General features: G+C 44.6%; 4 protein-coding genes and 1 long non-coding RNA gene across 12 annotated transcripts; 2 read left to right on the top strand and 3 right to left on the bottom strand.

Annotated features, from left to right (window-relative positions):
• Positions 1 to 38,049: 38,049 nt before the first annotated feature.
• On the bottom strand, positions 38,050 to 105,196 carry FZD3 (frizzled class receptor 3). Its single transcript, XM_075997132.1, has 7 exons — positions 105,047 to 105,196; positions 93,884 to 94,416; positions 74,035 to 74,231; positions 70,746 to 71,763; positions 55,797 to 55,945; positions 51,017 to 51,250; positions 38,050 to 43,903 (listed from the first exon to the last, which is right to left on the bottom strand). Exons 2-7 carry the CDS (start codon positions 94,070 to 94,072, stop codon positions 43,690 to 43,692), a joined length of 2,001 nt encoding a protein of 666 aa, XP_075853247.1. The 5' UTR covers positions 94,073 to 94,416; positions 105,047 to 105,196; the 3' UTR covers positions 38,050 to 43,689.
• A 3,877-nt stretch (positions 105,197 to 109,073) lies between these two features.
• FBXO16 (F-box protein 16) lies at positions 109,074 to 152,067 on the top strand. 4 transcript variants are annotated; one of them, XM_012775404.3, is made up of 9 exons: positions 109,076 to 109,414; positions 113,084 to 113,219; positions 121,346 to 121,381; positions 126,991 to 127,197; positions 128,758 to 128,922; positions 134,274 to 134,506; positions 137,280 to 137,382; positions 148,059 to 148,084; positions 148,573 to 148,661. In XM_012775404.3, exons 2-9 carry the CDS (start codon positions 113,124 to 113,126, stop codon positions 148,580 to 148,582), a joined length of 876 nt encoding a protein of 291 aa, XP_012630858.2. In that variant the 5' UTR covers positions 109,076 to 109,414; positions 113,084 to 113,123; the 3' UTR covers positions 148,583 to 148,661. The 4 variants fall into 4 exon arrangements, with proteins under 4 accessions (XP_012630856.2, XP_075853238.1, XP_012630859.2 ...); XM_012775402.3 differs by lacking the exon at positions 148,059 to 148,084 and having other exon boundaries at positions 109,074 to 109,414; positions 148,573 to 152,006; XM_075997123.1 differs by lacking the exons at positions 148,059 to 148,084; positions 148,573 to 148,661 and having other exon boundaries at positions 109,074 to 109,414; positions 137,280 to 140,213.
• LOC105877142 (uncharacterized) lies at positions 133,346 to 170,199 on the bottom strand. Of its 3 annotated transcripts, XR_012914673.1 has the most exons (7): positions 169,967 to 170,199; positions 168,874 to 169,036; positions 144,972 to 145,104; positions 142,838 to 142,931; positions 139,299 to 139,367; positions 138,972 to 139,026; positions 133,346 to 133,638 (listed from the first exon to the last, which is right to left on the bottom strand). It is a non-coding gene; the product is annotated as an uncharacterized LOC105877142 (long non-coding RNA). The 3 variants fall into 3 exon arrangements; XR_001156774.3 differs by lacking the exon at positions 142,838 to 142,931; XR_012914674.1 differs by lacking the exons at positions 133,346 to 133,638; positions 138,972 to 139,026; positions 142,838 to 142,931 and adding an exon at positions 134,783 to 136,209.
• A 14,149-nt stretch (positions 170,200 to 184,348) lies between these two features.
• Positions 184,349 to 225,566, top strand: ZNF395 (zinc finger protein 395). 3 transcript variants are annotated; one of them, XM_075997119.1, is made up of 10 exons: positions 184,349 to 184,414; positions 212,065 to 212,318; positions 213,162 to 213,394; positions 214,557 to 214,666; positions 217,051 to 217,286; positions 217,767 to 217,867; positions 218,961 to 219,267; positions 221,145 to 221,237; positions 222,104 to 222,207; positions 222,512 to 225,566. In XM_075997119.1, the coding sequence occupies exons 2-10, from the start codon at positions 212,076 to 212,078 to the stop codon at positions 222,621 to 222,623; spliced, it is 1,539 nt and encodes a 512-aa protein (XP_075853234.1). In that variant the 5' UTR covers positions 184,349 to 184,414; positions 212,065 to 212,075; the 3' UTR covers positions 222,624 to 225,566. The 3 variants fall into 3 exon arrangements, with proteins under 3 accessions (XP_075853234.1, XP_075853236.1, XP_075853233.1); XM_075997121.1 differs by lacking the exon at positions 184,349 to 184,414 and adding an exon at positions 184,443 to 184,600 and having other exon boundaries at positions 221,163 to 221,237; XM_075997118.1 differs by lacking the exon at positions 184,349 to 184,414 and adding an exon at positions 184,443 to 184,600.
• Positions 225,567 to 227,556: 1,990 nt separating this feature from the next.
• On the bottom strand, positions 227,557 to 241,639 carry PNOC (prepronociceptin). The gene is made up of 3 exons (XM_012775401.2): positions 241,514 to 241,639; positions 230,607 to 231,061; positions 227,557 to 227,918 (listed from the first exon to the last, which is right to left on the bottom strand). Exons 1-2 carry the CDS (start codon positions 241,637 to 241,639, stop codon positions 230,651 to 230,653), a joined length of 537 nt encoding a protein of 178 aa, XP_012630855.2. The 3' UTR covers positions 227,557 to 227,918; positions 230,607 to 230,650.
• Positions 241,640 to 261,746: the final 20,107 nt, after the last annotated feature.

The following is a 261,746-nucleotide window of genomic DNA, read 5'->3' as shown; positions in this document are numbered from 1 at the left end:
CGGCACTTCTGATTATGAAGTGTGCCCCGGGGCATGGACCTACAATATTCCCGTCATGGAGTCACCTCACTGTCGGCGGGGTGTCCATCTGGTACACGGCATCGCGATAATCCTGTCATGGGCGTCTCCACAGCCTTTGGAACCAACTGCGTTCCATGTCTGAGGCAAGGTCTGAGAAATTTAGACCTTCAGTGGGTGTATTGGGAGACTCTCCACGGAGGTCTTCTCTGGAGCCTCTTTGTTCTAGCCGTTGGTAAAACATGGAGACCGATTTTTGTGTGGCTGCGTCTACCTGTGACTTGACAAAATTAGTTAGTTTTTTGAAAGCCCAAGGCCCAAAGGTGAGGAGCAACAGAAAGCCTACAAGCGGCCCTAAGACACTGGGAACAATGTGGATAGCCAGGGGGATGTAGAAAACCAATTTTGATACCATGCTTCACTCTGTTCTCTCAGTTTTTTTCTATCTTCTAGGCTCTAACTCTCTCAATGCTATCTTCTACCAGACATGTTTTGTCTGCATAAAAGCAACATTCCTCTTTAAGTGCTGCGCACAAACCTCCCTCTTGGAGGAACACTACGTCTAGACCTCTTCTATTTTGCAACACTACCTCAGAAAGCGAAGCGAGGGATTCTTTGAGATATTTTAGGCCCTGCTGTAGCTCTCGGAGATCATTATCGATGGCAGCAGAGAGCTGCAGGTACTGCTGGTTGGAGGTGACTAGAGAGGCTATGCCTGTCCCAGCCCCTGTGGCACCAAGGCCTAGAACAACTGCGAGTGTTATGGCCGTGATGGGCTCTCTCTTTTCTCGGGGCATTGTGGTGCCGCGCTCCCAAAATTTGAGCAATTCGTCAGCAGGATGTACAGTGAGTCTGGGGAAAAGCATGACTAACATACAATATTCTCTATGCTCAAGAAACGTTGCAGTGACTACATACGGGGTAAGGCCAGAAGAACAAGCAAAATAAGAGGTGTTAGATGCCTGAATATGCTGAAAAGTGGAGTTGACAGTAATTGACTGATTGCATATTTTCTCTAAGGGTGCGGGAGGAAGCATTCTGGGGCTAAGAAGGCAAAGGCCTAGGTCTGTGACTTGGCTGAGTGTCAGGCTATCATGGGTCTCTAGACCCCATCTGAGTCTGCTGGTGTCATTAGTAAATAATGGCTCACCAAAAGTAGCGACGCCTTCATAGAAGGGAGGCCGGGGGGAGTAGCATACCCAACACTCCTGATATTCTGAATTGTTGGCCTCTCGGATGGTCTTGACAGGTCTTGACAGAGGCGTTGACTAAGGTGAGAATTAGTTCTGCAGAGGAGGGGGGCCCCTCGGGCAGGGTAGGTTGGTATAGGGAGGTGCTAAACGGAAAAGGGGACACAGCTGTGGAGGAGGGTAGGCCCCTGGAGGGACCGTGAGGCCGAGGTGGGTGTAGGTCGTGGGTAGGACCTATTGCGACCGTAAGACCTCTGGGGAGGCTTTTAATTAATTTGATTTTAAATGTGAGACTTTTCCAGATATGTAAAGTCTAAGCCCCCATTCAAATCCCCTGGACTGATCCCAAGAAGCCTTTTTTCCAGCTTCGGTGAATGAAATTAATAGGGGGTTGCACCATTGGTTGTTACACTGAGGGTCAGTGGGTGGTTGTGGGGCATAAGGGGAGGAAGGAGCTTGACGGGGAAACTGCTTTCTGACGGTGATATAATCCCAGGAAGAGGAGGGATTCCAGTAGGCATCACCAGTGGTCTCACAGCCCCAGGAAGCACAAAAGAAGTCAGGGGCGTAACCACATTGGTAGTTGTTGGTACGAGGTCGATGGGCCCCCGGGCAAACATAAAGGTCTTTATATCTCGTTGTAGAGCGTCCAGCTCTCGAGGAGCAAAGGCCTGGGGAAGAGTCAGTCGTTGGAGGAGCTGGCTGAGGGGCAAAAAGTGCGAGAAGGCCCCACGCAGGGTCTTTAGCCCCAAGAGCTAATATGCATAGGTCAATTTCTAATAGGATCCCATGGTATAACGGCGGAGAGACGTGAGGAGGAATTAACAACGTCTCCTGCCTCATTAATTACTTGCCATGTATAGTTGTAGATCTGATGGTTGGTTGCGATGGTGCTCTTGATCACGACTAGAATCAGGCATAGGAGGGGCAGTGCCTTTTCTCGGGGAGTCATTGTATTTCTGGAAGAGAACAGAATTAAGAATTCTTCTCAGGGGATTCCCTGGGTGGGTTATATAACCTAATCGCTCTCTCTGGTAGCCATCTGGCATTTCCTGCCTGGGTATCGTAGATGCAGGCATGTTCTTTTCCCCATATGAGGACAGGGTCAGGCCCCAGCCATTTGCCTGTAAGTGGCTCCTTCCATAAGGCCTGTGCATAAGTATCTGTGGTGGATGGGTGCCAAAGGCGGTCGGCGGCTGTTTTACCGGTGGTGTCAAAGGTGAGAAAATTTAAAATGAACAGGGCGTGATTAAGCAGGGTTTTGGAATTACCTGTCAAAGGGTACAAAATTCCTCCTCCCGATTGTAGTTTGGAGAGTGTATTTTTTAACGTCTGATGAGCTCTCTCTACAATACCTTGGCCCTGAGGTTGTTATATGGAATGCCTGTAATATGCTTAATGCCTAGCTGAGCACAAAAGCTTTTGAAGTTGGAGCTGACATATCCCGGGCCATTGTCAGTCTTAATAACTTTAGGCTGAGGGAGGGAGGTGAGACAGGCTATAATATGACTAATAATGTGGCGGGTGGCTTCGCCTGTTTGTAGGGAAGCAAAGATAAATCCACTGCAAGTGTCCACAGAGACATGTACATATTTAAGCTTTCCAAAAGGGGGGTAGTGAGTGACATCCATTTGCCAGAGCTCCCCAGGGATCAGGCCTCGAGGGTTGACTCCTAGGTGTGGCTCAGGGAGAAGGGTGAAACAGGCCCTGCATTGGCGGATGATTTCTCTGGCTTGTTCTCTAGTAATAGAGAATTTAAGTCTGAGGGTATAGGCATTGAGATGGTGTAAATTATGAGCTTGGCGTGCAGCGCAAACAGGGTCAACAGTGATAGTGTGGACTGCGCCTGCAATGCGGGTTGCCTGATCAACAAGATTATTTCCAGCGACTAGAGGCCCAGGAAGGCCAGTGTGGGCGCGAATATGGCCTATAAAAAAGGGCGCAGAACGGGAGTGAATGAGTCTTTGTAGTTGCTGGAACATTTGAGTGGTATTGTTGGAGGGCCGAATATGAGGCACAGTTTCCAAAGTGGCGACAGCATGAGCAACATAAGAATTATCAGTATACAAGTTAAATGGCGACTGATCTACGTTTTTGAAGACCGAGACTAAGGCTGCTAACTCCACGAGTTGAGCAGAGGAGAACCCGGTGGGAAAACTGTGGACCTGGCCATTAATGCTATAGGCCGCGGTGCCTGAGGAGGATCCGTCAGTAAAGACTAAGATGGCTCCTAGAATGAGGGAGACTCTTGTTTTTTGGGGGAATATTACAGGTGTCTGATAGAGAAACTGAATTAGTTTATCAGGGGGGTAATGATTATCTAGTTTGCCCTGGAAAGACGTGCAGTTAACTGCCCAGTCATCATCATTCTGTATTAGCCACCGAATTTGGGAAGCATTGTAAGGGAGTATTATATCTGGATCCTTTCCAAAGAGTTTAAGGGAGTTTTCTCGCCCCAAGCGAATAATCTTAGCTACTAAGTAAGGGTAGGTGGGAAGGACTTTAGGGGGGGAAGCCGACAGGTGAACCCAAAAGAGAGGCTTGCCCTGCCAAAAGAGTCCTGTGGGCGAAAAGGGGGTAGGAAGGACAATGAAGTACAAGGGGGAGTCGGGGGAGAAGTAGCCAATGGCCTGGGCATTTATGGCCTGCTCGACCAAACTAAGCACTTGCTGCCCTTCTTTAGTTAGGGAGCGGGGAGAGGTTGGATTGGCATCTCCCTGCAGGATGTCAAATAGGGGTTTTAACTGTCCTGTGGTGAGTTTTAAATATGGGCGAAGCCAATTAATGTCGCCTAGAAGGCGCTGAAAATCATTAAGGCATTGAAGAGAGTCTTTTCTGATTTGCACCTTTTGGGAGAGGACCTTATTGGGGAACAATTCAAAGCCTAGAAACAGGTGAGGGGGGCAGACCTGAATTTTTTCAGGGGACAGGCGGAGGCCTCGATCTTGTAAGGCCGAGACAACCTGCATGGTAACTTGAAGTAAGGTTGCCTGTCGGCCCCAGCGAGAAGAATGTCATCCATATAATGAATTATATATAGCTGAGGATGTTGAATTCTAAAAGAATCAATTGTCTGAGCTACATATTTTTGGCAAAGGGTAGGGCTGTTGGCCATGCCTTGAGGCAATACTCACCATTGAAAGCGCGGAGAGGGTCCTATACAGTTTACTACCGGGAGACTGAACGCAAAGCGTTTGCAGTCATCTGGGTGCAATGGTATGGAGAAAAAGCAGTCTTTCAGGTCAATGACTATTTTATAGTAGCCTTTGGGGATGGCTACGGGCGAAGGCAAACCAGGCTGGAGTGCCCCCATGGGAACCATTGTTTGGTTAACAGCCCGTAAGTCTTGTAGCAGCCGCCACTTGCCAGTCCTTTTTTGGATGACGAAAATAGGGGTGTTCCATGGTGAAGTAGAGGGCTCTATGTGTCCGGCAGCTAATTGTTCCTGCACCAACGCTGTAGCTGCGGCTAGCTTGTTAGATGGGAGGGGCCACTGATCGATCCAGACAGGTGAGTCACTCTTCCAAGTGATTTTATCTGCCTGAAGTGCAGGGGGATCAATGGCCCTTACGAAAAATGGTCTTTGAACCCTAGTCCTGATCTGTCTGACTTAGGGAGGGTGGTTAGGGGTGCTCTTAGTCCCTGACCCTCTTTGCCTAAACCCTGTCCTGGGAGGAATCCCTGTTTAAGCATTTGGCTGGCTACAACTTCATTGGGGCTACACATAATGACATTCATTTGTGCAAGGATATCACGCCCCTATAAGTTAACGGGTAGGTTTGGGACTACAAAGGGTTGAGTAGTACCTCTGTTTCCCTCAGAGTCTTCCCATGTCAAAATTTTTGAGCTCTGGAGAGTATCTCTAGACTGTCCTATACCTTGTAAGTGCGTAAGGGAGGGCTGCAGTGGCCATGAATCGGGCCAGGCGTCTTGGGCAATAACCCTGGAATCAGCGCCTGAATCAAGAAGGCCTTCAAAAAGTTTACCATCTAATTTTAGCCGCAGGGTGGGCCGTTCTTTGGTGATAGCTTGGACCCAATAGAGATCAGAAGAGCCAGGGCAGGAAGCACCTCGGTTAGAGGCGATGGCTGGGAAGGATGTATTAAGGGGCAAGGGTAATGCCTGAGCTAAGCGCTGTCCCTTAGAGACATACACAGGGCTGGTAAGCGCACTGGCTAAGATGTTAATTTCTCCGGTGAAGTCACTATCTACTATGGAGGGGTGGACTATGAGCCCTGCAAGAGTGGAGGAGGCTCGGCCCAGAATAAAAAAGAACATGTTAGCTGGGGGGGGGGGGTCCAAAGGAGCCAGTGGGCAGAATCTGAACACCATCCTCAGGTCTTAATATTGTGTCAGAGGAGGCACACAAGTCCACTCCTGCGCTCCCTGTGGTTGCTCGGAGGAGTCTAGGGGCTGGGGATCCTCTTGTCAGCTGTTCCCCGAGGCCGACTGAAATTGAATAGGGCGAGGGGCCCGGGGCTGGCCCCTCAGGCCGTTTCCCGAAAGGGGGGGCAAGGGGTTTCCAAGGGCATCGGTCTTAGAGCGGCACTCACTAGCCCAATGATATCCCCTCTTGCAGTGAGGACAGAGGGAGGGGGGCTGAGTTGGCCTGCCTGGTGGTCCACTGAGGTTAGGGGCAGCAGAGGAGGTGGCTAAGGGACACTGTCTCGCAAAGTGCCCTGGCTGATCGCATTTAAAGCAATCCCTCTGTGCCGCGGTCCCTTGGATGGCGGCCCCAACCGCAAGCTGTATGGCCTGCGATACCTTATGGGCGAAGGGGTCAACATCATTACACATTCTAATCATGTCATTAAGGTCTTTATTTTTGAGTTTGCCCCTGAGGATGGCCCTACAGGAGCTGTTGGCATTTTCATAGGCTAATTGTTTAATAAGCCTATTATTCTCATCTTCGTGTCCGAGGGTTCGTTCAGCAGACTCTAAAAGCCTGCCCACAAATTCACTAAAACCCTCTTGAGCTCCCTGGGTGATTTTTGTCAGGGGAGTAAGGACAGATCCCGTAGAGGGAAGTGTTCGCCAAGCGCCGAAGGTGGCCACGGCGGTCTGAGACAAAAGTCCAATTGGGAGTCTCCTTTGGCGCTGTTCAGTAGCAAATCTCCCCTGTCCGCTAAGCTTTTCAAGGGTACAAGATGCAGAATTGGGGTTTTTTAAATTATTAGCAGCCGTGGTCTGACAGCGGTCGAGAAAGTCGGCCTTCCAAGAGAGGAACTGCCCGCGAGAAAGGACCGCCTGTACTAGTTTGACCCATTCTCCGGGGAGCAAGTAGCCGCCCCCTGAGGCTGCCTCTAGGAGGGAGTAGGTAAAGGGTGCATTGGGCCCATACGTCCTAACAGCAGAATTTAATTCTTTTAAAGTCTTAAGTTTTAGTCTGCGGAACTCAGTGGGCCCCGGGACTGCCTCCTCTGGGGGGTCATCACCTTCACTTTCCCTTTCTCTCTTCTGTATCCTCATTATCTGAATCTTGTGGCGGGGACTGGCTGGAAGAAGGGGCGGCAATGTCTCCTTGCCTATTAGACCTGATAACTACCGGGAATGCTAGGGCTTTATGGGAGGACTTTAAGGATTTCTTATTTAAGGTGGCGTGTGACTGGGCGGTCTCATGATGTGGGTGGCTAATGAAGACCGAATCTTTAAGCGTATCTTGGAGGGAGGACAAGTCTTTGGAAAGCTGGGCAAACTCTTTTTGAAGTTGTAAGACATCCTTTAATTGCATAACCCTTTGACTTAAGTCTTCTTTGGCACGCAAAAGTAAGGGCATTGTAAGGGGAGGCATTAACGAAGGTGCACAAATTTGGGGCACGTAAGGAGGAGGCCATTCGGGATTGTGATATCGGGCCGCTTCCTCTCCGAGGGTTGCCTCTTCTGCGGGGTCGAGGGACTCTTGGAGGGGTTGTTTCTTGAATACCGGTTTATTAAATGCATGAGGGGCTGTACCCTCGGGTAAGGGAGGATAGAGGGTCTTGGTGTCTGGCTTACTAATCGGGGGCTCGTCCCTAGATGTCTGGAGCTCAGCCGAGGGGTCCTGAGGGGGCATATTAATACAAACTGAAGGGCAAGGGAAAGGGCATGTTGGTCCCTCAGGATTATTAGGGGAAGTTGACCCTTTGGCTGCCTCTAACGACGTTCTCGAAGCGGACTGTGACATGGGTCGGAGGCAAAATTCCGCTATGGAGAGTAGCTGCTTCTTATTGGGGTCTGAATCTGCTCCCTCAACAATATCTCTGATTAGTCCCCAGTACGAGAAAACAGATACAGGGACGGCATCTGGGCCTTGATTCAGAAGTAAATTGTTTAACTCTCTGCCTACATTCTGCCACTTGCGTGGGTGAATCTCAGGTCCACTAACAATAAACCAAGGACAAGCACGATCAATGAACACAAAAAACTTTACTAGATCCTTTTTCTTAACTCTAATTCCTCTCTCTCTGAGTGAGGCCTCGAGATCCTTAATAAAAACGGCCTCTTTAGACAATGAATGGCCCATCTCGATGGGGTGACAATGTAAAAATTTACTCACCAGACCGTCGACTCTGTGAGCGGCAGAACGAGGGTCTCTGTAGGGTTTCCTTCGGCCGAAGAGCGCTCCGCGGCATCACCCGACAAAGGTCCGTACCTGGGGCCCCACGTTGGGCGCCACTTGTCCCGACCCACGGGACCTTCTGTTACTCGCGGGGGTCAAGGGGGACTTTGCCTGAAAGAGATGGGCGAGAGAAAGGAACGAGACCAAGCAAATGGTTGTCAAGGTCTGCTTTACTTAGATTCTTAGTAGGTTTTATAAGCATACAGAAACAAGGAAGTAGAAACAAAAAATAGAGTGGGGCGACGATGAGGCTTGGGTCTGGGTTAATCAACCCCAATCAGCGTCTTATCGGTATCCTGTTTGTGACTGGTTACTCATCTCCAACCTGGCAGGTGGTCGGGAACAATTGCAGTCAGCACTCCCTGGGGCGTCCCGTGGTCAGCACGTCATGGAATGCATTCTTCTCGGAGCTATAGCTGGAATTTTCCAGGGCGAAGTCCGTGCGTAGGACGAGTCATAGGGGAGTTGAGGGTCTTTGAGGGTCCTTGCCTCTAACCATATTAGAGAACAAGAAAGATCTAAAACCAGTAACCTAAGCTTCCACCTTGAGAAACTTGAAAGAAAGCAAAATAAATTCAAAGTAAACAGAAGAAAAGAAATAACAAATATTAAAGTAGAAGACAAAGAAATTGACATAGTGAGACCCTGTCTCTAAAAGAAACAAAATTAGCCAGGAATGCTGGCGTGCCCCTGTAGTCCCAGCTATTTGGGCGGCTGAGGCAGGAGGATCGCTGAGCCCAGGAGTTTGAGCCTACAGTGAGCCACTGCACTCTAGCCTTGGCAGCAGAGTGAGACCCTGTGTTTAATTAATTAATTTATTTATTAAACACACCATGACCAAGTGGGATTTATCCCAGGTATGTGAGGCCAGTTCAACATTCAAAAGTCAATTCCTGTAATCATCACATCAACAGGCTAAAGAGGAAAAATCATATGATTACATCAATAGATGCAGAAAAAAAGTCAATATCTGTTCATGATTTTAAAAAAAATCATGCTAGGTCTTTTATGTTAATAAAAATTAAGAAGATAATAATAAATTTTACCTGGGTAAATAATTGGTCAAGAATACTGAGAGAGAAGACTCACCTTCTAGAGTTTTTTTTTTTTTTTGAGACAGAGTCTCACTTTGTTGCCCAGGCTAGAGTGAGTGCCGTGGCATCAGCCTAGCTCACAGCAACCTCAAACTCCTGGGCTCAAGGGATCCTCCTGCCTCAGCCTCCCAAGTAGCTGGGACTACAGGCATGCACCACCATGCCCGGCTAATTTTTTCTATATATATTAGTTGGCCAATTAATTTCTTTCTATTTATAGTAGAGACAGGGTCTCGCTCTTGCTCAGGCTAGTTTTGAACTCCTGACCTCGAGCAATCCGCCTGCCTAGGCCTCCCAGAGTGCTAGGATTACAGGCGTGAGCCACTGCGCCTGGCCTCACCTTCTAGAGTTTTAAAACATGTTATTTGATAAATGGACAACCAGCCAAAGGGTATGATAGGAGATTAAACCCCCACATAATGTTTGCACTGCAGATAGGTTTCGACCCAGTCGTCGTGCCACTGAACGGTGTTGCTGTCCCTTCTTGCCATCAGAACGCTCTTTTGGATCCAGGCAGGCAAAGCTCAATGAAGAGAGAGCTCCTCGCCCTTTGCTGTTGGCAAAGTCTGAAGGAAAGGATGTCCTGGGAGTTCACGCCTCTGCTCTTGCAGGGGAGCCCAGATGGCGAGGTCCAGCTAGGGTGACTGCGGCAGGCTGCAGCAGCCAGAAGCAGACAGACTCAGCTCTGTATTTAACCCTTGGTCCCCTTTGACATTCCCCGGGCATCAAAGCTCAAGGATTTAGAAAATGAGAAATATTTCCCAGAAAGAAAGAAAGGAAAGAGATGTGGGCAAGGGGAACAAAGAAGCTATGACAAGTATGACGAGTCCTTTAAACTTCCAAGGGGCCTTTCACCCCTGGGTGCAGCACCAGGACAGCAATCCCTCTAAGCCACATGCTCCAAAGGCAAGGTCATTTCCCCTCTTGCCCCAAGGGTGGAAAATCATGCTCTAGCCAAAGCATTTCAATTACAGAATGATTCAAAACTCTCACCTAGAAAACTGAAAAATAAATACACTCAAATGCATCCAGATTCCAGAATATTAGAGCTAGATGAGACCATAGAAATCCATTTTTTAATATCCCATTTAATAAATGAAGAAACCCCAGACCAGGGAGGTTAAATATTGTCTCAAGGACAAACAGCAAGGAGAGGCAATACAGTCAGTATACCGGTATCAAACAGATCTGGGCTTGATTTGCAAACTTGAAGAAATCATTCCACCAACGCGAACCCCTATTTCTTCATCTGTCAAACAGGGACGGTGAGAATCATCACACAGGACGGTGTGGGCATGAAGACAGATGACCTGTGGGACGCAGGGCACGGTGCTGCCACGCGGAAATGCTCACCAACTGTCCTTTTTCTTTTTCTTTTTGTTCCTGGCGTTGGCGCCAGGACTCAGTGCCCAGCGTCTAGAATCCCAGTTCATCCCTGTTTGCTCTGGTCCCAGGGTCAGCTACGGGTGGTGCATTTGCAGGGACTGGTGAGGTGGGAATGGAAGATATCACTGGGTGTGTTACGGTGGCTCTGTGGTTCTGCTGTCCCAACACCCAAGAGGCTGAACCAGACCTAGTCAATAGTCCCTCAGCGAGATCAGGAAATTCCCCACTGCTCCATGGCTCCTTAAATTTGTATTTTCAGCCCCGACCCCTCTGCAGAACTCCAGACTAACACTGGAATAGTTTCACGTGAGTCTTAAATGAACTAGCTTGAGGAAAACTCTTGGTGCCATTCTCCCCTGAACCCAAATCTTTTCCTCTTCCAGGCGACCTCGTTTTGAAAAAGGGAACATGATCCATCCAGTTGGTTAAGCCAAAAATCTAGGAATTTTCCTAGATTTCTTTTTTTTTAATCTTCCTTATCACTTGCAGAATCTCTGTCCACAATGCACCCAAATCCATTGTCTACTGCTGCCACCCTACCCACCCACCAAATCCACGTCCAACTCCAATCCAGCATTGTTTTTTGTTTCACCACTGCAACATCAACCTAACTGGTCCCCCAATTCCAAGCTTGTCACCCCTTCATAAAACCACCAGAGCAACCTTTTAAAAATATGTACCATGCCAGATTTTCCCTCTGCTTAAAGCTTTCCGATGATTTCCCATTGCACTTAGAAAATTTTCCAAACTCCTTTCTCTGAGTCACAAAGCCTCTGTGACCTGGCCTCAGGCTCCTTCTACCCCGTATCATTCATTCCCACTCTCTGCTCACTCCTGGGCTCTGGACAAATTGGCCTTGTTCCTGTTCTTCACAAGGGCAAGCTCAGTCCTGCCTCGGGCCTTTGCACTTGCTATGGCTCTGTCTGGGTGGCTTTTCCCTGAGACCTGAGCACGGTGGGCTCCTTCAGAGCTCAGCTCGATGTCTCCGTCTCAGATCACCCAATATAAGAAGCCCCCATTCATTATTATATCACTTTATTTTAATTCTCATTGTAGCTCTTTACTGCATTTTGGTAATTTTCTTGTTTATTGCTTTGCTCGTGGTCTGTCTCATCCTGCTAGAAGGGAAGCGCTATGAGACAGTGGGAATCTTATGGATTTATCTTGTTTACTGTATCATACATAGCACCCAGAAACTGGCACATAATCAGGGCTCAAAAAATGTATATTGATTGAGTAGATGAGTGAATTACAAGCCACACCAGCTAGAGAGCATTTATCTGGGGGGATTAACTGAACCCGAGATGGTCTCACAGTTGCCTGAATCCGGAAGCTCCCCGAGCAGCAGGAACAGGCGCGTGGGACAGGTCAGCGTGAGCTCCCAAAGGAGCTGGCTGGCTGGGTAGCCAATGCCTCTGTACCAGGACCCCCCGGAAATGCCGGTCTCCGTGGGCTTTAGTAATGAGACCAGCTCAATGACCTGTTTTAAGGCTGTTAAACTGTCTCCCAAATGCTCCATTTTATGGAAATGCTATGGTCTCTTATCCGAGACATTTGGGATGGAAGCGACCACCTCAAGCCCATTGTGAAGAAGGATCAGTTTCCCTAAAGCAACCGAGAGACTGTTATTTCCGTGTTCTCACCACATGTATTTTCCTACTTCTTGCCTGTACTTATGCTTCTTCCCAGCCACCCCCGCTCATCACCCATTGAAACGCCACTTCCTTGTCTCTTGGCATGGCTAGAACGCCAGGGCTTCTGAGCAGCTCTCTGCTGTCCTGCTGTTGAGACCAGTCTCCACTTCCCCTGATTCCAGCACTCCTGTACACACGCCCACTAGAGTGCTTATTTTATCTTACCTTCTATAATTACCTTTTACACCTACACCTACGAAATTATAAGCTCCTTCAGGGAAGAATCATGTCATTCTGGGTTTTTTTGAGACAGAGTCTCACTCTATTGCCCGGGCTAGAGTGCCGTGGCATCAGCCTAGCTCACAGCAGCCTCAAACTCCTGGGCTCAGGCAATCCTCCTGCTTCAGCCTCTGGAGTAGCTGGGACTACAGGCATGCGCCACCATGCCCAGCTAATTTTTTCTACATATTTTTAGTTGGCCAATTAATTTGTTTCTATTTTTAGTAGAGACGGGGTCTCGCTCTAGCTCAGGCTGGTTTCGAACTCCTGACCTTGAGCGATCCTCCCACCTCGGCCTCCCAAAGTGATTACAGGCGTGAGCCACTGTGCCTGTCCTCATGTCATTCTTTTTTTAAGATCTCTCCTGACTCTTCCCTCTTTTTTCTTCCCTTCTCTGTTTCTTTCCTTTCACAATCTCTGGTCAGTTTTGCCCTTCCATCCCTCCCACTTCCCACTGTAGCCACTGGTGGTGTCTTCTACAAGCCATAGAGAAGACTCGAGACGGAGGAGTCTTCTCTCTCCAAGGCACTTTGGATTAAGGCGACCACAGTCCAGTACCTACTAAGGCTGAGCATGCGCACAGCCTCTGGCTCAGAGATTCCACTCCCGGGTACACACAGTAGGACAATGAGCATCCGTGTCCAACAGAAGACACCTATGAGATTGTTCACAGCAGCACTATTCATAATAACCCAGACTAGAAACAACCCAGGTGCCCATCAATGACAAAATGGACAAACCATGATACATTCACACCATGGATTGGTATACAGCAAACAAAAAGAATGACCTGTTGCTGCATACAACACTGTGTGTGGGTGATCGTGAAGACAACATGAGCAAAAGAAGCTAAATATATAGACACATATATAGATATAGGTTTATAGAGATATATCCATGTATCTGTTGATCTCTCTTTATATATCTCCATGGGTACAAATCACACAGACAAAGCTAATTTATAGTGATAGGGACTAGAAAAGCGGGTACCTTTTGGGGGGATATTGACTGGGAGGGGAGTCTAGAAACAGCCTATATCTTAATCTGGTTGGTGGTTTCATGGACCTATATACATGTAAGAAATTGCCATGATTTGTGCACTCTACTATATGTAAATTACAACTCAGTTACAAAGTGGCGTGAGCCTATAGTCCCAGCTACTCAGCGGGACAGTTGCTTGAGTCCAGGAATTTGAGACCAGCCTGGGCAACATAGTGAGACTCCCATCCCCCTCCAAAAACAGAGGTAAGAAAATATATTTTAAAAATTTGAAATAAAGAAGTAACCCATAGATCATCACAGATTCCAAAGCAGACACAGGCTGGGCTCTGTCTCTCTCCCCACACTCTCACTTCACTGCCTGCTTGTGTCTGTGCAAAACCAAACAGGCGGGCAGTGTGGCCCACGAAACTCACGCACCCGGTTACCAGGGAGTGATCGGGACCCTCCTTTTGCACTTTCCTCGGCTGTGGGTAAAGAAGCTGAGCCTGCCATCCTCCTTAGTATAGTGGTGAGTATCCCCGCCTGTCATGCAAGGAGCTGAGCGGGTGCCCTGAGAAAAATGGCAGGATGAGCGGTTTCCCTGTCATTGTTTTCTCCCCTTGCTTCTCCCCCAATTGCACGCTCACAGGATACCTCATGCCGTGTTTCCCTGAAAATAAGCCCTACCCATAAAATAAGCCCTAGCAGGATTTCTAAGCATGTGCGCAATAGAAGCCCTGCCCTGAAAATAAGCCCTAGTGCTGGGCGTGGCTACGCCGCGCATCTGCACAACCCATGCGTTTCGTGGAGGAGCGGGAAAGAAGATGAGCAGCCCTTCTCATCTGCCCCATCGTGACAGCTGCTATCCCAGAGGTGACCGGAAAGGTGCGGGCAGCCCCACCAACAAGGTCGGCTCCCCTGTCAGGTCCCGGCCATCCTGTGCGTGCTGCAAGCTGAGGCTTTGAGGGGAAAATAACACATCCCTGAAAATAAGCCCTAGGGCGTCTTCTTGAGGAAACATAAATATAAGACCCTGTCTTATTTTCGAGGAAACACGGTAGTTCAGGAAAACTCCATTAATAAAAGCACCAACACTGATAGTCTAACTTTCACCGGTGGGTTCACTGAGGGCCTGTGGCACCACCGAGTGCTCTGTCCCCTCCCTTGTCCTCATCACCTCCTCACCCTCCTTCCCTCGCCCCTGTCTCCACACGTACTGCATCCTCCCCCCTCTCCCTCCCGTTCCTAGGTCTACCCTCTCAGTGACCCCTTTTGCTGATCTTCCCTCCCATCTCTTTCCCCAGGGTGTGCAGAAAGACCTCGAGACCCTCTACGGCGCTCTGAGTTCCTTCCTTTTAGAAAGGCATGTTGAAAAAGCTCGATTCTGTTTTACAAAACACATGTCCTGTTAATGTAGACTCATGTGTGCATTATTATGCGGAATCCGATTTTTAAACTACATAGCTGCCACTCTAAAAGTTAAAAGACAAAAAGCACACACACACACACACACACACACACACACACACACACACACACACACACACAGCCTGTTAGAGCCTCTTTTCTCCCCAGGAAAACAACTTGCAGTAACACTGGCATTAGGAACGGAAAGGTCACATAAAATTTCTCAACGACCTCCATTGGTATACACGATAACTCGCGCCATGCCTAGTGCACAAGATTAGTTTCATTTGTACTGTCAGGACCCGCAGAGACAAGGGCTGGGGAGGAGGGAACCGCCTGCGGGAGGGGAAACTGAGGCTGCCCAGGCAGGGACAGGCCTGTGTGTGGGTCACAGCCAGGGCTGGATCTGTTACCTCAGGAGGCGGACACGTCCCCTCTCCTCCAAACCAGCGGTCTTTGACCATCCGTTCAGAGTTTGGAAGGGGAGCCAGGGCCGCAGCGTGGAGGGGCAGGAAGGGACCCTCTTGGGGCAGCTGCTCCCCTTCCCCTGTCTGCTGAGGGACCCGGCTCTCACTTCACCCCGCACACCTACCCAGCAAACCCAAACCTGGCCCTCCCCGCCCTCCCGAGCGCCGCCCAGGGGCAGGGACGTCACTCCCCTCCGCCCAGAGCCGTCACTCCCCTCCCCCCAGAGCCGCACCTCGGTCCCTGCTGTCCCGTCTGCTCCACTGCCCCCAAGAGAAAAGGAAATGAAACCGTCTCCGCCCCATTCTGCGTCCTTCAGAGACTGATGTCTGGCCCGCTGCAGCCGGCGGCCTTTACCTCAGCTCCGCAGGGAGCTATTGCCGCACCATTTATGAAATCCACAGTAAGAATCTGGGAAAATCTGGTCGTTTAACCTGATTCTCGGTTCCCAAATCTTCAAAATTAGGATGAAAGTGTCAACCACACAGGGTTGCTTTGAGGATGAATGAGGCAGAGGCCTGGAGTGCAGGTGCTAGTGACCTGCCCCTCCCCGCCCCAGCCAGGCCCTCTACGGAGACGAGTTGGTGAGCCTGTTTCTTCCAGAATGCTCAGCCAGAAATTAGGATACTCCGCCCCAACCGGGCAAGGCCAGCCTGGCCCCAGCCTGGTGGTCTGTCCCCAACCCCCTGCTCCATTAGGTTCGGGACAGCTTGAAGCAATGGCGTCAATGCAGAAGCATTTGGGTGTAGTCTGAAAAGCCACCATTGTGTTTTATCAAGAAACATGGCAAATAACTGAGAAACAAACCGAGACTCACCCTGGTGACAACAGCAGTCTCCCTCTCCTGCCACCTCTGGATGGACGTCAATTTCGGCAGCAAAACAAGCAAGCGCCTGGACACTGCTGAAGCAAACGATCATGTCACAGAGTTCCCAGAGTCAAACAGCCACATCAAGTGAGTTGCAAATCGGTACCAACCCACGAGATCTGCTTCATACAGACACATCCGGGAACCGGCGGAGAGCTCACTGCGTCAGAAAACGGACTCCAGAGTCAGGCGTGTTTTCAAGTCGCACCACGAGCAGCCTTTAGGAAGCGTGGACGGTGTTCAAAGGAAGGTCCCTCTGTTCTGCTCAGTTCTTTGACGGTCACCGTCATGCAAAAGTGAGCCTTCCGCCGAGTCGTCCTGTGGGGCCAGACAGACCTTTTACAGACCATTTTTTTAAAAACCAGAACCCTTATAACACTTATTTATAGAAGTATAATCAAAACACATTTCACAAAATAATACTAATTCTTACCATACTCACATGCACATTTTCTATTCCATCCTATTTCATTTAAAAGAAAATATGGCTGTGACTCACTAAGTGGATGCTGCCACCCACGAATGGATTTGGCACACTGTGGAAAGCAGTGGGCTAGAAGGCTGACTTGCTCTGTGGAGTAGAGTGAAATGCACGCGGGGTTCCTGGGGTACCGGGCAAACGCGAGGGATGGGGACAGGAAAGGGAAGACGGAGGAGATCGGTTCAGATGTCACAAGTACAGAGCTATACGGTGCGAAGTGACCGAGAGTCTTTGGCAGGCCACCTGCCAGGGGGCCTGTAGACACAGACACTGCTGGTGGTCCCGGGAGCTGTTTGCCTTGCCGCGCTGTGACCTCCGCCCACTCCACACACAGAGCCTCCAGGAAATAGGTTTTAGGTGGGACTCAGGGCAAGGCTGCATCTGGCCTCTGGGCGGACATGGTGCAGAACAGATGGCACCTGCAGGGTGGGCATGACAGCCAGGAGCTCAGCTTGTGGGGCACACTGGGGCTCAGGATGGGAGGTCACAGGAAGGAGGGCAAACTCCCCAGCCTCCCCCTGGCAGACGACGGGCATTCGAACCCATCTTCTTTGCAATTTAAGGGCAGGATTATACCAGGATCCCGAGCCCAGAGAGCCCAAACCTCAGCTTGTCAGCGACAGTTTGATACTAAAACAAGAGAAGCATGAGAGAGGCGGAGGAAAAGAAGGAAGACAGGTGAGGAGGGCAAGCCCGAGTTGGGGAGGAAGGACCCTCGATTAATGGACTAAGCAGCTCTTTTCTGGAACGAGTGAAGGGCTGAAACAGAGACTGGGTGAAAACGCACCAGGGGTGACAAGAGCTATGTGCAGGGGAGGGGGGGTGGACGGACGCAGAGAAGACACGAGGGTCAGGAAAAACATGAGTGGGACTCAGTGGGAGACAGAACGGAGGGGAAATTGTGATAACACTGGGAAAACCTATCGATGCCCTAAAATTGTCCCCAGACAGGAGGCGCTCCAATTTGGGTAGAATCGCTGAATGCTAAGGTGACTTTTTGCCAAAACCTAACAGCAAAATAGGGAAGCTGCTCCAGTAGAGATCATGCCTCTTGGGTGGAGGCACAGCTGTCCCCACCCCATGTTAAATCACTTACCCTTTTCTCTTCCCACACGCACTGCTTACAGTAGTTAGTGATGCAAATAGGTGACTGTCCATCGGGTGGAAGATTCTCCGATGCAGACACGCTACGTCACGCAAGTGGCATGCTCAGCCTTAACAGCTTTGACTTCTTCCTCTGAATCCGTCTTCAAATTATATAATGTTTTGTTTTGTTTTATAACTTTGAAACACATCTTTTTAGGACTTCTTTGTGCTTTTTCCCTCCCCCACAGAGACTGAAATCATTTTATTAACTCTGTTATAGTTTTTTTTTTAATTTTTAAATTTTTTAAATTTTTTATTATTTTTTTATTTTATTTTAAATAACTGCAGACTTCTCAACCGATCAGTTATAGTTTTTTATCTTCTTTGCTTTTGTCACGGATAGCTGGAGATTGGAAGACAGAATTATCTATTGCAACTTCAATGCTTGTTCATGTTTGTTCAAAAGTCTTTGAAAACTGAGACTCATTCTTGCCAGAGATTCTTATCAATTATTTTTCTTTCCCTTCTTGGACACTACAGAGGCATCTGGGAACACTTCGTAGATGAGGTCCATTTTACTCCCATTGAAAATTAATCTCTAAATACATCTCAAGATGCGAAGGTTTCAGATTTTTAAAATACCACGATGGCAGTATTATGCCAGCAAAAATACCAGTATTTTGGCACTGAAAAATAAACATAGCATACTGGGATTATTAATATAGCAAATATCAGACCACCACAAGGTGTTGTGGGATTTCGATCTGTACTTGTGAACGTCAAGAGGTTGCTCTATATAATTTTTCACAATCTATAAATCGTGCAGAGTCTCATATTGCTCAGGGGACACAGTGTCAGACTCTTCCTTGTCTCCTCTGCGCCTGCCGACAGCCCAGCAGCCTGCTGAAAACAATCCTGTCTGTGAACTGGATCCCAGCCAGCCTTTGGACTGCCCTTCCTCGTGCAGGCGGGGTGCGATCCAGAAGGTGCCACCAGGGGGAGCCATCGGGCTCCAGACGCCTGGCCAGGCCAGCCTCGCGAGCTTCTCATCCACCGCTCATGGGTTTGTAGGGGGCAAAATGGATTGGCCCAGGCAAGTCAAAAGTAACCTACAACTACCCCATGTGAAATAAAAAATATCCAATTTAAGTGGCTTAAATTCTAAAAAAAATAGAGATGGGGTCTCCTGTTGCCCAGGCTGGAGTGCTGTGGCGTCAGCCTAGCTCACAACAACCCCAAACTCCTGGGCTCAAGGGATCCTCCTGCCTCAGCCTCCCGAGTAGCTGGAAATACAGGTACATGCCACACACGTGGCTACAGCAGACATTTTTAACTCAGTATGTCGTCAGCTCAGAAGTTGTCCAGAGGTCAGTAGGAGTCCTGGGTGTTACAGATAGACAGCAGGTGCGAAGGCTGGCAGAAGGACAAGCGAAGGCTCCTCTCCCTTCCAGCACCCGTGGGTGACAGGAATAGGAACGAAGAGAACCTACCTCTTTGGGTGGAAGGAGGAAGCTCCTTTTTGTACTTCCGCATGGTGTGGTGTTACGATTACAGAAAGTGGCTATTCACGGTGAAGCCCTCAGCCTGAAGTATCTGAATCTGCCCTCTGCCCTAGGCCTCTTCGCTTTCCTTGGAGTGTCAGCTGGGGATGGCCCAGGAGGGCAATTTGGAATTGGGGTTTACAAATTCCAACGTATGCTCCAATTAACTTTTAACTTCAAGTACACCAGCCTGAGTTTTCATTCTAGAATTCTTACCAGCTACAAGAGAAAGGTGTGCTGGGGGTTTGAAGCAGGGGTAATATAAGGAATGAAGTTTCAGGATTAGGCCAGCCCCTCTACAGGAATAGGGACTCCTGGCATAATATTCTTAACCTCATGTTGTTTTCTTAGGGGTTATATTTCCTAAGCATCTGGGGGCTGGGGGCGGGGGCAGTATTGCTCCAAAGAACAGAGGCTTTGTTTTGGATGACTTGGAGCAAACAATGTCCCCATTCAAGGGACCAAGGTGGGCCGGGCAGGGGCAATGGATGGAGGAAGAAAGGAATAGATCAAGTGTGAAAATTCTGCGCCAAACTTCCACAAGCTTCCTTCCAGCTGGTCTGACCCTTTTCAAGGAGATGTGTGAACTCAGCTGTTGCTCTGACACTCTTTCCACTTTTTTTCCGCTGAGGTGAACATGGAAGCCGTATGGCGGCCGCTCATTTGCAGTCCCGAGGGAGAAGGCTGCGGGCCAAAAGCGCGTAATGAGCTCCTCCCCCGTCAGTCAACAAGTGCTGCTCATTAGGAAAGCTCTGGACAGGGCTCAGCCCGCCTGCCCGCCCCCGCCAGCTGCCGCAGGTGAGGGCTCTAGGGGAGCTCTGAAGACATCGCATCGCCACCTGCTCGTTTGTCGGTCCAGGATGCAGAGCCCTACTTGTTGCCCCGGGGATTCGAGAAGTCACAGTGTGGGGGAATGTTTTCCAAAGTGTGGTCCTTGAGCTGCAGACGGCAGAATCCCGTGTGGTTTAAAGTTCAGATTCCCGGGTCCTACCTTAGACCTACTGAATCAAAAATCTCTGAGCAATTCGTTTTTTCACAGTCGTCCCCTGCCCCCCCCCTCCGCTGGCCTCCAGGTGATGTTTATGCAAAGTAAAGTTTGAGAATCTCTGTTCTAGTAGAAAGAGCTGCTCTCCAAGATTCAGGGAAAGTGGATTTCTAGTCCTGGTTTTCCTGACTGGCCTCAGTTTTATCATCTGTTGGGTTGGGTCAGGGTTCAGCAAACAACAGCCCCTGGACCAAATCTGGCCCACTGCCTGTGTCTGTAAATAAAGTTTTATTGGCACACAGCCCCCTGCCATTTCCTTTCCCACAGCTGCTATGTGCTGCGGCAGAGATTGTCCCAATTAGTCTAAATATTCACCTTCTGGCCCTTTACTGAAAAAGTTTGCCTATCCTCAGGTTAGATAATTTCTAAGCACTTTTCCAGCCCTGAGATTCTTTTTTTTTTTTTTTTTTTTTTTGAGACAGAGTCTCGCTTTGTTGTCCAGGCTAGAGTGAGTGCCGTGGCGTCAGCCTAGCTCACAGCAACCTCAAACTCCTGGGCTCGAGTGATCCTTCTGCCTCAGCCTCCCGAGTAGCTGGGACTACAGGCATGTGCCACCATGCCCGGCTAATTTTTTTTTTTATATATATATATATCAGTTGGCCAATTAATTTCTTTTTATTTATAGTAGAGACGGGGTCTCACTCTTGCTCAGGCTGGTTTTGAACTCCTGACCTTGAGCAATCCGCCCGCCTCGGCCTCCCAAGAGCTAGGATTACAGGCGTGAGCCACAGCGCCCGGCCTGCCCTGAGATTCTTTTTTTTTTTTTTTTAAACAGAGTCTCACTCTGTTGCCCAGGCTAGAGTGCATCAGTCTAGCTCACAGCAACCTCAGACTCCTGGGCTCAAGCAATCCTCCTGCCTTAGCCTCCCGAGTAGCTGGGACTACAGGCATGCACCACCATGCCCGGCTAATTTTTTCCATATATTTTTAGTTGTCCAGCTAATTTATTTCTATTTTTAGTAGAAACAGGGTCTCGCTCTTGCTCAGGCTGGTCTCGAACTCCTGAGCTGAAATGATCCTCCCGCCTCAGCCTCCCAGAGGGCTAGGATTACAGGCGTTAGCCACTGCGCCCGGCCATTTACACTGTTTCCATATCAATAATTTCTTTTATTTTAGACATGGCTAGGGAAAGTAGGAGAACCAGAGATGGAAGAGGAAGAAGAGGACATTTAGAGGCTGAGAATGAGTGATTAGTACTGTTGAAAAGACAAACAAAAGGAGACTTCAAGAGAAGGCCAGGCCAAGTGTGGTGGCTCACACCTGTAATCCCAGCACACTGGGAGGCTGAGATGGGAAGATTGCTTGAGGCCAGGAGTTTAAGACCAGCCTGAGCAACACAGTGAGGCACTTACCTGGAAAAAAAAGGGGGGGGGGGAATAAAAGAGGGAGAAAAAAGGAAAACAAAAGAGAAAGAAGTCAGGATTCCTTGCTCAAAGTCTGTTTTAAACCACTCAGTGGAGCACTCAGTCCGGTCAAAAGTTGTTAAGTAGATGGAACTGGGTTTTGGTGCCCATGACTGTTTTCCTCTCCACATCCAGAACACTTTCCCGGCTGAGGGCTTACATCCGCAGGCTAAACCATTACATTTCCTTCTAACTCACAAAACGCCCTATCTTTACCTCATCCATTCAGAAATAAAGATGTTTATCTATAAATTAATCCATGCTGACAAGCTAATGGGGAAAAGAATAAAATCTCCCTCTCCCTCTCCTCTCTGGGATCTAAAGATTAGACCCTAACCTTTGGGAATTTCAATTTATAAGCAAATTGAGCATCTACTCCGTCCTTAGCTGTGGGCCGCGTGCTCTGCCACCACGCGGCGGGGCGCACACCGTCGGTCTGGAGCTTCCCTCCTCCCCGTTGCACCCACATGTCCCCACGCTCACCCATCCCCCCTCCTTCCGCCATGGAGACTGCAGCTCCTGGCCCAGTTTTCCTCCGCAGCCCGGCTCCTGCGACTGTCCAACACCCATCTGACACCACAGCCTCTTGGTCACCCAGCAGCCTCCTCTCTGGTGACCACCTCCTATGTCACCCCACCCCGCCCCGTCAGTGACTCCCACAGTCACGCCCTGGACACCTTGTCTCCAGAAGCCAGACCCAGAGCCACTCAAAGTCAAGAGCGCCTCCCACTGTCCCACCCCAACACACCCCACACACTTTTTTTGTTTGAGACAGAGTCTCACTCTGTTGCTCGGGCTAGAGTGCCGTGGCATCATTATAGCTCACTGCAGCCTCAAACTCCTGGGCTCCAGGGATCCTCCTGCCTCAGCCTCCTAATTAGCTGGGACTACAGGCACGTACCACCATGCCTGCCTAATTTTCTAAATTTTTTATAGAGATGAGGTCTGATTATGTTGCCCAAGCTGATCTTGAACTCCTGAGCTCAAGAGATCTTCCTACCTTGGCCTCCCAAAGTGCTAGGATGACAGGCATGAGCCACCACACTCATTTCTCCTTTTCTCTCTTCAGTGCAGTTTTTCTGGCCCCTCGGGCTCTCTGCAAAGTTTGGCAATTAGAAGTCAGGAGAAATCTCTGCTGCAAAATAGCATTTACTTTTCTACTTTTGGTAATTTGAAGTTTGTAGTGTTTGCCTCCTTGTCATGCTGAATGTTTATAGGGTTTGTTCCTCTTGCTGACGAAGTATCTATGGAGGGACTGGAAGTAGGCCATGAGTAATTTGACTACCCAGATATTTATTTTAGCCCTCATTCTTGAGAGATAGTTTTGCTGGTTTATAATTCTTGGTTTGCAGTTGTTTTCTGTCAATATATTGTTATATTCTTGTCTTTCGACTCCCACTATTGCTGTAGAGAAGTCAGCCTTGTTTGGTGTCTTTGACATTCCCTCGTGTCTTTGCTCTGTTTTCTCCCCTCTAGAGTTCTTCAGTTTTCCTGTATCATGTATAAATGCAATTTTTTAAAAAAGTTATTCATCTTAAGATTCATTGAATTCCATGGACTTGATTAGTGTCTTTCAACAATTCTAGAAACTTCTCAGCTATTAGCACTTCAAATATTTCCTTTTTCCCATTATTCTTTCTGGAGTGCTGATATAATGTCATTCCACGTTTTCTATCCCTTTGTCTTTCTGTGCTGCATTTGGGATAATTTCTTCGAATTAATCTTGTGTGTGTTATTTATTGTTGCACAACAGGTTATCCCAAAGGTTAGCAGTTTAAAGCAACAAACATTTGTCATTAATATTTCGGTTTCTGAGGTGGGGGAGCGGCTCAGGTGGGTGGTTTGGGCTTCGTGTCCCTCACAAGGCAGCAGCCGGGCTGTCAGCCAGCACTGTGGTCGCACAACAGCACCAGCAGGGTGGAGAGCTGCTTCCGTGACGGCTCACTCTCAGCACATGGGCCTCGCCACAGGGCTGCCGAGTGTCCTCCTGCCATGACAGCTTCATCCCCAGAAAGTGATCAGAGAGAGAGAGAGAGAAGCAGCAGGAAGCCACAGTGTGGCTTCTATGACCAAATCCCCAAAGTCGTGCAACGTAACTGTGCTTTATTCTATCTGTTAGAAGCAAATCATTAAATCCAATCCATACTTAAGGGGAGAAGAATTAAGCTCCACCTCTCGAAGGAAAAAGTATCAGAAAATTCTGGACATTTAAAAGTCATGAGACATCTTTTAGTTCACTAATCTCTTATCGGTTGTTTCTAATTTCAGTTATTTTTTTTTTTTTTGAGACAAGAGTCTCCCTTTGTTGTCCAGGCTAGAGTGAGTGCCGAGGCGTCAGCCTAGCTCACAGCAACCTCAATCTCCTGGGCTCAAGAAATCCTCCTGCCTCAGTCTCCCCAGTAGCTGGGACTACAGGCATGTACCACCATGCCCAGCTCATTTTTTCTATATATATTAGTTGGCCAATTAATTTCTATTTATAGTAGAGACAGGGTCTCACTCTTGTTCAGGCTGGTTTCGAACTCCTGACCTCGAGCAATCCGCCCGCCTCGGCCTCCCAGAGTGCTAGGATTACAGGCGTGAGCCACTGCACCTGGCCCAATTTCAGTTATTAAATGGTTTATACCTAGAAAGTCAATTAGGTCTTTTATTTCCCCCAAATCTGCCTCGTCATTTTTCATAGTATCTTGTTCCTTAGTTGTACACTTAATACCTTCTTTTATTTTTTTAAACATACTAAATCCTTATTTTATATTCTGTATCTGTTGAGTTTAAAACGCGGCAGTCTTTGGAGAATAGGCTCTCACTCATGATGTCTCGCTCTCTTTTGTGTGTTTTGCTGGTTTTGACTATGAACTGTTCATTTCCCTTGCAAATGTCTCTGTGGGAATTCCTTGACACCTGAACTGAAATTGCATCCCTCCAAAGAAAATGTGCATTTGCTTCTGCTAATTGCATGAAATTATAGCAATTCAGGACCCTTTGAGTTATGTTCTTGGCTTCAGGTTCAAACCGTGGAGACATAAGTGTATTTTTGGAATAAAAACTATGCATGAGGGCAGTTATGGTTACAGATTCTCAGGGGAGATTCCACTATACTCCTTCCTGCCAATCAGTGCTAAAATTGAAGCAATGTTTCTTGACTGTCCTGTTCTGTGTGACTTTTTTCTCCCTCACCTTCATATTGAAGGTACAACCTTTTGGGGTCTCAGAATTATGCAGAAGTCTCCCATTAATATGCTTCAATTGCTGTGGGCCTTAGGTGTCATCTCTTGCCCCCACATCAGCCACTCTCAGAGAAGGTGGTGCTTGCACTTATGGCCTATGTTTCTTGCACTTATGGCCTATGTTTCTTGCTTTCACTGCTTTCGACTTGTTGGTAAGGTCAGGCCAGCTTAGCAATGCAATCACAACGAAGATTCTTACATATAATATAATCTAGCATTTTTTTCTGCTTTCATTGGAAAGGTTGTTGAAAGCATCTAATCTTCCAACTGCTGGAATGCAAGTTCCCCAGTTACACCTTAATCCACTCCCACCTGGCTTCCCTCCCGCTCCACTGAGGCGGTTTTTTCCCAATAACTTCTATGTTGTCAAATCGAATGGTCTTTCTCAGTCATCGTCTTAGTTTGTCTTTAAGCATCATCTGACCAGCTGAACTCCTCCTTCCTTTATAAAGCACCTTCCCTCCTCCTTCCCTGGTAACACGTGCCCTGGACATCCTTCCTATCCCACGGGGCTCTCCTTCCCCCTCTCCTTTCCTTACCTTCCGTCCTCTGCGCAAGTTCTTATCTCCATCCAGTCTTCTCCCAGGTGATCTCACGTACCCTGATGGCTTTAGATCCCATCTACACCTTGATGATTCTCTAGTTGCCATCTCAGGCCCAAATCTCAACCAGAGCTCCAGACTCGTACATCCAAGGTGGAGAGCTAACAGCCACCGTAAGCCCAACCTGTCCAAAACAGAGCGCTTGAATTTTTACCCTCCAACATCTCTTCTTCCCCATCTTCTCTGTTTCAGTGATACGATGGTCTATCCACCAGGCTGGCCAAAAGCTATGGGCCCCTTTTATTCATCCCCCTTCCCTCATCCATCACGTCCGGTAGGTCAGTAAGGCTTATTGACTCTACTTTCCAAATATGTAATGAATTTTCCCTTTTCTGTCCATCTCTAAAACTATTGAGTTCAAGTCATTATGATTTCTCACCTGAACAGTTGCTTTTTCTGTTGGTCTCCCTGTGTGCATTCTTGATTCTCATAATCCACTTTCCATAAATAATCTTTTAAAAATTATGTTAACACCTTAACTACAATCTTCAGTGCCACTCTTTAGTACTTTAAACAATATCCATATTCTCTACCAAGACCTTTAAGCACCTCCTTATAGGACAGTATTATCTCGTAACATTTATTGCTATCTGAAATTAATCTGTTAATGTGTTTATTATCTATGTTCTCCCTTTAGACTCAAAATTCTGATTACAGGATTGTAACAAAATATTTGCCTGTTTTGTTCTCTAACTTAACCTCAGAAATTACTAGGTAGTCAATGAATAATTACTGATTGAATCTTTCATATTCTATAAAGCTCTCTATTCTCTCAGTCCTCATGGCAGAAGTAACTTTTTCCACATTTGTGCTTCCATAATACTTTGAACACACCACTATTACAGTACTCAGGTGTTTAAAAGTTTTGTCTTCTCATTACAGTGTGACTTTGCAAGAGTAGAAACCATGTCATTTCCTTCTTTGAATGCCTAGGGTCTTATTCACTGCCAGTGATAAGGAGTAAAGAAATGAGTATTCACTGAATGGGCTGGGCGCGGTGGCTCAAGCCTGTAATCCTAGCACTCTGGGAGGCCGAGGCGGGCGGATTGCTCGAGGTCAGGAGTTCGAAACCAGCCTGAGCAAGAGCAAGACCCTGTGTTTACTAAAAATAGAAAGAAATTAATTGGCCAACTAATATATATATATATAAAATTAGCCGGGCATGGTGGTGCATGCCTGTAGTCCCAGCTACTCGGGAGGCTGAGGCAGGAGGATTGCTTGAGCCCAGGAGTTTGAGGTTGCTGTGAGCTAGGCTGACGCCACGGCACTCACTCTAGCCTGGGCAACAAGCGAGACTCTGTCTCAAAAAAAAAAAAAGAGTATTCACTGAATGAATGAATGAATGCATGCATGCATGCCACTGAATGGTTATAGAGACTTGAAAGATTTTCTACGATGACTTTCACCAACAGACAAGAAAAACAGTATAAATATGGACCCTTGGCTCTGGAAAAACACCTAAAATTATGAAAGCTAAAACAGGCTTAATGTTACAAATGATGAACAGGACGAGGAGAAGAAAGGAAGGAATTTTATTTATTTATTTATTTTGAGACAGAGTCTCGCTTTGTTGCCCAGGCTAGAGTTAGTGCTGTGGTGTCAGCCTAGCTCACAGCAACCTCAAACTCCTGGGCTCAAGCAATCCTGCTGCCTCAGCCTCCCAAGTAGCTGGGACTACAGGCATGCGCCACCATGCCCAGCTCATTTTTTCTATATATATTAGTTGGCCAATTAATTTCTATTTATAGTAGAGACGGGGGTCTCACTCTTGCTCAGGCTGGTTTCAAACTCCTGACCTGGAGCAATCTGCCCGGCTTGGCCTCCCAGAGTGTTAGGATTACAGGTGTGAACCACTGCGCCCGGCCAAAGGATTTTTAGATTAAAGGATTTAGTTTGTTCTCCCCTGAGAAACTCTGGATTTGCTAACTCATTTCAGTGCGGTAGCAATGGCTCTGGAAATAAACCAATATCTGACTCACACAATGGAATTTTCAGAAATGCTTATCACTAAGAATGCAAGGGATTCATCTTTGTCATTGCAATAAGGGTTCATTTGGAATCCACTAAACTGATGAATGAGGGGCACGTGCATTACCTCTGCCCTAGCGACTGTTACCAACGGTTCCCTTCGGCTGGCTCAACTGTGCCCAATCTGTTGTCAGAGAACAACTTCCCTCCTCCTGCCTCTCTGGCCACCTGGACGTGTGGGAAACCAGAAGCTTGCAGACAGATATAGTGCATGAATTTATTTCCCTTCTTTAGCAAACACTTTTCCTTAACAAGTCTGGTGTCCAAATATTCCTTAAAATAAAAATATATATGTTTCGTTGGTGACTTCATGCTAAGTGTTTAAGTACTTCTATTGTATTTATTATTGCACAGTATAAAGCATCTAATATTATTTGAGGTTGCTGAAGACTTTCCATTAGCCCCAGAGAGCCTTTAAGTCTTGAGCTATCTATAAAGAAATGGTGAAAAGAGCTCAAGGTAACTCTTCAGCTGCAGAATGGAAGACAGTGACTCATCAGTACCTTAGCAAAAAGCTTTTATCTTCAAAATGTTTCAGTGCCTGCTGTCATAGTTTTTGTTAATTGTTTAAATTAGTAGATTTGTATAGTACTCTCTTTTGTGTGTGTATGTGTTGCTCTTGAGTAATCAGAGACCCGGTAATAAAGCTGTGTTCCCTAATTCTTTTAACACTTGGCACACCTGGAAATCTCAACATTTTCCCAACGCCTACCCTGCTCCTCATCTCCTTCTGACAAATGGGTGGGTTTGCTGGTTGGAATGTGGGGTTGAAAAAAAAACATGCTTGACTAGCTAGATTAACAGAGGAAAATGAAGACCAGAGTTTCAAAGAGGAGAAAAGTAGGCTGGAACAGAAGATAAAAGGCGATATGGGAATAAATGAAAACAGCATAAAATAATGGTATTAAAAAAAGGAGAAGAGAAGAGACAAAATCAGAAGAAAGGCAGGAGGGACTGATGGCTCTTATTAATCTCAGTTCCTCCCACCTGTCGCCACCCACCTCAACAGTCTGCTCATGGCAACTGGCCAGCTCTCTGAATGTTTCTGATGCTTAACAGCTTCCTCGGGCCATTTTCCATTACTCATTTATTGCCTACACTTTGCAGATGTGGTGGTGTGAGGCTTAGCATATTAGATTTCTGTTGCTGCTGTAATAAATTACCATGTTATTCAGGGGTTTAAGCAACACAAATTTATATCTTACAGTTCTGTAGCTCAGAAGTCTGACATGGGTCTCACTGGCCCCAAATCAAGATGTCAACAGTTCCTTTCTGGAGACTTTAGGGGAGGATTAATTTCTTTGCTCATTCTGGTTGTTGGCAGAATTTAGTACCTTGCAGTTGCAGGACTGCATTCCCAGCTTTCCGAGACCACCTGCATTCCTTAGTTCCCGGCCCCCTTCCTCTGCAAGAGTGGGTTAAGTCCTCCCAATGTTGTATCTTTCTCAGCCTTTTTCCATTGTCACAGTTCTGACCACAGCTGGGAAAAGTTCTCTGCTTTTAAGGAATTGTGATTAGATTGGGGCCACCTGGATAAGCCAGGCAACTCTCCCCATCTCAATGTTTTTAACCTTAATCACATCCACAAAGTCCCTTTTGCCATATGAGGTAAGATAGTCAAAGGTTCTGGGCGTCAGGGAGTGGACATTTTTGAGGGGCCATTCTTCTGCCACACTCAGAGTATGGGGTGCTAAACAATTTGACTCCTAAATTATTGCTCCAGAGGAAGTTTAGAGGAAGGAGGGGATTGAGAACAGGTAGGATGCGAAGGCTACTTTCTCTATATAAAGCAGATTAGCAGGGTCTTATTTTCACTTGACGATACTGAATTTGGAGGGCTAAATAAGAATTGAAGGATTCCTTCAATTTGAAGAGACTCTTAGTAAGAGACATGCTAGTAGGTTCTTTAAAATTAACAAAAGGGAAAAAAGGCAGTTAGGAAATGAATGGGACATTGATCGAAGAGATCTGTAGATCATCTTAATTAACTGAAAAAAGTTGTCAAACGTTTCATTTTGATCTCGAACTTCTGAACTCAAGTGATCCTCTGGCCTCAGCCTCCCAAAGTGCTAGGATTACAGGTGTGAGCCACCACGTCCAGCCTACACTTTTTATTCTGAGATAATTTTAGATATACATGCAGGATTTATTTATTGATTGATTGATTGAGGCAGAGTCTCACTTTGTTGTCCAGGCTAGAGTGAGTGCTGTGGCATCAGCCTGGCTCACAGCAACCTCAAACTCCTGGGCTCAAGCAATCCCACTGCCTCAGCCTCCCGAGTAGCTGGGACTACAGGCATGCAACACCATGCCCGGCTAATTTTTTCTATATATATTAGTTGGCCAATTAATTTCTTTCTATTTATAGTAGAGATGGGGTCTCGCTCTTGCTCAGACTGGTTTTGAACTCCTGACTTCGAGCAATCCACCCGCCTCGGCCTCTCAGAGTGCTAGGATTACAGGCGTGAGCCACCGCGCCCGGCCTATACATGCAGTTTTAATAGTACTCATACCCAGTTTCCCCCATTAATATTTTTTTTTTGGTAACTACAATATCAAACCCAGGAAATAAGCATAGATACAACCCATCTACCTCATTCAGACTTCATTAGTTTTATACGCACTCATTGATATATGGATTTATATATAGTTCTATGCAATATGATGTATATATTTGTGTGACCACCACCGCAGTGAAGATACAGAACAATTTAGTAATTTTCAAAGTGGGTTCTTTGAGCTGTTAAGAGTTCTACTTAGGGGTGTCAAGGGATGCTGTGAGTGGAGGGGGATCAGAAGGCCTAGAGTCTAGCTGCTAGACCAAGTAAAGGAGATCCAGAGACCTTGCTTTGCTTTTAAACAAAAGCCTGCTTTTGTTTTGTGTACTGAAACTACACATACCATTTTATATGATGAAAGGATCCCACAGCTAAAAGCCACTGGCTTAGTCCAATCCTTTCATTTTGCAGAAGAAACTGTGCATGTGCACCTATGTGCTCAGCACACACATTCGTATTCAATCCACTGATGATCAGCACTTGCCTACCAAGGTTGCCAACAATCAATGTAAAACACTCAAAAAACCTCCTTTCTTCCCTCTGATGTGAACACCTTAAATTTAGCAACCCTGATATAGTAATTTAGGATATTTTCCATCTTATTTGGTTCATCTTATGAATTGTCAGATTAAGGACTATAATTGGTTCACTGGCATAGAGTAGACAATCAGACCTCAGAGAAGTATTTGATTTTAGATGAAAAATATTAGAGTTTGAACAATTCATGAACATATATCTATATACACACACATCTTCAGTACAGGAATGGCTAGACTCTAACTGGAGGGAGGGGTTGTAAAAAAGTGCTCCTGTTTTCAGCATAAACTTAGAATTAACAGAAGTATAGTGTATAGAACATTGTGTACAATGGAAACTTCACTGATTGTATAGCATCTGGAGATAAGTGTACCGTTCTGGGGAAGATTTTGAGGAATATTCACAACTTGAGTGTTTTTGAGAGAAACAACTAGTGTCTGGCAGGATGTCACAGGAGAACTGGAGAATAAGACATGTTTTGCCTGCAGAAAAGATTTGGAGGAAACAGGACATCTTTTTTCAAATGTCTAGAAAGTAGTCCTGTCAAAGAATTGTTGTATATCGGTATTATTATATATACTGTTGTACCAATGAGTGAAGGTACATTTTCCACCCAATATATGGAAAGCCTTTTGTAACAATTAGAGCTGTCTCCAAATGGAATGCCTCACAGGGCAGTGTGCTTCCTGCTGCTGAAATCATTCCAGCAGAGGTTATAAAGGATGGTGTTTTGAAGAGTTCATGTCCCAAGCTGGAAGTTGGACATTAAATTTCTGAGGCCCCTTCTGACTAAAGACTGTATGATTGAGGCAAGATATATACTAACATGTTAATGGTTCAAATCCTGGTCTACCTTCCTGTACATAAAAAAAAAAAAATCACCTGATAATTTATTAATATTTACTTATATAAGATTTTATTGTGAAATTGATATAAATTCTTTAATGTATCCAACTTTTTCAACATATTTATCGAGCCTCTATTATATACTAAGGATATAACAATGAACAGAGATGGGTCTTATCTATATTGACAAAATAAGTGTGAGAAAAAGGATGTAATATAGGATAGTATGTGTTTATATATTCCTATATCCCAGATTACTATGGTTCCTATGTAAAAAAATTTACCAGTACAAGAATATAAAATATTAAACCTAATTTAAAAGTAGCAGTATAATATGTCAGACTTTAAATAAAGAGTCTAGATGATGATGTAGAAAATTATATTCAATCAGGTACTAATGACAGAAAAAAGAACAAATTATTTAATTTTATTAAAAATTTCCAATTTTTAACCAAAATATACAACCACTACATTTAAAATCAGTTTGTACACTCACAGTTAAAGTGCTAAGAAAAAACATTTACAAAAACCGACATCAGTCTACTGTAAACAAAATAAATCTAGAAGAGCAGAGTGCAAAGCACATCCAGCTAACGTGAAGTACAGTTCATGCTCTAACCAAGTGCACTTGCCCTACACATATCCCAACAACAGCAATTTCCATCATTTGGAAATGAATGAACCATTGTAATCAACATATAAAAAAGAAACATGAAGAACTAATGCCACAAAATACAAGTCTTTATATGATAAAGCAAGAGTAAAATTTTAGAATCAATTTAGAATCACCTCAGCAATTCAGAACAGGGTTTGAAAAACTAAATTGCTAAGTGCTACCTATTTAAAAATATATATATATTTTTGGACAAGAGTCTCACTCTGTTGCCCTGGCTAAAGTGCTGTGGCATCAGCCTAGCTCACAGCAACCTCAAACTCCTGGGCTCAAGTGATCCTTCTGCCTCAGCCTCCTGAGTAGCTGGGACTACAGGCATGCGCCACCATGCCCGGCTGATTTTTTCTATTTTTAGTAGAGAGGGGTCTCTTGCTCAGGCTGGTCTCGAACTCCTTAGCTCACCGATCTGCCCACCTCGGCTCCCAGAGTGTTAGGATTACAGGCATGAGCCCCCGTGCCCAGCCTAAACATAGTAATTTGTAAAATAATTAAAAAGGAGTATCATTTCTACCTTCATTTTGTGACAAATTGTCCATAACAGTAAAATGAAGACTTTTTTTTTTTTTTACAAACTTGGAAAGTGCTCATCTGTAAATTTAATATCAGTGAGCAGAGCTGGCAGACAGACTGAGCTGTAAGGGCAGGTAGAATGAGGGTGAAGGAGATGTAGGACAGTCCAGACATCGTCCTTGCATTGAAAGAGAAAAACAGGATCAGCAGGCCCCGACTTCATAAGACCCATACATTTAAATGACAAGCTCCCTTCCTCAAGGTCACTGAAAATAGCACTTTCAGACATCACATGGGTTTGGGGAAAGAGAGCATATTTCCAAGTTAGGCCACTTAATGGTATCTCTTGCCTCAAAATAGCCCCATTAACACTAATTAAATTATTTCCACTTTTGTTTTAAAGCTTAATATTCTACTCATTGAGATTAGTTTGTGCTAATAGGAATGAGTTTGTTTTTAATGCAGACTTCTCTTTAGAAGAGACAAAAGGGCTGTATCAGTAACACTTTATGAATTAGTTAAAGCAAATTTCCTTCTTCCTAACACTTGAGATAGGTTACACTTGGTAACACTTGGGTTATACTTTGGAAGTACTGACAAAGATGACTGGGAAGTGAGGACCGGTAGGAAAGTTTGGGGAATGCGGCATTTGAGGAACAGGTCACATGGAGAGGGTATGTAAGTGGGCAACGCTTAGGGCATCATGAGCATAATACCTAGGAAGAAGTGTACCAGGCAATTACTGAGAGATAAAAGTAAACTTTCTCCACTACAAAAATTTATCTAAAACCAAGACACCTAGTAATTCTATAGTGCACTAGATGATCTTAAATTGGCTAACCTGTTACCCTTATTATTCATAATATTATTTATATGAGGAGATGTAGTCTGACTTTGGAATAACCCAATTTACAACCTTTTAGATCATAAAACTGGAGATTTCCTGTACAAGAACTTCATATTTTTATGTGTTTTTATACTCACATACTTTTATTCTTATAACCTGAAACACAGGTATGAAGAAGATCTTTAAATGGACTTTTATGGCAAATTTGTTGACTATATAACATAGTAGTATTTATTATTTTAGAATGCCTACCAAGAGGATACAATTCTATAGTTAGCAAAATTTAATTCCATATTAGATGTGAAGGGGAAAAATTATTTTGCCTCTAAATGATATTTACTGATTAATCCTTTGATATATAACAATATCTCAGGTTATAAAAGCTTAAAAACTACACATAGACTTAATGAAAGGCTTATGTAACTTATATATTCTGAGAAGGCATTTGCTTCTATTATTAAGTCACATTTTGATATCTTTGAAAACTGGGGAATTTAACAACAAAGGTGAATTTTCTTGATAAGACTTGTAGTTACCTATAGTTTCCTTCATAAAGCCTCTGATAGGTTGATTGGAGGACTTGGGATGAAAAGTTAATGTGTCTATTCGAGAAGACCTTTTGGTTGTTTCTTGAATTTACATTATGAAATTGCTAATGCCTGATCATTTTTGACCAGCAAAATCAGCAATTTCACATAGTTCAGAATAATACTATACTATTCATCTATGACCATGTAGCAAGAATCTCCTTGCCCTGATTCTCAGAACAGTTGATCTACAGGACGGTTTTTCTGCTGAGAGATGATCATGATAATCTAACATACGCAACACTGTAAAAAGTTAAAAAAGAAGACGACAAAAAAGTCTCAAAGAACAGCTCATATTAAGTAAATATGAGCTTTGGGTATCACATCTTACAGAGAGTGAAATAACTAATAATTACCGTTAATTGTAGACTCACACATATATATAATTCCCCAAGTTCACTATCAGATTTAAATATAGGAAAGTATTTTTTAATTACAAATTTTTAGTTTTGAATAAATAGCTTTCACTGCTCTTTTAAATAACAAAATAAGACAATTTAATAGCTTTTGAGTTGTCACATAAACTTTTCCTCTTGGGGCTAGGGGAAAGAGATAGTGGTAGCATTATCTTTATCATGCCAAAGCAAATGTCTAAACTACTAAAAGTCACTCCTTTATATATGCAATACTTTTAAACGTCAATGAGAAAACCCAAAAATAAAATTTGGCATTTGAAAATAAAAGCAGAAAAGTTGTTTGAAGATGGTGTTAAAGATGTGAAAAGGGATGATTCTAGAGAAGTACTACAAAACAATGAATGAAAAAAAATTCAGATTTAGTCTGAAAACTCCAAACTAAGGTGGAAATAACACCTAACGACAAAAGAACTTTCACAGCTGTATTTTCACATTGAAGAGTCCTATTCATGAATCTTAAAATTTTAAGTTCACATAAATAGAAAATACATTATTTTAAAGTACATGTTTACTTGTAAACATGTAAAAGAACTCAATGTAAAAGAACTACTGTGTTGATCTTATCTCAGAAATATAGATTTCATATTAAATGTTTCTGCTCACAAGATTAGTTCAGAGAAAAATTATCTGAGGCAAAGCTAAGGGAAGACTTTTATAAATTTCCTTTTCACAACTGAGGATGGGTGGAGTAGAGAAATAGGAAAATGGATAGATAAATATCAATTAAATCATTCTAGGATTATTTGGTTTATCTTACAGAATACTCCACTATCAAAACCCTGAAAATATTCAATGAAATATTTGAACCTCAGATTCAAATTTTAAAAATGTGACAACAAAGACTTGCTGAGCCAGAGAACTGGCAATAAATTTGTTGTTGTTTTTATAGGCAATCAAAATATTATCATATAGGCATCTCTGAATGAGAAAGGCTGAGAATCTAATTTAATTTTTGGAAGCCAGGAGAGTTACCTGATCTGGTGAAATGACATAAGACAAGGAATCAAGTGTAGCTGAAGAAATCACATCAGAAACCAGTATACCTTCCTATATTAACTTTCCACTGTACTCATCAGATCCCAAGCCCAACACCTAGACTGTAAATTGACTGTTCAAAGTGTTCAACAGATTGATATGAGCTCATGTGGACAATTAGAGCAAAGACAATGATCTTTAAAAGTAACAGGAACCTCCTTGGCCTGGTTCTCAGATAACACTGTTCATCCACAAGAGAACCCTGCTGAGAGATGGAACTAACAGAATCTCTACATTTTATTACATGATAATTAAGGAGCCTTTATGGAAACATTTTCTGTATAGCCAGAAATAAAATAAAAACCACATTTATTTCTTATAATATTTAAACCAGGACATTCACTTGTCTGTGGCAATCTGGCAACTATATTTATTCAATCAATCTGAGACGCAGTTTAAGAAGAATAATTTTTTGAGAGACAGGATCTTGCTCTGTTGCCCAGGCTGGAGTACAGTGGTGAGATCACAGCTTACTGCAGCCTCAAACTCCTAGGCTCAACTGATTCTCGCACCTTAGCCTTTCAAGTAGCTGGGACTACAGCCAGCTAATTTTTAAATTTTTTGTAGAGACAGGGTTTAGCTATGTTGCCTAGCTGGTCTCAAACTCCTGGCCTTGAGTCCTCCTCCTGACTTGGCCTCCCAAAGTGCTGGGACTATAGGTGTGAGCCACCCCACCTGGCCCAAGAAGTTACTGAACAGAAAAATTTCAATCAACTCCTCTGAAATTTTACATTTTATAACTATTTTAATGTTGGTAAAACCCGATAGCTTTTCAATTAGACATATGGGCCAGTGTTATCATTCTTTGTTCACTAATTTTATCTTGAATACATTTTGTATAAAGATTAGGCTAACTAGCTATATTCATATTTAACAGAACAAAGACCACAAAAATTGATATGCCATTCTTTTCTGTATGTCAATTAAGGTGCGTATGTTGGTGCTTAAGCCAACATTTCCCATTTAAAAAAGGGCGTGGTGGCTGGGCCCCATGACTCACACCTGTAATCCTAGCACTTTGGGAGGCCAAGGTGGGAGGATCGCTTGAGGCCAGAAGTTCGAGACCAGCCTAAACAAAAGCAAAGGCAAGAACCTCCCCATCTCTACAAAGCAGAAAAATTAGCTGGGCACAGTGGCATGTGCCATAGTCCCAGCTACTGGGGGCTGAGGTGGGAGGACTGCTTGAGCCCAGGAGTTCAAGGTTGCAATAAGCGATGATGAAGGCACTACAATCCAGGTGGGGCAACAGAGAGAGACCCTGTCTCAAAAAACAGTCATGTCAAATATTTGTAATTATTCTTTCACTTTTGTTATCTTAATACAATTTTCCTCCTTTAAAATTACTTAAAATCACAAATGGAAAACAAAGTTAACATATCTGAATCCTATCAATTTAAGCATAAACTGCATGAATCATACAAGTTGATCTAGTAAATATAGTTCATGGAAAGAATAACAAGTATAAAAGTGAGGCCGGGCTTGGTGGCTCATTCCTATGTAAAAACAGCACTCCAAGAGGCCAAGGCAGGAGGATCGCTTGAGGTCAGGAGATTGAGACCAACCTAACCAAGAGCAAGACTTTGTCTCTGTAGAAAACAGAAAAATTAGCCAGGTGTGGTGGCACACTCTTGTAGTTCTAGCTACTAGGGAGGCTGAGGTGGGAGGAGCCCAGGAGTTTGAGGAAGAAGAGAAAAAAAAAAAAGAATACAAGAGACCAGAATAATGATTAGAAAATGGTAAAAGGAGAACCAAGGCAGAGCTGGGTGGAATTTGAGACACTACCTAATCTTATTTCCTTGTTCCCTTCATTTACAGACAAGAAAATGGAGGCCCCAAGAGGTAAATAGCCTTGTCCAAAGTTACACAGATAACTGAAAAGAGAGGCAAGACTAGAAATCAGGTTTCCTGACTCAAAATTCAGTATTTTAAAAACAGCGTAATGCACTTTTACTAATCATTAAAAAAATACCCTGCCAATTTAGAAAATAAAAGTTACTAAACTCTAAGATTTAAAAAAGCCATTAAGTACAAAGAAATATTTGTAAGTTAGCATATACAAACAAGCTGACTCACATAAGAAAAACCTTAAGGCTACAATAATAATAATAAAGTAATTAACCCTACTTAAGGAAATATGATAAAATAACAAGCTTAAAAAAAAACCTTCTGCCATCTAAGGACTTTCATAGCTAGAAAAAAAAAAAAGAAAAATAATTTTAAAAAAAAGAAAAGAAAAATCTTAAAAATACTAAGTTTACTAGTTAATGGTATTAGCAAAAATAATGAAACACTGAATCTTCAAAATTTGAATATAAGGTAAAAATCAGGGTAAACTGGTGACAGTGGCCATTAAAATGAGAGCAAATTATATGCAATGCTATCACACCAATGAAAATGTCCAAGAAAGAACACAACAGATTTCCTGAGACACGTGATTATTAAAAAACACATAATGTGAAGGAAATTATCCTTCAAAGCATCTAAATAGATTGAATTACTCTGTCTTATAGGAATTAATATACTGGCTTGGGGTTTGAATAACATATAAGTAAAAACTTCACTTTTTAAATCTTCACAGCAATAAAACTTTGCTTTCTAATTAAAGATGACAGAATAAGAAATATGTTTATTAACTTATATTAAACCTTTATCAATCAACCAAACAGGAATGTCTACCAATATGGCTGGTTCTGGATGGTCCTTAACATTTTCTTTCCTAGGCCGGGCATGGTGGCTCATGCCTGTAATCCTAGCACTCTGGGAGGCCAAGACGGGCAGATTGCTCAAGGTCAGGAGTTCGAAACCAGCCTGAGCAAGAGCAAGACCCCGTCTCTACTATAAATAGAAAGAAATTAATTGGCCAACTAATATATATAGAAAAAATTAGCCGGGCATGGTGGCACATGCCTGTAGTCCCAGCTACTCGGGAGGCTGAGGCAGCAGGATAGCTTGAGCCCAGGAGTTTGAGGTTGCTGTGAGCTAGGCTGATGCCATGGCACTCACTCTAGCCTGGGTAACAAAGTGAGACTCTGTCTCAAAAAAAAACCAAAAAAAAAAAACACCTGTGCTTCTTTAGTAATCAAATTGATACTGGATTACGGTTTTCTCTCAGGATCCAAATCTCCTGAGAGAAAACCGTAATCCAGTCTCAATTTGATTACTAAAGAAGCACAGGATTAAAATTATATTAGAAGGAAAAAAAACTCCCAAAACCCAGGAGACTGGTTACAGTCAGGTGGAAGATAACAGATACTTAGTCGTCCTATTCCTTTCCCAAAATTCATATAACTGGAACAAAAAAAGAAGGGAAGAGAATTAAACTATGAAGAGATGCCAATTTTTCATATAAAATAGGTCAAAATTACATAAAAATAATATATAAAATTATATAGCTACTAGGAAAATTAAATGTAAACACTTTTTATTAATCAGTTGTAAAAAGGCATGAAATAAGTTTAAAATAATCATGAGTTTTTTTGTAAATCTATGTTTGTAAATCTATAAAAATGTTATCCTTTGTGTGTGAAGAATGGAGAAAAATTCTTACTTTATACAGGTTAAAAAAACTATAGGCCGGCCGGGCGCGGTGGCTCACGCCTGTAATCCTAGCTCTCTGGGAGGCCGAGGCGGGTGGATTGCTCGAGGTCAGGAGTTCGAAACCAGCCTGAGCAAGAGCGAGACCCCGTCTCTACTATAAATAGAAAGAAATTAATTGGCCAACTAATATATATAGAAAAAATTAGCCGGGCATGGTGGCGCATGCCTGTAGTCCCAGCCACTTGGGAGGCTGAGGCAGAAGGATTGCTTGAGCCCAGGAGTTTGAGGTTGCTGTGAGCTAGGCTGATGCCACGGCACTCACTCTAGCCTGGGCAACAAAGTGAGACTCTGTCTCAAAAAAAAAAAAAACACAAAAAAAAAACTATAGGCCGGGCACGGTGGCTCACACCTGTAATCCTAGCACTCTGGGAGGCTGAGGCGGGTGAATCGCTCAAAGTCAGGAGTTCAAGAGCAGCCTCCATAAGAGCAAGACCGTCTCTACTAAAAACAGAAAGAAATTATCTGGACAACTAAAAATATATATATAAAAAATTAGCTGGGCATGGTGGCACATGCCTGTAGTCTCAGTTACTCGGGAGGCTGAGCCAGAAGGATTGCTTGAGACCAGGAGTTTGAGGTTGCTGTGAGCTAGGCTAACGCCACGGCACTCTAGCCCAGGCAACCGAGCAAGACTGTCTCAAAAAAACCCCAAAAATATAAACACATGTATATGAACAATTCCCACAGTACTATGTCTTACGTTCTGCCATGATGAAAACCAATGAGTTACAGTAAGCACCTTTTCAAAACTTATTCTCAATCAGAAACAATTAGGTACATAAAAGTCCTCAAAGAAAAAAAAGTTATAGGGCCTGCATTCCTCTTTGTATTTTTCTTTACAGAGGAGTTTTCATTACACTAGACTGTTAAGTCATCCAAATATGATAATATATAAATGTACCTTTGACATGTCAAAGAATAATATAAACATCATAATGAAATTTTGGTATATTAATGTTTCTAAGTTACAGCAAATGATCCACTGTTTTATTAAAAAAAAAATTTAAGTAGTTCCTTTTATTTTACAAGGATATGGCCCCAACTAAGAATCTCTGTTATTTCTAGCTATTATCTCAAAAAAAAATGATGAGGTAGTTTAAAATCAAAGAAAATTTTCTGATTTGAAGAGATTCTTAGAATTCTTATAAATCTACTCCAAGAGGAAGCTGAAAAAAGAAAGGCTTTTTTGAATATTCATTCACCCAGCTGGTACACAAAGATCTAAGTTAGCATGGGACTCAAAGGAGCCTAATTACTTACTTCTAAGAATCACTCTTCATCTTTTAAAATTAATTAAAAGGATTGGTACATGTTTGTATATATATGATTTAATTTAAAAAATAGTGATACGGACTGTTACTACAGAAGAAATAAGCTTCATTCGGTGTAATTTACATATTCTTCTTACTTGCCACGTGTTATTCAGGTAAAGCAGAGCCTTCATTTCACATAGTTTAAATTTAGATCTTTCAAATTTCTTTGAAGTGAGACTCATTACACTAGGGTAAAAACAAGTTGTGTGACATGAGTTGTTCATTAAATATTTATTGAAAAACTTACTATGTACTAAACCCTGTGCCAGCTGAGTGATTAACCAATTGTTCTTTGAAACAAATTATCATTGTAAGCTTAAATATTTTGTCTTGGATCTTTTGCCTAATTACTGAGTAAAACAATATTGCTGAAATCGAAGTACTTTTCAAAAATCTTTTGCTAATATATTAACATTTTAGGAGATTATTTTCTCAGTTGTCAACTGAATGAATAAAACATTAAACATTATCATATGCCAATCAAAACACAAATGAAAGTTAAACATATGGTAGGAAAACTGTCCAGACTTGTTCGAATTGGTTTAAGCTAGTTGAGACTTGAAATTGTTTTGCTATAGTTCTTCAACTGTCTCTTCAAAATAAAAAATTCTTAATTTGGAACACTAGTTTGATAAGTAACACAGCCTCAACTAAATACTGCTATTTAAAGCAATGGATTAACAATCTTACATAAATTTTGTGGAGCAAAATTAAGATACTTACTGAGAGTAACTGAAAAGTCAACATAGCATTCACATATATACCAACATTTAATTTAATAGAGATACAAATGAATATATAAAAATCTGAAAGCATAAAGTTAAGATTTTCATAACTGTCTATACTTGGCCCACTTGTACAAGAAAACCAATTAACATTTTGGCAATTGATAATATAATGCAGATGGCGATGGATGACAACATCTTTGAGCTCAAACTGGTATCTTCTATTTTAACTTCTTATTTTTGTTTGTGAATGTTTGTTTTGGTTTTCTCATGCTGTTCTCAGGAGAGATTCTCAGACAAAAGCTTCATGAATTATTGATTTATTTATAAATGAGTTGTTGTAAGTTTGGCTTTCAGAGAAAAGGTTTACTAATTATCAGTTATGAGGGAATTCAGACCCTGCCTGCCTTGAGAGCTAACTCCAGTTCCAAGGAGAAAGGTAATGAAGATAGAGAAAAAGAAAAATGTTTTGGGCCAAATGTTCAAATATATCTTGTGAAGAAGAATTAATAATAATTCACATTAAGATATGTGTACTTTGAAAGACACAACATGACAAACATTATTAATATTACTATCAGAAAACTGACTTTTCAGCCTGATGATTCTTTTTCAACACCTAATTTCTTGGTAGTTTTTGTTGTAAATCATGAGAGAAAAGTAGACATGAATTAAACAAATGTTGAGGAATGTACTATAGTAGTCCTCAAATGAATCTCTTAAACCCACAAAACCTAATCCCTTATATTTCACATAATGCTTTACAGTTTTCAAAGAGCTTTCATTTTTTTTTATTTGATCTTAATGTGACAGCTTTATGAGGTAGGTAGAGTCGGTATTTATCTTCTATCTTCATTTACAAACAAGGTAACCGAGGCTCAGAGTTGACTTGTTCAAGGTCAGAAACTAGCATATGGCAGAACTAGGCTTCCCTAGAGTCTAGAAAAATTTTTCAAAGTGTGATTCTTCAATTACCTGCATAAGAATCATCTGTGGTATTTTTCTAAATATAGATTTTTTAAAGTCCTACCACCTATGACTTATTGAATAAGACTCTCTAGGAGTGGAGCCCATAATTCTACATTTTATAATGAACAATAAAGTGGAGAACAATTGAATGTTAAGTAATGATACAAAAACAACATTGAATCCAGCTAGATGTTCAGTTGATACAACATGATGCCTTCAGATCATCACCAGGGCGAGTTAGTAAAAGCAGTGGATTTCAAGCCAGGATGCAGATCCATATCACCTGGAAAGCTTTAAAAAGAAACTCTACCGATTCTCCTCTGAAAGAGAGGAAGGTGTTGGGCATCAGAAGTTTCCCAAGTGATTCTTATCTGCAGTCAAGGCTGAGGACCACTTGTTTAAATATGCTTTTCTACATAACACATCCAGCATTTACTAGAATTTTCTTTCCCTTTTGATCAATTTCATGCCTAACATGGTTCACAGTTTATATTGTAAATTATTTAAACATTACAAGATAAAATGTCAAACATTTTTTACTCGATATTTTTAAGATTAAAAGATATTCATAGTAAAACTAATCATGCTTCATTTAGCCACAGTGATTTTCAGATATCCAAATTAATCACCACTTTGGACTTAGGTTATATATATGTCAGATGTAAACAAGAATGATCCAGAATTTGAAAATAAGGGTGTAGGGCAGAAGCTGTAGTCTACTGGCTACTGGGCAATGCAAGTGCAGACAATCAACTCACTGTAGGAGGGGCCTGGATACCAAGGTCTGGTGGCTTTGGCAAGATCATATCTCACTGTAGAAAAATACAACAATGAATACAGAGAAAATATTTTGCCATTTTGTAATTGTGGTTACCACAAAAAACCTTATAATGTGTGATGCTTATCTTATTACATGCCTCCATGGAGCAAATTTGAATATGAAATTTTCTATGAATCAGTGTACTATTACATGGGAAAAGATGGCTACAAATTAAAATTTTTCCATCATGCATATGGATGTTATAAAAACACAGCCAGTAAAAGTAATATTTACAAAAGTTATAAAAACATCACAATCATAGGGAAAAATGCCCATCTCTGCTTTTATTCCATTGCTAATCCAAATCCTGAATATCTCTGGAGATTATATTGATAGAATTTTGAGACAACTGTCTATAGACTGATCAGATTCTTCTGTTGCACTTACATTCTATTAGCTAAAATATCCTTGCTGATTTATCAAATTCTCCTACAGTTTAAAAACACAGTTCTTTTTTCACTTAGTGGAAATAAAACTACAAAGTCCTGCTATTCATCTGAGAAATAAACCTTGCATAGAAAATTTCTTTAACTCTGAAATTGCTTTATTAACTGAGCTACCAGAATGTTATCTCACAACTAGTTCATATTATATGAAAGTTCAATACAAAGCAGTCACCACACATTTAGGATTTTTCTAAATATAAAATAAGCAGGTTTATAAAAATGCTCACCAGACAAATAATTATCTCTTTATAACCTAGAAAGAAGAATTACTTTTATAATGATATAATTCTCAGTGTTTGGGATGCCTTAATGTTCCAAGTTTAATGCAATATAAATGGCAAAAGTTTACCTTTCCAATGGATACAATCTGTACCTGACTGAAAGCATAACAGTGAGTCACAGCAATCAGTCATGCAAAGGCAAAGAATAAAATCTGCTTTTTAAACAGCATGAGTTTTCCACCTTAGACAAGACACATTAAGCACTGGTTCCATCTTCTTCAATAACTCGATTCATGCTGGTGCCATGTGTGATGTGAGTCATGGGATTGTTACTGAGATCTCTGATGCTACTATGTCGTGACTGTTCATTGAGACGGTGAGAACTACTATGCCTGGAGTGATCCGTTAGTCGTGACATGCTGCCATGAGGTAGTCTCTCCTCCATTCCTCTGTAACTGCAGGGTGTGTACCTGATACAAGAGAGTTTATTTTGAAGTGAGTAACAGAACACACTTGAAAATAACACTAATAATTTTCATGAAAGTGCCTCATTAAGTGAAATGAATAGGAAACCAACAATGAGAAAGTAATAAACTTTTGATTATTTAGACTAATATCGTTAATGTTGTAGAATTACTGACATGGCCAACAAAAAAGGGGAGATAATCCACTGAGGTTTGGAATTAGGGTCCTATTCCCTGCTAAAGGACAGAAGTGAAGGTTAAATGCAGAATGAGCTGGAGCTATGCTAAGAATGGATTCTGTTCTCATTCAAGAGTTTTGAGCATTGGAGTGCTCAGTGCTCAGTTTTTTTTTTTTGTTTTTTTTTTTTTGAGACAGAGTCTCGCTTTGTTGTCCAGGCTAGAGTGAGTGCCGTGGCGTCAGCCTAGCTCACAGCAACCTCAAACTCCTGGGCTTGAGTGATCCTTCTGCCTCAGCCTCCCGGGTAGCTGGGACTACAGGCATGCGCCACCATGCCCGGCTAATTTTTTTTTTTTATATATATATCAGTTGGCCAATTAATTTCTTTCTATTTATAGTAGAGACGGGGTCTCGCTCTTGCTCAGGCTGGTTTTGAACTCCTGACCTTGAGCAATCCGCCCGCCTCGGCCTCCCAAGAGCTAGGATTACAGGCGTGAGCCACAGCGCCCGGCCCAGTGCTCAGTTTTGAGCATTGAGTTCAGGAAGAGGAGGAATGACAATAGAAGAAATGTGGCCTTGCCCCTAGAAATCTAAAAGATTGGTTATAATTAGTAGTATAGCAAACTCAAATCGTAGCAAAAGATTAGCAATGGAAGAGGGAACATATGACATCAGTGGAAGAATTACTGTACCCTAAAAAAAATATAAGTGAACTTGGTAAGCAATGATAACATACATGCCCACAGTTCATTTCCATATAACCCAGTTTTTCTCTCTTTTTTTTTAAAGACAGGGTCTCACTTTCTTACCCAGGTTAGAGTGCAGTGGCATCATCATAGCTCACTGCAACCTCAAAATGCTTAAGTCAAGTGATCATCCTGCCTCAGCCTTTGGAGGGGCTGGGACTATAAGCTTGTGCCACCACACCAAGCTACTTTTTTTCCATTTTTGTGTGTAGAGATGCAGTCTCGCTATGTTGTTCATGCTGGTCTGGAACTCCTGGGCTCTAAACGATTGCCCCTGCACCCCAGAGTGCTAGGATTACAGGTGTCCCATGCCTGGCCCAAATAGCCGAGTTAACAGCTGAAATAACTACCTATAAATGATCTTAATTACTTTTCATTAGAGCTTGAGGCTGTGAAGATGCTCTTTCATAGAAGCTACATTTACCTGGAAGTTACATCCTAGTACTTTGTAATCTATATCCCTGCTAAAGTAATTCTCTACCCTCCTAGCCCGAGACCCAGCTAGGAGTATGTGAGCTGGGCTACACTGCTTACTGCAGACAGTCTCCTCCCTCACTATACCTATTTTGCAAGGCAATGGTCGGGGCTGTTAAATTTTCTTCTGTTGCAGTCCTAATTCACTGAGCCCCATCACAGGCAAGAAATTATAAAAAATTCTCTGCCGTGAAGAATAAGAGATTAGCTCTAGGCCAGTCAAGGTAATGAAAATCAATTACCATTTTTTTTTTTTATTAGTCCTTTGCTTACAAAGCTGGTATGCTATTTATCAATGTTTTTGGCTTTATAGGGTGCTCTTTCAGGGTGAGGATTGTATTTTATTTATCTTTAATCCCTAGTGTCTAAGAAATATTTGTCTAAGATACCTTTTGTTCATACTTATACTCTTTTGAAAAAGTATCTGATTTAAGATAATAAAGCTCAAAGAAAGCTCAGTATAATTTATAAATTTAATTAACATTAAGTTTTAAGTAACATTTCTAAAAATAAATAGAATATAGCAGGCTGTAATAGTCATCAAAACAACTAGCCATAAGCAGCTTGGATTTACTGTCAAAAAGCATTCACTTACTATTCCTTCATAATAATATTTCATGACTCGGCGTGAATCCCTTATAAAATTTAAAGATTTTAAAGATAGATTCATACACTACTGAGGTGACCTTCTAAGTCCCATAGCAGTTTGTCAAATAACATTTTCATTAGATCACAAAGTTTAAAAATTGAGAAGTCCCTTGAAAATTATTTTTTTAAAAGCATATCTTTTGTTTCTGGTTTGAGTAAAGCAAAAAAGAAAATTTAAGAATGAAGAGGTAAATATTTAAATATTTTCAAAATTTCTCATGTTAATGGGTAAAAGAATATTTAACTTGTACTTATTAAAAAACATTTCCCATTTAGGACTGAGTTTTAAGTTTGTACTCCATTTTGATAAATGTTTGCAAATGAAAACATTTCAGAATGAGCTTGTTTATTCTAGTTTAATAATTATTATTTTGCATAATGATTATTGTCCTAAAACTGAGTAAAAGATTTTTCCAAATTTCCAAATACAACTTGGCAGCTGATTTGGAGATCTTTCATCTCTCAATGGCTTCATAAATATCTATTTCAAATAAATAAGGCAAATGAAAAAAGGAAAATATAATGCAATGTTCTAGTAATGATATAAAACTAAGGTATTATCTAAAATAAAATATAAGCCTTCAAGTTGTAAATAATATTCGACAAATACATTCTTCCTAGAAAAAATTACCATAGTAATTATGTCTAATTATTAAGTGACACATATGGTTACCCACAAAAAATTTTAGAATATGAACAACTTGCCCATGGATAATTCAGAATCAGCAACATAGAAAAATAAACTAATTACAGTATTTAATCCCAGTTGTATATGTATGAATTACCAAATTTATCTTTTGACAGTCATTTAAACCACTGTGACCATCTACTCTAATATACAACATTAAAATGTATATTAATTTTAATGTAAGCTTAGGCAAAACAATTAGGATGGTTAATTTGCTGCAACTGTCAAAAAGATAATATGGTACATTTCAAAGTCAAAGTTTAAAAAACTTGAAGAGGATTGACTTTTTGATTCTATACACTGTTTGCTATCATTAATCTAAATAACTGGATTAATTGCAGTTTAATATCTCCTTATTTTATTCCCTAGCTTTCTCTTGTCATGTCACCTACTTACCAACCCCTAATCACTCAACCCAAACCTCCACCTACCTACTCATTCACTTCCTTTTCTACGCATCCTCTCATCTAACCACCAATTACTTATTCTTTGAAGTTGACATCTATGTGTAGGTGTATTTACCTAAGCCTATTTTATTTTACATAGCACCCACATTATTTCTAAAGTCAGTATTTATTTGATAGATCTGTTCATCCCCTACTATACACATGCCCAGCACAGTGCTAGGCACTGTGGAACAATAGAGATGTATGTCACCTAGTTCTTTTTTTTTTTTTTTTTTTGAGACAGAGTCTCACTTTGTTGCCTAGGCTAGAGTGAGTGCCGTGGCGTCAACCTAGCTCACAGCAACCTCAGACTCCTGGGCTCAAGCGATCCTTCTGTCTCAGCCTCCCAAGTAGCTGGGACTACAGGCATGCGCCACCATGCCCGGCTAATTTTTTCTATATATATTAGTTGGCCAATTAGTTTCTTTCTATTTATAGTAGAGACGGGGTCTCGCTCTTGCTCAGGCTGGTTTTGAACTCCTGACCTCGAGCAATCCGCCCGCCTCGGCCTCCCAGAGAGCTAGGATTACAGGCGTGAGCCACCGCGCCCGGCTGTCACCTAGTTCTTATTACCCACAAGCTGCAAGCTTAGTTGAGGAAAGAGAACTATACTGAAAATACATCATAACCAAAAGAATGATAAAGATAAAAGTAATCAATTAACTGCCATGGAAATTGGAATTACTCAGGCCTTAAAGGATGGGTATGATTTTGATTAAGCAGAGAGGTAGGAAAGGGCATTAGAGGAAGTCATAATCTATTCTCTGGTTTTCATGACACTGTATAGATTGCCTCATATGTCTATAAGCACTTTCTCTGAATCACATGCCCACTGTTCTTCCTATATTATTATTATTGCAAGTATTTACCAAGGTGGTATTCTTGATCTGTTGTTCTTTATTGTGATTCAAAGGATTCTAGCTCAGAATTTTAATTACCAAATACCTTATACTGATAATATAACTTCCTTATCTAAGCTCCATTTCTAATTCAGATTACAGTGGCTGAAATCTCTTATCTTTAATTGCCTTTGGAAATTTTATACTCAATATAAACTTATCTTTTATTGTTCATTTGCCCTATTTATCATTTCTAAGACATTTTCATGGAACAGTCTGATTCTTCTCTTTTCTGAAGTTCTACAACTATTATCTCTAACACTCACTGTCTTAATTATATCCTAGCTTCCACTACTATTTAACTGGTTCATATGTGTGTGTCTCATCTTTGCTATAAGGTTATATGCTCCTATATGCTCCCAGAATGCAGAAATGCAGAAATTACATCTTTTCTGTTATATATATATCTTTACACACAGAATGTCAGATGCATGGTGTACTATAAATAATTGTTCATTCATCATTAAAAAGGATGAGGTCAATAATGTCAAATAATCCTGAGAGTTCATGGAGTGAGTGATTGATTAATATATTCTAAAAGACTGATTCCTTCCCTCCTTATCAACATCTTAAGTTAGGACCCTTAAATTACTATTAAAAAAAATTCCTAACTGGTCCTACAGTCTTCTTTACTATGCTGTTGCCAAGTGATGTTTGTAAAATACAAATCTGATTTTCCCACCCCAATGCTCAGAGTCCTATGATAGATAGTTTCTCACTGCTGTCATGGAAAAATCCAACCTCTCAGCATAGTTTAATCTCCTAGAAGTGCTCAAACATACATACTGTGCTCTAGCCATACCCAGACACCCAACTGCCTGCTTGTCCTCCTTGCCTCTGCATGTGCTGTTTCCTTGCCTTTAAATCCCAACTGCCTCCTCTGAATCCTATTCAATATTGAGGTGCCAACTCTTTTACGAAGCTTTCTCTGACTTTCCATGATGAATTAGATGGATTTTTTTTTTGAGACAGGATCTCATTTTATCACCCAGGCTGGAATTCAGTGGCACAATCATAGCTCACTGCAACCATGAACTCCCAGGCTCAAGCAATCCTCCTGCCTTAGCCTCCCAAGTAACTAGGACTATAAGCACAAGCCACCAAACCTAGCTAATTTTTTTTTTTGTTGTTGTTGTTGTAGAGACAGGGTGTCATTGTGTCATACAGATTGGTCTCAAACTCCTGGGCTCAAGGGATCCTCCTGCCTAGCCTCCCAAAGTGCTGGGATTACAGATGTGAGCCACTGTGCCCAACTTACATGGTTTTCTTATCTGAGATTCCCAAAGCACCCTGTATAGATTTTTATTAAACCTATTAAAGTGTATTGTAATTGTTTACTCTTCTGACTTCTATCTCTGCATCTCTAGCACTTCTAAGAATGCTTCTCTTGTGGGGGTGCTAAGTGGAAGAAAAGAAAGCAGGAAGGAGAAAGGATCTTTGAATGTGGTTAAAAAAGAGGTCATTGGTTATGTTACAAAGTTCAGGTAGGTAGGGAGGAGAAAGAGACTAGATTTACAATGGATGAAGGACAGAATAGATAGAATGGAAATATTTGAAATATTTACTTCAAAAATCTAGCAAGGCAAGGAAAAATAAATGATAGAAGATTTATCAGAGTCAAAGAAAGATTACTGCTGTTTTAAACACAGGGTAGCTGACCAATTTAGAAGGCAAAAGAAAGCAAGTTGAGAGGAGCAGGTCAAAAAAGAGAATACAGAGTATGGGAAGCACATTCTACAAGATGAAGACAGGGAGAAGGATGAAATTGACAGGATAGAAAACTGTTGTACAGAGGCATTTTAAAGTAAACAGAATGCTCCCAATTTTAGATATCAGAATTTTCATTCTTTCAATTTCCCAAATTACAAGCCTAAAAAAAGAGAGAGAGAGAGAAAATCTTTGGTGCATCGTTTTCTCCAGCTGCTAGTATTCTAATATTAATTTATCAACAGCTCCTATTATTTTTTCTTTCTAAATATCTTTCATGTCAGCTCTTTCCTCTTTCCCACTTGCCACTACTCTCCTATAAGCCTTTATCATCTCTCAACTGAATTACTGCAAAGCTCCTAGGCAGTTTCTAATTCTATTACCTCATTCCTCAAATTTAACAAGAAATGCACAGCCAGGCTTCTTTCAAACATTCTCACTGTGAAGCTTTTTTGGAAACGGCACCCCCCACCCTGGACAACCAGAATTAGTTACTCCCTTCTCTAAGCTATAACTGTACCTAGTAAACAGGGATTGGCAAACTATGGCCTGCTGGCCAAACCTGGCCCCCTAATTTTGGAAATAAATTTTATTAGAACACAGTCATTCCCATTTGACATACTGTCTATAACTGCTTTCATTCTGTAATAGCAGAATTGAATAGTTGCAACAGAGACCATATGATTCATAAAGCCTAAAATATTTACTATCTGGCTTTTTATGGAAAAAGTTTGCCAACCTCCGGTACTTATGTTTCACTTTAATTGTTCACTTATAATAACAATAGAAGCTGATTATCAGGCACTTACTGGGACAGATACTGTTCCAAGGAATTACATATGTTATCTCATTCAATTTTTACATTATTATAATCACTATTTTCATTCTATAGATGAAGAAACTGAGGCTTATTCCAGACCCACATTCTAAACCACAACACTCACTACACTATCTTTCTAAACAGATTGTGAGCTTATTAGGAGTAAAAATCATGGTTAAGTCATCTTTATATTCCCAGAGCCTAGCACAGTGCCTGATATAGCAGGCATTCCATAATTGTTTACTAAATTGATCTTACTAAAATAGTTACTTTCACACTGTCGTCTCACCACTCAATTTCCTACAATGACTCCCATATTGCTTACGCATCAAATCTAAACTCTAAACTTCTCTGGCTGGCTTTAAGTCTGACCATAATCTGGGATAATTCTACCTAGCAAAGTTCAAAGGTTAATAATGTTCAACTTCTATTTCAGAATTGGCTCTCCTCTTTTTTGAGCTATATGACCATCATCCAGATTATGAAATAAACTAAGCTACTAATAAAACTCACCTGCCATCACGTGATCTATGGAGGCTGCCGTGGTAGCTGCTCACTTTGCTGTGAACGCTCCCTGCCTTGCTTCTCTGATCATCCACCATGGCCAGCTGAGTTGAGGAAGCATGGGTGGATGTTCCTTGAGTGGAAGTTCCCCTTGATTTTCTTATAATAGGAGTGTTTGGATCCCTCAGGAGAGACTGAGCAAAATCAGGCTCCTGGAGTACCTGTCGGCTTTCATTCACTATCCTAGAAAACAAAAGAGTAAGTTTAAGAAACATACTAACTCCCTTATAGATCAATAAGCAATACTTCTGTGTAATACTGAAGTTATTCTTGAAATTAATTGCTCTCCAAATTAGGTCTTTAGAATTGATATATGGTAACATTGTTAACAGAGGAAAGAATAACAAAAATCCATATCAATTTGTCCCCTAAAGTGGTATGATGGAAAGAGGCCTGTTTTTGAATAAGGAAATTAGGATTTTAGTTCCAACTTTATCTAATAAATATGTGATCTCAGGCAAGTCACTGTCTCGTCTCTTTCCTTGATTTTCCTCATCCATAAAATGAAGGTAAACCATTTCATCATTTCTAAAAGGTCCTTTTCAGCTTAAGAAATTTATGATTCTCAAGACACTAAAATATTACAAAGATGTAACTATAAAATTGTTTTCTTGCATGTCTTATGGAAGTAGCAGAGGCTTCATTGTAGTATGGGCATAACATTTTTTAACTTGTAAGAGCAGTTGTTTTAAGAGCAAGTTGATTGTATGGCAGAAGCAGTTGTCTAGTGCTGGAATAAACATGAGTGGGTCATAATTAGAACAAAATAATATGAAAAATTTAAGCATACAGTTAAGTCTCAGGTATATTAAAAGCTTAAGGAGAAAATTTTAGAAGGATGAATTATTGTCATGAACAAAAGTTCTTAACTACTATGAAAGAATTAAAAGTAGAGGTTTATGATGATGAACAGAGCAGTAATTAAATTAGTAAAAGATCTAATTAAATAGTTGTAAAGATCAGTGTCTTGGTTTAATGTAAATAAATGACTCACTATGAGAATCAGAATTTAAGTTAAAATTAGATAAACAATTTAATTACATAAAAACAAACTAAAGATTGGATCATATGTTGAGAAAATACATAGATTCCAGGTTCTCAAAATATAAAACGATTGTTATTATTGCTGTTATTTTTAACACAGTGGTAGAAGGGCTGAAGAAGATAAATAGTTATTGAGTATTTATATATACAGTCTCTTAATATTACAGAGATTAATATCCCAGAGGGTATTTCTAAGGGAATATTAGATACCTATTAATAATAGATATTGTGAACTCCATTTTATAGACAAAGAAACTGAAGTTCTAAGAGATTAAATAACTTTCCAAAAAAAAAAAAAATCACAACAAAACCAACAGGCAAGGATCAAACTTAAGTTTAAAGTTTTAGAAGCTAATCGCAAAGTCATGATAAAACAGTGTTTACATATATCCCAAAAATAAAGTGTCAAAAACTAGATAGAAGAATAAGTCAAAAATAGTGGGGAAAAACATATATATATAGATTTGTTCCTCTGTCATCAATAGCCTTATTCATCCCTAATCATATATACACACATCCCACCCAAGTCAGTTTTGATGGCTGACTTGGTTGATGGAAACATCTAATTCACCTTCAAAAGGTGAAGGTTTGTTCCCTGGTTTTACAGATAATTTCCAGAGAAATTAAGTAACATGACCCAGGTAATTCCCAAAGAGGATTTCTAAAAATATTTAAATCCATGTAGAATTATTAGCATAATTATGGTCTTAAATGTGGCTTCACTTAGGGGGAGAACATTAATTTGGTTAGCACAATTTTAGAAGCCAGTCTCTTTACAGCATAGTGTAATAGTCATTTAGAGCAAAGCTCTTGAGTCAAGACGGCTCAAGTTTGAATCTACGTGCTAGCCGTTTACTCGTAGACTCTTGGTACTATACCTCAGTTTCCTTATCTGTAAAATGATCCCCTTCTTTACAAGGTTGTTTGGAGGATTCAATGATTTAATGTGTAAAGTGCTTAGAACAGTGCTTTGAATATTAAATATGCCCAATAAATTGGTAACCGTTATTATGATTACTTTACAGTCACTTCTCAAAGGCTAACCAAATAAATGCTAGAAACCCAGAGCACCTTCCTGGATTGGAAAGTCATGATGACTTTGTTGCTTGGGGATTCACAGTAGCAGAAAACCAAACAGAATGGCCCATGGGAGTTTTGACCAGTTTCAAAAGGATTCTGCCCCAATCAGGATCCCCCAAATAACTAGATGAATCTCTGTAAGGGTAGCTTGGCTTTAGTTCTGTTTGGAATTTCTGATACACCCCTATTACAGAATTATTTGTATATCGTCCAGAAGTGCCCAGGAATGTTTAACTCAAGCCCTTTCTTAAGCATCATGTTTTACTGTGATTAAAACATAATTAAATTTTCCAAAGATTATACAAACAAATCACAGTAAATACTATAAGGAAGAGCACTCCATGAAAGCAGAGGTTTGTTTGTTTGCTGTCGAATCACTAGTATCCCAAAATAGTTCATGGTACATAGCAAGCATTCAAAAGACTTTCTTAAAGAATAATTAATTGCCTAGGAAATACATCATTTTGTTGCTATTGAATGAACCTCCCCCCATTTTCCTTCTCTTCCCTGTGAAACTACATTTAAGAGAGAAATGCATTATCTGATATCACTACTAGCAGTTTCAGATATCATAAGAAATATATACAGTCTTCCTTCAATATCCTGGGGGATTAGTTCTAGGACTCCCCTCCCTCAGGACACCAAAATTCAAGGACGCTCAAGTCCCTTATATAAAATGTCATAATATTTGCATATAATCTATGTACATCCTACTGTATACTTTAAATCATCTCTAGATTATGTATAATACCTAATACATCACTTCATTTGTATAGATTAAGTGTAGTGCTCAGTATGCAGCAAATTCAAGTTTTGCTATTTGGAACTTCCTGGAATTTTTTTTCCCCAAATATTTCTGAGCCACAGTTGATTGAATCCATTGATACAGAACCCTTGGATATGTAGAGCCAAATGTATTTTATTTATTTATTTATTTATTTTGAGACAAGAGTCTCACTCTGTTGCCCAGGCTAGAATGCCGTGGCATCAGCCTAGCTCACACAGTAACCTCAATCTCCTGAGTTCAAGCGATCCTCCTGCATCAGTCTCCTGAGTGGCTGGGACTACAGGCATGCACCACCATGCCTGGCTCATTATATATATATATATATTTTTTTTTTAGTTGGCCAATTAATTTCTTTCTATTGTTTTTGTAGAGATGGGGTCTTGCTCTTGCACAGGATGCTTTCGAACTCAAAGGACCCGCCCGCCACGGCCTCCCAGAGTGCTAGGATTACAGGCGTGAGCCACTGCACCCGGCCTAGGGCCAATGTATTTTAAACTGTTGATTCTTTTATCTCTGTGACTCTGTGTAACAGAAATTACCACTTACTGGTATTTTAATAAGTATAGATTTTTAATAGGGAAAAAATTAAGGTAATTTTAAGTTGTATCATATAAGAAAACTATTAATGCATTAAGACATATACAGGCCAGGTGCAGGGGCTCACACCTGTAATCCTAGCACTCTGGGAGGCCAAGGCAGGAGGACTGCTCAAGGTCAAGAGTTCGAAACCAGCCTGAGAAAGAGACCCCGTCTCTACTAAAAAAATATATATAGAGAAAGAATCACTTGAGCCCTGGAGTTTGAGGTTGCTGTGAGCTAGGCTGACGCCAGGGCATTCTAGCCTGGGCAATAGAGTGAGACTCTTGTCATAAAATATAAAATAAAATATAAAATAAATGACATATACGACATTTCACATACAATTTAAAGAGGTTTATAGACTATCCTCCAAAACCCATTTTCCATGGACTCTAGGTTAAGTAAAACCATAATATGGATTCTCCACTAACTTAGAATTTGTGATAATTCAGATACAGTATACACACAAGACAAACTTAGTGAAAAGTTTGAAATCATTTGTTCTGCTATGAATATTGTAAGGTCTTTTTGTTTTGTTTTATGAATTAAGGGCTCGAAAAATTAAAGATTCCTTAAATATACCCTTAAATGATTGCTTTGGTGAGTCTTATATTTTTACCATGACATTCTGATATGCAGTGTGGCCAACTCTGAATTAAAATAATTTCTTCAAACATAAATATCATTTTTCTATTTTTGCTTTAACATGTACGACATCAGACTGGAATAACAGTCTATCTCTTTACACTGATTTTGGTATCCTTGGAAGAACAGCAGACAGCTGGAGGTGGAAGTTAATCTAAGTTGTAACATCAGACCATCACTTCGACTGTGGCCAAACAGTTAACCTGTGTCTTTGCTCTCTCGTCCATCAGACAGGGATGAGAACGCACACCCACCCTCACAGGACTATCAGAAGGATCAAGTAAGAATGTAAAGAAAAGCATTAATTTGTTTTCAATTTTAAGAAAATTATAATTTTAATTTTTTCATTAAGATTGGCCTCCCTTCAAATATTCTGACTTGGTACAGAAATAGACCACAAGCCTGGTTCTACTTGCCCATCTTTTAGTTTTTAATGAAGACATGCTGCTGTGCCAGTCACAACTGAAGGTTGCTGACAAGGTTACAATCTCGTTTGAGTAACTCTCCAAATCCAAATCGTTTTAACAAAAGCAACACAAAAACTTTAAATAAATATGAGGTTTGTGAATATCATGATAATTTATTCCAACTTACTCTTTCTTCCTACGACCATGAAAAAAACTGGCCCATTCAAAGCATGTCTTTTTGCTTCCAACCCAAAAAATGGAGGGAATACCAACTATGAGAGCCATCAGGTATTTCATCAGAAAGAGAATCAGGTCTGGCCGACTCATTTGAGTAACCTACAAAGACGGAAAGAAAAACATCTTAAATATATTTTTAAAGCTTTCCATTACAGGCCATTATAAAATCTTTTAAATAAAATAAGCAATAGTGAAATAATTCTATAAATTTGATGTTCTCATATATAAAGTTCTACAGGTAATTACTCATTATGTGGAAAAGACACACTCCTGAAGATTTGGCCATTAATTTATATTCGATACATCAAGCCCTATATTTTCCTTATTGGCTGACACTAGCCATCTTCTGAATAAAAAGATTACTAACTTGGAAAATAAACTATGGACAGGAATAGAGGTTCAAATAATACCTATAGTCTTCTTGGCTAGTTTCACAATTAGGAAAGTATTCATCTTTTCCCCATCGTGTTATTAACTCTGTTCTTGTCTTTAACATGCCCTTCCTTCAACCTATTTCATGTTTACTCTGCTGGCTGTTTTCAAGCCTCCTCTTTAACCTATAAGTTATTTAGAAGTGTATTTTCCAGTTTCCAGTCAGATGCACTTTTTTTTTTTAAGTTTCTTTTTATTTTCGGTTTCAAGTTTAATTGCTGTGGTTAGAGAGTGTGATCTATGTTTCTGGTCTATATGATTACCCTAAATTTTGGAGATTTGTGGTTTAGGACTCAGTCAATTTTTATTAGTAGGCCCTTTTGTCACATTCACCATTTGTTGCAAACGTTTCTATCTTGCTCTTACTCTGTAAACCCGTCTTGTCCTTCCTCAAAAAACTTTGTTTCACAATTGCCATGCTTTTGGTGTGTCTAGACATTCTTTGGCCAAAAGCACACCAAGAACCAAGAACAGACACGATTGACTACTCAACAAAAATGTTTAGGGGGGAGGGGGGCGGGTATATACATACATAATGAGTGAGATGTGCACCATCTGGGGGATGGTCATGATGGAGACTCAGACTTTTGGGGGGAGGGGGGGAAATGGGCATTTATTGAAACCTTAAAATCTGTACCCCCATAATATGCCAAAATAAAAAAAAATTAAAAAAAAAATGTTTAATGGCAGGTCAATATTATATCAAACATATACACTAAGTTTTAATCAACCAAATATTTTTGTATATTAGGCCATTTCTGATATTTTACTATAAACATACTTCTGAGTATCCTTTTTAATAAAAAAATTTAACAAATTTCTAAAAAAAATTATAAGTATTTTTTGTGTGCTCTAATGCATACTATTTGTTGGATACAAAATTTTCTATATGTATTAGATAAAATTGTGTTGTTCAACTCTTATATATTCTTGACTTATTTTCCATTTACCTGTCAGTTTTAATAGAGGCATACTAGGATCTCTCATATGACTGTGAACTAATCAATTCTCCTTCTAATCCTATTTTCACTTTTAAGTTTATACTAGATGTATATAAGTTCAAGAATGCTCTAGCCATTCTTTTTGCTTTATTAATGCTCTTTACCTTAAACTTTATTTTGTCTAACATTAATATTGCCAATCAGCTTTTTTCTTCCCCATACCAGCATATTTTCATGGATCTTTTCCTAAGTATATTTTTTTCAAGCCTGTGTTAGCTATGCCTCTTTTAAGCAGTATATAGTTTAACCCCCCCCAAACTGTAAGTTCCAGGTAGAGATCCCCGCCCCTCGCCCCACTGTTTTATTCCCAGAGTCTAGAAGTGTGCCTGGCACATAGGCGCTCAACAAAGTATATTTATACAAACTTAAACTATATACTTGTACTTGATTTTATTAGAAAAAACATAGTTAAATTATTCAGCACTTTTATTTTCTTCTTGAACAAGACATTGCTCTTATCTTTAGCATCCTATCTTTCTCATCATTTTCTAGATATTCCAAGTGCCCTTCATTGTATTAACTGTGCCAACAGGCATACCCAATTCCTACTTGTGGATTCCCTTTTCTTCCTTCTAAAAGATGCCCTTTAGAATTTCTTTCAGATACAGTATGCCAGAGATAAGTTACTTTTTTGTCCAAAAATGTCTTTATTTTTCGTTCAATCTTGAATGGTGGTTTAACTAAGTTATCATCTCTCAGCATTTTAATATTATCTTCTAGCTTCTACTGTTGCTATTGAGAATAATTGATACTCTTTTGGAGATTTATTTTTTTCCTCTCTGGTAGCTTTTAACTATGTCCTTTATTCTTTTATTTTATAGATGCACTAAATATTTCTTATTCTGACTGATTTTTATTTATCTGATTAGTATTCAGAGTATGCTTTTAATCTCAAGTTTTCCATTCTGGAAATTTCTTAGCCAGCAGCTCTTTGGTTATTGCTTCTTAGTCATTCTTATAACCTCTTCTGGAACTCCTATTAAATGTATAGAAGTCCCTCTATCTGTTTCTTAATGTTTTAACTGCATAATTGTAAAATTTTGAGACTTTTTTGTCTCTCTATATTCTGGGTAAACTCTTAATAACAATTTTCTACTTCACGAATTCCCTCTTCGACCATGTCTACGTTAGGGTTCGTTCTATCTACTGATATAATTTTCATAACTTCATACTTCATTCATTGTTAAGATGGCTAAACAGTTCTTACACATATCTGTCTATTCTGATTTCATTTTTGTTTATTTACTATACTTTCTTATTCTCTTAAAATAGTTTTTATTATTTATCTTTTGGAGAATCCTAAATATACTTATTTTAAACTAAGTCTTTTAAAAAATCAACCTACTACACTTTTATTTCATCTGAGAGTGAAGCCATCTTCTGGTTGTTGATTTTATTAAATGCCTTTCTAGGTTTAGCGTTTTTTTTTTAATTGTGATTTAGAATTTTAGTTTGCAGATCTTAAGTGAGAGAGCTCCCTCTCCCTCTCCCCATTCAGGTCACCCTGAATGGCCTCATAGCCCTTTCGTTTGCCTTCACCAGTGCCCATGAGGCCCTAGTCGAAAACCCCCGTTTACTGGTGACTAAAAGCTCCAGATATCAGGGCTACTACAGATTCAGGCACTGAGCCATTGCAGTTTGGCTCAAGTATTGGTCTTCAGGGCCTCCCACATCTCTAGATAAGTACTTTTTACATAAATCACAGCCTAAGGTAACAGCTGGTGACACCTTTTATACAACCCTCCTTCCAGGAGCAAGGCAGCCCCACTTGCAATTCCTGCTTTTAACCAGTGAGCCTAGCAGCAGTCTCCTGACTTCCATGTGACACCGATTTCCCAATACTCCACAGAAACTGAACTCCTGGTCGCCTCCTGCCACTTCCAGACCTTGAGTCCAGAGGGTCCATGTTTTTCTCTCTAGACATCATTTTCCATTTTTATTCTACAAATAAATTTATGCTGGTTTTTAGATTATGTTTTTAAAGTTTTACCTATCACTAATATATGATTATGGCTGGCTTGGTAAACCCAAAACATAGAATTTAAATTATTTGCCTTTACTTTATAAAGGGAAAGAAAAAAAGAAATTATAATCATGACCTGAAATTAAGGTGTAATTCTTCTAGGCATTACATAAAAATCAACCAAACAACCAATAAATATTTATGGATAGCTTACTACTCTAGGAATAATACCGTTCAAAACCCTCTGTGAGACTTACAAAACAGAAGTTAAGGCTTGCTCAGTGCACCCACTAAGCTGATAATCTCGATGAAAATACAAATTAAAGAAACCACAGACTAGTTAAGAACTATTAATACAATTAGGAAGAAGCAGATGAGACACTAAAGCACATCATTAAAAAAGCTCCTTATTAACAAACACAATAGCTTTTTGTTGGTTCACTTTTTTTAACACTTCTACATAGTATCAGTTATCAATGACCATCTCATACTTTACAAAATTTTCACCCTAATCAGATATTACACTTTCTTCTTGGCCTCCCACACCTACTCTCTTTCTTTACCTTTTTCTCCCCTACTACCCTCTATAGGAGTTGGTAAAGCCTCTCTTCTCTTTTTTTTTCTTTATACTCTAGACTCATCACCCAGACTTAGAAACCATCTAAGCATTTTTTTTTTTTTTTTTTTTTTTTGAGACAGAGTCTCGCTTTGTTGCCCAGGCTAGAGTGAGTGCCGTGGCGTCAGCCTAGCTCACAGCAACCTCAAACTCCTGGGCTCGAGCGATCCTTCTGCCTCAGCCTCCCTGGTAGCTGGGACTACAGGCATGTGCCACCATGCCCGGCTAATTTTTTTTATATATATATCAGTTGGCCAATTGATTTCTTTCTATTTATAGTAGAGACGGGGTCTCGCTCTTGCTCAGGCTGGTTTTGAACTCCTGACCTTGAGCAATCCGCCCGCCTCGGCCTCCCAAGAGCTAGGATTACAGGCGTGAGCCACAGCGCCCGGCCCATTTTTTTTTTTTGAAACAAAGTCTCACTCTGTGTCCCGGGCTAGAGTTCGGTGGCATCAGCCTAGCTCACAACGACCTCAAACTCTTGGGCTCAAGTGATCCTACGGCCTCAGCCTCCCAAGTAGCTGGGACTATAGGCATGCACCACCATGCCCAGCTAATTTTTTTTATAGTTTTAGTTGGCCAATTATTTTCTTTCTATTTTTAGTAGAGACGGGGTATTGCTCTTGCTCAGGCTGGTTTCGAACTCCTGACCTTGAGCGATCCACCCGCCTCGGCCTCCTAGAGTGCTAGGATTACAGGCGTGAGCCACCATGGCCGGCCCTAAGCATTACTTTTTACCTAATGAATTTGCTCTCAACTTAGTTGTTCTATGAATGTAATTAGTATAGCAGTACTGATAAAATACAAGGTTGCCTTGTCCATGTTCAAATAGCTGTAGCTGTTCTGCCCACCTGCCGTTATAGTTCTGTCCTCTGGAGCTATAAAAAGAACAAGGCTACAGCTAACGTTCCAGAAATCCTAGCCAATTCAATAAGATATCCTGCCAGACATAAAACTAAAAGAACAGTGTGAGTATCAGGAACAAAGAGACAAAAGGTACAGAAGATATGGCAGTAAATGAGTCGGAAAACTCCCTGCCCCCTGAACTTATAGTCAAGGGGTGAGGGAAGAGTGCTGTCAATAAGAACTGAAGAAATTTTGTCATTTCAGGTAGTAATAAGAACTAAACATCAAGGTAATTATTTCATTAAAAAAAAAGAAAAAGAAAAAGAACTAAACCAAGTTAGGCAATAGTGTTTGGGGTGTGGTATGGTGGTTGGGGCATGTTATTTTGGAACAAAAGGCCTTTCCAAGGACACGACATTTAAGCAGGAATTTAGACAAGCAGAAGAAACAGCAACAATGATCCTGAGAGAACAAATGTGTTGTCTCTGAAGAACAGTTACAAGGAGGCCAGAATGGCTACAGCTGAGGATAGAAGAAGGAGAAATGGTAAGAGATGAAGTCAAAGAAGCAGGCAGGGGCCAACTCATACACTGTACTGCAACTGTAAGAAATATGGATTTTATTCTAAGAGTAACAGTAAGCCACTGGAGGGTTTTTTCCAAAGGGACAACATGATCTCACTTATGTTTTAAAAAGATCACTCTGGCTACTGTGTTGAAAATAAACTGTAAAAGGACAAAAGTAGATAATGATGAATTGGAAAGCCATTGTGGAATTACTGAATGGCTTGGACTAAGGTAGAGGTGGTGAGAAGTTGACGCACTGGACGTGAGATACGTGAAAAAGACAGGGCTCGAGGATGGCTCCAAATTTGGGTCTGAGCAACTAGTGAATGATGATACCGTTTACTGAACGGGGAAGACTGGGAATGGGATGCAAGAAGTAGGTTTAAACAGAAAAATCTACTTCTATTTTAGATGATTTAAATTTAAAATGCCTTGTAGACTTTCAAATGGAAATAGCATAAAAATAGATATTCTGGAGCTCAGCAACAAGGTTGGGCTATATAGTCTGAAACATGGCACTGAATAAGATTACCCAGAAGAAAGGGCAGGGGAAAAAGAAAAGAGAGTGCCTAGGTGAGACACCCTACCTCCCAACTTCTCTTCTTTAGTGTCTTAAACTGCATTATATTGTCTTTTGTAAATTAGAAACATTGTTCACATAACACAAATGCTTGAATTAGAGGGAAGGAGCACTAAAAACAAAATCAGTAATAACAGCAACAAGCAAAACCTTCAATTAGGCAAGGCGGTACAGAGATTTAGAGGACAGCAGGGATATAACATGGAATATCTTGTATTATAAGGTTCTGGTTAAAGCCAAATTTCCAGGGAAAACAAGTCAGCACCTGCCCATAGTAAGGATACAGTGAGAAACGACACCTGTTTTGTGAACATGCAATAATAGGCAGAGTGTTGGAGCCAGAGTGTCAAGACCCTGGGGAGGAATGGCGAAGCTATCGCTACAAAGAAAGGAATTTTCCCTTACAAATGAAGAAAAAGAAAGAGGAAGGACAATGCATTATTTTCTAGTTATAAATCACACAGACAAAAAATGCTGAGGTACTAAGAAAAACAGGTTATATACTAGCTAGAAAGGCAAAGTCCACTAAAGAAAAATACTTAAATAAAGGAAAAGGAATACAATGTTCAGTTTTTATTTTTAAAAAGCCCTATGATGAACTGAATTTCTAGGTTTGTTTTTTTTTTTAAAGTCAGGGTCTTGCTCTGCTGCCTAGTCTGGAGTGCAGTGGCTCAAGTACAGCTCACTGTAACCTTGAATTCCTGGGCTCAAGGGACTCTCCTGCCTCAGCCTCCTGAGTAGCTGGGACTACAGGCCTGCATCACCAAGCCTGGCTAAAAAATGTTTTTGTAGAAATGGGGTCTCACTATGTTGCCCAGGCTGGTCTCAAACTCCTGGCCTCAAGCAATCCTCCCACTTTAGCCTCCCAAAGTGCTGGGATTATAGGCATGAGCCAGAACTAGATGTCTCTCCAAATACACATACCTGTGTTTTTTGCATAAGACAACTATAGGCTTTGGAATCAGCTTACATCCCAACTCTATCATCACTTATGGTATGACTTATAATTATAAAGTATATAAAGATATATAAAGATAAACTATATAATTAAATGAGACTCAGTTTCCTAATTTGTAAAACTGAATACAATCCACCTTACTGGGCTATTGAGGATTAAATGACATAATGTGCATAAATTCCTGAGCAAAGGACCCAGCACACAGAACATAAACTAAAAAAACTGGAAGCCACTATGATTATTGCACTGTGGTGCTTCTTAGTCTACTATTCTCATAAAATACTGAAATTATTTCCTTAAAATCTGTGTGGTGATGCCTTCAAAGACTATTGGAAATAAGTTTTGTGGACATGTGTTCATTATAGTGATATATTAGAATTCATTTTTATTTACTAACTATAGTAATAGTGCTAGATTATACCAAATATTTTTAATACTGTTATGCAGAATAAAAACAATGATCCTCAAAACAAGTAATAAGAATCCAAATGTGACAATTTACACAGAGTAGAAAAATCCCCTTGGTCACAAATGACTGTTATGAAAGAATTATTAATATTAAAGGTGCCACAGAATAATGCTTTTTGTAGATCAGGGGTTGACAAATGATATACTGGAGGCCAAATCTGTCTCAATGCCTGTTTTTGTAAATAAAGCTTTACTGGAACAGTTCCTTCCATTTGCTTATTTATTGTCTATGGCTGCTTTTTCAATAAAGCAGCAAAGCTGAGTAGCTGAAACAAAAACCATGTGGCCAGCAAAGTCTAAAATATTTACTATCTGACTGTTTAAAGTTTGCCCTGCCCTGCTGTAGATCATGGCAAGTACACTGAATTTTTTCCTAAAAATGTGTAAATTGTTTGTACACCAGGTATATCTGTAGTTAAGACTTCAAAATGAACATGTGGGCTTAGGCTATTCTGTTCAACAGAAGCCAGAATAACAACGTGTATGTTTTATTATATTTATCTAAAAGTGTCATTTGGCAGCATTTTACAACCCATACATAGAAGTGTTAACAGTTTCTATAAATTTTTATGATATTCTATATTTCTTTAATATTCTATAATATTTTCCTACAAGAGACTTAGAATATTTTTTACTCTTTTCCTCTATTATAGAAACTGAATAATTCTGAGGAAAAATTAATTTGGTAGAAGGAAGTTATAGGTAGGCAAGATATTCATCACTTTAAAGATTAGTAGTAAAAAAAAGATTAGTACTAGTAATAGTATTTATAAAGAAGAATTATTCATTGTCTCTAATGTTGGAAGCATAAAACATACCCATTTACCTCATGGTCCTTTCATAAACAATGCTGATTCCTTTCGGAACTTCCTGGTAAAGGGAAACACTCTTATCAGAAAATGAAGCTAAAATCATAACAAATTAGCTTTAATGTTATTCTGCTATTTTTACATTTTTCTGAATCAAGACTAAACAAGATATGTATTGCCTTGTGTGGCTGGAAGAATACATATATTTTTTGTTTTTTATAAAAATATTTGTTTAGAATTCTACAACTGGCTCTAATGTGAATTTGATAGTCTTAGCTAAGCTGCTTGTACTATGGGAACACATTTCTATTGTTAAAATAAAAGTTTTAATGTCAAAATTCCTTGGAATATATAGCATTGGATTAGATGAATGAAAGAGTTGAAAAAATAAAGGAGCACTTTAGGAAAAGCAACTTTCTGCTTTTCAAAATCAGTGTTTAAAAGAAAAAATGATTCTAGAACAGGATCATCTACTACATGGATAATCCTTTTTCAAACGTCAGTTATGTATTGTAATAACAGAAGTTAATATTAAATTTTACTTTATGCAAAGCACTCTGGTAAGAGGTTTAAATGTATCTTATTTAATCTCTGTAGCAAACCATGAGACAAACATTACTATATCTAACATATTATTTCCTGCACTTTACATGACGAAATGGTAGAGTCAGGACATAAACCAAGCCTGTCTGACTTTCTGCCTATATTTTAACTAATACATTATATTATATTCAAATGCTTTTCTAGAAATATCAACAATTTTTGAGAATTGTAACTCTTCCATAAAATGCTTTGAGTCTCTTAGGAGGTGCTAAATAAACAGAGAGAATTATTATTAGGGAAAAAAACCCTCAAGTATCTGAAAAATTACTAATGTTATTTAAAAATACATACAATGAAAAAGCATTCTAGAAATAAACTTTACTGTAAACTGTGAAATAAACATCACTCTGACAACTTAGACTATATTTTATAATTAATTCTGAATTTAGGCACTAAATGTTACTTTTTCAAGTATTATTTAACATATATAAAAAATGAATGTTCGTGCTGAAACAGTCCATTTTAAAATCTAGGCAGTGACATTAAAAACAAGGTAAGTCTGAGAGACTGTGACAGCAGGCTAAGGAGATATGACTACTGATGTAATGTATCTTGGGTGGGATCTTGGAACAGAAAAAGGATATTAGAGAAAAACTAAAGAAATCTGAGTAAACTATCAACTTCAGTTAATAATAATATATCAATACGGGTTAACTTATTATAACAAATGTACCATACTAATGTGTTAATAATAGGGAAACCTGGGTGCAAAGTGTGCGGGAACTCCCTGTACTATCTTCACAATTTTTCTGTAAATCTAAAGCTGTTCTGAAATCTTAAATTTTAAAAATAGAAAAAAAATCTAGGCAGTGAATGGTTATCAGCAGAAATTCATTTTAAAGACTTTTAAAATACTTTACATCTAGCCCATTTTTCTTCAAATTATGAATTTACATTCACATGATTTGCATGAAACCCAACTGGTATTTTGAAACAATATGATAAACTACTTCATAAACTGATTTTTCAAATATTTGAAAACTTCCCTAGTATGAGAGATGACTATAAGGCAACCTATTTTATTTTTTTTATTTTATTTATTTATTTATTTATTTTTTTTTTGAGACAGAGTCTCGCTTTGTTGCCCAGGCTAGAGTGAGTGCCGTGGCGTCAGCCTCGCTCACAGCAACCTCAAACTCCTGGGCTCGAGTGATCCTTCTGCCTCAGCCTCCCAGGTAGCTGGGACTACAGGCATGCGCCACCATGCCCGGCTAATTTTTTTTTATATATATATCAGTTGGCCAATTAATTTCTTTCTATTTATAGTAGAGATGGGGTCTCGCTCTTGCTCAGGCTGGTTTCGAACTCCTGACCTTGAGCAATCCACCCGCCTCGGCCTCCCAAGAGCTAGGATTACAGGCGTGAGCCACAGCGCCCGGCAAGGCAACCTATTTTTAAGCAGACATATTCAAATATTATTTTCTCTTCTTAAGTCACCTGAGGATACTCCATTATTGCTTAATACATTTTAAGGACTACTCATTAGGAATTACCAAATTCTACTATAGGCATGCTCAGTGATAAGCAAATCTTATTCAATTACGTGTGGACCTTACTTCAAAATAAAAATTTTGGCTGACAGAGGTGGCTCATGCCTATAATTCCAGCACTTTGGGAAGCCGTGGTGGGAGGATCGCTTGAGGCCAAGAGTTCGGGACCATCCTGGCCAATATGGCAAGATCCTGTCTCTTAAAAAAAATTAGCTCGGAGTGGTGGCATGCACCTGCTGTCTCAGCTACTTGGGAGAAGACTGAGGCAGGAGGATTGCTGGAGCCCAGGAGTACAAGGCTGCAGTGAACTATGATCATGCCACTGCACTCCAGCCTGGACAACAGAGTAAGACCATGTCTTTAAAAAAAAAAAAAAAAAAAAAAAAGGTTAAAATGGTAGTCACATTACTTCTTTCTGCTTTAAATGCTTTAGAATGACAAGAATAAAGCCATACTATTTATTTCATCAGGTTGTTATGGCTATCAGCTAAGAGCACGGATTTTGCCCACAACAAAATCTGTATAAATAAGAGTTCATTTTTTCTTTCTTTCTTTCTTTTTTTTTTTTTTTAAGAGATAGGGTCTTGCTCTGTTGCCCAGGCTAGATTACAGTGGTGTGATCACAGCTCACTGTAGCCTGGGCTACAAATTCCTGGGCTCAAGACAGCCTCCCACCTCAGCCTCCCAAAGTACTGGGATTATAGGTGTGAACCACCACGCCCAGTCAAGAGCTCACATTAATAGCACTTCAACTTTTTTGAACAAGTCAGGTTTAACCCAACATCTATTTACTCAAACAAGATTGGAAAGCTGAAGAGTCACAAAAGAATTTATGGAACTCACATAAAGAATAAAACTATCTTCCAGAACAGCCTCTAAACTATTATGCTGAAGAGAATAATACTAATTCTGAGAAAAAAAATACACACTAGAGGAAATTTTAAAAATGCATATATCTGAGTGTTATTAACCCATGAGGTGTAAGAGTGAAAAACATCTTCTTCCATCGACTTTGGGAAAACTTCTCTGGAGAAAAAAGGCCAGAGATTCTCCAACTTGAATTAATAAAAAGTTCTCAAAAATAAAAAAAGATAATAATAATGAAGTTGCTTGCAGCTAAGTTTAGGAGACAGTCTGTGTGACCAACTTGATTAGTAACGGTCTTCTGGTTAAATTTAAAGTAACTATTAACTGCATTTTAAAAATTAGGAAGTACTGGCAAAACACAAGTTAATCTTTCAATTCAAAAATCTAAGGCTGGGCACAGTGGCTCACAACCTGTAATCCTAGCACTCTGGGAAGCAGAGGTGGGAGGATGCTTGAACTCAGGAGTCCAAGACCAGCCTAAGCAAGAGTGAGACCCATCTCTATTAAAAATAGAAAGAAATTAGCCAGGCAACTAAAATGGGAAAACAAACAAAAATTAGCCAGGCATGGTGGCACATGCCTGTAGTCCCAGCTACTCAGGAGGCTGAGGAAGGAGGATCACTTGAGCCCAGGAGTTTGAGGTTGCTGTGAGCTAGGCTGATGCCACGACACTCTAGCCTGGTAAGATTTGGTCTCAAAAAAAAACAAAAAAAACAAAAAAGGTTTTAGTGTTTCCTTTTTTGCTTCTAATGTATATCTTTCTTCCCCTTGATCAATCTTGCTAAAGGATTATCTTTTTCATCAATTATTTCTGGTCTTATTTCATGCCTATTGCTTTCTTTAGAATTACTTTGTTTTACTAGATTTTTTTTCCCAGTCTTGCTCTGTTCCCCAGGCTAGAGTGCAATGCCATCAGCCTAGCTCACAGCCTAGCCATCATGCCCAGCCTAAGAACTTTTAAAAAATGAACCTATGCCAATGTATCTGAAAAGTTAGATGAAATAATTTTGTAGAAAAATATAAATTATCCAAAATGCCTCAAGAATAACAGACCTGAATAAAACCATTACTATTAAAGAAATTTAAATAATTTTTAAAAACCTAGTATCTTACACAACTTCTCTTACTTCAAAGATATGAAGACAGCGTTTTACAGGAAAATGTGCAAATCCTTTCAAAGAGCAGACAGCTCTCACATGAGATGTAAGAATTGGAAAGTAAGCAAGAAACAAATCTGTCCTGATTTGCAGACAGTAGGATTTCTACAAAGATTATCTAAGAGAATCTATACACAGAGCTAATAAATGAGTTCAGCAGGGATGTTTGATATAAGATCAAAATACAAAATCAATCAATGGCATTTTTTGTACACCAGCCATAACCAATTAAAAAAAATGTAATGCAGAAAAGATCTCATTCACAATTGTAACAAAAACTAAGGTATCTAGGAACAAATGAAGAAAAGTATTAAACAAATAAGAAAATATTAAAATTAGTTTTGCAAAAATAACAATTTTCCCCAGATTCATTTATAAATTGAAAAAAAATTCTATAAAAATCCTGACAGTGTTTTTCATGAAAAATTGATTCTAAAATTCACATAGAGGAGCAAAGTACCAAGAACAGCTAAAATAATTTTGAAAAAGAACAGGCAGATGACATGTGGAATTGACACATGGTTATATGAATGAGAGGGCCTAAGAATAAAACTTGTACATGCAGAGGCTACATTAAAATTTGGATGGACTATCTGATAAATGATGCAGAAAGCACACTGCTTATCCATACGGAAAAATAAAATTGTTCCATACGATATTGACAAAAATAAATTTCAAGGGATTATCAGTGTGAATCAAAAAATCAAATTGTAGAAACTGCTAGAAAAAAATACAGCAGACCATTTTTTATGACTTCAGAGGCAAGGAAGAATATCTTCAAACACGAATGAAAGCACTAATAAAGTAAAAAGACAAGCTATGATCTGTTATGCAAATGACTGACAAAGAATTAATACTAATAATATTTAGACAACAAAAAGCAAATAACCTAACAGAGTAATGGACAAAGGTAACACAAGAGAAACCTCAATAAACAAAAGAAAAAAAGCTCAACCTTTCTAGTAATAAGAGAATTGTAAACCACTACAGAATTGAGATAACTATTTCAAAAGCTGGCAAAAACTTAAAAGCACCAAGATGAGGAGAAATGGGAAACTCATACTCTGACATGATCATAAATTAAAATAACCACTTGCATTGAAGATGGTTGTATCCTACAATGCCAAAATTCCACTTCTTGGTATACAACCCATGGAAATTTTTGTTCATATACAAGGAATGAAGATATTACAAGAAGCTTCACTGCAAAATGGTTTATAATAACAATACAACGGGGAACTATATGTCCATCAACAGAAGGAAGAGTGAATAAACTGCAGTATATTTATATAGTAACATACTCTACTGCAGTTAAAATGAACTTACACCACAAAGTAAAAGAGAAATTGGCATTCTCAGTTTTTTATATGAGCATTTACTACCTGGCTAACCCCATACTCCTTGTTCCCAGTAACACTGTTACCAGTTCTTAAAAATGTCCCTTCTTCTCAATCTATACACTTACATTCTCATTGCTATCATCTACTGACGTATAGATATGTATTCAAAAAATAAAGTTCTTGTTTTCAAAGAGTTCACTGTCTAGGGGAAAGTGACTAGACAGATAACAGAAGTTATCTATAATACATAAATACTTAAAGGTATTTAAAAGGTGTTAGAGTAACATATGGGTTGGGGAAAACGGAAAGGTGGCTGGCACACTCAGAATGGGAAACCTAGGACATGATGAATAGGAGGCACCAAGTCAGAGTGCTCTTACAAGAAAATTTGTTTCAAATGGAAGAAAGGAGGGTAATCTCTAGGGGCATAGGAGAATGGGAGATCCTCCTATGGGAGATGGGAGAGAGAAATACTTAGCATCAACACCTCTGAACTACTTTCCTTGACTATATTCTTCATCTAAGACTCAGACCCAGCTGGTCATTTATTAAGCATGGGCAAGTTACTTAACATTTCAAAGCTTCAAATGAGGTATTAGATGTTTAAAAACTCTAAATTATAGAGGGAACCTGAGTAAATGATCTCTAAAGTTCTTTCTAGATCTAAAATCCTATGATTCTAGGACAAAGGCTCTAAACTCTTTAAACTCAAAGGTAAGTCACAAAATATCCAGTACCCAAAGAAGAAAAACCAGACCATTAAGAGTTTGTATATTTGTATAAGTGTATTCTATCAGTTTTGCAAAACTGTTAAAACAATTAATTCCTAATATGAAAATCAGTAAAATTCCCACAAAAAGATAGCACCTTTTTATTAGAGTTGGTAAAGTGCTTATCCCCCACAAACCTGTAGACTTCTTAAAAAAAAAAAATCCATATGCAAATACTTTTGTGTAAAGAAGTAAACTGCTTAAAAGCCCATAGCTTAGACTTATAAGTCATCTTTTAAAATGAAGATGTCTATATAAATATGTGCATTGCATATTTACTACAACGTATTCGTAATCATCTTCCCTTTAAATTTTTAATATACAGGTTTAAGGTTCATGAAGTTTTTTAAAAAAATAGCTAAGAATAGTTCTTTATAATATGCTTTCATTTTACTACCCTACATTCCAAAATTTATAACAAGGTTTTCCTTACCTGATATGGACATGGAATATGATATTCTCTGCAGCGCTCTTGTATCCACGTTGTTTCCCAGATGCCACGGTAAGCTTGCTCATAAAAGTAGCATCCAATTACAACCAAGAGTGGTACAAGATAAAGAATGCTGAAAACACCAATCCGGATCATAAACTTCACTAATTTATCTTGATTCTCCTTTTCTAATGGAATTTCAATTCGAACTCTGTTTAGGGATATAATGCCAGCTAAGAGCAGAGAAACCCCGACTACCACATATAGGCAGAGGGGAGCAAGAACAAAATATCTCAATGCATCAACATCGTAGAGCCCAACAAAACACACGCCACTAATATTGTCACCTTCAATTTTATTCATCGCCAGAAGGATGATAGTTAGAGTTCCGGGGATGCCCCATGCACTGGCATGAAATAGCAATGCCTTCTTCTCAATAGCTTCACTACCCCACTTTGGCACAGCTGCTAAGAACCATGTGATGGTGAGAATTACCCACCATACACTGCCAGCCATAGTGAAAAAATAGAGTACCATAAAAAGCATGGTACAGGCTTTATTATGAGATCCTTGTGTCACTGTGGAAGCCTTATACTGCGCAGGGCTAGATGCATTGCAGGCTACTCGATCCTCCAGCAAAAAGCCAATAAAGAAAATTAATGATACCATCATGTAGCAGACTGCATAAAATATAATAGGCCTTTCAGGATAACGGAATCTTGTGACATCAATCAAAAAAGTTAAAAAAGTAAACAACGTGGCAGAGAGGCAAATGATTGAAATCAATCCTATGAAATAGCGAGCAAATGACAGTTCTTCTCTCCTAAAGTACATATTTGGGCAAGGTGGTGAACAATCACGCACGTGCAAAAAGGAATAACCAAGATCAGGATCAATTTTCAACTCTCGGGGACACCAAAAACCATAGTCCCTCTGCACTGCCACTGGAGCTCCTTCAGTTGGATCTCCAGCTAAGTTCAGATCCACGAGTCGAGGATACGGCTCATCACAATCTGGGAACCTAAAAAAAAAAAAAAAAAAAAAAAAGAAACCACATAAGGTGAGAATCATTTTTACTTATGGGGAAATCTACTGATACCTAACAATTTGGATTTCCAAATTTAGCAACCATGACCTTATTTATTCCTAAATCCTTGGTGGCGGTGGGGGACTGCAATAAGTAGAAATAAAATAAATGGTGGTATCTTGTGAGCCATACAACTAGATTTTTCCATAATTGTCAAAAAATGATATGGTTTCCTTTCAAAAATAGCACTCTTTATTAAAACAGTCAAGCATATGAGCCTGGGAGTTTGAGGCTGCAATGAGCCATGATCATAACAATGCACTCCAGCCAGGGCCACAGAGACTTCCATCTCAAACAACAACAACAACAAAGTCAAGCATAGCAGTATATACAGAGTATTTATTTAGGACACAGCTTAGAGTAAGATTCCAAAGTATGAAAATATATAGGTACTCGGCCAGACGCAGTGGCTCACGTATATAATCCTAGCACTCTGGGAGGCCGAGGTGGGCGAATCACTCAAGGTCAGGAGTTTGAAACCAGCCTGAGCAAGAGTGAGACCCCGTCTCTACTAAAAATAGAAAAAAATTAGCTGAACAACTAATATATATAGAAAAAATTAGCCGGGCATGGTGGCACATGCCTGTAGTCTCAGTTACTCGGGAGGCTTGAGCCCAGGAGTTTGAGGTTGCTGTGAGCTAGACTGACACCACGGCACTCTAGCCAGGCAACAGAGTGAGACTCTGTCTCCAAAAAAAAAAAAAGGTCCCTGGAGACTCAAAGGGGGAAAGGTGGGAAGAAGTAAGGGATGAAAAATTACCTGTGAGGTACTATGTACACTACTCAGGTAACAGGTACACCAAAAACCCAGACCCCACCACTATACAATATATATATGTAATGGAATTCAACTTGTACCCCCTAAATCTATTAAAAATTTAAAAATAAATAAATTTAAAAAAATAATAATGCTTATATGAATAATAAAAAACAAACAAACAAACTCTGGAAACAACCTAAATGACCATCAGTAGAAGATAGCTAAATAACTACCGGATACTAATACAATTGGCTATTACATAGCAATGAAAAGGAATGAACCAGACCTACAGATATAAACATAAATACATGTTAAAAAAAAATTATGTTTTGGCCGGGCATGGTGGCTCACATCTGTAATCCTAGTACTGTGGGAGGCTGAGGTGGGAGGATCACTCAAGGTCAGGAGTTCAAGACCAGCCTGGGCAAGAGCGAGATCTGGTCTCTACTAAAAATAGAAAGAAATTATCTGGACAAACTAAATATATATATATAAAATTAGCCGGGCATGGTGGCGCATGCCTGTAGTCCCAGCCACTCGGGAGGCTGAGGCAGAAGGATTGCTTGAGCCTAGGAGTTTAAGGTTGCTGTGAGGTAGGCTGATGCCATGGCACTCTAGCCCGGGAAACAGAGCCAGACTCTGTCTCAAAAAAAAAAAAAAAAAAAAAAAAATTATGTTTTTACTGATATAAACAAACATGGGAATGATTAACAACAAATTCAACACAATGATTACCTCATTCTTCGTAAAGAAAGAAGGAAATCAGATCAAGATGGGTAACAAGGAAGAACCTTCCACTCTATAGTGTTTTATTTCTTAAAACAAAACCTGAAGCCAATATTACAAAATGTTAAGCTTGGATAAAGCCAGATAATAAAAGGTGTGTAAGTAGTTACCTTATTATTCTTTACCCTTGAAATATTTCAGAATACAAAAGAGTAATTATATAATATAGTATATTATTACTACTTATAATGCTCACTAATATAAAACCATAAGAATGTCTAACAAACAAATCAACTTTTTTTTTTTTGAGACAGAGTCTGACTTTGTTGCCCAGGCTAGAGTGAGTGCCGTGGGGTCAGCCTAGCTCACAACAACCTCAAACTCCTGGGCTCAAGTGATCCTTCTGCTTCAGCCTCCTGAGTAGCTGGGACTACAGGCATGCGCCACCATGCCCGGCTAAATTTGTGTACATATTTTTAGCTGGCCAAGTAATTTCTTTCTATTTTTAGTAGAGACAGGGTCTCACTCTTGCTCAGGCTGGTCTCGAACTCCTGAGCTCAAACTATCCGCCCACCTCAGCATCCCAGAGTGCTAGGATTACATGTGTTAGCCACCACACCTGGCCCCAAAAGTTTTTAAAACAGATGAAATAGAAGACAAGTAATTTAAAACAAACTGCAACATAAGAAATGATCCATGAAAATATATAATTTTCGCACCTACTGCATTCCATATCTTCAGGCCAAGGAACACCAAACATCTCCATGAGCTTTGAACACTCGCTGTAAGCCCTCTGACACAGTCTACGACAGGGAAGTGTGACACGTCCATATTCCATACAAATAGGAGCATAGAGCGCACAAAGAAATGGCCGGAAATCCCGAGAACAATCCAGATTCACCATAGGGTGGAATGGCTAGGAAAAAGTTGAAAGTGAATAATTAGATAAAACATTGTATACAAGTTAAGCTTCCTGTAAAATTGCAACATTCATTTTTTTCATTTAAAATAATTTCTGAGGACTACTAAACATTTCTGAAGGAGAGGTTTTTTGGGTTTTTTTTAAGTAAACCCCTCTTAGCCCTATGCCTGAAGATTCTGATTTAGTTAAATGTGAGGTGTATCCCAGAATATATATATATTAGGTGTTACAGACGATATTACTGAAGAGTAAGGGCTGAGAAGCACTAACAATATGATCCATTTTTACACAAAAAAATCCTCAGAAGATGTATACCAAATGTTCAAAAGCATGATTAGGGATTGGTGGTAGGATTACAAGAGATTTTAGTTTTCTTCCTTTTATGTATTTCAATATCTACATTTTCTTCAGTTAACAAATATCAACAGGAAAGAGATGACAAGTAAAAGGTAGAAAGGAGAGAGAAGAAGAAAAGTATTATTGCGTAGTAATACACACTAACACAGTAGTACACAGTAATAATACACCGCAGTTATTTGAGGAGTGAGAAGTAGAGAAGGGTCTCTCACCTTTGGCTCAAATCTTCTTGTTCTTTTTACATTTTAAAAAACTTTCTAAACAGTTTTTTAAACTCTGAAATCACATGAAATATACAGAGCTAACACTGTAAGCTATTAATAATATTAAGGAAATAAAAATAGTGGCTCTAAACATAAAACCATAGTAATCATTATAATAACAGGAATACATAAAATATCCCAAGAAATGTGCACCTGTGCTTTTGACTACCGAATATTTTTTCTACTTGTTTATATGATAGTTTAAGTCACTGCTGAACTTGAACTGGTTATAGAAAGTCTCACCAGGCCTTTCTAATCGATTTATTTCTACATTGAGGTGTAATATTTTCCAGAGGCCTCCTATATATAATGCAACAAAAAAAAATCAAGAGTAAAAGAAACTGATGTCAAAGAAGTTAACTATAAAGATGTAACAACTGATATATAACAAATTAAACATGACTATCACTTCCAAGTATGACGGAGAACTTTGTAGTAAACCAATGTTTCCATCAAGAACTTAAAGAGACAAAAAGTTTTAAGTTATCTATTTAAAGCTAATAGGGAACTGCTAAAGCAAAAGAATGAGAAGGACCAAAAATCCAAAAAGCAGGGAAGAAAAGACATGAGGCCCGGTAAACACAGCCACTTCTCCAAGGAAGCATTGGCTGATCAGGGAATACAGGAAGAGGTGGAGAATTGAGCTTTGCCTAGGCTGGTGCTAGACAACTGAGAAATCAGCAGAGCTTTAGGTGGTCTTGGGAGGCTACAGAAACAAAATTGGAAATCAAAAGAACAAGATCTAAGTGAGAAGGGGAAGTGTGAAGGATTTAAGCCTGACACAGAGCCAGTTTTCCCTTCAGGATATTTTAAAATTCTGAAGCTACACAGGGAAAGAGGCTAAGAAGCTAAGCAGAAAGTCTCTGAAAAGTAGAGTGAGATTTTGGCAGTCTTATCAGTCTGAGGAGATGTGAATAACAGTTCAAGCCCTGAAGAGGAACTGAACATATAAGACTTTCAGCAGTCATTCAGTCCTGAATGACTATACCCTAGAAGCAGACTAATCAGAGGGAGTGAGACCTACCAACATTGCAACTCAGCCTCAACTCAGCTTAGTCCCTGACTGAATTAAAGTAATCTGCCCCCATTTATCTGCTAAGCTCCCAAAAATGTATGAACCTTTTCTGCAGTCATATAACATCATCTGGAATCTCATCAATATTTTATAATGTCTAGCACTCAGTTAAAAATTACTGGGCAGGCCGGGCGCGGTGGCTCACGCTTGTAATCCTAGCACTCTGGGAGGCCGAGGCGGGCGGATTGCTCAAGGTCAGGAGTTCAAAACCAGCCTGAGCGAGACCCCGTCTCTACTATAAAAATAGAAAGAAACCAATTGGCCAACTAATATATATATATAAAAAATTAGCCGGGCATGGTGGCTCGTGCCTGTAGTCCCAGCAACTCGGGAGGCTGAGGCAGTAGGATTGCTTGAGCCCAGGAGTTTGAGGTTGCTGTGAGCTAGGCTGACGCCACGGCACTCACTCTAGCCTAGGCAAGAAAGCGAGACTCTGTCTCAAAAAAAAAAAAAAAAAAAAAAAAAAAAAAAATTACTGGGCAGCCAGGCGTGGTGGCTCACGCCTGTAATCCTAGCACTTTGGGAGGCCGAGGCGGGCGGATTGCTCGAGGTCAGGAGTTCGAAACCAGTCTGAGCAAGAGTGAGACCCTGTCTCTACTATAAATAGAAATTAATTAATTGGCCAACTAATATATATAGAAAAAATTAGCTGGACATGGTGGTGCATGCCTGTAGTCCCAGCTACTCGGGAGGCTGAGGCAGAAGGATTACTTGAGCCCAGGAGTTTGAGGTTGCTGTGAGCTAGGCTGATGCCACGGCACTCACTATAGCCTGGGCAACAAGTGAGACTCTGTCTCAAAAAAAAAAAAAAAAAAAAAAAAAATTTTCATCAAAAAATCAAAATCTATTATAAGAATCAAATAGAAACTCTATAATTAAAATATGTAATTAATGAAACTAAGAACTTTCGATATATCAAAAGACAGGAATGGCAAAAGAGAAAACAAGGCAATAGAAAATATTCAAACAAAAAGCAGTTCACAGACCAAAAAATAACAAAAAAATATAGAAAAGTGTCTACAAGGCATGTAAAAACCCATGAAAAGGCCTGATATATGCAATCTCAAAAGGAGACGAGTGAAAATGGAGCAGAGGCAATATATAATGTAAAGATGATAACTGAGGTTTTTCCAAAAGTGATTAAAGACAACTACCCACAGATCTGAGAAACTCTTCAAACCCCAAGAAGGATAAATATAAGAAAAACACACCTAGGCCTATCTTAAATTGTTGAAAACCAAAGAAAAACATCTTAAAGGCAGTGTAAAAAAGAGACACATTACCTTCAGGGAAGCAACAATAACATTCAGAGCTGACTTCAAAAAACCAGGTAACAATGAAATGACTAATTTTAAAAACTAAGAGAAAATAACTGCCAACCTATAATTCTCTAGCCAGTTAAAATATTCTTTACCAATGAAGGCAAAGATATTTTTAGATAGACAAAAACAGAAGAAAATTCATCAGCAGCAAACCTGAGCTAAAAGGAACTAAAGAATTAGCCAGGCGTGGTGGCGAGCATCTGTAGTCCCAGCTACTTGGGAGGCTGAGGCAGGAGGACGGCTTGAGCCCAGGAGTTTGAGGTTGCTGTGAGCTAGGCTGACTCCACGGCACTCACTCTAGCCTGGGTGACAAAGTGAGGCTCTGTCTCAAAAAAGGGAAGGAAAATACATATAAATCCACAGAGTGATACACTTCCTTCAATAGGTGACTGAGAGTGAGAAAAATTCTGTAAGAATTAAAAAAATCTAAACAACCCAATTACAAATCTGACTTAAATGACATATTTATAATCATGGCACCCAACAATGACTGGACACTGAATCTTTTCCAAAATTGACCATATTCTGGGTTCTAAAGCAAGCCACAAACTTCAAACTACAGATGCTCCTCAACTTACATCCTGACAAACCCATCGTAAGTTAAAAATATCCTAAGTTGAAAATTCATTTAATATATCTTAGCCTAGCCTTCCTTAGCCATGCTCAGAACATTTACATTAGCTCGCAGTGCTATGATAGTTTATTAATTCTTTACACATTTGTTTATTTATTTATTTAGAGACAGGGTCTCGCCAAAGTAGTTAGGACCAAAGGTACACATCACCATGCCCAGCTACATTTTTTTTTTTAAGATAGGGTCTTGCTATATTGCTCAGGCTGGTCTTGAACTCCTGGCCTCAAGTGATCTTCCTGCCTTGGCCTCCCAAAGTGCTAGGATTACAGGTGTGATACATCATGCCCTGCCAATTTCCTAGTTTTAATATTGTGTTACAGCTGCATAAGATAGTAAGATTGGGGGAAAATAGGTAAAGTGTACACAGAATCTCTGTATTATTTTTGCAACTTCCCATGAGCCTACAATTATTTTAAAACTAAAGGTTAAAAATGTATTACATTCACATACTGACATATGTACACATGTCACACACTCATGCACATGAATGTCTTTTTTTTTTTTTTTTTTTTTTTGAGACAGAGTCTCGCTTTCTCGCCCAGGCTAGAGTGAGTGCCGTGGCGTCAGCCTAGCTCACAGCAACCTCAAACTCCTGGGCTCAAGCAATCCTCCTGCCTCAGTCTTCCGAGTAGCTGGGCCTACAAGCATGCGCCACTATGCCCGCTAATTTTTTCTATATATATTAGTTGGCCAATTAATTTCTTTCTGTTTATAGTAGAGATGGGGTCTCGCTCTTGCTCAGGCTGGTTTCGAACCCCTGACCTAGAGCAATCCACCTGCCTCGGCCTCCCAGAGTGCTGGGATTACAGGCGTGAGCCACCGCGCCCGGCCATGAATGTCTTAAAGTCTCAAACTTGCTTGAAACTCAGCAATACATAAAATTCTAAGCAATCAGATACTGTTATATCAACTTATTAAACATCTATTGTGAGCCCCATCATGAATTACAAAATTGATTTGAATGACTATTTTGTGTTTCTGCCACTTACTAGCTATAAGTACCCTAAGCTATTATCTCGGCTAGCATTTACTGTCACTATATTAGTTCAGGCACTTACTGTTCAAACTGCCTTGCACACATTATCTCATTTAACCCTCACAACAATCCCATAAAGTAGGTACTATTATTAATCCCATTTTATAATACATGTGAAGAAAATGAGGCATAGAAAACTTAAGCATGGCCAGGCACACTGGCTCATGCCTGTAATCCCAATACTTTGGGAAGTTGAGGCAGGAGGACTGCTTGAGGTCAGGGCCAGGAGTTCAAGACCTGCCTGGGCAACATAGTGAGACCTGGTCTCTACAGAAAATTAAAAAATTAGCCCTGCATGGTGGCATGCCTGGAGTCCCAGATACTCAGGAGGCTAAGGCAGGAAGATCACTTAAGCCCAAGAGTTTGTGGTTACAGTTAACAATGATGGCATCCCTGCACTGCAGCCAGGGCAACAGAGTGAGACCCTGTCTCAAAAAAAAAAAAAAAAAAGAAAGAAAGAAAGAAAGTAACTTGTCCAAAATCACAGCCACAAAGACAGACCCAAGAGTCAATTAAACCTTGGCATTCTGATTTAGAACCTTTGCACTTAACCAATTTGTTCTACTTAACCTCTCCAAACTTTACTTTCCTCTTCTGTAAAATTGTCTCAATAACATAAATAAAAAGATATAGTTGGCCGGGCGCGGTGGCTCACGCCTGTAATCCTAGCACTCTGGGAGGCCGAGGCGGGCGGATTGCTCAAGGTCGGGAGTTCGAAACCAGCCTGAGCGAGACCCCGTCTCTACTAAAAAAATAGAAAGAAATTAATTGACCAACTAAAAGTATATATACAAAAAATTAGCCGGGCATGGTGGTGCATGCCTGTAGTCCCAGCTACTCGGGAGGCTGAGGCAGGAGGATCGCTTGAGCCCAGGAGTTTGAGGTTGCTGTGAGCTAGGCTGACGCCACGGCACTCACTCTAGCCTGGGCAACAAAAAGTGAGACTCTGTCTCAAAAAAAAAAAAAAAAAAAGATATAGTTAACATATAGAACACAATTAATGACAGCTTAAAAAGAGATTAGAGGCCGGGCGCAGTGGCTCACGCCTGTAATCCTAGCTCTCTGGGAGGCCGAGGCGGGCGGATTGCTCGAGGTCAGGAGTTCGAAACCAGCCTGAGCAAGAGTGAGACCCCGTCTCTACTATAAATAGAAAGAAATTAATTGGCCAAATAATATATATAGAAAAAATTAGCCGGGCATGGTGGCGCATGCCTGTAGTCCCAGCCACTTGGGAGGCTGAGGCAGAATGATCGCTTGAGCCCAGGAGTTTGAGGTTGCTGTGAGCTAGGCTGATGCCATGGCACTCATTCTAGCCTGGGCAACAAAGCGAGACTCTGTCTCAAAAAAAAAAAAAAAAAAAAGAGATTAGAGAATAGTTGCAAATTAATAGATCTGTAGCAGGCCTATGTGGTGGTTAGGAGTTGATGAATTCTCTGTTTGTAACTGGAATATTTTTTGGGTTTTTTGTTTTGTTTTCCTGAGACAAGTTCTTGCTAGGTTTCCCAGGCTGGACTCAATCTCCTAGGCTCAAGATTTCCTCCTACCTCAGCTTCCCAAGTAGCTAGGCTCACAGGCCTGTGCAACTGTGCTGCGCTTGAAATGATGTTTTTTAAAAGCAAAACAAAACATGGATCAATGTCAACATCATTATTCTGGGTGAAAGAAACCAGACAAAAAAGTAGATACTGTATGATTCCATTTATGTAAAACTCTAGAACATCGGTCCCCAACCTTTTTTGCACCAGGGACCAGTTTCATGGAGGACAATTTTTCCACAGACCAGGGGCAGGGTGGGAGGGTGGAGAACAGATGGTTTAGGGATAATTCAAGTACATTACATTTATTGTGCAGTCAAACCTCTCTGCTAATGATAATCTGTATTTGCTGCTGCTCCCCAGCGCTAGCATCACTCCCTCAGCTTCACCTCAGATCATCAGGCATTAGACTCTTATAAGGAGACACAACCTAGATCCCTCACATGTGCTGTTTACAGGATGGTTCCCGCTCCTGTGATACCCTAATGCAGCCACTGATCTGAGAGGAGGCAGAGCTCAGGTGGTGATGCAAGTTATGAGGTACATCTGTAAATACAGATGAAGCTTCCAAGGCTGACCTGCCATTCACCTCTTGCTGTGCGGCCTGGTTCCTAACAGATCACAGACCATACCAGTCCACAGCCACCAATAATGACAGAAAGCACATCAGTGGTTGCCTGGAGCAGTGGGTAGAGAGAGGGGTGGACTACAAAGGGGTATGAGAAAGCTTTTGAGGTGACAGAAATAGTTTATATCTTGACTGTGGCGATGGTTTCACAGGATCTCTCAAACCCCCAACTGAACACTTTAAATGAGCGTAGTTTATTGTACACGCATTTTATCTCAATAAAGCTGTTATAATAAAAACAAATCAAAATATTAATACTTTTCAAATAAGCAAGTTGCCTTGATTTTAACCTTAACAATTTTCAACCTCAGCAAAATCTAAATTAAATAAGGTAGCCTGAATACTGAAAACTTGAAAACAAATGTATAACATAAGGAATACTATTAAAATCGTATGAAGTAGAAAAAAGGAACTTTAACTGATTGGAATTTAAAAGAATCTTACTGAGTAGTTCCCTAAACAAGTAATACTTTTGTTCACTAAATCAAGACCAGGGTATAGGAAGTTTACAAACTGGAAAGTAACTTTCTAAAATTAAATTTCTGGTTTCTACGACAAAGGTGCACTACAGGGAACCTTCCATTCTTTGTTCGAATTCAAATCAACCAAGCCTTTGTGCTCCCATTCTCTTTCTTCTTTCAAATTTCCATTCCTGTTACCATAGGAACTTGTTAGCTGACAAGCCTTCAAGCATAGCAACAGCCCAAGCTTAGCAAGGGTGTGCAAAAGGGACAGAGTCAAAGGCCAAAATTTGACTCATGAGAATCAGAATTCCAACCTTTGTCACTGTACAAAAGGGTCTGGTAACCACAGAAACTATACCCTACTGAGTTTGGGAATATTATGACTAAATTCGCTAAATGTGAAATCAAATGTGGAATAGTCTCAAAAAATTCAAAAATGGTATTCATAGCTATTTCAGATCCAAGTTAGAATAAAAAAATTATTCAAAAAGAACTTTTTAAAATAACTTTAAGTGAATAAAAATAAAACCTTTTCAAAATCTTTTTGTAACAGTACAATGCTTAATGAGAAAAGGTCCAAAACTAAAGAATTATTTTATATTTAAAAACCTCTAGGTTTACAAAAACAACTTTAATCCCATAGATTTCTTTTTCAAATCTTAATTTTTAAAAATGTCCCATGATAGCATACTTTCCACTAGTCTTTCAGAAACTTGCTATTACCAAAGGGGCATTATTTATCTTCATAAGCCAAAGCAATCCATAAATCTGATTTTTCTTTTGGAATTAAACTTTTAATATTTACAATATCATAGACAGTTCTGAATTATGGTCTGTCTCAGAATATAACACTTTACAAACCAAATTCTACTACATTTAATAATTTTTTAAGTTTTTTTTTTTTTTTTTTTTTTTTTGAGACAGAGTCTCGCTTTGTTGCCCAGGCTAGAGTGAGTGCCTTGGCGTCAGCCTAGCTCACAGCAACCTCAAACTCCTGGGCTCAAGCAATCCTGCTGCCTCAGCCTCCTGAGTAGCTGGGACTATAGGCATGTGCAACCATGCCCAGCTAATTTTTTCTATATATATTAGTTGGCCAATTAATTTCTTTCTATTTATAGTAGAGACGGGGTCTCGCTCTTGCTCAGGCTGGTTTGGAACTCCTGACATTGAACAATGTGCCCACCTCCACCTCCCTGAGTGCTAGGATTACAGGCGTGAACTACCACGCCAGGCCTAATTTAAGTATTTTTAAGGTATTCCTTTAAAGTGATTTGTTACACAAGAAAAATCAATTATTTTCAAATAAATCAAAAATTTTCCCTAAAGTCAGAAATGACCAAGTGCAATTCTTTCTCCACTACTTGTATGTACCCTTAGCAACTTAGAAGCTCCTTAATTCCTCTTCACACAACAGGCTTCTCAAGCCACTTCACTAGATATTGTGTGTTTAGGAAAAACTACCTTATTAATATTAATCTCAACAAAAAATAATAGGAAAGTAGCTCTTCTGGATAATACATGTATTCTAAAGATTTAAAACATGAATTCTACGAATAAATAATAAAAGAAAGTTCATTTTTTAAAAAGCCTATCCATAAAACGTTAATAGTTATTGTTGCACGGGAGTACATTATACTATTCTCTTAAAACAACAAAAATCAGTCTTTCAAGGTTCATTCAAATGCCACCTATAACTAAGCTTTCACTGACCCCCCCATATGTGATCCTCTCTGAATCCCCTTACCATTTTGTCTATTTTGTGGCATTTACCAAGTTCTTAATTTGTTGTAGTCATTCAATCAAAATATGTTTAATAAATACTAAATCTTAGGCCCTACAATGGGAACTAGACAAAAATAGAACAGTTGAGATTTTTAAAAATAAAATTTATTTACTAATTTTGCTATTTTAAAAGCACAATGTGTTTCTTATGGAAAAATCAGAAAATACAAGTAAAAATGAAGAACAGAGAAAACACAAATAAACTGTGCTAATATAGAATTCAGGAATAACCACCGTTGACCTTGGTAAAAATCCTACCAAATCACTTACTCTTCATGAACATGCATTTTTTTCCCCCAACAAAACCAAGACAATACCATCCATGATGTTTTTTATCTACCCCCCCCTTTTAACTTAACAATGGGTCAAGTACAACAGAGTTCTAACAAGCAAAGATTTATGCAGAAGGAACACAAAAGGCCTAGAGACAGGAAAGTTGTGTTGCTTTATTCCTTTGTTTAATTATATCACTTATAAATGCAAACACATAATGTTGAAAGCTTTAACTCACTTTGATTAAAAAAAAAGTAAAGTAAAATACTAGTGTTCAAAGATATGTGGTAATCTTAGTATTATAATTACCATCACCATCCCCACCAACCATACTACTATTACAAGCCCAGGAGATTCAAAGCTTAGGTACAGCACCAAAACTATGACTACTGTTACCTCTAAGAGATTTATAGTTTACAGGGGTCATGAATCCAAACATTTAGCAGTTAATATTTGTAAAGCATACAAAGATGAATAGGACAAGCTCTGCTTCCAAGGAGTTAAAATTCTTATAGAAAGGTAAAAATTCCAACAGAATAATATACACATTAAAATAGAGGAACATATAAAAGATACTGGTAAGTATGGATAAGAGAGTCACTAACTTCTGGGCACCCCGGGTTTCACAAGGAAATAACATTCAAACCAGGCCTTAAAAATTAAATAAGATATCACCAGAAAGAATACTGGAAGAGGCTTCTAGGCACAGACAGCATTTGCAAAGACTTGGCAATTTAAGGAGTGCTAAGAAGTTCTGTGCAACTGTGATGAACAGAGATTCTGAAGAGTAATGAAGCTAGGAGATTAAGTTGGAGCCAATTTGTGAATGTCTATCATGCTTTGGATTTGATCCTCTGAGAAAGGGTTGGGGATGTTTTTTTGTTTTTTTAAGAGACAGAGTCCTGCTCTGTGCCCAGGCTGGAGTGCTGCAGTGGTGCGATCATAGCTCACTGCAACCTCCAACTCCTGGGCTCCAGCGATCCTTCTGCCTCAGCCCAGTCGCCTAAGTAGCTGGGACTACAGGTACAAGCCACTATGCCCAGCAAAATAAAAAAAACTCTGTTAGGTTTTACTTTAGAAAGCTTCCTACTGCTATGTTGGGAGTTTCCTAGCACTGGTCCTCTTATTGTTACTTGCCAGAGCAACACTGTTGAAAGCTAAGGAAATTTAGAGGGATATAGATGTAGGTAAATAGTAAAGAGTTTTAAAAATAGTAAAACATCATGCACAAAACAGTATATTTTACATATATGTGCAATTTAAAAAATAGACCAACAGGCATGGCATGGTGGCTCACGCCTGTAATCCTAGCACTCTGGGAGGCCAAAACGGAAGGCTCGCTCTAGCTCAGGAGTTCAAAACCAGCCCGAGCGAGACTCCGTCTCTACTAACAATAGAAAGAAATTAATTGGCCAACTAAAAATATATAGAAAAAAATTAGCCGGGCATGGTGGTGCATGCCTGTAGTCCCAGCTACTTGGGAGGCTGAGGCAGTAGGATCGCTTGAGCCCAGGAGTTTGAGGTTGCTGTGAGGTAGGCTGATGCCACGGCACTCTAGCCGGGGGAACACAGTGAGACCCTGACTCAAAAAAAGAAAAAAAAATAGACCAACAGAAATGCTCTATGTTTTTTAGGCAAAGAAATAGAGTTCTGATCGCAACTTACTGCTTCCATCTATGTGGTGGGGGAAAGAGAAAAAAACTGTCATTGTGAAGTTAAATCATAAATTCAAATTCACTAAATTCAGCTAATCTAGAGAAAAAAACTTTCATTGTTAAATGTTTTCAATAGTTTATTAATAAATTAATGTGCTTTTTATATATAAAATTTTATTTAAGTCATCTGGAGAATCATTTGCAATCAGTAATTACATATACTAGTTTTCTCTTTTTAAATTTTAGTAAGTCATCATATTTAGAGATTAAAAAATTCAGTTCATCTTCTGCTTCAAAAATCATTAAATAGGCTTATAGGTTCAAGCTCTCTGCCAATCACTGTCTTATTCTGTAACAAGAAAACTTTTTCTTTTTCGAGAGATCACAGGCATATTTGCTTTCAGTTTCAATCATCACTCTTGTTTTGCATGTGTGGTTTTGAGTGAAAAATAGCATTTTTACTTCATAATGGCAAGTAAATTTTGACAAAGTATATCTACGTCGACTAAATTCTTTTAGGGATTAGAACGACAAAATGTCAGTGGTAGGAGTAGCATCTTAGATCATTAGGACCTGCCCTCCTTTTAAATATTAAAACCTGAGCTACAGAGAGGCCAAGGTATGTGATACCATTAAACCCTATTAGTGAGTAGCTGAGCTGCTATTTGAAAAAGGCTCTCATGACTGTCTCATCTACCTTCCCCTACCAAATAAAAAAATAATAATAAATAAAAAAAACTCTGTTAAAGTCATCCCTCAAAAATAAAATGAAACATATGAACCTAACTGTGCATTGAGATTACATGGAGAAAAACTATTTAAGTAACTTTAAAGCACAATAATTTGACTGTACATCCTTGGTGAGATACATCCCTAAAGACAAAAATAAGTACAAACAAGGCCAGGCGCGGTGGCTCACGCCTGTAATCCTAGCTCTCTGGGAGGCCGAGGCGGGCAGATTGCTCGAGGTCAGGAGTTCGAAACCAGCCTGAGCAAGAGCGAGACCCCGTCTCTACTATAAATAGAAAGAAATTAATTGGCCAACTAATATATATATACAAAAAATTAGCCGGGCATGGTGGCACATGCCTGTAGTCCTAGCTACTTGGGAGGCTGAGGCAGGAGGATTGCTTGAGCCAGGAGTTTGAGGTTGCTGTGAGCTAGGCTGACGCCAGGGCACTCACTCTAGCCTGGGCAACAAAGCCAGACTCTGTCTCAAAAAAAAGTACAAACAAATCTTAAAACTGCCTTCAGTAGTCATATTGCTAATAATATTGCTATTATTATTCTGAAACTATATGTGAATAAAGCTTCAGTATAAGATGAACAACATCTTTAAATAAATTTAAAGATGTTAAATAAGGCCGGGTGCGGTGGCTTACGCCTGTAATCCTAGCACTCTGGGAGTCCGAGGCGGGCACATTGCTCAAGGTCAGGAGTTTAAAACCAGCCTGAGCAAGAGCGAGACCCTGTCTCTACTATAAAAATGGAAAGAAATTAATCGGCCAACTAATATATAGAGAAAAAATTAGCCGGACATGGTGGCACATGCCTGTAGTCCCAGCTACTTGGGAGGCTGAGGCAGAAGGATCAATCGCTTGGGCCCAGGAGTTTGAGGTTGCTGTGAGCTAGCCTGACGCCACAGCACTCTAGCCCGGGCAACAGAGTGAGACTCTGTCTCAAAAAAAAAAAAAAAAAGATGTTAAATAAAAACCTTGCAATATTATTTGAAAGTATCAGTATAAACTCATGAGGATTTTCTCTTAAAAAAAATTTAAAAAAGTATTTCCTAACTCTGTCTAGGAAAAGGTCTAAAAATGACTAGCCTAGTATCAACAGGCTTGGCACACAGATAGTAGCCTCTAAGTATCATTTCCATTTAAAAGGAACCAGTGCTCCCTAAAGAAATTGATAATTCAAGGTTTGAGGCAGAATGTTATGACGCAAACTTGGATCATACCAGAAAGCAAAAGACCACTAGCATGGTGTCAAAAACACTCAGAAGCTACCATGTATTACAGTTCAGTTTTACATATAGAAATAAAAAAAAAAAAAAAAAAAAGCTACCATGTAGAGGATCCCACTACCAAAGATGGAACATTCTGAGCCCCAATAAGAATAACTTCAATAGATTAAAAACACATCAAACATGTTAATCCATGAGTTAATAATGAAACTTAAAAAAAAAAAATACCTCATTGGTCACCTTTGAAGGATGCTTGGGAATCAATTCATTATTCTAAAAACTAATAAATAAAGAGGAACGAGCAAGTATTTATCCTGTCTTTCTTAGATAAACTGGACATATAAGAGTAACCGATAGCTAACGAGAGTAAGTTTCTGTTTATAAAGTATTCTAGCTGAGAAACGGAAGAAAGTGAATAAGAAAATCACCATTTCTCAGCGGGCGCAGTGGCTCACGCCTGTAATCCTAGCACTCTAGGAGGCCGAGGCAGGCAGACCATTTGAGCTCAGGAGTTCGAAAAAATCACCATTTCTCAAATTTCTAGTAAGATTACCAATCTAAGAAATCATCAATGGCTATTAACATTATAAAAAGAGTAATAATCTGATATTATGTGCCTCCTGGCAGGAGTATGTTATACTACCTATGAAGTATTCTCTCCCGAAAAAAGCACACTCCAAAACAAACCAGAATCTACTCAAATAAAGCCTATGGAAACTCTATAGGACAAATATATTATAAGAAAAAAAGGGAAAGGGAAGGAAAATCTATCAATTAAAAGCAAATGAAGGCCGGGCGCAGTGGCTCACGCCTGTAATCCTAGCTCTTGGGAGGCCGAGGCGGGCGGATTGCTCAAGGTCAGGAGTTCAAAACCAGCCTGAGCAAGAGCGAGACCCCGTCTCTACTATAAATAGAAAGAAATTAATTGGCCAACTGATATATATATAAAAAATTAGCCGGGCATGGTGGCGCATGCCTGTAGTCCCAGCTACTCGGGAGGCTGAGGCAGAAGGATCGCTCGAGCCCAGGAGTTTGAGGTTGCTGTGAGCTAGGCTGACGCCACGGCACTCACTCTAGCCTGGACAACAAAGCGAGACTCTGTCTCAAAAAAAAAAAAAAAAAAAAAAAAAAAAGCAAATGATTAGACACATCAATTGAATGCAACATATGAACCCTGGTTTGAAAAAGCCAATGAAAAATAATTGTCAAACACTCAAGGGTAATTTGAACATTAATTTATACTTGATAATACTGAGGAAGTGACAAAGGTGTTGCATTTATATATTTGGAAAGAGAGCTTACTTTTTAAAGACATATACCAAAATATTTATGGATGGAATTTTGCTATCTGGGATTTGCTTCAAAGTTGTGCATGCAACCACAATGAAACAAAACTAGCTATGACTTGGTAATTTTTAAAGCTGGATGAAGGGTATACGGCATTCATTAAGTTATTCTATCTATATCTATATATAACTAAAATTTTATATAATAAAAAATTTTCCTAAATAAAAAGCTAAAATATGGGCCAGGCATGGTGGCTCACACCTGTAATCCTAGTACTCTTGGAGGCAGAGGTGGGACAACTGCTTGAGGTCAGCAGTTCGAGACCAGCCTGAGCAAGAGTGAGATCCCATGTCTACTAAAGATAGAAAAAATTAGGCAGGCGTGATGGCACATGTCTGCAGTCCCAGCTACTCGGGAGGCTGAGGCAGGAGGATTGCTTAAGCCCAGGAATCCATGGTTGTGGTGAGCTATGATCACGCCACTGCACTCTAGCCAGGTCAACACTGCGAGACTCTGTCTCAAAAAAAAAAAGCTAAAATATGAGTTTGGATAACTGGAAGACTGGTTCGAACATACTTTGTTCTTAATGAACCATAAAAGATAACAAGTGTGTCCAAGCTTTTAGGTGTCCTTACGAGGATCTATCCCGCTGCCAGCTTCTCATGCTTCCATTACAAGAAAACCTTAAATAGAAAATCTTTAATAAAAATGACAAAGGAAAACATTGAAAAGGAAGCAAACACAAACCATCCCAGGAGTTTTTCCTCTGATTTGCCTATGGAGGGCTAGTTTCTAGGGGGGAAAAAAAAAGAATAGACAAGCAATCAACCTCCCAAAGAGACTAAAGATTGCTCATTATACACGCTAGCTGAAATTAAAGAACAGGGTGACAGGCACACAGTATTCACATAGCACTTTAACTTTCTGAAGTTCTTTGATATAAATTGCTTCATTTGATCTTAACAATAACCATATAAAATGGAGAGGAGAAAAATTCACTTCCTAGAGGAAACCAACACAAAGAGGTCTCAAAACTAGTTAGTGACAGAACACAAGTCTATCCCTGTTCTAGTGCTTCTTCCACTAACCTGTTCTCTTCCTATCCAATTTGGTCTAATTATTCAGTTTGGGGAAAAGCCTGCCCAGATCCCTTTTACCACCACTACAGTCATAAACACCCAATAACAAGTGGCTCAATAAAGACAGCTACTGACAAATTTATTGATTTTTGCTCCATGCTGAATGGTTCCCAAAAATTTACTTAGCAATTTGGACAGCTCACAATGGCTTAGAAAACTTAGAAATGAGGAATTTTTTTTCCCTATCAAAAGCCACTGATACTCAGGGCAAAAAGAGAAGGTATCAAGTTCACAATTTGAAAAATTTTACCATGGGTGTTAGTGTATAGATATGCATGTTCTGGAAGGTAGGGAGAGAGAAACATATTAGCAAGGACCTTTTCCAACTTAATGGACTGACACTTATCCCATTTATTTAAACATGTCCCAATTTCAATGAAAGTACAGACTAGGAACCCTCTAGACACAATGCAAGAACATTCAATTTGTTGATTGTGAAGAATTAAATTTAAAATAACCCAGATTCTGCACTTCTCTTCCTTGGCAAACCTAGCCGACTGCCCATATACCATTCTGTTCCATGCACTCATTTTAACTCACTATATCAGTAAGGGAAGGGAGGCTTAAAGCCTGAGCCTGCTGAAAGATGCTATAACTAGGAAATTCTCTTTCAATTCATCCAGTCTCAGAGTGAACACTCAAGAATGTGCTGGGATTGTCTACTCCAATTACTTGCTCCTGGATCAGTAGAGGGATAGAAGTGGAGGATGTCGGCAGCAGCTCTGAGCACATTGTGTTGTCTGCTGAGTTTCCGTGTCTTTTTCTATTACAGGAACTTTACACTTTCAAACTGTATCTGATGATTCTTTTTGTCAGTAGCATCACTGTCCTGATAAGACAACCATGCAATAAGCAACTATCCCCAACATTACTTCAAGTCACTACAGCCTTCTCTTAGAAACTATTATTCACTTAGGTACTTTCCTTAGAATGTCTGCAAGTCAAACAGAGATAATCCCATTGCCACTAAAATATCTAAACTACTTGGGCATATTTGAGAAGAGCATAGAGCCCGCCTACTATACTCTGATTATGAATGAACCTACAACTAGGGATGCAAGTTCTTTGGAGCAAATACATCTTTCTAGTACTTCCCTTTAGGTAATTTAGAAATGGAATTTGGAACAAAATTAACATTTGTGAATCACCTAATATGTACCATGCATTGTGCCAGCTACTTTGTAAATCTCTCATTTAATCGGCCCGGTGCGGTGGCTCATGCCTGTAATCCTAGCACTCTGGGAGGTCGAGGCAGGCAGATTGCTCGAGATCAGGAGTTCGAAACCAGACTGAGCGAGACCCCGTCTCTACTAAAAATAGAAAAAAATTAATTGACCAAATAATAACTAAATAATAATAACTAATAATAATGACTAAAAATATATATACAAAAAATTAGCCGGGCATGGTGGCGCATGCTTGTAATACCAGCTACTCGGGAGGCTAAGGCAGTAGGATCGCTTGAGCCCAGGAGTTTGAGGTTGCTGTGAGCTAGGCGGATGCCACGGCACTCACTCTAGCCTGGGCAACAAAGTGAGACTCTGCCTCTAAATAAATAAATAAATAAGTAAATAAATAAAAATAAATCTCTCATTTAATCCTAACAGGCCTTCAAGGTATTTTTGTTATTATTGCCTTTTCAAAAATGAAGAAAACAAAGAACAGGAATGTTAAGTAACCTGTCCAAAATCTTAAACCTACTACATGGCAGAATCAAAGTTGAACCCAAGACAGGACACAGATCTTAATAACTTGCTTCTTATTACCTTACCTGCTTTTCAAAGGAGTTATGACTTACAATGATACCAGAAATAAGGGTATTTCTAATTTAAGTTTTTACGAGAAAAATCAATAGCTTTAATACATAGCAAAGAAAATCATGCCTGGAACCAACTTATTGAATTAAACCAATACCTATTTTCACATATTCTGACAGTCTATTCCAAATCTCTCTACCAGTTAGACCTTGTATATTCAAAGGAAGAGCAGAAAATGTTTGGTTAAATCTCTATAGCATTTTCAAATATTTGAAATATATAAGATACTCCTCCATTTCAAAATCTATGAATAATCTTTGTACAAATTTTCCCAGAAAAATTTACACTAGTCTACCTCAAAGTAATGAACCTTTGAGTTTTACTATAAAATGAAGAATTCCAAAATATGTAGGCTTCCATTTATTGAAAGCACTATAAAAATGGATTAAAAATTAAAAAGCCTTCCTTCTAAATTATGTAGCCACATTAATACAAGAATATGGATAAATGGTAAAAGCTATCACAGAGTACTTACTATGTGCCAAGTATTTTACACATGTATTTTCATTTTCTACCTTACAAAAGCCTCTGCAATTATTATTAGCTGTATTTTATAAGCAAGGAAACTAAGGTGACAAAGTTCATATAACTTGGCCAGAGTAGCACAGCTAGAAAGTGTTGGAGCTAGAATGGAAATCCAGGTTGGTCTAACCCCAAAGCCCATGCTCTTTACAGCCACTGTTTACTACCTCTCAGTTCTTATCTGGTAAATATATCCTTGTCCTCAATTCTGAAACCATTATAAACACAAATACACACTTAATCATTTAAGAAGTATCGAAGAATTACCATTAGAAAAATTCAAATAAGGAAACAAATTTTCATAATTCTAAGAGATCAAGAATAGAGAATTCACACAACAAAAACTTATTCATTGCATGGGAGTTATTTTTAAATTGATAAGAACATGGTATGACCCAGAAATCATTTTAAGTATTTAAGAAAATTCAAGGCCAGGCACTGTGGCTCACATCTGTAATCCTAGCACTCTGGGAAGCCCAAGGCAGGAAGGTCGCTTGAGCGCAGGAATTCGAGACCAGATTGCATAAGAATAAGACCCCCATCTCTGGGCCGGGCGCTGTGGCTCACGCCTGTAATCCTAGCTCTTGGGAGGCCGAGGCGGGCGGATTGCTCAAGGTCAGGAGTTCAAAACCAGCCTGAGCAAGAGCGAGACCCGTCTCTACTATAAATAGAAAGAAATTAATTGGCCAACTGATATATATATAAAAAAAAAAAAAATTAGCCGGGCATGGTGGCGCATGCCTGTAGTCCCAGCTACCCGGGAGGCTGAGGCAGAAGGATCACTCGAGCCCAGGAGTTTGAGGTTGCTGTGAGCTAGGCTGACGCCACGGCACTCACTCTAGCCTGGGCAACAAAAGCGAGACTCTGTCTCAAAAAAAAAAAAAAAGACCCCATCTCTACTGAAAACTATAAAAATTAGCAGACCACAGTGGCACATGCCTGTACTCCCAGTTACTTGGGAGGCTGAGGCTGGAGGATTGCTTGAGCCCAGGAGTTTAAGTTTGCAGTGATCTATGATGACACCACTGTACTCTAGCCCAGGTGACAGAGTCAGACTGTGTCTCAAAAAATAAATAAAATAAATAAAAATAATTTAAATACTGTAAACCAAAAGGTTGAACAAAAGAATTCATTTTTTAAAAATCAAGTTATAACTTAATCTATACTTAATGACCGAACTGTGAATAATATATTCTGCTCTTTATCTAAAGATTTTATTAATATTAGCAAATTACAGAGGAGATGTAATCATAACATGGACAATTTTAAACTTCTGGATGGCTATTATCGCCTATGTACCACTGTTTCAAATTTCTTTAGAAAAGTATAATGTCAAAAAAAAAAAAGCCAACAGTAACATTCCCTAAATATGAATCCTTCAGTCTGTTAGTATCTGAACCAAAACATATAAATCTTTAAATGTACAAGATATTGTTTATTTTATTTATTTATTTATTTTAAGACAGAGTCTCACTTTGTTGCCCAGGCTAGAGTGAGTGCCGTGGCATCAGCCTAGCTCACAGCAACCTCAAACTCCTGGGCTCAAGCTATCCTCCTGCCTCAGCCTCCCGAGTAGCTGGGACTATAGGCATGTGCCACCATGCCCGGCTAATTTTTTCTATATATATTTTTAGTTGGTCAATTAATTTCTTTCTATTTATAGTAGAGACGGGGTCTCGCTCAGGCTGGTTTCAAACTCCTGACCTCGAGCAATCCACCCGCCTCAGCCTCCTGGAGTTCTAGGATTACAGGTGTGAGCCACCACGCCTGGCTAAGATATTGTTTAAATAGCATATTCTTCTCCTGTTATCAAACACATTCATTAGATTAGTTGACAGGACAATGTAAGAATCATTTTCTAAGAACTGTAAAAGAATAGATCAAGTCTTACCTCCATTGCTAAAGCTGCTGTCTGTTGGTCATAATGATTCAGAAGATTAGGCATGAAGGTAGTATTATAAGGCAAATCTTGGCACATCCTCAAGGTAATAGGTTCACAAGAAAACAAACTGTGCCCACCTATATGCCCCACAAACACAGCCAAGGGCCAAAGATAGAAGACGGTCCAACTCACAGCCATCCTTCCTCGACGTGAATGAGATTTGGATGATCAGAGCCTACTCAATACGTATTTTAGATCTTTACACACCTGCAGGTCTCAGCTTGAAAGTATTTCTTCTATATCTTACTGTTAAGTTCTTCAAATAGTTAAATACTCTTTGTGTTGTCAGAGGTTCGTTAGCTTGGTCTCACAAAAGGCATTTGTTTTTGGTTTCACAATATGGGAAAATGACATCATCTTGTCTCTTCTTTTCATTTTATTACATAGGGCACATCTGGCCAACAATCAAGTTGATCAACCACATTCCCAAACAACAGATTCCATCTTAGGAGAAGAGCTATTTCTTCCTTTGATTGAAATATCTGAAAAATATTATTTAAAAATGAGAGAGATTAGTCATTTCCTATTAAAATATTGTGAATTTCATATTAAAATCTTTCACAAGAGATATCATACTGACCAAATAGATAAAAATACATGGGTACTTCATAAAGATAAAACATGGTTTTTCTGCTTTATCATTCGTGTCATAGATATACTAAAATAATCCTTATGCAGCATTTAAAGACAAATTTTTCTTCCCTCAGTTGCTTATATAACGCATGGTTTAACTTCTCAAGTATGACGGCAATTTTTCAATTGTCACAAGATGTAATTGATCCATTTTGAAAATTTCTTAAGCTGCTGTCCTAAATTTTATTGAAATGATATCAATTACACTTATAACCTAAATTATTGAATTTGAAATTATCTGTGTTAATCCTTAATAGCATATTTTTACATTAGTTGATTGGACAGAAGCCATCTGTGAAAGGGCTCTGAAAAATAAACCAGAAGATATAGAGTCAAGCCTCTTACAAGCTGTGTGAATGTAAACATATCACTTTATTTCTTTGAATCCAGAATCTTTCTTCCTGAAAATGATTCCAATACCACCTCTCTCACAAGGATGATGTATAAGTGAATAATGAGAAAATATATGCAAAAGTACTTTATAAATGGTTACACAGCATCAAATGTTAGGTATTTTTATTACTGAATTACAGCTGATACAAATGCTACCTCTATCAACCAATACTGAACTAACAAACAGAAGGTTATAAAAGTAATACCAGGAAATTTTCCCAATATTACATCATCTTTTTAGACTGTGCAAAAACTTAATACCATAGATATAGCCCTTGAATTAGAAACATTTAACCAACAAATGGCTGTTACATACAGCTAGACTGCAGAGAATAGAAATGATCCCTAAAAAGTCACAGCAGAAATAAAAATAATTCCCAGTTATCATTTCCATTGAGCTTTGGAATTTCTGACTTGCTCCTACCTTTCCGGGGTTGGGAGGGTATGGGTGAAATGAAAGGCAGGTCTGGTAGGAAAAAAAGTTAATTCTAAGCTATCACATTTTTATTAATGACATTAACTTTAGTTTTATTTGATTGTTTCATATGCATTGGATATTCTCATATTAGTTGCAGAAAGCTTATGTTGGGAAAAGGTGAGAAATTCAGATTCAGAAATTCTCAGAGACCCAGGTTAACAGGACAACTCGAATATTAGTATCCATGATAACTTAGACCTTGACACCTGGAACTGGTTTGGCTTAAGGAAGAAAAGAAACTGTTCTTTGTGCAATGACTATCAATGGCTGGGACCTCTACATCCCAAGTATCGCTGACTAGGTAAAAAACTATTTGGAGAAAGTAAAACAGTTGCTGAATCTTCCCAATTTCTCTCTCTAATAGATGGTCTTGAGTGGTGGAAGGGAAAAAGAAAGTCTGTGGCCTCTAGAATTAGGAAAACTAAGGTTATGAGCAATTCCTGCTAAAAAAACCTAAATCTCCCTGTGCTTTAATTTACATCAGAGATTTCTGTAACAACTTCTTGGCCTGCTATATGTTTTTCCTCCTTCAGATTGGCCCCAGAAATGTTAAGACCTGGCTATAGAAAACTAATATTAACCATAATTAAAAACATATTTAAGCTTAATTACCATGTAGCACAGTTATAATTATGCATATCATTAAATATATGTAAAATAACTGCTGAAAGCTTTATTTGATTACAGTTTTAAAACATCCACGTAAGTTCAATCTTTGTAGTTTACAGCTTACGCATCATGTTCATCTGCTTACAACTAAAAAACAAAATTAAAGAGAACATTGCTCCCTATTGAATATGTATATATCAAGAATTTCAAAAATTTCATTTAGACTAATCTATTTTCAAGCCATTATAGGCTTCAAATTAATGGTTCAAAGAAAACTAACACTCAAGACTTGAGGAAGAAACTGAGCAATATCTCACTGGGTTTTTTAAACTAGATGAAATGCCTCCTTATACTTCTGCCTACTCCATCTATTTTATTTGCTTTCCTCTTGATTCTTTTTGCCTCGCGTGCAAGTAAGGCTTCCCACCTTATTTTAAAAGTGCTTCACATATACTGTGACATCAAAATTACCACATTTCAAGACACTTTTATATAATCTATTATGTTAAGCTGTAGAAAGATAATCTTAATATAGCAAGATTGTAGTTTTTGATTATTAAAAGGGAAAAAACAATGGAATTCAGTGAGACAAAAAGAAAACAGGCAGAATATAGATTTTATTTTAAGAATTTTCATTTCCCCAAAATAGCAGTTCTCTAATTTTATAAAGTGTAGCAGACTGATGGACTTCCTGCAGGACTAAGAAATCTGAATGCTGGAGAAAGATATACATTCTGATGATTACCTCAGGTTATAAGTGCTCCATAAGTCAGGTCTTGAGAAATATTACCCTAAAGTAGAATGATTAAAAGAGTAAAGGTAATATTTGTATATAATTATATGCACAAAATGAATTTTAAAATAAAAGCAGATAAAGAATAACATTTTAGGCCGGGTGCGGTGGCTCACGCCTGTAATCCTAGCACTCTGGGAGGCCGAGGCAGGAGGATTGCTTGAGGTCAGGAGTTCGAAACCAGCCTGAGCAAGAGCGAGACCCCATCTCTACTATAAACAGAAAGAAATTAATTGGCCAACTAATATATATAGAAAAAATTAGCCGGGCATGGTGGCGCATGCCTGTAGTCCCAGCTACTCAGAAGACTGAGGCAGGAGGATCGCTTGAGCCCAGGAGTTTGAGGTTGCTGTGAGCTAGGCTGATGCCATGGCACTCACTCTAGCCTGGGCAACAAAGCGAGACTCTGTCTCAAAAAAAAAAAAAAAAAAGAATAACACTTTAATAGAAAGATGAGCAAAGAACATACATTTACAAAAGAAATACAAATAGTCAATAAACATATGAAAAGATATTCAACTTTACTAATAATAAAAAATGCAAGGCTGGGCACGGTGGCCCATGCCTATAATCCTAGCACTCTGGGAGGCCGAGGTGGAAGGATTGCTTAAGGTCAGGAGTTCAAAACTAGCTTGAGCAAGAGCGAGACCCCGTCTCTACCAAAAATAGAAATTAATTGGCAAACTAAAAATATATATAAAAAATTAGCGGGGCATGGTGGTGCATGCCTGTAGTCCCAGCTACTCAGGAGGCTGAGGCAGGAGGATCACCTGAGCCCAGGAGTTTGAGGTTGCTGTGAGCTAGGCTGATGCCACGGCACTCTAGCCCAGGTAATACAGTGAGACTCTGTCTCAAAAAAAAAAAAAAATAAAAAGCAAACATAAGATAACAGTTTTCCCAACCAAATGGGCAAAAATAATAATGATAGAACACCATACAGGAAAGGGCATAGGTAAAATAACATTTTCAAATACTACTGGTAGGAATGCAAACTAGTTGGTACTTTTTACCAAAAAAAGGGCTACTTATATCGAAAGCCCTTAAAATGTGCACAATCTGATCTAGCATATCTATTTTATAATTAATTCTAAAAAAGTAAACACACAACTACTCATGATGCATAACCAAAATATTAGTATAGGCCGGGCGCTGTGAGGCCGAGGCGGGCGGATTGCTCAAGGTCAGGAGTTCAAAACCAGCCTGAGCAAGAGCGAGACCCCATCTCTACTATAAATAGAAAGAAATTAATTGGCCAACTGATATATATATAAAAAATTAGCCGGGCATGGTGGCGCATGCCTGTAGTCCCAGCTACCTGGGAGGCTGAGGCAGAAGGATCACTCGAGCCCAGGAGTTTGAGGTTGCTGTGAGCTAGGCTGACGCCACGGCACTCACTCTAGCCTGGGCAACAAAGCGAGACTCTGTCTCAAAAAAAAAAAAAAAAAAAAAAAAAAAAAAAAATATTAGTATAGCCCAGGTGCTGTGGCTCACACCTATAATCCTAGCATTTTGGGAGACTGAGGTGGGAAGACTGCCTGAGGTCAGGAGTTCAAGACCCACCTGAGCAAGAGTGAGACCCAGAGTCTATAAAAAATCAGAAAACCCCTGTAATCCTAGCTCTTGGGAGGCCGAGGCGGGCGGATTGCTCAAGGTCAGGAGTTCAAAACCAGCCTGAGCAAGAGCGAGACCCCGTCTCTACTATAAAAACAGAAAGAAATTAATTGGCCAACTGATATATATATATAAAAAATGAGCCGGGCATGGTGGCACATGCCTGTAGTCCCAGCTACTCGGGAGGCTGAGGCAGAAGGATCACTCGAGCCCAGGAGTTTGAGGTTGCTGTGAGCTAGGCTGACGCCACGGCACTCACTCTAGCCTGGACAACAAAGTGAGACTCTGTCTCAAAAAAAAAAAAAAAAAAAAAAATCAGAAAACCTAGCCAGGCATGGTGATGCATGCCTACAGTCCCAGGTATTTGGGAGGGTGAGGCAGGAGGATTGCTGAAGCCCAGGAGTTTGAGATTGCAGTGAGCTGTGATAATGCCACTGCACTCTACCCTGGGAGACAGAGCCAGACTGTCACAAAAAAGAACATTGGGCCGGGCGCGGTGGCTCACGCCTGTAATCCTAGCACTCTGGGAGGCCGAGGTGGGCACATTGCTCAAGGTCAGGAGTTCGAAACCAGCCCGTGTAAGAGCGAGACTCCGTCTCTACTAAAAATAGAAAAGAAATTAAATGACCAACTAAAAAAAAAAAAAAAAAAAATATATATATATATATATATATATATATAATTAGCCGGCCATGGTGGTGCATGCCTGTAGTCCCAGCTACTCAGGAGGCTGAGGCAGTAGGATAGCTTGAGCTCAGGAGATTGAAGTTGCTGTGAGGTAGGCTGATGTCATGGCACTCACTCTAGCCTGGGCAACAAAGTGAGACTCTGTCTCAAAAAAAAAAAAAAAAAAAGAACATTGTTTATAACAATAAAAAACTGGAAACCTAAAAGTCTACCAATAAGGGATTGGTTAAATTATGATACAACCATATAATGAAATATTACAGTCACTAAAATGATGAGCATAAACCTGTACTTACTGACATAGTAAGACAGTAACAAAAAATAAAAAATTAAGGCCAGGAGCAGTAGCTCATGCCTGTAATCCTAGCACTCTGGGAGGCTGAGGCGGGAGTACTGCTTGAGTTCAGGAGTTGGAGACCAGCCTTAGAAAGATTGAGACCCTGTCTCTACTGAAAATAGAAAAATTAGCTGGGCATCAGGAGGCTTAGGCAGGAGGATCACTTCAGCCCAGGAGTTTGAGGTTGCAGTGAGGTACAATGACACCACTGCACTCTACCCAGGAAAACAGAGCAAGACTTTGTCTCAAAACAAAAACAAAAATGAAACAAAAAAAAAGCAGTTTACAAAACAGTGTGTATATATATCCTGTTTTTTTCAGAAAAAAATACGTACATGTAATAAAACTATTTTAATTGTTTAAAAATATTATAGCTACTCTATGGGATTTTATAAAAGAACCCATGGTACATTATTTTGTGTAGGAATAATTAATGCTGCTAAATCTATAAATGTGTGCTGATTAGCTGACAAGAACAAACACTAGTTGAATGACTGGTTTATTGGCTAATTAAAGCGACAAGCCAAGAGACACACACTACTATCCTAATGGAGGCAGTAAGAAAAGCAAGTAAGTGATGATCAATTTAGTATGAGTCAAACTGATTTTCAATACTGAACAAAAAAAAATCAGATCACCTATCAACTGAATCAAATGGTATGCACATTATTTAAAACTCTCCCATGCCTCCCCAAACAGGATCTCGCTCTGTCTCCCAGGCAGGAGTGCAGTGGCAGAATCAATGTTAACTGCAACCTCAAACTCTTGCCCTCAAGTGATCCTCCCACGTCAGCCTCCCAAACTTCGTATTATGGGCGTGAGCCACTGCACCCAGCCATAAACTTTTGATACACATTCCCAATTACTCTTCAATAACTTAATGAAATATCTGCTTCTTATCAGGATCATGTGAGTGTGTTGTTTTCTGAAGGTAGGGGCGTCCATGAAAATGCTTTAAGTTGAAGTTCCAGACCTACAGGACATAGCAAAGATTCTGAACCCAAAGAGATCCTAGCAAAATATAGCAGTTCATTAAATAAAGGTTAACAGTTGTTTTTGGCATTCTTATTGATATTATCTTTTTTTTTAAATTATAGGAATCTGCAGTATTTCAACTGAAAAAAGGGACCTACTGGGCTAGCATAACTGGCGTAAACAGTCTTACAGGCTAGGCAGAGCCCAGGTCTATGGCAACAGCTGTTAATGCTCTACCTGTAGGAAAAGGGACACATTCACTTCTCCATATAGCAATATTAAATATTTGGAAAACTGATTTCAGATTAAGTTACTGGGCTAACATTCCATCAGAAAACAAAAAGGACTATGAATGTGTAACATCAGGAATCTGATATTCCCCAATTATTATCAGCTTTCTTTTGATGATAAAAAGGAAAAGCCCTTGGCCAGGCATAGTGGCAAATGCCTGTAATCCTAGCACTCTGGGAGGCCAAGGTGGGAGGATTGCTTGAGGTCAGGAGTTTGAGAGCAGCCTGAGCAAGAGTGAGACCCCAGCTCTACTAAAAATAGAAAAACTTAGCTGGGCATGGTAGCACATGCCTGTAGTCCCAGCTACTTGGGAGACTGAAGCATGAGGATTGGTTGAGCCTAGGAGTTTGAGGTTGTTGTGAACTAGGCTAATACCACAGGTACTCTAACCTGGGCAACAGAGTGAGACTCTGTCTCAAAAAAAAAAAAAGTAAAATATCTTAAAATAAAATCAACTGAGTATTTGTCCTGAAGGACAACAATAAAGGCAGGGGATGCAACCTTGAAAGACTGTTTTCCCAGGCTGGCTACAAAGCCAGATCCAGGGCTGGTCTAGGGGATTCTGCAACAAAAGATTACGTTCAGCAAGTCTATTCCAATTTGCACTTTCTCTACAGAAAATGATCCATTTTATCATTCTGTTTAGATTTCATTTTCTTGACACCCTACAAATACAGGTAACATTTTGCATTTCTTTTTTTTTTTTTTTTTTTTTTTTTGAGACAGAGTCTCGCTTTGTTGCCCAGGCTAGAGTGAGTGCCGTGGCGTCAGCCTAGCTCACAGCAACCTCAAACTCCTGGGCTCGAGTGATCCTTCTGCCTCAGCCTCCCGAGTAGCTGGGACTACAGGCATGCACCACCATGCCCGGCTAATTTTTTTTTATATATATATCAGTTGGCCAATTAATTTCTTTCTATTTATAGTAGAGACGGGGTCTCGCTCAGGCTGGTTTTGAACTCCTGACCTTGAGCAATCCGCCCGCCTCGGCCTCCCAAGAGCTAGGATTACAGGCGTGAGCCACAGCGCCCGGCCAACATTTTGCATTTCTAATTCAGAAATACCAGCTAAAGGTTGCCTCAGATTAAATGCTGGATACACACTGACTACAGTGGGAACAGAAGGGATATTCTTTGTCTTCTTTCAGACTCATTTTCCAAGAATGTATTGCAAGGATTAGCAATGACTGCCTCTAAATAACATCTTTTCTCAAGGAAATTATTGTCTTGTTAGAGAGACAAAATATATGCTTAGAGTATACTCATTGCTAGATGGTTACTTTCCTTTTCCTAAAATTTATACAGTCGTTGGTCCTTTGCTGTCTATTTAAAAAATACACTCATTCTCTAAATACTGCCTCCTGGTTGCTATAAGAAAGTTTATACAGCTTCATATTCTCAGGATCTAGATTCCTACTAATCTCAGAGTATCCCTTTTCTGACTTTTCCTATTTCATGTCTCTAATTTTTAAAGTGCATCTTGTCATCTGCTGATTACAAGTAACCTAAAGTGTTGAGTCATACACACACACACACACACAGGCTCAAAACTAAAATAAAGGGTGGTAGCCATCAAAATTCAGTCCAATTTACAACTTATTAATTACTAAGACTAAAGAAAAGAAAAGATCTTTTAAAATTAACCTGAAAATAAAACTAGAGTGTTAAAAGATGGATAGATTATGGACTTAAAAAAAAGTCAGGCTAAAATTCCAGCCAGCTTCCCTTTCCAATTAAAATCTTTCAGAAAATTTTCTAATATCAAGCATCTGCTTATTCCCCTTTAACAAGGTTGTATGTTTTCTATGCATTGAATACAGAATTATTTCAATGAGATAAAATTTGAGAACAGGATCTGGCTTTTCAGGACCACTAGCCTTGTTATATCTATCTCAAACTTTATTTGCAATGCATGCCTTGGATCCAAACTGTCAATGCTCCTCAGCAAGATGAATTGGAAAGTAAAAAGAGAGAATTCATTTTTGACACAACAAATAAAACTTTTTCCTAGCCAGTGAAGAGTTGTTACTCTTCAAACATTTGTTCCTTATAGAACTATCACTACTAAAAACCTCATTTCTCTACTCAAGACCTTGCAACACAGCTTTCCCCATCTATACTAAATAATTTCTCCAGGATGTATTTTCTAAGCCATTCCTTTTGTCTTACTGCTCTTGGGGCACAGCTGTGGTTTTCATCAGGCATAATTCTAGAGTTCTGGGGGTAAAAAAACAACCTTGAGGCCCAAACCGCTCATCCCTGTGAAAGAAGGTAAAGATGTGTAAGAATTGTTTCCTACATGTCTCCTAAAAAAAAAAAAAAAAAATCGAAGTTTTGAGTATAAAATCTTAGAGTTTTACTATCAAACTAATATGAAATATAAGTTGGGTAGATTTTTTCCTAAGGTCAAGTGGGAAACATACGACTTATTGTGAACAAAAAAAAATACTCTCTCCTTCTCCAATGACAAAGCTTTCACTTTGTACCATACAAAGAAAGAATGTGCACTTTGCTATTAAATTCCCCTCAATCCTCTCTACTTCAAATATCTCAATCATGAAACTCCCAAGAAAAATCCACCTAAATGCTCAAAGCACAAAATAAAGCTCAAAGGAATATAGTAGCTAAGATGAGGAAAGAGCCTATAGTCTTTTCTTCTCCTTTTATTAATGGGACACTGCTATAGATTTAGGAGAGATGCAGACAGAATATTAGTAGTGGATGTGGGGGAAAAAGCAAGAAGAAAGAGGGTAGAATGGTAGGTTTTATCAATAATTCACTTATTTTCCTAATAGAGTGAAAGCATGGAAGAGGCATGGTAAGAGGAGAGCTGCCTCTTACTTATATTTTACCTTCAGCTCTATCCTTCCAACCCCACCCAGTCATGCTTTTATACCTCTTTCATATGCTTCCTAATTCTGAATCTTTTTACTTTTATTTTGTGTTTTGGTAGTTCAAGTAGGTGTTTTGTTTTGTTTTGGTTTTCCCCTGGAAGAAAAAGATAGTATTGATTTGTTTAAAAGTAAAGATACAAAGTGTTATCTTCAGGAGTAATCGCTCCTTAATAAAATAACTAAGGCTTTCAATTCCTTTCCTAGCCTATAATGCCATAAGGGCTACCAGCACATCACTAAAGGCTAAAAGGGTGAGAGAGGACGGTTAATATCCCCAGGGTCACTGAGGTCTTTGTTTCCTTGCTCATACGGTAGTGGCTTTGCAAAGTAACTCAATTCCTGTAAATACACAATCCAGGTCTATCAAAACCACTTTTACAAAATAAGATTGTTTGAATGCGTTCACATGGCACTCACTGATGCAGCTGGTCTGCTCTGCTGCTGCACCTACCTAAATTGAGAAGGGAACCACAATTCAAATTTTCATTTTACACCGGGCAAAAAAAAACTGGACCTCTTTTATGAGGTAGAAATCTTTAAACTGTAAGTCTAAATCTTCAAACTGTAAGTCCTCCGTCTAAAATTCATGGCATGTGGCTTTTGTTCTTTAAAAAAAAAAGCCCTCTTTCTCTTATGGGAGAGATCTAACTCCAAGACTCCTAAGATGTGAAAGCCTCTAGGAAGATGTTTACATTTCTTGAAATGACTCAAGACTGCTGAATCCTGCTTCACATTGTAACAGCTCCTTTATTTCGGAGGCCATCCAAGCAGTACCCACCCCATGGCACACACACACACACCACGAAAAGGGGCGGCGGGGGGAAGCCCTGGGAAGAGGGTACCAGACTTTGCAAACTGATGGGGGACAACTTTTAGGCGCTGGCCAGACAAGGTGGGCCCCGCGCCGAGACGAGTCCGGGCCAGCGGAGCATCGCGGCGCGCGTCCCGGCCGGCGGCGCGGGAGCCCTCGGTCATTGTCCGCCCACCCACGCCCCCGCGGCCCGCCGGGCCCGCTCCATCCGCGCAGGGTCTGGGCCGGGGCGGCGGGGCGCGAGCCGCGGGCCACACTCGCACAGGTTGCCGGGCGCAGGCTCCGGACCCACAGGGTTAACCGTCTCCCGGGGTTTCTCCCACCTGAGCCCCCCACCCCCAGCCCCGAAGTCGGCGCCTCCGCGGCCCCCCGCCCCGGGCTGGAGCCCGAGGAGCCGCTCCGACACCCCGCCACAGCCCGGCGCCCAAGGCTTTTGTTTTGGCCGCGACGCGAAGAACGATCCCTGAGGAGGAGGTGCCCGGCTGCCGCTGGCTTCTCGGCACAGGGCTCGGCGGAGCAGCCACACCGCACCTCCTCGTTCTCCTCACCCGCCGCTCCCCTGCCCGCCGCCCCGGCTCGGGGGGCCGCTCGCCTCGGGGCTCACCTCAGACCTCGGGGCCCGGCTCCAGAGCGGGGGGGATGGCTGCAGCGCCGGCCGAGGGCGGCCGCGCGTCCCTCAGGTACCCGGAGCGGCCGAGGACCGCCGGCGCGCGCCTCGGAGCGACGGCGAGCTCGCGCGAGCGCCGGAGCGCGCGGCCCGGGGAGCGAGTGCGCGCGCACGCACGGCGCAGGCGCGCTACACTCGGCCAAGCGCTCGCTGTTAGCTAGAACTCGACTGCGCGGGGCTGGCCGGGCCCGCTTCGTTGTTCTCCGCCTGGCGCCCTAGGTGACGCTCCAGCGTGCCTGCACCGGCGGCGTGCCGGTTCCGAGCCCTGCGAGCGTTCGTCTGAGGTGCACTGGGCCCTCCTCGCAAAGCACTCTCTCTCCCGCGGAAAAACGGGTTGTGGCAAGACCAGCAAACCTGGTCTGAGAACCAGCGTGCCCGCCTCGGGACTCGGCGACTGGGGTCAAGAGGCGGGTCACCTGGTGCTCAGGTTAGAACTGGGTGCAGGTAGCGGTCGGCACCTGGTCTGTTGCAGAGCTCCACGCCGAAACGGCGGAGCAGCCAGGAACAGGAATACAGCCCCCTTTGCCAAGACCTTGGTAAACAGGTGGAGATTATAGTTACTGGTGGCGTGTCCCATGTTTTGCCCTTTAGGAAATGAGTCCCCTCACCTTTTCTACATGAGTGGTTTTAGAGCTGAAAGAGCCCTTAGAGATGACCTAAACCACCTTTCAGTCGAGGAAAAGAACTCCCCAAAAGGTTAGATGACTTACCCAGAGCTATGCAACATTTTAATGACAAGGTCTGGATTCATTCAAAGCTAAGGCTGTTTTTCTTTTCACTACACCGTTTAACCTATTTTTCTGTCTCTTTTCGTCCCTCTCCAAGCTAGACTTCACGGGCATCATTTTGTTCTGTTAGCACATAGGATTTAAAGTAATATTGAAAAATGTGAATGTACTTAACACTATTGAATTGTACTCTTAAAAATGGCTACGATGGTAAATTTTATGTTACGTTTATATTACAGTTTTTTTTAAAAAGCGCTCAATAAATAAGTAAATACTGAAGAGTACTGAGCTTAGAGTTTCACAACAGGTGAGCTATGTAAACAAACATAATAAATGAGATCTGAAATGACAGTTTCAATTTTTCTAATAAGTAAACACTTGTGCAGTAACAATTTTTTAAAAATGATAATATTGATCCTTAGATCGATTCTAGGCAGGCCAGTGGAGCCAGTGGTTCCTCTGCTGAGGATGCACAAGGAGCAGATAGCGTATGGGAAATCTGTGTGTGCCAGATCCTTGTAGCTGAGTACCTCTAGAGACGCATTTGTATTCAATTTACACACCTTCCTGTGAAGACTGTCAGGCAGGGGGTACATCATAGCTTACGTTGGGAGGTGGGAATGATGTAGAAATGATCACAAGTGTATCAGCAAGACTAAATCTCAGAAATACAACATTGAGTGAAAAAAACAAACTATAAGATATGTAAATGATGATGCCTCTTAAACACCTACCAATACTATATATTGTTTATGAGGGCAAACATGTATGTATAATAAAAGCATAAAAAATGGACAGGAAGGTTACCAATTTTATGACAATGACTGCCTCTATGCAGGCAGGAAGGGGAATGAGACATGGGAAGTTTACAAAAGGAGCTTCTATTGTATCTGTTACACACACAAAGGTAACATTTTAAAAAATCTCCATGGGCCAGTCTCAGTGGCTCATGTCTGTAATCCTAGCTCACTCAAGTTCAGGAGTTCAAAACTAGCCTGAGCAAGGAGACCCCATCTCCATTAAAAATAGAAAGAAATTAATTGGCCAACTAAAAATATACAGAAAAAATTAGCTGGGCATGGTGGCGCATGCCTGTAGTCCCAGCTACTCAGGAGGCTGAGGCAGGAGGATCGCTTGAGCCCAGGAGTTTGAGGTTGCTGTGAGCTAGGCTGACTCTACAGCAGTCTACCCCAGGCAACAAAATGAGACTCTGTCTCAAAAAAGAAAAAATCTCCATGGAGAATCAAGGGTGTTCCTTATGAAAAATCACTAAACTTTTCTTTTTTTCTTTAATTTTTTAATGTTTTTAGAGACAGGATCTTACCCTGTCGCCCAGGCTGAAGTACAGTGGTGTCATCATAGCTCGCTGCAGCCTTGAACTCCTAGGCTCAAGCGATCCTCCTGCCTTCGCCTCTAGAGCAGCTGGGACTATAGGCACACACCACCAAGCCTGGCTAATTTTTTATTTTTTTTGTAGAGATGGGGTCTTGCTGTGTTGCACAGGCTGGTCTTAAACTCTTGGCCTCAAAGTAATCCTCCCACCTCAGCCTCCCAAAGCGCTGGGATTATAGGCATGAACCACCTCACCCAGCCTCTAAACTTTTTATGTTTGAAATATCCCACTTAAAAGTAATGCTGAAGTATCACAGACATTGAGTTCTGCGAGTGCTCACTGTGAATGGCATGGCTCAGACTCTCTTAGGCGAGCCAGGTCAGAGGATGAAGCGCAGAGAAGAGGCACAGAAGGCATTGGGTGGGAGGGCAGACTAGGGCTAACCTGAGATGCTCTCTATGATCCCGTCTCTCTTTCATTCCATGTTGTAACCACCAATAGAACGTCTTTAATGAGTGGGAACTTCACAGAGAGACACAGCACTCTCGACATTGTTAAAACTGGTCTCTTTCTGGATGAACCCGTTTTGAAACCATAAACGTTAACTACTAATGCATGGTAATTTAGTATTGCGTCTACACACCGCCCCCAGACCCTCCCCTCACCTCCCCACCCCCAAGGCTTTGTTTATTCATTTATATGCAACCTGGTCATGTGGAAAAATCAGTAGGCTGGAATTCACAAACCTGGGTTCTAATTTCAGTTTGGCCATATTGATCCTTTGTTAATTTAAGGGAAGCAACTTCTATGAGCTTCACTTTCCTTTTTCCTTTTACACTGGAGGTATACAAATGCTGCCTATTTAAAAACTATGGAACACAATACAAACAGGGTTTGTACATTTAAGTTGAAGGAGAGTACATTCTTATCTATTTTTAGGAAACAAAAATAGTAAAGAAAATCTCTTTTTTGTCACATTTGTTTTGTTGTTGGTTGCTCCCCATAAGAACTGCTTTTCATTGACCAAAAGAACTCTGCTTTGGAATTTTGAGTTTGCTATTCTCTTGCACTTGTTTATAATTCTACCACAGCTGTACGACTGGGAGCCTTCTTAGACATTGCATTTTCCAGTCTTCCTGATTTTTTTTTTTTTTTTTGAGACAGAGTCTCACTTTGTTGCCCAGGCTAGAGTGAGTGCCGTGGCGTCAGCCTAGCTCACAGCAACCTCAAACTCCTGGGCTCAAGCGATCCTCCTGCCTCAGCCTCCCGAGTAGCTGGGACTACAGGCATGCGCCACCATGCCCGGCTAATTTTCTGTATATATATTTTTAGTTGGTCAATTACTTTCTTTCTATTTTTGGTAGAGACGGGGTCTTGCTCAGGCTGGTTTCGAACTCCTGACCTTGAGCGATCCGCCCGCCTCGGCCTCCCAAAGTGCTAGGATTACAGGCGTGAGCCACCGCGCCCGGCCTGATTTCTTTTTTTATCCTTGTATTCTCACTCTGTTTCTGGCGCTCAATAAATTTAATTAATTAAATTAGTCCGATTTTTTTTAAGGGTTCCCAAATTTAGAGTGGTTCTTATTAAGGCATGCCATCTGCTGGTTCCCTGGTGTATCTGTCAACCAGCCTAAATTCCAAAATCCAATAAACTGAAATTTGTGTTGAAGCATCCGTGTGTCTGTGTTGGGCAATTTCCCCGCGTCCTTCCACTTCCTGTGGCAGGTGCTATTCTTTTATTGAGCCAGTTGCGAATTCTTTTTCCTCCAACCCTCTTTAACCTGTTGGCCACTCTTAAAACCCGGCAAAGTGGAGTTTGCATTTCGGAGCTCCAGAGTGACAGGGACAGTAGAACTGGGCATGCTCAGTAGGTAGGGCTCGTTTGGAACACACCTGCCTTGAACCAAGGTTGGCAACGCTGCTTGTTTCAGGATTCGACGCATCTTCGTTCTCGAGTTAGAGCGAGATATCACAGTCCCTCCCATCCCCTTGGCGCCCACACTTTTTAATTTTATCCCTGCGCCCAATTTTGGAGCCAGCCCTCCTGGCTCTCCCGGCCAATCAAGAGCCCACACATTGTTGCCTAAGAGACCCCGGATGCCGGCGACAGGATTTACAGATGGCGATTGGACTGCTGCAAGCTGGGAGGGGTGCGGGGCTGGGGGCAGTCAAAGAACAAGCTGACCTCACGCAACTATGGCAACGTCAGCGCTTGAGGCTTGAAGAGGGAGACGAGCTAAAAGAGGTGAGAGCTGTGGGCAGTGCATGGAAAAGATGGAGCCTCTCCTCGGAGGGCTCCGGGCCTCTCACGAGCCTTGCCGGTGCTCCGGGGATTGTAGTTTGCGCTCCCATTTCAGCTACAGTTCAAGTGCCAGATACTGCATTCCTGCGACATTCACAACCAACAAAAACCCATACATACGCCTATCCAGCCCTAGCTCTTTGCATCGTATTATACTTCTTGCTCTGTTTGTAACTAGTTAACTGTAAGATGAATTTGTATTTAAATCTACGCATCCCCGATTTCTTGATAATATTTGAGATTCCCTTGTCTGATGATATTGCGGCGTACAGTGTGGATGAATTGTGTGTTAGCAGAGAAACCCAATCCTATTCTGTTCTGTAAACTCCAAATAAAAATCCGATAATCCTAAGTATAACCCCAGTGCCCATTCATAACGTGCTGAGTTTCACCCTACATTTCCACTAGTTTTAATCCTTAAACTCTTCCCCCCCTCCCCAGTGTTGTATTCATTCCTCTGTTGATTTAACAAATATTTATTGATCACCTATTATGTACTAGTGTGACTAGGATTCAGGTGCGCAGTATCAGAAAACCATATAAACAGAGAAGCAGCAGAGTTCTGTGCGGTGTTCTCAGAGTGATCAGGAAGGAGTTCAGTGTGTCTGGGCAGGGAGTGCATGAAGGGGGCAGACATTGAAGCTGAAAAGGTAAGATGTGAAATCACAGTGGGCCTAGACTTCCATGCTAAGGAGTCTGGATTCTGTAGCCATTAGTGAGCCTATGAAGGTTTTTGAGCTGAAAAGTGACTTGAGCAACTGGTCTTGAAAAAAACCAAAACAAAACGCTCTCTAACGGCAGACTGAGTTCCATTAAAGCAGAACTCTTATCTTTGTGCCCCTAAAACATGCCTAGTAGACACCTAGTAAAGTCGTTGAATAATGATGACAGTGTTATGAATGGCTTAGAAGATCAGATTGGAAGCACATGGCCAGAGGACCCGTCCTTGCTGTTGAAAATGGAACTACAACCATGCATTTGGGGACTAAGGCCATAGGCTCTCTTCGTACATTTTAATCCCAAGAAAAATTAGAGATAAGCATTGAAGGGCAGTCATCACAGGGAAAAGAGGTCATAGAAAAGCAACGGCAAGACTTGCCTGTGGAAGGAAGTGAAGACAATTTGTTATGTTGATGGAGTGGGAGCAATTATTTTTTTGTGTGTTTTATACAAAAAGTCTTTGTCTTCTTAACAGTAGCGGGTGGTCTTTACTTTGAACATGTGGGTGCATACAAATACACACAGTGCCCACTTTCTGGAATGGAGGAAGGAGGAAAAAAATTGCAAAAGCATAATAACAAAAGACAAGGCAGGCCACCCCTATCGGCTTGCTTTAGGAGGACGGTATTACTGAGAGGGCCGTTTCTCCTGACTGGGCCCATGTGCTGAAAACAAACTTTCCTCAAGTGGGTTTGCAGAAAGCCTAATCTAAGTGATATGTAGCTCTGAGGAACCCGGAAAAAGAAAACAAGCAGTGCTGGCCCTTGGGGAGTCACCGAGAAAAGCTACTTTGTCCTAATTCGGAAGTTGTGCCTAGGATCAGGGAGATGGTTTCCTACACAAACTGAATGGAGATTTTCCCAGCTTACTGCAGGGCTAAACTCTAAGCTTACCAGCAAGCTTTGATGGAAGCAAAATTTTTACATTTATGTACATTTTTCTAGGGAGACGATTTGTAGCTTTCATCATATTCTCAAAGATCTTTATGACTCTCAAAAAAGGATTAAAAAGAACTAGTTTAAGGAGAAGAAATGTAGAACATAAATAAGTAACAACAAAAAGAAATGTATAATTTTTCACTGGGCAGATCTAGACTCAGTGGCCATGCTCTGTGTCTATAAGTGGCCTGCTCACAGGAACTTTTATCACTAGCTGCCAATGAATAATACTGTAATGAAATAATTTCTTTTGCCTTTGTAACTTACCTAAACCTGTGGTGACTCAGATAATTAGCTGTTAGGGGCTGAGAATCAACCTGAGGGCTGCTCTGAACACCTCCATTCTAGTGGCAGCAGGTAGTTGCAGGAAGGCACTGTCTTGACACTTGGGAAGGTTTAAAACATTGGCTTTATCTTCCATCATAACTTAGACCTGAGAGAGAAGGTCATGTGAGAATCTCAGAGATTTCAGATATAGCATTTGGGGAAATCCTATATCAGCCAAAATAATCATGATTTTTAAAAATTGTCCAATATTTGCTGATGTAGGGTCATTTTCGGAGCCCATAGGTCAGGCAGGCAGGCCCTGGTCCCCCTCAGCCATCATTACTACCTATGGGAAACCCACCTTCAGAAAAGAGGACAGGCAGAAGCATCTAGAAACACTGAGGATATATATTAAAAGTACTTTCAATGTGCTTTAAATGTTTTCTACTTTGAAATATTTTGTCACAGTCTTCCAAAGGACAGGTTTGCAGACACTGTGTAAATGCCAAGTTCTAAGAAAGGCTGCCAAGGAAGACAGTACTTATCCAGGCCACCTCTCTGCCGGGCCCTCTGCCAGACCCTTCTCTAATCTTTGCAAGAGCAGTTGGGGGTAGATAGATAACATCCTTATTTTACAAATAAGGAAACTGAGACTCAGACAGATTAAATAACTGGCAAAAAGTTGCACAGCTAGTAAGTGTTAGAGCCAAGATTAAGCCTGTGCAAGGTAAACAACAAAAACAATTGTTTGCAAACAACAGAAATAGATTCTAGCTAACATAAGCAAAACAGGCAATTTATTGCAAGGATATCGGGAGACTCACAAAATGGACAAGAAAGGACATGGGGCTTCTGGGGGGTGAAGTAATGGGAACAACTTAACAGTCTTCTGGGGGCACCACTTTGAATGTTCCCAGCATCTGTAAAATCAGGATAGGCCATTGCCAATCTAACTGGCCTAACTTGATTTTATGACCATCTCTTGGCTAAGGAAGGACAGGCCACCTTGATTAACCAGCCCAGCAGGCTCTCAACAATGAGGGAAAAGAATTCCTCATGAAAATTAAAGTGCTTTAATCAACAGGAGGCAGACCATATACTGGGTAACTAAAAACAGCAAATTTCCCTGAATAAACTCAAATCTGTCCATCTCCAAACTTGGCTTTGTCCATGACACCCATTCTACTTCTTAAATATGGACGCAGGCTGGAATTCTTGTTACTGAGATGTCAGAAAGTTAAGAGGGGAAGAGGAGGGTTAATATCACAAGGAACAAGAATGAAGTGTTTTATATTGCACTGTGATTTTAAATTTAAAATACTCTTTCCGGCCATATGGCATGTTATTAGCTAGGAGTGATTCTGGGTTTACTTCTATGGTCTAGTGAAAATAAATTAGAGTTAAACTGTTCTAGATCTGACTCCCAGTCCCACTGAGAGGTGTGTGACCTTGGACACAAGGTGACTTCAATGAGCTTCATTCTCTTCATCATCTGAAAAATGAGCTGAAAGCCACCACCTCACCAGATCATTGTGAGCTTCCTTGAGCATGCATGTAAAGTGCTTGACATGTAAGATGCTCCAATAAATGCTCTTCCCACCTAGTCTCTCTCCTAACATGCTAAAAAATTATACAGTATTAGTATTTTTAGTATTCTGAGGATTATATGATTCATTTCTTTTGATAGGTATAATCTTTCTTACGGAAGAAGAGCCACTTATTTCAGGATGGCATTTGCACCTCCAAAAAGCATAAATGGCCCCAAAATGCAGACAAAGATGAGTACCTGGACACCCCTAAACCATCAGCTTTTGAATAACCAGGTAAGTGGCCAGAGCTGTTTGATCAATTGGACCCATGACTTACAGAAAAAAAATGTATTAAAAATCTGGCTACCTAAATATGAACAGGAATTGTTTAGGATTGTGTAATGGATGAAAAAAAATGAAGGATATGTTCAAATATTTTTATTGTGCCCTTGCTATATGCACAAGGCTGGCAATAGACAAGAGTCCCTACCCAAGAAGAAAATGTCTTAGACGTGTTCCTTCCTCCACTGTCACTCCTCCTTTCTCACCCAGGTGCCTTTCTTCTTCCATCACCAGGACTGAGAGAGGAGAGGGTGGTCCCACAATCTCAGTTCACACCCTCGCCACCCTCTGCCGGCACACTGCGGTGTGACCCCCTAACTGGTTTCACTGCCTCTGTCGCTACCGACCCACCCTCCATTCTGGCCCCAGAATGATCTATTAAAAAATGTACCAGTCCTAACATGTGAAACTGACATGGGCCCCACCTGCAAGGGTGGATTCCAGCTGCCCACGCAGAGCATCAAGGGCCGTCATGACCTGACCACAGCCAGCCTCCCAGGTCCCACCCCTGCCGCTGCCTCCTTGCCCCTGCTGTCCAGCCCAGCTCCGGTCACAGGGGCAGCCTGGCCACCCGCACCTCAGTGTGTTTGCAGTCACTCGCCTGGCCCCCGTCAGAGCGCTCAAATGCTTGCTCCGCTCCGCTGTGAGGCTGCCCCTGCTCCCTGCTCCCTGCTCCCTGGTCACCGTTGACTGACTTTGCCACTCAACTCTACTGTGTTTAATAGTTGCGATTCTATCTTTTCTCTGTGTATTTTCAGCGCCTTATATGGTTCCTGAAGCACAAGAAACAGAGTCCCAGTTCAGCTCTGCTCCCTGGCACCTCCTCCCTTCACTCTCGCCCTCTCTCCCCTTCCTCTCTCCTCCTGAGCCCAGATCTGCCCCTCTGTTTCTCTGAACCTGACGGGTGTGCTGATCCCTCTAGCTGAGCTGGGTCACCAAACCTGTCCCCTCCGGCCCTGGTGGTGCTTTCTGTGTCTGGTCCTCTGATATGAAACGTGAGCAATTTTAGGAGAGAGACAGAAGAGCCAGGGTAAGGATTGGAATAGTGAGAAGTAAAATGGAGAGAGAGTATAATAAAAAGGAAAAAGATAAAGGAAATGAGGAAAGAGGAGACAGAAGAGAATCAAAAGAAGAGACCAGAAGAAACAAAACTAAAGGCAGGGAGGCAGGGCACAGTGGCTCACACCCGTAATCCTAGCATGCTGGGAGGCTGAAGCAGAAGGATCGCTTGAGGTCAGAAGTTCAAGACCAGCCTGAGCAACATAGCCAGACCCTATCTCTACAAAAATAGAAAAAATAGCCAGGCGTGGTGGCACGCGCCTATAGTCCCACCTACTTTGGAGGCTGAGGCAGGCGGATTGCTGGAGCCCAGGAGTTTGAGTTTACAGTGAGCTAGGCTGACAACACAGCACTCTAGCCCCCAGGCGATGAGCAAGACTCTGTCTCCAAAAAAAAAAAAAAAAAAAAGGCAAGGAAAGAGAGAGCAATCCAGCCATGAACACCAAACAAGTCTACTGAAAACCTTTTTTATTCAGCTCAACAATTATTTATTAAGCACTGTTTACAGTGCTCCTAGCTCTCCAACAGTTTACATAACAGCTTATCTGCTTTCTCCCCCTAAACTTCAGTGTTTAGTTTTGAAATATGTTTCCCCACAGAATTGTGAAGGTTTTGCACACATGTAAAAAAGTGACTTGAATTCAAATACGCATTTGTTGGATTCCTTGATTTTCAGGCATTTTCTTTGAAAAGCTCGGAGTCTTGATCAATTTAGCAGCTGTGTAGAGAAAAGTGTCTTAATAACCAAAATTTGCCAGAGTGCCTGTTGCATGTTGGGTTGCTAGAGAAGCAGATTTTAAGATCAGTATGTAGGGCAGTGATTAGGGAGTGCTGTCAGGTTCTTCAGGGGAAGGGAAGGGGAGCAGAGGGGAGGGGAGAGGAGTGTAGGGGAGAAGAGGCAAGGCGTAGGTGTGGGGCAGAGGAAGAAGGCGAGCTGGAACGCAGTCTCAACGAGGTCTCCTTCACTGACCCCATGCGACACCCTGAAGCTGGCACGATCCTGCAATGTTGCCCTACCCTGCAGCAAGGGGGTGCCACCTTGACACCTGCACACTGATCTTTCAGTGGGCGCCAGCTCCCCTGCCCCCAGCCTGACCTCGGGCAAGGCAGCTCTCTCAGGCTTGTGGCTGTCAACCAGCAGCCTCCGACAGGTGAGGGATCACAGCCTTCCGTCCTAGAGGGGAATCAGTGCATCGCAGCAAGCATGACATTGTCTTACTGTGGTTCTTTAATAGATTTTTATCAAATGTAATGATCATTTCTACAGATAGTATTTATTTTATTATTCAGAACTCCCATTTTATTCTGCCCCCCAAAAACCATTTGTTGGTTTAGTCAGGTTCTTGTTTGGAGTAAAATTATGTCTTAAAATTTTTGTGTGGATATATACACACACTTCAAATGTGTATATGATTATACCAAGCTATTGATACTGGTTTCCCCCAAAGAGTGAGCTGGGCATGGGTGGCCAGAGGGGGATGTGTCAGAAGAGAGAGCTTTCGATTTCTTACTTCATAGGGGGCAGTAATGTTTCAGTTTTAAAGACAAATATAAATAAACGCAAACAAAGAACAGTAACTCTGGGAATTGAAAACTCTGGGTGCAGACCAGCCTCTCCCAGTGATTTCCTGCATGCCTGAGTGGCATGATCTCCTGGCCTTACCTTCCCAGGGCCTTATCCTCCTTTGTAAAATGAGTGGGTTGGATCAGATGACCTCGAAGGTCTCTTCCAGATCTAACATTTTGACCATGTGAAAAGAATTTAAAATACATGCCCAAGGAGGGTGCAGCTGGCCAAAAGGCGTGCTACAAGAATTTCAAGGGGTTTCCTATACTTCAAAATCACGGTACCTGTCACCAATGATCAGAGCAATTTTGAGGTCCTGTTTTTTGTTTCTGTATTAATTTTGTCTTTTTTCTGTTCTGTAGTAAAATGTGATATATGTAATTATCCCAGACTAAAATTAGAGTCACAGAATTTTCACTTCACAGCAGGCTTTAAGCAGAGAGTTTGAACTCAAATTTGGATGCCTAAAAAAATAGCATCATCAGGGATATGTAGGCCTATGGAACAGAGTACAAAATGATTTGGGCATTGTGAATTCTGAGGGGAGGAATATTTTAAAAGTCTTTGCATCTAGTGTTTTAACTGAAAGTGATCCTTATCTCTCTCTCACACACACACACACACACCAAAGTGACTATGGGAGGTGATGGATAGGATAATTTGCATAATTATAATAATCATCTCACTGTATATGTGTATATCAAAGCATGTTATACACCTCAAATATATATAATTTTTTGAAAGAAAAGAAAATGATCCACATTTCTCTTAGAGTGTGGTTCACACAGGTGGTACTGTACATGTTAAGAGTGTTCTGAGAGCCGGATGTTGTGTCTCACATTTGTAATCCCAGAGCTTTGGGAGGCCGAGGTGTGAGGGTCACTTGAGGCCAGGAGTTCAACACCAGCCTGAGCAACACAACGAGACCACATCTCTATAAAAAAAATGTTTTTAATTAGCCAGATGTAGTGGCACGCACCTGTGGTCCCAGCTACTCGGGAGGCTGAGGCAGGAGGATTGATTTAGCCCAAGAGTTCGAGGCTGCAGTGAGCTATGATTGCTCCACTGCACTCCAGCTAGGGCAACAGAGTAAGACCCTCGCCTCTAAAAAAAAAAAATGTCCTGAGAAAAAGCACCTAGTTACCATCAATTAATCAGTTTTTAGGAGCCCTAAATATCTCCCTTCTACAGTGTAATGGTGTCACATAATGAAATATGTAACTGCAGTGTCAACAGACTAAAATAACAACCATGGATTCTGACTTAACAGCAGGCTCTGAGTAAACTGTGATGTAAACAAACTGCAGCAGTCTTCGAGAAAAGAAGATCCCTTTTAACGTTTCCATTTTGAAAAGAGATTTTGTTTTCCAGCTCTTTAAAATGAAGGGCCTGATTGCAAATCTTTGGAATGCAGACTTGCTCCAGACTGGGGAATATAAGACCATAAATCCAACTGAGGACTTGACCATGAAATCATTTGCCCAAAATCCTATTTCTTGCCAAGGGTCGAGTCAGAACCAGATGCGCGCGGGGGCTGCTGACTTCCAGCTGCTCCCCTTTTCTCCCATCCATTTTTGCAAGGCTCTGGGCTGGGCCGGTCAAAGAGCCGACTTGCTTGGACCCTGCTTAGACTTTTGCTGAATGTTGTCCGAGTAATGCTCCCACCTCCCCCATTCCTGCCCTGCTGCCTTCTTGTTGACTGTCCTCTCGCATTTGAGTCCATGTCCCTTTGTCTCCAAGGGGCCACACCACCGCTGGGCACCATGGCGTCCCAGCCTGCTGCTTTTGGAAGCTTGGCTGTGGTATCAGGACGTGTCCTCTTCTTCCTGCCGTCGGCCACAGCATGGGCAGCCGCTGGTCAGGAGCACGGGGCTGGATGGGGAACACCCAGGTCCTAGTGAGGCACCGAGTGCAGAGAGGGAGTCTGGACTCAGAACAGGGAATCTGGACTCAGTGATTTAAAAAAAAAATCTATCATTGTAACCTCTTTGAGACTCTGCTTGTCCTGTCTAAAATATGGGAATTGAACTAAAAGATCTTTTTTATTTTAGTGTATTATGGGGGTACAAATGTTAAGGTTATGTATATTGCCCTTGCCCCTCCCTCGAGTCAGAGCTTCAAGCATGTCCATCCCCCAGTTGGTGCTCATCGCACTCATTATGTATGTATACACCCATCCCCTCCTCTCCCCCACCTGCCCGACACCCGATAAATGTTATTCCTATATGTCCACTTAGGTGTTGATCCGTTAATACCAATTTGCTGGTGAGTACACGTGGTGCTTGTTTTTCCATTCTTGGGATAGTTCACTTAGTAGAATGGGTTCCAGCTCTAGGCAGGAATATACAAGAGGTGCTATATCTTGTATTATTGTTATCTTGTATCATTGTTTCCTATAGCTGAGTAGTACTCTATGGGATACATATACCACATTTTATTAATTCACTCAGGTATTGATGGCACTTGGGTTGTTTCCACATCTTTGCAATTGTGAATTGTGCTGCTATGAACATTCAAGTGCAGGTGGGAATTGAACTAAAAGATCTTTAGGATTTCTCTTAGCTCTAAAATTCTATATGACTGTTGAGGCTTTCTTATTGTTACTCAATCAGCAAAATGGTTTATCGAGGGTCTGCCATGGAACCTGAACTTGCTGGGCTGGTTCTGTGGAGCATGCACCAGAAGATGGTTGTAATCTACATGGGATGGTAGAATTAGCAGAAACCACTAGAGAGCAAAAGCTAACACTATAAAGTCTAAGTGAAGCATGAACTATAAATGGAGTAGGAGTTGGGAGGGGAGAGATCACTGTGCATCAGAAGTGACCTAGGTTGAGTGACAGGTGATTGATAGAGGAGAAGATGTCAGGAAATACATGTCCAAATTTTTTGAATCTTCTGTGCTCTATGGGTTCTTTTCTGTTTTCATCTAGAGATTCTGAGTTTATCTGTTGCCGTTATTTGAGGGTCCTAGCAGCCCAGGTGGACATTAATTAGGGAAAAAAATTCTTTTTTTTTTTTTTTGAGACAGAGTCTCACTTTGTTGTCCAGGCGAGAGTGAGTGCCGTGGCATCAGCCTAGCTCACAGCAACCTCAAACTCCTGGGCTCGAGTGATCCTTCTGCCGCAGCCTCCCGAGTAGCTAGGACTACAGGCATGCGCCACCATGCCCGGCTAATTTTTTATATACATATCAGTTGGCCAATTAATTTCTTTCTCTTTATAGTAGAGACGGGGTCTCGCTCTTGCTCAGGCTGGTTTTGAACTCCTGACCTTGAGCAATCCGCCCGCCTCGGCCTCCCAGAGAGCTAGGATTACAGGCGTGAGCCACCGCGCCCGGCCTGAAAAAAATTATTTTTGTTTTTGAGACAGAGTCTCACTCTGTTGCCCAGGCTAGAATGAGTGCTGTGGCGTCAGCCTAGCTCACAGTAACCTCAAACTCCTGGGCTCAAGCAATCCTCTTGCTTCAGCTTCCTGAGTAGCTGGGACTACAGGCATGCGCCACCATGCCCGGCTAATTTTTTCTATTTTTAGTTCCCTGGCTAATTTCTTTCTATTTTGAGTAGAGACAAGGGTCTTGCTATTGCTCAGGCTGGTCTAGAACTCTTGACCTCAAGTAATCCTCCCACCTCGTGCTCCCAGAGTGCTAGGATTACAGGTGTGAGCCACCTCGCCCCACCCTTCTTTTTCTTCTTTAATGTACAAAAGGTATCTACCTGTGAGAGTCCCTGGCCGAGAGCAAAATTGACATTTCTCTGGTCCCAAGGTGGTTGTTGTACCAATTATTTCAATTCCCATTCTGAATGTCCTTGGCAACCAGAGCTTGAGAGTCTAAAAAAGGAAGGAAAGCATTATCTGTTGGAAGCATAAAACCAGCGCCTCATCCTCCTCCACAAAAAGAGAAGAAATAGGCCTGCGCCACCTCTCCGAGCAGGAACATTCTTACAGTGCTGCAGAATTTAGGGAGTGCCAAGTGGAAGGGAAAAACATCGATCCCAATTTTGAAAGCTGACAGAGGGTGTATGCGTTGTTTCGAGAGAGACATTCACATATGTTCATTACTCTCTCTCTTCCTCTCTTCAGAAGCCCTTCTCCTGCCAAACATACCCACATTAGTCTTCCCTTCCTTACTCACTCCAATACCATATGCACCAATGCTCAGAAAACCACCTAGACACCAATATATAAATATACTCACATTGTACTGACACATCCATAAGGATATACATTTTCCCAATCACAGCCATTCAATTCAACAAGCATGGGCACCTGCAACATGCTGTGTGGAGCACTCTGCACTGGCGATGTCAGGACGAATGAGACGTAGTGTCTGTCCTAAACAGTATACAATAATAAACCTGTGCAGATAGACACTCAGTTGCAAGCCCAGAGGTACACATAAACAAATATCTAACCCTACAAATATACGAGTACATGTACACTCACTGATATGTGTACACACTGAAATATAAAAACAGAGCTGCTCATTCACAAATTGTGTAAATTCTCATATCATTGATATAGAATTTCAGAGGAGGGAGTTCCATGTTTCTGTTTATTTTTGTTGTTAAGTTTTTTCATCTCCTTTAAAATTCTAAAATCGATTTCTCTTTACAATTCCATTTTTCTATTTTTTATTTTTTACCTCCCTGAAGCTCAAGAACATTTCTTTTCTTTTAAAAAACTACTAATATTACTTCTTTTTTTATATATGAGCTATTCCACGTGGAGAAAGAAACTGAAAGAAGGCCGGGCACGGTGGCTCACACCTGTAATCCTAGCACTCTGGGAGGCTGAGGCAGGAAGATTGCTTGAGCCCAAGGAGTTTGAGGTTGCTGTGAGCCATACTGATGCCATGACACTCTAGCCTGGGCAACAGAGTGAGACTCGATCTCAGAAAAAGAAAGAAAAAAACTGAAAGAAAAAAAAGAGAGAAAAAACCTTTCCTAGGTTAAAAATATGCAAAGTACTTTGTGTATTTTTACTCCTCTCAGGAGTAAAATTTGTCTTTTTTTTTTTTTTTTTGAGACAGAGTCTCGCTTTGTTGCCCAGGCTAGAGTGAGTGCCGTGGTGTCAGCCTAGCTCACAACAACCTCAAACTCCTGGGCTCAAGCGATCCTTCTGCCTCAGCCTCCGAGCAGCTGGGACTACAGGCATGTGCCACCATGCCTGGCTAATTTTTTCTATATATATTAGTTGGCCAATTAATTTCTTTCTATTTATAGTAGAGACGGGGTCTCGCTCTTGCTCAGGCTGGTTTCGAACTCCTGACCTCGAGCGATCCGCCTGCTTTGGCCTCCCAGAGTGCTAGGATTATAGACGTGGGCCTTTTTATATTCAGTTGATATAATGAGTATTTATCCACTGGTCCCTTGATGATATCTTTTTTGTAATGAGTATTTTGAACCATGATATATGAAATCATTCTATTTTTTTCTTTTTTCCTTTTTGTAGGTATTTGAAGAAAGAAGAGCCCTGCTTGGAAAATGGGTAAATATTTAAAATATACCTATTTCCGTATTATGTTGTTATATGTTTTTGTCTGTTCAGGCTACTGACCACAGACTGGGTGGCTTATAAACAACAGACATTTATTGCTCACGGTCCTGGAGGCTGGGAAGTCCAAGATCAAGGCTTGGCAGACTCGGAGTCTGGTGAGGGCCTCTTCCTAGGCAGCCTCTGTGTCCTCACGTGGCAGAAGAGGGAACTGGGGGCTCCTTTAGAAGAGCGCTCATCCCGTTGATGAGGGCTCTGCTCCTATGTCCTAATCACCTCCCAAAGGCCCCAGCTCCCAGCCCCATTGCACTGGGGGTCAGGATGTCAGCATATGAATTTGGGGGGACACGAGATTTCAGTCTGCAGCAGTGTCACAGAGCCCCGAGGACTCAGCATGGCTCACAGAAGGGCTTGCTCATTTCCTGGGAAGCATGACTGGTACTTTCTACATGTGTCAGTTAGGGTTTGGCTAGGAAAACAGAAATCGGACATTATCTTGTCTACAGCCACACCACCCTGAACGCGCCCCATCTCATCTGATCTCGGAAGCCAAGCAGGGTCGGGCCTGGTTAGTACTTGGACGGGAGAAATCAGATGTTATTTTAACAGACATAACTTAATGGAAAGGATTGGTCAAACGAATGTTGGAGAACGGGAAAGACAAAAAGGAAATGCTGAGGTCCCCCGGAGACAGAACTGCAGGCGTGAGCTACCACCAGCCTTACGGAGCCTAGGAGCTCAGAGGGAAGGCCGCTAGCCCCACAGGGGACCCAGACTTCTGTGGAATACAGTGCATGACGTCACAGCTGGTTCTGACCTGTCTGAGGAAGCGTGATGGTTCTGGGTGTGTGCACAAAAGCTGGGATCAACTGCTGCCGTCAGGGCGAAGAGTCAGGCGATCCCGACAGCAGCAACGGGAAGCAAAACAGAGAGGAGCGCGTCTCTTCGCCCTCTGTTTCTCCCGCGTGCTCACTGGCGTCCGCAGCATTCACCAGGGCGCCAAGTGTCCAAGCTCGCGTGGCTGTAGAGTCCTGGCCTCCTATGCTCACAAAGTAGAGTACGGGAAGCTGGGTTTGCGTCTGAGAGACAATAGCGTAGTAACCAGCAGTTCATCTGCTGGCTACCCCGAGTCCATATACCCCCTCCACCTATCCTGAGACATCCATATGAGAACTGTGACAACTTTGTGCATTTACCTACCAAGATACAACTACCATCCTTCATCACAAACAAGGACTTCCTCACCTGCTCCTCACAAGGGGGGACACAGAGTCCCAGTGGCCCTTGCCCATCCCTGAGAGACGATCAAAGTATCCATGTCTAGGCAATGTGTATTACTTGCAAATCCCTTTCCAATACCACCCAGACATTCTCTACTGCCCAAGAGAATTGAAGACATATGGTCATGCAAAAACTTGCACACAGTGTTCAGAGCAGCATTATTTGTTAATAGTCAAAAGGTGTAAAAAATCCAAATGTCTATCAGTGGCTGAGTGAATAAACAAAATGTGGTCTATCTATATGATGGAATATTATTCAGCCATAAAAGGAAGGAAATTCTAACACATGCTACAACATGGATGACCTTTGAAGTTGTTGTGCCAAGTGAAATAAGCCAGACACAAAAGGACCAATATTGTATGAATCTACTTACATGAAGTACCTAGAATAGGCAAATCCATAGAACAGAGTAGAAAAGCAACTACTAAGGCATGGGGAGTTATTGTCTAATGTACAGAGTTTCATTCTGGAATGATGAAAAAGTTCTGGAGATTGATAGTGGTGATGGTTGGACAATAATGATAATGAACTGCACACTTTAAAAAAATGGTTAAAATGGGCTGAGCGAGGTGGCTTATTCCTGCAATCCCAGCACTTTGGGAGGCTGAGGCGGGAGGATCACTTGAGCCCAGGAGTTTGAGACGAGCCTGGGCAACATAGCAAGACCCCGTCTCTAAAATTAAAATTAAAAAAACAAATTTATGAACACCAAACTTTTGAATACTGGTTATCTCTGGGGAATGGAGAGAAATTTGATGGGGAGTAGTGGTCAAAGAGGATTTTCATGTTTAAATCTATATGTACCTGTGTGAAACTTTTAAAACGAGAATGCATTCATACTTTAATTATGAAATTAAATTTTTGATAATAGGACTCAGAAACTCAACCAGATTAAAATAACCAATAAACATAACCAATAAACAAATAAACAAAAACAAGCTTCTCTCTTCATCCTCCCCCTTCCCAATTTCCCTGGGACCCTCTTCTTGCCATTCAGTGTGAAATGGGTGGCTTTTTATTTTATAGATCCATTCAGGCTGGCAGCTCTGGTACTGCAGCAAGAATCCTTGTAACAACTACTGTAAAAATAGGGTTAATGTGAGTCAAGGAAGCCCTATAAAAAAAGGCATCCTTCAAGAGCGAACTGTGAAGTCTCATACCACATGTGATACTGGAACAGGAGCGTAAAGGCCCTTTCTGCTCCCCAATGGCACACACGGATTCTCTGGCTACTGTGTTATGAGTATTTCTACTCCAGAGATGAGGCAAGAGATGTGGGAGATAATCAGATTCCTGTGCAGTGATCTCTTCCATGGATTATCTACTTTTCGGATTATTCCTAGCACCTCCTAAATTCCTAAGGGATTTTCCCCTACTGTTATGCATTCTTCTGAGTAATCTTCCCACCTTCTTCCATTGTTAGGAGTTCAAAGAATGTAAATTAGTTTTCTATTAGCCTAAACAAACACAATTAGAAAGGAAAAATCCCTCGTGGCAAAGAACACCTATCAAAGCCAAATATAAATTACCCTTGACCGTCAGTACTCCGGGAAATAAATGAGAAACCAATGTAATTATCTTTTTAATCTCTAGAGAAAGTGTTTTAATGCTTTCTTTTATAGATTTCTTTGGTATTTTATAATCCTAATGTTCTTTTATATTCATTAAATCACTCGTTCTGTAACCTGAGCCCGTTCCCTTTTGTGGGCATCAGGAAAATAGATGAGCTGACCTTGCCTATTCTAAATGAACTTCCCATCCTTGAAAATGTACAAACATGGTAATTTTATGCGCATATCTTTTTCATATTGGTTTAACCCACATACATGTTATTGTTAACATCGCTATGGCATTTTATAATAATAGCTGCCAGGTCTACAATGAGTCATGCACTCTATTAGGAATTGTATACATATATTTTGTATTTAACCCTCGCAACCACTCTACCATGTAGAAATAATGATATTCTTAATGTAGAAATGAAAAAAATTCAGGCTGCAATATTTCTAATGAGTAAAAGAAAAAACTGGAATCTTGGGAATGAGACAACAAATTGTCTGATTCCCAAGCCCCACATCAATCCGTAATACTACACTTTCTGCCATCATGTTGCTACATTATAGTTTGCATAGCTCGTCTGCTGCTCTTGGGCATTTGGCATTATCTCTGATTTGTGGCGGTGATAATATCTCACGAAAATATTTTGTAACCAACATCATCCTGGGTCCCCATGTAGTCTCTACAGACTCGCATAGTAATTTAAAGTAATTTAAAAATGAATTCCAGTCTTCATTTTTTCTCTCAAAGAAAAATCGGCAGGAGATCCGGTTTAAAACTCACAGCAATACTCCTCAAATCTGCCCCCTTCGTTCCCCCCACACGGACTGCTGCGGAGGCACCACCACCTCTGTGAACCCCGAAACTCCCAGCAAGTCAAAGCCTCCCGCCTGTTCTTCTATCGCCTCGCACCTCCCTTTTGGCTCTTTATTTTCTAGATCAACTCAGCTTCCAGGGCCAGTTCCCCTGGCCCCAGCCAGGTCGTGGACAGAAGTCTCCTTTTGTGGGGGTTGGAGATAGGGGTTGTACAGAGACAGGGATAGAAGTCAGGGAACACTCACACGTGAATCAGTTTCATTCCTGTGGTGTAAGGTTTTTGTTCTTTCATTTTTAGGGTCCCCTCCCCCTTGAATGATAGTCTCCAGAGTGCGATTTGTGGGTCACTGAATAAATCTATAATGGTGAATAGTTTTAATCAGGAAGTGGTCTTACTGTTAAACAAAATTTATTTGGAATCCGTCGTCTGGTATTGAGCTTCTGCACTAGGCCTTCCGTAGACCACTCCAAACCAGACAGGAGGGACTCCCGTGATCAAACTGGCCAGTTTGACGTTTAACACGTTTTTTTTTTAAAAAAAAAAACAAACAAAGAAACAAAATAGGAGCTTCACAGCAACCAATCAGAAGGGTCCCAGTTTACCTGCGCTGTTAATAGCATGATAAGAAAATCCCCTCTCAATCAGACAATGTTGTAATTAATCAAAAAGAAAAAAAGATAGAAATATATTATAAAAAAAAAAAAGAAAATCTCTTCTGTTTTAACCTTACAAGGAAAGGAACTTTGAAACGACCAATCCCCTTTTTTCCTTATTTCTGCTTTCCTCAGCCATTTTCTGCCTACAAAGCCAAGCTCCTCTGCTCATCTGCTCTTTAGATGATACTCTACCAAGTCATGAATCGCTAAGAAAAGCCGATCAGATCTTTCAACTCAATTTGTCGATATTTTGTGTTTTAATATTACTAATTAAAAAAATACATTGTATGACTATAATGAAGTTAACTTGTCGTAAGGCTTGGAAGAGTTAAATTTTGGCTTGACATGCATTTATAGGTAATCAGTATATTTTATGATTACAACTAAGTCATTATAAAATTCTGATTACTTTATAATAACTGTACTAAATACCTATATGTGAAATGCAATAATATGCAAAAATATAACTAGCCCAAGCTTCCCTATTTTCTCTTCCCTAATGGGCTAGGGAAGAAAAGAGAGATTTAGACTTCTGATGAAGTGACTAACTCAGCTATCAATATTTAATAATAGGCATTCTTCTAGTAAGAGCCTTTTTTGGGTTTTGGCCAATCCCAAGGTTCTCATCTTTGGTCAATCCCCGATGTTGGGACTGATTTATTAGGGTAATCTTTGGTGAAAATTATGAAGTAGCCAAAGCTTTTGTTGGACATACCTGGCTTCTGTTGGCATTACTTCCTTTCTCCAGGTCCTCCCTTATCAACACTTCCTCTCCAATCATATCAGTCATTTACATACTAGTAAGAATCTAACCCAATATACTTTCCTTCTCAGGGATATTTGCATGTTACACTTTATCTCCAATTGTGAATGCAGGGGTTTGTTTCTGGTCCTGGAGTTCTAAGCACTGATGAAATCATGTAGAAACTTTTATACTTGGAGGGAGAGAAGTTGCCCAGGTGTTTTCTCTTGAAATTGTATTTTATAAGTAGGTATTTTCTCAGTTTATGAATTTGATCAGCTCCCAACTTACCACTCTTATATAACTGCAAGTTTCGAGTCAAATGCACTTCCGTGTGCACACGCAGGTCATGCACACACTTACACATAAATGTAGGGAGGGCAGATAGGTGGCAAAACATGGAATTTACTGATTAAGGAAAGAAATACTTGATTTGCATTAGAAATAAATTTCTAAACTCACTTTCTATGCCGTCCTTATCTCTTACTCATAATGAGTATCTGCCATCAGACTAGGCCTGGAGCTTTTACTGTTTTGTTTATTTTTCCAGTTTGACAAATGGACAGACTCTCAAAGGAGAAGAATCCTCACGGGCCTGTTGGAGCGCTGCTCCCTGTCACAGCAGAAGTTCTGCTGTCGAAAGCTTCAGGAAAAAATTCCAGCAGAAGCCCTGGATTTTACTACCAAGCTTCCGAGGGTGTTATCTTTATACATCTTTTCTTTCTTGGATCCCCGAAGCCTTTGTCGTTGTGCACAGGTAAAGGCAAAGAAGTGGCACGTGGTGTTTTGTAAGGGCTGCCTTAGAAAACTCTGGACCTTGAACAATTTAAGAAAACACACACACGCACACACAAAACCAAGAAACAGATGAGATGGCCCACATGTCCAGTCTGGGTAGTCCGAATGAACCCCACCTCCTTTGTGCTTAAGTCTGTATTTAGTGCTCAAAAGGGGAGAAAATGTATGAGACATATCAGTGTCCACAAAAATGTATTGGCTAGTTGGGGAGACACACATGTAAGAAACTTTAATATGCCCATTAGGCCCTTCCCTAATGACTTGTTTATTAGAAAACATTTCTTTTTTTTTTTTTTTTTTGAGACAGAGTCTCGCTTTGTTGCCCAGGCTAGAGTGAGTGCCGTGGCGTCAGCCTAGCTCACAGCAACCTCAAACTCCTGGGCTCGAGTGATCCTTCTGCCTCAGCCTCCCGGGTAGCTGGGACTACAGGCATGCGCCACCATGCCCGGCTAATTTTTTATATATATGTCAGTTGGCCAATTAATTTCTTTCTATTTATAGTAGAGACGGGGTCTCGCTCTTGCTCAGGCTGGTTTTGAACTCCTGACCTTGAGCAATCCGCCCGCCTCGGCCTCCCAAGAGCTAGGATTACAGGCGTGAGCCACAGCGCCCGGCCCTAGAAAACATTTCTTTATAAATGACACAAAAATAAACTTCAGCTCACCTGATAGAGTCACAGACAATTTGAATTAGTAAAGCAAACTTTGAAGACCCAGAAATAACAAATACCGAATGTAGCCACAGAGTGCCCACGTCGGAACTGTCTGGTGTCTGAGGTTATATGTCATCTTTGCAAATCTTACAACTAAGACACAGAATCTCTAGTCTCAATTTTATGTATGAACTTGATCCTAGTTTCCTCAAGACTTATTCAAAACCTTGGGTGAATTATTGTAACTATTGCTGCACAGCGTAGGGCCACCTCCACAATTGGCTGGATGTGTGGGGTTGGCCATAATGCTATGGAAATGGAATGTATGGAACAAATACTTTATGCTTTTTGAAATCCTAAAGGCTCTATAAGACATACCATAGAGTATCAGTGACTGTGTTCTATTTATAAAATGTACATTTAGTGAAATTGTAAGAATGGAGGAAAAAGGAAGCACATCATGAAAAGAAGAAACAGTGTGCAGACCTGAGTTTATATAACCGTCATATAACTTTCATATGACCTTCAGGAACCTTTAGGAAGTTTCCAGGTCTGAGTCTCAGTTTCCTCACTTGCAATATGACAGTAATAATTACACTGACCTCCCTAGGTTGCTATGAGGATGGTTAATAGGTGCTCAGTAAATATCAGTTGACTGAGTCTGAATTAGCATGTAAAGTAAATCCTTCTGCTTGGATGGATAGGGAAGTACTTCAGGTTAGGAGGTAACTATTTAAGAGCTGTGATTTGGAGGAAAAGGACAAAAAACTTATCTCAGGTCCAGGATGACAGCTCAAAACCTGGAGAAAGCAGGCATGTAAACTGAGTAGGCTGTTTGGTTTTGTTGGACTGTCACTGTTTTTGCAGGTGTGCTGGCACTGGAAGAACTTAGCAGAGCTGGACCAGCTGTGGATGCTCAAGTGCTTACGGTTTAACTGGTGCATCGATTTCTCTCCGACGCCTTTTGAGCAGGGGGTCTGGAAGAAGCACTACATTCAAATGGTGAAAGAACTTCATGTTACCAAGCCTAAGGTAGATTTCAAACACAAAGCAGTGAGCTTACAAACATAAGCTCTTTACAAATTCTAGAACTGAGAGTATATCAAACTGGAAGTGGGGCTAGTTCAAAAGAAATACAACGTGATCTCAAAATTCTCCTTTTCTGAGGCTTGATAGCCATTTTCAAGGTATCCATGTTCATCTAGAACCCTCCTCTGACACACCCAGGCCACAGCTCCACCCAGGAGACGAGGACTTGGAAGTTTCTTCCTCTGTCCATGTCTTTGTATCTCTGACTCAGACACCAGACAGTTCCGACGTGGGCACTCTGTGGCTACATTCGGTATTTGTTATTTCTGGGTCTTCAAATTTTGCTTTACTAATTCAAATTGTCTGTGACTCTATCAGGTGAGCTGAAGTTTATTTTTGTGTCATTTATAAGGAAATGTTTTCTAATAAACAAGTCATTAGGGAAGGGCCTAATGGGCATATTAAAGTTCTTAGTTCTAGGCCGGGCACGGTGGCTCATGCCTGTAATCCTAGTACTCTGGGAGGCTCAAAGTCAGGAGTTCGAAACCAGCCTGAGCAAGAGCGAGGCCCCATCTCTACTAAAAATAGAAAGAAATTAATTGTCATATAAAAATATAGAAAAAATTAGCCGGGCATGGTGGCGCATGCCTGTAGTCCCAGCTACTTGGGAGGCTGAGGCAGGAGGATCTCTTGAGCCCAGGAGTTTGAGGTTGCTGTGAGCTATGCTGATGCCATGGCACTCTAGCCCAGGCAACAGAGTGAGACTCTGTCTCAAAAAAATAAAAGTTCTTACTTTTTGCTAGAAACTAAGCAATGTAGAGCATTTACATATAATCATAAAAAGCAAGTAATGCAAGGATAATTTTTTCTAGTGGCTTTCTATGCATGGTAACCAATGTTTAAATTCATTCTTATAGGCACAGCTAATTAGATAATTTATGAGCAATTTTTATGAGCCCTTTGTTTACCGCACTATCCATACACATACAGAGTTGGGCATCATTTCTTACAATAGATGAGTTCCTGAAAAATTATGTGTAAATTAAAATGTTTAAATGATTTTTAAAACCACAGGGGTATTATATATTATAGCCTGTGAAAAAACTGCAATGAATCCTTTTAATATTGAAGAATCCTTTTGAAATATGAATAGTCAACTCCTAACTTGCTTGTTTAGGTTTAGGTTTTATTGTGTTTTCTTGGAATAGACTCCATCTCCATTTAATACAGTAATAAACTATGCATAATTAATACTGTTAGAATTTCAAGGATAAAAATAGTCTTTCTGATTTCAGTAGTTTGGTATGCTCCTTGAGGATTTCTTTAAAAAAGAGAATTGTAAATGCAGAATTTTTAAAAGAATTCGCCTAGTTCTGACTCCTATCTTCATAAGGCTTTTCTTAAATCTCATTCTCCATTGGGGAGCAGAGAGTGGCCATCAATAGCTGAAGCTTAGGCTGTTTGAGGGGCAGAGAAAAGTGATTAACCATCTAATAGAATGAGAAGAGGTTTTGAGTATTATTCATAAAACTGACTTTAATGCTTTGTCTTCAGCAACAACTCTTTCCCACAAAGTATTTATGCATAACTATACTTAAACGTTATGAATATTGTAGTTTGGATGCAAGAAAATTGCCATCTCTTTGCTTGGTATTAAAGTTCTCTAGGGAATATGTTGTTATATGAAACTTAAAATTTTATTCTGTTAAAGAAATAGACTGAAGTCAGAAAGACTAAGGTTAAAAAAATCAAGTAATAGAGTTATCAGTTAAAGGCATAAACCTAAGTCAGAAAGACTGAAGTTAATAGTCATCTAAGGTTAACTAAAGTTAGCTGTCAGCACCGTGCATACCTGTATAATTTGGGTAATTCCCTGGGAGGTGGCTCCAAAGATGGTGAACATAGGCAGCCCCTACAGTACAGCCTACATTACCCTCGCACAAACTCACCACCCGCTTTTCCCCAATCCGTTGTACCTGGCATGTGCTCCAGCAGCGGTTTTGGAAAGCGTGTTATGAGCAGGTGGGAGCAGTTAATAGTAGTTCCCCAACCTTAACGTGAGAGGGCTGAATTAGAATGATCCTTAAAACTGTCCACAAGCCTACGTTATCCACGCCGGAAAACATCATTTCAAAAGGGTTCAGACTAGAAAAAGAAGAGCAAATGAAACCCAAAGTAGACAGAAGGAAGAAATAATAACAAAGAACTGTAATCAATGAAATTGAAAACAGACAAAACAATAGAGAAAATAAAGGAAGCCAAAGGTGATTTTGGGGAAACATAGAAATTGGTAAGTCTGTAGCTAGACTAATCAAGAAAAAAAAGAAAAAAGAGAAGACACAAATGACTAATATCAGGAATGAAAGAAGGAGCATCATTAAGGATTCTACAGACGGCTCGGTTTTCATAAGTCAAGCCTGTGGATTGATGCTGCACCGAGCTGAGTTTTAGTACGCTGCAGTCAAATTGGCCAGCCAAACAGAATGGACAAATTGTATTTAACAAAAACCAGTGAAAGGAAGCCAATGCAATTTCCCCTTTCCGTGGGAAGCCAGCCACTGGTTTATGTCACTACTATATTCTGGTGAATGTTGTAAGTTTTCATTATGAAGACATTGGATTTATTTGAAATCCATTTAAAAAAAATCAATGTGTCTATTCTACCTTAGGTTATTTTATGCTGAAAACAAATAGCATTATTTTTCTGATATTGAAATAAATGACTTATTTCAATTGAAAAAAATGTATAGACATTAAAAGAATGAGAGAATATTACGAACAACTTCATGTCACTAAATTCAACAACCTAGATGAAATGAATAAAATACTTGAAAAATACAATTAGCAAAACTGACTCAATAAATAATAGAAAACATGAATAAAGCTATATCGATTTAAATTGCACTCATAATTTAAAAACTTTTCACAAAACTCCAGACGCAGATAGCTCCATTGGTAAATTCCCTCACACATTCAAGGAAGAAATAATACCAATTCTATATAACCTTTTGCAGAAAATAGAGGAGGAGGGAACACTTTCCAACTCTTTACCCTTATACCAAAACCAAAGACTTTACAAGAAAATAAAACAAAACTACATACCAATATCCCTCATGAACATAGAAAAAGTGTTAACAAATTAGGCCGGGTGCGGTGGCTCACACCTGTAATCCTAGCACTTTGGGAGGCCAGAGGAAAAGCTTGTGGCCAGGAGTTCAAGACCAGTTTGATCAAAAGTGAGACCTCATCTCTACAAAAAATAGAAAAATTAGCCAGGCGTGGCTGTGCCTGTAGTCCCAGCCTCTCGGGAGGCTGAGGCAGGAGGACTGCTTGAGCCCAGGAGTTTGAGGTTGCAGTGAGCTATGATGCTGCTGCTGCACTCCAGCCTGGGTGACAGAGCAAGACTCTGTCTCAAAAAACAAAACCAAACAAAAAACAATTAACAAACTAATTCCAGTAATACCTAAAAGAATAATACATGATGGCCAAGAAAAGTAAGATTGGCATAATAGCCCCAAAATCAATGTAATTCACAGAACAAAAGAGAAAAGATACATGATCATTTCAATATATACAAACAAAAGCAGTTAACAAAATGCAACATTCACTCATGATAAAAAACATTCTCAAAAAGATTTCAGGTGATGTGAACAAATATTTCGTTTACTTAATTCAGAAAAGTTGTCACAGATTTCATTATTACCTATTTTGTTGTTAAAGTGTCAAGCATTTTGTACTTTCCAGAATTAAGAATTTGTATATATAATTGCTAGCATGTATGCCTGAATTTTCCCCCTGAAGTTCTTTCTTATTTTCTTGTATTATTTATACCCCCTCATGTTAAACTAGACATCCTTCAGCAAAAACAGATCTAATTCAATATAAGTTCAGGGAAATGAAATGAATGTCCATTCTAAATGAGACCTGCATAAAATATTGAATATTAAGCCAATAATGGGCTGCCAATTATATAAATATAAAATGTCTGCTTAATCTGCTACTAGGCTACAATCATTCATTAAATAAATAAATATTTATTAAACACTATTGTCTGCTAGGTGCTAAGAGTATGCAGATCCTAACCCTGCTTTTCAGAGCCTAGGAAATAGACAAGCAGAAAAGCACAGCACTGAGTACTAAGTATTATCCTGTAACAGAATTGTACACAAAAAGCAGCTGAAACAAGGATGAGAAACTGACTGATTATGCTTGGAGAGACTGGGGAATTTCTTGATTTTTCACAAACAATAGAAGCAAACCGATTTACCAAGCAAAGCTTTCCTAATCTCTTAATGAACAAAAATTAAGCCCATAATGGCTTCTCCACATACCAATACCCATTTCCTTAGGCTACAACCACATTAGAGACTTAGGAGTTTCATGCACAAAAGACAGACTTTAGATTTTGGAAATTAAAGCAAAAGTATTCTTGGGAGTGGCTGAGGTTTTAATCATTGATAAAAGGTACAGTCCACCTCTATACAACTCGAAACTGTCCCTGTGTGTTAGAGGTCGGTAGGGCTGGAGTGCGTCTTTTGGGAACGTGTACTATTCATCAGGAAATTCACTGCAGTTGTGACAAAGCAGACAATGATGTGATAGAGCAGGTGGCAGTATAGGATAGGGAGGTTACGCGTGTGGGCTTGAAGCAAGACAGTCCTGGATTCAAATTCTGGTCCTGTACAATTAACTAGTTTCTCTGATCTTCAGTTTCCTCTTCTGTAAAATGGAAGTAAAAATGATTATTACCTTACAGTCACTGTGAAGCTTAAATAAGAGAATGCAGGCTGGGTGTGGCTCATGCCTATAATCCTAGAGTCTGAGGCGGGAGGATTGCTTGAACCCAGGAGTTTGAGACCAGCCTTGGCTATGTGAGAGCTTGGCTCTACAAAAAATTTTAAAATTTTAATTTTTTTAGTTAAAAAGTTAAATGGGCATGATGGCGTGCACCTGTAGTCCCAGCCACTCAAAATGAGGCTGAGGCAGGAGGACCACTTGAGCTCAGGAATTCCAGGTTACAGTGAGCTATGATTGGGCCACTGCACTCCAGCCTGGGCAAGAGAGTGAGTGAGACCCTGTCTCTAAAACAAAAATAAAAATTATATTGAAAAATTAAAAAAGAAATAAGATAATACATGAAAACTGCCTGAGACAGTGCCTGGCACAGGGCAAGTACTCCTGGGGTGGTGGCTGCTGTGATCATCACCACCATTATTGTTACCATGGTGATGAGGATGATGATAGTAATGATGTTGCTACTGAAGACGATGCTGCTGCTGATGACATTCTTTGTTTTTATTGTTATTGTTAAGACAGTGTTTTGAGAACAGAAATAATTAACTTTCTTCTTCTAGACACCTCCAAAAGATGGATTTGTAATTGCTGATGTCCAGCCAATTACAAGCAATTCTCCAGAGGAAAAGCAGTCTCCTCTATCAGCTCTTTGGTCATCTTCCTCTTTAAGGAAGAGCAATAACCCAGGGAAGAAAGAACTTCCACCTTGGAGATCCTCTGATAAGCACCCAACTGACATCATTCGCTTTAATTACCTAGACAACTGCGACCCCATCCAGAGTGTCTGGCACGGGTAAGCAGCTCATGCCCCTCTCAACTTCCTTGTTTTTGGAAAAAACTTCTTGGCACTTCAGTATATAAAGAGATGAAAGTAGAACTTACTGTGACATACAAAAGCTTTTAGTAATTGAAAGGTAAATTAACCGTTTTTAGCAAGTTTGCCCTGTCATTATGATTTGTTTGCAATTTGTAACTGGCATGATTTAACATTACATCTTCTTTCAATACTTTATCTTTTTTTTTTTTTTTTGTGAAGCCTTCTAGCACAGCAATCAATACTTTAATATTAAATTGCAGTCTAGCACCATGGGGTTCATTCTGGTCTTTCCCCTTCCCATGTTTGTATCTCCTTTCTCTGACTGTAAGAAACCTGGCTCTCATTGTATTTACTTATTGTATTTTATATAAAATATGTATTATATATATATTACACTTACTTATAAATTCTGAAAGGAAAGCCAGGTGAAGTGGCACACACCTATAATCCCAGCTAGGTGGGAGGATAGCTTGAGCCCAGGAGTTCAAGATCAGCCTGGCAACATAGCAAGACCTCATCTCAAAACAAAACAAAAACAAAAAAGAAGAAATAGATAACATAGGTAGCCTTTTATTTATTAAAGAAATGGATTCATAGTTAAGAATCATCCTACAAAGAAAACTCCATGCCTAAGTAGCTTCACTGGTAAAGAAATGATACCAATTCTACAACAGCCTTTCTAGAAAATGGAGGTGTAGGACCACTACACAACTTCTTTTGTGAGGCCAACATTATTCTGATATCAAAACCAGACAAAGACATTACAAGAAAAGAATCTGCAGACCAATACCCCTCATGAAAATAAATGAAGAGAGACCAATACCCCTCTTCAATAAAATATTAGCATAACTAGAAATAAAAAAGGTAATAATCCTTCATGAGCAAGTGTGGTTTATTCCAGGAAAGCAAGGTTGGCTTAACTTATGAAAATCAATTAAGATAATTCACCATGTCAGCAGAGTAAAGGAGAAAAATCATGATTATTTTAAAAGATGCAGAAGAGGCATTTGAGAAAATTCAACATTGATGATAAAAACCCTCAGCAATTAAGAAAATAAAGGAACTTTCAAAGACTTGCTCGTAAGTGTTTAGGCAGCTCTATTGACTATAGCCAAATCCTGCAAACAACTCAAATGTTCAACAGATAAACAAAAATGTGATATATAATGGAATATATTCATCAGTGAAAAAGGATAAACTTAGTGATATAAGCAACATTATAGGTGAATCTCACAGTGGTTACTCTAAGGAAAAGAAGCCAGACACAAAAAAGTCCAAGTATGATTCCCTTAACATAAAATGCAAACCAGTCCATAGTGACAAAAAGTGGATCAGGAGACACCTGGGCTAGGGATGGGGGCAGGATGGACTGTAAAGGAGGGGTGAAACGTTCTCTCTCTTGATTGTGGTGGTGTCTAGTTGCATGCATGGGTGCAACTAGCAGAACTCATCTAATTGTACGCTTATCCTGGAGAGCTTCTCACATTCTGGATTTTGTTGATTGCACCGCCAACTTGCAGCTTAAGATGTTCCCCTGTCCCCTGACCTTGGCCAGACTGACAGACCTAGAGACTCGAGTATATGATGAACTAGGGGTGTACTTCCATCATGAGGCACATAATTTCTGCTTGTCTCTCTTTTTGGTAGCCATGGATGCTTATTGCCTAGATCCATTATTTCTGTAAAAAAAAAAAAAAAAAAAAAAAAAGTTCTGCAAATTTTTTCTATAAAGGGCCAGGCAAGAAATAATTTTAGACTTTGCAGGACATTTGGTCTCTATCACAATTACTCAACTCTGCTGTTGCAGCCTGAAAATAGCCATAGACTGTAAGTAAGAGATAAGTTTGACTATGTTCTAATAAAACTTTATTTATAAAAACAGGCAGCAGGCTAGATTTGGCCTGTGAGCTGTGGTTGGCTGATCCTTGCTTTATCTTAATATATATGATAGCTTTAGAAAACAAATACTAATAGTATATGAATGCAAGCAATAGAGTTATTAAAAACAGTTTAAGATTTCCTTGCTGTGTTTTTATCCTTAGGGTATATTCTACTAAGGATATTTGGAAAAATTACTGTGTTAAAGTCACATGAAATAACTCCTTTGTGTGTAGTCATGCCACCAACTCGACAGACGAGATCATTTGTTTCATTTTCCTTTTCAGATTTTAGGTATTTTTTTCCCTTCATTTTATTTTATAATTTTGAGAAAAATTTAGATGGTTCCAAAATTGAATATACAAAATAAGGTATATTTGGAGAGAAGTCTAGCTTCTGGCCCCTGTTCTTCCATATTCCCTGTTCCTGATCAGTTCACATGGGAATCCTACTTACAGATAACCATTTTTCACTTTATGGTTTAATCCTTCTATTTTATTAATGAAAAGTATAAGCAAATACATAAAATATACTTAGAAAGATATTTTAATACCTCCTTTCTGAAATGACAATACATGCCAGTTTATCCACCTTTCTTTTTTTCATGCAACAGTATTTCCTAGAGATCCCTCCACAGTTGTGCATAAAAATATCCTGCCCTCCTTTTTACAGTTATTAGTACTCTATTGTGTGGCTGTGCCAGAGTTTATCCAGCTGATTCTCTATTGATAGACATTTGGCTTATTTCCAGTTGAGTGGAGACAATCTTTTAAACCGCAGAGACACAAAATCAAACGGACGAATAGCTATGCAAACCATCAGAGTTTTAAAATGACGATATATAATTTTCCCGTTGCTTTCCAATTTACAGAAGAAAGAAGAGAAATGAGATGACCCCAGACTTTGGCCGACAGTCACATGATAAGAAAAATAAATCGCAGGACAGATCTAGGCTAAGAAAAGCACAGTCACTGGTGAGTATTGCTGATAAAAGACACACCACCATCGTGTTCATGAAAACCACTAGATCTCCAATCCTATTTGGGAGATAGACTTTTTTTTAATCAGAATCATCAAATGGTGGTTTAAATCCTGGTCTCTGACACTGACTGACAGATGAGACGTGTGACCTTGAAGATCCCCTTTATTTAATCTCTCTGAGCCTCTGTTTTCTCATCTATTGACCAAAAGAGTGGATGAGCTGATGTGTATGAAACTGCTTTGAAAACTATACAGTATAAAGGGAGTATTATGATTATTTGTTCTTTCTTCTGTCATGAGTCCTTTGGGGCAGGGGCAGGGGCTGCCAGAAATTGCTTCTCTGTAAGGGGGGTTCCAGGAACCTAAGAGACAAGGATGCTTTCCACAGCTCCCCTGCTGCCAGCGGAGCACGGTCACAAAAGTGCATTTACACTAACATCAGAAAAATGAATTAAGAACTTTTCTTTCCCTAATTAAAAACAGCGAACACACTACCTACTAAAGTCAGTAATTGTGACTAGGGAACATGATCACTTCACAGCAGAGTTTCCCAAAAAGTGGTTCTGCAGCCCCGTGGATCTCTTTCAGCACATGAGGAGAGTCTTTGGTGCAAAGTAGAAAGGAATAGGGTGGCATAAAAAATTCGTATATAGTAGTAAAGATTTTGAAAAGAGCCGAGGAAACACTCTTGAGGAAAATTAATATAAAATGGATGTCAACTGGGAGACGAGTAAGTAGGTACTCATGAATAAATCACTTTTATAGCTCTGCTTGAAAGCTCTATTACTTTCTGTTTAAGTGTATTTTCAAGTGTTATGTTCCCCCAAAAAGAGAGCGAGATGAGCTTCGTTAAATAGGGCAGTCTGTATTCCAAGGGGCCGATTTTGCTGGGCTGGACGAGGCTTGTTGTAGACCCGTGTACAGACGCCTGAGGGAATCCGGGAGCTGAGAGCAGAGCAGTAAAATTGTCAGTGAAACCATTAATTGAGAAAAATAACTTTATGAGGCTTAGCACATGGGCCATTACGGCATGCTGCTGCCTGGCTTCCGGCCCCTGCTGGGCGAGGAATGGAAGAGAAGTCCAAGGGAGAAAAGGGAGTTTGAAGGACGATAAAAGTTGATGGTGATGCGAGCTTGCAAATGATCAGCCCAAACGTTTCTCCTGCCTGAAACACGCACAAACCAGTGGCTAACCAGAGCCATCCCGGGGGCTTTGGACGTTAACCATCTGTCCAACACGAGCGGGATTTGCTTCAGTTGAAATATTCATTATAAATTAAAAAGTTAAAAAAGTCGTGCTAATTGAGACTGAAAGGGAAACCAGGGTAGAGTAAGCAATGATAGAGGACAATTAGCTATTAGTAAATGAACTTGTGTTGTTTCGGTAAATGTCCTAATTATAATCACTATTTATGTTTAGTAGTTTTGATAAAAGGCATAAGGCATAATTAAATCCCCCCAAAGTGTGCTGTGGTCTTTGGCTCATTCCTGTGATGAGCTTGGCCTTGACAAGCCTGGCTGTTTGGCTACAAGGCTGTGTGTGGCTAAGGTCCCTCTCCACAGGGTGACAGTTTGCCCTCACCAGCCTCCTATGTGGCGCAAGATGACTGGAAATGAAGAAGTGCTGCCTATGAGACCTGAAAGAAGAGGAAATCCAGTTAGGGGATTGACGGAGAGTAGAGAGTAAAACTCTGGCAACTGCAGCCACAGAGATCATTTTGTGATGACAGACACAGCCCAGGTGTGATTCCAATGCAGAAAATCAGGTATTCATCTGATAGAAAGTTCCCACCCCATGTAGACAGGTTTATGGAGGAAGACTGCAGGAGAGGACTAGAGGAACAGGTGAGCGGGAGAAACTTAGGGAGCAAGGATGACAGTGACATACCCTCGAACCTCGGACAGTTACCTGAGACCTGAACACCTGGAGACCTCTTGCTCCTGTCATCAGGAAAGGGGGTGTGTTAAATGGAAACAGCTGGAAGAGAAAAGATCACAGGAGTGTGAAAGGGCACAAAGAATATTCCTTAGGTCATCTCTCCAGGAACGTGACCATCAGATCACTTCCTTTTTTGCCTGTCATTACAGCTTTCGGATATGAGCATTCTCTCAGAAAAGAGAAATGTTCTCGGGGGAAATGGTTTCAAATCTGCACGTATTGCTGTGAGCATGTGATGTTTTCTATTATTTAATAGGGTTGAGTTTTCAAAACCCGCCCCCTTGGAAAGGTACCTGATTTCCTCTTCTGCCTTCAGTTCTAAAGGAGACCCCAGTAGGTGATGATTTTCAGGGCTAATGAGTAAATAATAAAAATAAAAGGGGTCCCCAAGTGCTGCCTTAGTTACAGCCGCTTCATCTAACCAGTTTTTGATGTGAGTGATGACTGATGTTAGACGGGAAGAAAGAAAGCTTAGATCTGATCGCTAATGCTTTATAAATTTCAAAGACTAAAATGAAAATTTTATAAATTTCGAGAAACCCCCGTTGCTATTCGTTATAATAAAATTCCATACAGAACAAAGCAATTAAAAAATATAAACACCACAGCACAGTGAGATACCATCTTCATTCAACTTCAAAGATTTTTAGTCTTGTGTAAAGACTTCTTTTTAAAATCGTAACAGCTGACCTCGAAATGCCGCCTGGGGAAGGACTGAGCTGTCTCCTTGGGGGAAAGATCTGATAAGCTGGTGGGGAGGGCTGAGACCTTGAGGGGAAGGATGTCCCAGCTCCAGGGCTTCAGAGGAGGGGAGACCTGCTGGGCTGGAGATTAGAGGAAGAGTTTGCAGTTGCTGCTCCCGGAGAGGAGGGGGAGGGGCGGGGAGGGGAAGGAGAGAGGAGAGAGGAGAGCAGCTGAGATTAGGCAAGGCGGAGGGGCCAGGGCAGTGTTAATGATACACCTGTTTCAGTTGAATTTATTTGCTATTACTAGGATGTAAAACCTCCTTCCATCTCTATGGTAAATTCGACTCGATTTACACAAGGAAGCGAGATCTTAGAGGTCTAGGAGGCCAAGAAAATGAAAGCTCCTTGGGACAACTCACAAAAGACAAGGTGATGAGCTCTGGATTTCCTCGGCCCTGGAATTGGAATGAGAGGACCCCAGCTGACATCTTGCTTCACTTTTTTTTTTTCCTACTAAGTATAAAAACAAATACCTTTTGTCTCACCCTGAACTTTTAACAGGGGAGTTAGAAGGCCTCACTTTCTAGGTCCTTCTCTAAAAGCTGTCTCAGAGCATTCACCCAAATCCAAGTAACACAAGTCTTTAATCCCCTGCTTACTCTAATTGCCTTAGATTAGACCTTATCTTTTCCTGTGCTCTGTTAATTCCAGCCTCTGAAATTACCTTCAGATAACTTTACAGGGATAACCTGATTTTTTAAAATGCTTCTTCAAGCTTTCTCACTTTTTTTCCTCCCTGGGTCAAAAGAGGGAAAAAAAAGAGAAATATACTCTAAAGTGATTCTGGGATCATGTTGTGGAAAGAACAATGGTTTAAGAATCAGGAAACCTTGCTTCTAGTTTCAACTCTACTGTTAGCCAGTAGTCATTCAGCTGCCTGGAGTTTTCATTTTCCCACTTACAATATAAGAGTTTGGGTGGCTCATGCCTGTTATCTCAGCACTTTAAGAGTCTGAGTTGGAAGGATCACTTGAGGCCAGGAGTTTGAGACCAGCTTGGGCAGCATAGCAAGACCCCATGTCTACAAAAATATTTTTAATTAGCCAGGTGTGGTGGCTCGTGCCAGTAGTCCCAGCTACTCAGGAGGCTGGGACAAGAGGATCACCCAAGCCCAGGAGTTTGAGGCTGCAGTGAGCTGTGATCAAGCCACTGCACTCCAGCCTGGGTGACAGAGCAAGACCGTCTCTAAAATAAAAAAATAAAATGAGAATTTGAATTACATCTTTAAAGTTTACGCCCGGCTAAATTCTGGGCCTGTGGAGCCCCCCAGGTCTCTAGGCGTTCACATCCCTCTTTCTCCTGACACCTGAAGAACACAGCTGCCACTGATGTGACTGTACATAGAATACCAGAAAAATAAATTCATTGCATTTGTGAATCCTAATTTTAAGCCAATAAAAACTAGTTTCTGTCTCCTCTCTCATCTTTTTCTTTGAACTCCAGAAAACATAATTAACTAAATCAGAAGACTTTACAAAACAGTGAATGCCATGGTTTATGTGCAGGTGATCTTTACTAGACTTCTCATCAAACGCTGATGAACTCCCCAGGTGTTTGTTTTATAATGATATCTGTCTGGTTTGAATGCACAAAACTAAAAATATCCATAGGAAGACTTTTTTTTTTTTTTTTTGGAGACAGAGTCTCACTTTGTTGCCTAGGCTAGAGTGAGTGCCATGGCATCAGCCTAGCTCACAGCAACCTCAAACTCCTGGGCTCAAGCGATCCTCCTGCCTCAGCCTCCCGAGTAGCTGGGACTACAGGCATGTGCCACCATGCCCAGCTATATATTAGTTGGCCAATTAATTTCTTTCTATTTATAGTAGAGACGGGGTCTCACTCTTGCTCAGGCTGGTTTTGAACTCCTGACCTCGAGCAATCTGCCCGCCTCGGCCTCCCAGAGTGCTAGGATTACAGGTGTGAGCCACCGCCCAGCCTTTTTTTTTTTTTTGAGACAGGGTCTTGCTTGCTATGTTACCTGAGCTAGAGTGCAGTGACATCATCGCAGCTCACTGCAGCCTCAAACTCCTGCCCAAGTGATCCTCCTGCCTCAGACTTCTGAGTAGTTGGGACTACAGGTTTGTGCCACCACACTGGGCTAATTTTTCTGTTTTTTGTAGAGAAAGGGACTTGCTCTGTTGCCCAAGCTGGTCTCAAACCCTTGGGCTCAAGCAATCCTCCCACCTCGGCCTCCCAAAGCGCTGGGATTACAGATGTGAACCACTGCACCTGGCTGGAAGAGATTTTTAATTATTTCATTCAACCAATGAAATTCCTGGGAACTCCACTTGGAAAGAATAAGAAAGAATATGAGCTTTGCAGTCAGACAAACATGGGTTCTCTTACTAAACAGTATGACTTTGAAAAAGTTACTTAACCTCCCTAAGCCTCAGTTTCTTCATCTATAAAATGGGAATAATGATAACACCTGGTAGGATTGTTGTCAGGACTAAATACGAGGTATATATTATGTACTTAAAACATGTTTTTGTTCTCCCCCCATTCAATATATTATTATTATTTGCTGTTTAAGGACACAAACGGGGACTCAAACAGCCTAGGTTCAGTCCACTGTGCCACTACTTTAGTTGCTTGGTGACTTTGGCCAAGTTGCTTAGCCTCTCCGAGGTGCTGTTTCATCATCTGTAAAATGGAGTTAGAGCATTTAGCAAAGAACCTAGCTCAAAGTAAGGGTTCAGTAAATGGTAGCTAGCGGTGGTAACAGCAGTAGTAGCAGCAGTGAAAATCATACTAGATCATTACCTGGGACCACAAGGAAGGATGAGAGAAATCTGATGGTGAGCAGAGGCAGGAGGGACTCGCAGGCAGCTGGAAGGCACTGGCAGGAAGCTCCATCCTGTGGAACAAGATTCTCCTTCTCCCTTTTTCCTTGACCTTCCCACTTTTTCTTTTTCTTTCTCCTTTGTCTTTCCTTTTTCTTACAGTTTCCACTGAGTAAGCCATGGTTGCATCAATGGCTACATGAAACGTAAGCCGTATGTTTTCTCCTCCTGCACGACCTCTGTGCAGCCCGGAGCCTGTGCGTACCTCCACGCGTGTACTCCCCACGGGGCCGCGTGTTTTACTCCACGCCCCCAGAGTGCAGCGTGCACGTGCGTCGAACTCGGCGCCGTGAATTCTGCACTCTGTGCACGCCACTGCTTAAGAACCACAATCATGGTGGTGGTTAATTTTTTGACACGTAAGAGAAGAGAAGTCCTGCTTGCTAAGAATCCTGGGGGCACAGCTAACTCACAGGAGGGACCACGACTTAGAGTCTTGGCATTTCTCCTCTGCCGCTAAGGGAGCTTACCTAGGTTACTTGTTCTATCTTGTTGCCTCTAGTTTTACCGGGCCGTACATAATAAATCACCCTGGTCCAACTGCAGTGATTCTACCTGCTTCTCTTCTGCTGAACATTTAGACAGGTGCCACAGGGCTATTTGTCTTTATTTAAAGACAAACTATTTGACACAAATTAGCTTCTATTCAGGATCTACCAGAAGAGAAGAACTATGTAAATTATATGATATTAGTATAAACATATTAGTTATGATATGTTTTAATCATTGTTACTACTGGGTTTTAAAATATATATATGTATGTATGTACTGTGTGTGTGTGTGTGTGTGTGTAGCATTTAGTAATATGGTATTTCACCACAACTGTACTGGAATCCAATTTTCTGAGACATGGATATTTTGAAATGCGAGTTCACAATCATTACCAACAATCACTCGGACCTTAAGGTCTATGAACGTTTTGCAACACATCCCTATCTCGTTTCACCTACTTGGATGGCTGTGTGATGTAGTCACAGAGTCTTGGATTTAAATTTCAAAACCCTGACTACAGTGGCTTAAGTCTTCCTCTGCAGCTGAAAGTATTACCCCAAGGTTACACAAAAGATAAGCCAGGAACAAAGACAGGCCTGTGGCTTCTTTAGAGCTGTGTTGATTACTTCTTCCTAACACTCTGCCTCTGTTTCTGGCAGAAGCAGAACAAGCTAGGAGGACAGGGGAACAGCCCCTTCCTAGGTGTTGACCAAAGCAGGGGCCCCTGGAAGGTGACCAACAGGTCTGAGCAGCTTCCTGGGCCCCAGGCAGATGGGAGACTGCAGGGCCTCCCCCTCGCCCCCCCCAAAAATTCCTGGATGGAAATATCCATGGAGCAGCTCCCTCCTGGGGATGAAGGGTCCATTCCACTGGATGAAGCTGCCACTAGCAGTCACCCCTCTTAGGCCCTCCTCCTAGAAGAACATCCCTCGGGGTGAAGCCTCCTCAGCCATCCTCAGCTGGCTTCTCTATACCCTGAGCCTTTCTCTCCATCATGGACTCATTGCTCAGCCCTCCACCTATGCTTAGGCGATTTACAGGGGTCTGTTTAAACTGTGTTTGCATGACTAGAACAAACAACTTCTGATTTTATGATTTCCAAACACGACAATCCATATCTATATACGATATTACCTACATCACCCTTCAACTGGGAGTCATAATAAAACGTTGAGGGATAGGGTTTTAAAAAGGGAAGCGGTAGGGCCTGGCTTGGTGGCTCACGCTTGTAATCTCAGCACTTTGGGAGGCCAAGGCGGGAAGATGACTTGAGCCCAGGAGTTCAAGACTAGCCTGGGCAACATAACAAGACCGCATCTCTAAAAAACTTTAAAGACTAAGCAGGCATGGTGGCGCATGCCTGTAGTCCCAGCTTCTCGGGAGGCTGAAGTGGGGGGATCGCTTGAGCCCAGGAGTTGGAGGCTGCAGTAAGCTATGATGATGCCGCTGCACTCCAGCTTGGGCGACAGTGACACAGCAAGACCCTGTCTTAACAAAAAAAAAAAGAACAACAACAAAAAGAACAGTAAGTTCAACTGATGAGAAAAATATATTTAAATTACCTGGTTCCATCCTTCCCTCTTCATAGTAGCAGGCCGAGGACTGGAATACTCTGGGATGAGGCTCCAGTGCAGTACGGGAATACTGGTAGACTGCACGGCGGTCGGCATCATTGGCCCTCCCGGAAACAGACGGCTACAGCAGAGAGACATGCACATTTGTCAGGACCATTTATATCACCATTGCTTGTAAGAGTAAGATACTGAAAACAGCCAAAATACCTAGCGATCTGGTCCATCTGTAAATGTGCCATTATACAACCGTTGAAAGACTGAGGAAGCTCTTCCTGTACTGCTTTGTGGCAGTCACACACACACACACACACACACACACACACACACACACACACACCCCATACATACACTCTCAAATATAAACTGAGCAAAAAGCGGTGGTGTTTCTAGTATGCTACAATTGTGTGGGAAAGGAGAAGGGGACAACCTATCTGCATTTTGTGTGCACATTTGCCCACATGTATATAAAACAACTCTGGGAGGAGACACAAAAACCTGGTAATCTCGGTTGCTCTTGAGGAGGGGAACAGAGAGGTTAGGGGAGGAGGCAGGGGGAGGTTTTTCACTGAATCTTTTGTAAGTTTTGAATATTGAACTATGCATTATGGAAAAGTAACCTATCCAAAAATTTTAAAAAATCGGCCAGGTGCAGTGGCTCACGCCTGTAATCCTAGCACTCTGGGAGGCCGAGGCAGGAGGATTGCTCGAGATCAGGAGTTCGAAACCAGTCTGAGCAAGAGCGAGACCCCGTCTCTACTATAAATAGAAAGAAATTAATTGGTCAACTAATATATATAGAAAAAATTAGCCGGGCATGGTGGCACATGCCTGTAGTCCCAGCTACTCAGGAGGCTGAGGCAGGAGGATGGCTTGAGCCCAGGAGTTTGAGGTTGCTGTGAGCTAGGCTGACGCCACGGCACTCTAGCCTGGGCAACAAAGTGAGACTCTGTCTCAAAAATATAATAATAATAATTAAAATAATAATTTTAAAAGAGGGATAAAAGATCACTGAGGAGCCATAGGAAAATGCCCTTCCGGGAAGAATCCCACGTAGGGTAGAGGTGTAGTGAAACATGCCTTGCCCAGTCTCAGGGTGCTCAGAAGTTAACCGCTCGATGTTAAGGTTCGATTATCCTAAGATGCTCCTTGTCGTTATGTCTGTATGCTGAGAAGATGGACCTTTCCGGGGGGAGGAGGTGGGGACGGATTCACTCAAGGTAGCAACGATCAGTAGGCAGGAGAAGGTTTCGTGAGCCCCAACACTGGGATAAAAGAAATTTCTAGGGCCGGGCGCTGTGGCTCACGCCTGTAATCCTAGCTCTTGGGAGGCCGAGGCGGGCGGATTGCTCAAGGTCAGGAGTTCAAAACCAGCCTGAGCAAGAGCGAGACCCCGTCTCTACTATAAATAGAAAGAAATTAATTGGCCAACTGATATATATATAAAAAATTAGCCGGGCATGGTGGCGCATGCCTGTAGTCCCAGCTACTCGGGAGGCTGAGGCAGAAGGATCACTCAAGCCCAGGAGTTTGAGGTTGCTGTGAGCTAGGCTGACGCCACGGCACTCACTCTAGCCTGGACAACAAAGTGAGACTCTGTCTCAAAAAAAAAAAAAAAAAAAAAAAAAAAAGAAATTTCTAGTTATCATTTCAACCCAGTATGCTATAGACCAAGATCCAGCATTGTAAGATTTTTACCCTTTTATATAACATCCCATGTTTTCCCCTTAAATCTTGTCTTTTCTCTGATAAGGATAGACAATAAAGTCTTAAAATGAAGGGGGTCCATGAGCTTGTTTTCAGGGACAACAAGGGTAGCTTTAAGGAGACCACCTTCCCGGAGCCAATCTCAGAGGGAAGAGAAACCCCACAGTGTGGGTGGGTGGTGACAACCACCAAGAGGGGCGGAGAGCAGGGGGAGGCCCTGCCACCTGCCACAGTGAAAAAGGAGGGCTGTGCGGAGCCTGCCCGGGCCTGTGAACCGCCCGGGGACTCGGGAGAAAGGGGTTCCTCAAGTGCAGCGGCAGCTGAGCGTTGCATGGTAATAGGATTAAATTTGAAACTGTTACAGGTGAGATGTGACGAGCCCATTCTTGTATGTCAGAGGGCTAGACTTTTTCTTCTGTCAACAGGTATTATTTTCTCTTCATTGTTACCAAAAGAGCACAAAGCACATTCCTACTTATTCTCTTGCCTTATGCTGATCTTGAAACAACTCTGAAAATGCTCACTCGCTGGGGATCTTAAACCAGCACTGAAAACTCCAAAGGAGGGAAGATTATTTACTCCCATCTCTTCTCCCTTTTCCTCTTCAGTGCTAACAACTTGCTACTTTAATCCCCATTTTGCACACTCTTTCCCGGAAAAATCAACAGACGTGTCTGGACCTACTATAGGCAGGCACCTGTCAATTCCACGAAGTACAAGATTCCAGCTTTGCTTGCAGGGAGCCTGCAGTCTCATCGGAAGACAAAGTCACACTCAGAAATGAACGCCAGTGCCCAACAGCACACGTTCACCGCTAAGCCAGAGGGCCCAGCCATGATGGCTTCAGGAATCCAACTGGAGAAATTCCTCAGGACTGAGACATGCAAGCTTCCTGGGGAACCTGGGCCTTGAAGGACAGGTTAGATATAAGGGAGGGCCACAAAGAGCACCTCCGCAGGTGTGGGCATCCTTGCGGAATAATGAGGGACCTCGTCAGCCGGAGAGGAGGGAGAGATGGGACTGGCTGATGCCACTTCTGAGCCAATGACAGTCGAAAGCAGGATTTTCCCAGATTTGTAGAAACCCCCTGTGTGTGTTGCAAATATACCCGCCATGGCATTAGAGAGATGTAACAAGTGATCTGATAGGACTCCCGCGACATGCCAGCTGAGGATGGCGTGACAGGCGGGCACCGTGCTCGGGGCCACGGTGGCTGCGTTCTGCCCCCGAATCCTCTGTGTCTCTCTCCCTGCGCAGTCTGGACCAAGGTAAGGGCAGGCTGCAAAGGGCGCGTCTCTCCCTGCAAGCTCAGCTCGGATTCTTTCTTTCTCTTCCTCTCCCCATTCTCTCCCCTTTCCTGCTCACGGCCAGAAGTCGAGGAGAAATCCTTCCCCACTGTGAGTTCCGGTTCGGATGCCGACCTGTGACCTTGCCATTTTGGGGGGATGGTGCGCATGTGCAGATGAGTAGAGTGTAAAACACAGGGACCAACCCAGGTCCCCCCGGCCTAGAATCGTCTCCAGGCCTAGCTGGGGCACTTTTTAGCTGCGTGAACTTGGGCTGTCACTAAACTGCCTCTTCCTCCATTCCATTTATTTGTAAAACTGAGCTTGGTAGTCTCTTCCTACCTACCTCAGATGATTTTCTCGAGGGTCAAATGGAGTAATGTCTGTGAGAGCCCTTGGGAGACAAGAAAACTTTTCATTGGCAGCTCAGGGCGGAGACTGCATGGGGTGGAGGGGAGGGAAATCGGGAGGTCTCAGTAAGTCCCATCCGGCCCTATGGTTCTGCAAAATTATTTTGTATCATTAAAACAGGTTTCATTGGATAGCTTCCTTCACTGTTGTAGTAACTCTCACTCTAATGATTCCTTTCTCCCCCTTAGATGTCCCTAAGTTCCAGCTCCCTGCTAAAAGCCCCAGCTCGCCTCGCCTGGCCTGCCCCTCCATCGTCGGCGGGGCTCCCGGCTGCAGCGGAAATGCTCACGCGGCACCTTCGCAGATACTCTGGGCTTAGCGACGCCGACGGACTTGCATAGAAATGACCGGACGCTCTGCACGGCGCGGAGCTGAGTTTTGCTGGGCTCCTCTGTTCCACACGCTCTTTCCGTTTAAGTACCTTAATGTGAAAGTGAGTCCTGCAGCAGCATTTCAGTAAAAAGGTATCCATGGCCTAAGTGTTGACAGATACACAAGCGTAGAGAGATGGTGATGGTACGGGGGGCTGATGACGGGACAGAGGATGGCACCACTGGCAGTGCCGGCTGCGGGAGGGGGTCCCAGGACACGGGCAGCACACCCCCAAGGCTACATGAGCAGTTGGGTGAACTTCTGTTTGCCACGGAGTCGCAGCTTGCCAGGGCAGCACCACACACTGGGCGGCTTCAACAACAGCTGTTTGTCCCCTCACAGTCCTGGAGGCTGGAAGTCCAAGATCAAGGTGTCAGCAGGCTCTCCTAGCACTCTGGGGGGCCAAGGCCGGTGGATCCTTTGAGCTCAGGAGTTCGAGACTAGCCTGAGCAAGAGCGAGACCCTGTCTCTACTAAAAGTAGAAAGAAATTAGCCCAACAACTAAAAATAGAAAAAATTAGCCGGGCACAGTGGCGCATGCCTGTAGTCCCAGCTACTCAGGAGGCTGAGGCAGGAGGATCGCTTGAGCCCAGGAGTTTGAGGTTGCTGTGAGCTAGGCTGACTCCACGGCACTCTAGCCCAAGCAACAGAGTGAGACTCTGTCTCAAAAAAAAAAAGGTGTCAGCAGGGCTGGTTTCTCTTAAGGCCTCTCTCCTTAGCCTGCAGGCGGCATCTTCTCCCTGTGTCCCCACATGGCTGTCCCCTGTGACTCTGTGTCCTAACTGCTTCTTATAAGGACCCCAGTCTATTGGATTAGGGTCCACCTCAACAGCCTCATTTAACCCTAATCACCTCTCTAAAGACCCAAATGCAGTCTCCAAATGCAGTCACCCTGGAATACTGGGGTTAGGGCGTCAGCATACAAACTTGCAGGGTACACAAGTCAGCCCATACCACACGGCCGTAGACTCAGGAAGGGCTGATGGAGCATCAGGAACTTGCAGCAGCAGAAGCTTCTATCATCCCCTGGGCTGAAAAGGCAAAGGGGAGCGCGGTGAGTTCCTGGCCCCCAGTGAGGGCTGCAGCCAGGCGAGAGGGACCACCCACCAGGACGTGTGGTGGAGCAACACAGTCGCTGTCAAAGCCAACGACACTTCCTTACAGTCAAACCCACCTGGAAGGCAGAGTAGAGAAGCCCAGGGGTGCAGCTCTGAGATGCCAGCCTGCCAAGGCAGAGACAGCTGACAGGTGTGGCCCAGGGTCTGGGGGAGGGCTGGGATGTTAGAGGGACACCAGGGAATGAGCAGCACAATGGAGGAAAAGTACACATTTCCAGAGGAGGAATTGCAACTGATGTTCAAGCAATAGAAATGGCTTTAAAGAGTTACTGGGTCCTAGCACTTTGGGAGGCCGAGGCGGGCGGATCGCTCAAGGTCAGGAGTTGGAAACCAGCCTGAGCGAGACCCTGTCTCTACCAAAAATAGAAAGAAATTAATTGACCAACTAAAAATATATATACAAAAAATTAGCCGGGCATGGTGGCGCATGCCTGTAGTCCCAGCTACTCGGGAGGCTGAGGCAGTAGGATCGCTGAGCCCAGGAGATTGAGGTTGCTGTGAGCCAGGCTGACGCCACGGCACTCACTCTAGCCTGGGCAACAAAATGAGACTCTGTCTCAAAAAAAATAAAAATAAAAAATAAAAAATAAAGAGTTACTGGGAAACAGAAAATGTCATTTAGCTGCAAAAATATGAGTTATACATTCTAAACCTGCAGTCCCCAACTCCTGGCCAGTGGCCCGGTACCGGTCAGTGGCCTGCCTAGAACCAGGCCGTGCATCACCACCTGAGCTCCGCCTCCCCCGCCCTCCCCCATCTGTGGAAAAACTGTCTCCATGAAGCCAGACCCTGGTGCCAAAAAGGTTGGGGACCACTGTTCTAAACTAAATCACCTGCTCATGTAACCACTTCAAAGTCCTGGGAGTTGCCATTCTAGGATACTTGTTTGTCTAGGTAACACAGAATATAGAACAACAAATGGTTGCCAACCTTGTCATGTTGAACACTTACGTTCTTATGCTATATACTGTGACATATATATATATATATATATATATATGTATATATTTTGAATGGTTTAAAATAGTGACCTGGGAGGATGGCCCAGGACACAACAGTTTAGATGCCCAAATGATGGGTAGAGACAAAATATGACCAACTTGCAACTGATTCATTTGAAGCTAACGCATCCCCCTGCATTGAGACCCTGTGTTTTTCCCGTGGGCAGAGACGACGGCTGTCAGGCAGGGTTTCCTCTTCCTGGAGCCTGAGCCCTTGTGGCCAGCCCCCAGAAGCCAGGGGCAGATGTGTGTCTGGGGTGGCCTGCAACTCCACAAGTCTGTCCCCCACTTATGTCAGGAGCCATTCACATTTTGGGCAGATGTTTGCATGGGCCACACTGGGGTCTGTCTCCAGCCCCTTCTGGAGGAAACCAGGCTCTTCTGAGGCAAGGATGTACCAAGAGGAAGAAGGGCTCCTCCCATGCCGGCGGCTGCATCCTGTCTTAAGCTCCATTTGGGTTCTCTATTCCTGTGCAACAAACCACCCCAACCTCACTTGCTTGCAACAAGAAGTCAGTTATTTTTCTCATGAATCTGCAGTTTGGGCTCTGTGGGGAGGGCGTGTCTCCACTCCACGCAGGGTCCTCCGGGTCCTCTTGGCAGTGGTCTGCAGGATCCACTTCCGAGACGGTTCAGGGACAGGCTGGAAGCTGGGGCTGGCCGTGTGCTGGGCATGCAGCCAGGGCCGAGGGTGGGGCCCCTCCTCTGCTCCTCTCTGTGGCCCGGGCTGTCGCAGCACAGGGACTGGGTGCTGTGGACAAGTTTCCCAAGACAGAGCCCAGTGGAATCTGAGTCACCTTGGATGTCCTGGCCTTGGAAGTCTTCTAGTGTCTCTTCCAGCCCCCGCAGTGGGCCAGAGAGGCTTGTCCAATTCCAAGCAGAGGGGACACAGATTTGAGAGAGCTGCAAGGTTCCAGAAGAACACGTGTGACCATTTTGGAATAGACTCCCTGCCTCAGGGCGGTTCCCTGTGTGACCCCTACCTGCCCGTAGGTCACAACATGGGGATATGAAGCAGGTGCATCTCCCATTGTGATGGGAACTACGTAACAATTGATAAAGTAACAGGCTGGGTGCAGTGGCTCACACCTGTAATCCTAGCAGTCTGGGAGGCCGAGGTGGGAGGATCGCTCAAGGTTAGGAGTTCAAAACCAGCCTGAGCAAGAGCGAGACCCCGTCTCTACTAAAAATAGAAAGAAATTAATTGGCCAACTAAAAATATATAGAAAAAATTAGCTGGGCATGGTGGCACATGCCTGTAGTCCCAGCTACGTGGGAGGCTGAGGCAGGAGGATTGCTTGAGCCCAGGAGTTTGAGGTTGCTGTGAGCTAGGCTGATGCCACGGCACTCTAGCCCAGGCAACAGAGTGAGACTCTGTCTCAAAAAAAAAAAAAAGAAAGAAAAATAAAGTAACAATAAACCAGTAGCGATATCATTCATTCAGCAAAACCTTACAGAACGTCTGCTGTGTGCCAGACCTTACACTAGGCTATGGGAACGTAGGTATGAGAAAACAAGCTGCTCCTCCCTTCAATGAGCTATGACTGTGACGGGGACAAAGCAGCCATTCCAGGATTCCAGTACAGTGCTGGCTTCGGGAGCACGCGCCGGCCGGGCGCGGTGGCTCACACCTGTAAATCCAGCACTCTGGGAAGCAAGACAGGAGGCTCGCTTGAGGCCAGGAGTTGGAGACCAGCCAGGTCAACATTGTGGGACACCCATCTCTAAAAAGTGTTTAAAGATTAGCTGGGCATGATGGCACATGCCTGTAGTCCCAGCTACAGGCTAAAGCAGGAGGATCACTTGAGCCCGGGAGTTCAAGGCTGCAGTGAGCTGTGATCACGCCACTGCACTCCAGCCTGGGCCACAGAGCGAGACCCTGTCTCCAAAAAAAAAACAACAACAACAAAAAACAACAGCACAACAAGCCGTGAGCGCTCACAGAAGGGTCAAATAAGCACTCTGTGGGGTGCTGCAGAAGTGATGTCCAAGCAGAAGCTCGGGGACAAGTCCTATTTAGTAGTAAGCAGGAGGGGGGCAGGGAGGGGGAGCGGTCCAGAGGGAAGAATGAATGAGAGGAACAAGATACGCAGAGACTAAGGCAAAAGCAGGCTGAGGAACCTCCCAGCTGACTCAGGACCATCCTGGCTTTAGCCCACAAGATCCACATCCAGAAGAGCCTTGTCACTGTGAGTGATCCCTGGGACTGTCAACCATCCAACAGAGCCGCAGCCCAGGGGAGCAGGGCTGGGTGTGGCAGGGCTGGAGAGGTCGCCAGGAGCCCAGTGGGAAGCCACGCGGCTGCAGAGCTCAGACTTTATCTCAAAGGCAAGGCGGTTGAGCAACCACAGGACTGTGAATTGGAGAGTGACTTGCTAAGACTTGCCTTCAGAGAGGGCTCTGGCTTCCCGAGAATTAAGAAGAGGGACAACCCTGTGGACCACTTAGGGAGGCGCCGCAGTTTTCCAGGGAAGAGACGAGGGTGACTTGACTAAAGCAGTGGAGTGGGTGGAGAGAACTAGAAGGAGGTGTGGAATATCTTCAGGAGCAACAGCAGAACTGAGAAATTTAGAGGTAGGCGGTGAGAGAGGAGAAATCCAAAATGACTCCCAGTTTTCTGACTTGGGCAACTGGAAAGCGTCTTGGAAGTAATTAGGATGGTTTGGAAATACCTTCCCCACACCACCCTGCGCCGGCCAACAAAGCAGCTGTTCTGCTTCCCTGCTTCCCGTAGCTCCTGTCGACTTACAAGTAAGCCCAGTTGGTGTGCGGCTGGCCCAGGGTCCCAGCAGAGCCGTGAGACTTACAGGAACTTCAGGACAAGGAGGAGGTTTGGGGGATGAGGGAAAGGCCATGGATATTTATTAAACTAGATACTCCCCTAAATTTTTTTTTTCTTAGAGACAGTCTTGCTCTGTCACCCAGGCTGGAGTGCAGTGGCGCTACCATAGCTCACTGAAGCCTCAAACTCCTGGGTTCAAGCGATCCTCCTGCCTCAGCCTCCTGAGTAGCTGGGACTATAGGTGCACAGCAACATGCCTAATTTTTCCAAAAAAAAAAAAAAATTTCAGAGACAGGAGTCTCACCGTGTTGCCCAGGCTGGTCTTGAACTCCTGGCCTCAAGCAATCCTCTCACCTCAACCTCCCAAAGTGCTGGGAGTACAGGTGTGAGCCACTGCACCTGGCCCTTAAACTGTTTTTGTAGTTGATCTTGTTTAATCGAGTGGGTGAGTAGGCATTGTCATCCTCATTTTATAGGTGCAGAATTCGGCATAAAGTAAATGTGCTGAAAGTGGCCACAGCTACAAAGCTGGACTGGAATTTCACCCCAGATGTGTTTGATTCCAAAGAACTGTCATTTCTGCCCCGCGGCTTCCTCAGTGAACACTAGTTTCTACCCTACTGGATGTTTCTTCACATCTGCTGCCGCGCCTTGATCCCAGCTCTCTTCCCAGGACGAGAGGTCAGCAGCAGCAGTGAAGGACGCAGCCCAAGGGACAGGAGTGTCACCCCTCTCAGGGTTCCGAGAGGCCAGCTAACAGCTGCTTCCAGGGGACCAGGATTGCAAGGCAGTTTCCTAATCCTTTGTAACTTGTCGCTATCCTGATTATATGTGCAAAATCCTAAAATCAGAGGCCCTATATAATTATATTTGCAGGCATCTGAAACAGGGCGCTCTGGAGGCGGCATCCCTGCCAACAGCCAGTTTAGGGAAGAGGGGCGTGTCAGGAGATGAAATAAAGAGATAGACAGCGATGGGAACGGCACTCCAGAGGACACAGGAAAGCAGATGGGTTCCCAGGGCTCCCTCCAAAGGGTTCGGGAACGTACAACTAGACTGCACGGTCCCTATATGGAGGGTGGCCCTCTTAAGGCCAAACGAGCTGGAGCTAGAGCCATATTTTTAAAAAGAAAAAAAAAAAAAGACTAAAAACAGAAAAAAAAACCAGTGCCATCTCGAGCTATTTCTTAACCATCCAGATGTACATGTGGATGTCAATCTTGACTTCAGTCTCCTTCGAAGCCTTGATCCTTCCGTATTCCCACTGTTGCTCTGACCCCTTTGCTCAAGTCTGTCTTCTACCAGCTATTTCCGCATGAACGTTATTCCCACTCTAGATTGGGAAATTGTCAAAGGATCCCAGTTTCACTCGCTCCAGATTTCCACATTTTCTTTTATGCAGTCAGCACATGATCAGTGTTTGTGTTGGAATATCTTCGGAGGACCCAAAATGTGCATCTCAGCGGGCTTCTTTAGCCACTGGCACTAGCAGAGAAAGGACACTAGAGGGCGCGCCGTCCCCGCTTATCGGAGTTCAGGAAGCTGCACCTCCCCTGCCCACTGGCTCTGTCTTAAAAATTCAAACATGTCTGAAGTTTTGTTTTCCCCACTATCAGGGAGGAGCTTTGGAGAATTTTGAACACATATGCCAACACCTTCAGGGAACTACTCATTTATGCCACTCGGGACTCAGTTTTTGAAAAACAGTCTTAATGAACAAATATATATTCTAAAAAGCAACCAACCACTTTACCCTCGGTAGGATGGCGATTATAATGACAAACAAACAAGCCATACAGAAAACAAGCTGTCAAGGACGTGGAAAAATTAGAACCCTCGTGCATTGCTGGTGGGATGTAAAATCGTGCGGCTGCTGTGGCAAACGGTATAATGGTTTCCCAAAAAATTAAACACAGAAATTGCCACATGATCCGACCCAGAGATTCCACTTCTGGATCTATGCCCCAAAGAACCGAAAACAGGAACTAGAACAGGTATTTGCACACCCACGTTCACAGCAGCACTGTGCACAATAGCCAAGAGATGGACGCAGCCCAAGTGTCCACTGACAGATGAGTGAATAAACAAAGCGCATTCTGTACACACAGTGGAATATTGTCCAGCCATAAAGACGAAGGAAATTCTGACTCATGCCAGAATCTTGGATGAACCTTGTGGACGTCATGCTAAGTGAAAGAAGCCAGTCCCAACAGGACACATGCAGTATAATTCCACTTACATGAGGTCCCTAGAGTAGTCAATTTCATAGAGAAAGTAGAATGGGGGTTGCCAGGGGCTGGGGGGAGAAGGTGGATAAGGAGTTAGAGTTTAACCAGGACAGAGTTTCAGTTTGGGAAGATGAGAAAGTTCTGGAGACGGATGGGGCTGATGGTCACACAACAATGTGAATGTACTTAATGCTGCTGATCTGTACATTTAAAAATGGAAGAAACAGCCTGAGCAACATAGCAAGACCTTCTCTCTACAAAAAAATTTTAAAAAGTAGCTAAGTGTGGTGGAGAAGTGATATGATAAAAGAAGCATTTTCAGACGATTAGTGGTATACAGGATAGATATGAGTAAAAACTATAGGTAGGTGTATCAGTTAAGACACTGCAGCAAAAACTCAGGGACTATATTAAGGACAGTGGCCCTCATGATTAAAAGAAATGGATGGGGCCAGGTGTGGTGGCTCACACCTATAATCCTAGCACATTGCGAGGAGAATCGCTTGAAGCCAGGAGTTCAAGACCAGCCTGAGCAACGTGTGAGAACCCCACCTCCCACCTCCCCCGCCATCTCTGTAAGAAATTAAAAAATTAGCCAGATGTGGTGGCTTGCACCTGTAGTCTCAGCTCATGAGGAGACTGAGGCAGGAGAATTGCTTGAGTCCAGGAGTTTGAGGCTGCAGTGAGCTATGCTCATACCCCTGCAATGCAGCCTGGGCCACAGAGCAAGACCCTCTCTCTCAAAAAAAGAAAGAAAGAAGTGGATGTATTAAAATGATGAACCTTGGTGACAAAAACAATGGGGTGGGGGTTTGCGGGTGGTCAAGGAAGAAAGTAGAGTCCAAGATGATTCCCAGGGATCTATAAAGGATCTAGCCCAGACTTTGGAAGCCTGGTGGTAATACTCTATGTACAATTGCTGCATATTGCTAAACTGAGTAAATAAAATCTGATAGATTTTTCAGAATACTATATGAGTGACTTGCAGATTTTTATAAAATATTCAAGTTTTGGTCTTTGATCATTTTGTTGATTTTCTAAGTCACTGCCCTACTTAAAGATATATATGATATATAAAATATATATGTTATATCTTTGATTTTTTTTTTGCTACTTTTTATTTATCTTAGAGACAGAGTCTCACTCTGTGGCCCAGGCTACAGTTCTGTGGTGTCAGCCTAGCTCACAGCAACCTCAAACTCCTAGGCTCAAGTGATCCTCCTGCCTCAGCCTCCCAAGTAGCTGGGACTGCAGGCATGCGCCACCGTGCCTGGCCAATTTTTTCTATATATTTTTAATTGGCCAATTAATTTATTTCTATTTGTAGTAGAGATGGGGTCTTGCTCTTGCTCAGGCTGGTTTTGAACTCCTGACCTTGAGTGATCCTCCCGCCTGGGCCTCCCAGAGTCCTAGGATTATAGACGTGAGCCACCACGCCCGGCTATCTGTTACATCTTTAACAGCCTTGCTATTGAGTGATTCCTGGACCAACAGCGTTAGCATCAAGTGTGTACATATTAGAAATGTAGAATCTTGGTTGTAACCCCAAGCCTAATGAATCAGAATCTGCATTTTTGAGAGCTTGTTTGGAGGTTCTAGCAGGGGAGCACAGCTGCTCATGCCCCCTTGACTGAAGAACGGTCCTCCTCTATTGGGGAAGGCCGTCTTCTTCAACAGAGCACACAGCTTCAGGAGGGACACACGTGGAGTGGTGGAGAAGCGGACACCGCCTAGCCAGCCAGATCAGCTAAATCAACAGGGTGACAGATGTCGCAGCCAGATGGCCCTCATATCCAGAATCTGCATTTTTTTTTCAAGGCAAAGTCTCGCTCTGTCGCCCGGGCTAGAGTGCAGCAGCGTCATCATGGCTCACTGCAACCTCAAACTCTCGGGCTCTAGTCATCCTCCTGCCTCAGCCTCCCGAGTAGCTGGGACTACAGGCATGTGCCACCATACTTGGCTCACTTTTTTTTCTTTTTTTTTTTAGTAGAAATGGTGTGTGTGGGGGGGTCTCACACCTGCTCAGGCTGGCCTTGAACTCCTGACCTTAAGCAAACCTCCCACCTTGTCCTCCCAGAGTGCTAGGATTACCACAACGCCTGGCCTGGAATCTGCATTTTTAATAAGATCTTTGGTGATTTGTAGGCACATAAAGTTTGTAAGCGATACTGTCCTACGAAACAGAGTCTGAACTCCTAACCTGGCAAAGTTCTCCAATGGCTTTTCAATCTTATTTTCTTACTATAAAACATGAATCCTTTGCTTTCAATGTAATTTCAGAAAGGGGGTGTCATTGCATTGACAAGTGATAGGAAAATGAGTTAAATATAGTTCAACACAACCAAATGAGAACCTGTATGCAATACTTGATTAGGTAACGATGACTGGCAGAAACATTAAATGCTCTGAGTTAGAAGAAGGAAAGAGTTGTCATGGTTTTTGAAGTTTTCACCAAGGTTGGGGAGGTTTCTGTAGGCACGTGCAAGCAGAGACAGTTCCAGTTAGGGCTGGGAACCTGCGGCCCTGAGGCCACGTGTGCCCTTCTGGATCCTTGAGTGCAGCCTTTGACTTCTGACTGAACAGATTCTACAGAACAAATCCTTTTCAATAAAGGGATTTGTTCTGTGAAGTTTGGATTCGATTGAGGGGCCACACTTGGAAATCTGGAGGGTGAAAGGCGGAAAAGCAAAAAAATTAAAAAGCAAAAAGGAACAGAGATGAGAAAATGTTTTTTGAAATTAAAGTGAGTAGTACTGGGAAGGTTGGGAAAACTCTAAATAAGAGGCCAGAGTATTTATTTACTGAGGAGTGCAGTGTTTTCTCTAACTTGTTCATGATGGAATTTTGATATATTTCATTCCATCATCAAAAAATACAAACACTTTTTAAGAAAGAAAATGACTTTTGGGAGGCTAAGGCGGCAGGATTGCTTGAAGCCAGGAGTTTGAGACCAGCCTGGGCAGCATAGCAAGATTCCATCTCTTATAAAAAAATTTTATCAAAAATTAGCCAGGTGTAGTGGTGTATGACTGTAACCCTAGTGACTCACGAGGCTTAGGCAGGAGAATCGCTTGAGCCCAGGAGTTCAAGGCTGCAGTGAGCTATGATTGTGCCACTGCACTCCAGCCTGGGCCACAGAGCAAGACCCTGTCTCAAAAAAGAAGGAAATAAAATGACTGTACAATTAATTGATATGCATTATAAAAATCACAACTATCAGTAAGTACCCATGAGAAAACCAAGTTATTGAAGTAAATATGATCTGCTGTTGCCAAATCTTTATTATTTATTTGCTGCTTATTAATTCATTTTGTCATCTAATAATGACAGCAAATAAAAGTTTGGATGCTTACTACTACGGAAAAGCAAGTACACATGGGAAAAAAATACAAGCTGAGAAAGTTGTATCCATTAACTTTTATCTATGAATTGGGGAAAGGTCGTGGTTATTGGATATGGGGGCAGACCACCTGGGTTCAGTCTTCCCAGGGAACTTGGATGAAGGCCTGACCGTGGGAAGCCAGGTCGGGAAAGGATAAACGAGTGCTTTCAGGCAGATTACTCTGGAAACAGTATATATGATGGGCTGGCCAAGGAAGCAAGGAGAGACAGGAAGACCAGATAGGCGATCTCAGCAGTAAACAGCAGTAATCCTGACTTGAGATGGCGCAATAAGACCTTATGTTTACACAGCACTTTATGTTATACGCATTCTTTTCACAGACACTTCTTAAAATGATTATGTGAGGTAGGTAATTTTTTTAAAATTTGGAGGTTTAGTTAAAAAGCCAGCTATGTGAGAGACATTTTATAAAGAAGAATTGACAGGCACGGTGGCTCACGCCTGTAATCCTAGCACTCAGGGAGACCGAGGCGGGCGGATTGAGGTGAGGAGTTTCAAACCAGCCTGAGCAAGAGCAAGACCCTGTCTCTACTATAAATAGAAAGAAATTAATTGGCCAACTGATATATATATATAAAAAATTAGCCGGGCATGGTGACGCATGCCTGTAGTCCCAGCTACTCTGGAGGCTGAGGCAGGAGGATCGCTTGAGCCCAGGAGTTTGAGGTTGCTGTGAGCTAGCCTGACACCACGACACTCACTCTAGCCTGGGCAACAAAGCGAGACTCTGTCTTAAAAAAAAAAAAAAAAAAAATTGACGGACTTAGGGAGAGTTAGGGTGGTGGGGAAGGGACGACGGGAATCCAAGATGCTCCCAAAGTGCTTCAGCTTGGGTGACGAGGAGGATATCAGGGCTCTTAACAGACGTCTAGAGGACGTGGAAGGAGGTTTGTAATGGTAAATTTTATCTTTTCTTTTTATTCTGAAATAATTTCAAATTTACAGGAAAGTTATACTGAAAGAATAGTACAAAGTAACGCCCCGTCCATATTCCCTTTGCCCAGATACTCATTAAGCCTCTCATTTAAGTCTCACCTGTGGTCTCAATGTCCTTCATAGCAGAGCTATCCCTGCAAATGACACACCCGGCCCAGCCTGAGGGAGCAAATGTCAGCTATTCTGCCTTTGGGAGTATTTCTTGGTGACAGTGAGAGGGTAACGTCTCGTCCCGGTGGCAAAGTGGCGGGAAATCTTGATTGGCAGAGTGTAGTGGAGAGTGGGGAGGGGTGGATTGACAGAGGGAGGCGACGGATGGGTTCAAGGCCTTTGGTGCATCAGACTTTAGCCTTGGAAAGGCAGCGGGAACGGAGGAAAGAAGTTAGGCAGAGAGACAGACAGAGGACGGAGGGCAGGGGTGGGAGGCGGCTTAAGATGAGCCACGCGCCCGGAGGAAACCTGCGCGCAGCCCGGTGCTGCTGCGGCCTCCTCCGGGCCGGCCCCGAGTGCCTGCTCCGAGCAGCGCCATCGCCAGCGCGCGCCCGGGGCCAGGCTGGGCGGCCTCCCCGGCCGTCCACACCGACGCGATTCCGATCTGCTGGCCCGGCACGACTCTGGGACAAAGGGGCCGGTCGAGCAGCCGGGAGGCCCGAGCAGCCCGCCCGGCGACGCGACCGCGGCCTCCTGGCTCGCTCGGCCCGCTGCGCACGGCTGGCGGCGCGCGGGCAGCGGCCCGGACGGCGGGGGGCGCCCTCCTCCGCCTCCGCCGGGCTGGCGCGGGGAGGCCTCCGTGGGCCCGCGCACGTCCCTGCCGCCGCCGCCGCCGCCCTCGGGCCGGGCTGAGCCGGCGGGGAGGGGCCGCCCTCCCCTCGGAGCCCGGGCGCTTCCGCCGGCCGCAGCCCGGCTCCCAGCGGCAGGGGAGGCCCGGGGAGGGCCCGACGCGCCCTTCCAGTGACTCGCCCGGGCGGCCAGGCGGAGCACGGACGGGTCCCTACCGCCCCGCTGCGCCGCGGCCTCTCGAACCTTCCTCGCAGCAGCCGCGCGGGGCTGCACGAAGGGCCCGCGTAAAAACTTTCAAGAAGGGGCCAGGAGCACAGCAACCTGATTCCAGGAATTGGGAAGGAATCCGAGCAGATTTGAGATCATTTCCAACCTCAGTCCTCCACCTTATAATCAAAGTAATGTGCGCTTAGTGTATAAATGGGCAAATACAGAAGGGTAGAAATAGACTCCCCTGCCCCTCCAAAACCACCCCAAATTCCACTGCCTAGAAAGATACACTACATACTGGATACTGCTTCAAAGTCTGCCCCGTATATTTCGCTTCACATACTTGATAATTCTGTGCAAGTCATTTAGTGTCTTGCTTTTTCTATTTAATATCTTGTAAACATTTCCCACTTCCTTAGACACATCATAAACATGTTTAATATGGTTCTATGCTAACATTGCACAGCTGTACCAAAACATGACCGCTTTAATTTTTTTTAAAGGATGAAAAGACACAAATCTTTTTAAAGTTCTTTATTCTTAATGTTGAATTGTTCTCCAGAAAGGCTGTACTAATTTATATTTCCAGTCTGGCTGAGCTTAATGTTGAATTGTTCTCCAGAAAGGCTGTACTAAATTATATTTCCAGTATGGCCAGTCTTACTGCACCTATGGATATGGACCCTGGAGAGACACCAGCCCTTGACTAGGTAACCCCGTCTCACTGTCCAGACCTCTGCTCTACCCTCCTCCCTTCATTAAAAATGTAAAGAAATTGCAGAGCCTTCTGGATCAGACTATTGGGAACTTCGGCCCGTTACTGTTTTTCAGTTTCCCCATCATCTTCTCTTTTTCTGAGACAGGGTCTTGCCCTGTGGCCCAGGCTAGGGTGCAGTGACGTCATCATAGCTGCAAACCTCAAACTCCGGGGCTCAAGGGATCCTCCTGCCTCAGCCTCCAGACTAGCTGAAACTACAGGCGTGTGCCAACATGCCCGGCTGATTTTTCTATTAATATTTTTTTGTGGAGATGAGGTCTCTTGCTCAGGCTCCCCCGTCATTTTCTATTTCCCTCAAGCTTAAAAACAATACCACCCAACTGGTACCTTAAAGAATTAGAAGAATCAGCAGAAGTGTCTCCCCTAGAGCCCTGTGTGCCCAGAGGCGGCTCCTTCAGTATGTTCTCCCAGGGGCCTCAGCCTGCTAATCGCAGGTACGGCTCCCATGGGGTTGGCTCCCACAAGAAATCAAAGCTTAAATGTTAAATAATTATTCCTATTAAGACTCCCCTGGAAAATTAGCCCGAGTGCCTCTTCATGCAGGACTTCAGCAAATCAGGGTCCTAGAAGAATGTGTTCTCTATATCTGAGAGGCTGATGGGACCAAAGAGACTTTCTGGAGCTCCGGCGTTGCAAGGTAAGAATAAATACTGACAGCCACTCTACTGCGCACTAGCCTGCACACACGCGAGCATCAGGTCACAAGAGCCCTTTGCGGAAGGTGCTGTTATAGCCTTCACTTTACAGATAAGAGAACTGAGGCTCAGAGAGGCTTGTCTGACGTCTTCATGCTCTGTAAATAGCAACACGTGTTGCTTTCTTTCAACTTTCTCCCTTTACTCCTGTGGAAAGTGAATCTGAGTAAAGCTGCACATTTTCTTGTATTTTAAACCCTTGTGTACGGTGGTGATGCAATCGAAGCATAACACTGATGGGATTAAAAAATAGTGACAGCAACTACTTTTCACGTTTCCTTCTATTTGGCTCCCAAATTGCCATCTCATGGTTTTCCCATACTCTATCCCTTAAGCCGGCTTGTCTCCCCAGCCCCGTAAATTCAGCTCACTACCAGCTGCAGCCAGACAGTCCTGTTTTGCCTTTATCTTTGAAGTCGGTTATATTCGGGTGTCTGCCTGGCGTCTCCCATCTGGGCCACTGGCCTTGTGACATTTTTGAAGACTGCTTTATTCTTTCCAGGGTGAGCTTATTTTCTACCTCTTCTTTCAGGTTTCCTTAAGACTATTATCCATCCTCCCAGGATCATTAAATCAGGAAATGACTGAATCATCAAACTAGAAAGGACTTTATTTCACTGTCTATTCACCATTTTACAGAGGATTTGTTCTGGTCACTCAGCTAGTTGTGTCACCAAAGCTAGGACAGTGCTCTTTCTTGTAAAACAAGCAGCCTCTGGTCACTGGCTGTTTCTCTGGCTCTGGGCCCTCCTGAGCAAGCACTGCCGATAGGAGCAGATAACACAGCAAGGGGAGTAAGGCCAAGCAGATTTCTCTGACTCTTGGCTACCCAGAATGGTGGCTTCGCCAGACAGGGATTCTTGAGCAATGCGGATTTTGCCTGTACTAACTCTGCAAACTGTCCTGATAAACTGTCCTGTTTATGGATTGGCATTGGCTGAGCATCTGACCCCTTGCAGCTGGACAGGGACGGAGCAGTACAAAGGAGAAACCTTCAAAGAAACCAGAATACAGCCTGCAGAGGGCATGAACCTCCCCCTGCTGGCCCGAGTCTTAAAGCTTCCTTCCATCTGGCAAGAGCCTTATTTTATTGTTTCTTTCAAATTAGTTAAAATTTATTTTAAAACACTACCAGAAGCATATAGCATATTCATACCTATACGATTCATCGTCAGGTTCTTTTTTAAAAAATACTGTTTTGTGTTGTATTTTTATATGACTTCTACATTGTTTCAATTCTTTAATTTGCTTTCCTGCCCTTTTTAAAAAATTAAAGTGTAATTTACATACAGAGAAATGCGCATATGACAATCCCAAACTGAACACACCCAGTTGCTAGCATTCAGATCAGGAAACACTTCCAGCACCCCATATACACAAACTCCCTTTGTAGAAAGCTTCAGGTTGCTTGTTCTTTCTTTTCAGAAATTCACCTGATATGAAAATGGACTTTTCTTTGATCTAAAGATGTCACATTCCCCAGCTTCTTAGCATGCAGAATGGGTACAACAGAAAAAAACATTTCTTTCTCTCTCACTCTGATGAGGCTAAGTTAAAATCAAGCACATTTAAAACTTTGGCCTCTTAGGAGAAAGCTTGAGAATAGATGCGTAGATATTTAAAGTTGGAAGAGACTCTGGAAAAAGGAGGTTAAAGCCAAGGGGTAACACCTCCCAAGTGGCAGATCTGGGACTCAAGCCCAGGCCTCCTAAAAACCCACCATTATTCTTTGCTTTGCTAATGTTATGTAAATAGCCATAAGGAGGGTGGCAACAGGTACTAGGAAGAGAGACTTCAGGAAGATTTCCTGTGGACAGGTGAGCCGTGACAGGGTGGCAAGACTGTGAACAAGCATACACAGTCTACCTTCCATTCTACTGGAGAGAACCATGCTGCCCTCTGGTTGTTTCTTGAAATAGCCTCTAAGTTTCCTTAAATCCATGTTTCCCAAATTATGAGCCAAAGGGCCCTAGGGTGCTGCAGCAAATTCACAAGGGCACCTCAGGATATTTTAAATTTTTGACGGGGAAAACAGCAATATCTGACATCTGTCACACTGCATGAACTATTAATTAAAGGAAATTCAGTTTCGGCATTAGATTGCATTCCATTCCTTTTGATGACATTCTATCTTTATAGAGTTAAGTTCTGGTGGATTCTATATTAAAAAGCAAGCACTTCAAACCAATTTCTCATGGTAAAAAAAAGAATAATATAAATGGAAATTAAAAAAATTTAAATATAAATTAATTAATTAAAAAAAAAAGCAAGCACTAGGCTGGGTGAGGTGGCTCATGCCTGTAACCCTAGCACTCTGGAAGGCTAAGGCAGGAGGATCGCTCAAGGTCATGAGTTAGAAACTAGCCTGAGAAAGAGTGAGACCCCGTCCCTACTAAAAATAGAAAGAAATTAACTGACCAACTAAAAATATATAGAAAAAAATTTAGCTGGGCATGGTGGCACATGCTTGTAGTCCCAGCTACTCAGGAGACTGAGGCAGAAGGATTGCTTGAGCCCAGGAGTTTGAGGTTGCTGTGAGCTAGGCTGACACCACGGCACTCTAGCCCGGCAACAGAGTGAGACTCTGTCTCAAAAAAAAGCAGGCACTATGTGTGAAAATTGATGGGGAATAGGAAATAAGGGTGATTGTGTACAATCTGATTCAAATGTCTGGGAAATTGTGCAGTGCTCAACAGGTGCATACATCCCATTAGAAAGCAATTACAGTTTCAGCCCAGGAGTTTGAGGCTGCAGTGAGCTATGATCATGCCACTGCACTCCAGCCTGGGTGACAGAGTAAGACCCTGTGCTCAAAAAAAAAAAAAAAAAAGTAATTGCAATTATTTAAGAAAAAAAATAAAATATCAACTTCTCTCAATTTATATGTGTCATTTTGCAAACAATTACTAAATTGTTAAGACATAAATACTAAGTTGTTTAGAACTAATTTAACAATCTCTTAGGTATTTCTTTTGGCCTAGAGGCCCTGTGAACCCTTGCCTTAGGTGTAAGGCTAGGTAAGATCAGGTTCTTCAAGTTACTTCAGCATCCTGGGTGCTACTGTCAACTAGATACCAGAGTCAAGGATGATTGACTCTGACTCTGATAAAGAAAATCAGGCTCACGCCTGTAATCCTAGCTCTTGGGAGGCCGAGGCGGGCGGATTGCTCAAGGTCAGGAGTTCAAAACCAGCCTGAGCAAGAGCGAGACCCCGTCTCTACTATAAATAGAAAGAAATTAATTGGCCAACTGATATATATATAAAAAATTAGCCGGGCATGGTGGCGCATGCCTGTAGTCCCAGCTACTCGGGAGGCTGAGGCAGAAGGATCACTCAAGCCCAGGAGTTTGAGGTTGCTGTGAGCTAGGCTGACGCCACGGCACTCACTCTAGCCTGGACAACAAAGCGAGACTCTGTCTCAAAAAAAAAAAAAAAAAAAAAAAAAAAAAAAAAAAAAAGAAAATCAGTCTCAGAAATTAACATGATGAAGGTCATCCACTCCAGGCAGATTTACATTTCACAAAGGCTGAAGCTTATGTAATTGTTGGAGCCCTCTTTAAGGAAAATAATGCAAAATTAGGGATTTGAAACTGGGTAGAGAACTTACAAGGGGCCTATGCAAGTGAGCAGCCCTGGAGCTTCTGGGTCATTATCTTCATTAGCCTCTGTGACCAGCTGTAAGTAGAATGGAAATGGAATTCAAACCCAGCTTTGACTCCAAAGACACAAAATGGGGATTTCTTTTTCCTATAGATAAGAGCAGAAAACCAGGGCTGTGGAAGCACTCCTAGAAATGTGAGCCTAGTGGGTTCTCCCCACACTTGACTGTCTCAAAGAAGGAACCTGGGATTGGGAACTCAGTCCTGTATCTTCTCACTGGAAGGTTAAAGCTCTCCAAATGACTGGAGAGGGCTCTGGTATCAAAGCTGAGTTTGAATTCTGGCTTCACCATGTCCTAGCTCTATGATCTGGGAAAGCTACTTACCATCTTAGGGAGTTAGTGAGGCAATTTACCCCCCCCCCCAAGATTAAATGAGATACCACAGGTGAAAGTGCCTGGTCTAGAGCAGGCACACCAACTGCATTAATCTCCCTCTCCTTCCTCTGCTCCCACACAAATATCGTGTATATGGAGGTGAAATAAATATAGGCAAGCTAGCGGATAGAGTTTCCTTTGTGTGTGGGTAAATTCAGTAAATGCACATATATGGCAAGCAACTGTCTGCAAAAGATGCAAATCAGACCGACTTGGCAGCTCTTTGCCTGGTGTCTTGTCTTGGTTCAGTTCCTAGCTGAGTCTATTTTCAGGGGTTCCCCATTACCCGTAGACTAAGGTGGAAATTCCTTATCCTGGGACTTGAAATTTCCCAAAATCTGGCCTCAACCTAGCCCTCCAACATTTTGTCTCAGTATGTGCCAATACAAACCTCTCTTGAGCCCAACTTGTCTTCACTGACCCTTATGAATACATCCACTGTGGCCTCAGCAGAAAGCTACTTCCACTGTCAGGACTTTTCTCTCCTTCCTCAGTCTGAATCCTACCCATCCTTCAGGGGCAGTTCAAGCCCTCTCTTGCAGTGAGCATTTTCTGCCCGATCCCAGCCCCTAGGTGATCCACACAATTCCTACCACACCCACCATTTGTACCATGCATTCAGGTCTTAACCACACACTCCCTCCTTTAGTTCTGTAAGTTTTAGGGAATTTGCTTTCCCTTCCAACTGCATTGTAAGTACAGGGCAGTGTCATGGAAATAACATTAGGTTGAAAGCAGAGATCTGGCTTCTTTGTCTAAGTTGCTGTTTAACCCTAGGCAAATATCTTCCCTTGCTTTCTTTCTTTTTTTTTTTTTTAATTTTTTTTTTTAATTTTGGCATATTATGGGGGTACAGATTTTAAGGTTTCAATAAATGCCCATTTCCCCCCCTCCCCCCAAAAGTCTGAGTCTCCATCATGACCATCCCCCAGATGGTGCACATCTCACTCCTTATGTATGTATATACCCACCCCCCTCCCCCCTCCCCCCTCCCACCTGCCCAATACCCTATTACTGTAGTACCTATGTGTCCACTTAGGTGCTACTCAGTTAATACCAGTTTTCTGGAGAATATATCTGGTGCTTGTTTTTCCATTCTTGGGATACTTCACTTAGTAGTATGGGTTCCAGCTCTAACCAGGAAAATATAAGATGTGCTATATCACCATTGTTTCTTAGAGCTGAATAGTACTCCATGGTATACATATACCACATTTTATTAATCCATTCTTGGATTGATGGGCACTTGGGCTGTTTCCACAGCCTTGCAATTATGAATTGTGCTGCTATAAACATTCGAGTGCAGGTGTCTTTTTTGAAGAGTGTCATTCCCTTGCTTTCTTTAACTCTCAAGTGAGAGTTAAGATTAGGACCCTCTCTCCAAAAGGCCCAGCCTGGTGATACATTTAACATCTCATTTAACAAACATTCAAATATCTGTTGATCACTTACACCCAAAGCATTGAGCTAGGTGTGAAAGGATGAAGAAAGGCAAAACAAGCAGTGGTGGCTCTCAAGAAACATGCAGTACAAGGGAGGACCCGGTGCAAGAACTCACTTGTGGGTCAGGAGCTAAAAGATCAGGAGTATCTGTCTAACATTCTGTCTGGTAGTTGCTTTGTCTCTCCACTCCGCTGTCTGGCCCCATGACTAACTTCATGCTCTGAACCCCATCTTTCTCCATTCCAGCACCCCACCATGCACACCTCTCTCCTCACTACCACAGCTGGTCGATGCCACACACCATGGCCCCTGGTTTCTTTTATTTTCTTCTTTCATTTGCACAGGACTATGCCCCTGGTTTAGAAGTCTGCTGTGCTACCCTCAACCAGGGGATGCCCCAGTCGATACTGGTACCCTGCCCTCTGCCCTTCCATTCACTCACTGCCAGCAACCTTGAAATCTGTCCTCCAACGCTGAGCCTTGCTGCAGCATGTAATGGAGGAATCAGCAAGAGTGGTAGGAATGCTGAGAACACAGCACAGTGGCTGGCACAGAGGGATTTCTTTGATCACTCTACTAGGAGCCACGTGCTATCTGCACACTTGACCTGCAGGCACGCATTCAATCGTTCTGTGTGACAGTTACTATCATCATCCTTGGTTTACAAATGAGGAACAGGAGGCAGGAGACAAGGCAAAAGACTCACCCGAGATAGCAAGGTAGGTGGAGACGCTGGGTTGGAATCCAGGCAGTCTGGCTACACCGTTCACTCTCTTAGCCTCTACGTCAAACCACTGCCTCTCTTGTAGTGAAGGTTCAGTGAAAGTTCTCCATCTATCCTTTCTGCCAGTTCTATTTCCTGGAGCTACCTTGAGACAGACAGAAAGAAGGTAATGAATGGGCATTTTCCCTGGGGCTTGGGGAGAGATCTGGAATGTGTCAATTGGATGACAAAGGCTGGGAGCTACCAGTTTCAGGGTAGTCATCTGACCCTGAACTGCAGGAAGGGATCAGGGTGGAGAGCAGCCCCTGGCAACAAGGGGTCTGAATTCTTGGTCTTGGTTCAGATCTAGGAAATCCTTCCACTTTTCTTTTCTTAAAGGATCAGTTTAATTCAGGAATAATTTATGTAAAAAACAATTTACCAGTTTTAGTGCACACTTCAATGAATTCTGACAGCTGTATACAGCCTTGCGAGGACCACCGCAACAATCAAGATATGATACAGTCCCATCACCCCCAAAATTCCCTCCTGACCCTTCCTAGTCAATTCCTTCCTTCCCTCCCTAGCCTCTGGCAACCTCTGATCTGCTTTCTGCCACTATGGTTTTTGTCTTTTCTGTAATTTCACAGAAATGGAATCATTATAGTAGTCTGTTTTTTGACACAGCTAATACTTTTTGAGGTTCCTCCCAGATAGTGTATCAGTAGTTTGTTCTTTTTTATTGGTGATCAGTGTCCTACTGTATGGGTAAATTGCCATTTGTTTATTCACTCTCCTGTTGATGGGCATTTTATTTCCCGTTTTTTGGCTATTAGGAACAAAGATGCTGTGAACATTCTTGTGGAAATCTTGGTGTGGGCCTATGTTTTAATTTCTCTTGGATAAAACCTGGGATTGGGACTGCCGTGTGGCCCATGTATGTTTAGATTTATATCCGCCACCTTTCTGAACCTCAGGTTTCCCCACCCTGAGAAGGGAGGGCGCCGGGCCAGGCGAGCTCCACGCGGGTGGGCCACGGCGTGGGGCGCCCGGACGGGGCAGGCCTGTGTGGTGTTTGTGCAGCCGCAATACGCACGTTCGGGGCTGCAGGGGGCGTCGCGCCTGTGGACACAGGCAGGAAACTGCAGGAAGAGGCGCTGCCAAGCGGGGGACTCGCGGAAGAGGAGGGAGCCCCGCGGCCCGGCAACGCGGGGGCTGCGTCCGGAGAAGCGGCCCGGGGCAGAGCCAGGCCCCGCCGCGCCGAGGGGCGGGGACGGCAGAGCGGGGCCCCCGCGGGCTCCGGAGCCTGAGGCGGCCAGGCCAAGCCCCGCCCCCTGCCGGCGCCGCGCAGGCCCCGCCCACAACACGAGTCACGTGCGCGCCACGCACCCTCCCTCGGCGCGGGCTCTGGGCGCGCGGGCGGAGCCGGGCCCGGGGTCCGCGGGGAGCAGGCTCGGGGGCGGGCGGAGCACTCGGCACGGGGCCGGGCCGGAGGCGCGGGCAGGCGGGCGGGCGGACGCGGCGAGGGGGGAAGGGTGGGCGGCGCGGGGCGGGGCTTGTCGCGAAGGGCGGGGCCTGTTGCCAGGGCTGGCGCAGGAAACGGGGCGAAGGGGCGGGCCCTGCTGGCCGCCGGTTCGGGCTGCCTGTTTACTCCAGGCGGGGGAGCTTTAACCGGAGGGCGCGAGGGCGAGGGCGAAAACGCGGAGCCGGAGCGGCGAGCCCCCGGAGCCGGAAGTGGGGCGGGGGCGCCGCGGGCCGGATTGCGGTCCCCGCGGTCCTGGAAGGGTCGGGCTAGAGTCGCCCTGGAGTGACTGTTGGGTTTTCATTATCTGATTTTATAAAAATTCCTAGCCTGCTCGGTGCTCCCTCCTCCTCCCTCCCTCCCTGCCCCCGCCACACACACACACACACACACACACACACACACACACACACACACACACGCGCGAGTAGCTGGTGGACGGTGCAAGCAAGCAATCCTTTGGGCCCAGAAAATAAGGGATCGCTGCCTATGGATATCTTATGTCTGGATCCCTGAGTGCGTCTCTGCCACTTTTTTCAATCTAGGAAACGATTCGACTGCAGTATCGTCGTCTAGCTCGTGTGCCTACAGTTACACACATAAGTTGATTTTAGTCTGTATTCAAGGCAGCCTAGCCTCTTGAGCTTCATTTTCTAATTTACGCAGTAGATGATTTTTTTGTAAGATGTAAAGTACTCCCAAATGTATTAGCATAAAAATAGAGGACAGCAGGCAACTGTTGCAATACCTTCCTCAACTCAGTTTTTCATTATCTGAAAAATACAGAGTATGGAGATACTGTAACACATAATTTAGCAATGTACTAGTAACTACCATGTAACCATTTTATGCGTGAAGAAATTGCTCGAAAAGACGCAGTAGTTTGTCAGAAGTCACACAGCTAGTAAAAGAGCACAGGGACACAAGTCCTGTGACTCCCAAAAGGCACCCCTTCCCCTACTTGTGTAATGGACATGTGTGATTTTCTCTATCCAATGTCCCTTCCTTTGGGCGTCCGTCACTTCTCTTTTCCCTGTGGTTTTATTTGGGCATGCAAGCCTAGTATGCAACTTTCTGGCAACAGTGGTCCAAAGGGTGGGTATCTTGACTGAGCAGAATCGATTATAGTCTTTCCCTGGAACTAATATATGAATATTGAGAGAGAAAAATTTGTTTTCTGCTGGTGTTGCTAAATTGGGATGTCATAGTTGGGAGCTGCCAGCAACCGTCTTCCCAACCCAAGTGTCAAGTGTAGGAGGGAAGTGCTTTTTTTTTTTTTTTTTTTTTTTTTTTTTTAGTGAGGGAGAGCTCTTTTGAAGTAGGAAAAATAAAAGGGGGGGACTAATATGAAGGGGCAAACAGAAATGAGAGATTTGGAGAATAAATCCTGACAACTTAGTTTAAAACTTGGGTCTGCATGTGCCTGTGCCCAGTTGTACTTCTGGATTTCCCGGTTAAGTAAGCCAACAAGTTCATTTTTTTGCTTAAGCTAGCGTGAATTGAGTTCCTGTCACTTGTCTCCAAAAAGGGGCCTGACTAATAAGTTTGGCACAGTGTTATTTATTTGTTCCTCAGAGAATGATGGAAGCTGGCCACAACTATCACTTCTTAAGTGTTCCACTTCCCATAATGAGTCATAGCAAGTGTGAGTCCTGTGCATTTGGGTAGACAGGAGAAAATCTAATTTTTCCTCAATATTATTGCTATTATAAACAGAAAACAATTCAACAATCCCAAACTAGAGGTTGGATAGATAACATTTAATCTTGGGAGACTGTGCTATTCTGAATCATGAAGAGAATACTGAGATTTTTGAGATGAGATGCTACAAGGTTTTTAGCAACATGAGAAAGAGAGAGAAAGAAAAGAAAAGAAAGAAAAAAGGAAGGAAGGGAGGAAGGGAAAGAAAGAGGGACCATTAGCAATCATTCTATCAGTTGGTTAAAGATGAAAGATGGGAAGGTGAGTGGGTCAGTTTTTTTTTTTTTTTTTTTTTTTTTTGAGACAGAGTCTCGCTTTGTTGCCCAGGCTAGAGTGAGTGCCGTGGCATCAGCCTAGCTCACAGCAACCTCAAACTCCTGGGCTCAAGCGATCCTGCTGCCTCAGCCTCCCGGGTAGCTGGGACTACAGGCATGCGCCACCATGCCCGGCTAATTTTTTTTTTTTTTTTATATATATCAGTTGGCCAATTAATTTCTTTCTATTTATAGTAGAGACGGGGTCTCGCTCAGGCTGGTTTTGAACTCCTGACCTTGAGCGATCCGCCCGCCTCGGCCTCCCAAGAGCTAGGATTACAGGCGTTTGCCACAGCGCCCGGCCAGTGGGTCAGTTTTAAAGATACAATTAGAGGACAGGACATTGAATTGCAAGGAGCAGGGGTACTTGGAATCACAGAATCTTAGAGACAGATGGAGTCCCTGACAAGTCATTCACCTTCTTCCTGAGCAATTCTGGTAATGGATAGCTGGGTAGGTCACCAAGCAAAAGGTGGTCAGTGGTCCATGGAGAACAGGGAGGGATAGGCTTTTCACATACTTTGTCAGCCGTGGCCATTCTAAGGGTCTGGGGATAAAATTATAGAGGCATTATACATACCCATTGAGAACATATCAGGGAAACCTAGACTGGTGTGATGTTGGCACAAAAAGAAAACAAATTTAAAGTTAAAATGTATATGAGGCTGGGTGCGGTGGCTCACGCCTGTAATCCTAGCACTCTGGGAGGCCGAGGTGGCGGGTGGATCACTCAAGGTCAGGAGTTTGAAACCAGCCTGAGCAAGAGCGAGACCCTGTCTCTACTAAAAATAGAAAGAAATTGATTGGCCAACTAAAAATATATTTAAAAAATTTACCTGGGCATGGTGGCGCATGCCTGTAGTCCTAGCTACTCGGGAGGCTGAGGCAGGAGAATCGTGTGAGCCCAGGAGTTTGAGGTTGCTGTGAGCTAAGCTGACGCCATGGTACTCTAGCCTGGACAACAGAGTAAGACTCTGTCTCAAAAAAATAAATAAAATAAAATAAAGTTAAAGTGTATATGATACCAATCCCTGCACACTCCCTGACTTGCAGGGGGGCAGATTCTTTGCTGGCTCAGTCAACAGCTGGGTCTTTGACAACGTTGAGAGGCAGAAGTCAGGAGCAGGCTGACTTTCTCTACTTGAGAAAGGAGGAGAGAGAGAAAGGGGGTAGTTAGGAAGTAAGGAGAACAAGGTTGAAGATAGCAGAAGAGAAGGACAAGGAGAGAGAAATAGCAGCTGTGGGGAGTAGGACTTTGGGGAGAGAAATTTGGAAAGAGGATTTTTGAAAGCTTTGCTGGGTGTTGTGCAATGAAATTCCTCCTTGGCTTCCTCCTATAAGAATGTCAATAAAAACTTATGTTATTTTTAAGGCTTTTTTGAATTGCATTTGTTTTTCTCCTGGCTGTGTCACCCAGACTTCACAAGTCTACCATCGGAGTTTCATGACTCTTCCACCTAACCAAAGGGTCTACAGTGTCTCGCCTCCTACACCTTGTCCCGATACACAGAGGCGGTCACTTCCATTTATCAGGTGGGGGGTTAGCACATTGGGAATGGGGCCAGTGAGTGCTAAAGTACATGGTAGTAATGATTTTCCAGTCATTTGACTGTTAGTATTCATTTCAAAAGAGGCAGGCAGCATATTGGCTAGTGAGTTTCAAAGACTCTTTTTGGGATGAATAGTTTGGATCAGAAGATATGCCATGATGGAAAAAAGGGAACTATCAGGGAAAGAACAATCTAGACTGGTCTGGAAGTGGATTGAGATCTAGTTCCTATATGTGACAGATCTTCACCTCCACCATTGAGTGTGAAATTACTAAACACCTAGCACTAGCCATTTCTCTTGCCCTCAGGAATCACTGACAGCTTGTCAGGGGTGATTTGGGAGTCAGTCAATTACTCTATCAGAGGGAGAAGCCTGCGCTTTGTAAATCAATACCTTCTAAGTGAAAAGACTGAGAGATGGGCCATGTCCAAGACAAGCATTGGAAAATCAGAGTGCTCCCAGGTGGATAATACAGGAGGGTAATTGAACAGGATTTTAATAATTCACAGACTTCCACTCCAACGTATCATAAGGATTACTAGGGCAGGACATGGTCTAATGCCAGATGAATTGCAGGTTAGGAGAATCAGCACAGTGACTCTGTATCTTATCAAGGTAAGACTCTGGGTTTTGTGGGTGTTTTGTGGGTAGGTGTTTGATTGAGTCTCTCTAAAAAGCCAAAGATAAGGCTTACTCTTCCTCACCTAAATGAAGTTAGGCAGGTCTATGAAAAGAAGAGAAACTTTCCACCAGTAAATGATTTAAACTTGGTGTCTTGTCCATTTCATGGTGCTGTAACAGAATACCCTAGACTGGGCGATTTATAACGAATAGAAATTTATTTCCTCGCAATTCTGGAGGCTGGGAAGTCCAAAACCAAGGCACAGGCATTTATCCAGGACCTTCTTGCTACATCATAACATGGCATAAGAGCAAAGAAAGGGTGAGAGAGAGCAAGAGGGCAAAACTCATCCTTTTATAAGGTACCCACTCTTACAATAATGGCACTAATCCATTTGGGAGGGTGGTACCCCAAGAACCAAGTACTTTCCATTAGGTCCTACCTCCCAACACCACTGCATTGGGGGCCAAGAAAATGTAAATTCAGAGGAGAATCTAAGTTTCAGACCTTGCTACCTATATTGAAACTCAAGAGGGAACTTCATGTTGTATGTCAACTCAGTTTTGCTTCTAGTGACTTGTAATCTGGTCTTGTGACGTTGGCTATCCCACTGGGCAGTGAGGGAGGCCAGTCTCTGATGGGTGTAAGAAACAATGCCGACTGTGAATACCATAAGACAATCTAGTGCAAACAGGAAACAGCGCCTGATATTCAATCCTAAAGATCCAGAAATTGTCATGAAATGATTGGCAGCATTTAAAATGCTTTTAGAAACAGCCTTTTATATTTAGGGTTTCGTCTGATTGGCATATGGTTTATGGACTTTTTAAAAAAATTGTTTCATTTTGTTTGTCAAGAACAGTTGGGGCGGTTCAGTTGATCAGCCCCAAATCCTGGGCAGTGGTTGGTTAGCACAGCACTGCTGTGGCCCGATGGAAATTGGCATTATTTCCCAGCACGTATGGTCCTGCCATGCCATGGCATGCACAGGATCCAGACCACCTGTGTGCTTGGTCACGAGCTATGGCACTTCATGGCACTCCTGAACAATCCTTGCCACAGGATCTGGGCTATTCTCACCCAGCTGGGTGGGCTGGATCGTGGCAGGCACACCTGCCTTGGGTGGAGTTTGGTGCTGCAGAAGGATAAGGAAGAATATTGGAACCCTGATGTGGGGCTAGTGAACAGAATGGAGTATGTTTGAGGCATGATGAAGTTTAACAGCTGGGCAGAAATTAAACTCTGGTAGGTTCATCAAAGAAAAGGCCACCTGAGGCGGGCACAGTGGCTCACGCCTGTAATCCTAGCACTCTGGAAGGCCAAGGTGGGCGGATTGCTCGAGGTCAGGAGTTCGAAACCAACCTGAGCAAGAGCAAGACCCCGTCTCTACTAAAAATAGAAAGAAATTAATTGGCCAACTAATATATATAGAAAAAATTAGCTGGGCATGGTGGCGCATGCCTGTAGTCCCAGCTACTCTGGAGGCTGAGGCAGGAGGATCGCTTGAGCCCAGGAGGTTGAGGTTGCTGTGAGCTAGGTTGATGCCACGGCACTCACTCTAGCCTGGGCAACAAAGTGAGACTCTGTCTCAAAAAAAAAAAAAGAAAGAAAGAAAGGCCACCTGCCCCTTGTGGGAGGTCGTGGAAGGGGTGATACTGCCATGGGACAGAAAGTAAAAATAAGAGCCTTCAGAGCAAAGTCACATGACAATAAACACACTGCAGAAAAAGAACTATTATGTGTTGATTAGAACCCAAGAAACTAACAGAGGGGTGTTGAGTGGCCATTCACACTGTGCACTCTCTGCCAATTCTTCACTTCTTACCTACTGTTTTACTTTTGCTCCATCTCTGCTCTCTGTCTTTTGGGAGCCTCATCTACTTTTCTGGTACCATTTGTCATCCAGGGGAGTCAGATAACTTCAGGTGTCCCCTTAGAGTATAACCAGTCTTCTTTTAAGTCTGAGGTTCCCTGTACTCTGCCACCTTGTTTAGTGTTGCTTATCGGTTAAACAGCTCTGTGTTATCTCCCTTGTGGGCAGGGAAAAGCTGGCTGCTTCAGCGCCTGTTAAGAACCTTCCGTGAGAAGTCTATTCCTGCAGAGAGTATAATGTGGGAGCCTGATGGGGATTCAGTTGATCAACCCCAAATCCTGGGCAGTGGTTGGTTAGCACAGCACTGCTGTGGCCCGATGGAAATTGGCATTATTTCCCAGCACGTATGGTCCTGCCATGCCATGGCATGCACAGGATCCAGACCACCTGTGTGCTTGGTCACGAGCTATGGCACTTCATGGCACTCCTGAACGATCCTTGCCACAGGATCTGGGCCATTCTCACCCAGCTGGGTGGGCTGGATCGTGGCACACCTGCCTTGGGTGGAGTTTGGTGCTGCAGAAGGATAAGGAAGAATATTGGAACCCTGATGTGGGGCTAGTGAACAGAATGGGAGGGGGGCCCAGTGAGATTGGGACCCACTCAAATTGTATCGGAGCTGAACTGGCATTTGTATCACGTGGTATACGTTCTGATACTCGCTCAGCTTAAGAGGGAGAGCTGGGTCTAGATAGTCTGTGCAGAAATCTTTTCCTTGGCCATCCACTCCTCTGGTCTCAGTTACTAGCACTTCCCCAGAGGAACAACATGGGATGAAGCCGCAGCTGATCCACCCTCAATATCGTGCTGTTCTGGATTTTATCATCCTGCCCTGAGCAGTGAGATAAACATAATTTTAATCCCCGTTTTTTTATGCACTCACTAGAAAGCAGACAGGGTTGTTCCAGAATGGATTTCCTGTGTCATAGAAATCACAGAAGCATAAAAGGAAAAAGCCAGATGTGTACACTGAGACTGCCCAGGCTTACACATTCTTTTATACCCAGAGTCCTAGGGCCTTATGTTCCCTGTTCCCGACGCCAGCTCATTTTTTTCCCCTTTTGGAATATGGACTGTTAGTCAGATTCGTAGAATTTCAGAGCTACGAGGAAGTAGGCACGGATCTGGGTGTTTATGTGCAGGGGGGCGTCTGTGGCTATGGCTGTCTTTGCACAAGTGGGGGCTTGTTTGTGCGAAAGTGTCACCGTGAAGATCTAAGGGAGATACTTCAGGGATACCCATAAGCTTTGAACAACCTACTTGCAACCTCTCCATCCTTTCTCTTCCGTGGAATGCAAAGCCCACCTCCTCCCCCAAAGCCCTACAGAGGGACAGGTCAGAGGGAGGATGCCATTGGCCCCAGGGCACGCTTGCCAACCACTTCTTCTTTAGAGTCCCTGACTCTGGTGCGTTTTTTTTTTTTTTTTTTTTTTTTTTTTTTTTTTTTTTTTAGACAGAGTCTCACTTTGTTGTCCAGGCTAGAGTGAGTGCCATGGCGTCAGCCTAGCTCACAGCAACCTCAAACTCCTGGGCTCAAGCGATCCTCCTGCCTCAGCCTCCCGAGTAGCTGGGACTACAGGCATGCGCCACCATGCCCGGCTAATTTTTTATATATATATCAGTTGGCCAATTAATTTCTTTCTATTTATAGTAGAGACGGGGTCTCACTCTTGCTCAGGCTGGTATTGAACTCCTGACCTTGAGCAATCCGCCCGCCTCGGCCTCCCAAGAGCTAGGATTACAGGCGTGAGCCACAGCGCCCGGCCTTCTGGTGCGTTTTAGAGTGAACACACTTCCAGTAGGTGCTGGGGACTGTTTTCATCCACTCAGATACGTTGTAATTTCCTCAATGGAAAGGAAAGTGTAAAGAATGCTACAGATGCCAGATTAGAGTATTATTATTTTCACTGGAAACTCACAGCCTGGTTTGAGACGGTGGTATAGAAGCTGGTTAGAACTGTGTGTCACAGAGGTGGCAGCGGTCCCTAGTCTACATGAATAAGCACAGCAGCAAACAATTGGGTAGCTGGTATTCTGATGCCCTAGTTTAGGGGAGCTCACTTCTGGAGCCACTAGTTGGGACTAAAGTAGTGCACAGGTACCTGTCAGGGGAAACTTTTTGGAAATCTAACCAAACGCTTGCTTCATGGTTATTTACACAATGTCTACTGTATGCAAGACTAGAAGCTGAGGATACGGCAGTAAACAAAAATAAAGTCCCTACTTCTCACTGCACTTGTAGTTGAGTGGATGGAGACGGAGTGTCAGGTGGCGATAAGGCAAAGAGAAGAACTAAGGCCAAAGGGGTGGTTGGGTGGTGCTATGTTAGATATGCGGGGGAGGGAATGTCTCTCGCAAGGGGTGCACTGGAGCAGGGACCTGAATTAAGCAATGGAGCAAGTCCTGTGGTTATGGGGGGAAGAGCATTCCAGCCCAGAGGAACAGCCTTGGAAAGGTTGAGCTGGGAGAGGGTTGGAGGAACAGCAAGGCAGCCAATGTGGCTGGGGGCTAGGTGAGCAGGGAAGAGTGGCAGGTGGAGGGGCTGGAGAGTTGACTGGGGGCAAAATCAGGTAGGGTCTCATAGTTAGTGAGATGGGATGCCATTGGAGGTTTTGAGCAAAAGAGTGATATGATCTGACTTAGGTATTTTTGTTTTGTTTTTTGAGACAGAGTCTCACTCTGTTGCCTGAGCTAGAGTATTGTGGCGTCAGCCAAGCTCACAGCAACCTCAAACTCCTGGGCTCAAGCAATCCTCCTGCCTCAGCCTCCCGAGTAGCTGGGACTACAGGCATGTGCCACCATGCCCGACTAATTTTTTTTCCTGTATATTTTTATTTGGCCAATTAATTTGTTTCTATTTTTAGTAGAGACGGGGTCTCATTCTTGCTCAAGGCTGGTCTCGAACTCCTGATCTTGAGCTATCCTCCGGCCTCGGCCTCCCAGAGTGTAGGATTACAGGCGTGAGCCACCACGCCCAGCCTGACTTAGCTTTTAAAAGGATCACTGTAGGCCAGGAGACCAGCCTGGAGCCTACTAGGAAAGGCCAGCTTGGTTGGAGGGATGGTGGCTAGACTACAAGAGTTGTGCTGGAAACGCTGGCGCATTAATCAGATTCTGGATATATTTCATAGATAGAATCCAAGGAGTCAAGGATGACTTCAAGGTTTTGTTTGTTTGTTTGTTTGATTTTTTCCTGTACAACCAGAAGAATGGAACTGCCATTTACTGAAGTGGGAAGGAACATATTTTGGAGGGAAATCACAAGCCTGGTTTTGGAAATGGTACATTTGAGATCTGATTAGACACCCAAGTGGACATTCCAAGTAGGTAATTGGTGATAAGAGTCTGGAGTTCAGGAAACTAGTTTAGGTATAAGTTGAGGCTCTGGTGGAGCTGAAGACTCACTTCCTTCTGGAAGCCTCCTCTGCTCTAAAGAAATGGCTAGGAGGTCTTCAGTGGCCCAGGAATCTACTGAGCATTGGAGGCATGCTTTGAACCAAGGAGTGCCTGGACCATGGAATAACTCCTGTCTGTCCTTCATGCCCAACTAGCAATTCACTTATTAACAAATTTTTATTAAGTGCCTACTGCCTGCCAGCCACTGGGCCAGGTGTTAGGTATACAATGGAGAACAAGACATATTCCTTTCCTGCTCAAAATATTTGGCCTTATCAGGCTTTAGGACAAGAGAATGGAGATTTCAGTGCAATGAGTCGGGGGGTGGGGGGGAGTATGGGGTGCTTTTGGACACAAGGGAGAGGCACCTAATCTAGTCTTGGAGGCCAGTGAAAACTTCTCAGACAAAATGCTATCTAAGCTGATCCCTGAAGGATGACTAGGACTGGCCAGGAAAAGAGGTGAGAAGGTGGGGTAGAGAGTGTTCTAGGCAGAGAAGAGAGCATGTGACAAAGAAAGTCTGTTCAGGCAAAGGACAAAAGTTCCACTGGGCATGTCTGGAGTGCCAAGTGAAGGGGGTAGAGGCAGAGAGGCAGTTAGATGCCATCAGGAGGCATACCAGGAGGGACCTTAACGGACAATGCTGGGACTTCATTATAAAAGTATGGGGGCCGGTCGAGGTGGCTCACACCTGTAATCCTAGCACTCTAGGAGGCTAAGGTGGGAAGATCCCTCAAGGTCAGGAGTTCGAGACCAGTCTGAGCAAGAGTGAGACCTGTCTCTACTAAAACTAGAAATAAATTAATTGGCCAACTAAAAATATATAGAAAAAATTAGCCGGGCATGGTTGTGTATGCCTGTAGTCCTAGCTACTCGGGAGGCTGAGGCAGAAGGATGGCTTGAGCCCAGGAATTTGAGGTTGCTGTGAGCTAGGCTGACACCATGGCACTCTAGCCCGGGGAACAGAGTGAGACTCTGTGTCAAAAAAAAAAAAAAAAAAAAAAAAAGCTATGGGAAGGCTTTCAGGAGTTTTAAGCAGAGGAAAGAGGCTGGGATAAAGCGGATTTGAGGGAGGCAATCTCAGACTCCTACTGCCCTAAAACATCACCTATAAATGTGTCCATATAATATGAGGCAGGGAAGAGGAGGCAGGGCCTGGGTCAGCTTTGCTTAAGCTCAGATAATGGGAGATACTCTCTTCTAAGAGCTAATTAATGGGAGATACTCTCTCCCAAGAGCTAATTACTTCAATGGAAATGAGGTACAAGATGGATACATTTTAATAGGGGGTCACAGTATGGAAGAAAGCAGGCTGAAGGGCAGTTCTAAGATGGGACAGCCTCCTAGGAGGGGCAAACTCTAGCCTTGGGGGAGTGGGGAGGAAGACAAGGCTGGAAACCAAAAACGGATAGTCTTTCTAGGTACATCTTGCTTTGTGTGCTGTGCGTGCTGTGCAGCGTGTATTCGGGTCAGGGCCTGGATTCTTATGAAGGTGCTAAGCGCTGGGGCGCGCGTGTTTGGGAATGGATGTTTGTGACGGGATGTTTTCTCTGAGCCTGTGTTAATGTGCAGAGCTCTGGAATGCACACTGTGCAAGTACCTACCTGCAGTAAGAAGGGATCTGCGTCCAACATATGCAGAGAGCGAGCATATGTCTTTTGACAGCCTGTGTTTGCAAGAAAGTCTCTAACAGAACAAACGACGAGTTCTGTTCAAATTTAGAGACTATTTTGGCTTCCTTTGCATACAGCAGGCACTCACGTATTTGTCGAATGAATGAGTGTTTTGGTTTTATTAAAGTTCAACTGTTTTAGGAAATATATAGATTTGGTTAAAAGTTCCAACTAGATGTTTTAAGAAAAATAAACTCACAGCCAGGCACCATAATGCATTTACAAAGCCTAGCAGTTTAAATCGTGTAATAGAGTTTATATACTAGCTCAAGTCCTGCGTCCTATAAGAAACTTTCACTATGTCATTTTATTAAACAAACATTTCCTGAACACTTCAACCCCATAGGCAGGCCCTGGGCTGCTGCTGCCGCAGGACTCATTTCCTTTTCCTCTGAGCCACCTTGCTCTGGGTGCTGCAATTCATGCTTAATTATATGTTATCTTGTATTGTTCCTTAATTGCTGCATGTGCGTTAATTCACTTCCACCAAGGCTGCATGTTCCTTGGGGGCAGGGACCGTTTCATAAACTTTAGGAGAGCAGAAGAACTTAGCAGGGAGGTGAAACATACAGAAGTAAATAAATATCCTCTGAAGAAAAATGGAAACAAGAACATAAAACTATTTGTGAACTGTAGTAATATGTAATATTTACACTTGATCTTAGCACAAGGCTGAGAAGTGATAATATGTAACATTTTGAAAATACCTTTGAAAAAGGGAACATACATCGTTGCTAATGAACTGAAATATTCCTTTAATAATAAGATATAAGATTGGAATCTGCATATTCATGCCAAGGGAAGGCTTTGTGTATTAATGTAATTGCTGTGATCCCCACAGTGTTTTTTTTCTTGTTCTTATTAATGCAAAACAGAAATGTTTCCTTGAGGATGAGAGTTAAAAGGGTAGAACCAGCGTTTGGTGAATTACCCGATTACCCTGTAGCACAGTGGTGTCCCCAACCTTTTTGGCACTAGGGAGTGGTTTGACAGAAGACAAATTTTCCACGGGCCAGGGCGGGGTGTGGGAAAGGGAGGGGCAGTGGCAGAGCTCTGCACCCGGTCCCTAACAGGCCACGTGCTACACGGACAGGTACCGGTCTGTGGCCCGGGGTTGGGAACTGCAGCTGTAGCACGACTTTTCAACAATGGCACCACTGACATTTTAGACTAGATAATTCTTTGTTGCCGGGGCTGTCCTGTGCATTGAAGGATGTTTAGCAGCATCCCTGGCCTCTACCCACTAGCATAGGCCAGCGTGCCTGTAGCGCCCTCTGCTCCCAATTGTGGCATCAAAAATATCTCCAGGCCTGGCAGGGTGGCTCAAGCCTGTAATCCTAGCATTCCGGGAGGCAGAGGCGGGAGGATCGCTCAAGGTCAGGAGTTCAAAACCAGCCTGAGCAAGAGCGAGACCCTGTCTCTACTAAAAATAGAAAGAAAATAATTGGCCAACTAAAAATATATAGAAAAACTTAGCCGGGCATGGTGGCGCATGCCTGTAGTCCCAGCTATGTGGGAGGCTGAGGCAGGACGATCGCCAGAGCCCAGGAGTTTGAGGTTGCCGAGAGCTAGGCTGATGCCAGGGCTGTCTAGCCTGGGCAACAAAGTGAGACTCTGTCACAAACAAACAAACAAAAAACCAAAAATGTCTCCAGACATTGCTGTCTCATGGGTAAAAATCGCCTCCAATTGAGAACCAATGTCCTATAGGAATTTTGGTTCTAGTCAGATCACTTTCTTATTTAACAAATGGTGGGGGATGGGGAAAGGAAACAATATTTATTACTCATTTGCTACGAGCTAGGCACTATGTTATTTTTATTTCATCTTACAGATAAGGCAGAAGATCATAAAGTTAATTCAGTTAAACCAGGATGGCAAGCCAGGCTTGTCTCGCTGGGAAAGCTTAGCCCGTGCCTGCACACTCCCACTGTTGCCGGAAAACCGGCACACCTCAAATTGAAGGCGAACTGCAAAGTCAAAAGTTATGTCCGAAAAATATTTAAAAACTTTTCTGGGGGAGAGGAATTTCTACTCTTGTCTTCATTAAAATCTGCTTGACTATAAGTACATATATGCCCACGCAGACAGCCACTGGGCCCCTCGCTACCGTTGTAGCTCTGGCCTTATCTCTGAAACCCCCGGAGCGACACAATGGAGCAGCTTCAGTTCTCCTCGTTACAAATTATCCAAAAGCCGGGGCCCAGAGGTGCCAAAAGCAACCAGTATTGTTTACACAAGGGTTGAAGGCTAATAGTTAACTTTCTTCCTTTTAATTCCAGAAACAGTACATAACGCCTCGCTTTACAACGAGGAGGGAGCAAGATCTCATGAACCGGGGGAGAAAACAAGGCAAAGGAACCGGGAAGGCTGGCTCGCAGCGGGGCGGCCGGCTGCGCCCCCGGGCCCTGCGCCCCCGGCCCGTCGCCCCGCCCGGCTCGCGTCCGCGGCGCCCCGGCGTCCCGGCTCCCTTCCCGCCCCGGGGCGAGCCCGTCCCGAGCCAGGCCTGGAAAAACCACGGCGAGAAACTCTGGCTGGGCTTGCGGTTCAGTGAAAGAAAGCAAACACTCAAGTTTGTTTCTGGGCTGCAGCTGCCGGTTCGGATTTGGGGGCGGGGGCGGGGGTGGGGGGGGTCACAACTCGGTCAGGTTCAAGTGCGCATGTGCGCGAGGAGTCGGCGCTGGCACTTATTGAGCGCCGACTGCATACGGGCGGCCGGGGTGTGCATCCCGGGCGCGGGGGGTGTGGCGCGTGCGCGGGGGCGCGGGGGCCGGGCTGCGGGCGGCGGGGGTGTGTCCGCGGCCCGCCCGCCCTCCCGCCCGCCCGCCGGCTGGCGCGCTCCGCCGCTCCCTTCCCGGGCGGGAATCCGGGCCGGGTTGTGGCCGCGGCCGCGTACGTGAGCGCAGTGTCCCGGAGAGGGAGGGCAGGCCGGCCAGGTGGGCGCGAACCGAGCTGGGCGCGCGGCGCGAGGGGAGCCGGGCCGTGGGGGCGGGCGGGGCCGCGGCAGCTGCGGCGGGGCCGAGCCGAGCCGTCCGAGCCGGGGCCGCCGCGCCCGCGCGCCCTTCGCGGCGGGCTGAGGTGAGTGCGCGGGGACCTCGCGGCGCTGCAGCGGGGACGGGGGCGGCCGCGAACTTCCCACGCCCCGCACGCCCGCGGGGGCCCGGCCGGCGGCCTGGGGGCCCGGGAGGCCGGCGCGGCGGGGCGGCGGCGGGCGGGGCGCGGGGGCGCTGCGGCAGTGCCGGCGCTGGCGGGTGGGGGTGGCCGCCGCTCGCGCGCGCCGCCTTGTTTATCTCGCCCGCTGCCGGCGCGCTATCGGAGCCCCCTCCCCAACTTTGCACGGCTGTCCCGAGCCGCCTGGCGCAGGAGGCTGACCGGCTAACGCGCCCCCTCCCGACCCTTTCCGGCTGGGCCGCCAGCCCGGCCTCCCGGCGCCCCGCGCGTCCCTGCCCACCCCGGCGAGCGCGAGCGCCGGGCTGCGGGACGGGCGGCGCGACACACCCTCCGCCCCGCGGGCCGCCCCAGCACCTCTCTCCGGTTCTGGCCACCGGTCCCGTGCGCCCCGCGCGCTCTCTCCCCGCCTCGCCTCACCCCATGTCCCGGGCTCTCCCTGCGTGTGCCACTGTGGACATATGGGGTGGCCTGGGGGGCCAGGACAGGGAGTTTGTCCTGTGCAGACAATTCCAAAGGCAACGCTTTCTCCCCTGCCTTGGAGTCAGGACTCGGAGCCTCCACTTCAGGCCTGACTCAGAGGTCTAATGAAGCCCACCTGCCAGGCCGAGAGGGGTGCTGTCGCCTCCTTGGTTTTTGGGCAATTCCCGGTGGCTTTGGAGGACTTCCACCAGCCAGGCGTTCCCATGATGCCAGGCTGCCCGGCGCGCGGGGGTGGGGGGTGAGGTGGGGGGGTCCCTAGCGGTCGTCATTGCTTTCTTTACACCCCTCTTTCTAGGAAGGTGCTAGTGGGGCAGTTTGCTTCAAAGTGAGTGATCAACAGGTATTGAAGGCCTCCTTGACACCCTCCTAAGGGGCTGTGTAAACAGAGGTGCCTGGTCTCAGGAACTTGAAAGTTAAGGAAACATAGCCATTAAGTTCAACTCCACAGGCCCCTTTGAGAAGCCGCGGTGTTCTCAGCACGGTGTCAGGCCCTCCGGGAGGTGGGGGAGGCGCACAGTCTCAGGCTTCAGGAACCTAGACTAGGTGGCAGTGATTTGAGAGCTCAGGTTCAAGTACTGTGGCTGCCTGAGTTCGTGCAAATGCTGGGGACAGGGGGCATATCAGATAAAGGGAAGGGACTTGGAGTACTGAAGTTTTGAAATAAGTTATGCAAGGCCCAGAGACAAGAAGTAACAGGTGGGAGAGGTTCCTGAAGGCTATACCGGAGGAGCAGGCGTTCACACTGTTATCTCAGCGGGGGAGGAGACAAAAGATACCGGAGATGATTCCCCTTAGGGCTTGTAATCTCATGGAGGGGACAGAGAGACTTGAGCTTGTGAAATCAGGCTCCAAGATAGTTGACCGTGGCTGTCAAAATGCTAGCTATAGACACAGGGATGTTGATGGCCCAGGAGGAAGCTATGGGCAGGACCAGGACTGTGTTCCTGGAGTGGGAGGATGTGGCCTTTGAGATGGGCCACAGGTGGGAATGCACGTGGTTTTAATGCAAGGCAAGGAGATGGCCTTGGCCAGACTGGGGAATGTTCCTGAACAGTACATGATAAAGCTGGAGAGGAACAATGGTTGAGATTGTGAGAGTCCTAGAAGGCCAGATGGGGGAATTGCACTTTACCCTGCGTGGACTGCAGACATGGTCAAGGTTTTTGAGTCAGGGACAGATACAATGAAAGAGTATTTGGAAAGGTTTTTGAGAGTCGTGTTGGGAAACACATCAGTTAGTATTCATAGGCTGTTGTGGAGTATCCGGGGTTTGGGCTGGAATAATTGGAAATGGAAGAGAGGATAGGTGTTAGCAACATTACTGTTGGAATAATCTATTTACAGGGGCAGGGTGAAGGGAAGAGATGAATAGAAACTAATTCTTTGTGGAAATTGATTACACAGCCTTGGAGCTGTGGTAGTTGGTAACATGAGAAATCGGAAGTGTGTTTTGGGGAGAAGTCATGGGCTGCTCAGGCTGCAGCAGAGTTTCTGGCGTCTGCTAAGATACCCAAACGTAGGTGTCCTGCAAGCAGCGGCGGCTCTGGGGTTGGTGGGAAGCCAGGGAGTATGGTGTGGAGAGGCTGCCAAGGCCAGGAGAGGGAGGATGAGCACGGAGTCTTCTTGGTAACGGGGCGGAGGAGGATGCTACTGAGTGGGGCTGGAGATGACATTGCCTGGTCCCGAACCTGCAGCTGGAGAAGCCACCCTGGGCAATTGGGCTCTCAGGAGGAGGGGGCTGTCTGTTGACTCTGCTAATCGTGAAGGTGGGACTAGAGGTGGGAGGGAAGTAGAATGGGATTCGCTAAAGGTGTAAATTGTTGGGCTTTGAAACATGTTGAACTTTGCTCATGGGTGGGGGGGAGGGGAGGAAATTTGGGGACTGGCGATACAGTCCCTCCCAAGGCCTGGTCCATTCCAGCCGGAGCCAGTTGCTCATTCCCAGGATCCTGGCCAACTGCAGGTAGAGGGGAGCTGGTGCTGTTTTCCCTGGGCTCTGAATTCTGCTTTCTCCTTGCCAGGACTGACTTAGGGGGATTGGCTGGGCAAATTCCCCAAGCCTCAACTTGCAACATCCGACTTTGAATGATGATTGCAAAAAGTTGCAGAATGAGCTGAGAATGTAATGACAGTTACTTAGACTCCTTGTTTCTCTGAGATGCAGGATCACTGAACTAGCAAGGGCTTGGGGTGGGAGGAGTGTTGGGGAGATTGGAGCAGATTTTTGTGTTGTTGTTGTTTTTTTAAATAGGAACTATCTGACTGTCTGAAAAGTAATTGTGTGGAGCAGTGGTTGAGCTAATTTACTCATTGTAGAGCGGTGTTGTCTATACACTGTTTTGACCATGACCTACATTAAGAAATTACATTGTGACCTAGGACATTAAGCATGTATGTAAAAATCTAAGTGCATGAAGGACTCCCTCCCTTTGTTTGGTGCAATTTCCTCCATCATTTCTGTTTTCTATTTCTATTATTTTTCATTTAAAAATGCTATTGTCTCCCACTAAATTAACCCAACCATTCTAATGGATCATGACCCACCACAGTTTGACAGACAGAGGATTTTCACATTCAGTGAGTATTTGGCAACTGTTCATGTGCAGAGCTGCCCTGACTATTGCTGAAGGTGAAAGGAAGCATAAGGCAGGCGTGGACAATTTGCAGTCTAGTTGGAGAGAGAAGACATACTTGATTAAGGCAAGACAATTAAATGCCAAAAGTAAAAATAAGTACCTGTAGGGTTCAGAGAAGAGGGGGGAGTGAGCTGTGCTGGCATGCCTTGGAAAAACTTTTGGGAGGAAGGAAGGAAGCCTGGGATGAACTGTGTGGGGTGTCTCTTGGTGCTGGGAGGTGGGGAGGTACGCAGTGAGCCAAGGCTCGGGGTCAGGAACATGTACAGCAGGCGTCCTCAAACTACAGCCCGAGGGCCACGTGCGGGTGTTTTTTTTTTTTTTTTTTTTTTGAGACAGAGTCTCGCTTTCTTGCCTAGGCTAGAGTGAGTGCCGTGGCATCAGCCTAGCTCACAGCAACCTCAAACTCCTGGGCTCAAGTGATCCTCCTGCCTCAGCCTCCCGAGTAGCTGGGACTACAGGCACAAGCCACCATGCCCGGCTGATTTTTATATTATATATATTAGTTGGCCAATTAATTTCTTTCTATTTTTATGGTAGAGATGGGGTCTCGCTCAGGCTGGTTTTGAACTCCTGACCTTGAGCAATCCGCCCGCCTCGGCCTCCCAGAGTGCTAGGATTACAGGCGTGACGTGTGGGTGTTTTTTTACTTCAAAATAAGATATGTGCAGTGTGCATAGGAATTTGTTCATAGTTTTTTTTAAACTATAGTCTGGCCCTCCAATGGTCAGAGGGACAGTGAACTGGCCTCCTGTTTAAAAAGTTTGAGGACACCTGCTGTACAGTGTCCTTGGGGAAGAGGGAGGAACAGAGGGTTCTTATTAAAGAGGAGGGAGAAATCAGGTTGGGAAAAAGTGGGCTGGGATCACTGTAGCGGTTGTGAACAGGTGGCCCATAGAATGTTGCAAGACATTCAGTGTGTTTAGATGTATCATAGTTTGGACTGCACAGAGGTTTTAAAAAAGTTGGGGACCATCCTGAAGACCTGTGGATTTGCAGCTCTTTTTAAGTCATATCTGGCTGCCCCCTCGAGCATCCCCTGTGGACAGGAGACGGTTGTCAGGGTCCCCTTGCTCCCTGTTGCCCCATTCCGGTCGATGTACATTCTCTGCTTAGTCCTGTAGGCATTTGGCTTCATGGCCTCAGTTTTCAAGAGACTTGAATGCCAAGCCAGGGAATTTGGGATGGCCCTCGAGGACACTGGAGGATTCCTGGTAGCGGTGTGACGTTTTGGAATCTGAGCTATTTGTGTGCACTGGATTTGTTTTAGGCAAGTGAACGGCACTTTTTTGAGAAGCTGCTGGCTGGGACTTTGAAATGTGTTTATGATGATTGGAATGGAATTAGAGAGGGCTTTGACCCGTATTCTGCACTGTGAGGCAAATTTCTAGTGACCCCGAGATCTCCCCAGCCTTCCGGTTTTTCACTTCTGGCTGGCATGAGTAGGTGGCGCTGGCTCCTGGCACGTATCTCGCCGATCCAGGTAGTAACTTGGTGAGATGTGAGTCATGGCCATCAGATGCTGGCTGACGGTAGAGTCTCAGGAGCTTGGTGTTAACACAGATGACTTCCAGAAAACTAGGCGCGTTTGGGGCCAGGTGAAGTGAGTAAGTTCAGCAGTCTGTGGACTACAGCGGTCTGGTTTACCCTCTGTGATCGCAAGCGCTTCCCAGGTGAGCTACAGGTGAGAGGGGCTGACTAATGGTCACCTTGCTTTTCACAAGTAGGACAAAATTCAGTTATTTAAAAATATTGCTTTTGCCATTTAAAAAAAAAAGTTGACACTGAAGCTCATTTTGCTTAAAAATGTGTGGCTGTAGGACGCAAGGATAAGCAGAAGTCAGCTGAATTGTATGTAATTAAATCCATTTCCTGTTTTATGTGATGGTTCGGTTATTAGACCAGAGGAATGGTGCAGCAGCTACGGTACATTTTGGCTTTAGTAACATACATTATTTAACAGTTTCTTAAGATATGATGGTCCATGTTAAATCAGAAGTGGTGAGATGTGGGCTGGATGGTGTTATTAATTTAATTTGACAATCATATGCAAAAGCTGTTAATTACTGGCACTGAGAAGGCCTAGAAGGAGGTCTGAAAATGAGTGCTATAGAGTTCTATTCTTGGCCTTGATCTGTTGACATTTTTCCAGTGTTGTGTGTGAGATAGGGAAGCTATGTTTATCAGATTTGTTAGTGGTGCAGAGATGGAGAGATTGCTTATTTCACACATACATCAAGGTTCAAAATCATCTAGAATGAGGGCCAAATTAAAAAACAAAACAAACCTAGGCCCGGGTACAGTGGCTCATGGCTGTAATCCTAGCACTCTGGGAGGTTGAGGCAAGAGGATTGACTGAGGTCAGGAGTTTGAGATCAGCCTGAGCAAGAACAAGACCTGTCTATACAAACGATAGAAATCCGCCTGCTGGGCATGGTGGCGCATGCCTGTAGTCCCAGCTACTTGGGAGGCTGAGGCAGGAGGATTGCTTGAGCCCAGGAGTTTTGAGTCTGCACTGAGCTACGATGACACTACTGCACTCCAGGGCAGGCAACAGAGTGGCACCCTGTGTCTTAAAAGGAAAAAAAAAAGGAAAAAATAAATTTAGTATGGGATAAATGTGTAAAGTCTGATTTAGTTTAAAACATTTGAATTGTAATGTTTTGAGATGTTCATACCTTCTGATAATTCCACTTCTGGGGATATAGCTGAGACCACATCTGAAATGTAGATGATGTTTTATGCAGAGAGACTTTTTTTTTTTTTAACTATAATGAGAAATTGTAAATAACCTAAATATCCAATGGTGTGGGCTAGAGGTGATGGATAAGTGAATTCTGATGGATGTGTCTTTATAATGGAATGTTATGAAGTCATGAAAAATAACTTTGAGAAGTAGTTTTAAAATAAAAGGGAAAAATGTTTCTGCTAGAAGTTAAGGTGCATCTACAATATGATTTCGAATGTTAATAAAAGTGCTTAGAAAATGACTGGAAGGAAATATAATGCTAATACCAAAATATGAATACTGGCTGCTTCTGGATGGGTTGAGGTGAGTGACTTTCTTGTTTTCACATTTTTATTTTACTGTTTGTATTTTGTATTGTGTGTATATATTTCATGGGGGGGGGATAGTACTATTTTTAAAACATCTTATTGTTCAAGGACAAGATGGGATAAAGTGGATGATTCACTCAGTGACTAATCTTGAGTACCTGCCTGCCGGGTGTCAAGCAGGGGGTTAGGCACTCGAGTCACAAAGTAAGACTCAGTCCTTGACCTGAGGTTGGCGTGGGCCCATGAGAGAGAGGCGGGTTACGTGGAAAAAGTCTTGGGCATTTTCTGTTGTTCACAAGTTCGGTGTGAGCCTTGAGTGGGACGAGGCTTTTAAAAAAATGAATGCATTTTGTACCTGGATTAGAAATTCAGTGATCAAGTCATAAGATCTAGTCATTTTTTTTTTTTTTTTTGAGACAGAGTCTTGCTTTGTTGCCCAGGTTAGAGTGAGTGCGTGATGCCAGCCTAGCTCACAGCAACCTCAGACTCCTGGGCTCAAGTGATCCTCCTGCCTCAGCCTCCCAAGTAGCTGGGACTACAGGTGCACACCACTGTGCCTGGCTAATTTTCCTATTTTTAGTAGAGACGAGGTCTCGCTATATTGCCCAGGCTGGTCTTGAACTCCTGGCCTCAAGCAAAGTGCTGGGATTATAGGTGTGAGCCACCATACCAGGCCAAGATTTAGTGTTAATGGCCTCAGCTGTTCATGTGACATTCGAATAACCTGGGAACCACGATTTAAAAGGAACATGAGCTAGCAAGACTTGATCCAGGAAGGGAGAGTAGGATTGGAAATGACCCGAGTACACTCATGGGATTTACACAATAGCACCTTCAAACGTTTTCGTGGTTATCAGTTATAGGACAGAGTAGATGTGTTCATTTTTGCTCCTGACATTGGATGGGATACGAACAGCGGTTATAACAGTCGCTTTATCCTGTGTAGCTTCAGATTCCTCATCTGTAGAATGATTACATTACATGATTTCTTGTCTGTAGAATGATCACGCTGAAGTTGATGGGCTTTAAGTTCCCCTTTAGCCCTAAAGACAAGGAGAACAGATTTCAGTTCAATATGAAAAAGGATTTTCTAGCTGGCAGATCTAATGGTGGAAATGTCTGTAGTGAGCTTCCCGCTGTTGGAAGTATTCAAGTAGGACTGAATGCTGTCAATTAGGGATGCTGTAGCAGAGAAAGGCAGGAATTGGGCTGACCTCCCAAGTCCCTTCCGAACCCTAGGGTCAGTTATGTGACGCGTCAAAGCTGAAAGATAACGTGGAGCAGAAACCATAGTTCCAGTGGCAGGATATCTGAGTCAACATCGTCATGTAAGCTCTCTAAACAAGGTTTCTATAGAGGTCTCAGTATTTTCGAGAGACCCTTCTGGGGTCATTTTAGAAGGAATGAAACTTATTTTAAATTGGGTCAGGACTCAGTATTTTCAGGGCTGCTGAAAATAAAATTTGGTCCTGAGGAAAAGAAGGTGGTGGGGGTAGGGAATAGCAAATAGTAATGAACAAAATAGATTGACACATAGAGTACTGTGTTTCCCTGAAAATAAGCCCTACCCATAAAATAAGCCCTAGCAGGATTTCTAAGCATTTGGGCAATAGAAGCCCCACCCCGAAAATAAGCCCTAGTGCTGGGCGTGGCTACGCAGCGCATCTGCACAACCCATGCGTGTCGTCGCGGAGCGGGAAAGAAGACGAGCAGCCCTTCTCATCTGCCTCATGAGAGCTCTGTGGCTCCACATGAGAGACTGGGGCCAGTGGTTCTAAAGGAAATAGAGTCGCAGGAAATTCAGGATGGCATTTGGACAGAGTAGATGTGTTTGGAGAGTGATGATGACGTTCCAGAAGAAGACGACTTAACTCTATTTGTTTTTTTTTTTTTTTTGAGACAGAGTCTCGCTTTGTTGCCCAGGCTAGAGTGAGTGCCGTGGCGTCAGCCTAGCTCACAGCAACCTCAAACTCCTGGCTCAAGCAATCCTGCTGCCTCAGCCTCCCAAGTAGCTGGGACTACAGGCATTCGCCACCATGCCCGGCTAATTTTTTGTATATATATTAGTTGGCCAATTAATTTCTTTCTATTTATAGTAGAGACGGGGGTCTCACTCTTGCTCAGGCTGGTTTCGAACTCCTGACCTCGAGCAATCCGCCCGCCTCAGCCTCCCAGAGAGCTAGGATTACAGGCGTGAGCCACCGCGCCCGGCTGACTTAACTCTATTTGAATCAATGTAGATTGTTGTAACATACTTAAAAAAACAAACACATCCCCTGAAAATAAGCGCTAGGGTGTCTTCTTGAGGAAAAATAAATATAAGACCCTGTCTTATTTTCAGGGAAACACAGAAATGTGATTGTTGGCCAGTTCTACCCGTTATGATGACTAAATCAAGATGTGCCTTTAGTTGGATGCTAGATTCTGCACTTGGCTTGGAGGACCTGAAGGTTCCCTTGAGTTTCTCCTTCCCAGTTTGCGTCCCACAATGTGGACGCGTGTCACCGGGAACAACGTGTTCAGCGCCATTGTGATGGAGACTGAGCCTTCTGATTGCTGCATAGAGAGCAATTGAAAGAAACTTTGGAGTGGGATTTTCCAGGAAAGCATATATTTAGTTTACACCAGACAATGAGTTTGTGGCTTGAGTTAAATTTTTTTTATTTTTACATTTTTATTATTTTTAACTTACATGGGGACATTTTTATTTGGTGTAATTTTGCTTAGATTTCACCTAAATATATGGTCTATTTAGAAACCACCCTGATTCATTTAATATTTTTAGATTCTTGATGTTTTTGGATTACTTTTGCTGTCATCGTTTTATTGTTAGGGGCACTGCGAGGGCAGAATCACATAGAAGTTTCTTAGCTCTGCAAAGAGCACAGAGAGGTTTATCTCGTCTTTGGAGACTATCCTGAGAGGATGTGTGTGTCCACGTGATGCAGGCTCACATTTTGGCATTTGGCAAGACAGGACTCCCTTTTAGTAAAGCAATTTTGGCGTGCACCAAGTTAAAGAATTTCAGTTTAAGATGTCTGTGAAAAGTATAGGCAGAACTTGGTTATTTAGGACTAAAATTGAAAATTTTTGTACACTTGTCAATGGTGGGCTCAGGTCTCCTTTATCTCTGTCATTTGTGCCTTGAGTGGTGTCTGTTACATGGGTGACAGATCGTTGAATTGCTACAGATTTGTTCCCTGGGCCACATATAGTGGGTATGGGAGAAAGTTAGACTAACTTACACTTCTTTTTTTTTTTTTTTTTAAAGCAAAATACGATAAGAAATCACAGTTCTTCGCCTTTTTTGTCCTTTGAGGATCAGGAAACCATAACACTTGTTTAGTAAAAACAACCACATTCAGTGGCTGTTTTTCAGAGTATGGGAGGAATGAGAAACTCCCTCTTCTCTATTTTTCATCTTCTGCTGAAAATGAATTGCTCTTGGTGGGCTGTGCTTAAATTCATGTGTCCTCTCTCCATTTTAATCTTGTTATCTATTTTTATGGTGACTGTCGCCATGGTACTCATGCTCCTTACATAGCATAACAGAGAGAGATTTCCAACGTCTGATAGGACAGCTCAAAGTTCTGCTGCAGCTGGGAGAGAGACTGTGTTTGAGTGGTTTTTTTTTTCTTTTTTAATTGAGGTGTAATTTACATTCATTGAAACGCTGAGATCTAAAGTGTGCCGTTTTATCAGTTTTGACAAGTGTGTATCGAGACAGAACATTACCATCACCCCAGTCGGGTTCCTTGTGACCCATTCCAGATAAGCCCTACCCCCAACCAGAAGGACCACAAATCTGATTTCTCTCCCCAGAGGTTGGTTTTGCCTATTAGGGTCTTAATATCATAATTTTGTTTCTAAGGACTTTATGTGTAGTCCTTTGAAGAGGTGGAGGGGTGTCTGTGTGTGTTTAAAAATCAATATCCTATATGGTTAGGTGGCCACAGTGAGTAAATAAGAATGTTTTAGAGTTTGTCTAATGGGAAGCTCAGATTTGTCCTCCACATGAGACTAAGGGATCCGGGTTTATGTCGGGAATCCTGATTCCCAGATGGAAGATTCCGAGGCACAGACAGCTAGGCCTGGTGCAGGACGTGTGATCAGGCAACGGCTGCCTTATTGCGGGGTGGGGGAGGCTTCGTGAGTGTGTGTGTCCGTTTCAGTGTGTCGTCTGGCAGAGCTGCAAAGCTCTGTTAGGAGGACTGGAATTACTCCTAGGACATGTCTTTGGATTACCAGAAGCTCCCTGGGCGTGCTTCCTCTTTTTTTCCTGCCTCTTCCTTGAACTAGCATATAAATTTAACAATCCACAGAGTTACAGAGCTGGGCTTGTAACACTGAAACAAGATCTGTGTTGCAAAGCCCACTGCTGCCTGGAAGCGCAGCCATGCTCTGCTCTGCTGCCTGCTCAGCCTCCTGGGACGCCCAGGCCTGATCCAGGTTGAAATTGGCCCCAGACATGTTACTGAAATGTATTGAACAGGCTCTGTTTCTTTCTTTCTTTTTTTTTTTTTTTAAATTAAATGATTCAATGAAATTTTCATTATACAAGTAATATATGAACACATTCTCTGCAGGGGAAAAAAAAATTGCAAGCCTTCCAGAGCAAGCAAGAAGTCTTTTGTGGGGACCATTCCTCATTCTAGTCTCTTCCCCAGACGTTAACCACTGTCATGGACTTGTTGGTATTCTTCAGACGCTTGGCGTACTTACATTTATACCCACAGGACTTGCAGAAAGTTGAGTGCATTGTGCTGGCGTTTCCCTTCTCTGCTCTCCCTAGCGTCCTTGGTGATTTTGTTTGTACAGATCTTCCTGATTTTGCTGAACTCCTGCCTGGCCTCCCTTAGAATTAGAAGGCCAAACAGTTATTTCATCTTTCCCTAATCGATGGGCACTTAAGTTATTAACAATCTTTTGCGGTTACAAACGCTGTTACAAAAAATCGTGCCTCTTTACAACACCTGTGAGTTTTCTCTAGGGTATGTGCCGAGAAAGTGGGATTGCTGGGTAATAGAGTACTTTATTATTTTTTTTTAATTTTTTTTTCTTTTTTTCTTTTTTTTTTTGAGACAGAGTCTCACTCTGTTGCCTGGGCTAGAGTGCTGTGGCATCAGCCTAGCTCACAGCAACCTCAAACTCCTGGGCTCAAGCGATCCTTTTGTTTCAGCCTCCTGAGTAGTTGGGACTACAGGCATGCGCCACTATACCCGGCTAATTTTTTTTATGTATTTTTAGTTGGCCAATTAATTTCTTTCTATTTTTAGTAGAGATGGGGTCTCGCTTTTGCTCAGGCTGCTTTCGAACTCCTGACCTTGAGGAATCCACCTGCCTCGGCCTCCCAGAGTGCTAGGATTATAGGCATGAGCCACTGCGCCTGTCCTGGAGTAAAGAGTCAGTACTTTAAAGAGTACTTTATAGGCAAGGGCAATATATGTAACCTTAACACTTGTACCCCCATAATACGCTAAAATAAAAAAATAAAATAAAAAACAAACAAAGTTAAACATATGGTAGGAAAAAAAAAGAGTACTTTCTAGAGTCAGTTCTTCATCTAGAGTTAATACAGAGCAGGGGATGCTTGCCTGTGCTCAGACATTAAGCAGTTATTTTAAGACTAGGGCAGGATTTGGAGTGTGCTGGGTGTTTGCTCACCTGCACTCGCAGGTCACGGATGTCAGTGCTGTTGGTGAGGTGGGCTGGGCTCCTCCCTCGGGAAGGGCTCCTCTGGGCCCCATAGTCAATTCTGTGTGTTCCCTGCCACCCCGCCACCTCCCACCGAACCCCGCCAGCCCCTGAGGACTTTGGCCTGGATGTTGATAGCGGCTGTGTGGAGAAGGATCACAGGCTGGAGCGCAGCCCATTCTGCACTCTGGATGGGAAATTCTAAACCCAGTTCGCGCTACCTGGAGACCCTCACCACACCTGAGATTCTTCTCCACGCGGCTTGAATGCTGAAGCCAGAGGTGAGGGATTTGGAGGCAGAGATTTTTTAGGGGCGCCTAGAGTATTGCCACATTGTCATGATTGGTGGTTTGCGTTAATTCTAGAAGAATGGTGTGTGCCTCTCTGTTGTTTACACTTCTGGCCTTCATCTCTAGCTCTCTGCAGAATTCCTGGAAAATACGTGATAGTCAGCCAGGCGCGGTGGCTCACGAATGTAATCCTAGCACTCTGGAAGGCTGAGGCGGGCGGATCGTTTGAGCTCAGGAGTTTGAGACCAGCCTGAGCAAGAGCAGGACCCTGCCTCTACTAAAAAAAACAGAAAAATTAGCTGGACAACTAAAAGCATATAGAAAAAATTAGCTGAGCATGGTGGCGCATGCCTGTAGTCCCAGCTACCTGGGAGGCTGAGGCAGGAGGATTGCTTGAGCCCAGGAGTTTGAGGTTGCAGTGAGCTAGGCTGACACCATGGCACTCTATTAGATAGGGCAACAGAGTGAGACTCTGTCTCAAAAAAAAAAAAAAAAAAAAAATACGTGTTAGTCCTATCAGGTCAAACCCATGCATTTAGGAGCCAGTGTAGCAAGGGAGTGGGTGGCTGTGGCCTTGTTGAAGACAGCTCCAAGGCTGGCTGCGTGCTGGTGTCCCTGGTCACCTAGCTGGGAGAGGCAGAGCCCCTTTGCAGCCTTCATGATCTCCTGTGCATTCGCCTTCAGACCCTCCTGCGATGGTAATGAAAGGGCTCTGGTTCAGGCCCTGGGGGACCCCACCCTTCCTTTCATACCCCTGTCCCAAGCCAGCGTGCAGTCTGTTGGCTTCCTTGGGGCACCCCGGCATCTCTTCTCCTGTCCTCCGCAGGTGTGAGCAGGGCTTCTCTTTCTGCCATTTTAGGATTTGGTGAGCAAGTCTGTGCTGTTCCCTGTCCTCCTTGGGTGACAGTCCTCTGGCTTTACAAGTCATCTTTCCTGATGGGCAGCAACCAGTGTTCCCAGTGCAGACGATTTTCTCATTTGGTAGGCGGCTGCACTGGGGCGGGCAGAGCGTTTGTTTGCCTTCAGCACTTTTGCAGCGGTGCTGGGCGCAGTGTCTTTTTTCTTTTTGGCCTTTGTGACCATGGTACCTGACAGTCTGATGCACAGTGACATAGCCTGCAATGGGTATGACATATCACAGAGCTCTTGCATGGTTTTGGTTTTTTTTTTTTTTTTTTTGAGACAGAGTCTCACTTTTGTTGCCCAGGCTAGAGTGAGTGCCGTGGCGTCAGCCTAGCTCACAGCAACCTCAAACTCCTGGGCTCAAGCAATCCTCCTGCCTCAGCCTCCCGAGTAGCTGGGACTACAGGCATGCACCACCATGCCCAGCTAATTTATATACTTTTAGTTGGTCAATTAATTTCTTTCTATTTTTAGTAGAGACGGGGTCTCTCTCAGGCTGGTTTCGAACTCCCGACCTCGAGCAATCCGCCCGCCTCGGCCTCCCAGAGTGCTAGGATTACAGGCGTGAGCCACCGCGCCCGGCCATGGTTTTGGTTTTGATGTTACAATTTACCTACCTCCCCCCCAACCTTGGTACAAACTCTTCCTTCTGATCTTCCCATAAGTTTGGCTCTTCAGTATGCAGAATTTGTTGTTTATTTATTTATTTATTTTTTGAGACAGAGTCTCACTTTATTGCCCAGGCTAGAGTGAGTGCTGTGGCATCAGCCTAGCTCACAGCAACCTCAAACTCCTGGGCTCAAGCGATCCTCCTGCCTCAATCTCCCTAGTAGCTGGGACTACAGGCATGCGCCACCATGCCCGGCTAATTTTTTCTATATATATTAGTTGGCCAATTAATTTCTTTCTATTTATGGTAGAGACGGGGTCTCGCTGTTGCTCAGGCTGGTTTCGAACTCCTGACCTCGAGCAATCCGCCCATCTCGGCCTCCCAGAGTGCTAGGATTACAGGCGTGAGCCACCGCGCCCGGCCTGTTTATTTTATTTTTTTAAGGCTAACATTTATTTTGCGTTATGTGCCAGGCATGGTGCTCACTGTTGAATGTGCGTTTTCTCACAGTTTCCTCTCTCAGAGCTGGAGAATCAGAATCTCTGGGAAGAGGAGCTTGGTACAGAAACAAACAAAAAAACTAAGGCACTTTTGGGAAAAAAATCCTTGCCTTATTAAAGCCCCAAATTATCCTCCGGTGTAGGAACCAATGTTTTTCTCATTTTACACGTGAGGAAACTGAGGCACAGAGAGGTGAGATCAATTTGCCCAAGGTCACATAACTGGGAAGTCTGAGCTCGTGTGCAACCTCGATTGTTTCCATGTGCATTTGTGAAAGAGTGAAATGAGAATAGTTGTAGCCTGATCCTGGGGGAGCCCCGTGCGCGACACTTCGCCGTTGTAATGCCCATTTCCGCTTCCACGCCACAACCACGAACACCACAGCGACCTCTCCGTGACTCAAGGTTTTAATTATAAGGAACCCTGAGAGGTCACCTAGTCCAGCCTTTTGCTCCACGAATTATTTTCTACAGTGTGGTAGAAAAGAGCATATAGTTTTTGGAACCAGGCATGTTTGGACTCACATTTGAGTTCTGTCACTTTCTGGCCCTGTGGCCTTGGGAAAGTTTCTCAACCTCCTGAGACTTGATTTGCTCATCTGTAAAATGGGGATGATGATGGTACTTGCCTCTTATTTGTGGGGGATTCAGTGAAATTCAGAATGTGAAATGCAGCCGGGTGTAGTGGCTCACGCCTGTAATCCTAGCACTCTGGGAGGCTGAGGCGGGAGGATTGCTTGAGGTCAGGAGTTCAAAACCAGCCTGAGCAAGAGCGAGACCCCGTCTCTACTGTAAATAGAAATTAATTGGCCAACTAATATATATAGAAAAAATTAGCCGGGCATGGTGGTGCATGCCTGTAGTCCCAGCTACTGGTGAGGCTGAGGCAGGAGGATCGCCTGAGCCCAGGAGTTTGAGGTTGCTGTGAGCTAGGCTGACGCCACGGCACTCACTCTAGCCTGGGCAACAAAGCGAGACTCTGTCTCAAAAAATAAATAAATAAAAAGAAGAAGAAAAATAAACAACCAGAATGTGAAATGCTTAGCAAGTGACTGGCACATAAATCTCCCATAGCTACTAGAACATTCCTGAAGGAACATCTGTCTTCGAAAGGCTACCGATCAGCTGTAAGGTGTCCTAGCATTCTCTCACCTGTTTGTTCCGTAGCAGTTCTGATGAAGTAGTTCGATGGGATTTTATTCCCTGGGAACATCCCACTGTCTTTTCTTCCAAAGAGTCTTGTCTTCTGCTGGACCTGAACTAGTCTACCTGCCGGCCGGATACTGGGTGACACCTGTTGCGGGGTCAGCCTCCTGGGGGCAGGGGTCCCCAGCACTGTGACGCCATGGTGACAGGCATCCTGGCCTCTTGAAGCTTGTGGGGGGTGCCATCTGCTCTCTGTGATAGAGCCACGTTTATTTTGTCACTTGGGCTCGCAACATCGTCACCAGTGAGTGCTACCTGATCAGTGCCGCCGCCGCCCGTCTGTTTCAGGAAAAGCATCCGAGAGGGGAGCCCTGACAGCCGAGCGGAGAGACTGGAGTGATGCTCATTCCTCTCTGTGTCGTCTCTGAACTCGTTCTCAGCCCCACAGTTACTGGGGCATAAAGATTCCTTAACCGGCTTCCTCCAGAGAAAGACACGTTTAAGGCACTTCCTTCGTGGTTTGCGCCCTGGGCCGGCCCCTCCCCCACACGGGTCATTTTCCACCCTGTGTTTATTTTTTATTTATTTAATTTTTTTTGAGACAGAGTCTCACTCTGTTGCCCGGGCTAGAGTGCCATGACGTCAGCCTAACTCACAGCAACCTCAAACTCCTGGGCTCAGGTGATCCTCCTGCCTCAGCCTCCCGAGTAGCTGGGACTACATGCATGCGCCACTGTGCCTGGCTAATTTTTTCTGTATACTTTTAGTTGGCCAATTAATTTCTTTCTATTTTTAGTAGAGACAGGGGTCTCACTCTTGCTTAGGCTGGTTTTGAACTCCTGACCTTGAGCGATCCTCCCTCCTTGGCCTCCCAGAGTGCTAGTATTACAGGCGTGAGCCACCAGGCCTGGCCCTCCACCCTGTGTTTAAATGATGTTCCCAGAAGGTGTCTGTGTTCTCTTTGCTGAGGCTGACTTTCTGTTTTTTTAGGGGGGAAATGTGTGTCTCCCTCAACCTCCAGTCATTAGGCAGATTTTTTTTGTTGTTGTTTTTAGATTCATAACATATTTTATTTTGACTTATTTAACTTACGTCAAAAATGTAAAATTTTAACACATATATTTATCTGACTGATGGGCTTAATTCTAAAAACCATCTTTTTTATCAGGTTTCAGTGTCAGATTGCAGCATGTATTTTGCATTTTCCTGAAAGAAGGAAATGCTCATTCATTCCTCTCATTATACGACACAAGTATATGAATGTAGCCCCGGAGCATAGTAAGTGCTTTTATGCACAAGTGCTGGCTGTGGAACCAGGTGGAAGCTCAGTTAGGCCCCAAATTCTGTAAGGGCAGGGTCTGAATCTTGGGCTACTTAATATTCCACTCAGTGAGTTGTCAAGAACTGGGCCCATGAGTTGCATATCAGCAAATGCTTAAGAGTGCCAGGATTTTTTTTTTTTAATTTTTAATTATTATGGGTACATAATAGTTGTATGTCTTTTATAGGATATGTGTGATTTTTTTTTTTTTTTTTGAGACAGAGTCTCACTCTTGTTGCCCTGGCTAGAGTGCTGTGGTGTCAGCCTAGCTCATAGCAACCTCAAACTCCTGGGTTTAAGCAATCCTGCTGCCTCAGCCTCCCCAGTAGCTGGGATTACAGGCATGCGCCACCATGCCCGGCTAATTTTTTCTATCTATTTTTAGTTGGCCAATTAATTTCTATTTTTAGTAGAGACGGGATCTCGCTCTTGCTCAGGCTGGTCTTGAACTCCTGAGCTCAAACGATCCACCCGCCTCGGCTTCCCAGAGTGCTAAGATTACAGGCGTGAGCCACCGCGCCTGGCCTCGTATGATGTTTTGATACAGGCATAGAATGTGAATTAATTGTATCAGGGTAATTGTGGTATCCGTCACTTTAGGGTTTGTCATTTCTTTGTGTTGGGAACTTTCCAATTCCACACTATTAGTTATTTTAAAGTATCCCCTAACTTATTGTTGATTATAGTCACTTTGTTGTGTTATCAAATGTTGTTCCTTCTGTCTAAGTGTATTTTTGCACCCATTAACCATCCCCACTTTATCCCCCCTTCCCCGCTACCCTTCCCAGCTTCTGGTAACTGTCATTCTTCTGTCTGTCTCCATGAGATCCATTGTTTTCAATACCTGGCTCCCACATAGGCATGAGAACACGTGAGATTTGTCTTTTGGTGCCTGCGCTGGGCTTTTTGTTCTGGGCTGCCCGTCTCCCTGGGGTTCTGGTGAGTTTCTGCCTGCGTCGGGTAGGCGTGGGCTGGGTCTGCCTGGGGAGGCTTGGCTCTGGGGCACCAGGACTGAGATTTAGGCTTGGGGGAGCCGAGCAGGATGGGGACCCGTCGCCACAAGTGAGGTGAGCAGGGGCAAGGCCATCTGACTTGGTGCTGAGTTCTAAGCACCAAACACTGGCCTTGGTTCATTTTGGCCGGCAGGCCACTAAGGGCTGGATTTCTTGGTGCCCCTAGCTTGCTGAAATCAGTTTGTTGTGATTTCAATTAATTGGTGGCTCAGCCCTCATCAACTTCATGATTTCCTTCAGAGTCAGTAGTGGCATTACAGTTTTGGAGGAAGGTCCTTTCCAACCTCAGTTCCTAGATGCCGGCTGGGCATGCCTACTAAGCACTCAGTCGCTCACCATGTTGTTTAGCTATCACTGGTCTGAAACGGGTGTGGGGGACAGAAACACATCTGTTGAGTTCCTTCTAGATTCTGGGTGCCGTGCAGCTTTACCCTCATGACAGCTCTGGGGGGTAGATACTGTTCCTACAGGTGAGGTGGGGAAACTGAGGCTCCGAGGTGGTAGGCCAGTTGTCCCTGCTTTTGGCTGCCATCTGCCTTTCCCCGAAGAGCACCCTGGGTGGTCACGTGCCTTTGCTCAGCTTCTCCTGGCCATGCTGGGCGTCCGTTCTGCTGTGCTGGTTTTAGTGCCTCGGTGGCACATCCGGCCTTCTCTCCCCAGCTACGGCACTCCTGGGCGATGGGAGGCGTTGCAGTTGGTATTAGAGGTGGGGGGACACCCTGTCCCAGGAGAGCAGACTGAAGACCCTCGGGAGAGGGTGATGGGAGGGGGTGGGTCTGCCCCGTTCAGAAACAGAAACACATACAATTAATTGTGGAATTAAAATAAAAGGGAGTGTTGACCTGCTATAGTCTGGCACCTCCCTTTCTGGCCAGATGGAGCTATTCCCACTGGCCCGTCAAGCATTCTAGTCTTGGAACAGACAGATTCTGGTACCCAGCTCTTATTTCAGGTTTCTTAGCGTAGTGAGCTGCAAGGATGTCCTGCCATCCGAGAGCACATGTTTCTTATCTCGTGACTTATGATTTCTAAGATCATAGCTGACTTCCCATTGGCTTACGTGTTGGACTGGTGGCTCCCAGAGGAGACTTGGATTCCTGATCCCTCCCGGTTGTTATCTTTTCTGGTTGAGTGTCTCTGGTTGGCTGATCTTGTCTGCATGTGCATGATTTCTCTTCCTTAATTTTGGATCTTGCGCACCCGGCCAGCCCCCAGGTTGGGCGAGAGACACGTTCTTGGGCACCTGCACCCCTGTATGCCCCGACTGTCCACCTGGAGGAGAGGGTGGCCGTTTGTTTCTGACCTGTCGATTTCCAGCCAGGTGAGTCACTAGGTAGCGCTCATCTTCCCCCAGGGCCTGTTTATTTGGCATCATCGGGGAGTGTGAGAATTCAAGGCAGTGAGGTTTGAGCTCCAAACCAGTTTTCTGCTTCAACCATTTCACCGTCTGGAGTGATTCCTGTTTATTTGGCATCACCAGGGAATGTGATTATTTATTCAAATGACTGTTGAGTTCCAAATGGTGTTTCTACTTTAACCTCTTACATGGAAAAAAATATTTATAAAGTAGAGCTTGTATATCCCTGTGCTTCCTTCAAGGAGTGAGAACATAGGAACCCTTTTTGTTGAGTCTCAGGAATGAATGGCACGTGGCACTTCATCACCTCTTAGGCTTCCCTTTCTAGCAAGTGCCCGCTCAGGGCCTTGATGCGGCTTTTAGAATTTTCATGCCTGTGTTTTTTATTTTGGGGGTGGCAATCTTTTGTTGTCTGCTTTTGCTTGTCATTGCTGTACATGCTTCCAATAGATCCCTTCTTCTTCTTCTTTTTTTTTTTTGAGACAGAGTCTCACTCTGTTGCCCAAGCTAGAGTGCCGTGGCGTCAGCCTAGCTCACAGCAATCTCTAACTCCTGGGCTCAAGCAATCCTCCTCCCTCGGCCTCCCAGGTAGCTGGGACTATAGGCGTGCACCACCATGCCCAGCTAATCCTTTGTATCTATTTTTAGTTGGCCAATTAATTTCTTTCTATTTTTAGTAAACACAGGGTCTCCCTCTTGCTCAGGCTGGTTTCGAACTCCTGACCTTGAGCGATCCTCCCACCTCGGCCTCCCAGAGTGCTAGGATTACAGGCGTGAGCCTCCGGCCCTGGCAGATCTGGCAGATCCCTTCTTCTTAATGAAACTCACTCTCTTCCTCCAGAAGACCCCACCCCCTACCCCCCAGTCCTGAGCCCTGTCCTGCCCTTAGGTCTCTACTTGCAGAGAAGAGAGAACTGGACCAGGGAGGAGCCCAGGAAAGCTGTAGATGCCACAGCTTTGGGGCAAATAGGTGACCTTCTTGAGGAACCTCAGTGTTTTTAGCTGAAAAGTGGGTATAATATCGTCCTTCCCTATTTTACTGAGTAGCAGGTCGGGAAAGAAAAGAAACAGTTAAAGGTGCCATTCAGACGTTCATTGGTGGTTCCAGTTCCTGTGTGCGTGGGTCTTTTAAAAGTTTACCCTGAAAAATGCTGGCGAGAACTGCTGGTTGTCTGAGGCTTGCTCTCCCCCAGGGAGTCAAGGCTCCTGGTTCCCTCCCTGCAAGTCCTTGGCTCTGGGTAAAATGCCAGGTCAGCAATCTTCCTTCTCCTCACCTCTTTCTGGAACTCTCACGTGGTCCCAGCACGGTTTCAATCAGGTTTAACCACTTTGGTGGCCACCCTTCCCCCACCAGGTGTGTGTGCGCGCCTCCCTCCCCCTGCAGGTACAGAGCCAGTGCTGGACACCCCCCTCCTGTCACATCCTCCACCTGCTTTTGCAAAAACACTGTTTTAGGACCGAGTCTGAATGCTGTTTAAAATTCTACCCTTGCTCTTGGTAGCTCCGTCGTCACTTTAGGGCAAGCAGCAGGTAGTCTGTCTTCTAACATGTACTAGTCTTGAATCTGGGACCCTTCTCACCCTGGGGGAGGGTCGTCTGTTAAAAATCCTAAGACTGGCCCGGGTGTGGTGGCTCACGCCTTAATCCTAGCACTCTGGGAGGCCAAGGCGGGAGGATCTCTTAAGGTTAGGGGTTCGAAACCAGCCTGAGCAAGAGCAGAAAGAAATTAGTTGGACAACTAAAAATATATAGAAAAAATTAGTCAGTCACGGTGGTGCATGCCTGTAGTCCCAGCTACTTGGGAGGCTGAGGCAGGAGGATTGCTTGAGCCCAGGAGTTTGAGGTTGCTGTGAGCTAGGCTGACGCCATGGTACTCTAGCCCGGGTGGCAGAGTGAGACTCTGTCTCAAAACAAAAAAAAACAAACAAAAAAAACCCTAAGTCTGAATGGGTTATATGGTCTCTTCCCTCAAAGGGCTTATGGTCTAAGGGAGGTGCAGTCCTGCTGGTACTAGTGTTAATAGAAATAGTTATGGATTGCTGAGCCTGACTGTGTGCTAAGAACCGTCTAGTTTCGTACAGAGGCGTGTGAGCACCACAGAGTTATGAGCACAGGGCACCCCGTTTTTGAGAGCAAATGGGGAGGTAGGTGTGAAGGAAGGGGAAGTGCTCCTGGGTAGAACTGCGAAAACGCTTTAGCAACGCAGTTAGAAACCGTCTCTTTTTACTTGATTGACGGTTGTGCTCCTGTCAGACCGACAGAAGTATTTGTTGGTCGGGATCATTTATTACTTGCTGGAAAGAATTCACTATAATCAGATCGGATGACCTATTTCTGTGGCCCATCTGCTGGAATATGAAAATAGCGCTGTTATTTGGGGCCCTTATTTTTCCCTTCCGTTATTCTGCTACTTAGAGTAATAGGAAGGCTGGGTGCAGTTAGAGGGGATGCTGTGAGGGGGTCCCAGCCCCGAATGGGAGTGGGGCAGTCCTTCAGGTCCTTGTCAATCCTGATATTCTGCCGTTTAAATTTTACTGGCAGTCTAAACTGTTATACACGGGTGCAGTGTAATCCAGATTTTAGAAACCGTCAGAAAACATGATAATTAGAATGCCCTGAGAATCTGAATTGCGACTCTCTGGCCAGCTGGCTTAGAACTATTGGATCATTGGTCACTAATGTGCTCCGTGCCGTGTATCTCAAGCTCGGACTGTGAAAATCTAAAGTACACACCACACCCATTTTTTAAAATGGTGTGGCAGGGCCGGATACATGATTTCAGAGGTCTGGAAGTTTTAGCTTTGGTTGCACTTGCTAGGGGGTTTTCCGTCAGTGAAGAAAGGGTCTGTGTGTGCTTAGCAAAATTCTCTGGGGAAGGCACCCCAGGGGAAAAAGAAAAAATAAAGTCTCGAGAACCACCAGGTACCAGTTGTGTAGTGATGACGGGATGTGACAACTTGCTCCTGCCAAGGTTCCAGTGGTGACCTGCAAACCAAGAGGACCATAAACATGTTTGCATTTACTTATAAGTATGCGTGCAAGTGTGCGTGGCAGCTGTCAACAGAGATGTTGACTAAGAATTGCTGAAAATGAACTGTTTGGGAATCCTGTTCTCCATGGAGTTCTGTTATAAAATAAAAGCTGTGCTTGGCTGCAAACATTTTGGCCCTTGGGTTAGTTTAGAACATCACACTGAAAAAAATTCCAAGTTAAAATGATATAGATTTAAAAGAAAAAAGATTATTATTTGGTATATTTATAGTACTCCCAAATCTTAATTTTTTTTTTTTTTTTTTGAGACAGAGCCTTGCCTTGTTGCCCAGGCTAGAGTGAGTGCTGTGGCGTCAGCCTAGCTCACAGCAACCTCACACTCCTGGGCTCAAGCAATCCTTTCTGCCTCAGCCTCCCGAGTAGCTGGGACTACAGGCATGTGCCACCATGCCCAGCTAATTTTTTCTCTATATGTTAGTTGGCCAATTAATTTTTTCTATTTATGGTAGAGATGGGGTCTCGCTCTTGCTCAGGCTGGTTTCGAACTCCTGGCCTCGAGCAATCTGCCCGCCTCGGCCCCCCAGAGTGCTAGGATTACAGGCGTGAGCCACCTCGCCCAGCCCCAGATTTTAATTTTTAATAAAAGATTAAGAATGGGCCAGGTGAGGTGGCTCATGCCTGTAATCCTAGCACTTTGGGAGGCCAAGGCAGGAGGATCGCTTGAGCTCAAGAGTTGGAGACCAGCCTAAGCAACAGTGAGACCTTCTCTCTACTAAAAATAGAAAAAAATAGCCGGCATGGCAGTGTGCGCCTGTAGTCCCAGCTACTCTGGAGGCTGAGGCAGGAGGATTGGTTGAGCCCAGGAGTTGGAGGTTGTAGCGAGCTATAATGATGCCACTGCACTCTAGCCTGGGTGACAGATCGAGGCTCTGTCTCCAAAAGAAAAAAAAAAAAAGAAAAGATATATGAAATATTAACCGAAGAACTAAAAACCTAAACTGTTGTTCTTGCAGCAGTACCCGGTGGAGGTCATAAAATACACAGAAAGCTGCGGTTGAGCAGAGAATCTGAAACTCTTGCCAGAGAGTTGATATCCCTCTCCTGACCCATAATTTATTCATTAGAGAGGGAGCAAGCACCCACACTTTTGCAAGGAGGAGGCTTGCTCCAAACTTCACTTTCCTTAATTTAAAAAAAAAAAACCCTTATTAGTTGTGTAATGAATCACTTTGACATGTGACCCGTGTCCTAGAAGTGCTGCTAGGTGACTTCGTGGCCCGCGGTGTCTCTGGGTGGTAGGAGAGAGCAACCCTTGTGCGTGAGTGCCTGCACGCACGTACGTGTGTGGAGGAGACATGTGGTTGTCCGGCAACACCACATGACAAATAGCAATGTGCAACTCCGCACCACAGAGAGAGTTTGTTTTACTGTCCTGCCTGTTCCAGTTACTTAACTGACGGCAGATGTCCTCATTAAGGGCTATTAGCACATCAGGGTATGTTTGCGGAGCCTGGAAAGGGCTAACCCCTTTTGGACATTGACCAAAATACATCCTCTAGGGTAGCCGACCCCTCCTATTGGTGACAGCAGTTGGGGTGGGGAGAGCAAGGGGCTCGGGGTCCCCTTTGAACTGTACCGAGAAGTCTTCAGCACGAGTTTGTGTTTCCGTCAAGGAATTCCGTAAGCCGAGAATGTAAAATCGTAAAGAGGGATTTGGCTGCGTGTCGAAATACTGTTGTTGTTACTCAGAATTAGATGTTTCTTGATTTTTCTTGGCTGCTCTGGAACCGTATGGCAGACTAGGGGATGGCTGGTGCGTGTGGACCATCGATAGCTCCCAAGAAAGAAACGAGCGGGGGAGTGAGCAGAAGAGAACCGGGACGGGCGCTTTGGAGGAGGCCGCCGTTGGACCCGTAGAAGCATCCCAAGAGGGGGAGTTTAGGGCCCTCGGTGAGAGGTGTTAAGATAGCAGGCCACTGGGAAAAGTCGCTTGGGCCCAGAGTTTACCTTGGCGGACCTTTACCGTTGCTTTTATTGACTTCCGAGTCCCTGAAGGGCTCTTGGTTATTAATATTGTGTTATCTGTAGAGCAGGCCCACAGCCTCGTAGCGTAACAAGCGGGCTGGTGAGGCAGGAGAGGCGTTGATTGACAGCTGGAGATGCCTCCCCGCCTAGATCGGTCTACTTTCATATTTTCACTTCCATGCTATTAACTCCTGGTGGACTTGGCTAAGGTTTCCTCTAACGTTTTGGGTTGAGGGCGATATGTGTGTAAAGGTCTTCCCAAACCTGGCTGCTTAAATGATTAACAGTGACTTGGACTGTGGAGGAAGGTCAGGCTTAAACCTTTATTTAGTAGGTAAGAGGCCAAGATGCGAGTGGAGTAGAGTTTTCAAGGAATGAAAATGAATGAGGAAATGGAAATGTAGACTTCCCAATCAGGTACTTGCTTTCTTTCTTTCTTTTTTATTTTTGAGACAGAGTCTCACTCTGTTGCCCGGGCTAGAGTGCCATGGTGTCAGCCTTGCTCACAGCAACCTCAAACTCCTGAGCTCAAGCGATCCTCCTGCCTCAGCCTCCCAAGTAGCTGGGACTGCAGGCAAGCGCCACCATGCCCAGCTAACTTTTTCTATATATTTTCAGTTGTCCGGCTAATTTCTTTCAATTTTCTAGTAGAGGCAAGGTCTTGCTGTTGCTCAGGCTGGTCTCGAATTCCTTAGCTCAAACGATCCGCCTGCCTCGGCCTCCCAGAGTGCTGGGATTACAGGCGTGAGCCACCGTGCCCGGCCAGGAACTGTTGTTTTCTATCAAAGTTCACTAACATGAGGGGAAAAATACCATGTTGATGAAAAGCAACATGCGTGTTTTATTTTGAGAGATCCCACTCCTACTGGAGTAATGGCTGGATCGTGACCTTTGACACCAGACAGACATGAGTTCAAACCCAAGGCTGCCGGTTTCTAGTTGTGTAGTCTCAGCAACCTAATCTGTCCAAGGCATGGTCATGGCATCAGAAATAAAAGACCATATGTTGTTTATCCCCAGTTCTGCTGAGGATTAAATTAGATACAATTTATGAAAGCTAGTGCCTATTAGGCACTTAATAAAGGCAGTTTCCCTTCCTTCTTTCTCTTCTGCTTTTAAAAATTAAGATTTGGGAGGACTATAAATAAAACCAACAATAAAACGTATTTCGGTGTGGAATTCTGGTCGGTCGAGTGCAGGCAGACACGTGGGAACCCGCCGGAAGAGGGCAGGTTCACCAACTTGACGCGAATCCAGCAGGCTTTGGAAGGTGCAGGCTCCCAAACAAAATAGAAAGTAAAAAGTTGTCTTTAAATTAAAACGACAAAAGAGAGGCTTACAAAAACATAGCTAGGATTTATTTGATCACCAAACATTTCCAGCGCCGTCCGAAAGACTGGGAATCCAGGAATTTTGGAAATACGACCCTTTTTTCAGTTTCAGTGGTAGAAACCCCAAACTTCCTGCTCTGGACTCTGGAAGGTGGGGGTGGCCACCGGTTTTATTTTTTCTTTCTTTTTGCCAAGAAAAGCATAGCCTCTTCCTCTGGGTTGATGCTGCCCCCTGACGTCTGTATGTGGCATTGCAGCTTCACCTCTAGACCCTGTCGTTGAGATCAATTAAACCGAGAGTGACAGGTTCTCTCGATGGTAGCTTGAGGCTTCAAGGACAAAGGTAGGTAGGTTCCTGAGTTTTTAAAAACAATTTATTTTAATAGCTTGCATATATATATATATATATATATATTTTTTTTTGCAGACTCTACTTCTTGTGTTTCTCTTTTTATTGTTGTAATGATGCTTTCTGAGTCACTGTTGGGTGTGAATCAGCAGACACCTAGCTCGGAACTCCGTCTGCAGGCCAGGTCTCCTCCCTCTTCCTGAGCTTTGCTTTGCTGTCTAGGAAACTCCGGGTGAATATATCCGTGCTGTTAGAGTCCAGCCTTTGAGGCCATGGGTAAAAACGCTCCTGAAAACCCTTTGCTCCGTATTTGCAACTTTGTTACTATCCATTGAAGTCCCTTTTTGCCATTCCTGTTCTGTAACCATGGAGAGATGTTCACTAGCTTGTCCTGCTGGATAGTTCGGAAGGAGGCCAGGGTTCGTGGGTCGGGGAGGTGGCGTGGGACCCAAACAAAGCCCTGTGGCACTTTTGGATGAAGGTAACAGGCACAGAAGGTTTATGGAACTGTCCAAAGACAGTTTGAGCCAAGAGCCATGTTGACAGGTGTCCTCTGGATGTGAATGTCACGGGTGGAGTTAGGGGGGCAGGGAGAATGTCACTGAACAGTCTCTGGAGATGCCGGGCGTGGGTGGCAGGGTGGTGGAGAAGCCAGCACTGGTTTGGAATGCCGGGTGCTGTGTGCGGGCCCTGGCGCCACAGCCCCTGGGGTGCGTCTATCCCTTGGTGGAATATTAACCAAATTAGTGGATAGGAGCAAACAGAGCACCTGGAACAGCAGAGATTTGGGGCCTAGGAGCTGAGCTCTGCAGCAGGAGTTTGCAAAATGCTGGGTCTGTTCTTCCCTTTTTACCCACAGGCCCTGGCCTGGGAGCAGGGACAGCCTGGTCCCCGGGTGGGATCCACCGAGAGCCCTGTTTGAGCTCTGGCACCACTTCCCTTAGGCACTGTGAACAGGACACTCAGGCTCTCAGCGTTAGTTTCTTCTCCTGTACGATGAGCGTGTCGTGGTCCATTTCTATGGGTTTGAAGCCAGCGCAGCATGAGAATCTGTGTGCATCTGATGCTCCAGCTCTGACCCCAAGGTCACGACCAGGAGGTTCACCCAAGGAAGCCGTCAGCGACGGGTGTGTGCAGGCGGTTGGCTCGGGCTGCTGGCTGTGGGCAGGGCCGTTTAGACCGCAGAGCGTTTGATACAGCCTTCAGCGACAGGGATAGGGATTTGCTAAATTAGCAATGTTGCAGCCGCCTAAGAAAATACCACGTGGCTTCTGAATGCTTGCTTATCGAATAACATTTAATGACATAGTAAAACTTAGCGATTAAGTGAAAATTCATTTTGCCAAACGATCATTCCAATTTTTAGAGAAATAAGAGTGTGCAACCACGCATATAGAAGGAGACAAGGAATACCATAGAAGAAGAGTGGACATCTCTGGGAGGCAGGTTCCTGAGTGATTTGTTTTTCTATGTGCCTATGGTATTTTCTAAACGTCCTACTGGGAATGGATATTACTTTTGTAAAAAGGAGAAATGGTAAAAGTCACTTTAAAATGTTCATTTATTTTAACGGACACCTGCGGGCTCCTGCTGCGTGTGGGGCTTGTTCTGAAAGCTCCGCGGTTCCTCCAGGTGACGGCGGAGGACTCAGTGTCCCCTTTCCCTCCGCAGAGAGCAGCAGCATGGCCAGCGTGCTGTCCCGGCGCCTCGGGAAGCGGTCCCTCCTGGGGGCCCGGGTGTTGGGGCCCAGTGTCCCGGACGGGCCGTCGGGGCCCGCCCCAGCCTTGGAGCCGCTGCTGGAGGGGGCCGCTCCCCAGCCCTTCCTGGCCTCTGAGGACACCCCCTGCCAGGAGCAGCCCAAGGAGGTCCTCAAGGCCCCTGGCACCTCAGGACTCCAGCAGGTGGCCTTTCAGCCCGGGCAGAAGGTAGGTTGGCTGAAGCACGGACAGGTGTCTGATCTTGCAAGGCTCAGGGCTGGCAGGCCAGGGGTGCTGGCAGTGCTCTGGGCTCCAGGCTGCGTGCAGACCTTTTCCCTCCAGCCACGGGGGCTCCCTGCCCACGAGAATGTCATTGCTGGCAGGCCCAGGCTCCTCCCAGACGGTGTCCGTAGGAGAAGGTGGCAGGGCTTGGCAGCTGACGTTCTGGGCTTTATCCTGCTTGAAACCTCAGCCGGAATCACGCCCATAGCTCAGTTTCTCTTAGCCTCCCTCGGTTTGCAACTTTACAAAGCAAGGGAAAGGATCTCAGGCTCGTGAGAGTCGGAGAAGATTGCGTCTTTGGATTACCTTTGGACGTTTTCGAGAGACCAAGGTGTTGGGAATCCTTATCCACCGTCCCCTCCCCTGTGGCAGGGCCCAGGGTTGTCTGATGTTACCAGAGCAGGTGCATGGAGTTTGCTTCCATTGCCTTCTCAACAGCCCGCAAATAGGGACTCTGTCTCCCTGGTGTCCCTGGTGCCCTCCAGGCCTCTCTTCCCCCGAGGGAAGGTGACCTCCAGCTTCCAGGTACCCCCTAGAGCGGGGTCAGCCTGCCTCCACCCCTCCCAGCTTGTCCCCGGCAGACTCAGAGTCCTCTGAAGGGAAAGTGCAGGTGAGAGCAATGCAGGGCAGCAGGTGGGCACGGGCAGCAGGTAGCTGGGAACGTGTGCTTGAATGGAAGACGAGAGAGTCCGAGGACACAGTTTGTCACAGGCGGACACCCTGACCTCAGGGACTGGGTGCAGATGAGAACTCAGGGTGACACCCGCTGGCTGTGCTTCCCCTCCCCAGGTTTACGTGTGGTACGCGGGGCAAGAGTGCGCAGGCCTGGTGGAGCAGCACAGCTGGGCGGAGGACCAGGTGACCGTCTGGCTGTTGGACCAGAAGTTGCAGATCTGCTGCAAAGCGGAGGAAGTGTGGCTGGCGGAGCTGCAGGGCCCCGTCCCCCACGTGGCAGCCCTGGAGCACGGAGCCCAGGCCCTGGCCTACAGGCCTGTCTCTAGGAACATCGACGTCCCGAAGAGGTTTGTGTGGGGCAACGGCCTGGGCTTTGAAAACCGCGTGGGTGGCGAGGTGCGAGGGTGTGGGCTGCCTTGCCTTGTGCTGGGAAGGAGCGTGGGGTCCTAGGTGTCCACGTGCCGAGATACTGACCAGTGAGCATCCGTGTCTTCCCTGCAACTCTCTTGTGGGTGACATAGCTTCGGTTCAGTGAAAGGCTGGTTTTTCCCCCTCTCCTTCATACTTAAATTAAAATCAGTTCAGGGACAGGGAAGAAATGGCTTAGATCGGGAGTCAGCTAACTTGTTCTGGATGGGCCAGATAGTAAATAATGTAAGCCTTGTGGGCCAAACAGTCTCCGCCGCAGCTGCTCAGCTCTGCTGGGGTAGGGTCAGGACGGCACATCAGAGATGATACGGAGACACACGGGCATGCGTGCACTCCAGTAAAACCTTATCGATGGGACAGGCACGGTAGTCACGACTGTCATCCCAGCACTTGGGGAGACCAAGGGAGGATCCCTTGAGGCCAGGAGTTCAAGACCAGTCTGGGCAACATAACGAGACCCCAAGATTCTCCATCTACAAAGAAATAAAAAACAATAGCTGAGAGGTGGCATGTACCTGTAATCTTGGCTACATGGGAGGCTGAGGTGGGAGGATCGCTTGAAGCCTGCAAGCTTGAGGTTGCAGTGAGCCGTGCTCGTGCTACTGCACTCCAGCCTGGGTGACGGAGTAAGACCCTTTCTCTAACAAAACAAGCAAAAAAACCTTATTATGGACCTTCAAATTTCAGTGTTTACATAAATTTGATTTTCATGTGTTACCTGTCAAGAAATGATATTCTTCTTTTGATTTTTAAAAACCATTCAAAAATGTGAAGCCACGGTTGGCTCACAGGCAGCAGGCGGCGGCACCCCCCTCCCTCCTCCTGCGTCTCAGGGCAGCCCACACCCTCATGCGTGTCATTCTTCTTGGGGGAGGGCAGGAAGAGACTGGTTAGTGTCATTGGTCCCTCTTATATCTAATCGTAAGACGGAAAGGAAGTGATTTTTTGTGCTTTTGAATTCCGGTTGGGTTCCTCTTGTCCCCATCACATGAGAATGACCGATGTGGTGTCTTGTTCTGTGGGGACTGTGCACCTGCCGTCCCAGCGAGTCACCTTTCCCTCTCACCTGTTCGAACCTAGGAAGTCGGACGCGGTGGAAATGGACGAGATGATGGCGGCCATGGTGCTGACGTCCCTGTCCTGCAGCCCGGTAGTGCAGAGTCCTCCTGGGGCTGAGGTCAACTTCTCTGGTGAGCAAGCCGGGGCCTGGCCGGGTTCTGGGCGTGGCAGAGGCCCGCCACTGACATCTGCAAGGTTGAGCAGCTAATTGCCACCGTCACCAAGCCTGGCGAGAGGATTTCCGGAGGCCCTTCTCGCTGGCGCCGCAGACTGGCCGAGTGCCATTGAGTTAGATGCTTCCGTTCTCTCTCCTCAGTTGCGTCATCTGGGGAGAAGCTTCCGGGTACATGGTGAAGATGGTTGAGCACGGGACTGAGCCCCAGTGGCCACTCGAGCGCGGCACGTCGGCGGGGGCCTGAATGAGGCCACCAGAGGAACATTTAGTTCACAAAGGGGGACGTGGACTAAATCATCCTCTAGTGGCCTCAGAAAATTCACGCACCCAGTTCCAAGTGCCTAATTCAGCCTTGTACATTAGCGTGGGCCTACAGGACAAGGACCTGAAATAAATGAGCGAAAGTCTAAAATAAATCTAATTGCTTGCTAAAACCGAGTAGTTTTTAAAATTTGGCTTCAAGGCAAATTTATACAGTAAAACGCAATTCGTATAGTTGCGACCCACTTATCTGTAGTAGGAGGGGAAGATGGGTTGCTGGGTCTTAGTACTTTGACAAGGCTGGCAGTGAACGCGAAATGTTTTTTGGAAATTTGTTATAGGGCTGGCCTACCTTACTCCCAGGGAAGAACTTTTTCATTGGTGAGACCTAACTGAATTGCAAGCCACTTAAGCGTGTGTAGGAAAATATGGGGTTAGCTCTAAGCACCTACTAGGAGGCCTTTGCAAGAAGTATTCCTCGTAAGTAATCTCCCTAGGTAGGAAGTACTGTGTTTCCCCCAAAATAAGACAGGGTCTTATGTTTATTTTTCCTCAAGAAGACACCCTAGGGCTTATTTTCAGGGGATGTGTTATTTTTTTTTAAATACGGTACAACAATCTACATTTATTCAAATATAATTAAGTCGTCGTCTTCCGGAACATCATCATCACTCTCCAAACCCCGAATTCCATCCTGAATTTCTTGCGACTGTATTTCCTTTAGAACCATTGGCCAGCACCTGACAGGGGGAGCCGACCTTGTTGGTGGGGCTGCAGGCACCTTTCTGGTCACCTGTGGGAAAGTAGCTGTCACAATGGGGCAGATGAGAAGGGCTGCTCGTCGTCTTTACCGCTCCGAGACCAAGAAACGCATGGGTTGTGCAGACGCGCTGCGTAGCCACGCCCAGCACTAGGGCTTATTTTTGGGGTGGGGCTTCTATTGCGCAAATGCTTAGAAATCCTGCTGGGGCTTATTTTATGAGTAGGTCTTATTTTCAGGGAAACACGGCAGGTACAGAGGAGAGAGAAAGCAAGCTTATTTATTTGAGATTTCAAAAGCCTGTTGTCAGTGACACATGGCTTCTAGAGGAAGTCGATGTGCTATGAGGACACCTAGCTGTGAAGCCTAGTATTGCATGCCTGCTCTATTAGCACTGGCAAAATGGGGCAGAAGAAAGGAGTGAATTTTAAGTTCTCCGGAAATGTTATGGGTTTAGGAGATCCAAGAGATTGGGCCAACAAGGGGAAGATCCATGAATGTATCCTAAAGAGAAAGGAAGTTATTGACTGTTGTCTCGGATAGGAACGTATGTACATGTGTGTAGTATAACGTGTGTACACTTGTGCGTACCAACATATATACATCTCACTGATAATTTGCCACAATCCTGACATCTCGATTCCCTTTTCGAAAAAAATTTTCATTGTCTAGGATTTTTTTTCTTTTTTTTTACCCTTCCCTTAAGATTTTTTTCGTAACGACATATTTCTCATTTTATAGTTGAAGTCAATGGAAAAATAAGGCTTCCTTGGCAGTTAATTACCTTGAGGTATTCTGCAAAGCGAGGAAATGCAACAACCAAAACCTTACTCTAATCATGGATACTATCTGCACGAGAGCCACCGACTCCTTTGGTCTCTGTGTTGTTAGGATGGCTCTGTGTGTGTGTGTGTGTGTGTGTGTGTGTGTGTGTAACAGAAGGGATTATAAATACTTCCTAAAACCTCACTTGTAAGCTCTCTGTGCTAGGAGTGCAGAGGAGTGCTTTGTTTTCATGGTGTAGAATATTTATTGTCTGTTCTAGAAACATGATCAAAGCTGGAGTAAGTTAATAACTTATAAATTAACAGCTAACTGTTATGTTTTGCTTCTTTTGTGTGCCAGTCAAACTCTGCCATACAGATTTTTTGTGTTTGGGCCATTTGCGGTCATCCCTATGGAGACGGCTGCCGCATTTGTAGGGTTTGCTGGCTGGTTGACCTAACCTCCCTCTCGCAGGGAGAGGTTTTGGTTCTTTTCTGTTTTGGCCGGGGGACAAGCCCGTGAGCACCCTTCCCGTCTTCTCTCTGCCCGGCCAGCTTCCCGTGTGGCCTGCGACCCGTGGAAGGAGAGCGGCGACGTGTCGGACAGCGGCAGCAGCACCACCAGCGGGCACTGGAGCGGGAGCAGCGGCATCTCCACCCCGTCGCCCCCCCACCCCCAGGCCAGCCCCAAGTATCTGGGGGATGCTTTTGGTTCTCCTCAGACTGATCATGGCTTTGAGACCGATCCCGACCCTTTCCTGTTGGATGAACCAGCTCCGAGGAAAAGAAAGGTACATGACTATCATGTGGGCATGAGCCAGGCTGGGTGGGGATTGCCGGCCATGCGGGGGAGGGGCCCACGGGCCCTGGGTGTTCTGGACGCCTCCCTCCCATTTCGGTTTTCATTTGCTGCTGCTTACCTGCTGGTGTGCCTAGGAGTGGCCTCCTCCTCTTCCATGGCAGTGTCCTTCCTTTTCAACCTCTCCCCCGACCCCTGCCCTCTCCCACACACCTGCAGAGGCCTGTGCATGAGGGGCTCCCAGTGGGGTCTTAGCCACGGCACCCAGCTCTTGGCCACTGGGACCATCTCTTGGGTCCGGGCTTTCTGGCTCCTGGTTGTCAGTTTCTCTGGTCCCAGAGAAGCCCTTTCCTGGAGGCTGTCGTAGGGTTGGGTAGAGGACAGCAGCCAGCTGGAGTCCCCGCGGGGTTAAGGCTGAGCGACGGATGAGGAGGAGAGCGTGTCCCGCTTACCCAGTCTTGCTTTCCCCCAGAACTCCGTGAAGGTGATGTACAAGTGCCTGTGGCCAAACTGTGGCAAAGTGCTGCGCTCAATCGTGGGCATCAAGCGACACGTCAAAGCCCTCCACCTGGGGTAGGTGTGGAGCCCGGGGCTTCCGGCCCAGGGCACCTTCAGGTGTTCCTCCACCTGCTAACTCCCCACGACGCCCGGCCCAGAACGCTGCCGAGGAAAAGTGCGCCGAGGATGCCACCTGGTGCCTGTTCCTGGCCCCCGTCGGAAGGACATCCTGGCGAGCGTTGCCACTGTTGGCGGGAAGGGAACTCTGTCCATCTCGTGGACGTGCCTTCTAGCCTCGCTGTAGAAAGCAGGATGTTTCAGTTCTGGGTAGAAACAGGGTAGTTTGGTTCAGTCACTGCCGAGATCCTGCTGCCGAGGTGTGTAGCAGCCGAGTGAGCACCGCACCTGCCTCCCCACAGCAGCCGTTCCCCGTTGGCCCGGGTGCTGGTGCCGCATTCTTTTTTTTTTTTTTTGAGACAGAGTCTCGCTTTATTGCCCAGGCTAGAGTGAGTGCCATGGCATCAGCCTAGCTCACAGCAACCTCCAACTCCTGGGCTCAAGCAATCCTGATGCCTCAGCCTCCCGAGTAGCTGGGACTTACAGGCATGCGCCACCATGCCTGGCTAATTTTTTTCTATATATTTTTAGTTGGCCAATTAATTTCTTTCTATTTATAGTAGAGGTGGATGGTCTCGCTCTTGCTCAGGCTGGTCTCGAACTCCTGACCTCGAGCAATCCTCCCGCCTTGGCCTCCCAGAGAGCTAGGATTACAGGCATGAGCCACCGTGCCTGGCTGGGTGCCGCGTTCTAGCAGCACGCGAGTGTGTGTGGCCACTCGTGCCAGTGGCTGACTCACAGCCCCGGGGAGGGAGCGTGGCTGCCGGCAGGTGGGGCCCAGAGAGGGCGTGTGGTGGCATCGGAGCCGGTTACCTCCCTCCGGAGGAGAGGTTGGCGCAGGTCCTGGGAGAGCACAGACCTCAGGCGCCAGGAAAAACAATTCCTGTTGACGTACAGCCCGTAATCCCGCGGCGTGCGCCAGGGTGTGCTCCTGGGCGTTCTCCCGGGCGTGCTCCCCCTCTGACTTTCCGGGTGGCCCCTAGTAGTGTCGCACTGGGTTTGACGCGTCGCAGCGTGTCCCTGACGATGCCCGCATCCGCCTCCCACGCAGGGACACGGTGGACTCTGACCAGTTCAAGCGGGAGGAGGACTTCTACTACACAGAGGTGCAGATGAAGGAGGAATCTGCCGCTGCTGCTGCCGCCGCGGGCACCCCCGCCCCTCGGACTCCCACCGCCGAACCGGCTCCCGCCCCCAGCGTGACCAGCCTGCCCCTCGCCGCCGCTCTTCCACCTCCGCCCAAAGCCCAGCCTTCCGGCCCCGAACACCCCGGCCTGGAGTCTTCTCTGCCCTCGGGCGCCCTCAGCAAGTCAGCCCCGGGGTCCTTCTGGCACATCCAGGCTGACCACGCGTACCAGGTACGGGGCGGGGGCTCTCGGGGGCTCAGCCTCCTCTCTTGACTTGTCACCTGACTTGTCACCGGCCAGCCTGGCCACAGGCCATTGGCCACCCTGATTGAGGGCTGAGCCTTTTGGCCAAAAATTGCTAATCTCTTACCTCTATGAAGAAGGACAAGGAAACTGATTTCACACTCGATAAAGGTGGGGATTCGGTAGCTGTCACGAGCTGTTACTAGAAATCTTGCTGGCTCCCTGAGCAACCGCGTTGGTGGATTTGGCCCGGGGACTGTTACATCTCTGGTCATGAGAGGTGATGGAGTGGTGCAGTTGGGCATCCTGCAGCAACTCTCTAGGTCAGGGGTCCTCAAACTTTTTAAACAGAGGGCCAGTCCACTGTCCCTCAGACCACTGGAGGGCCGCACTATAGTTTTAAAAAAACTATGAACAAATTCCTATGCACACTGCACATATCTTATTTTGAAGTAAAAAAACAAACGGGCAAAAACACCCACATGTGGCCTGCGGGCCGTAGTTTGAGGACGCCTGCTCTAGGTCCTAGAATGGTTTTGCATTAACAAGCTAAGTGAGCTTTTCAGATAGAATTAGACGTAGTCCCCGCTCTTGGGGAGTGCATGGTTTAGCTGGAGAGAGAGGTGAGTATATAAATATGGTTAATCATAATAAATAGTCAAAGCACCATTTACTGGAGGCATGAGAAGGTGTCGTGGGCACAGAAGGGACGGAGCTGTTACGCCTGTGTGGTTGGGACTGTTGTCGCATAAAGGGTGATGTTTAGGATGGCTTTACTGCACATAGTAGGTACTCAGTGAATGTGCATCTTGCCGTGTGCCAGTTTATCTTACAATCCTTTTGTGCCTGCAGCTTGGTTTCATCAGACTCTGGGCCAATTTGCAGGCTAGTAATTAAAAGTGCTTTCAGGCCGGGCGCGGTGGCTCACACCTGTAATCCTAGCACTCTGGGAGGCCGAGGCGGGCAGATTGCTCGAGGTCAGGAGTTCGGAACCAGCCTGAGCAAGAGCGAGACCCCGTCTCTACTATGAATAGAAAGAAATTAATTGGCCAACTAATATATATAGAAAAATTAGCTGGGCATGGTGGCGCATGCCTGTAGTCCCAGCTACTCGGGAGGCTGAGGCAGGAGGATGGCTTGAGCCCAGGAGTTTGAGGTTGCTGTGAGCTAGGCTGACACCACGGCACTCACTCTAGCCTGGACAACAAAGTGAGACTCTGTCTCAAAAAAAAAAAAAAAAAATTGCTTTCAATCAGAAAGCCTTTGCAAAAAGAGCCAGTTCTCCTTACCAGAGCAAGTGGCCGCCTAGCTGTGTGGTGTCTGGCCAGCTTCCAGCTCTAGTGGACCCTGTCGGGCTAGACAGGGTGGCTGGTGTTTTCTCAAGTACCTGAACCCGGCCGTCCACAAGCATGTTGCTACCTCCCCTGGGTGCCTGGCACACCACGCCTTACTCCAGCAGTGCCGCTCGGCGCAGAGGGCTGTGGGACCTCCTTTGGCAGCTGCTGGAGCACGTTCTCGGCGGGCGCCCGGCAGGGAAGGTAGGTAATCCTCTGCGATGACGAGTAAGGCGTGAGGCTGGCACGTAGGCCACTGAGAACAGGGTTCCAGAGCGAGATCAGAGCCTTGCAGCTAGGGGACGACTTCAAAGAGTTGGACACTCTGACGTTGCTCTCGGGAAAGAAGACCCATCGGGCATGCCACAGCATTTCCTGGGCATCGCAGGGAGCTGGGCCTCCTGCTGCGCACCGCGAGGTTGCAGGGCCCCCGAGGTTGGTTGCAGGGCCCTGGTTGCAGGGCCCGAGAGGTTGCAGGGCCCGCGGGCAGACGCTGAGCGCCTGCAGGCTGACGCGCTCTGGTCTCCGCAGGCTCTGCCTTCCTTCCAGATCCCCGTCTCTCCGCACATCTACACCAGTGTCAGCTGGGCTGCCGCCCCCTCCACCGCCTGCTCCCTCTCTCCGGTGAGTGTGCCCGTCCCTGCGCCCCGCAGTGCTCAGACCTGGGGGGCCGGCGGGAGACCAGGGCTCGCCCACACCCGGGGCTGTAGGCCCTCTCTCGGCACGTGGCACGGGTCGGTGTTGCCACCAGCCCCCAGACCCTTTGAAGGTCCCTCCCTGGCGCTCCCCGCTGGCCACGGCCCCTCCCGTAAGGTAGAAATGCAGGCAGAGGAGTGCCTGGACCAGGCACCTTTCCTGCCAAGAGTCACGGGTCGAGGCCGGGTCAGTGTCCTAGTCACTGATGTTGGCGGGTGCTTGTGAGGGTTTTATCGCCGAGAGGAGAGGAAGGGAGAGAGTGGAGAGCTGCATGGGCTGGGGCAGAAATCTCAAGGCCGTTGGGGACCAGGGCCCCTAGGTCACACGACCCCGAACTACAATCACCTGGAGGTCTTCGTGAACCCCACCCAGGGGGCTCTAGTCTTAGGCGTTTCCTGCAGGGAGGTGTCACACATCGGAAAACCAGGAAAACCGAATTGCCAGGAGCTGCAGGTGAGGCAGTGTGATGCCTCCCTTTGTCTCAGTCCCCTGCAGGGAACAGCCCTAAAGGTGGCCAGGCCAGGTGGCTCCCACGCACTCGGCCCCTGCGGGGTTCTGAGTGTGGCATGAAAGGCCTGTTCCTCGCTCTCCAGCCCTGCTTCGCCGGGGCTTGTTGCCGAGAGCACCCCCTGCTGGAACGAACCCAGGACATGCCTCCTGCCGCTGCCCCTCTGCTTGCCTCGCGGCTGGCAGTGCAAGGAGCGGTGCGGCGAGTGTGGCCGGCTGTCCTGTAGGACGGTGCTCTCACCCTTTCCGACCGCCCTCCTGCTCATGGCCCGTCTCCCTGTGCTCAGGTCCGCAGCCGGTCACTGAGCTTCAGCGAGCCGCAGCAGCTGCCACCTGCGGTGAAATCTCACCTGATCGTCACTTCTCCACCCCGGGCCCCGAGCAGCGCCAGGTGAGACGTCCACTGTCGTGCCCTGCCTTCTGGGTCCAGTCCCTCCCTCCGTCTCCACTGGTGGCGTGGACTCTGAGTCCACCCTACAGAAGTCACCAGGGCTTGTCCCCAGAGGGGAGCTCAGGTGGAGGGCACCCCAGACAGGGTGGCTTTCTTGCTCAGAGCCTCTGGCCCCTTCCCGTTGGCTTCTGTGGGGAGCCAACCCCCCTCCCCCACCTCTGCGTGGTCACTCAGCCTTGCTCGTGGCGGCTGTCCAGGTCTAACCACCACCGGTGACGCCGATGTCGGGACTCTCTTTCGGCAGGAAAGCCCGAGGGGAGGCGAAAAAGTGCCGCAAGGTGTACGGCATCGAGCACCGGGACCAGTGGTGCACGGCCTGCCGGTGGAAGAAGGCCTGCCAGCGGTTCCTGGACTGACCCGCCCGCCCGCCCTGCCCCCGCTCCCGGCCCCGCCGGCAGCCAGCTGACAAAAGGTGTCACCAGCCCTCAGCAGACACCGGAAAGCTAAAGAGTGGAAATGCAGAGCCTGGGCTCGATTGGCGAAGGTGTAACACTTAAAAGCATTTTTTGCCCCTTTGTGGGAACATTGTATTTAAAAAAAAAAAAAGGAAAAAAAGAAACAGAAATATTCCCCCGCCCTGCTCCCTGCCCCCCAAAATAGGAGAGAGCCAAAACTGACCAAGGGTATTCAGCAGTGAACCGGAGACCAAAGAATTACTTACCCTCCCTCCCGCATCTCCCTCTCCAGGGGATTAGTTCATACGCATCAAAAGAAGGAACAGCTCGTCCTGTTTCCTGCTGAGTTGGTGAATTCTTTGCTTTCTCAACTTTTTCCAGAAAGGACTGTGAGCAACATGAATTTACTTTTCTTTTTTTTTTTTTTAAAAAAAAAGTTTCTGGCTGACGGGTGGCTGAGAGGCGGGACTGGGTGGCTGGGTGGGAAGGTGGGTGTCCGCGTTTCGGGGAGTGTCGCCGCTTCCCGCCTGCGCGGCTCCCGTGGAGGGCAGAGGAAGGGCCTTCCTTGGCAGCAGCTGTTGGAGCCTGGGAGCCCTTAGACGCTGGGTTGCATCCCGACAGATGGCACGTGGCTTCTTCTCACAGCCCAGACTCATAGGTTTTTAGACTGTCCCCAAATAGCTGAGCCAACAGGCTGATAAGAATCCACTTTTCGGGACGTGGCAGTTAAACACTACCTTGATGGTTCTCCTCCTTCCTCGGGGAGTCGGTGTCTTCAGAAACTCTCTGCTCTTCCCCAGATAACTCCCTCCCGACGCCCCTCCCGCCAGCTCTGGAAAGGGCACCTGCGGAGCCCCGTTCTCTCCTGGCGGGTGTGGGAGTCTTTACCGATGGGCGTTTCCTTTGTCTGGGCGCCCGGGAGACCCCAGCGGGTTGCTGGCCGGTTCCTGTTTGTCTCCTGGCTTCAGCAGGGGTTTCCCCATTTCCGTTTCCGGGCTGGAGGCGGGATGGGGGAGGCCAGAGAGAGTCCTCTAGGGAGCGAGGTTCGGGCTGAGGAAACCACGGAGTGGGACACGTGGGGTTGCATTTGGTGGCTCCGGCGTTTCTGCCCTGGGTGTTTCTGGAGACCACAGGCTAATTTAGGGGAGACGAAACTGGGCCACATTGTGGTCTGTGAGTAGAGCTGTTGCTGTCGGGCAGGAGGGAGGCCTGGGGGGGTTCGGCGCCGGGCCAGCTCCGATGCACACGGACCGAGCAGGACATGCTCCTGTCCTGGCACCTCCTCTCTCTTCCGAGCTCCCCTCCGGGCCTGCTCGAGCGTGACCACCTGGTGCCCAGCTGTCTTGGGGACAAGCCCTAGCCCGACGTCCCAGATGTCCGGGGCTCAGGGACTCCCACCAAGCCACCTGTCCTAGCACTAAGCGGCAGCATCCACCCCCTGGGTTGTCATCAAGACTGTCTTTTGAGTCCCAGGTGAAGACACCTGGCCACCGAGGCCCTGTTGGATGCTTCAGGTGGGCAACAGACACGTGCTTTTCAATCTGAGACACACCGAGTGTTACAAAACCTGCAGACCTAACCAACTCAGGGGCGTGGTGTCCTGAAGGGTATAGTGCCCTGGCTTGGTGACAGAAAGGACAGACACTCTTATGCTGCAGCTGTCTTTGGTATGTTGTTATAACGTAGTAAAGAAAATGTACGTGGAATTCTGTGTCTTGGTAAAGCTGAGAAGCAGCAGGCCAGCCCGTGGTGGCCCAGGGAGCTCTTGCCGAGTGTCCCCTTTAGAAAAGCTGCTGGGGTTCCCTTCCGCCATTCGGACCGTGCAGACGTCGCCGGATGCACAGGTGTCTCCGTGTGAGGTCGGCTCCCCGGCCCGCTGGCACATAGGGCGGGAAAAGAAGAGAGAAAGCAGACGAGGGTGGAGCAGTCTAGAAACTGGGGTGGTTTTGTTTTTGTTCTGGGTCTTGGGTTTGGGTGCAGCCTTCCCTGCCTGCATTTGCTCCCTGTCCTTTTCGGCGGGGGCGGCGTCCGCTGCCTCCCCTCACCCCTGCCCCCCTGCCCGCGCCCCTCTCATGGCTGTTGTGTTGGTTCTTAGCACATGCTCCGTCCCCGGGGTCGCTCCATCTGTTTCTTCTCGGAGGGTGGGGGTGGTCCGGGTGCGGACCCGGCGATCATGCTTGTTTGCCTCATCTCCAATCTCCCTTCCTCCCCCCTCCCTCGAGCCCGGGAAGCAGGATCTTGTGGAACTGAGATGCCACCGATGAGCTTCTGAAACTAACAGGACCGATTTTCAAAGCAGTTATCTTGGGAAACCATCTGTTCATCCCAGCGATGTTACCTTTATCCAGAATATTTCTCGAAGTCACCTTCAGAGCCGGTGGTGCTGTGTTCCGAACACCTTTAAGGACGCCACGCCTGCACCCACGCTCCCTTAGCGCAGAGCCCGGCGAATCATGTCCATGGTTGGGGGGAGAGCTCAGGCTGCAGACCGAGAGGACTGTCAGGTAGCTTGGGTTTAATCGTGCGGCTTTTAAACTGGCTCTGAGAGCAATTCTGTAATTTCAGAGCGTGTGGAGCAACGGCAGCGTTGCCATGGGAAGTCTATAGTGCAACTCCTCGGAGAACAATGCGAATTTGGATTCTGATTTGTTGGGAGAAATTGGTCCTGTTACTTTCTGGTCATCCAGGTTCTGACTTTACCAGGGCAAAAAAAAAAAAAAAAAAAAAAAGGAGAGGGAGATAAATCCCATCTGTGAATTTGTCTTATTGGCGCCTTTTCCCCAGCTGTCTTCCAAGTATTATTTTTACTGTTAAAAAATTTTTTAAAAAAAATGTGAAATGTAATGTTTTTACAGCAACAATATGAAATATATTTTATAAAGAATAAAATGGTACCTTGTCTGATTTAATGTGTGCCTGTCCCTCTGCCCCTCCGTCCCCCTGCGAAGAATAAGATTGTCATTGTCCTTGGCGTTAAGTGACAGAGAATCACACCGTAGGCACAGTGAACACATTGATCTGTGTATCGTGGCAGTACGGAACGTTGACCAGGGGTTGGGCCAAGTGTTCAGTTAGTGTTAAATAACCCTATGAGAGAGTTACTATAATTATTCCCATTTTACAGATGAGGAGAGTGAGGCCCAGAAGTTAAATAACTTGCCCGGGTCAGAGACTGGGTAGTAATGGCGCTAGGATTGTAATCCAGGTGGTAACTATTTGCTGCTGCTGCTATTGACAGAGGGAGCGTATTCATGGCCATATTCCTGAGTCTGTTGGGGGACAAGCAAGTGACTTAGGGGAATCTAAGTGACTTTCTGATGGGTTCTGAACATTCCACTCCCTGCAGACGTGGATTCCGTGTGCCGAGGTGGTGCACGCGGCCGGCAGCCCGGCCTGGGCGGGAAGGCTGTTGAAAGCAGAAGGCACCACCCCACCCCGGGCTGGCACCTGCAGTTTTAGGTGCTGAGCTGTAAAGAACTATTGAGCGGGTGCACACGGAGTGTGGGGAGGGGCTCCGAGGAGGAGGGAAGCCTCTGGCACTACGAGGTGTCTCCGGGAGTGGGTTCCAGGGACCCGAAACATTGTGCCAGCGAGGGGGCTGCACTCTGGCAGGTGCAGGCGCTTTGTGCTGGCACGATCGGCCACGCCCGGCAGCCGGCGAGGCAGTGTGTCTTTTCTCCTTCTCGTTGCCTTTCTCCTCGCCTTGGGCAGAACGGAGGACGTCCGTCTCCCTCTTCTGAGTCCCTGCCCCGCCCATCCACTAAGAAAGCCCTGGGTTGAGTCAGTCGGCAGCGTGTGCCCAGGTGAGCGAGTCAGGTCGCCGTGTTCTCCAAGACTTACCTTACCTGCACCTGTGGACTGAACCCCCAACTTTCCTGCTGCCGGTTGGGTTTGGCCAACAGGAGCCACCAGGCTGGAGTTTGAGTGCGAGGAGGAGAGAGAGGGGGGATGGGTCTATCTCCCTACGGAGAGCTGCGTTCTTGTGTGTTCCCGCAGAGCACCTGACCAGCCCTTGCTGACTTCCTGGGACCCTGCCCATTTTTGCAGACGTTTAATTCCGCTTAGTTACACCATTTGGGTTCACTGTATGTTTCTTGCCTGGACTCTGACAGTGGTAACACACCTTAACATGTTACGTTGGGGATAAAAGTGTCGTCAGCTAAGCAGGTTTGTCCTGGCTCTGCCCCTTGCCTTGTGTCTCAATGCACTGGGCCCAAACCAACAGGGCTTGTGTCACCTGGAGCTTTTTTTTTTTTTTTTTTTCTGAGACAGAGTTTCACTCTGTTGCCCAGGCTAGAGTGAGTGCCGTGGCGTCAGCCTAGCTCGCAGCAACCTCAAACTCCTGGCTCAAGCAATCCTCCTGCCTCAGCCTCCCGAGTAGCTGGGACTACAGGCATGCGCCACCATGCCCGGCTAATTTTTTCTATATATTTTTAGTTGTTCAGCCTAATTTTTCTATTTTTTTAGTAAAGACAGGGTCTTGCTCTTGCTCAGCCTGATCTCGAACTCGAGCTCAAACGATCCACCCGCTTTGGCCTCCCAGAGTGCTAGGATTACAGGCATGAGCCACCGCACCCAGCCACCTGGAGTTTGTTAAAAAGGCAAATTTCTACCAAGTCAGAAACTGGAGGTGGGGCCCACCTGGTGCACACAGAGAGGTTTTGAGAACCACTGCCCTGTCCGTTCCCGCCACCGGCTGCACCTGGATCAGATCCCCACCCCGCCCCCCACGCAGTCGGGTGCACCTTGCCCCTGTCACTTTCTCCAAGGCAGAGCCACACGCTTTCTGCATCTGCCTCCCGGGAGCTGCCGCTCTGGTTTGCGTGTTGGTGGCCTCTGCGCTTCTCGGTCGATTCACTTAAAAACAGCAAACCAGTTTATTAACCATGTGCTCAGTAGAAGTTTAATGGAGAAATAGTTGTTCAAAACAATCAGTCAGAAAGAAGAGCATCTTTTACAAACGAGGGATGGCAGTGACGCGTCGAAACCCCAGGCTTGCTTTCCTCTTCCTTTTCGCCCGCCCCTGGCAGAGGGGAGAGGCGGGTGAGCAGGAAAGATGGGGCCGTTGAAATGTGAGCTGGAGGAATTACAAAAATACACTCTGATGTAGCAACAGGGTCGTGGTGAAACATGCCGTGGGGAGGGGGAGGTTCCGGAGGCAGAGCCTCGCTCAGGGCCACGGGGAGGAAGGAATTCTGATTCCCAGGCGGCAGGTCTGGGGCTGGACACATGCTGTTTGGGGGGTCACCCGGACGCCTGGGGAGACAAAAATGATTAAAATGGCAAACCCAGTGGTTTTTTCAGACCCCTCTGTCCTATTCGCTGTACTGACTGAAGCTATGACAAGGGAGTGAGGAAAAGCTGTCAACCCAGTGGTTCCTAAGGCAGCCAGAAAGGTCCCTTGACCCCTCCACACATCTCCGCCAGTCCCGAGTCTGCTGGCAGGACTAGAAGGATTAATGCATCGTGACAAGCCCCCTACCCAAGGACAGTTCCCTTCTCCCTGGTGTTTGCAATCCGTGCTAAATAGTGTCCTCATTCCTAGCTCTCATCTTACGAGTGCTCTCCAAGCCTATGTCACTGATCGCTGACCATGAAAGAATCTACTCATTTTCCAGCGGCCAGAAAGGCCTAGGGTAGCAGGACAGAGGAAGGCAGTATAGGGCCTGTGAGGGGGAAGTGACCTCAAGAACAGTTGTGCCCTCTCTTGGTTCTGTCTAGGGCTGGTCCTGCACCCCATTGCACGCCCTTCCCAGGACATGATACACTTTCTGAGTAGGGTTCTCTATCCCATTGCAATGTTAGGTGGCCCTATCTCCTCCCAGCCTTCTAAATATAGATCTGTACTGGGTATCTTAGAAGTCAAGGACAGCTTTGCGACCAGAGTCCTCCAAGATGGAGAAATCGTCATGTGTAGGGCAGGTTGTGGTGTGTGTATGTGAATAACAACAAGGTTTAAGCTGCCCATGAGTCATAGACTCATAAATACAGACGCATATTGGAACTCAGCAACCATGCGTGTGAGGAAGAAAGAAACAGAGGGACGGTCGCAGAAGGGAAAAGGAAAGCCATCTATAATACCCAAATGAGCTGGTTAATGTTTCCAAGCGTTCCCATCCAGAACTTTACATGGGAGCAAAGCAGCAGACAGGAGCTAGTTAGAGCTTGCTTTCAGCGACTCTCAGTTGGAAGCATAATAGAAGATTAGAAAAACCAATTGCCTGGATAGGGGCTCAAATGGTTTTTCAAAATAAATTGATTCCTGCTAATGGGCCTGATTTTAAACTGTGTTTAGGTGAAGAAAATTATCGTAGTTCAGAATGAGACATGAGCTTCAGGGTCCCTTAAGAGCCACTTTGAAGAGGAGGAATCTTTCAAAGCATTCAATCCATGCCACTTCTGCAAGATTGACCATTGGGGACCGTGCAGATACGGGGATAAGGCTTAGAAATAGAACGCTGGTGAAGGATCCAAGAGTATGACTTCAGAGGCAGTGCAGGTTAATTCAGGGCCTTCGAGATTAGTCATCCGCTAAAATAAACACGGCAGCCTTTTCACAACCGAATGCCCGTGTCCATATTTGGTAACGGGCCGGTTGCAAACCCTCTGTCCTACCTGCAAAGAGCTACGTGGGCTGCCTCCGTGCTGATGCGCAGGTGCCAATGATTAGCAGGTGCATTAATTGTCTTCAAGGGAGATTATTAGTGACAGGGCCGCCTCTGATGTATGGGAAGCAAACTGAAACAGCAGTGCAAAACACATTTCTCTCTCATGCCTCCGAGTCAGGGAAAAGCCCTAACTGGGTAATGCTTTGGGATGAATTTGACAAACTGACTAGTTCTTTGTGTTTGGGCAAGTTTCTGAGCTGTTGGAGGAGCCATGCAGGACTCTGCCAGTGACCATATTCCCAAGGACTTGGTGGTTGGGATTTTCTTAAATTTTTGGAAAATTCTGCTGTGCTAGTTCCCAGTGCTGTTCACAGTTATGCACGGGTTGATGGGCTGAGGAAAGTTAGATCTCGAATGACTGGGCAATAAATTAGGGTCTTTGATGTGTATCATCTGATACTTGTTATGTGTGCTCGTATAAGCATGCCCGCGGGAGTGGGAAGAGGGCAGAAGGGAGGGAGAACAAGGAAGACAGGAGAGAGGGACGAAAGCAAACAAACAAAAGCAAGGCGACATGGCATGCCGGAAAGAAGCGAAACTTGAGGAGGGAAAATGAATTCCTTTAGTCTATATTCTGGAAGCTACTGGGTCACTGGGGCCAGCTTCTCCCAGTCTTGCTCAGAGATGACGCCATCGGTGCATCTCCAGCAAGGAGGCAGGAGCGACAAACGGCTTGTGGGAGGAAGACAAGGAGAGAGCATAACTCCTGGGCCTAACAAGAAACTGCTTGGCTGGGGGACATGGGGGGCTTTTATGGTTTCCATGGAGTCCAGACACAGCGGGAAGGGGAGAGGATAGGTAAGCTGCCTTTGAAGATGAAATAGCGACATCACAGCCACAGTAATCGGACTCTTGGCGAATGGCTAAGAGTAGGTCCAGTGATTGGTTTTTAGAGATAAAGTCTCCGAGGAGAGGTGAGCTGAATGGTTGCTATGGCAACCAGAGAGGAGGATTGGTCCACTTAGCTGTCCCCATAGTAACTAAGCTCCTGGAGAGGGATGGAGGAATTAGTTACCCTAACGTACTACTATTATCCCCATGGTAACCAGTCCCCCGACGGGGGAGTGGACAGCCTCAAGGAGCAGCTGTGGGCAGCTGTGTGCTCCCTAGAGACAGGCTGGGCAGGAGCAGGCAGGGGAGTGGCCCTCCCAGGGCTCCCGGCGCCGGACTCCTGGAGGTGGTGTGGGGTGTGTGTTTGGGGCTGATGTGCTTCCAGGCTAAGGCGGCTGGGCTGTGAGGTCTCTGCCTGCCCCCAGCTAATCGGTGCCCAACTCACTCGTGGGTGGCGCGGACGGTGCGGCTGGGAGGGCTCCCCCGCGGCTACACGTTACCATTCTGGTGCAGGGTGCGCCGGCGCTGGCTGGACTGCAAGCTCAGGACCAGGTACTGCCTCATAAACTCACTGAACCGCTTCTGGTTGGCCAACTTCCGGGCCGACTTCCGGGCCCCGGTGAAGCCCCCGAACCTCTTCTGCAGCTGCTTCTGCTGGGTCTCCATCTCGCCGGCCTCCTCCGGGCCGGGCCCGGTCTCGTCCTGCGCAGGGAGCGGGCCCCCGACCCGGGGCATCCGCTTCAGCTGCTGCATCTCGGGGGCGCCGGGCTGGAGAAGGGCAGCCGCCGCGTGGCCCGGGGCAGCAGGGCTGAGCTGCCAGGAGCCCCTGGCCGTGGCCTTGGCGCACGGAGTCCAGCGCGGGCTGGGGAAGACCTTCTCTTCACACTGCAGGGTGCACAGCTGTGGAGACACAGGTGCGAGGACGGGAGAAAGAACAAGGACCTCCGTTAGTCCTCGGCAAGGAGGCTACATCTTCACCAATGCAAGTCCTCTAAAGTGTCTGTTTATCAAGTTCTGGGCAGCGATTTCACACACGGCTTTTTAGGTTCATACAAGTTCAGAGTTAGAAAGAAGGCTGGGCGCGGTGGCCCACGCCTGTAATCCTAGCACTCTGGGAGGCCGAAGCGGGAGGATCGCTCAAGGTCAGGAGTTCGAAACCAGCCTGGGCAAGAGCAAGACCCCATCTCTACTACAAATAGAAATCAATTGACCAACTAAAATATATATACAAAATATTAGCCGGGCATGGTGGTGCATGTCTATAGTCCCAGCTACTCGGGAGGCTGAGGCAGGAGGATCGCTTTGAGCCCAGTAATTTGAGGTTGCTGTGAGCTAGGCTGATGCCACAACACTCTAGCCCGGGCAAAAGAGTGAGACTCTGTCACAAAAAAACAAAAATAACAACCAGAGTTAGAAAGAAGCAGAATCATTTGGCCCAGCTCCATCATTTTACAAACAAAGAAACCAGGGATCAGAGAGGTAAGGTAACTCCAGCAAGTTAACAGAATGAATGCACCCACAACTGTACCTTGGAAGACCCTTAGTTGGGATTTTGTGGAGTCAAGTACGGTTCATTGGCCATCTCCCCACAAAGAAGAGTTTTGTTTTGTTCTCTTATCAGCCTTTTGGAAGGTCAGATGGGTTACAGATGTTGGGGATGTGAAAGTACGTAGTCAAATCTGCCTGTTTATTTTAAGGCCATCGCGTCAAGAGCGACCCTGCTGTCGTTAGTTTTCATCCGGCATGCAGCAGTCGTCACGTCCGTGTGCATGTAGAGCAAAGTCAAGACCCTCTGGGATGTAGGCAGGCTGGGTGCACAGGGGTACACCTGCGCTCCAGCTCCAGGTGGGGGAAGGGAGCCCACTGTCAGACGTGAACCCCACAGACCCGCCTGGACCCCGGAAACTCTGCTGCTGCCCGCCTCTCCAGCCCCCACTGACTGCCAGTCGAGGCCACCAGCCTGACCGCGAGGCTCCTCCACCTCCTCCGCACTGGCCTGACCTCGGCCCCACCCTCCCGCGTTCCTGTCTCTGGTTGGGTCTCCCGGAAGCCTCTGCCGCCAACTGTGCTTCCCACTTGCTGGTTTGGCTCCATCCCCGAACCTCGGCACGTGTCTGGCCACAGCCACATGAAAACCCCACTTCCACCTGACCTTGCCTCTGTGAGTCAGCAGGGCCCTTCGTCACGCCCTGGAGCTCCTGCCTGGCTTCCGGGGTGCCTTCCGGGGCAGAGGCTGCCAGCTGCCCGCCGCCATGCATGTCCCCTTTTCCTTACTAACAGAGCACTGTTTTCTTCCGGAAGGCAACACATGTTTCCCAGCCTCCCTGGCGGCCAGCGGTGGCCAAAGACATAACAACGGGTGCGATCAGGTGAGGCTTCCGGGACAGCAGGGGCTGACTTAGCTGGGAAGAATGCCCCTTTGTCCCTCTTCCTCCCCTGCCTCCAGCTTCCTGTGCAGAATGTGGACATTTTTGCTGGCCATCTAGAAACCAGTGACTTCGAGGATGGCAGTCACATGCTGGAAGCCATAGACTGGCAGGGCAGAAAGGAGCACACTGCACCTGCCGTGACGCCCTGACAGCCCAGGACTGTCCACCTCCTCCCTCCTTATGAGGAGCCGACTCTCTGACTTCAGCCACTGTCGCTTTAGGTCTTCGTTACTAGCAGGTAGATTCGATTCTTACCTGATATACATTCCCGCCCCATTCAGTTTCCGAATGGCACCCCCATTCCCCAGGTGACTCAGGGTTAAAGCCCTGGGAACATCTTCACCTCCCTTCCCATCCCCCCATCCTGTGGATCTGCCATCTGCCCTGCCCTTTCCACTCCCCCTGCCCCTGCCTGAGCACCTCTCAGGGTGCAGCGGTGCCCGAGCTGATCTCTCCGTCTCTGAGCTTTGCCACTGTAATCCAGGTGGTACCCCTGGCAGAACACTGTTCCTGAAGACTAACTCCTTGGCTAGGCGCAGTGGCTCACGCCTGTAATCCTAGCACTCTGGGAGGCCGAGGCGGGCGGATTGCTCAAGGTCAGGAGTTCAAAACCAGCCTGAGCAAGAGCAAGACCCTGTCCCTACTAAAAATAGAAAGAAATTAATTGGCCAACTAAAAATACATAGAAAAAAAATTAGCCGGGCATGGTGGCGCATGCCTGTAGTCCCAGCTACTCGGGAGGCTGAGGCAGGAGGATCGCTTGAGCCCAGGAGGTTGAGGTTGCTGTGACACCACGACACTCTAACCAGAGTGACAGTCTGTCTCAAAAAAAAAAAAAAAAAAAAAAGAATAACTCTAATCTGTCATTGCCTTGTCCACAGCTGTCTGATATTTTGTCTTGTCCTGAGCAGAGCATTCAAATCCTTCTACCCTCTGGTTCAGCCCACCTTGTCAGTCTTATTTCTGCTTTCAACTCATGTCCACCCCCTGCAGGCCCATGGGGCTGTTCCTGGTACCTTAACACACCAAAGTTCCTCCAGCTCCCTGCCTTTCCTCACTCTGTCCCTCTCACCCAGGGACTTCCTTCCATCCATCCTTTGGGACCCCGGCCAAACTCCAGGGTCACCCCTCTCCAATACCTTCTTCTAGTTCCCTGGCAAGAACTGCTCTCTCCTGCCTCTGGGTCCCCACGGAGCCTTGTGTGGCTCTTGTGGAAATTTTAATGCTTCATATAATTGAATCACAGTACCTTCTGAGGCAGACTATGACAAGTGAGGGACCCCTTCTTAACTCACGCAGGAATCTTCTCCTTCCAGTAAATAGCCGGCTGTCAATAGAGCCTTGTTGAACTGAACTGAATTAATCAAGAAGTCACCTTGTATTTAGCTAAGAGTGAAAAGGGAAGGAAGTGAGAAGAGACAAGAACAGGAGTTGCAGCTAGTTCATCCAGGACTAGAACACCCCCCACCTTCAGCGTACGCTGCTGCGGCAGCTCTTGTCACTGCTGCCACCCTTTGTTTTCCTGATTACTCGTCTGTCCCATTGGAACAGGATTCTTAACCTTTTGTGGGTCATGGACTCTTTTTTTTTTTTTTTTTGAGACAGAGCCTCACTCTGTTGCCCAGGCTAGAGTGCCATGGCATCAGCCTAGTTCACAGCAACTGCAAACTCTTGGGCTCAAGCGATCCTCCTGCCTCAGCCTCTCGAGTACCTGGGACTACAGGCGTGCACCACCGTGACCGGCTAATATTTTTCTATATATTTGTAGTTGGCCAATTAATTTCTTTCTATTTTTAGTAGAGACAGGGTCTCGCTCTTGCTCAGGCTGATTTCGAACTCCTGACCTTGAGCAATCCGCCTGCCTCGGCCTCCCAGAGTGCTAGGATTACAGGCGTGAGCCACTGTGCCCGGCCTAGAACAGGATTCTTAACCTTTTGTGGGTCATGGACTCTTTCAAGACTCCAACAAAGGCTATGGACCCACCCTCTCACCCTGTGAGCACGCACATGGCAAATTTGCACACGGTTTGGGAGGGTTTGTAGGTCTTCTAAAGCCTATCCCTGGGCCAGCCTATCCCTCTGTGGACTCCAGGCTGAGATCTTTTCCTTGGGCTTGTCCTGTAGGAAGAGGCTGTACAACTTCCAGGCACCTAATGTTAATACCTGGATACAAAGGTAAGCCCAGGAGTGAGGATGTGAAAGGGAGTGAGTCAGCAGGAGGAAGGAGGGCATCTGCTGCTGACCTCACCCGATGTCCACCCTGGGGGGCCACCCCACTCCCTGGGGTGTCAGCAAAGCATGTCACAGAACGCTAACACTAGGTGGGAGCTCAGGCGACACCTGGTCCAGTGGGTCCCACACCTGAGTGTGAGTCCAAATCATAGGCAGAGGTTTTAAAAATACAGAATTTCAAGGCTCTGTTAAATCTCTGAAGAATACAACCAGGGATTAAAACTAGTTTTTACAAAGGAATTAAAAACCTAAGTTTATTGCAGAAAGTCCTCTGGCAGTAAAATAAGAAAAAATAAAAAATAAAAAAGAATAAATTAAATGAAAAAAAAAACAAAAAAAAAACCTAAGTTTACAGAGGTAAGGTAATTCTGATATTTGCCCTGGTTTGCAAATCACTAATGTAATTCAATCTTCTCATGTTATGATGAGGTTCAGTAATGTGCCCAAAATGACACGGTTAGGTAATAGTATAACTTGAACGAGAACTCAAAAATGTCTCTGAGGCCTAATCCAGGACATCTCCTACTCCGTTACCTCTGTGCACTTGCAATATGAATTGGTGGCAATTAATGCAAGAATAAGGATTCTATGAGACCAAGAGGAGGGTTCTGATGGCAACAGTGCTCTTTTCCCACCGAACTCGGGAGGAGAGAGACCACGTCCAAGCAGAGTGCACCTTTCCTTCCCTAATAAGGTTTCCAAGGAGCAACCTGTCTCAGCCCATCTGTTAGCCACAGGTGGTGATGTTGGCCCCAACTGATACTCAAGTCATTGGGTTTCTTTTTATCTATCTATCATCTATCAATCTATCTATCTATCTATCTATCTATCTATCTATCTATCTATCTATCTATCTATCTATCTATCTTCTATCTATCTTCTATCTTCTATCTATCTATCTTCTATCTATCTATCTATCTATCTATCTATCTATCTATCTATCTATCTATCTATCTATCTATCTATCTATCTATCTATCTATCTATCTATCTATCTAGAGACAGAGTCTCTCTCTGTCTCCTAGGCTGGAGTGCAGTGGTACAATCACAGCTTACAGTAGTCTTGAACTTCTGGGCTCAATGGATCTTCCTGCTTCAGTCTCCCAGGTAACTAGGACTATAAGCACGCGCCACCACACCTGGCTAATTGAAAAAATTTTATTTAGAGATGGGGGTCTCACTATGTTGCTCAGGCTGGTCTTGAACATCTGGCCTCAGGCAATCTTTCCTCCTTGGCCTGCCATGATTTTTCTGAGTGTGCCTTTTTCATTTAGCTTTTGTTCAGAGACACTTAACAGATTGACCCTAGTTACTGGCAGAACAAACACATGGTCACTGCAAACTCAGTATGGAGACATAGATACAATATCATTGGTTATGAAAAAACCACGGATGGGCAGCTTCCACAGAACAATGAAGTCACACACTTCTGGAGGGTTCTGTTAAGAGTGGCTACTGGAATTTGTTAGAATGCAAATTCTTAGCCCACACACCTGGGGATTCCGATCCACTAAGTCAAGGGTGGGGCCCAGAGATTTGCATTTTTAGCCAGCACCCCAGGTGATTCTGAGGCTGGACTGTGCTTGAGAACTTGCTCGGGGCAGGAGGAAGCCATCGGTGGAGCAGAGTGGTTAAAGACTCCTGTAGAGAAAGAATGCCTTGGGCCTGTACTTAGCCTGCCCCTGAGATACTTTGAAGAAAACCAGATAGAATCAACCTGCAGTACCCTGTTTCAGATCATAATCCTATTGAGTTATTATGCCACAGCAGTTGATCTCAGCTGAGAGCGATTTTAAGCCCCCCACCCCCCACCAGGGGATATTTGGCTCTGTCCGGAGACATTGAACGTGTGTGTGTGTGTGTGTGTGTGTGTGTGTGTGTGTGTGTGTGTGTGTGTGTGTGTGTGTGTGTGTGTGTGTGTGTGTGTGTGTGTGTGTGTGTGTGTGTGTGTGTGTGTGTGTGTGTGTGTGTTAATGGTACCTAGAGGCCAGGGATGCTAGGAAACTTCCCACAGCACACAAGACAACAGCCCCCAACACACAATTACCAGACCAAAATGTCCATAAATGCGGCAGCTTTGAGGAACCCTGCTTTACAAAGTCAACAGGAATGCAGGGAGTCGTGGACAGCACAGAGAAAGCCCGCAGAAGCGTGGAATTTTGGAGCTGCAGCGGACATTTGAACGCACGTGGTCCAATCCTCACTGTATAGAAGCCCCTAAATGCTTGTTGCCTTGTTCTGCTCCTCAGTTTACAGAAACAGGTGGGAGAGTTGTTAAACCTAGAGGCTATTACATCTTCTGTGGGCCCCTGGGTTTCTAAGCCCAGATGGTAATTAGATTTTGTGTCAATCAGAGAAAACGAAATTCCGCGATCAAACCAGATGCCGCAGTCTCTACCCAGACTTGACGCGCTGCTAGATAAATTAGATACTGACAAAGTTGTCCCAGCTCTTGATTTAGGAGAAGGTTTTGGGCAGATAGGAAGGATCCAAATTCACAACAGCATTGGTAGCACCAGATGGGCATATGAGTTTAATGCCTGACCCTCTGGTCTCGGGACTCGCCAGCCTCTTTCCAGAGATGGGTTAATGGCTTATTAAGTGAGCCGGACACAGTTTGGCAGCCTGTGCCGGTGGCGCTGCTATATTAAGCCAGAGTGTAGACGAGCATCTGGACTCTCAGATTGGCGCCAAATTGATCCGTAAAGCTGGGCTGGTGGGGGCGGTGAGCAAAGGGCCATTTGGACGCCTGGGCTCACAGATTAGGGTACAAAGTGCAAAACAGGTGCGTGAGCTCACTGGAGGGGAAACAGCAGCTCCCTGTGGCGGTGAAGTTTCTGCCAGCAAAGAGAGTGAAACCACTGCTGTTGAGCGGACTCTGGGGGTGATTTGCTCTAGGAGGCCCTGCCGGGATATCCGAGGGCCAACAGCAGGAGGCCAGTGGACGAGGGGCACAGAAGACAAACAGGCAAGGAGCCTCTGCCGTGCATCGCCCACTCAGCGTTTCATTTAATGAAGATAGGAAGAACATCAGAAGGTAGTTTCTTTGGCTATAGGCTTTTTTTTTTTTTTTTGAGACAGAGTCTCACTTTGTTGTCCAGGCTAGAGTGAGTGCCGTGGCGTCAGCCTAGCTCACAGCAACCTCAAACTCCTGGGCTCAAGCGATCCTCCTGCCTCAGCCTCCCGAGTAGCTGGGACTACAGGCATGCGCCACCATGCTCGGCTAATTTTTTATATATATATCAGTTGGCCAATTAATTTCTTTCTATTTATAGTAGAGACAGGGTCTCGCTCTTGCTCAGGCTGGTTTTGAACTCCTGACCTCGAGCAATCCGCCCGCCTCGGCCTCCCAAGAGCTAGGATTACAGGCGTGAGCCACAGCGCCCGGCCGCTATAGGCTTTTAAGAAGTCACTTAAATACATTTCCCCAGACTCTTTCTTTGGTTGCCTTATTTGCTCTAAAACAACTCAGTGCATCTAGTTTTTCCTGCCTGAGCGGATGGGGTGAGTAACGCTCACGATTGATTGGGCGAAAGGACAGGACATTGCAATGGGTTTGGGTGGGTGAGTCATTGACTAACCACAATTATGGTCTCACGACAAAACCAAAAAGCTAGCCATGCTTGGACCATCAACCAGGAGTAGAAATAAAACATTTCTTGATGCTGCCAAGAGTCCAGTGGATCCTGGGAACAGCTCGGGACTGGTGGAGGACGGGGCAGTGGCCCTGGCTGAGTGACAGAGTATGAGTCCTCCCACCATTCACAGAAGGGACATACTCCAGCGCTGCCAGATTTGGAAATGGGATGTGATTGCCTGTGATTGCCTTTCTAGGCATTTCATTAAACTTAAAAATAGGATAAAAGTGAACACAGACTAGAAACGAAAACAAGCAGGCAGCCCCGTCCTCTAGGGGGTCATCGGACACTGTGACGGGTGATCCCTGATGGGGAGGTGCTTACGGGTCCATTTGCTGACTTGTTTCAAAGAAGTAGAGCCGATAGTGTTGTCTAGACCCCAGAGATTTAAGAAGTAGTGGAGAGATGGAAGCATGTGCCAAATTTTTTAATTTTTTTTTTTTTTTTGAGGCAGAGTCTTGTTCTGTTGCCCGGGCTAGAGTGCCGTGGCCTCAGCCTAGCTCACAGCAACCTCAAACTCCTGGGCTCAAGCAATCCTCCTGCCTCAGCCTCCCAAGTAGCTGGGACTACAGGCATGCGCCACCAGGCCCGGCTAAGCAAATTCTTTACTGTCTCTGAAAGACTCAAATGTAGAAACTCTACAGTGGCTGCAGAGCAGGCATGTCTATTAGGAGATTAGAGGTTACTAAGTATAGTTTCCACGGGCATGTGTCCTGAGCCCTGCTCTTTGCCACACACTGTGCCATGTGCTGCGGCCCCCAGAGCCATCGGCAAAGGAGGCTCACACCTCACGGCCAGGGATAGAGCTGCAGATACAGATGACAATCAGAACACAAAGGAGGGGGAGGGGCACGACCAACTGGTGGGTGGAGAGTCAGCCAAGTATTCTCTTGTGGGCGGGGAACTTCATCTGGGCTTTGTGGAAGGGGAGGAGGGGGAGGCGCGTGGGCAATGGCAGGGCGGGAAGGGAAGGCAGGGTTTCCCCAGCACTGTAGGACCTGATGGGGAACCTGGCTCTGGAGCCCAGGGGACAGGCGGGGACAGGTGCATGTGCTCCTTTGGAAGCTGCCTGCAGCCTGGGGAGAGCCCAAGGCCTGGGGTGTGCGGGTGGATCCCAGGCGGAGAGAGGACCGGAGGTGAGAAGCTGGGATCTTGGCAATCCCTTGTGTTTAGCAGGTGGGGAGAGGACGAGGAGCCAACACAGAGGGGCGGCAGCAAAAGTGTCATCGGAGGGGGAAGAGGATGAAGCCGGGTGAGCCAGGAGTGGAAGGGGTTCCCGAAGGAGGGAATCCTCGGCAGGGCAGGGGCTCAGAGAAAACCGCGATGGATGAGGAAGACATCCATTTTAGCCCATTGGATGCATAAACTTCCAACGGGCTACCTGGGGAAGCTCTTCACGGTGGGGCAGTTATTACTGGTGTTACACCACTGTACTCTAGCCTGGGCAGCAAAGTGAGCCCCTATCTCTAAAAAAATAAAACATACTATAATAAAATAAAATATGAGGCCAGGCTCAGTGGCTCACACCTGTAATCCTAGCACTCTGAGAGGCCGAGGCAGGTGGATCCCTCAAAGTCAGGAGTTCGAAACCAGCCTGAGCAAGAGTGAGACCCAGTCTCTACCAGAAATAGAAAGGAATTAATTGGCCAACTAAAAATATATAGAAAAAATTAGCCGGGCATGGTGGTGCATGCCTATAGTCCCAGCTACTCAGGAGGCTGAGGCAGCAGGATCGCTTGAGCCCAGGAGTTTGAGGTTGCTGTGAGCTAGGCTGATGCCATGGCACTCTAGCCTGGGCAACAGAGTGAGACTCTGTCTCAATAATAATAATAATAATAAAATAAAATATGAGAGAGCATTTTGGTATTGGGATGTTCATTGTAGAATTATCTGCAATATCAAAAATGGAGGGCAAAATACATGTTCAACAGGAGGGACATGGTTTCAGAAATTATAGTCTTCCCTCGGTATATGTGGGGAATTCCTTCCAGTGACCCCAGGTCACCCAGATCTGCAGGTGCTCAAGTCCCTGATATAAAATGCCGTGGTATTTTATTTTTTATTTTTTTCTATTTTTTATTCTTTTTAGAGACAGAGTCTCACTTTGTTTCCCAGGCTAGAGTGAGTGCCGTGGCATCAGCCTAGCTCACAGCAACCTCAAACTCCTGGGCTCAAGCCATCCTCCTGCCTCAGCCTCCCAAGTAGCTGGGACTACAGGCATGTGCCACCATGCCTGGCTAATTTTTTGTATGTATATTTTTAGTTGGTCAATTAATTTCTTTCTATTTTTAGTAGAGACGGGGTCTTGCTCTTGCTCAGGCTGGTTTCGAACTACTGACCTCAAGCAATCCGCCCGCCTCGGCCTCCCAGAGTGCTAGGATTACAGTCGTGAGCCGCTGCACCTGACCAATGCCGTGGTATTTGCACAGAACCTATGCACATCCTCCAGTATAGTTTAAATCATCTCTAGATTACTTATAATACCTAATACTTTGTAAATTGTTATTTTCTAAGTTGTATTATTTTTATTGCTGTATTGTTATTTTTTATTGTTTTTGTTTTCCGAATATTTTTGATCCTTGGTTGGTTGACCTTGGGGTTCCACCAAGGTTGACCTTGGTGGATAGGGAACCCATAGAAACAGAGGGCTGTTTACTGTATTCATAGAAAGAAATAATATCATGTTTAATAACATGAGACCATTATCCTGGGATAATATAATAAGTGAAAAAAAGTAGGATTCTTTCTCTGACTGGTGAGGTTAAAGGTGATTTTAATTTTTTCTTTTTTTACACTTTTCTGAATTTGCCAAATGCTCTAAAATGAGCATGCTTTCTTCTCATCCTGGGAACAACATGCTGCACACGCAGGGCTTTATTTGCAGGTGGGAAGGTGGAAAGGTCACAGGTTCCTAGATGGAGGATGCAGCTCAAGTCTGCTCTGCCTCTTCCCAGCCACGTGACACTGGGCAAGTCCTGCGACCTCTAGGGGAGGCCTCAGTTTCCCACTCAGAGCCCGCTCTGGACGGCGAGACCCCTCCGGCCCGGGAACCTACCTCCAGGTTGAAGCTGTCCAGGGCTGGGCGGAGCTGCTCCCGGCAGGTGAGACAGTCCCTCTGGCAGCTGCTGAACACACTGGAGAAGACGCTGAGCAGCAGCAGGTCACAGAGCAGGATTTTCATGGTGCAGGAGCAGGAAGCAGATGCTAAAACACACGTGAGGGTGTGCGGCGGTTAGTGCAGCCATTCTGGGCGGGGGCTGGGGCTGGTCAGGGCTGGAGACTCTAACCCCGGGGGTGTGGGAAAGACACTTCTTAGGCGGGGCCGGTGGCTCACGCCTGTAATCCTAGCACTCTGGGAGGCGGAGGCGGGTGGATCATTTGAGCTCAGCAGTTTGAGACCAGTCTGAGCAAGAGTGAGACCCTGACTCTACTAAAAATAGAAAGAAATTACTTGAACAGCTAAAAATATATAGAAAAAATTAGCCGGGCATGGTGGCGCATGCCTGTAGTCCCAGCTACTCGGGAGGCTGAGGCAGGAGGATCGCTTGAGCCCAGGAGTTTGAGGTTGCTGTGAGCTAGGCTGAGGCCACAGCACCCTAGCCCAGCAACAAAGTGAGACTCTGTCTCAAAAAAAAAAGGGGGGGGAGGGAAGACACTTCTTAGCGAGGACAATGCCAGGGGCCTGAGATTCACCTCTCAGGAGGCTGTGGATTGTCAAAGCACAGGTGACCTGGTCCTGTCACCCAGGCCCAAGGCTCACGCACAGGCTGGTGTCTGGGCTCCTGGGGAGAGCACCCTGTGAATCCTGCCACCCGGCTGGCCGCGGACCACACGAGCATTCCTGGGAGCAGCTGTGGGGTGGAGGCGACAGCCTTCCTCGGAGCTAAAGCCTCTGTTTGAAGCTGACCAGTGTGTCACCTCCAAAGTCAACCTCTCTGAGCCTCAGTTTTCATAGCCATGAAGGGGGAACAGTGGCACCTGCCTTGTCATAGGGCCATCGTGAAGAGGAGATGAGCTCTGTAAGGGGCGTTTTGCAGAGGGCCGTGCAAGCGTGAGATGGATAGAATTCGAAGTTTAGTAAAGGAAATGTATGAGGTCTTGCTGCTCGAAGGCAGCCTGCAGACCAGCTGGGATCTCCTTCAACTCTTGGGCACCCCCAGCCCACCGAACCACTGAATCAGGATCTGCGTTTTGAGCGACATTCCCGGGTGACTCACACAGGTGCAAGCGCTGGTGTGAGGAGTGAGAGGAGCAAGTCGGGAGGAGGAAGGAGGGTCTGCAGCTGGGGGAGACCCTGAAACAGTGTTTTCAAGGGCACAGGGGAGTCCAGATCATCGCCCATGGGGGTTGGTGAGCAGACAGGTGTCCGGGGCCACCTGCCCACACTCCCCAAGGTAAGTACCTGCTGCAAGGGAGGTGGGTCCAGACGGAACAGGGTCTCGTTTGCCATCCTAAAGGGATGGAGCTTTCTGTGTAGATGATGGGGTGTCCTGGGCTGATGGATCATGAACACAAACAGCTGTGTAAAGGAATGGATCTCCAATGCATTGGGGATGTGAATTTTTCTTCTCTATCCTAAGGGCCAGTGCCTTAGGTGAGATTCATTGCCTTGGTTATTGCAATAGCCTCCTAATTAGTCCACCTAACGACCTGGCCTCCCTCCAAGCTGTCTCCAAATCTGATGATGGCACTTCGTACTCACAATAATTCCATGACCCCAACTGCTGTCAGGGGAATTGCAAGGACTCAGCTCAGCACTGGCTACTGCCTCACCTCCTGTCCCCTGCCCTTGTGTCACTTCCTGTCTCGGTGAGTCACATACAGTTCTGCATCAGGCTTGTAAAGTCTTTGTATCTTGACGCTTGCTGTTCCCTCTGCCAAGAATGGTCCCCTCTGGGAAGCCATCTCCACCCCCTGCTCTGGTTTAGCTCCATCTCCTCTGCTCCTCTGGTATCTGAAGCCACACTTCGCAGTTGGGATGCCAGCGAGCCTTGGGTGCCCCATCTGTCAGGCGGGCACAACAGACCCGCCTTGCAGAGCTGGCATGACACGGGCATTATTTTCTTGTCTTCCCATTACATTACTACAGACTGCCTGGGTTCTTGTCCCAGCTCTGCAGCTTGCTAGCCATTCTTAACCATCTGCAAAAACAGGGCGACAATAGCACCTATCTGATGGGACGATTAGTGGACTAATGTTTGCAAGTGGTTAAGACAGCAGCTGTCATGTAACAAGAACGATGTAAAAGCTTATAAAAGAAGGACAGAGCTCAGCACGTAGCATTCATTCTATAATACTATTATCATCCATCTCGCGGAGCTCAGCACGATACACAGTAAACTTGGACTTACGTAACTCTTTTTCCCACTGGGCTGTGACTTCCTGGGGGCAGAGATCAGGTTCTATGGTTCCCTGTATTTCCAGCCCTCAGCACGGAGAGTGACACTTAAGAGGTCTTAATAAGAGTTTGACAAATGTCAGTGGAGTGTCTCAGTAGCCACCTTCCTCCTCTTTAGCACAGAGTTGAGGAGTGTCTGGGGGCATCCGTCTCTTTGGGGCCCAGGAGGCTCGGGCACAGGGTCTGCATAAGGACCCGTGTCACTGACAAAATGTCTATCGGGGAATTCTCTAGTTTCAGGGGCCAGAGGTGGGAACTGGTTTTGTTCCAGAGCAAGGCAAGATGCCATCCTGAAGCCCGAGGCGCGTTCTGGCAGAGGACAGCTTGCAAGTGGCCGTGGGGCGTGGCTGGCATAGCGTGGGGAGCGAGGGCGGGGCAGGGCAAACGGGTTGGGGGCGAGCTGTGGGCGCTCTTCACCCTACGGGGTTCTTCTGGAGGAAACTGTATCTCGAGTTCCAAACAACCACCTACAGTGTAAGGCAAATGTGTTACAGCACGAGCCAGTCTTGCACTGTGGACTGCCCGAATCTTTTCGTTTCATTTGAGGATTGCTTTTGCATTTCTTATTCTACTAAGTTTCCATCTTTCGAGTCAGGAAATGTTTTCTTTTGTAGAATTTGTCTAGAACGGCCCGGCTGTGCCTGTGTGGCCACAAGATGGCAGTGGCTGTCTGTCGCTGGAGATGGCAGTGGCTGTCTGTCGCTGGAGAGGGGCCGTTGCCTCTCCTTCCCGAGCCAAGCGTGCAATTGCAATGCGTGCTGTGCACACGGGCCGAGCTGACGTGGTGACAGATGTCAGCGAAATGCCCTGGGGCTGACGTTTTTCATGAACTTCATTAACTGTGGCAACTGGCACAATCAGGAGAGGCTTGGTGGTTTGACTGATATTTGTTATTTCCAATTCTGGGTAAATGGGATTTAGCGGTGAGTTGAAGAAGGAATATAAACTCCTGGAACATTTAGCACGTACGCCTTTTTTTATTATTATTATTTTTTTGACATAGGGTCTTGCTCTGTTGCCTGGGCTGGAGTGCAGTGGCGTCATCACAGCTCACTGCAATCTCAAACTCCTGGGCTCAAGGGATCCTCTTGATTCTGCCTCCGTAGTGGTTGGGACTACAGGTGAACACCATCACGCCCGACTGGCCTTAAGTGACCCTCCTGCCGCTGATCTCCCAAAGTGCTAGAATTACAGGTGTGAGCCACTGTGCCTGGCCACGAGCTCTGTTTGATAGCCTTCCAGCATGCAAAAGGTGGAGACTCTGCGATCTGGTACTCGGGGAGACCTCGACGATGCACACCCACCTTCCAGACTCCAACCTTCCTGCTGCTCTCTTCCCCCTAACTTTCAACAAATGACTTCAGCGATTATTTGGAAACCATCCCTACTCAACGCTATCCATTCTCCCCTGCAATTCACAGAATCTGCAAAATGGCAGCACCACATGGTCCCATCCCACAGGTGGTTCCCTATCTTTAAATGAGATTAATGGAAGTGAAAAGTCAAAATATATGTATCATTATAAAGGGGAGAACATTCTGTACTCTTTGGTGCCCCTAATGACACCTAGTGCAATCGTGTTCTAGGTTAAATTCGATTTTGAACTTTGAGAACTCAGCAGAAATTTTTCAGTTTTAAGGAGTCTGAACTATGTCTCCTTGCTAGCTTGATGCTCTGTATATAAATTAATATCAATTAATTGATATTAATCAATGGGCCCTGGTGGCTCACGCCTGTAATCCTAGCACTTTGAGAGGCCAAAGTGGGAGGATTGCTTGAGGTTGGGAGTTTGAGACCAGCCTGAACAATAGGAAACACCCATCTCTACAAAACAATAGAAAAATTAGCCAGGCGTGGTTGTGTGTACCTGTAGTCCCAGCTACTCAGGAGGCTGAGGCAGGAGGATGGCTTGAGCCCAGGAGTTTGAGGTTGCTGTGAGCTGTGAACTCTAGCACAGGTGACGGAGTGAGACCCTGTCTCGAAAAAAAAAACCCAAAAAACAAAAAACAACCAAAAAATGAAGGTGAGTACTTAATTTATGAGTTATATTTGTGTTTAAACTTGCACTGTGTAACTGTGGGAATTTGGGCAAGTCATTTCGCCTCTGAGACTTCAGTCTTCTCATTTGCAAAATGGGAGCAATGCCAGGTTTTTGTTTTTTAATTACACAATCGTGACCCTCAGTAAATAAAACTTACCTGAGTAGGTCTGAATTTTACCTGGCTTGTGTCTCACTCGGCGGAGAGCTAGCTCAGCTAACACTTCTGTGTGGCAATACTAGAATCTGGGCATCTCGTATTGAATAAAGAAATGTTTAATTACCTTTTAATCTGGTAATGACATCTCACAAATTTAATTGTGCCTTGCTGTTTATAAAGATAAAATACCACTATGGTTTGGCCTTAATCTATTTGTGTGTAATCTTGTTTCCCAGGGCAATATAATTAGTTGCTTGTCTATTTGGAGGGTTTCGTATGCAGCTTCAGCTGAGCCTAAACCCTAATTGAGTTTTGTTTATGACCTACGAGAAAGCCTGTGATTTTCGTGCTTCTAGCAGGGAAGGGAAGAGGGGACAGCTCTTTTGCTAGAGGTAGATGGACCCCACCCTTTGCTTCAACCACATGTATAGAAAACATTGTTCTTTGCAGATTACAGAATATTTTTATATTGATATACAACCCTATAGTCTGACGCTAGTATTAAGCCACCTTTTTAGGTGAACCATAAACTCATAGAGGTTAAGCAACTTGCCTAGGATCAGCCAGGTGATAAATAGCAGACCCAGGACTTCAACTCAGGTGTTTTGGCTCCAAATCGTGAGTTCTGGGAAACCATTAGCTCCATACACTATCTCTGCTTTGGGAAGGTTGACAAATTCGGGTGGAATCTCGCAGGGACAGAATCTACATGTATTTAATAGTAATCATATTGCTGTGACATTTAGGGTGCTACGTGCCAGCACTGTGCTAACTGCTTTATAAGCATCTGCCTTATGGGGTAAGTGCTACTAATATTGTCCCCATTTTACGGTTGAGCAGACTGAGGCTTGAAGGGGAGACATGAAGTTGGCAGAGCTGAGACTCCTGCTCTGACCACACCTCTCCATGATCCCTGCGGCTCTCTGTCTGGGAGCAGGTGAACCCATTCTAACCTCCTGCCGTCCTGAACGCTGGGCTCCCTTCTCTGACCGCAGCCTCTTTATTGTTGGCTCTTCCCAGTGCGTAGAGGAACCTTCCAGGCCCACCAGCTGCACACCCTTCGGAAGGAAGTGGGGGTCTCCCATGTGCCCCATTTCTTTGACCCATTGCAGATAAGACTCCTACACGGAGCTTGTGCTTGTTCGCCAGCTAATACCGAGGGAGGCCTTTTTAGTTTCTTTTCCTCCTCTGTCTGATCCACTTACACTTACAAATGTCTCTCTTCCGCCCTCCATTTCCACCTGGAAAGAGGGGAATGGCATAGAGGGGGTGCAGGACAGAACAGCTGCCCCACCCTGCAGGGGCCAAGTACTCCCCAGGCTGGGGGGCAATGAATGAGCCAGAGCCCCAACTCAGAAACAAGAGTCCTGGGTTCTAGATCTGCCCCTGCTGTTGTTACCTGTGGGGTTTTAAGCAAGGTCCTTCCCTCCCCTGGCCTCAGTTTCTCCTTCTGTGAAAAGAGGCAGTTGGATTAGATGGGTAATATTCTTTGACTTTATGAATGGCCCGTTGTTTGTCCTCGCCAGGTAAGGGGACGGAAGGAAGGAGGGAAGAGGGAGAGGAGAAGGGGACTTCACGAGGAAGCAGCTTCAGGGCAGCACAGGAGGGGGCGAAGGTCACATGTTCCTTAAGGGCGCTGCCATGTTGGAAGGCAGCACTGGTCATTGTCATCTTCCTGGTGCTGGCCTATGCTCACATGTATACGGTCAAAATAATTCAGATGGATTTCTAAAAGCTTCTATTTACTCTTAACTCGGTATGGTGGCGCATGCCTGTAACCCCAGCTACTGCAGAAGCTGAGGGGGGAGGATCACCTGAGCCCAGGAGTTCCAGACCAGCTTGGGCAACATAGCAAGACCCCTGTCTCAAAAAAAGGCTTTTATTTCCTTTTATAACAAAATTACTCAATGTTCTTTTGAAAAAGAGTGGAATCTTCAGATGTCTTTAACTTTGTACCTCTAGCACTCTGCTTTGAGCATACATTCCCAATGTATTTATAAGTTATATACATTATAAAGCCTACCTAAGTGCACATTTATAAAGCTAAGATTTTTTTTTAAAAGTCTTAATTTCCGGAAGCCCAGTGGGTCATCGGGCAGGCTTGCCCCTTGTGGCGAGACCCCTGGCCTGGGCTCGTTAACGTTGACGGTGAGTCTGGAGGAGGCCGGGGACCTGCAGCTCTGTGTCCCTGCACTCGCTCTGTGCGGCTCCCATCAGGGACTCCGGGAGAGTTTTTTGGCTGAATGAATGGAAGGATGAATGGGGCGTGGGGGTGTGGGAAGGGGGAGGGTGGCTCTGAGCCGTGGTGGGAGGGCAGAGCCGGGGCGTGCAGGGAGGCGAGCTCTGGGCTACACCCGCCAGGCTAGGCCCTCAGCAGCTGGCGATTTTGTGCTTCTGCAACGCGGCTGGCCGAAGCAGCCGCTTGCCGGTATTTTGAAAAAACCCCACAAGATCATTGAAAGTCGAGACTGAAAGTGATTGTAGCTTAGCCAGGGAGATACTCAGAAAACTGGCTTGCCCCCCCCCCAATTGGTGTGCCCCAAATCTCACGATGAGTTTGTGGTTAGAAGGAAACCCTTCTGTTAGACAGTGGGAATAACTGTAGGTATTTAAATAAAAGCCTTTAGAACACCCGGTTTGCCTAATGCGTTCCCAGCAATCCAAGCCGCTGCAAGCTATTGCCAAGGTGACTCCTGTTCTCTGAGAAGGGCTCATCCCATACCTAAGATCGCTGATGAGCAGCTCCACCCAGACCCCAGAGCACATGAGATCTCAAAGGTTTCTTTGTGGGCTTTGGGAGCTGCGGAGCCGGGGTGTGAGAGATTACCGAACCGCGTGCGAGCAAGTGCAGAACGCTCGCCGGAAACTTCACAGCCCTACTGGAGCGTGTCTTTGTGTGTGTGCACGTGTGTGGCTTAGCATGAAATAAGCATGTAGGCAAGTTTAGCTCACTGCCTGGTGCATAGTAGGTTTCAAGAAATGTTAATTCCTTTGCCTCGCTTTTGTCCCAGCTGCCGCCTCTGCTTTCAACGCCTGTGACCATCCAAATCCCACCCACTTCCCCACCGGGCAGACTCTCCAGGATGCCTGGGGGAAGCACTCCCTCCCCGAATTCCTCCAGCACTCGCTCTCTGGACCATGCAATTTAGGACTTAATTACGCCCAGCCTTGCGAGGTCCCGACTCTTTCACGCGTGCCTGTGTCGCGTCTCCCCCTCCGACCCCCACCCACGATTAGTTTATATGTGGGGAGAGGGGCTGGAGCCGGCGTGGCTCTGCTCAGTCCTGTCCCCGCCATGCACAGAATAAATCATTTAATCTCAGCTTCAGTCTCCCCAACTGCAACACGGAGATAATGACACCACCCGGCGGGGCTGTCACCTCCGGGGATAATGGGTGTGAAAGCGCCTAAATCGTTGTACAGATGTAAAGTGCTGTTATTATCACCTCCGTGGAATCTGCTGGAGCCCCTGCACGCCGCCCCGCCTGGCGGAGTGTAGACGATAAATACCTGATTGATTGGATACGGAATAGCTTGGTGACAGCCCCTGCCACAGGCTCCGGGGAGCACACGGGTTGGAGCCTAATCCTGCGATTACTCCCTTCATTGACAATGCAAAATCTCTTGCATGTTCTAAATCCCTAAGTACCCTCAGCCTTCAGCTGATAAGCAGGGGCTGCTGCCCCACGGAAAACACAATGGGTTCCCCCCCCAAACGCCCCTAGGCTGTACCCTAGCGCCCCCCACAGGCAGCCCAAGCAACACAGAAAGGTGGAAGCTGCTCCTTGTATTAAGGTGGTGGCTGGGGACAGTCTTCCCAGGGACCCTCCCCGCAGAAGACTCAGCAAGCCCAAAGGAACACTCATCCTTTTTGTTCAAGGGATCACAGCATCAGGGGAAGCTGGTAGAATATTTTCCTGTACGCTTTATAAATGAGCAAAAGAAGAGGGGGCACAGGCAGCAGCCACCCACAGGCAGCGAGACGGAGCAGCGTTTTGTTTGCGAGGTTTTGATAAGAAGCCAAGCAGTTACTTTTCCCCCTCTATGTTGAAAACTCGGGTTCGGGCTTGCTGGCGAAACGCCGTGCGAAGCTCATCTTTTGTTAGTCTGCCGAACAATGTTATTGGTTATAATTGGGGCAATTATGGGCTGCTTGAGGAAGCTAAACACAGATGTTTAAGCCCAGGATCAGGGTATTCGAGTCCAAAGCAGCTTGCTTTAAATAGTCCATTTCCCCCAATCATCCTGCCTTGCTTGAAATTCCCCCCAGAACTTGCCCGGGTTCAGAGTGAGCTGGGAGGAGGGGAGGGAGAGTCGCAGGCAAGGGGACGCACAAAGGGAGGAGGAGACGGGGAAGGAGCCGGGGAGCCGCCAGACTTTGGACGCTGTGACTTGTGAACGGAGTATTTCGCACGACCTGGGCAGAGACCGTTAGGTGGGGGCGACGGGCGCGGCGGAGAGACTCACAGCAAGAGAGGAGGAGACCTCAAAATGACTCAGGGTCTGGGAGACCAAGGTCGTGCCCGCAGAAATGCTCTCGGGGATGCACACGCAGCGGCCGCGCTCAGCCGAGGCTGGCCCTTCCCCACGTCGTTAGCAGCAATTTCTATTCAGGACATAAGGGGGGGGGCGGGGGGAGGTTCCCTCTGGATTAGAAACTCACATGCACACGGCATCAAGTTCAGTGCCAGCCCACACGGCACATCGGGGAAGGGCAGGATGCCACAGAGGGAGAAAACCGTCACGGGAGGACCAGGGGCTTCCCGGGGCCACCCTGGAAGGCAAGTCCCTTCCCAAGGGCCTGCCCCTCCCCTGACCTCCCACGGCCACCTCCCGCCCACAGAGGGCTGCCACAAAGTAGGGGCGACAACTGGGGAAGCAAAACTTTTCCTCATTTCCAAGTTCAGCTCTTTCTTCTTCTGCATCTCTCCTTGAGGTTACAAAAAAAAAAAAAAAAAAAAAACCACACACACACACAACAAAAAACGCTCAACCCTCCCCCTCTGAGTGCTGCAAATAAGATGAATGAAGAAATCATCCCGGGGGGGCCAGCAGCGCGCACGCTGCACAAAGGAGTGGCTGAGCGGCAGCCAGCCCCCGGCCGCCCTGCCCTCCGAGGCTCCGTGCCGCTGGTGGCCTCGGTCGGGGCTGGGGTCGGGCGAGCGGTGGGTCGCCTACCTGAGAGCTGTCAGTCGCTGGGCTCCCTCAGATGGATGTGAGGCTCGGTGCCGCCGTACCAGCCACGCCAGCCTATATATCCTCCCCCACGCACAGCCCTCCCCGTCCCTGCCCACCTCGATGACACATACACACGCTGACCCCCTTAATCAACCAAACAGCAGCACCTACTAGCCCTCCTGGCCGGTCCCCTCCCCCTGGCGCTGCGATCGGACCTGTGACATCCCGACCTCCCCATCAATCCATCCTCCAGCCTGCTTTACCTGGACCCTGTTCAGCCAGGAGGCACAGCTGCTTCCCGCTGCTTCCAGAGGCTCTGCGAGGGCTGACGGGGAGCTCCGGCAAGTCAGTCGGGGGGAAAGGGCCTCCCGGTGACAGTGACGAGGCAGACCCCCAATCCTGGAGTCTCCTGGAGCAACCTTTTTGCCTGAGGAGTGAAGAATAGGAAGCAGGCAGGAGGCAGGGGAGGCTCACGCCAGGCTCCCACCGCACGCACGGAGAAGCCCAGAGAGCCGAGCTGAGCCGAGCCCCTCCTAATGTCACTGTCCCCAGCCAGGCCACTCGAGGGGGCGGCTCTACCTGCCACGGGCCAGGCCTGGAGGCGTCTCTCCACAGGTGCCTACAGCGCAGCGCAGCGTAAAACGCTGAGACTTGACATTCAGGCTGAAGTGTCTGAAATCCCGGCGGTGCCGTCAGAGCCAGGCACTTGTCTTTGTGAATCGCAGGTTCTCCTGTCACACGGGTGGCCTGGCTCCCGGGCCGGTTGGGAGTAGAAAAAGGAGATTCTGCTCACATCTGGGCACACGAGGCCTTTCATGAATGGTCGCCATGCATTCTCCCCTTCCCCGCCCCCTTTTCGCAGTAATTAGTCCCACCTGCACCTAGAAATCCCATGTTAGTGTCCACTGTCACATCAGAGAGCTCTTAAAGCTCTTTCTGCACCTTAGGGTGTCACCACCACGCACCCTGGGGGCTGGGAAGCTGCTGAGATGCCCTGTCCCTCACTGAGGGACCGCCCTCCTTCTGGGGCTCAGGTGGGAGTGGGCTTCAGGAGGGTAGCTTGGGGACGCCTCCTTCCCTTGCCCTAGATGAGTCGCATTGTGACTCTGTCCTCGGTTTTCCCAAGAGGATCTAAAATATTCCAGAATCTCGGGGTTTGAGCCTGTCATCCAAGGAGCTGAAGCATCACTCACGCGGTGAGCCTGGCGCTCTTGTGACCGGCCGGGGCGGAGAAGGATTGAGGGAGGCGTCTGCTCCGACTGCTGATGGTATTGGGTTTCTTTTTGGGGCGGTGGAAATGTCCTGGCATCACATCACGGTGATGGGAGCACAACATGGGGAATATAATGATGGATGTTATGTTGTGGGAATTATTTCTCAATAAACAGAAGATAGATAAAAAAGAAAGAAAGAAGGAAAGCATCTGCCCAGGTTAAGAGCAGTAAGTTCTGGAATAAAATTTCCTTTTCACCTGTGTCCACAGCCAGCAGAAGTATCCAAGAGATCAACACATTCATAGTTCCTCACTTAGATGTCGTCACCCAAACCTTACACCGTGTTACTGTCAAAGCCACCGCCGTGGACTCCGGGAAACCAGCACGGTCACGGCAGGGCTTGGGGTCACTTTTGCATCCTGCTGTACTTTGTGTCCCAGGCCCGGAGCCTGATGTCACATGTGCTGTGGCAGATACTGCTGGCTGCCTACCCAATACCCATTCCCCTGTCCTTCCTTACTAAATATGCCCTCGATTTTATTCTAGGCGGCAGTGTGCACAGCTAAAACACTACATTTCCCAGTCTTGTTGTGGCCAAGGGTAGCTAATGGGAATCAAGATATAGGTTCTTAGGCGAGGCTTCCAGGAAAGCTCTTTTAAAGGGATCAACTCAGCTAAAGGCTTCTCCTCTTTCTTTTGCTCTCCTTCCTTCCTGCCTGGAACACAAATGTGATGGCTGGAGCTCTAGCAGCTATTTTGAATCATGAGACAACTTTAAGGATGGAAGTCATGGGCTAAAGGTGATGGAGCATAAAGATAGAAGGATTCTGGGTCCCCCCTGACTATGGAGCTGCCATATCGATCGTGGACTTCCAACCTTCTACTTTTTTTTTCTTCTTAAAAGAAAAAAACCCAAACCTTTGTTTCAAATGTCGGTCAAGCATTCAATTACTTGTTGCTGCATAACAAGTGACACCAAAGAGAGAGGCTTAAAACAACCAACCACTTATTTGGTTCCTTATTCTGCAGACTGGGAATTTAGGCTAGGCTCAGCAGGGCAGTTCTTCTGGTTGGTCTTAGCTTGACTCTCTCATGCATCTGCAGGCAGCTGCAGCTCTGTCTCAGAAGGTTGGCCAGCTGTCAGCTGGGGCCCTTGGTTTTCCTCCTTGTGTCTTATCCTTCATGTGCCTCCAAAATCCCTCCAGCATGTTAACTTGGCATGGTCTCGAGGCAAGGCTGAGGTGTGATCACAAGCAAAAACAATCTAGCAATGGAACAAGCACAAGCATGTAGAAACTGTTGAGGACTAAGTGCGGTGCTGGCAACTTCACTGCTTTTGCTACATTTATTGGCTAAAGCCAGTCACAAGGCTGTCCAGAGCCAGGCTGGGTGGAGACTACCATGTTACAGGACAAAAGACGGCAGCTATACTGAGGCCATTCATTGGAGCCATTGAAACCTTTAACCCTCCATGTTTTGTTTAAGCCATTTATTTGGATTTTCAGTTATATTCAGAGGAAAATCATCTTAAATGATGTACCTGCCTTTGAACACCAACTCATCCCCAGAATGTTCAGGTAGCTAAATGCTTGCAGTGGAGGGAAAGAAAAAGCTAGAGAGAAAAGTCACTTTGCCTCTCTGAACTTTTCTGTCCTCATTTACCAAGTAGGAGGGTTGAACCCAACGACCTGGACATTTTCTGTGGGTCGGATGAAGGTGGGTGTTGTGTCAGGCAGTCTTCGGTGCGAAGCAGAGCGGGAGGGCAGGGTGAAGCCAGGGAGGGGAGTTTAAGACCACTATCGAGAGGGTATAGACTTTGCCTTTCAGAAAAGCACAAGCAAACTAGGAAGGGTGCAGACTAGGCAATGTCTGTGGTTGCTTAAAGGCATTTTCCTGGGCACTTTGTTGCTGAGGTCCGCGGGCTTCCCCCAGGTGCAGTGACTGGTCACAGAGCAGAAAGCTGCCCCCTGCTTTTCTGATTGGCAAGATACATTTATTAAAATAGTTGTAGGGGTCAAGTGTGGTGGCTCATGCCTGTAATCCCAGCGCTTTGGGAGGCTGAGGTGGGAGGATCACTTGAGGGTAGGAGTTCGAGGCTGCAGTGAGTTATGATTGGGTCGCTGCACTCCAGCCTGGACACTAGAGCAAGACCTTGTCTCTAAAATATATATATATATTTTATATGATGTATAAAATATATAATTATTAAAATATAATGTAAATAATATAAATTAGTATATTATATTTATAATAAAATAATATATAATTATGTAAAACATATAAATAATATATATAATATATAAAATAAATATAATGTAATATATAAATATATAATAAAGTGTATATATATAAAATAAAATAGTTGGAGAGGAAAGGTCATGACATCTTATTTCTACTGCTTTTGAGGCGGTGGAAGTTCACTCCTGCCTACACCAGCTTGTCATCCTCTCGAGTTAGAGAGGCCCAATCCAGGGGGACTGCAAGCATTAGACTCCAGTCTGCTTGACAGGTGAGTTTTGAGGCAGGTGGAGAAGAAAGCTCTTTAAAACCCGTCATCAGAAGATCTCAGCAGAGAGAGTGCGAGGGGAAGGAGACAGCCGTAGCTGTGCCCCGCCGCGAGCTCCACGCACCTCCACCCGCCTTGCAATTTTCCCCTCTCAAAGGAAAGAGCCTCCCCCACCAGGTATTTGGTTGCTTGGAATTAACTGATTAATTACGACACCTACAGCCCATTGGTCTCCCTAGTAACCACGTTAGCAGGGTTCCCCCCTGGAACAGCTGTTTCTTATTTTCCAAGAGGGCAAACCCTCTTCACATTTTAAAACACCTTCAGGTCAGAACACAAGTGGATTTTAAAAATAGAGACACACACGCAGTTCTCCACAACTTTGCGCCACACTCTGGGTGGGCTTTCCAGCTGGGGAGGGTGAGCTGAATGCTCGTGGCCAGTAAGAGCTGGGCTCCAAGGGCAGACTTGGGTGAACGCCATGTCAATGCAAGCGGCCATGGCTGCCTTGGCAAGTGCAGGTTTTACTACCCGGAGTATCCGGCCGAGTGCGTGCTGGGGGATGCGAGAACCAGAGGGGCCCTAACCCTCAGGAAGCCGGGCTGGGGGACGGGGCTATGCCAAGAACGGCGACCAGCACAGCGAGGCCTGCAGCGGCTCAGCCCATTCGACGACAGGAAAGCCCTCGACTGGGCGCTGGAGGAGCCTGGAAGCTGGGGTGAGAAGGGGAGATGACATGATGCGTGTCCCAGTGTTTGCATGAGATGTTAAGATGCTGAGGACACATTGCTGGTTGCGAGTGGGCGGGAGAACGGCTGCTGGGCTTTGGTCCCGGCACGTTTGAAGTTTAGGTGTGTTGGTCCTCTCGGGCCGCCGTAACTAAGCCCCGCCCATGGGGCGGCGCCAACGGCGGGCATTTATTTCCTCACGGGTTTGGAGGCTGGAAGTGTGAGGTCCAGGCGCCGGCAGGGTGGGTTCCTCCCGAGGCCTCTGTCCTGGGCGGGGGCCGCCGTCTTCCCGCTGTGTCCTCACGCGGTCGTCCCTCGGTGTGTGTCTGTGTCCCGGTCTCCTCTTCTTACAAGAGCAGCCGTGATACAGGATTAGGGCCCACACATAGGACCTCGTTCACCCTTAACTACCTCTTTTTTTTTTTTTTTTTTTTTTTTTTTTAATGAGACAGAGTCTCACTCCGTTGCCCAGGCTAGAGTGAGTGCCGTGGCGTCAGCCTAGCTCACAGCAACCTCAAACTCCTGGGCTCAAGTGATCCTCCTCCTGCCTCAGCCTCCCGAGTAGCTGGGACTACAGGCATGCGCCACCATGCCCGGCTAGTTTTGTCTATATATTTTAGTTGTTTGGCTAATTTCTATTTTTAGTAGAGACGGGGATTTCATACTTGCTCAGGCTGGTTTCAAACTCCTGACCTTGAGCGATTCGCCCTCCTCGGCCTCCCAGAGTGCTAGGATTACAGGTGTGACCCACCGGCCCGGTCTTAATTACATCTTTAAAGGCCCCGTCTCCAAATATAGTCACATCCTGAGGTACCGGGAGTTAGGGCCGGTATTTGGAAAAGGGGTAGACAGTTCAGTCCATAATGGGGAAAATGGCACAGGGCCCATCAGATAATGGGGATACAACCACAGAAAGGGAACTAAGGGTCACTGTGAGATCCTGGGTGAATAATGTGCACAGAGTGTTCCTTCCAGCCTCTGGCCCCAAACCCAGGAGTTGGTGTCCCTGCACACTAAGCTGACAGTGTGCCCCTGCACTGCCCTATCGCGGTGTGCCTGGAACACCCCATGCACGTCCTATGGTGATGTCTGAAGAGTCCCGTTAACTGCTAGAAGCTATGTCCTGAAACTTGAATGCTAAAATCACAGAAACTTAAAAAATTCCTTGCTCAGAATAAGAAGGGGTCCATCTACTTCAGAAGCCCAATCATGCACAGCCTTTGCAGAGTTTTAGGATGGTGCAAGGGCATGGTTCTGAGATCCTTCTGCTCCATAAATTCCCGTAAGTATACTTAGGCTCCATGCTGTAGAAACAAGCCCCTCTCAGCGTGTCCCTCTGTGAAAAGAGTCACCTCAGAGGTGTCAGAGGCTAGTTCATTTGCCTTCATGATGCCATTCCTTGGGGGGGCCTCTTGGGGCTCTCTCCAGCCCAGCCCGATCTCCCTGTGGACTTCAGTGAAGTATTTCCAGCGCCTTTGGGATGTTTTCTCTTGGATGTCACCTCAGTGCTCACAAGGTTGTTGTGCTGTCCCTGTTGGCTAACCCCTGTCCAGATTGTCAGTGTCAACAATGACATTCTCTTAGCTGCTGAGTTTATAACCTGAGTTGTCTCCTCTCTCTCTTGCTCTCGTCCCTTGTATTCAGGTATTATCAGACTTAATCAATTCATCTTTATCGCCATTTGGCAGAGCTGCTCGCACACTCTTCCTTCCACTATACACAGCAGCATGCCTGATAGTTTTCAAATGGTATTTTCATTGTGCTTCAATACCTTGCTCCCAAATTCTAACCGAAAGGCAGAGTGCTAGAAGTGAAAGTAGTGGGGTGCCTTGCATAGTCCAGTGGACCTGAACTCTCAAGGCCAGTGTTTGAGTCCCCGCTGAACCCTTTACCTGCCCTATAATGTTGGCCAAACCACTCCTGCTTCCAGGACCTTGGATTCTTATTCTTTAAAATGGGCATCGTAATACTTCTCACACCAGTAGTGTGAGAATTTATTCAGCTAATATAAATGAAGGGGCCTTGAAAACTATAAAGTACCAAAACCAAAATATAATGATTATCCCTCAAGCCCATCTCTAGTACAACCAGCTATTATAATGAATTAAAAATTGGCCTTTTCTGTTCTTTTTTTTTTTTGTGGACAATTTAATTTTCTTCTTTTTTTAATTTTAATTTTATTTTAGCGTATTATGGGGCTACAAGTGTTAAGGTTACTTATATTGCCCATGCCTCCCCTCCCCCCTCGAGTAAGAGCTTCAAGCATGTCCATCCCCCAAACGTTGCACTTCTTACTCGTTGTGGTTGTATATACCCGTCCCTTCCTTCCCCTCTTGCCCTCCCGACACCCAATAAACGTTACTTCTATATGTCCACTTAGGTGTTGATCCGTTAATACCAGTTTGCTGGTGAGTACATGTGGTGCTTGCTTTTCCATTCTTGAGATACTTCACTTAGTAGAATGGGTTCCAGCTGTATCCAGGAATATACAAAAGGCACTATATCACCGTTGTTTCTTAAAGCTGAGTAGTACTCCATGGTATACATATACCACATTTTATTAATCCACTCATGAATTGATGGGCACTTGGGTTGTTTCCATAGCTTTGCAATTATGAATTGTGCTGCTATAAACATTCAAGTGCAGGTGTCTTTTTCATAAAGTGACTTTTGATCTTTTGGGTAGATGCCCAGTAGTGGAATTGTTGGATCAAATGGTAGATCTACTTGTATCGCTTTGAGGTATCTCCATATTGCTTTCCACAGAGGTTGAACTAGTTTGCAGTCCCACCAGCAGTGTAGGAGTGTTCCTCTCTCTCCGCATCCACGCCAGCATTTGTTGTTTGGGGACTTTTTGATAAAGGCCATTCTCCCTGGAGTTAAGTGATATCTCATTGTGGTTTTGATTTGCATTTCCCTGATGATTAGAGATGTTGAACATTTTTTTCATATGTTTGTTGGCCATTATTCTGTCTTCTTTTGAGAAGGTTCTATTCATGTCCTTTGCCCATTTTTTGATAGGGTTGTTTGATTTTTTCTTGCTGATTTTCCTGAGTTCTAAATAGATTCTAGTTATGAGCCCTTTATCAGATGTGTAGCTTGCAAAAATTTTCTCCCATTCTGTGGGTTGTCTGTTTGCTCTCTTGACAATTTCTTTGGCTGTGCAGAAGTTTTTTAATTTCATTAGGTCCCATTTGTTTATTTTTGTTGCTGTTGTGATAGCCTTTGGGGTCTTTTTCATAAATTCTTTGCCTAGGCCAATGTCCTTGCAGGTTAGATGAGTTTCCTGAAGGCAGCAGATACTTGGCTTGTGTTCTTTTATCCATTCAGCCAGCCTATGTCTCTTGAGTGGGGAGTTCAAGCTATTCACATTTATTGAGATAACTGATAGGTGGGGAAGATTTCTGTTCATTATGTTTGGTTGAACTTTGTTGCTTTGTTTTCTCTCTTGAGCCAATTTAGTGTCTGGGCTTTTATCTTTAGCTTTGATTAGATTTACATTCGTGAGTGTTTATTGTGCTGATCCGTGGGTAACACTGTTTTGAGTACTTCTTGAAGGGCTGATCTTGTCTTGGTGAATTCCATCAGTCTTTGCTTATCTGAGAATGTCTTGATTTCTCCTTCATATACAAAACTTAGTTTTGCAGGGAATAAGATTCTAGGCTGGGCATTGTTCTGTTTCAGAAGAGTGAGAATGGGGGCCCAGTCTCTCCTTGCTTGTAAAGTCTCCGTAGAGAAGTCTGGTGTTATTCGAATTGGCTTTCCCTTGTATGTCACTTGCTTCTTTTGTCTTACAGCTCTTAGAAGGGCCTCTTTAGTTGATATTTTGGTCAGTCTGATGACTGCATGTCGTGATGTCTACCTGTTTGCATTGAATCTCCCAGGGGTCCTCTGAGCTTCTCAAACTTGTATATCGAGATTTTGAGCAAGGCCTGGGAAATTTTCCTCTATTATATCTTCAAACAGCTTGTCCAACCCTTGAGTGTTGTCTTCTTCCCCTTCTGGTAACCCTATGACCCTCACATTAGGTTTCTTCACATAATCCCACATCTCTTGTAGGCTTTGCTCTTTTCTCTTGTTTCTTTGCTCTATCTCTGTGACTGATTTATTTAATTGGAAGGTGTTATCTTCAATCTCTTGTTTCTCTGCTCTATCTCTGTGACTGATTTATTTAATTAGAAGGTGTTATCTTCAATCTCTGAGATTCTTTCTTCAGTTTGATCTACCCTGTTCTTGAGGCTTTCCACTGAATTTTGTAATTCCCTGAATTGATTCTTCATTTCCAGGAGTTTGGTTAAGCTTTTCTTCATTGTATTGATTTCTTTAGTGAACTTTTGTTTCAGGTCCTGGAGGCTTTTTGTGGTTTCTTTGTGTTGGTTATTGAGTTGTTCTTGCAGGTCGGTAAGTGTTCTTATGATCCACATTCGGAATTCCTCTTCTGTCATTTTGGTTGCCTGATTTTCGTTGGTGTCCGTTTCTACAGGGCTGGTGCTCCTGTTTGGGGGTGTGGTTTCTGTTTGGTTCTTCATATTTCTGGAGTTCCTTCGCTGATTTCTTCCCATGTCGATCAGTTGTTGCTTCTTTCCTTTAGGTTTTTGTTTGGGTATTCACACGCCTTGTTTAGTTTCTGAGCTGGTAGGTGGTGTCTGTAGGTGAGGTTCGACCACTCCTGTCTGAGTTCCCCTCAGTCAGCTGTAGGGCCCCAAAAGGGAAGGTCCCGTTTCCTGGAGATGTCTCCGGCTGGTGGCTATATTGTCTCTCTCGGCAGCCCGGATAGGGTTGGCGAGGGGAGAATGAGGCAATATGGCGCCTGCCACGTGGCTCGGGTCTGTCTCTTTTTGTTTTTTGAGACAGAGTCTCATTCTGTCCCCCCAACAACTCCCCCCAGCTAGAGTGCAAGTGTCATCATAGCTCACAGAAACCTCAACCTCCTGGGTTCAACTGATCCTCCTGCCTCAGCCTCCCAAGTAGCTGGGACTACAGGTGTGCACCCCTAAACCCAGCTAATTTTTTCTATTTTTAGTAGAGACGGGGTCTTGCTCTTGCTCAGGCTGGTCTCAAACTCTGAGCTCAAGCTATCTTCCCACCTTGCCCTCCCAGAGTTCTAGAATTACAGGCACGAGCCACTGTGCCCAGCCAAAAATGGCCTTTTCTTATTAAAAAGACAAAAATAGATGGAGAGGATGCAAGGAAAAGAGAACTCATACACTGTTGGTAGGAATGTAAATTGGTGCAACCTGTATGGAAAACAGTATGGAGATTTTGCAAAGAAGGGGCCTGAAGGAGGCTTCGTGGAAGGGAGCAGGGACAGAAGGGCAAGTGCAGGTTGGGTGAAGGCCTTGAACAACAGCCTCAGGAGTTTATGTTTTACCCAACAGGCAATGGAAGACAGTGGACGTTTTTGCAGAGGGGAGTTATGCTCACAGCAGTATTTTAGGAGTGGTCAGCTAGGACTGACACCAAATACTTACTGATCGGACAGAGCAGGAGCGTGTCTGTGTAGGTGCTCATCTGTCTGTATGTGGCTGGCTCTGTGTGGATGTCTGCAGCCTCAAAATCTGGCTAGAAATAGACATACAAATAATCAAGAAACTGCACTGAAAGCTTTCTATTTTTTTCAGCAAATAGTGTCACATGAAAATCTTTCTAATCCCTTGATATTTCCTGTTTCTCAATCAGGAAATCTCGAATCTCAAATCTCTCCTTCGCTGCCACGGTCAGGCGTGACAGCAGCCACAGTCTGAACCTGTGCTTAAATGGAAAAGGGGCCCTTCTTCCTCCCTGCCCCCACCCCTGCTCACGGCAAACAGTTGTTGGCTTACAGCTGGAGCATTGCCATTTCACGAAATTGTGTTGTTGTTCATGCAAGATGACTATCTTCCCAAAGCTACTTCGTGGTTCTGGAAGAGGAAAATATGAAATAGATTTTTTTTTTTTTTTTTCAGAAGAAAATGGTTTTAGTCCTTTGCAAAATAAAATAGTGGATCTCTAAGTCCAATTTTTCTGCAGCCATTAAAAGATAGTGCCTAAGCATCTTGTTGTGACCTTCTCCCTTTTCCATGGGCT

The sequence above is a fragment of the Microcebus murinus genome, chromosome 24, assembly GCF_040939455.1.
Source record: "Microcebus murinus isolate Inina chromosome 24, M.murinus_Inina_mat1.0, whole genome shotgun sequence".
In the NCBI taxonomy this organism is placed as follows: domain Eukaryota; kingdom Metazoa; phylum Chordata; class Mammalia; order Primates; family Cheirogaleidae; genus Microcebus; species Microcebus murinus.
This window is presented reverse-complemented; position numbering and strand designations above follow the sequence as displayed.

Excerpts from the sequence above, each read along its gene's own strand:
- FBXO16 (XM_012775402.3), top strand. The coding sequence starts at position 113,124 with ATGGCATTTGCACCTCCAAAAAGCATAAATGGCCCCAAAATGCAGACA. Across the intron at positions 121,382-126,990 it reads GAGCCCTGCTTGGAAAATGG|TTTGACAAATGGACAGACTC; the intron begins GTAAATATTTAA and ends TTATTTTTCCAG. Across the intron at positions 137,383-148,572 it reads TAAGAAAAGCACAGTCACTG|ATGTCCCTAAGTTCCAGCTC; the intron begins GTGAGTATTGCT and ends TCTCCCCCTTAG.
- ZNF395 (XM_075997119.1), top strand. The coding sequence starts at position 212,076 with ATGGCCAGCGTGCTGTCCCGGCGCCTCGGGAAGCGGTCCCTCCTGGGG. Across the intron at positions 213,395-214,556 it reads AACATCGACGTCCCGAAGAG|GAAGTCGGACGCGGTGGAAA; the intron begins GTTTGTGTGGGG and ends GTTCGAACCTAG. Across the intron at positions 217,287-217,766 it reads CAGCTCCGAGGAAAAGAAAG|AACTCCGTGAAGGTGATGTA; the intron begins GTACATGACTAT and ends GCTTTCCCCCAG.
- FZD3 (XM_075997132.1), bottom strand. The coding sequence starts at position 94,072 with ATGGCTGTGAGTTGGACCGTCTTCTATCTTTGGCCCTTGGCTGTGTTT. Across the intron at positions 71,764-74,034 it reads GAAGATATGGAATGCAGTAG|GTTCCCAGATTGTGATGAGC; the intron begins GTGCGAAAATTA and ends TTTTTTTTTTAG. Across the intron at positions 43,904-51,016 it reads CATAGATCACGTGATGGCAG|GTACACACCCTGCAGTTACA; the intron begins GTGAGTTTTATT and ends CTCTTGTATCAG.
- PNOC (XM_012775401.2), bottom strand. The coding sequence starts at position 241,639 with ATGAAAATCCTGCTCTGTGACCTGCTGCTGCTCAGCGTCTTCTCCAGT. Across the intron at positions 231,062-241,513 it reads TGGACAGCTTCAACCTGGAG|CTGTGCACCCTGCAGTGTGA; the intron begins GTAGGTTCCCGG and ends GTGTCTCCACAG.